The 288,358-nt window shown below is 42.6% G+C and overlaps 3 protein-coding genes across 6 annotated transcripts; 2 read left to right on the top strand and 1 right to left on the bottom strand.

Moving 5' to 3' along the window:
* Positions 1 to 54,273: 54,273 nt before the first annotated feature.
* Positions 54,274 to 111,329, top strand: GALNT4 (polypeptide N-acetylgalactosaminyltransferase 4). The gene is made up of 11 exons (XM_075271172.1): positions 54,274 to 54,444; positions 65,459 to 65,889; positions 76,384 to 76,553; positions 78,079 to 78,268; positions 80,176 to 80,361; positions 89,790 to 89,907; positions 102,582 to 102,758; positions 103,342 to 103,473; positions 105,387 to 105,497; positions 107,458 to 107,610; positions 109,287 to 111,329. Exons 2-11 carry the CDS (start codon positions 65,510 to 65,512, stop codon positions 109,416 to 109,418), a joined length of 1,749 nt encoding a protein of 582 aa, XP_075127273.1. The 5' UTR covers positions 54,274 to 54,444; positions 65,459 to 65,509; the 3' UTR covers positions 109,419 to 111,329.
* Positions 62,863 to 267,938, bottom strand: ICE1 (interactor of little elongation complex ELL subunit 1). Of its 4 annotated transcripts, XM_075271072.1 has the most exons (21): positions 267,740 to 267,938; positions 243,698 to 243,835; positions 237,901 to 237,959; positions 236,076 to 236,110; positions 231,671 to 231,689; positions 228,141 to 228,252; positions 225,904 to 225,980; positions 224,313 to 224,350; positions 223,277 to 223,359; positions 223,153 to 223,192; positions 222,985 to 223,047; positions 222,634 to 222,717; positions 220,315 to 220,356; positions 217,151 to 217,512; positions 212,263 to 216,009; positions 207,817 to 207,985; positions 203,635 to 203,795; positions 202,928 to 203,118; positions 201,210 to 201,316; positions 199,570 to 199,668; positions 190,370 to 192,200 (listed from the first exon to the last, which is right to left on the bottom strand). In XM_075271072.1, the coding sequence occupies exons 2-21, from the start codon at positions 243,782 to 243,784 to the stop codon at positions 192,022 to 192,024; spliced, it is 5,754 nt and encodes a 1,917-aa protein (XP_075127173.1). In that variant the 5' UTR covers positions 243,785 to 243,835; positions 267,740 to 267,938; the 3' UTR covers positions 190,370 to 192,021. The 4 variants fall into 4 exon arrangements, 2 of the variants coding, with proteins under 2 accessions (XP_075127173.1, XP_075127172.1); XR_012715467.1 differs by lacking the exons at positions 231,671 to 231,689; positions 236,076 to 236,110; positions 237,901 to 237,959; positions 267,740 to 267,938 and adding an exon at positions 62,863 to 62,911 and having other exon boundaries at positions 191,337 to 192,200; positions 243,698 to 243,824; XM_075271071.1 differs by lacking the exons at positions 231,671 to 231,689; positions 236,076 to 236,110; positions 237,901 to 237,959; positions 267,740 to 267,938 and having other exon boundaries at positions 243,698 to 243,824.
* On the top strand, positions 124,921 to 174,305 carry GALNT12 (polypeptide N-acetylgalactosaminyltransferase 12). Its single transcript, XM_075272209.1, has 10 exons — positions 124,921 to 125,419; positions 151,494 to 151,663; positions 154,918 to 155,107; positions 157,427 to 157,612; positions 158,161 to 158,278; positions 158,759 to 158,935; positions 164,814 to 164,945; positions 166,942 to 167,055; positions 169,807 to 169,962; positions 173,699 to 174,305. The coding sequence occupies exons 1-10, from the start codon at positions 125,004 to 125,006 to the stop codon at positions 173,834 to 173,836; spliced, it is 1,797 nt and encodes a 598-aa protein (XP_075128310.1). The 5' UTR covers positions 124,921 to 125,003; the 3' UTR covers positions 173,837 to 174,305.
* Positions 267,939 to 288,358: the final 20,420 nt, after the last annotated feature.

Raw genomic sequence — 288,358 nt, 5'->3', positions numbered from 1 at the left:
CAGAGACTGTTGCTAGGGGCAACCGTGTGTTGAATTTAAAGGGGTATTCCCATCTACATAATTATTTTTTAATTCGTAGATGATTAAAAGTTAAACATTTTTGCAAATGTAAGTAATTAAAAATTCTGCAGAGTTTTAAAGATTTTCTCTAACTTTCTTAGTGGTGACAGTCTGTTATCTTCATTGGTTGCCATGGATACGACCACGAACGCAGAAACTTTCTAAGGTCAGAAAATCAGCCATGATTTCCTTATTGTGGCCGGGATATCTTCTGATACATGTAGTGTCCCTGCCTGATAACCCGGATACAATAAGAGAATCATAGCTGGGTTCCTGACAAGTCCCAGACCATAGAAAGTGTCTGCATTAGTGGTCGTATCCAAGGCAACCGATCAAGACAACAGACTGTCACCACTAAGATAGTTAGAGAAAATCTTTAAAACTCTGCAGAATTTTTAATTACTTATATTTGCAAAAATGTTTAACTTTTAATTATCTACAAATATAGATATGATTATGTACATGGGAATACCCCTTTAAAGTTTCCAAGCTGTGAATGTCCTTGGGTAAAGGCAGCTACCGCAGTAAAGCCAGACACTGAGACCATGGAGGAGTTGGTAAAACAGTGGGTGCTGGCCAATGCGCAACAGCAGCATACGATGTAGGCGGCCGAGAGACGACAGCAGGAGACAAATCGCTTGCTAGTGGAGCAATTGGCAGCTCTCACAAAAATAGTGACTGCACAGCAAGTGGTGTCTGCAACTACTGCAAGTCCTGTGAGTGATGTCCGAAAAAAAATACAGACTACACTACAGAAAATGACTGCTGAGGATGATGTGGAGGCGTATCTGTCTTTGAATGGGTTGCAGACAGAGAGAAATTGCCTGTGGAAGAGTGGGCTGAAATACTGGCTCCATACCTGACAGGTGAGCCACACAAGGTATATTATGATCTCTCTCTGCAGGACTCCAAAGATTATAGCAAACTAAAAGTTGAAATATTAGCTCCCTTGGGGGTCATTGTAGCAGTCCAGGCCCAGCGAGTACATCACTGGACTTTTTGCCAAGAAAAGCCCCCACGCTCACAAGTGTATGAGCTCTTCCACCTGATTCATAAATGGTTACAACCAGAGACTCTTACACGTGAGCAGATGGTGGAAAGGGTGGCGATGGATCGCTATATATGTGCTCTTCCTGTGCCAGTGCAGCTCTGGGTTGTCCAGGGAAACCCACAAGGTGCAGACAGTCTGGTGGACCTGGTGAAGAGATATTTCACTTCTTTGTCTTGTGACCAACTAAAGAGAAATCTCCTCTGGCTAACCCCAAAGTTCATGCTGAACCACTAAAAGGGGGTATAAACCAGGGGGAGAGCGGGGACAGATGCCTCTGGACAAGAAAATGGAGGAGCTGGAAAACACTTCTAAAATGCAGCCACACCAAATAGTCTGCTGGAGGTGTCATACACCAGGGCACATAGCAGCACATTGCTCTATGAAGACAGAGCATATGGACTGTAGTGTGGCTCACCGCGGTTCCCTGTTTGCACACCCTGTCTGCAGTGCCATGCTATTTCATCCTGGCAGACCACAGATGTTCAAACATTCACAAAAAAAGTATGTCCAGCAACCATTGAATAAAATATAACTTTTACTTTATCAAAAAATAAAAAGGAAACATCTTACATGCTCCAGGAACAAGACAGAGGAAAAAATATCAGCTTACGCGTTTCGGAACATGCTGCGTCCCTTAGTCATAGCACAAGGGACGCAACAACATGTCCCGAAACGCGGGATGTAACATTTATCTTTTGTATTTTTAGACCACAGATGTGCCAGGTGTCTGTCAATGGCAACATTGTGACTGCGCTTCTGGACTCAGGAAGTCTGGTAACTCTTGTTAGAGAAGAACTTCCCCATGTATTGTGTGTCCCTGGAAAAGGGACAGGAGTAAAGTGTGTACATGGGGACATTAAAGACTATCCTGTGGCACAAGTGAATATAGAGACTGTGTGTAGTAATGGTGGTAATGTCTCCCACAGTGGGACTTGTAAAAAACCTATTGTATGAAGTCATTATAGGACAGGACTTTCCTCTATTTTGGGAACTCTGGGAGACAGTGACATCTTCCTTTGTTATTATAGAGGACCTTTCACTATATCTGGGCACATGCAGTGTTATATACTGCCGGGAAGCTGACAGTGCGCTGAGTTCAGCGCACTGTCGGCTTTCCGGATCCGTGCCCGGTGTAAAGAGCCTACGGTGCCGGTACCGTAGTGCTCTATGGTCAGAAGGGCGTTTCTGACCATTAGCCAGGAACGTCCTTCTGCCTCGCGGCACCAATCGCGCTGTGCTGTGGAGCGGGGAGGAACGCCCCCTCCCTCTGCTCACACAGCTCGTCCATAGACGAGTATTATCAGGGAGGGGAGGGGGCGTTCCTCCTCGCTCCAAAGCACAGCGCGATTGGCGCCGCGAGGCAGAAGGACGTTCCTGGCTAATGGTCAGAAATGCCCTTCTGACCATAGAGCACTACGGTACCGGCACCGTAAGCTCTTTACACCGGGAACGGATCGGGAAAGCCGACAGTGCGCTGAACTCAGCGCACTGTCAGCTTCCCGGCAGTATATAACACTGCATGTGCCCAAAAGTGGTGAAAGGTCCTCTTTAAGCCTACCAAGGATGAAAGTGTGTCTCCAGGGACGGAACCTGGGGAAGACATTTGCACTCGAAATTGTTGGAGGAAAACACCCATGTACCTGATAATTTTCCTCTAGCAGTTATGGTAGGAGCAGCATCGCACCTCTAATGAGGCGAGGTGGGGCAATAGCCTTGCCAGACCTTGAGGTGTCAAGGGTTAACTTTGGGACTGCACAGTTACAAGATCCCACCTTAAAAACGGCAGGTGAAAATGTGACTGTTCTAGATGGTGTTCCTCAGGACCCAGGGGCCAATCAGCGGTATCCTTTCTTTGAGGTACATAACAATCTGTTGTATCGGGTTACTAAAGCTAATAATGAGATTGTGGAACATTTACTGGTTCGCAAGCCATACAGGAAAATGGCGTTAGACCTGGCTTATTCTCATATGTTAGGGGGACACCTAGCTTTAAATGAGACCAGGGAATAGGTCTTTCAAAGGTTCTATTGGCCAGGATGTTAAAAAGACATTGTAAATTACTGTCGGTCTTGTCCCACTTGCCAACTGAATGCTCATGTGTCTCATTTCAGGAGCCCTTTAGTGCCTTTACCCATCATTGAAGTCCCATTTGAGCGGATTGCCATGGATATAGTCAAACCATTGGTAAAGTCTGCCAGAGGCCACCAGTACATCTTAGTAGTGCTAGACTATGCTACCAGATATCCACAGGCCATCCCTTTGAGAAACCCCACAGCTAAGTGCATTGCAAAAGAGTTGTTCAACATAAGCACTAGGGTGTGAATTCCCAAAGAAACCTTAACTGATCAAGGTACACCATTCATGTCTAAAGTCATGAAAGAATTGTGTAAGATATTGAAGATCAGGCAGCTGAGAACGTCTGTATACCATCCACAAACTGATGGCCTTGTAGAAAGGTTCAATAAAACCTTGAAAGCAATGTTAAAAAAAAGGCAGTGGAAAAGGTTGGGGAAGATTGGGATTGTTTGTTGCCATATGTGTTGTTCTCAATTAGGGAAGTACCACAGGCCTCTACAGGTTTCTCCCCATTTTAGCTGCTATATTGTAGACATCCCCGTGGTCTACTGGACGTGCCTAAAGAAACATGGGAGTCTGAAGCCACCCCATATAAAAGTGTAATTGACCATATTGTGCAAATGCAGGAGAGAATCTCCAAGGTAATGCCCATAGTGAGGGAACATTTGCAAAGGGCACAAGAAGCTCAAAGAAATGTGTATAATCGTTCTGCACAAATTAGAGAATTCAGTCCGGGTGATCGGGTTTTGATACTAGTGCCCACTGTGGAGAGCAAATTTTTGGCTAAGTGGCAGGGACCCTTTGAGATCTTGGAAAAAGTTGGAAGTAAATTATAAATTGCAGCAACCAGGCAAAAGAAAGCCGGTGCAACTTTATCATGTAAATTTGATTAAGCCCTAGAGAGAAAGAGAGTAACTGGCCTCACTAGTCTGCCCTGCTGTGGCTACTGAGCCAGAATGCCATAAGGTGACGGTGGCTGATACCTTATCTTGTTCACAAAAACAGGAGACCAAAGAGGTTTTGCAAAGTAAGAAAGAGATGTTTTCTAGCCTGCCAGGTTGTACTAATGTGATTGAACATGATATTGTTACAGAGCCAAAGGTAAAAGTGAAGCTGAAACCTAAGGGGGAGTTCACACGGAGTAACGTGCCGCGTGATGTGGCACATATACGCCGTGTGAGACTTTGCGGGCCGTATACGCTCCCATTGATTTCAATGGGAGCCGGGATCATATACGCGGCGCTATTTTGCGGCCGTGATTTTGCAGCCGCCAAGTTTATACGTTTCGAATCAGCCAGAGTATCCTCCGTGTGAAGGGGCCCTAAAAGAGTTGAGGCTGCTCAAGGAAGGGCGTGTGGTCGTCTCTTGTGTGAGAAACCTGTGTACACACTGCCCTGTGTGTCTGGAGGAGAAAGGTAAAAAATCACCTTGTGCATTGGTGAGAAACCCCTGGAGATTTACTTTCTTGTATCCTGAAATAAGGACTGCTTATGTTATTTGACTTATCTTTGTGCTGAAGAAAGCTATATTGAGTTATCCTTATGCTGAAGAAAGCCATTTTGTTTTATGTACTGCTGGACTGTCTGAACTGCTTCCAATAAAACTACAAGTCTGAGCTGACATCCTTGCCTCCGTCTAATTGACCTAGCAACTTACCTTCTCTGAAGGTCCTGCATTTATACCCCATTACAATACCCAAGGCGTTCTTCACCTAGCTTCAGAAAACACTTACCAAGTTTATCTGGGCTCAAAGCTCCCACGTATAGTAAAGCACTCTTATCACACTCAAGCAAAGAGGAGGCTTGGCTGTCCCAGATTGCCTTAGCTACTCCCTATCCGCGATTATGGTCCGTGTCCTTAACTGGCATCACATCACCCATTCTAAACTCTGGGTTGTCCTGCAGGGGTCGCTGAGCACGCTCCCTCTCTCTGCCCTATCTTGTCTTCACAAACACCACTGGTTGGATAGCGCTATTTAATCCCTACCATATGTTGCTGGACATGTGCTTAGGACCTGTCGTCTCTACAGCACCGTCGGATGCCTGTTCAAGAATGATGGCCCTATGACTCCCATCTCGGGCAATCCAGACTTCCCTGCTGCACAACATTCCGCGTTTCTCTCCTACATCCTGGGCTCGCCACCACTCTGCTTCCATCAGGTACTCTCAACATCCTCTCCCGTTCCTTTATCTGACCTGCTCCCTCCAGCTGCTGTCACCACCGCTTCCCATTGGCAATATACTCAACTGGCCTACTTCTATACCTCTATTAGGCACACACATGACCTATATAGGGATCTGTTGCCATTCGAACATCTCTGATTCTCCTCTGTGTCTCCGTCACATGCCATCTCCTTGGTCTATGCTACGTTATTGGAGCAACCCGCCGATCAACTGCCAGCCTACACTGAGGGTTGGGAGCGGGAGTTGGGGGTTTTGTTCCCACCAGACGTGTGGTCATCTGCTTTCCGGGCATGCCACAGGTTCTCTATCTCCTGTAAGGCACAGGAAACACTTTAACCCCTTAGAGACACAGCCCAAAAGTGACTTAAGGACCAGGCCTCTTTTTTCAAATCTGACATGTGTCACTTTAAATGGCGATAACTTTGAGACGCTTTAACTTACACAAGTGATTCTGAGATTGTTTTTTCGTAACACATTGTACTTCATGTCAGTAGTAAATTTTCGTTGATATGTTTTGTCTTTAATTATGAAAAAATAGGAAATTTGGTGAAAATTTTGAAAAAAATGCAGTTTTCAAACTTTGAAATTGCAAGCCTTTCAAATAGAAAGTCATACTACCCGAATTTTTTCATAAATATAATTAACAATGTCTCTGATTTATGTAGCAATCAAATTTTAAGCACTCTTTCATTTTTTTCAGATATTATAAGGCTTACAAGTCAAGCAGTAATTTTCCAAATTTTCAAGAAAATTTCCAAAACACATTTTTCAAGGGACCAGTTCAGTTCTGAAGGGAACTTGAAAGGCCTCTCTAATAAAACCCCCCAAAAGTCACCCCATTCTAAAAACTGCACTCCTGAAAGAATCTAAAACAGCAGTTAGAAAGTTTCTTAACCCTTTCAGCATTTCACAACAATTAAAACAAAATGGAGGTCAAATTTACATTTTTCAATTTCTGTCACTAATATATTCATTTAGCCCTAGAATTTACACATTTACTAAGGTTTAAAGGAGAAACTGCACCCCACATTTTGTTACACAATTTCTCCCGAACACGACAATACCCCATATGTGCTGGTACCCTAATGTACGGGCACACGGTCGCTCTCAGAGCGGATGGAGCACTAATTGGATTTTGTAGGCCAGATTTTGCTAGAATATTTTTCAGGCGCCATGCCCCGATTGCAAAGCCCCCAAGGTGCCAAAACAGTGGAAAACCCCAAAATGTCACCCCATTTTGGAAACTAGACCCCTCAAGGAATTTATCAAGGGGTATAGTGAGCACTTGGACCCTACAGGTGTTTCACAGATTTTTTTACCATTGAGATGTGAAAATGAAAAATTACTTTTTTTTATAATAAAATGTCACTGTAGCCCCAAATTTTTCATCTTCACAAAGGGTTAAAGGAGAAACTGCACCCCACATTTTGTTACACAATTTCTCCTGAACACGACAATACCCGTATGTGCTGGTACCCTAATGTACGGGCACACGGTCGCTCTCAGAACGGATGGAGCGCTAATTGGATTTTGTAGGCCAGATTTTACTAGAATACTTTTCAGGCACCATGTCCCTTTTGCAGAGCCCCCAGTGTGCCAAAACAGTGGAAACCCCCAAAATGTCACCCCATTTTGGAAACTATACCCCTCAAGGAATTTACCAAGGGGTTTAGTGAGCCCTTTGACCCTACAGGAGTGTAACAGAATTGGCCCAACGAAAGGAAAAGTGACATTTTTTGCTATAAAATGTAGCTTTAACCCCAAATTATGCATTTCCACAAGGGGTTAAAAAAGAAAATGCACCCCACAAATTGTCAAGCACTTTGCCCCAACTACAGAAATGCCCCACATGTGGATGTAAAGTGATGTATGGGCACACTGTAAAGTCCAGAGCTGAAGGATCGCTATTGGGATTTTGGAGGGCAAATTTAGCTGAAATCTGTTTCAGGCACCATGTTGCATTTGGAGAGCCCCTGAAGTGCTAGAACAGTGGAAACCCCCCCCCCCCCAAAACGACCCCATTTTGAAAACTAGACCCCTCAAGGAATTTATCAAGGGGTTTAGTGAGCACTTGGACCCTACAGGTGTTTCACAGATTTTTTTACCATTGAGATGTGAAAATGAAAAATTACTTTTTTTCCAATAAATCGTCCATTTAGCGCCATATTTTTAATTTTTGCAAGTAGTTAGAGAATTAAGAGCCCCCCACAGTTTGTTACACAATTTCCCCTGAACACGGCAATACCCCATATGGGATCATAATCTGCTGTATGGGTACATGTTGGGGCTCAGAATGGAAAGAGCGCTATTTGGATTTTGGAGGGCATATATTGCTGGAATAGTTTTGAGGTGCCATGTCGCATTTGCTGAGCCCCTAAAGTATCAATACAATAGAAACCCCTCAAAAGTGACCCCATTTTAGAAACTACACCCGTCAAGGAATGTATCAAGTGGTATTATGATTTTGAGACTAAAAATGCTTCCCAAAAATTGAAATTTTTAAAGAAATATGCCATTTTGGTATCCAATGCATTGCACCCACTTTGTGTTGTCAGAGACCTGCACTCCTAAAACTATTAAGTGGGCCTTCCCGAGGGGCAAAAAAATTATATATGTGGGTATAAACTGCTGCTTGGGCGCACAGCAGGGCTCAGAAGGGAAGGAGCACTGCGCTTTTTAGCTTTTGGGGTACAGATTTAGAGGGACTTCCTGGGCGCCATGTTGTTTTTGCAGAGCCCTGGAGGTGCCAGTAAACTGGAATTCCCCAAGAAGTGACCCCATTTTGTAGGGGAAATTTTAGAGTCTCTGCAAAAGTGCCATGGCATCCAAAAACCAAACCGTCTAAGTCTGTGCTCCAAAAACCAAATAACCTTCTTCCCTTCTGTGTCTGGCTGGGCCCTAATATCAGTTTATACCCACATATGACATTACGTACGTTATCCGGGGTACACCAGTGTCATATATGTGCCCTAATATCAGTTTATACTCACATATGACATTACCCCGGTTACACCAGTGTCATACATGTGGCATACACTGCAGTTTGGGCGCACAGCAGGGGGCAGAAGGGAAGGAGCGCGATGCGGCTTTTGGAACACAGATTCAGATGTTTGGTATCTAGACGCCATGTCATGTTTGTAGAGCCTGTAAGGTACCAGAAAAGTGGATTCCCCAAAGGAGTGACCGCAGTTTGAAAACTGCACCCCTAAAAGAATTTATCAGGGGGTGTAGTGTAGTATTAGTATCCCGGACGTGACTGCACAGCGGATGGCGAAGAGGGAATGTATAAGCTGTGCGGAGGACATTGCAGACACTAAATTCCCTACTGTACCCCCAGTAGCTCCTATGATTGGGGAAGTCACACTGGGGTCACTTTGGGGGTCACTTCTGGTATATTTTCCCTCATAAGCTGTAAATCTGGGGTGTCCCCTGATATTCGCTCGCACAGCTTATACATTCCCTGCCTGCCGCACCCAGTTGTGTTCTAATGATTTGGCGATTTGGCGTGATTTTGTCTTCACATTGGTAGAGGCTATATTTTCTTTATTTTTCTGCTGACGTGGCCATATAAGGGCTTGTTGTTTGCGGGATGCGATGTATTTTGTAATGACACCATCTTGGGGTGCCTAAAACTTACTGATTACATTTTATTAACTCTTTTTTTGCTGGATTTAAAAGAGAAAAAATCAATTCTGGTATTGAGTTTTACCTTTTACATTTTTCGCCATGCAGCGTACAGTATAAGTAACATGTGACCTTTATTCTGCGGGTTGGTACGGTTACGGCGATACCTCATTTATGTTATTTTTTTATGCGATACTAAGTCTGCAGAACAAAAACACATTTGGGGACATAAATCAGTGATTTTTGCATCCCCATCTTCTGAGAGGCGTAACATTTTTATTTTTCGCTTGACAGTGTTGGTTGAGGGCTTATTTTTTGCGGGACAACCTGTGCATTTTATTGGTACTATTTTGGGGTGCATATGACTTTTTGATCACCTTTTATAGCACATTTTGTAAGGTGAGATGGCGAAAAATCACTACTTCCGGCGGGTTTTTTCCGTTATTTTTTACCGCCGTTCACTGTGTACATTAAATATTGTTTCAGTTTTGTTGTACAGGTTGTTACGGACGCGACAATACCAAATATGTATTGTTTTTATTAATTTTTTGTGTTTTTTTTACATAATTCATTTTTTATAGAAAAAAGGGATTTTTGGGACTTTATAACTTTATTAATTGTTTTCAAATACTTTATTTTTTTTTTAAAGTGGATGGTCTCCATCTTGATAAGGATATGTATTTTGTGGTATGTGATGTGGAATCCTTATATACATCAATACGACACAAAGATGGAATTGAAGCAGTACAGGCGTTTTTTCAGATGTCTGGTGTAGATAATGCCCTAGGTAGGTTCATTTTGACATTACTCGAATTTGCACTCACCCACAATTTTTTTCTTTTTGATGGGTCTGTCTTCCTACAGCTCCAGGGGACAGCGATGGGGGCCGCCTGTGCCCCCTCCTATGCCAACCTGTTCCTGGGGCTGTGGGAGAGACAGACCTTTTTAACTGATCCCATCTTTTTAGTTGACCATGTTCAATATTGGTGGCGCTACATTGACGATGTTCTGTTTATCTGGCAGGGTACCATCTCAGATTTAGAGCTCTTCATGGAGTGCCTCAACCAAAATAATCGAAACATCAAACTTACATGGTCTTACAGTAATACTTCAGTTAAATTTTTGGATATATTATTGACAGTGGATGCAGAGGGTTATATTCAAACAGAATTGTATCGAAAACCCACTTCTACGAACTCTCTTTTACATTATAAGTCTGCACATCCTAGGCACCTGATTCACAACATCCCTACAGGACAGTTTCTCAGAGCCAGAAGGGTTTGTTCCACGGAGGTAAGTTTTGAAAAAACAGCACTGGATCTTAAATCCAGATTTTCACAAAGGGGTTACAGTAATCAATCTGTTCAACAGGGTTATCTGCGGGCGCGCCTTTCCAATCGTACCGACTTAATTAGAAAGAAAAAGAATAAAAAGACGACTGTCCAGGATAAGGTACGGTACATAACAACATACAGTACACAATGGACACGACAACGTGCCATCCTTAGAAAATACTGGGACATTTTGACATGTGACCCTATACTTGCAAAATCGCTTGGTTCCTCCCCGTCTATCACATATAGAAGAGCTCAAAACCTCAGGGACTCCCTAGTACACAGTCACTTTGCTGAGGAAAGAAAGGAGAAATTCCTGTTTGGACAAGGCCCTAAGCCTGGATGTCGACCGTGTGGTCACTGTGTAGCTTGCCAAAATGTAGAGACTACCTCTATTTTTTGGGATTCAAGCAAAAAACGCACATTCGAGATCAGGAAACACCTCAACTGTCAATCTATAGGTGTGGTGTATTTTGCAACATGCTCATGTGGACTTATTTACATAGGTCTTACAACTAGAGAATTCCGAAGGAGAGTTCGTGAGCATGTTCTCGGGATTCAAAACGCAAAGGATACAGCAGACGCAAATCTGCTTACAACAATTCCAAAACATTTTTTCTTCCATCACAATGCAGACCCCACATCTTTCCGCATCTGGGCGATAGATCAAGTCAATATGGGTCCTAGAGCGGGAGATTGGAGGAAACGCCTTGGCCAACTAGAAAGTAAGTGGATCTATAGATTAAAGACAGTTCAACCGCTTGGTCTCAATGAGAGTATAAGTTTTGCCCCTTTTCTTTGAACCACATGTTCCGCTCTAATAATGTGTGACTTATGGTGTGTCTCTTCACTGATTGGATACTGAAAAAAAAAAAAAAAAAAAATTAATTTTTTTTTTTTTTTTTATAAGTTATTCCTTTTTAGATGAATTTTTTTTCTCTCATTCATTTTTTATTTTTTGTTTTTTGTTTATTTGTATTTATGTTGGTCTGATGTCTCTAATTTTGTTCCAACTACTGGTTATAAGTATCATTATTCATTATGCTTTATAATTATTTATGCTCTGTATTTTTGTAAGGTAAACTGCTACCGTGTTATTCGAACTTCGGTGAATACAGACATCATTATTACATGGCTGCTTCAAAAAATTCCTTGGAAGACCACCTACCTATATGAATTGGATCTATCCTCTATTGTTTTGACAAAAAAATTTTCAAAAAGTTTTTTTATTTTCTATCACTTTTTTCACTTTACCGCACTGCGCACTTGGCACATTATTTTCTCACTTTTACTTGCTCCACATATCATGTTTTTGACTAATTATATATCATGCCTCTATATATATTTATATTTTTCTAGAATTTTTTTTTTTTTTTTTTTTTTTTTTTACACTATGTATTGCATGAAATTATTGACACTTTATATTTTGCATCAATATGTTCACTTTTAGACATATATAAGGTTTTTACTCTATGTATTTATCACTTACATTGTGTGTATTGTTATTTGAGATAGAACTATGTGCAGACATAATGGTTTTGAGTACTTGCGGTTTTTTCAGTAAAATATGGTGTTGGTGTTTTTCAAAGGATCTTTTATATGCAATGATAGAAGCCTGCTTTTATCTTTCTATTTTTATTTATATGGCATTTGATGCACTCTTATGTAGGTGTGGCATGCATGTTCTCGGGATTCAAAACGCAAAGGATACAGCAGACGCAAATCTGCTTACAACAATTCCAAAACATTTTTTCTTCCATCACAATGCGGACCCCACATCTTTCCGCATCTGGGCGATAGATCAAGTCAATATGGGTCCTAGAGCGGGAGACTGGAGGAAATGCCTTGGCCAACTAGAAAGTAAACGGCTACCGTGTTATTCGAACTTCGGTGAATACAGATATCATTACATGGCTGCTTCAAAAAATTCCTTGGAAGACCACCTACCTATATGAATTGGATCTATCCTCTATTGTTTTGACAAGACTTTTTTTTTTTTTTTTTAAGTTTTTTCATTTTTTATCACTTTTTTCACTCTATCGCACTGCACACGTGGCACATTATTTCCTCACTTTTACTTGCTTCACATATTATGTTGTTGACTAATTATATATATATCATGCCTCTTTATATATATATTTATATTTTTCTAGAAAAATTATATATATATATATTTTTTTTTTTATAAATTTATACTATGTATTGCATGAAATTATTGACACTTTATATTTTGTATTAACATGTTCACTTTTAGACATATATAAGGTTTTTACTCTATGTATTTATCACTTACATTGTGTGTATTGTTATTTGAGATAGAACTATGTGCAGACACAATGGTTTTGAGTACTTGCGGTTTTTTCAGTAAAATATGGTGTTGGTGTTTTTCAAAGGATCTTTTATATGCAATGATAGAAGCCTGCTTTTATCTTTCTATTTTCATTTATATGGCATTTGATGCACTCTTATATAGATGTGGCTAGTTATATCTTGAAGCTTAAACCGCATACAACACTTATCCTTATATGGATATAACAATATATACGTGGGTATATCTTTATCAGCAAGTCCATTGCTTTGAGTCATTACCTTTTTGGACCATCTAGGCTTCCGTAGTAATCCTTTTGGTGCATAGTGATTATGGCTGCTGTGTTTGTTTCTTACTTGATACACACCTGCGGTAAGTCTTCTCTTATTGCCGGACTTCTATATAAGATTGCATTTGATACCTAGTAGTTGTCCCCTGACGAAACCTGTCAAGCACAGGTGAAACGCGCGGCGGGTCCCTTTACTGTTGGTATGTATGGAGGCTAATCTTGGATCCTCCTATGTGGGCAGTCTCCTAGCTATCTGTGGGTTATTACACTGATTATTTGTTGTTTTCATTTACAACACTTTATTATTGGACACTTTCAGTCTTAGCTATGGTTGAGCCCTTTGTACCATGATATTAGTGTTGCCATCCAGTGTACATTCCATGGCTGACAAGTTGGTATTTGTAGCATTGTGTACCCCTATATGATTTTGTTTTATGTTTGTTTATATATTTTGTATGTATATATGTTGCTACACCTTTTTAGGAGCACTTAATAAAAGTTAATTTTTATTCATATATTTTGTGTGGCTGGTTCACTTTGTTGCTATAGCGTACAGTATAAGTAACATGTGACCTTTATTCTGCGGGTTGGTACGGTTACGGCGATACCTCATTTATGTTATTTTTTTATGCGATACTAAGTCTGCAGAACAAAAACACATTTGGGGACATAAATCAGTGATTTTTGCATCGCCATCTTCTGAGAGGCGTAACATTTTTATTTTTCGCTTGACAGTGTTGGTTGAGGGCTTATTTTTTGCGGGACAACCTGTGCATTTTATTGGTACTATTTTGGGGTGCATATGACTTTTTGATCACCTTTTATAGCACATTTTGTAAGGTGAGATGGCGAAAAATCACTACTTCCGGCGGGTTTTTTCCGTTATTTTTTACCGCCGTTCACTGTGTACATTAAATATTGTTTCAGTTTTGTTGTACAGGTTGTTACGGACGCGACAATACCAAATATGTATTGTTTTTATTAATTTTTTGTTTTTTTTACATAATTCATTTTTTATAGAAAAAAGGGATTTTTGGGACTTTGTAACTTTATTAATTGTTTTCAAATACTTTTTTTTTTTTTTTTTTTACTTGTTCTTGTGTCCCTATGGGACACTTAGATCAGTGAAGATTGCATCACTGATTCTCTACTCTAGACTGAGACACAGGCTGCAGTGACAGCCTGAACGTGTCTCACTCTAGACACAGGAAGTGAGCTGTGCGGACGGCACAGACTCGCTTCCAGAAGACGCCGCGAGCATCACCAGGTAAGTGAGTGCTCAGGGCTGTCTGGGGTCACTAACCAGACCCCAGACTACGTATTACAGATACCGGCACCCCCCGATCTCGGTCCGGGGGGTGCCGGCGGGGGGGGGGGGGGAGAGATCGCGGCACCCTTTGTTTGCGGTGGTCATGTTTGACCATCGCAATCAAAGGGTTAAAACCTCCGATCGGTAAAAGTACCGACCGGAGGTTATGGAAAAGGGTGATAGCTGTCAGTAACAGCCATCACCCAGTTCCGATTCCGCCCGCTCAGCTAGTGAGCGGGCGGAATCACCATGACGTAATATTACTTCATGGTGCGCGAAGTACCTCGCGTCCATGACGTAATAGTACGTCAAAGGTCGCTAAGGGGTTAAAATCCTCTACCTTCTGTCCTCCACAGGATTTACCCCTCTACTTCTGATCATTGTTGGAGATTCACTACTGATCAGGGTTCAATGGTGCACGTCTATTGGGAATGTTCTCTCGTGCGCCCATTTTGAACGGAGGTGAGATTAGATTACTAATTTGCCTATTGAGAATTCGGCAACAGAGGAATGGATTTTTTTTAGGGGCAAAAAGTTATTTTCAGGTGAGTTTCAACTATGTAATCGTACTTGCTTTTTTATACATAACCCTGGTTGAAGACTCTTTGTCATCCCTTCCAGTCATTTTTCAATTTTCAAGTTTTTCTTACTCCCTGCCTCCCCAAAGGTGCAATTGGAGAACTGTGATTGTGTAATTTTCTTATGGGCTTCATTTTTACGGTATTCATTATGCAGCCAAAGTGACAAGTCACCTTAATTATATGGGTCGATATGGTAAGATTCCAGGGATTACAAATGTAACTTTTTTTTTTTTACTACCCTTAGTAAAAATCCAGAACTTTGCAAAAAAATTAAAAATTTTACAGTTGCCATATTCTGACATAATCTTTTGAGGTTTACATGCAGGGTGTCTGTTTGGGGGCCAGAAGTACTTATTATTTATGGGAATGTCTGAAGTTTTGATCACTTTTTATTAACATATATATATATATATATGTGTGTATGTATGTGTATGTATATATATATATATATATATATATATATCTCTTTTCAAATTCACTTTATTAACATTCAAGAAAAGGCAGGACAAAGCTTCCCGAAATAAAAAGTACAAACCAAGGCAAACAGGTAAAGAACAAAACAAAAAATGGAGGGGGAAGGGAAGTGTGAAAAAAGGAATTAGGAACTAGAAAAGCACAAGAGGGTATTTGAAAAGAAAGATGTCCACAAGGTGGCGACAACGCACCACGGACACTTATCCTAAGGACCAGTGAGAGGCACACCACCAGAGAAGAGACCCAAATATGATGAGCTACTTCAGGCAGGTCAACCAGCACGACAGTAGGCATCGGAATACAGAAAGGCTATTCAGGGGCCCAAGGTGCAAATGAAATGCTCCTGTTAAACCTTGGTATGAGGAATGAAGTCTTACATATGATAAAGATGGACAACCTCCACAAACCACTTATCCAAATCAAAAAATGCTTTATTGGCACGTCCAAATAGGTATTTGGCATTGCCAAAGCTAGTAAAGTGGGCGGAGGGGGGGGGGGGGGGGAGTTGGGTGGGGTGGGTGGTGGGTATGGGGGGGTGGTTTGGGTTATAACAGTCCATGGAGTCTCATCTTCCTCTTCGTTGGTGACCGCTATATGGGGGGGTGGGGTGGGGCGGGTGTATTGGGATAAATATAACAGTCCGTGGAGTCTCATCTTCCTCTTGTTTGGTGACAGCTTGCCACGTATTGGGCAGCGATCTCCACAGTGGCCTCTTCTTCTCCCAGTAGGATGTAGAGTTTCCTCTTCTCATCTGCAGATATGAAGTCTGGGATGTGGGCAGAGAGTCTTTGGTAGTAGACGGCCCTCATAGCTGAGTATTTGGTGCAGTGTAGCAGGAAGTGGGTCTCGTCTTCTAGGGCCCCCAGGTCACAGTGCTGGCACAGTCTGTTCTCCCGTGGCTTGTACGTCTGCCTGTATCGCCCCGTCTCTATCTCTAGGTTGTGGGCGCTCAGTCTGTACCGGCTCAGGGTCTGTCTGTGTTTGGGGTGGCGTATTCTCTCCAGGTAGGTGGCCATGGTGTAGTCCCTTTGTAGGGATTGGTACACGGTGAGTTTCTTGGAGTTATTTATTTCGTTTCTCCATTCTTCAATGTACCGCTCTCTGTTTGCCTCTGTGGTCGCCTTTATTTCGGCCTTGGTTATCATCTGTTGGTGTTTTTGGTTTGGTGGTTGGCTGTTGTTTGGTTGGTGAATGTCTGGTTTGCTCGGGTGGCTTAGCCAGGCTTGGTGGTGCTAGGAGTCGGGCTTGCTCACCTGGATGTGTGCCTGGAAAGCTAGCGCCCTCTTCTGTATGGTGAGCCATAGGGGGAGTCTGCCTAGCTCTGCCCTGCAGGCTATGTTGGTGATGTTGCGATGGACATGGAGCAGGTATTTGCAGAACTCCAGGTGGAAGTTCTCTGTTGGGCTGGAATCTCACCTTGACTGGTCTGGGTAGGTGGCTGGGCCCCAAACCTCGCTGCCATAGAGAAGGATCGGGGAGATGACAGCGTCAAATATCTTCATCCAGACCCTCACCGGTGGTTTGAGGTGGTACAGTTGTCTTCTGATGGCGTAGAAGGTTCTGCAGGCTTTTGCTTTCAGGGTTTCTATTGCTGTTTTGAAGCTTCCTGATTGGCTGAGCTCCAGCCCCAGGTAGGTGTAGCTGTTGGTTTTCTCCAGTGTGGAGCCGTTCAGTGTGAATTGTGGGGTGGTGGAGGCTTTATTGTGGCCCTTCTTCTGAAATACCATGACTTTGGTCTTCTTCTGGTTGATGGGTAGGGCCCATGTGGTGCTGAATTTTTCCAGCACTGACAGGCTTTCTTGGAGGTCTTTCTCAGTGGGGGCCAGGAGTAGGAGGTCGTCGGCGTATAGCAGGAACTTCACCTCTCGATTGTTCAGGGTGAGACCTGGGGTTGGTGAGGCCTCCAGGGCTGCAGCCAGTTCATTGATATAGATGTTGAAGAGCGTTGGGCTCAGGCTACAGCCTTGTCTGACCCCTCGGGCCTGTTGGAAGTATGCTGTCCTTTTCCCATTCACCTTCACACTGCACTGTTTTCCGGTGTAGGAGCTCTTGATGACGTCGTACATTCTTCCCAGCTTGCTTGACCACGGATTTGCTCCTTGGGTATCTGCATTTATTCCCTGGATTACCCTCCTGCTCATCTACTACTCCGTTCCTTCCTGCCTTCTTGGACTTCACTCTAAGGTTAGTGTCTGGGTCTGTAATATTTCTGATTTCAAGGTATTGAGTTTAGGGTCTGTGTGGGGCAAGACTGTTCAAATGGATGGGGAGGATAGAAGAGAATAATTTTATATCTAACTTTAAAGTGAAATATGTCTGTAGTTAGTGGGGGTAGTAGTATCTTCTCCCAGTTATGACCGTTATGAATGCGCTAATCATGTCCTGGGGAAATTTACTGCCCTGCAGAATGTGATAGAACATCTGGAGGATGTTGATTTGAGAGGATACTTTTAAATTTCATACAGTACAGTAAGGAGAAGCTGTCTGATCCAGGAGCTTTCTTGTTCTTAAGTGCATCAATAGCAGAGTCTAGTTCCTCCTTAGTTATGTGTTCATTGAGGGCAGTAGCCTAGAAGGGTGACACAGTATGGAGGTGAAGGGCAGGGTCTCAACTCTGGAGGCAATACGGTATTGGTCTTTCTGAAATGCATGAATTTCAGCGTGATGTGTTTGTTACTTCAGCAATGAAGGACTTAAATTTCTGTTTCGCCAGTAGTTGAACAATCAATTGAGACGATTGTGGCCGAGCTTATGGATAGTGTAGGAGGGAGTCTCTAGAATCAGGGTCAGTGGTCGGTGCACCAGGCTTCTCTATTTTGATAACTATTTTGAGACAGTGTGGAGATTGCACCTATGTCCCTCTCAACTATCCAGGTATGGGTAATGGGGGTGGTGGAGCTGCTACAGCTACAGTGTCTGGTAGGAGGATGAGGCCACAGCCATTTTTGCTGTGCTGGTGCAGCATCTCCTGTTTCCTAGACCGTGCAGCAGGTTAAGGAGGTGGTGGCAATCTGTGTGGTTAGAGACCTCCGGTTGCTAGCAGAGACAGTGGCAGTGAAATGTTGTGACCGGATGGAGAAGAGTACGGAACTGAGGATAAGGCTATCCAAGATGGTGCCGCCACCACATTAAAGCTTCCAAGGAAGTAGCTGGTGGAGTGATATAGTCCTTTATCAAGCTCTGAGCAACTTGGTCGGCAGGTACAGGCAGGGGTCCCAGGAGAGGTTACTACGTCCTACTCCATGGAGATTCAGGCCACACCCACTCTAACTCCACTTTTTAAAGCCACTTAGCAGCCTCTTAGTGAAGCAAGTTTTTGTTTCTATTGTTTTGTCCTTTGTTTCTATTTAAAGCACCTAGACTAAGGAGGAGTTTACCAAATGAGCCTCAGCACCCCCGTCAGTGTGGTCAACAAACCTACTCTTCATACTTCTACTCTGAAACTGCCCCAGTAAGATTAATTGTTAAATAGGTTGTCCCATTACAGACACTTATCTCTTCTTTTATTAGGGTCCAGGAGATACTAATGATACAGCACTCAGATGCAGAAGAAAAATAAGTGATCAAAAATGGACTCCCTTCATACAAAACTTCATACAAAAAAAATTCTGGCACTCATGTAGATATTCAAGTTTATTAGCAATCCGGATCAAGATGTGATGTTTCAGTCTACTGAAATAATATATTGAAAAGACAATGTTTCAAATAAACAAAACAGTAAACATATACAAAGACAAAACATTGTCCCAAGGCCCGGTTCACATCTGCGTTCGGTATTCCGTTTGGGGAGTCTGTTTGGGGACCCTTCCTCCCGAACAGAAACCTATATGCATTAAAAGTGGTGAGCAAAGTAACCACACGCACCCCATAGACTATAATGGAGACCGTGTAGTTTCTGTACAAAACATGTGGAGAGAAAAGTAGTGCTTGCAGTACTTTACTCTATGCATGATTCGTGCAGACACCATGCGGAAACCACACGGACCCCATCATACCATTATAGTCTATGGGGACCGTGTGGTTTCTTAGCTAACTGCTTTTTAATGCGTATAGGATTCCGTTCGGGGGGGTCCCCAACCGGACTTCCTGAATGGAATCCCAAATCCAGGTGTGAACCGGGGGTAAGAATGGAACTAATAAGATCAAGCTAGCAAGTATATAGCTACATACATGATATATAGTACCAAGTGGGAAAAAAAAACCACAATCATAAGGGCTCAACTTTCTTTCTTTTTTTTTTTTAATTCAGAATTTTTATTAAAGATTTTGCAAGGGGAAAATAGAACAGACAGTAACAAGTAACAGGGTTAACAAGCGTCTCGAATACATCAGGCTACATAGTAAAACACGAAAAATAACCATCCTAAAGCAAGTCCAATAAACAATAAGGGGCAATGCAAGGGGGAGGAGGGAAGTAAAGGGGGGCTAGGAGAAGGGAGAGAGGAGAATGGAAGGAGTAAAAGAAAAGAAAAAAGAGGGAAGAGGAAAAAGAAAAAAAAAAAAGGGGGGAGGGAAGAGACAAACACAGTAGTGTGTGTGTGTGTGTGGGGGGTGCGAGTGGGTAAGAGACAGGATAGGTCGCCCACCTCCGCCAGGCCGCTCAGGTCCAAATGGCGGACCATCGGTTGCAGGCGACTCTAATAGAGGTCAGTAGTGCAGGAAAGTTGCAGCGAAAGAGGTCTTTTGGGTCTGGAATGAGGTATACCCCCAAATACTTATAGTTGCAAGCCAAATTTATGTATGAGATAGTCAAGATGATTGGTTGTCTATAAAATGATGGTAATCTCATGTTCAAAACTGTAGTGGATGGTGAGATATGAAGCAAGAAAGTCAAAAGTTCAAAACATTGTTACCCTTTACTATAAAGATTGAGTCTTCAGTAGTTGATACCTTTTTAATGGCTAATAAAAATTATGACAGTTTACAAGGTTTCGAGACTACTAGGTCTCTTCATCAGGTATGGTACCCTTTACTAATCAGTGTATTACATAGGTATGTGTTTACAGGAGTGAGACTATAATCCTGCAATCATAAGACCAGATATCCTGCCAAACCAGGTTTATAACTTTACAACTAGTCGCCCTTAACAAAGTCAGAAATAAGAAAGGGGGGTTGTGACCAGACAATGACCTCAGCCTTCTGTTCCAGACAGATGGAACTGTTCATTTTCCAGTTTTCAGGATGGAGAAAGGAGGAACCTTGGTATGAGGGCCCCTCATATTGGGGCTCTAGGGTTTTCCTTACATGTCTTCCACTATCCAGTCCCTGGATTTGATATGATGTGTATCTAAGTTTTTCAGGATCAGAAAGTGAAGAAAGCACGTTATTATTACGTTATGATTGCTGTTAAAGCTCTTTGGAGACCCAGCACATAATTGTGAGCTCCAAATTTTGGAGATACATTTGTTGTAAGTATAATTTGGTGATCAGAGTTCTTAAGAATAGAATATGACGAGCTAAGTTTCCCTTTCCTCTCAAGCTATTTCTGCTATGGGTAAGCATTCTACCCAGTTAGTTCCAGTTTCAGTCATTTCTGGATTTTCAAAATTCCATTTAATTTCCACTTTTCTACTGCTGTAGGGGTAATAAGGAGTGTGGAAGGTTTGTGAAACACCTAGGGCACTCATGATATGTGACATCACTTCCCCAGTGAAATGGATGCTCCTGTCTGATTCAGTCACTTCAGGTACACCATATCTACATACAAATTTGTTCAGAATTTCTTTGGCTGTGGTCTTCGCAGTGGCTTTTGCCCATGTGCCATCCAGAGAATAAGTTAATGCAGGCCAATGCATATTGATAGTTGGACACCTTGGGCAGCTGCAAGTATCTGGATTTAAAATATGACACTGGTGGATGTAGGGCAACCTCATACTTAGCTCAAAGGTAATAAGTTGTCTTTGCTTGATTCATAATTTCATCAACTACACATGGGACTTGAAGATGTACTGTATGTAGTAGGACTATGTTCAGTTTCATCTACTAGGGTGGCTACTGTTTTTATGCAGGTGGGGGAACCCTGTGCAACACCCCTTCAGACCTCACTCTATAGGAAGGGCGTATGTATCTTTAAATTCGCTATGGCGCAGTGCCTCCACCTGAATCTTTCTCGGAGCTCTGTAGGGAGGCAGGAGGGCTTGTCTTCTTCTGCCAGGGGTTGACTTGGGAAACCCCTACCTAATCTCAGTACACACTCACAGAAATAGGGGTAAAACAACCGGGAAATATTTATTGGAATAGAAGTAAATAGGAGTGTGCTCAGGAGAACAAATTAGAAAAGTAGAAAGGTAAGATAGCATATAACATAACACATAAACAATCCAGCGGTTGCTCCTTTGTAACCATGAGCTATAAATGTATGCCAGGCCTGGCAGTTATAATAGTATAAATGGATCCCCTAATACTCTAAACTCTGGGGAACACAAGGTTAATGTACAATGACCCACACATAGTACATAGTTCTCTCACACACTCCACATAGCTAGATGCATGTACCAAATCTCCCCTAATAAAGCTGCAGCAACATAAATAACTCAGTCCATCAGTTGGGGCCCTGCGGGTGTTGGTGCGCTTGCTGGAACCGTTGGTGCACTTAGGATTACTGTCCTCAGAAATAGTTCCCACACCAACTCTATAACACAGTTCGGCAGTGGCTACTCACAACTCCCAGACACATAGGTGCATACACTTCCAGAATTCTGCTTGGCTCTGCAGCAATCAAGTCCTGGTGGAGTGGGGCAGGGACCGTCCGTGTGATGAGACAAGGGGTCTCTCCAGAGCCAAGTTGTAGAGCTGTCTAGCTGCAGTGTGACCTCCTCTCCTTGTCTTAGCTGCTGTGCCGGCAGGACTGTCCCTGGAGCTCTGCCCTATGTCTGCAGGTGCTGGACTCTCTGCTCTCCCAAACATGCGGTCCCCACATCTTCTTCCTGTTTTCCCTTTACCCACAATCCCCTTCTCCCCCAATCCTCTGCAGCTCCTCCCCTAGATGGCAGGGGCACAGAGAAGAAGGTGGGGCTGGGATAGGTAATCCAGGGTGTCTGTACAATGTTGTCTACTGCTGTTACTTTACCGCTAGCAGGGGTTACACCTGTTTTACAATATCCAAATGAATGGAAGTAACCTAGTGGTCTGTTTCTGTCAGTACCCCCGTGGCATGAAACCTTTTGAGTGATCAGGGATACCAAGTGCAGGTGCAGTGATGAGAGCCAATTAGAATGTGCGAAAGCTTGTAAGAGCCTCTTCGTCAGTTGAAAGGGGTCTGTCTGCAAAGCAACATCCAGGGGCTAAAAGATTTGGGAACAATTATTAATCCACAACCTACAATACCACACAAGGATGATGAAGGTGCACGGAACCTGTGGTGTATGTGGAGGTTGGGCTGATTGTTTGGTCCGTAATTTTTTAGGGGTCAGGTGCTTTTGGCTAGCAGAGAGGCAGTGGCCTAGGAAGATCACCATTTCAAGGCACCTTTGCAGCTTCTTCCAGGAAACCTTACAGCCATTCTCAGTCTGGAAAATGAATAGGCTGAGACTGCTTTCTTGAAATTGTACATGAGGTAGGGCATATAGAAGTAAGCCATCAATATACTGGATAAGAACAACTTCAATTGAGGCAGGTTGCCTGTAATGTAGAACTGTTTTTAGTGTCATAGAAAATAGGTCAGGAGTGTTTGCTTCTCCCTGAGAAAGCACAGTCCAAGCATATTGGTTTCCTTGGAAGGTGAATGCAAAATATTGCCAGCATTCTGATTTAAATGGAACTGACCAGAAGGGATTTGCCAGGTCAATGACGATGTAATAGGTAGTAGAAGCTGGAATTAGAATCCAATGGGGTATTGATGACTTTAGCAGCATTTCTGGTTCATAGGTCATGCGCAAGTCTAAACTGAGGCATCTGACCTGGTGGTTTCCTCTTCTTGATGGAATAAAGTGTGGTGCTGTATGGGTTCTTCATTGGAATTATGAGTTTTTGCTTAAGAAGCTGTGTGACAAAGCTTGTTCCTGAGACATATTTAGGGGATACTGTGTGACATTACGTGGCGTGATCACACCAGGTTTCAAAATGACAGTAACTGGCTGCATGGGTAGTCTTCCTATATCTAGGGAGGAAGGGATGAAGTGGCCCACAGACTAGAAGGTATTTGTTCTAACGCTACAGAGCATCCAGTACATTGGTTTCCAGCTGTTCTCAATTGATAGCGTGTGGTTGTGCTAAGAACATAATGGGACATGCAATTTCTTCAGGAACAGGGGCTTTTATTACTGCTGATCCTGAAGAAAAATTGATACAGGCCTGCAGGGTGGAAAGTTCCTCAGTCCCTAATAGATTACATGGGGTGGTCTCTAATACTAGAGTGAGGGTTTCTTTATGTCCAGACATATAGGTCTGTTTGAGAAGCTCCGTATATGACATTTATGTAAAATATCATATATACAAGAGAACAGAAATCTGGACCCTCCCTCAACAGTGTAATGCCACGTGGTTGCCCCACAAACAGTATAATGCCATGTTAGTGCTTCCCACATAGTATGTTGAAACGTTAGTGCCTACCAGTCAGTATAATGCTACATTAGTACCACCACACACAGTATAAAGCTTTCTAATGCCATTGTGTTAGTGACATTAACCCCTCAACTCCATTTGATCAACAGGATAAATTAAATATTTTCCTAATGTTTCTTGCCTAAACTGGGGGTGCATTTTATCATTCAGAAAATATGGCAAATATTGGACACTTTAAGCCCGGAGCTTCACCTAATGGTGGACCCCTGGTCAATGAATTGTTACAAGGTCATAGAAGCAAGTAGTTTAGTACCCCTGCCCGAGAGGATTTCATTGACTTGGTCAATCTTAATGTTTCTAATCTGTATACAGATATGCAGAGAGGGTTTTTATATAGTCCAACCAACCTTACTAATGTGGATCAGCAAGCTTTGAACCTATTAATACTGGACAATGACATCAAGCCTGCCAATATGGTGGAGCAATTGTAGTTTGAGAGAATAAAAACTATATTGCTGAAATAAGTACACAGCTGTTAAATGGTGGGACTTATAAGAAATTAACACTAACCCCACACATATGCTTGTGTAAGTAAAATTAAATCATAGTTCCACTCCTATTTATCTATGAGTGTTAATGACCTGAAAACTTATGAGTATTTGGTACAACTGATTCCAATTATACCAGTTTTCTATGTTGTGCCTAAAATTTAAAAACGACTGAAAAATTCACAAGGTAGGCCAATTGTGTCTACCACGGATTCCACACTTTCTGTTGCCCATATTACTGAAGAAAATCCTAACCCCACTCATCAAACATATGAAATCCTTTTTTGCTCGATATGGGGGACTTTCTTCAGCTCATTAAGGGGTTGCCTTCTCTAATAGGAGAATGTTGGCTTGTGGAGTTAGACGTCAGTAGTCTATACACGTCAATCATACATGACAAGAGAATGCAAGCTATACACTCTTTACTTACAAAAGCACACAAACTTAATTTGATGATAACATTTTACATGGACGATGAAAGCCAAGTATTGTCCTTATCCATTATTGCTGCTCCATGTGTCGGTGGTGTGCACCATTCCCCACACTGACATATCTGAGGAAATATTCGAATTCTTCATTACATGGTGAAATAAATCAGGGACACCTTTCCTTCCTAGAGAAATAATGGCATCTAGATATCCTCAATCAAGGTTGTGCACAAGTGGAATGCAATGGAATCCATTAAGTCGTACAGCAGCAACTGCATCGCCAGCAGCTTGGCCAGGTGACAGTTAAATTGCTGAACCGCTGGATGACTGGGTACATATTGCTGTTTCCTGGACATACATCACCTTATGTATAACTGACATTAGCTAGATATTAGTAGATGTGGTATGTCTACAAGGTAGATCATGGGGAGATTAGAATAGTCTTGCCAAGTCTATATATTCAAATAACACTTTGATGCTTTTCATGTGTGTATGTAGAGATGTTGTTCCGTCATTTGTTTCTGCACAACCACGGTTTAATTTCTGCTTTCAGATTTGCACATTGCCCTGGACTTATTGTTTGGCAATGTAGAAAAAAGTCTCACATGGGAGATGACCGCATGTACTTGCTGCTGCCAACACCAGCAGCATCAGAAACATGTCTGCTACTACCAGACAAGCTGTTTTGAAGTTGAGCCTGTTTAATGGCTGGAAACATTACTATTACCACTGCCACCACCCTCTTCATCTGATGTAATCCTTACCCGGTTGCCAGTTCCTATCTGCAAAATAATAATCATCGGCAATGTTATCATCTTCCCCACTTTTTTCAGAGACACCGTGACCATGGGATTTGTGCATTCTCAGAAGTTTCCCCCAGCTCCATTACCAGAACAACTACTAGCAGTAGTACAACTCCCTCTTCAAAGCCCAGCTTGTAATGCTGACTGTTCTCATTACAGCAAAATTACATTTCTATTTATCCTTCAAGCCAAAACCTAAATTTCCCAGGTTCTGATTCACTTCACCCAACAGCATTAGTCTCTGTCCTGCTTATATCCATATTAACTGTTGTTTACAGTACATAAGTCCATATCCAGCATCTTTCATAACATCATGATCACCATTCTACATGTATTTTTTTGTGTTTTATTCAATTGTTGATTTTATTTATTTTTTATTTGTTTGTGAAGAATTATTTCATGCTATAGCTGCTATTATGTATGATATTGTTTTGCATTTATCTTTAGAATCTAGGCTATGCTTCCTGTTATCCTAGACCAGGGGGCGGCAACCCCTGGCACGGGTGCCATTCTTGGCATATTTCTCTGGCATGGCAGCCTGAGCCCCTTGACGGGGCAGCACTTGGACAACGTTTCCCAGTGGTTTCATTCGGACTAAACACATCTGAAACTAGACTAAAAACAGCTGAACCCAAAATTTTTGAAAAATTTGATGGGGCCACTCTAGGATACTATACCATGTGATGGGGCCAATATGGGATATTATACTATGTGAAGGAGTCACTATGGTACATTATTCTGTGTAGTGGGGCAACTATGGGACATTATACTGTGTCGATGGGCCACTATGGGACATTATGCTGTGGGACACATTATACCCTGTGGAAGGGCCACTAAGGGGCATTATAATGTGTGGAGAGGCCACTATCGGACATTATACTGTGTGGTGGGGCCACTATTGGACATTATTCTGTATGGAAGGACCACTATGGGACATTATACTGTGTGGAGGGGCCAATGTGGAGCATTATACTGTGTAGCGAGGCCATTATGGTACATTATAAAATGTGGAAGGGCCACTGGGAAACATTATACTGTGTGGAGGGACCACTATGGGACATTATTCTGTGTGATGGGGTGTCTTTGCACAAAAACACAGGCAGTTTTCCAATATTTTTATGCAAAAACACACCATGTGAACACAGTTTTACATTGATGTGAAAGTACCAGTGGCCTAGGACTGGATACAGCTCTAACTGTATCCAGATACATCTCTAACTGTATCCAGATACATAGTGTGTTGCCACCCTAAATGTGCTGCCACATGGAGCTCTTGGATGCATACATTTACCACTAATTGAGTGTGTCCTAGGAAATAGCAGCAAACTATTATATGTCCCACAGCGGCCCCTGCAGCCTATATTAGCAGTAACAGCATGTTACTGCTAGCACAGGCTTCAGGCCTGTATGGTAGTGCTAGCACAGGCTTTGGGCCTATATGGTAATGTCCAAGGCGTTTGGATTAACACTGGATCCAGGCGAGGTGAGTAACACTGTTTATTATGTTCCCTCACCTCCCCTGGGGCTCCGATTATTATACTCAAGGGTCTGAAAAGAACCCTGAGTATAATAATAGCGGTAATTGGGGTTTGCGGCCTGGGCCCGGGCCTGCTTACGGCCACCATAGAGGTAGATAAATATGCTGCTACCTGCTAGGGATACTCCAGCAGGTAGCGGCCTATTAAGTATGTTACTTACCTAGCTTGCTGATGCTCCTGCTGCCGCCGCCTTTTCCCTTCACCCGGCAATAAGACGTCTACGTCTCAGCCCAGGTAGCGTGATGACGCCGTCTCCACTGAGACGCAGAGATCTAAACCAGCTCAGTAAGGGGCTGCTTGGTTTATTTTCAGAGTGGCCCTCTCCTGTGCTAGTTTGGAAAAAAAAAAAGTAAAAAAAAATCAAGTTGCCGCGGCTGCCGCACTGTCCATAGTGCCTCAACTCGCCTCATTAGAGGTGCAGGCCTGGTCCATAAGCATCTCGTGGCAGCACTTCTGTGTTATGGTTTGTGGTGTTTAAATTTAGTATAGGAGCTGTGAGCCATACAATAATTTCATGGCACTTCCAGTACCTCATCTTTGACTTTTTTATTTTATTTTTTTTAAATTGGCAGGCCATACAAAAAAACGTTGCTTTACCCTTGTCCTAGACCATGCGGCTTTTTTTTTTTTTTTTTTAATAGCCCTATAAAATGTACACGCAGGTGGTTATTTTCAATGGCTTACTGTTTCTGAAGAATGTATTTGGGTATTCACCACAAAATGCATTTCAAATGTCTCTAGCAAATGCGCATATATATATATATATATATATATATATATATATATATATATTTAGGAAAGAGGACAATATTTTCTATTTGCCATCATCTGCCGTGCAAAGTAAGGAGCAAAAACCTGACCAAAACACTGCGTACGACTCTAGCCTTTTAGTACAAGTTCTGCAGAAATACTAATCCAGCATGGGAAATGGTAAGGGGATTTTAGCCAGCAGTACTATATATGCATCTCTGTGTTATAACAAATATACTTTCAAATTTACAGTTTCAGTATATAGGGGTAAAATGGTGTTGAACAAGGATTCAAGGTTTTAAAGGAGAAAAACATCAAGTTAATTCCTGCTGACTGGTACAAATTACATTTCCAAGAACTGGCTGATGATACACAGAACTGATCTACAAAAACGATTGTATTAGATGGTGCTACTTTCCATCCTAGATTATTTGCATCATTGTATCTGATCATCCTATACAAGACAAAAAGTTACTTTAAATGATTAATGAATTGAGGATTCTCAATTTTCCTATTTCATTTATCAGAGACGGAAAGTGTTAATATATATCTTATTAAAATTCTATTCCCACTTAACTATATCAATTTTAATTACAGAGCGCCAAAGGATTGGGTGTACTTTCAGGAGACTTTAATTGCATTGCTTTTCATTAGTAAAGTGATCTGTGGTCAATGCAATGCATGGTTTTCCGATTTCTCAGTCTTGGTCAAACCTCAATGATGAGTGAAGGTTCTGCATCTGTGAATTCGAGAGATCATCTTGCAATATTAGTTTCTACGTACAAGGGGATGTTCTGCTTATATATCCTACTGACCAGATGCCACCTCTATTCTCCCCTCATTCTTGTGGTATGTCTACACCTATTTGAGTGCACTTATTTATTGGTTATGCATCAATTTATGAGTACAGATTGATGATCACTTGCTTCATCACTTTGAAAGACGCCTGAACTCTAAACCCATATAATATTATGGCCCCGGCTGCTGAATATTCTGGTGACCATGTGATAGCTGAAGACTGTAACTGCAAGGATCTTCTGCGAAAACTGGACTCAGTGATAAAATCTTCTCTAGAAGCAGCTACTCGCAAAGCTGAAGATGTGTTCAGAAATGAAATCAATGAACTTTTACATGACTTGCTAGTGCCCGAGGTGACAACGACACAAGACTGGCCTCCTGTTTTTAGTGTAAAGCAGGATCCACCAGAGAGTAGAGCTACCACTGCTGCTCCTGATGACGATAGGATACATTTTGCTCTCATAAGAGCCATTGTGTTGGTTGCCGTTATTGCCATTGTGCTGATAACTACCTGTAAACTTGTCTTGCAGTTCATCACAAGAACCTACAGAATCCCCCAATGATATGGAATGTTAATATTTATGTGAAGGAGTTACAATATTGTTTTTGAGGTTTTGTGATGCTTTACTAAAATACATCTGATACATTTTCATGGGCAAATCCACATTTTTTCACCTCAGGAATTATGGTGGCAACTATAATACGGCACCAGCACCACATTAGTGTAAGAAGAAAACATTAATGAAGAGAATGCATTTCACAGGACATTATACTATACTGTACCTCTGGAACCACATATGTGAGTGAAACCCCCCAAAATATATTCATCCTTGTAAATAAAAGATCGAGGACATAGAAGTGAGTAATATCTTTCTCCATTACTATACTATACATATTTTAATCAAAAAATCTTTTTTTACTTTTGGTAAACCATATAGTTAGCACTGTAATAATATTAGTTATGTAATATATTATATATTTTGATTTGGTAGATAATGTGGTTGAATTATCCATGTAGTGCATCATGTCGCACATATTGTACAAACCTCTGAATGTGTAACAGGGATTTTTCAGGCTAAAAATATTGAAGCCCTATTCTAAGGATGAAGTTGTAAAAATCCAGCATTCAACATCTTCATAAAACTTAACTTTTAATTAATTGAAGGCATAAAACTTGACAGTATGAGCAACATCAATATGCTAACTGACACGTTTCGGAATGTTCGTGATCCCTTAAACGTACGATTGTTTGCACAGTGCTCCTTGGGATGTTTAAAGCTTGGGAAATCTTTTTGTATCCAAATCTGGCTTTAAACTTCTCCACAACAGTATCTCGGACCTGCCTGGTGTGTTCCTTGGTCTTCATGATGCTTTCTGCGCTTTAAATGGAACCCTAAGACTATCACAGAGCAGGTGCATTTATACAGAGACTTGATTACATACAAGTGGATTCTGTTTATCATCATCATCATCAGTCATTTAGGACAACATTGGATCATTGAGAGATCCTCACTGAACTGAACGGAGTGAGTTTACTGCACTAAAAGTAAAGGGGCCAAATAATTTTGCACGCCCCACTTTTCAGTTTTTCATTTGTTAAAAAAAGTTTAAAATATCCAATAAATTTTGTTCCACTTCACAATTGTGTCCCACTTGTTGATTCTTCCCCAAAATTTTAAATTTTATATCTTTATGTTTGAAGCCTGAAATGTGGCAAAAGGTTGAAAAATTCAAGGGGGACGAATACTTTCGCATGGCACTGTAATAGATGCTGAGAACAGAATGTCAGGTGTTAAACCCGACCAATTTGATACTAGTCACCTATCCTTAAAACACAAATATAGATAGGTAATTATCCTATTTATAAATATACAGTAATTATTTTTTATATTAATTTAATTTATACTATATTAATTTATATTCCATTTTACCACCCTTGTGGCGACTCGTTGATCACTTAAAGGGGCTCTATCATTGGGAAAAGTCATTTTTTAGCTATGCACATACTTGCATAGCCTTTAGAAAGGCTATTTCACACAAACATTTTATATGTAAATTGCCTCAGTAGTTTTTAAATAAGTCCATTTTTATTCATATGCTAATTAGCCTTCTCTGTGCACTCCGGAAGTGTCTCTGTGCACTGCCTGCTCTATGTTTATGAGTGCAGAGAGGCTGCTGTGCTGATGACTCATCTCTCATAGCACACACAGACACAGACACTTCTGAATTGCATGGAGAAGGCTAATTGGCATATGAATAAAGACAGACTTATTCAAAAACTACTGAGGCAATTTACATAAAAAAATGTATGTGTGGAATAGCCTTTCTAAAGGCTATCCAAGTATGTGCTTATCTAAAAATGACTTTTCCCAATGATAGAGCCCCTTTAATATTGAGTTTCACTCAGTTTATATTAATGTGTTTGGCTGAGACAAATAGCCAATAAGTAATATGCTTGCAGTATATACACCCAGTCTTCTGCTGATGAGTGTGTTCCCCACAGAAGCACCCACATCTACAAAAGAAAGTTCCAAACAGACTCTAGTGTCCTTATCAGGGTCTAATTGATATTGGTCTCAATCATATGATCACTATGGCACTCATGACAAGTAAAAGTTTGTTTAAGGGTTTATTCTGTATATATTAACATGTGATACAATTCCCTGCCTGCCTGATGTAAATGAAAGTGTTGATGGTACAATCCCCAAGGTTTTACATGCTTTGTTGAAGGTGCTCCTTACTTCGGTATAGTGAAACCTTAAAACTTACAACTTCATGAGATAGTACTCATCTAAATCTAAACTAGAAGCTTTTTTGTATTGCTGGCATCCACTGCTCTGGAAAATTAGGGGATTAGTATTTTGATGTAAGCATTATTGCGTGAACAGCCCCATAGCATTATCCCCACTTCACCAAATTTTATAGTTGGCCCATTACAATCAGGCGGGTAATATTCTCCTTGCATTCAACAACCCTAGACTTGTTCCTTAGACTGCTCGAGAGTCCAAGTTGGCAGTCTTTAAACCATATCATCTGATGCTTGAAATTGTGTTCTGTAATGTAAGGATGCAGGTGCTTGCTCATAGAAACACATGGCATGAAGTTCTTAATAGATGGTTTTTGTACTGATGTAAATTCTTGAAGAAATGTGGTACTCTGCAGTTGTTGAGTCAGCAGAGTGTTGGTGACTTTTATGTACATATAGACTAATGCAAATGCACCTATATTCTAGAGTAATTTATGCAAAAGAAAATGGCATCTGCACTTTGCATCTTATTTTGTAAATGTTTTACACACTATCAGCTTCTGCATCTTATCCAACAAGTCAGTGTGGCTTATTTGGAAAGGGGACATGGCTTGTCAGAGAGTGTGCAGTGTTTAACCACTTGATGACATGTGCTGTAATAGTGCGGTGCTGCCACCAAGGTCATATCTAACGTATTATTATGCCATGAATATGGTGTCCACTCAAGCACTGTGCAGGTACCATAAAAAGAGGGTGTAGCAGACAGCTGAAACTATACTGTAGAATCCCAGTTGGTAATAACTCTGATCACAAGTGTTAACTCCTTTCATCAGCATCTAAGGGTTTCTATAAACAGTAGAGGTAACTGATTGGCTAACTTTGGGGGACTGTGCCATTCCTATGGCAGCCTGTGGCAGGATTGATGAGACAGGCTGACTTGGAATGAAAAAAAAAGGAAAAAAATGTTAAAGAAAATGTTCAAAAACATTAAATAAATAATACTGTATAAGCGACCATTTTTCTTGTCGCCAGCGGGCATGCGCAGTCGGCTTTGCCCTAGGCCCGAGGCCTAGAAGTTTGAAGTCAGCGCCGGAAGAAGACACGAAGAGAAGCGTTACAGAAGATGGAAGCGTCGCTGGAGAGTTCTCTCGCAGCATTGGGGATACCCCCAGTGCTGTTTGAGCGCTGCGGCCTGCCCCCAGTGCTGTGAGAGAACTCTTTTGCATACCGATGAAAACCGGGATTTATACCGAACGGCGGCCCTGAGAAGACATCTAAAGGTAGGAGAACAATAGCCTTTCTTAAGGCTATTCCGACATGGTACCCAGAAAAAATAGCATTTTAATGATAGAATCCCTTTAAGGTAGGCAGTTTAGTATGTGTAGTGGCCATATCCTTCAGCTGCAACTCAGCTTCCATTCAGAATAGGCCATTAATACCTGGTCAAACCCTTTAATAGTGATACAGTGGGAAAATTCACTGTAGGGTTTAAATGCTACAGACTAGTCATTGTTTGTGGAATATCTCATTTGCGGATAGATCATGTGACACTCTATGATCAGGGCTAAGGCACATGACTGTATTCAGGATCTGTGTCACACAGAACCCAACTAATGGCCTCATTAATAGAAAACCATGGGCTGTTACTTTGCCTTATTTTCTGCATTTGTGTCAATAGCATTGCTGTGTACTGTATATTAGGCCTATAGGTACAACGGTGCATGCTGCAACATTTTTCCAGTAGATGGCACCAAAAACCATTAGCTGAATCTAACATATCAAGAAAACTTTAAATATTTGTTTGGGTACAAGTTAGTACAGTTTTGTGTTTGAAGATCAATGTGAGTATGTGTGTCTTTCATATAGGCATCGAAATATCATCCCTAGAGTAAAGAAGATCACCTACAAATTTAGTGAACTGTGCTTATTGTGAAGTTGGTAAATATTGTATGCAGTGGCCTTTTTGTTGTAACTTTTAGGCTATGTTCACACAACTTATAAAGGGAACATGAAAGGGACCTTTTTATGTTAAAGGGGCTCTATCAGCAAAATCAAGGCTATTCGGGCACCGAAAATGTTATATTAAACTACCCCCCCCCCCCCCATTTTAAAATAATACCCTAAAAAAGAATGTGATCAACTTACCCCTCGTGCACGGTGGATGGGCATTCAGGGTCCACCATCTTTTTCATCCACGCCTCCTCTTCCTGCGATATCCTCGGGTCCCGTCTTCCTCCGGCACTCGCGAACTGACATTGCTAAAAAAAAAATGGCCTGGGCGCATGCGCAGTAGCATGCTGCTTCTACTACGGCTACTGCGCATGCGCCCAGGCCATTATTTTTTAGCAATGTCAGTTTGCGAGCGCCGGATCTTACCCAGGACACAGATCGGGAAAGTCGACAGCACGCTGAATTCAGCACACTGTCGGCTTTCCAGCAGTATATAGAACTGCCTGTGCCCAAATCAGTGAAAGGTCCTCTTTAACAGAATTCTGAACAACTTGAAAGAAGAGGCCATCTCAGGGTCTTACAGTTAGCCTAATTTCCACCAGTCATTTTCTGCACATATTCTAATTATTATATAGTCGGTGTCAGGTAATATAATTATTTTGAAATACATCTCTATCATTGGAAATCTCCAAAGATATTGCTCAGGATATAAACATGACAAGACTTTTGCACCTATTGACAGTGCTGGAGGACAGCTGAGAAAGATAAGGTCAGAAGTCAAGACAATATAAATGGAACAGTAGATAGACATTTCTAAAGAAGGGCTAAATATGTAACCGATAAGTATAACTGCGATATATAGTTACATTGTCAATTATATTAGTGTAACCGTAAATTAATATCAATCAACTAATATATTGAATAAACAAAGTTCCATAGCAAGGTTCTCACAAATAGTTTTCACGTAACAGTTTATGTTTTACAACATGAGACAAAAGTGCTAAAAGAAGTTGGAACAGTCCACCCAAGTTTTGTCATGGTGGTAGTCACATCCTGTGAGCCATGTCACTTTTTTGAAGAACACAGTTCTAGGCAAGGATTCCAAGATTTTAAGAGCGCTGTAAACCTCATTGCATGCATTAATCTATCATTCAGTGTTACTCATCTAGTTGGGATGTGTACAACATTTTAATGTTTTCCATGCTCACAAATCTTCTAGCCTATTTCCAGTACCCACCCTTGTACAGGTGTCCTATTTTTCATGTAGAAATATATAGGGCTTTAACACAGGGCAGTAACTACATCTAGACACATACTTAAGGGAAACTAATATGGCATTATTCAGTGAAGGGTGTGTCTATAACTTGGCTGCAAATGACCTACTGACGTGTATGCTAACTCTATTCAGCTTGTGTCAATAAGTCAGCAAAGAATGTTCCGCCAATACATATTTAATAACACGTATACAAGTTTTACTGGCTACACGTGTCAAATGGAAAGCATAGTCCTTTCTCATTTCTATAGCTTCATAATAGTTAATACAATACTCTAAAATGTATGTATTAAACATGAAATATCCACTGATCTTGCGCATTTGGTGTATCACAGCTAAATATTCTTGTCTTTTTTTTTTTTCTCTGTAAAGGAAAAGATCTCTGTGAACAAACTGTAAGCTATCAGGAGTCTACTGTGAATGGATGTGATAAGATCTCTTTCTTATTGAAGATGAAAGGTGATGTGGCATTACACTTGAAAGCAGTACACGATTGTAGAAGGAATCTAAGGCCCCGTTCACACGGGGAGCGGAAGGGCGGATTTTGGCACCGAGTGGCATTCTCGGGCCAAAATATGCCTGCCACGACTTTGGAGGCTTCCAACAGTCGCGGCTTCCCAATCCAGAGTAGGCTCAAATGAATGGGCCTAGTCCGGAGGGTGCTGCTGCGAGGCGGATGTTGCGGCTCAACGAGCCGCAGAATCCGCCTGAAGAAAGGGCAGCTCAGTCTCATAGACCACCATTGTGAGGGGGCAGACTATGACGTGGATTCTGCACCATAATCCGCCCCCTCTGTGCCCGTGTGTACTAGCCATAAGATAATTACATGTTAAAAGTTTACTTAGTTCTATCTTTCAGATATTAGCTTGGTGAGGGTCCTACTCCCAGCAATGCTTTAGATCAGCTGTTTGAAGAAGGCACTCTAGAAAGCACTGCATCAATGAATCTGACCTGCAATGCTAGACATTGCCACTACTAAGATTGGGGTTCTACGTTGAGGTTTTTTGTTTTAGTTTTTGAAGCCAAAATCAGAAGTGGATTGAATAAAAGAGGAGTAGTATCAGCTATCTCATACAGTTTCTCCCTCTAATGACCCAAACCTGAACATGGAACCAAAGCCTCAAAGTATGGAGCATTCCCTGGTAATCAATAAAGGGCACAAGGCACTTCCCGCTGCCTCTTCAAACCGATCATGTCTAGAGCCAAACCTCTATCAGTTACAAAGACCCTGATAAACCCTTAAAACACAACCAAAAGTGACTCTTGATGAGATGAGTGAAACCTCTGAGATTACTTCCCAAAATTGCATTAGAAAAAGGGTGGTCTTCTCAAAAAAGATGGCTATTATGGAAACCTAAAAATCTGTCTCAGAAAATGTGATATGTGTAAGAGTGTGGTCTTCTCAAGGAGGTTTCACTGTAGTTTATATATTAGCACAGACCTGGGCAAAGCACGGCCCCCGGGCCATATCCGGCCCTCTGACTGATTCAGACCGGCCCGCACAGCTTGTCTAGGGAGGCGTGTCTAGGGGGTGTGTCTTAGTGCCGGCAGGACAGTGCAGGAAGATGGAGACATGTGGTGTGTGTCATAAGGTACTGGGGAATGTGAGATGCAGGGGGGAGAGTGTGTATCTGTCTGTCTGTGTCTGTATGTGTGTGTCTATATGTGTCTGTCTGTATGGGTGTGTGTGTCTGTATGTGTGTCTGTCTATGTCTGTATGTGTGTCTCTGTGTCTGTCTGTGTTTGTATCTGTATGTGTGTGTCTGTATGTGTCTGTCTATATGTGTCTGTCTGTCTGTCTATCTGTATGTGTGTGTCTCAGTAACCTAGGGGCAGAGATGGAAGGGGAATGTTATACTAGGGCAGAGATGGCAGATGGAGGGGGGACATGAAATTGGGCAAATGAAGGGGGGATATGAAACTGAGGGAGACATGGAGGGGGGGACATGAAACTGGTGGTAGATGAAGAGGGCACTTAAACTGGGGGGACATTAAAACGGGGACAACTGGAGGGGGCATTAAACCATGGAAGTAGGTGAAGGGGGACCTGTCTGCCTCTAGTTGCCCCCAGTTTAATGTCACCCTCCAGCTACCCCAATGGTTTAATGTCTGCTTCCAGCTTCCCGATTTTAATGTCCCCCTCTAGTTGCCCCCAGTTTCATGTCCCGCTCCAGCTGTCAATTTATTGTCCCCCTCCAACTACCCCCACTGTTTAATGTCCCCCTCCAGCTGTCCCAGCCTCATGTCCCCTCTAGTTTCCACCAGTTTAAACTGGGGCACCAGGAGAGGGACTTAATACTGTGGGGCAGTTGGAAGGAAACATGATAATGTGGGGGCATATAATGTACAGGTGACTGTAGGAGGATTATAGTTTGTGGGGGCACATGGAAAGATGATTGCGAATGGGCGGAGTCAACATAGAAGTGGGTGGAGTTTCAATTTCTTATGCGGCCCCATGGGAAAATTAATTGCCCACCCCTGTATTAGCAGAAAATACTGTGAATAATTATCTTTACATTTCATGTTGCTCCACTCAAATAAACAATTTTACTAGATTAGTACAGTATACATAAATGTATCAGAATGCTTTTATTAGTAAGAACATATTAGAAGTTATGAAGACATAATAAGCAACAATATTCACCTTTGGAAATACCTCAGTAATGTAATATTCTTTTGAGGAGAGAGAATCAACTTTCTCAGTACTTCTTACAGTGGCTTGCAAAAGTATTCATACCCTTGAACTTTTTCACATTTTGTCACCTTATGACCACAAAATTAAATGTATTGTAAACATGGGACCTTCTGATTAGGCTTGTCACTACATAAGTCAGGAATACATATCCAGAGGTACCAGTGCAAATGTCCAGTTTAATTGGGTACAGTTAATACATGGCAACTTCTTCCTTAAAGCAAAGAATACAAAAGGTAATATAAATTGTCCTTAATTTCAGGGGCATAGAAACAGTTCAAAGGAACTTCTCACCAGTGCAGTTGGTATGGTTTCAGTGTGTCCTTCACACAGTGCAGTGTCCTTAGCAGCTGAGCAGGCTCTGTTCCAGGAGATAGCCGTACCACATGGTTCTCTGCCAGCTTTATCTTTATTAATGGCTGTAAACACCTTGGGCACCAAGTTCAGGTTAGTAACACCAGGACCTGCAGTAAGTCCCAAATCCCAGACCCAAACTCCAGCCACTACCTCACTGATACTAGCCACCTCAGTGGCAGATACATGCCATCCACAATCTTACCCTCTGTCTGCTTACGATATTTTATTAATGATGTCAAGTGATAGACCAACACAAAGTAGCAGATAATTGTGAAGTGGAATGAAAATGATACATGGTTTTCAAAATTTTAATAAAATAAAATCTAAAAAGTATTCAGTCCCCCTATATCAATACTTTGTAGAGCCGCCTTACAGCTACCTCGCCCTATGACCTGAAGTAGTGACCTTTTCCCCTCACACCTTCTCCAATCTCTGTCGCCTACTGTCATGACTTACCTTGCTAAAATATTGAATCTCTCTCTCTTTTCTGGAATTTTTCCATCCTCTTTCAAACATGCTGTTATAACCCTGCTATTGAAAAAATCCTCCCTTGACCCATCCTGTGTTGCTGACTATCATCCTGTCTCTAACGTCCACTTCATCTCCAAAATCTTGTAAGGCCTGGTCTCTACTCGTTTAATGCACTACCTCTCTGCTAACTCTCTTCTTGATCCTTTACAAATGTAAAGCAGAGTTAGGTAATAAAAACATATCCCAGGCTTTGAGCATCCCAAGGAGCACTGTTCAATCGATCATCCGAAAATGGAAAGAGTATTCTACAGCTGTAAACCTACCAAGACATGGCCGTTCACCTACACTAACAGATCGAGCATGGAGAGCAGTGGTCAAAGAAGCAGCCAAGAGGCCCATGGTCACGCTGGAGGAGCTGCAGAAATCCACAGCTCAGGTAGGAGAATCTGTCAAAAGGACAACTATAAGGGCCCCTTCACACGACTGATACGCTGGCTGCTTTAGAACGTGTAAACGTTCCGTAGCAGCAGCGTCTAAAGCAGATCGCATTGTTTTCTATGGGAGCCGGCAGACGCGCGCTCGCCATAGAAATGAATGGGTTGCTTTTTCCATTCATTTCTATGGGGAGCGCACGTATGCCGGCTCCCATAGAAAACAATGGGAACTGCTTTAGACGCCGCTGCTACAGAACGTTTACACGTTCTAAAGCAGCCAGCATATCAGCCGTGTGAAGGGGCCCTAACTTATGCACTACATAAATCTAGCCCTTATGGAAAAGTGTCAAGAAGAAAACCGTTGTTGAAAGAAAGACATAAGAAATGTTGTTTGCAGTTTGCCCCAAGCCACATAGGCAACACAGGAAACATGTGGAAGAAGGTGCTCTGATCAGATGAGACCAAAGTTGAACTTTTTGGCCTAAATGCAAAGCACTATGTGTGGCGGAAATGGCATGCTGCTCATCAACCTGAACACACCATCTCTAATGTGAAACATAGTGGTAGCAACATCATGTGGGAATGTTTTTCTTTAACAGGGATAGGGAAACTGGTCAGAGTTGATGGGATGGATGGAGCTAAATACAGGACAATCCTTGAAGAAAACCTGTTGGAGGCTGCAAAAGACTTGAGACTGGGAAGGAGATTCACCTTCCAGCAAGACAATGGCCCTAAACATACAGCCAGAGCTACAGTGGAATGGTTTAGGTCAAATAATATTCATGTGTTAGAATGGCCCAGTCACAGTCCAGACCTAAATCCCATTAAGCATCTGTGGCAAGACATGAAAATTGTGGTCCACAGACACTCTCCAAAAAATGTGGCTGAGATTCAGTTATTTTGCAAAGAAGAATGGGCAATAATCTCAGCCCTGGTTCACATCTGTGTTCGGTATTCTGTTCGAGGAGTCCGCTTGGGGACACCCCCGAACGAAATACCAAACGCATTCACAAGCGGTGAGCATATGAAAGCACACAGACCCAATAGACTATAATTGGGTCTGTGTGTTTTTTGCGCAGTTTCTCAATAAACGAATAGTAAATGAAGTCCCTATATGGCTATGTGAACAGTAAAATAAAATAAAAAAGTTATGGAGAATGACCATAGAGTGAAGAAGTTAACTATCTCTTGGATCTGATCAAGCTGGTGTACTTAGCATCAACAATCATGTCATAGTGGCCTCTCAAAACAGTATAATATCTCATAACAGCCCCTCCACACAGTATTATGTACTATAGTGTCCCCTCCACACAGTATTTTGTCCCATAGTGGCCCCTCCACACAGTATAATGTCTCACAGTGGCCCCTTCACACAATATCATATGTCCCATCGTGGCCCCAACGGTGTTCATTGAAAATATTGAAAAAATTTGGGTTTAGCAGAACACAAAAGTTTTGGGATTCACCACCGACAAACTATTATTACATTCTGGGGTCTTTTCAGACCCCACAGTATAATGACCGGAGGCCTAGGGGAGTTGACAAACATAAAAAATAGTAGAACTTAGTTCTTATGGGCTCGACTTTTCAGTTATCTTCAATGACATTGCAGTCGTAGGTTACACCAGCATCATTAGGCGTCGTGCTGGAGTGGTGAATAACGGTGGTTTTTATGTTCGCTCACTTCCCCTGGGTCTTCGATCATAATTCTCTGGGGTTTGAAGAGAGTATAATAATAGCAGTATTTGTCAGGTGCTACTTGCCGATCCCAGCTCCAGCATACAGCCGCCTCCCCTAATCCTTCTTCCTTTCAGAAGGTCCCAGCGACATGATATGTGATGCATGGGGCTCCCTGAAGGGCAAAAGGGGAAGCAGAGGTGGCAGTGAGCAGGAAGGAGGATTGGCAAGTAAATACTGCCCATTACCTGCTAGAGTTATGGCCTATTTAAAAAAAGAAAAAAGCAGCAGGTTGCGGACCCTGTGGCATCCGCTACGGCTGCTACAGTAGTACTGTGTCTATTAATTCTGAACCTAAAAGCAGCATTTGCATGTACTGGTATGTTAGAGAACCTCCATTCTTGTTATAGCCATTGAACCCAGAGGTAGCCCACATAGATCAGCTGTTTCAGCAGGTACCAAGTAATGCAGAGACCTGAGCTGGAAGCACAGCTCTGTTCTCTGGGTACTAGCTATAGCGGCTCAGCTCCAACTTATTTGAAAGCTCATCTGCATTAGCACAGTCCAGCCACTACAAAGAGAATGGAGTTGTTGTGCCATTGTGGGCTGACTGGTGACGGTGCAAGCCCTTATAAATATGATAGTGTTCATACTGTATATTCTAAGAGTAAGTAATCAAAATCTGTTAAGCTGGATAATGATAATCACCACCTGTACTAGAATATATGTACAATTACAGATGGTGGGACTATGTGGGCACTCACTATTATATTTATTGATATAAACCAAGCTCACACTTGTATGGTCCTGACAGATCTTCAAGGATGGTTTCAGTCAAATCCTGAACCAAAGCCATATCCTGTTAAAGGCTTGAATAGTGCACTAAAAGTGATTAAAGGGCTTACAGAATTAAGGTCCTGGGCTCTGTATGTAAATACTCTCCATTTTTATGCAAGAAAAATATTTTCTAATTTATAGTTAGGTTATTTGATGTATCATAAGTCACTGCAAACCTAATGCATCCATTTGCTATCCATATTGCTCTAGGACGCCCACCTACTCTGAGAATGATGGGGCTGCATTACTAGTAGGACTTTTCTCTCTGCATTGTTTGGGCAGAAACCCGTTGGACCCCATTATAGTCTTAGGTCTCTGTTTTTGGGTTTTCACTCCAAGTGAACCTGAAGAACGAAAACACAAGCACAGATGTAAACCTAGCCTTAGTGTGCCTGTAAGCTGCAGTCATATCTTCATATGATTTAACCTGTCTCATGCCTGTCACGTGTCTGCAATATAAATGAACTGAACAATATTGAGAGTCTTCAGTAGTTGATACCTTTTTTAATGGCTAACTAAAATGATGACAGATTGCAAGCTTTTGGGATTTCTTAGGTCCCTTCCCCAGGCATAGTTTAAACACAATTTCTGAAGGAAGCATATTTATGCAAAAAGAGACACAGACACACAGAATTAGAATGTTTGGTGGGAGAGTAGATGGTAATTGGTACACACAAGTAAACAAATCATCAGTTCATAAGGCCCTTATCAGTTCAAAGAGTGGCCTTTATGGTTGCATTGATTAGTGATTTGAGGGCTTGTTCCTGTAGAAGGCCATAAACCCATGTGACAGATTCAAACCCCTCCAGAGTGTGTCAAACAAAGTCATAAGCCTATATTCATATAATTTCCTCTCTTTTTTGGATTTGAAGCTTCCCCTTAAAACCAAAATTTTCATGTCATTGATGATATTATGATCTTGATTGCAAAACTGTTTTAGCATGGGGAGGTCCATTCTCTGCTCTGTAATTGTGTGGCGGTGTGAATTCATCCGCATTCTAACTACTGAAGACTCTCAATTTTTTATATTTCATATCCACTGGCTAACACGGTACAAAGATATTTTTCTATATAAAATGAACACGGCAACAGCCACATAAAACCAAATACATTTTTCTGTTGATAAGAGTACAGTGTTAAGTTACAGATAACATTAATAAAACAGAAGTTGCACTAAAGCAGTAAAAATGTTATTTGCCCCACCACCAACTTTAGATCCATCTGTTGGGGATATATTTAAAGGGACACGTCTCCAATGACCACAATCCTAGTAATATGCCATGGCTTTATGACACAGGAATAATCCTATATACCTCTTCTGTTCATGAATTTCTGGAGACTAAAAAAAAGGTTCATTGAACCCAGGGCTTATTTGTAAGGTTCTAAAGTCTATAAGGTCACAGAACAAATGTATTATATAGTTCAATGGCCAGTCGTACATGTCTGTGAGAGGATGTTCTTAGGAAGTGAAGATTCTAATAATACGTTATGGGTCTATTACAGTAAAAGATTGGCAATAAGCAATACTCGTAAGGGTGCTTCTATGCAATGCACCATGTGGAGACTTTTATATAGGGCTGAGATTATATGGTGCATTTCTACTCAAGAACTGCATTCAGCTTTTAATATCTGCCTCAAAATCAGCACCAAATTCCTCTGTGAATATAACCTTAAAGAGGTATTCCCATGTACAAAATTATTTTTAAATAAGTAGAAAATTAAAAGTTAAACATTTTTGCAAATATTAGTATTAGATTTTCTCTAAATATCTTGTGGTCACAGTCTCGTTGTCTTGATCGGTTGCCAGTGGATACGACCATGAATGCAGGAACTTTCTAAAGTTAGAAAATCAGCAATGATTTCTTTATTGTTACTGAAATACACTCACCGGCCACTTTATTAGGTACCTGTCCAACTGCTCGTTAACACTTAATTTCTAATCAGCCAATCACATGGCGGCAACTCAGTGCATTTCGGCATGTAGACATGGTCAAGACAATCTCCTGCAGTTCAAACCGAGCATCAGTATGGGGAAGAAAGGTGATTTGAGTGCCTTTGAACGTGGCATGGTTGTTGGTGCCAGAAGGGCTGGTCTGAGTATTTCAGAAACTGCTGATCTACTGGGATTTTCACGCACAACCATCTCTAGGGTTTACAGAGAATGGTCCGAAAAAGAAAAAACATCCAGTGAGCGGCAGTTCTGTGGGCGGAAATGCGTTGTTGATGCCAGAGGTCAGAGGAGAATGGCCAGACTGGTTTGAGCTGATAGAAAGGCAACAGTGACTCAAATAGCCACCCGTTACAACCAAGGTAGCCAGAAGAGCATCTCTGAACGCACAGTACGTCGAACTTTGAGGCAGATGGGCTACAGCAGCAGAAGACCACACCGGGTGCCACTCCTTTCAGCTAAGAACAGGAAACTGAGGCTACAATTTGCACAAGCTCATCGAAATTGGACAATTGAAGATTGGAAAAACGTTGCCTGGTCTGATGAGTCTCGATTTCTGCTGCGACATTCGGATGGTAGGGTCAGAATTTGGCGTCAACAACATGAAAGCATGGATCCATCCTGCCTTGTATCAACGGTTCAGGCTGGTGGTGGTGGTGTCATGGTGTGGGGAATATTTTCTTGGCACTCTTTGGGCCCCTTGGTACCAATTGAGCATCGTTGCAACGCCAAAGCCTACCTGAGTATTGTTGCTGACCATGTCCATCCCTTTATGACCACAATGTACCCAACATCTGATGGCTACTTTCAGCAGGATAATGCGCCATGTCATAAAGCTGGAATCATCTCAGACTGGTTTCTTGAACATGACAATGAGTTCACTGTACTCCAATGGCCTCCACAGTCACCAGATCTCAATCCAATAGAGCATCTTTGGGATGTGGTGGAACGGGAGATTCGCATCATGGATGTGCAGCCGACAAATCTGCGGCAACTGTGTGATGCCATCATGTCAATATGGACCAAAATCTCTGAGGAATGCTTCCAGCACCTTGTTGAATCTATGCCACGAAGAATTGAGGCAGTTCTGAAGGAAAAAGGGGGTCCAACCCGTTACTAGCATGGTGTACCTAATAAAGTGGCCGGTGAGTGTATCTTCTGATACATGTAGTGTCACTGCCTGATAACCCAACTACAATAAGAAAATCATAGCTGGGTTTCTGATGAGTCCCAGACCATAGAAAGTTTCTGCATTAGTGGTCGTATCCATGGCAACCGATCAAGATAACAGACTGTCACCACTAAGAAAGTTAGAGAAAATCTTTAAAAGTTTGCAGAATTTTTAATTACTTATATTTGCAAAAATGTTGAACTTTTAATTATCTACAAACTAGCATCTGCCCGCGACTTCGTCTGCGGGTCAGTGTTAGCGCTGAGCCGCGTACATGTAGGCAATTGTTGGAGGTTATGGTACGCTGTGCCTCGGCCACCTCCCCTACCGCGGTACCCCCTTTTCCCCCACTACCTTCCCCTCCCGTGGCAACCCCATCCCCTCTCATCCTCAACACTGAAGTCCGACTCACCCCCCTTCCCACTCGGCCTCCGTTTCTGCGGTGAACCCCGTGCCTACCTCTGGGCCCCCCTTCTGCGGAACCCCCTACCCTTGCGGCGGCCTGCACCCCAACCCCCCCTCCCATGGCCCCCCTTCCACCCTCACTCCCCAGGCCTCTTTCCCCCGGCGCCCTCCTCACTCCCCCCCCCGGTGCCCGCTCTCGCGTATTCCACTTCCCCCTCCCCTACGGCATCTCCTCCCACGCTTCCCCCTGCCTCCCATCCCGGACCCCCTGTCACCCTGTTTCCTCAGCCCCCCACTACCTCTCCTTCCTCAGCACCCCACTTTCGCGGAACCCCCCGGCCCAAGCTTGGCTGAACACGGCAGTGTCCCGGCGTACTCACCGAAAAGCCATAGCTGATACACTGGGCACGAGGCTGGAAACTCCGGCTGTATGTGCGGACCTCTCCCGAGCGAGTGAGCGCCACCATCTTCATTAGTTTACAGCCCAAGCCGATAGCTCCGCCCACACTGCAGCGCGAGCCAATCCGCTGACTTCTCAAGGGCCTGGGATGACGTCATCTCAGGTCCTTAAGCGGATACCGGAGTGAACATCGGTGTAATTTACCGTGAAGTCCGGTGGGGTAGGGCTCTACAAAGTAGCCTATGTTTCATTCCAGGACCCAAGGTAAGTATATGCAAAATTTCACGCAAATCCGTTCGGACGTTTAGACGTGATTAGGGAACAAACATCAACAACAGCGAGTGCTGAAATCCACTGACAATGGTTATATCAGTGAGGCTAAGAATCAAGGAGCTGCAACCTTCTATTGGTTAATACCAATCATGTGATGTGCTGCAGAGGAAGGTTCTTGATGTGGAAGCTAGTGGTGCTATGATAGTTTCTACAGTAGAATGGAGTGAGTAAAATAAGATGCTGTCTGGTATGCTGTGGATCCAGAATGTAGCGCTGCCTCCTGTGATTGTATCACCCACAGTGTCCCCATTAAACCACGTGGGTTAGAGTTGTATTTAGGAGACTAGAAACAGCAAAAACGACAATTTTGGCGACAAGTTCCACATTAAGAGTGCCAGAAACAGCATAAATGGAACAAAAAAATCATAAAACGTAACTTTTAATTACAATATGCTAAAAAAAGGCACCTATATATGTATACACATACCTCCCAACCGTCCCGATTTCTGCGGGACATTCACGATTCCGGTGACGTGTCCCGCGGTCCCGGTTGGAGGGAGGTATGTCCCGATTTCATGAAACTGGGGGCAAAGATGGAGGGGGGACATGAAACTGGGGGCAGATGAAGGGTGTATATGAAACTGGGGGAGAGATAGAGGGGGAACATATAATTTACGGGTGACTGTAGGAGGATTATACTGTGTGCGGGCACATGAAAAATTAATGAGAATGGGCGGAGTCAACACAAAAGTTGGGAGATATGTATACATATGTATGACATATTTATACAGGTGCCTTTTTATCATATGATTGTAATTAAAAGTTAAATTTTATGATTTTTGTTACATTTATTCTGTTTCTGTTGCATTTAAGACAGGAATATCTGGACCATACTGCACCCCAAAATGGTGAGGTGTATGGTGTGTTAGCTACAACGGGCTGGCAGGCCACCACATAGCCCAACTATCACTGCAGGAGCTGATGCTGCTCCATTCTAGACTACTATACTTGCTTCTGTGAATATGTTGAGAACAGTAGGTCCTAAAGAGCCAAAACCAGATCTAAAACCTTGTCGCGCCTATTTTGCCAAAGTTGGTGCAGATTGGCCTCATTATTTGGCTGTGCATAAATTAGGCCTCATTCACATGTGTGTTCTGGTATCCATTTGGGGAGTCTGCTTGGGGACCCCCCGAACAGAAACCAATACGCATTAAAAAGCAATGGCTGATTTGTGTTTCTCTAATATTTTTAGCTAAAATCAAAACCTACCTACTACACTACATCGATTATTTTGTTCTTATTCCTGCCTTGCTGGATTGTATAAAATAAATAATTTATTATGGGTTATGTACAGTGTTGGCCAAATGTATTGGCACCCCTGCAATTCTGTCAGATAATACTCATTTTCTTCCAGAAAATGATTGCAATCACAAATTCTTTGGTATTATTAACTTAATTTAATTTATCTTCAATGGAAAACCACAAAAAGAATTGTCAAAAAGCCAAATTGGATATAATTCCACACCAAACATAAAAAGGGGGTGGACAAAAGTATTGGCACTGTTTGAAAATCATGTCATGCTTCTCTAATTTGTGTAATTAACAGCACCTGTTACTTACCTGAGACACCTAACAGGTGGTGGCAATAACTAAATCACACTTGCAGCCAGTTGAAATGGATTAAAGGGGCTCTATCAGCAAAATCATGCTGATAGAGCCCCACATATGCATGAATAGCCTTTAAAAAGGCTATTCAGGCACCGTAAATGTTAAATGAAACTACCCCCCAGTTTTAAAATAATAACCTAAAAAAGAAAGTGCTCTACTTACCGAACGTGCACGCTGGGCGGGCATTCAGGGTGTGTCTTCTTCTTCCTCCACACCTCTTCTTCCTCCGATGTCCTCCGGTCCCGTCCTCCTCCGGCACTCGCGAACGGACTTTGATAAAAAAAAATGACCCGAGCGCATGCGCAGTAGCCGTAGTAGAATCCGCATGCTACTGCGCATGCGCCCAGGTCATTTTTTTTTTATCAAAGTCCGTTCGCGAGCGCCGGAGGAGGACGGGACCGGAGGACATCGGAGGAAGAAGAGGCGGGGATGAAGATGAAGACACACCCTGAATGCCCGCCCAACGTGCACGTTCGGTAAGTAGAGCACATTCTTTTTTAGGTTATTATTTTAAAACTGGGGGGTAGTTTAATTTAACATTTGGTGGATAAAAAACCTTAATAGTCTTTTTAAAGGCTATTCACGCATATGTGGGGCTCTAGCAGCATGATTTTGCTGATAGAGCCCCTTTAAAGTTGACTCAACCTCTGTCCTGTGTCCTTGTGTGTACCACATTGAGCATGGAGAAAAGAAAGAAGACCAAAGAACTGTCTGAGGACTTGAGAAGCAAAACTGTGAGGAAGCATGAGCCATCTCAAGGCTACAAGTCATCTCCAAAGACCTGAATGTTCCTGTGTCTACCGTGCGCAGTGTCATCAAGAAGTTTAAAGCTCATGGCACTGTGGCTAACCTCCCTAGATGTGGTCGAAAAAGAAAAATTGACGCAAGATTGTGCGGATGGTGGATAAAGAACCTTGACTAACATCCAAACAAGTTCAAGCTGCTCTGCAGTCCGAGGGTACAACAGTGTCAACCCGTACTATCCGTCGGTGTCTCAATGAAAAGGGACTGTATGGTAGGATGCCAAGGAAGACCCCACTTCTTACCCAGAGACATAAAAAACCTAGGCTGGAGTTTGCTAAAACTTACCTGAGAAAGCCAAAAACGTTTTGGAAGAATGTTCTCTGGTCAGATGAGACAAAAGTAGAGCTTTTTGGGAAAAGGCATCAACATAGAGTTTACAGGGAAAAAAAAGAGGCCTTCAAAGAAAAGAACACGGTCCCTACAGTCAAACGTGGCGGAGGTTCCCTGATGTTTTGGGCTTGCTTTACTGCCTCTGGCACTGGACTGCTTGACCGTGTGCATGGCATTATGAAGTCATTATGAAGTCTGAAGACTACCAACAAATTTTGCAGCGTAATGTAGGGCCCAGTGTGAGAAAGCTGGGTCTCCCTCAGAGGTCATGGGTCTTCCAGTAGGACAATGACCCAAAACACACTTCAAAAAGCACTAGAAAATGGTTTGAGAGAAAGCACTGGAGACTTCTAAAGTGGCCAACACTGTATATATATGCCAAAAAAGTGAAAATTGGCTCGGCCTTTAAGGTGTAATAAGGTTGTCCTCGGCTCTGAGACATTCCCATAACTCTGAATATGTAAAACGCTACTTGGCTTTGCTACATCGTACAGATGTACTATCACAATGGACGTTATCAGGACCCTGTTATTTATGCTCCAGGAAGGGTCGAGCCCCAGTACTTCTTGAACTGCCTGTATTGTACTAGAGCAACACTTTCCAAGTGAAGACCCACAAACCGCAAAGGGGATAAGAAAAAACATAATTTATCTGTGTAACACATGCTGCAAAAATCCTAGCCTATGCATGAAAGATTGTTTCAGATTAATTTTATTTGTCCTGGTATATCATTTCCTTAAACCATGCACTCCGCACAGTTACCTTTTAACCGCTTTAATTTCCATAAAATAAATTAATGAAATAGCTGTGAGGTCCAAATACTCATTATACCCATTGATAAATTTCTTAAGGGGTCTAGTTTCCATCCTGAGGTCATTAGTTGTTTTTTTTCCTCACTATTCTTATACTTCACAAGCACTGCAAATACAGCGTGGCGCCCGAAAACTATTTCTGCAAAACCTGCCCTAAAAATAGTATTCTATCCCTTCTGTCTTGCTCTGTGCCAAGACAGTAGTTTAATATCCACATGTGGGACATTTCCAGAGTTGGGACAAACTACTTAGCAAATTGCAAGCATTTTCTACTTTAACCCCTTTGGAAATGAAAAAAATGGGGTTAAAGCAACATTTATTTGGAAAATATATCATATTACAAATGTACTACCTAATTCTGTGAATTACCTGTGGGGTCAAAATGCTCACTAAATGACTTGATGAATTTCTTGAGGGGTCTAATTTCCAAAATGGAATCATATGTTGGGAGTTTCCAATATTCCAAGACTCAGAGGCTCTTCAAATGAGACATGGTTCCTGAATATTATTACAGTACTAATCCACCTTCCAAAAAGTGTTCTGTGCTATGTGTGACCACACAGCAGTTTGCATGCACATGTGGAACATGTCCATAGTTCTTAACAAATTGTGAGTGCATAGCCTCCTTTAAATCCTTATGAAAATAACGAATATGGGGCTAAAGCAACATCTTATAAGGAAAAAAAGGAATTTTTCATTTTCACATCCTAATGGTAAAAATTTCTGTGAAACAGCTTTGGGGTGTCTTTTTTTTTGGGTGGGAGGGGTCCACTGTTCTGATTCCTCAGTGAGTCTGCAAATGCAACATGGCACCTGAAAATTATTGCCGTAAAATATCTTAAGATATTGTTGGATGCATTTTCTCCTTTAACCACTTGAGAATGTGTAAATTGTAGGGTTATATGAATTATATTCTCATTTACCAGAGATACATTAAAGACCCTGATGTTTGCCCTGATTCACTTTCGACTTGACTACTGTAACTCCTTACTAATCGGTCTTTCATTACTAGACTCTCCCTTCTACAATCTATTCTGAATGCAGCAGCCAGGCTCATCTATCAGTCTAAACACTATAGAGATGCCTCCACTTCATGCCAGTCATTATATTGGCTGCCTATTCATTACAGAATACAATATAAACTTATCACCTTCATTCACAAGGCTCTCCATAATGCTGTTCTTCCCTACATTTCCTCCCTCATCTCTATCACCCAACCTGTGCTCCCTGTTCACTGACCTAAGACTAACATTCTCTATTATCAGAAACTCCCACTCACATATCCAAGACTTATCCCGAGTTGCACCACTTCTTTAGAATGCTCTACCCCGGACAATCAGATTAACTCCCAATTTCTACAGCTTCAAGCGCAAACTAAAGAAATGTCTTTTCAGAGAGGGCTATCAAAATTCCTAAGGAACCCTCCTCTGTTCATGCTCCCACAGGATATGATGCCGGGTGACGGTGTGTAATGTAAGTAACCTCTATCACAAAAATGTCTGGACCACTGTGTAAGCAATGGCACCTTCGATGCCGCCCCTGCTATCCCTTGTGTCACCCCCTGTACCTCTTAGATTGTAAGCTCTTGCGAGCAGGGCCCTCAATAAAATTGTGTGACTTGACTATTTCTCTGTATTTATCTTTTTTGTCTGTACTTGAACCCTACATTTTGTAAAATGCTGCGGAAAATGTTGGTGCTATAAAATGTGGGGAAGGTAGCTCGGTAGAAGCAGTGGTGTCGACCCAAACAGTCAAAAAACAGGGGTACAAAATACGCAGCAAACAGGTTTATTTAGAAAAGCAGAAAAATTAAATAAACCTTGACTTCAGGCACAAAATGAGCAAAACAAAATACAGCCTTAACTTCAGGCAAAACCAAAATAAAATCCTGCTCATCTGAGCTACTAACTAAACAGAAATGTTAACCTAACTATACTATGTGTGGCTTACTACCAGCCACACGAACAAAACAAGAACAACTTTGTCTCACTGGACTCAGGGTTACAGGACAGACCCACACACCTCCTTTCACTCCCTGGATCTGCAATAGAATGCAGAATCTGCAGCCTTTTTCTGGCCCAGTAACGAGCCAAGGACTCACACCTGGAGCTGAGGCCTACTAAAGACCCACACATAAATCCAAGTTCAGGGGGCACCATGCCTCCAACATTACTGACAGTGAACACCATCCTGACTTTGCTGAAGGTATTCAGTGTGGTGTATGGGGCCTCCTAGAGGCAGAAGAGGAAGTGGAGGCTGCTGTGAGCAGGAGCGGGGATCAGTAAGCAGGATTTTAGAGTAATTGTAAGGTGAGGTTTGCCTGGTGGTTTCATTTGGACCAAATGATAAAACTTTCTTTTTTATAGTGAGCATCCACACATTTTATAATGAGCTAGGCCAAGAGGAGGTGAGGAAACATAGTGTTACTCACCTCTCCTGGGCATAAGAGGGGGTCTTCGGCCCTCTTAAATGACATAAGAGAATGCTGTAACCTGTGATTGAGCCTCAACGGTCATGTGGGTCACACAGGCATCATGATGCATAAGGACACTGGTGTCAGTAATGTATTATAATAATTTGTGGGTGGTATAATTATTTCTGGTTCAAACACAAAAATTTTAACTCGTGAATATTGTAGGGGCCACTGTGGGACACTAATACTGTGTGGACGGCCACTATTCTGTGTGTAGTGGTCACTGTGGGATATTATACTGTGTGCACTATGGTACACAATTCTTAAAGTGGTCAAACTTTGGAGGGGCCTGGGACGTGGCAGCCTACAAGTCTATAGCTTTTACTATATGGGGGCCAGTAAAGGAGGCAGCAAACTGTGGAGGGTAATGAGAAGACAGTATACAGCGTGGGGTGTAATCGGAAGCTTTAGATTATGTAGGCCAGAAAAGGAGACATTAGGCCAGGTTCACATGGTGTGTTTTGGACTGGATTTGGAAGTGGAGGCCACCTCAAAATCCGGTCAAAAAAACGGCTAGCTGCGACTGCAATGGCTAGGCGCATTGCATCGGCATTCTGCTCCAGATTAGGCCCAAATGAATGGGCCTAGTCGGGAGGGAGTGTTTGCGCCGTGGACTCTGAGGCGGATGGCGCCTCAAGAAAGGACGTCGCTTCTTTTTTCCGTGAGCGGGAACAAACTGCTCACGGAACAAGGAACCCATTGAATTCAATGGAAGGCGGTTTTTTGAGCTGGATTTTGACGCGGATTCCACATCAAAAACCTGACCAAAAAACCCAGAATGAACCCGACCTTATATCGTGTGGGGGGCCTGTGAAGGGAGCGTTGTACTTGAGATAGGGCAAGTAAAGAGAGTGTTATACTGTGTGCAGGGGCGTAACTACCGCCGTAGCAGCAGAGGCAGTTGCCACAGGGCCAGGGACATTAGGGGGCCTGGTGACAGCCGCTACCACTGCGTTTTTTTTTTTTTTTAAATAGGCCGTTATCAGCTGGAGTTACTCCAGCCGATAACGGGCCCTATTTACTTACCGATCCTGGCTGGGCCAGGATCGGTAAGTGAAACCTCGGGCCCCACAAAGACTATTATTATACTCGGAGGTCTTTTCAGACCCCCGAGTATAATGATCGGAGGCCCGGGAGAGGTAAGAAACATAAAAAACACTGTTACTTACCTCTCCATGATCCGGGCAGGCCTCAGGTATAGTTGTCTGACGTCTCTGACGTCACATGAACCCGGCCTGTGTCCCGGATCATGTGACGTCCGACATCATTGAAGAAGGGCGACAGCGGAGGCCGACAGCGTCGGAGCCGGGGGACAGGTAAGCAACAGTGGTTTTTTTATTCCCCCGGGTCTCTGATTACCGTATATACTCGAGTATAAGCCTAATTTTTCAGCCCAGTTTTTGTGCTGAAAAAGCCCCCCTCGGCTTATACTCGAGTCAGCAAAAAAAATAATAATTTTTTTTTTTTTTTAGATGGGAGGGTCTATGACCAGCCACAATATTAATGTATAGAATCTCCCATAAAATAGTGCAAAAGAAAAAAAAAAAAGATTTTAAAAACATAAAAGTTCTAAAACACTCCTTTTCCTAGAATACATACAAAAGTAGAAAATGACTGTGAAACACATACACATTAGGTATCCCTGTGTCTGAAAGTGCTCGGTCTACTGAATATAGGGGATCTGCAATGCTCCTGTTCCGTCAGGAAGGGGTTAATAGAAGCACTGAAGATATCCTATATTCAGCCAGACTGAATTCCAAGTGGGGGGGGAGAAAAAACCCAGTCCTCAAGCTCAGGGAAGGGGCAGACAGACAACCAAAACACCCCGTCACCTTTCCCAGCATCTACTGCACCCAAAAACTCTGACCATTTTAATTTTTGAAATTTTCCAGTAGCTGCTGCATTTCCCCCCCTAGGCTTATACTCGAGTCAATAAGTTTTCCCAGTTTTTTGTGGTAAAATTAGGGGGGTCGGCTTATATTCGGGTCGGCTTATACTCGAGTATATACGGTATTATACTCTGGGGTCTGAACAGACGCCAGAGTATAATAATTGTTTATGGGTGTCCACAGTGGAGCATAGTACTGTGTACTGGAGACACTATGGGGTACAATACTGCGTACAGGGGCCACTAAGGGACATAATACTATGTGCAGGGCCACTAAGCGACATAATACTATATGCAGGGCCACTAAGGGACATAATACTGTGTGCAGGGGCCACTATGGGGGATAATACTGTGTGCAGGGGCCACTGAGTGACATAATACTGTGTGCAGGGGCCACTATGGGACATAATACTATGTGCAGGTGCCGCTAAGGGACATAATACTATGTGCAGGTGCCGCTAAGGGACATAATACTGTGTGCAAGGCCACTAAGGGACATAATAGAGTGCGGAGGAGGGGGCCGGTCGAGGTCTGCGGCATCGGTCGGGGGGGGGGGGGGGATGTCAAAAGTTCGCCATGGGGCCCCACCATTCCAAGTTACGCCACTGACTGTGTGAGTCTGGTAAAAGGGGTGTTATACCAGATTGAGGCCAATAAAATGGTGGACCTGCTTAGATAACCCCACAAACTATATCGTTCATCAGGAACCATTAGATTTCAGACTTCTTGAGGATGCTCTTACACTGTCTTCCTCGCTGCACACGACAGTAGAGAAGCAGTGTGGTTCTTCCTGAGGTAACTAGATGTGAGAAGCGCAGGCTTTGTCGTGCTATTGACATCACCCCCCCCCCCACCCCCCCCCCGCTGTGTGGAGATGCGCGCTCACCACAAGAACTACCGCCCTGTCCTCATTCTGGAAGGGTCAGAGTGGCCGAGCCTCCCAGTCAGGCACATGATCTGGAGGGAGAAGGAAGGAGGAGGCGGGAGGGTCGGCTCTCAGTGCAGGAGAGGAGGGGCGCCATATTCACGTCAGGAGGGCTCCGAGAAAGTGAAAGGAAGCTGTACACAGCCTCAGCAGCAGTTCACTTCCCTTGTACTCACCGAAGCAATACACCGGTACCGGGCACCCGTACAGCTCCTCATACGGCGGGGATGTGAACCTGTTGGGCAGCTTACACTGTGAGTAGTCGTGTAGTGACTGGGCGGGCACACACTGACAGCTATGGGGCGCCCTGTCACTCCTTGTGTGGTGTTATATACTTGTATTACCTGTGCTTATCTACAGCAGACCTTCTACACAGAGCAAGGTTCATGGTGACGGCAGATGTCTTGTATGTGTATACAGTGTATGTGTGTGCCTGCAGGGTAAAGCTTATGTCCAGCCTGCAGCTGCTTCTTCTGTGTAGGGAATCTCACGATTGCATACATATATATATGGTAGGTATATCCAGCCGGATTTGGACTATCTGTGTTGCCTTTACTTCTAGTTTTGCTTTGCAAAGTACTAACCAAATTCTGAGGGTGTGACAGTGACATTCCCTGTATGGCTGGTGTTAGGCAGGGTGCAATGACTGGATACATTGGATTGTGACAGGTTGTCAGGTCAGGGATTCCACTAAACCAGTTATGATAAAATGTAGAATACTTCTCTGGTGAGTTGTAATGGTCTCTTACCTGGGTGATGTGAAGTATGAGGAAAGTTTCCTCCTAGAAATGTATGAAAGTCGTGTACTAATGTCTCTTTACCTGAGGGAAACTTTCTGGCAAATGATTATTTTAAAAAAATGTCAGCGAATGATCATTCACAATGTCTGTCAGAATCACATCTGTCCTGTTAGAAAATCTCAGCCATGGTTTGGTCAAAAATACAAGAGCTTGTCATGCCATTCTTCTGCCACTTAGTGCAAATTCAGTATTTTTTTTTTTAATTAGCCCCCTGTTTCTGGTGGGATCGTTTCTACAAACAGGCTCACAGATACACATGTATTAAACAGTACATAATGGCCCAATTGCATATTCTGAGTTTCTTATTTATCGTCATAGCAAATTGTTGCAGTATTGCAAAGGTGCAGTAGGCACTGCAATATAATTTCAGCATATGCATAAACCAACCCTAATGCCTCCTGCACATGAGTAAGTATAGTCTGGAAAATCTGAGTACTTCAGCCTCCGTACCAAATTCAGTCTAGGATATGTGGTCTAGATTTTCCACGCTGTATTTGCCTATGTGAGACCAAACAGTATGTCTGTTCAGGACTAAAACACAGCAGTCTTTTTGCAGCAAAAAATATGCAGTAAAGCTCCAAATGCTGCAGTTTTTGTTGCAGACTAACTTTATTCTATGCTCTGTAAAGACTGATACTTGCTGTGAAAATTTGTACAGTAGCTCACTTTCCGCACTGATTTTATGTGGCTTTTATCCACAGCATGCAAATAAGATATCTAGTACATAGTGAAATGCTGCAGTTTTTCTTCACTGAAATTCCACAGTATTTCAGACCCATGTGTACATACCCTTAGGGTTAGTTCACACGTTGGGGGCCCGCGCGGGTTTTGACAGAGAGAGACGCAGCGAGCTGCGTCTCTCTCTGGTCAAAACCCGCCTGCCGCGACCATGATGGACCGCGGCTTCCGCCTGAAGAAAGGACATGTCGCTTCTTTTCTCCGCTAGCAGCAGCCCGCCGCTAGCAGAAAAAAGAAGACCGGTGGTCTGCATAGACCACCATTGTAAAGGGGCGGATTTTGAAGCGAAATCCGCCCCTTTGTTCACATGTGAACGAGCCCTTAATATGCTATAAAAGACATCCAGTAAGGGCTATGGGTCACACAGTTTCTCAAAATGATGCTGTAACTTTATTTATTAGAGATGAGCGAACACTAAAATGTTCGAGGTTCGAAATTCGATTCGAACAGCCGCTCACTGTTCGAGTGTTCGAATGGGTTTCGAACCCCATTATAGTCTATGGGGAACATAAACTCGTTAAGGGGGAAACCCAAATTCGTGTCTGGAGGGTCACCAAGTCCACTATGACACCCCAGGAAATGATACCAACACCCTGGAATGACACTGGGACAGCAGGGGAAGCATGTCTGGGGGCATAAAAGTCACTTTATTTCATGGAAATCCCTGTCAGTTTGCGATTTTCGCAAGCTAACTTTTCCCCATAGAAATGCATTGGCCAGTGCTGATTGGCCAGAGTACGGAACTCGACCAATCAGCGCTGGCTCTGCTGGAGGAGGCGGAGTCTAAGATCGCTCCACACCAGTCTCCATTCAGGTCCGACCTTAGACTCCGCCTCCTCCGGCAGAGCCAGCGCTGATTGGCCGAAGGCTGGCCAATGCATTCCTATGCGAATGCAGACTTAGCAGTGCTGAGTCAGTTTTGCTCAACTACACATCTGATGCACACTCGGCACTGCTACATCAGATGTAGCAATCTGATGTAGCAGAGCCGAGGGTGCACTAGAACCCCTGTGCAAACTCAGTTCACGCTAATAGAATGCATTGGCCAGCGCTGATTGGCCAATGCATTCTATTAGCCCGATGAAGTAGAGCTGAATGTGTGTGCTAAGCACACACATTCAGCACTGCTTCATCAAGCCAATACAATGCATTAGCCAGTGCTGATTGGCCAGAGTACGGAATTCGGCCAATCAGCGCTGGCTCTGCTGGAGGAGGCGGAGTCTAAGGTCGGACCTGAATGGAGACTGGTGTGGAGCGATCTTAGACTCCGCCTCCTCCAGCAGAGCCAGCGCTGATTGGCCGAATTCCGTACTCTGGCCAATCAGCGCTGGCCAATGCATTCTATTAGCCCGATGAAGTAGAGCTGAATGTGTGTGCTAAGCACACACATTCAGCACTGCTTCATCACGCCAATACAATGCATTAGCCAGTGCTAATTGGCCAGAGTACGGAATTCGGCCAATCAGCGCTGGCTCTGCTGGAGGAGGCGGAGTCTAAGATCGCTCCACACCAGTCTCCATTCAGGTCCGACCTTAGACTCCGCCTCCTCCGGCAGAGCCAGCGCTGATTGGCCGAAGGCTGGCCAATGCATTCCTATGCGAATGCAGACTTAGCAGTGCTGAGTCAGTTTTGCTCAACTACACATCTGATGCACACTCGGCACTGCTACATCAGATGTAGCAATCTGATGTAGCAGAGCCGAGGGTGCACTAGAACCCCTGTGCAAACTCAGTTCACGCTAATAGAATGCATTGGCCAGCGCTGATTGGCCAATGCATTCTATTAGCCCGATGAAGTAGAGCTGAATGTGTGTGCTAAGCACACACATTCAGCACTGCTTCATCAAGCCAATACAATGCATTAGCCAGTGCTGATTGGCCAGAGTACGGAATTCGGCCAATCAGCGCTGGCTCTGCTGGAGGAGGCGGAGTCTAAGGTCGGACCTGAATGGAGACTGGTGTGGAGCGATCTTAGACTCCGCCTCCTCCAGCAGAGCCAGCGCTGATTGGCCGAATTCCGTACTCTGGCCAATCAGCGCTGGCCAATGCATTCTATTAGCCCGATGAAGTAGAGCTGAATGTGTGTGCTTAGCACACACATTCAGCTCTACTTCATCGGGCTAATAGAATGCATTGGCCAATCAGCGCTGGCCAATGCATTCTATTAGCTTGATGAAGCAGAGTGTGCACAAGGGTTCAAGCGCACCCTCGGCTCTGATGTAGCAGAGCCGAGGGTGCACAAGGGTTCAAGTGCACCCTCGGCTCTCCTACATCAGAGCCGAGGGTGCGCTTGAACCCTTGTGCAGCCTCAGCTCTGCTACATCAGAGCCGAGGGTGCGCTTGAACCCTTGTGCACACTCTGCTTCATCAAGCTAATAGAATGCATTGGCCAGCACTGATTGGCCAGAGTACGGAATTCGGCCAATCAGCGCTGGCCAATGCATCCCTATGGGAAAAAGTTTATCTCACAAAAATCACAATTACACACCCGATAGAGCCCCAAAAAGTTATTTTTAATAACATTCCCCCCTAAATAAAGGTTATCCCTAGCTATCCCTGCCTGTACAGCTATCCCTGTCTCATAGTCACAAAGTTCACATTCTCATATGACCCGGATTTGAAATCCACTATTCGTCTAAAATGGAGGTCACCTGATTTCGGCAGCCAATGACTTTTTCCAATTTTTTTCAATGCCCCCAGTGTCGTAGTTCCTGTCCCACCTCCCCTGCGCTGTTATTGGTGCAAAAAAGGCGCCAGGGAAGGTGGGAGGGGAATCGAATTTTGGCGCACTTTACCACGTGGTGTTCGATTCGATTCGAACATGGCGAACACCCTGATATCCGATCGAACATGTGTTCGATAGAACACTGTTCGCTCATCTCTATTATTTATCTTTCCATAAATGTAGCCAAATTAGGGCTTTTGCAGGATAACTAGTGTTTTAAAAAAAACATCAGTTTAAAGTATATATTACTTTTTGATTAAGGCTAAGGCCCCCACGTAGGGAGATGCAGTGGGAAAAAAACCACGGTGGAAATTTATCAAGGCAACATATTTTCACAGAAAGTCCACAGAGTTTTCCTCTTTGATCTTAATGGCCCTATTAAACCTATATGGAGAATGCCAGTCTTTCCATAGGTATAGTTGACGAGCTGTGATTTTTCAAAAACACAGATTTTTAATTTTTTTTTTTTTTTTTACAACATGGTACTCCCGCCTAATCGATTTTCTAGAACTAAAACTTGTACAAAACCCTCTTGTAACTCTATTCACTATACAGTACCAGTCTTGAAAGCAGTCCAAAAGAGCTGATCAGTGTTGGCTCCCACATGATCATATATTGGATGGTCCTGAAAAGATAAGATTTTAAACAAAGTTAAACTTTTATTTGTTTTGTTTTTTTTGAGTGAAGCCGTAACCCCTAACTGGCAATACCACCATTGACTTGCGTGTGTGCGATGCAGTTTTTACTGCAAAGCGGGCATGGGATTTGCAAGAATCCCATCCACTTTGCAGTTACTGTAAAACACCATGATTTCCACCACTGGGAAATTGTGGCGTTTATGTCCCATGGGGCCTCTGCCTTATAAAGTAATTTTTAAAGTATTTTAAAAAAACAAACAAAAAATATCTGTTTTTGCATTGCTAAGACCCAAAAAGTTTTTTAATTTTTCAATTGATTGGGCTGTGTACGGGCAAATATCTTTGCAGAATAAGCTCTCGTTATCATCTGTACTCTTTAGCAGTGTATATATCTTATTGAATTCACTCCATTATTGGTAGACAATATTCAACAAAAATATAAATTTGTGTGTGTGTTAAATTTTTTTTATAGTGTCTACTATGTAGATTAAATAACATATTAACCTTTTAATATGGGTTGTTTCAGACGTGGTAACACCAATTATGTGCTGGTTTGATTGTTATTTTTCGTATCAATTAAAGCTATGTGTTAGGGACATAGAGATGTATCACTATCTAACTTCTTTTTTTTTTTTTTTTCACTTTGTCCCACTAGGGAAATTATTATATCGCACTGAGCATATAGTTAATGCTTGCTCATCGCTGTATTAAGATGGCATTGTAATGCCACGGGCTCATAAATTGTGCTTGCATCGTTACTTTTGGCTCTCTGCTGTATTATAGAGCCAAGGACTGGGACCAACCGCTGGAATCGGAAAATACTTTGACTCCAGCAGATCTAACTGCTGGATGGCGTGATCAATAGCGATCATGGCATCCAGGGTGTCCAGGGGCAAAATCGCTGTCACCTCTCGGACCCCCTGCGATAAGATTGCAGTTTCCATGGGATAGCCATGGCAGCCAAGAGGCCAGGCAATGCATAGTTCCCATATGAACTAATGTGCGATGTTCTGCAATACTATGTAAAAAAGGAAAAAAAAACCCATAGTTTACAAAATACACTAAGGGTAAGTTCACACGCTGCGGGATAAACCGGGGCATTTTACGATACCTGCAAAGTGGATGGGATCCATGTGAATCTCATGCCCACATTGCATTTCAAACCGCAGCGCCGACAAACTGCGATTTCCAAATCTGCGCCAGTGCTGTTTTAGACTCCACGTTTATACATCCATTTAGCAGATCCGTTTTTTGGATGCAAAAGGATGGCCATTGACATACATTTACCAAAAAAAAAAAAAAATACTGGGTGCTTGCCTATAAGGTTTTAAGGAATGGATACCAATTTAAATAGTAGAAGCAAAGAATCAGCACTCCAAAATTCATCCATAGGCAATGTTTCTGTCACCAAAATGTCACCCATGGATTAAAGAATTGCATTTTGAAATACTCTGACATATGACCCCATTTTGAATACTATACACCTGGAGGAATTTAAATTACAGTGAGTTTTTTAATGTAATTTTTATTGAATTCTATAAAGTTATAAAGAGTAATAAACAAAAGAGAGGAAAAAAACAAGAACAAGCAGGGCAAAATAGATAAAACTGTTAACAGAGAACCAGATAGGAAATCAGTGTTCATTGGCAAATTTCAGACGGGCCTGCACATGTGCCTTCTTGAGCAGGGGGACCTTGCGGACACTGCAGGATTTTAGTCCATTACGGCGTAATGTGTTACCAATGGTTTTCTTGGTGACTGTGGTCCTAGTTCCCTTGAGATCATTAATAAGTTCCCCTGTGTGGTTTTAGGCTGAGCTCTCACCTTCCTCATGATCAAGGATATCTCATGAGGTGAGATTTTGCATAGAGTCCCAGGTCGATATCGATTGACAGTCATTTTGTATTTCCTCCATTTTCTTACTATTGCACCAACCGTTGTCTCCTTCTCACCCAGCGTCTTGCTTATGGTTTTGCTTAAGCCCATTCCAACCTTGTACAGGTCTATGATCTTGTCCCTGACATCCTTAGAAAGCTCTTTGGTCTTGTCTATGTTGTAGAGATTAGAGTCTGACAGATTGAGTCTGTGGACAGGAGTCTTTTATACAGGTGTCAATATAAAATAGTTTAGGAGCATCTAACTCAGGGGTAGGGAACGTACGTCTCTCCAGCTGTTGCAAAACTACAACTCCTAGCATGCATACTTGCTCTGCTGTTCTTGGAACTCCCATGGAAGTGAATGGAGCATGTAGGGAGTTGTAGTTTCCAAGCAGCTGGAGAGCCGAAGGTTGGTAGGGGATTAAATACTGATTTCCCCATGCAAAATGCAAATAAATTTATACAATGTGATTTTTTTTTTTTCCAGATTTTATTTTTGATATTCGCTCTCACTGTGAAAATTAACCTTTAAAATTATAGACTGTTCATGTCTTTGTCAGTGGGCAAAGTTACAAAATCAGCAAGGGATCAAATAATTATTTCTAAATCTAAATATAAATAAATAGTTCAGGCAGAGGTTTCAGTAATGCATTATACAGGTGTCATAGATGTCTGTAAAGGCGTTTTTAGGGTGCATTCACACGGAGTAACGGCGCTGATTCTGGCACAATAACTCGCGTAAAAAATCAGCGCTGAAAAAAAGACTCCCATTGACTTCAATGAGTTCCATTTTACGCGCGTAAAATGGAATCCATTGAAGTCAATGGGAGTCTTTTTGTTAGCGCTGATTTTTTACGCAAGTTATTGTGCCAGAATCAGTGCCGCATTAATTACTCCGTGTGATTGCTCCCTTACACATTAAAATAGTCTCATTAATATTAGAATGGGACTGAGCAGCATTTGAACATCTAAACTCTGTTGAGTCTGCCTCTCATCACTTAATCTCCTGCTCCACACAATGTGCTCACAAGAGGTGAGTCTTAAAAGAAAGGAACCATATTGTGCAAAAAGGTATATTACAGCGCTGGGGCAGTGTAAACATGGACTATTGGATGCTGCGTTTAATGGCGGCAGTTGACTACTGCGTCTGTTAACCTGTTCCTCGCCAATAGCAGAGAACAGGTTAACAGATGTTGTAATCAATTAGTCATTTAAAGAGACCTTTCATCAGATCGGGCACATGCAGTTTTATATACTGCTGGAAAGCTGACAGTGCGCTGAATTCAGCGCACTGTCAGCTTTCCCGATCTGTGCCCGGTGTAAAGCGCTATCGGTCCTGGGACCGTAGCGCTTTAGTGTCAGAAGGGCATTTCTGACAGTTAGGCAGGAACGTCCTTCTGCCCCGCGGCGCCTATCGCGCTGTAGAGTGTGAGTGGGGAGGAGCTTGTCCATAGACGAGCATTATCAGGAGGGGAGGGGGCGTTCCTCCACGCTCCACAGTACGGAGCGATAGGCCGCTGCTGGGCAGAAGGACGTTCCTGGCTAAGTGTCAGAAACGCCCTTCTGACTGTAAAGCCCTACGGTACCGGGACCGATAGCGCTTTACACTGGGCACAGATCGGGAAAGCCGATAGTCCGCTGAATTCAGCTTTCCAGCAGTATATAAAACTGCATGTGCCTGATCTGATGAAAGGCTCTCTTCAACATCTGTGTGGCAGGATCATTAGTATCTGAACAGGGAGCAGAACTGCTGCACGCTGGCTTTAAGCTAAGGCCCCACACTGCTGAAAAGCAGTTTTATTAAATTATAGATTTTGTTGTGGTTTCTTGAGCCAAAGCAAAGAATTGCTACAAAATGAATGGGAAATATATAGGAAGCTCTTATACTTCTTCTACCTTCTGCTCAATCCAGTTCTGGCTTTGGCTCAAAAACTGCAGCAAAATCTGCAACAAAAAAGCAGCCTTTCTGCAATAAGGGGCCTCAGCCTTAAAGCTTAACAAATACTATGGCAGAATCCAAAAACAAAATAGACAAAACATAAACATAGGACAGAAGAACACAGTATAATGATCTCCACAGTGCCCCACACACAGTATAATGTGCTCCACAGTGGCCACCCCACACAGTGTAATGTGCTCCACAGTGGCCACCCCACACAGTGTAATGTGCTCCACAGTGGCCCCCACCACGCAGTGTAATGTGCTCCACAGTGGCCCCCCCACCACGCAGTGTAATGTGCTCCACAGTGGCCCCCCCACCACACAGTGTAATGTGCTCCACAGTGGCCCCCTCACCACACAGTGTAATGTGCTCCACAGTGGCCCCCTCACCACACAGTGTAATGTGCTCCACAGTGGCCCCCCCACCACACAGTGTAATGTGCTCCACAGTGGCCCCCCCACCACACAGTGTAATGTGCTCCACAGTGGCCCCCCCACCACACAGTGTAATGTGCTCCACAGTGGCCCCCCCACCACACAGTGTAATGTGCTCCACAGTGGCCCCCCCACCACACAGTGTAATGTGCTCCACAGTGGCCCCCCCACCACACAGTGTAATGTGCTCCACAGTGGTCCCCCCCACCACACAGTGTAATGTGCTCCACAGTGGTCCCCCCCACCACACAGTGTAATGTGCTCCACAGTGGTCCCCCCCCACCACACAGTGTAATGTGCTCCACAGTGGTCCCCCCCACCACACAGTGTAATGTGCTCCACAGTGGTCCCCCCCACCACACAGTGTAATGTGCTTCACAGTGGTCCCCCCCACCACACAGTGTAATGTGCTTCACAGTGTCCCCCACAGTATAATGTGCTCCACAGTGGCCCCCTATAGCAGCTTCAGGTGAACCCCAGGAAATTTGACAGATATTCGTAAGATGTGAACCTCCACTTTATCGCACCCCCTGTCACTGTTATCATAACGGACCTGCTCTTGGCTTTGACTCAAGAAACTGCAGCAAATTCGACAAAAAACAAAAAAAGCAGCTTTTCCGCACCGTAAGCCATAGCTTGGCTCAAGAAACTGCAACAAAATCTTCAACAAGAAAAGCTATGTTTCCCACGACATGGGGTTTTAGCCTTAGCCTTAAATGGGGTTTGCACAATAATGAGACAGTAAATGTCTGCAATCAGGGGGCTTCTGGATGTCTGGCCCTTCCTTGGGCCTGAGGACTGTTTTTTCCCACCCACTTGCAATTCTTGCACTTGGGGGTTAATAGGAGTACTACAGACTGTAATGCTCCAATTAACCCCCAAGTGCAAGAATTACAAGGTGGGTGGGAAAAAAAACAGTCCTCAAGCCCAAGGAATGGCCAGACAGACATCAAAAAGCCCCCCTCCCCCAGCACTCCAACCCCCCCATCATCATAAATCTAGTATTTATCCCCTATCCGTAGGATAGGGGTTAAATACTTGAAAAATCACAATTTCTTCTGCAGAAGCTTACCTGCTTCTGCTCGTCAGCCTGCGCAGCGGTCTTGTGAGACCGCGTAGGACGCAGGCACACATCGGGTGCGGGCCTGATTACGTGGTCACGTCACCCGGCGTGTGGGGAGGAGGGGGCAGGGAGGAGGGAGCGGAGCAGGCAGGGAAACCTGCTCTCTGCGAAGGGTGAGGGGCGGCCGCTGGAGCAGCGCTGCGTCCAGCAGGGCCACCCCAATCCACCGCTCACTTTCCAAGTGCTGATCGTGAGTTTTGTACATCTGCGGCCCGCACAAAAGTCTCAAACTTTGTCTCTAAAGTTTAGAGACAAAGTTTGAGACTTTTGTGCGGGCCGCAGACATGCCTGTAAAGGGCCGCATGTTTGACATGCCTTCTGTATAGGATAGATACCCTTATAACCATGTTACTATGTATGACGTTTGCTGATGTGGTCCTCTCTTCAGATCCTTTATTTGCATATCCTGTTACACTAAAACTCTGCTGCTTGTCCGTGATCTGTTCACAGATTAAATATTAACTTTAGGATTTTATTATGTTTCTTCATCTATACCAGGTATGGAATTTGTTTTTATCCAATCAAAAGTTACATACAGGTACAACATTTGCAGAATGTAACAGATATTGTGTATACCTTACAGACCAATCACAACTCTTTCAGTGAAAATTGTATGTGTTATTATTATTATTTATTAATATTATCATCATTCGATAAAACTATGTTCTGTTTGCAAGCACGACAGAAACCAAGTTACTATGAGATGTGGTAAGACTCTGTTTCAATTTCTGCTTCTGATTTCCCTTGTTTTGTTCCTCCAGGGTACACGTGAACACAACCTTATTGTCCTATGAAGAGTCAACCATTACAGAATTCAATACCTCCACCTAAAGTAATTTTTTAAAACTATTTTTATAGAAATTCATATAGTAGTATGTTTCACTATTGTTAGAGTTGTGCCTGTAACAGAATGTCAGTAATAATCAACTTAGCGAAAACCATGTGATATTTTTCATAAATTTCCCAGTGATATAAAGTCTTTCTTCTTTCAGACTTGCAGCATTAGTTGAACTGGTGCTTGGCCAGATTGGAAATCTCATGCGATGAGGATCCGTTTGAGGAAAAGTTCACTTTTTGTGAAGACCTTTGTGTTGGTCGGACTCTTCATGGTTACCTATATGGTGGTGGAACTTTCTGTTTCTTCTTTTTCTTCTTTGGAGAACGAGAATCATGTAACAAAAAAGAGGAGCGAAAGAGGTTTGCCTGCAACAGAGGAAAAAATGGAGGACTTAAGCCGTCCGCTATACATTAAACCACCTCCAAATCCAAATGCACTTGGGGAGTGGGGAAAAGCAGCACATCTGCAGGTCAATTCTGCTGAAAAGAAGATGCAAGAAGAAAGCATTGAAAAATATGCTATTAATATTTATTTGAGTGACCAGATATCTTTGCATCGGCACATCCAGGATAACAGGATGTATGAGTAAGTGATGAAGATACTGTATAGGATTGATACCCTTATAACCATGTTACTAGGCCTGCAGTTCTCATCAGTGACCACCGTAGTAATACTAGTTCTGCTATGCTGAGTTGAATGTCCTTTCATTTAGTTAGGCCTATCAGTTCATCATCGTATGATTGTGATCTAGGAGATGTTAGAGATCTTAGGAAGGTGCTAAAGCTGGCTAAATACATTATGGATTTCTGATTTTTTTTTCTTCAGTCTATGTATCAGTGTGAATGAATTTCTGAAGCAGTGACTCTGGCTGCATTTGTAACACCTTCACGCTGTGTTGAACAGAATACTGCCTCTCCTAGCAGATATAGCTCACTGGTTACCTTTGTGTTCTGTTCCTGTATCTTTATTAGTTTGCTCTTGTTTTCTTCCTCCAGCCTTTCCCTTTGTGTCTGTATCTATATAAGTTTGTCTTTAGTCCCACTCTGGCTGAGCAATCTTTTGTGATCCAAGAATGCATTCTGTTTTATTCTGGTGTCTGTCTGTCCTGTCTGTCAATCCTGAGTTCTTGGTATGCATTGTGCTCAGTTGTTTTTATGCCAGAGTCTGTTTTTTTTTTATTTTTTATAAAAAACATTAAGAATTTTATTTGAAATTTTTGTTACAATACAAAAACTAAACAAGCAAGGAATCAACAACAAAGGGTATACAATGCGAAGGGAAGGTCTGGGGGATGGCGGGGAGGATATCGAAAACAACCTAGAAGCCTGTGGGTATGCTTCTGGAACTTACGTGGGAGGATAGAGAGGAGCAAAGGGGCAGAGTCATCTTCTAAATCAATGCTAGTGATGGTCTAAATAATACGACAGACACCCGGTCTGCCTTCTTTTCTTATGCTTTCTGCAAAGCAGGACTTCTGCAGGGCTTTTTTTCTGAAAAATACTTGGTTAGGTTCGCAATAGAGCCAGGCTCTCTGTCATTCGGGGAGAGCTGGAACACTGAAACAGCAATTCTACACAGAACCCTGGCAGCCTCAGTTTTTTTTTTTCCTGTTGATTTTTGGCAATCTCTTGCGACTTATTCTTCAGCTGAGATTCCGACGCAGATGTGAACCCAGCCTTACCTGTCTGCCTTTGGGCATTTTGCAATTCATCTGTGCGTCACTGCTACCTTCAATTCACATCCAATGATATCAACTGAGAAGAGAGGTTGTGTTGTTCCACCATCTTCTGCTATTAAGCCCCACCTCTCCCTCCCGTCCAGTAGCAGAGAATCTGTCCAGAATGGGTTCTGCATACTCTTTCTAGGAAGTTGCTGTTATGTTTTGGGAATAATACTCAGCATCATTTATTGCCATAACTTGAAGCCGGATCCCCACGTAGCATAAACCCCTGGCAAATAAGAAATGCCATCCACACATTGCACAAAAATACTCATAGTGAAAAAGCTGTGATTTACAAAACTCTTGCAGTTTTGGCAACCACAGCATGTCAAGTATACGTATGAAAACACTTGCGGTTTCCCTATAGGTATAATGGAAGCAGAAAATTCGCAGAGGAAATCAGTTTTTCCCATAGTGCTTTTTTGCTGCAGCTTGCTACATGGCGTTTTAGCCTAAAGGAGTTTTCACATTCCCTCTCTATGCAATTTGCCTGCTGTCTATACTTCTCACTTCATGTATTCTTTTCCAAGATTGGGGGGCGGCTTTGACTGTTTGATGGACAGGACACTATGAAGCAGGTCACTGGATATAGACGTTACTTTTACCATGGAAGATTTTTTTTTATTATGATTACTAGAAATCTATACTTCTGCAGATCAAATAATTTGCACAGTAAATGTGTATTACATTACACAGGATTGGAGAGAAAAAAAAAATGTTGCAAAGGAGAGAATGGATTTGCAGTAAAGAGATTGTTGTTACATAGAGAGTTAACACTGTCTGAGCCTTTATAAGCTGAATTGATTGCCTGGACAGAAGAATAGTAGATAACAGCTCCAGGGAGCAGTGAGTGAGTCTTGTCATCTCACTTATTAACCCCTTTCCGACATCCGCCGTAATAGTACGGCGCTGCCGGGAACCTGTGTGCGCACCATGCGCTGCGGGTGTCAGCTGTAATACACGGCTGACTATGCCCTGTAACACCCGTGGTCGGAACCGGGTCCGATCGTGGGTGTTAACACCTGCGATGCCGGCAGTCAACATGACCGCCGGCATCTCCGGGGATCGTGATATAATGATTGGCACCCGCCGCGCCGGTTTCGGGGGTGCCGGTGTTCGTAGGGTGCAGCAGGGGGTCTGATCAGTGACCCCCGGGTCTTTCCCATGCCATCCCCTTCACTTACCTGGCTGATCCTGCCAGGATTGGAAGCTGTCATCCTGTGCGTCTACACAGGATGACAGCTTCCTGTGTTCTGCAATACACATGTAACACGTGTATTGCAGATACATCTAGTGAAGCAGTGATCAGCAGATCAATGGGGACAGAAAAAAAAAGTGATAAAGTTTAAATAAGTTTAAAATAAATTATAAATAAATAAAGCCCCAAAAATCCCTTTTTCCCCATATAAAATGTTTTATTATGTAAATTAAAGAAAAATAGAAAAAAAAAAATTACATATTTGGTATCACCGCGTCTGTAATTACCTGAACAATAAACATTATTTAACCCGAGCGGTGAACGTCATAAAAAAAACGTAGAAAAACACAAAAAATAATGATTATTCACCACCTTTCCCTTACAAAACGTTCAATAAAAAGTAATCAAATGGTCAAATGAAAACCAAAATGGTACCAATAAAAAAGCAGAGGTCATCCCGCAAAAAATAAGCCCTCAACCAGCTCTGTTTACCGAAAAATAAAAATGTTATGCCTTTCAGAAGATGGCGATGCCAAAATAATTTATTTTTTTCCCCTAAATTGAATTTTGTTCTGCAGAAATAGCAGTGCATTAAAAAATAATATAAATGAGGTATCGCCGTAACCGTACCAACCCGCAGAATAAAGGTAACATGTTACTTATGCTGTACGCTGCACGGGAAAACAAATAAATGCTAAAAAGCAATGCCAGAATTGATGTTTCCTTTTACATCCCACCCAGAAAGAGTTAATAAAATGTAGTCAATAAGTTACAGGCCCCAAAATGGTGGCATTGAAAAGCACATCTAATACCACAAACACCAAGCCCTCATATGGCCACATTGCCAGAAAATAAAAATAAAAATCTAGTTTGTACAATGTGAAGACAAAAAACCCAAAAGTCGCCAAATCATTAGAACGTAAGTGGCTGCGACTAGAAGGAAATGTATAAGCTGTGCGAGCGTTTTCAGAGGACACCCCATATTTAGAGCTTATGAGAGATAATACACCAGCGCTGATCCCCCAGAATGCCCCTCTTCCCCGTCCGTGTCATAGGAGCTGGTGGGAAAATAGAATGGGATTTGGTGTACCCAATTTACTCCGCACAGCTTACACATTCACTTCGGGGTTACTAATGCTCACTACATCACTTGATAAATTCTTTGAGGGGTGTGGTTTTCAAAATGTGGTCACTTTTTAGAGGTTTCCACTGTTTTGACACCTCAAGGGCTTTGTAAATGCGACATGGTTCCTGAAACTGATCACGGCCAGATCTGCCGTCTAAAAGCTCTTTGGAGCGCCTTCCCTTCTGCGTCTCGCTGTGCGTCCATATATTAGTTTACACCCACAAGTGGGGTACTGTGGTAGTCGGGAGAACTTGCCTAACAAATTGTGGGATGCGTTTTCTCCTTTAACCCCTTGTGAATGTGCAAATTCTAGGGCTAAATGAAAATATTAGTAAAATAAAATCAAATTTGAAAATTTCACCTCCATTTTGTATTAATTCCTGTTAAGCACTTATAGGGTTAAAATACTAGGTATATGTTGCTTTGGCTTATTTAAGGGGGGCAGTTTTGAAAATGGGGTGATTTATGGGGGGCTTTAATACAGGGGTCTTTCAGAACCCCTTCATAACTGGATTAATCCCTTAAAAAATGGGTTTTGGAAATTACTTAAAAATTTTGAATATTGTTGTTTCACTTGTAAACCTTCTAATGTCCGTAAAAAATAAAAGGGTGACTAAAGTTTGATGCCGACATAAAGCAGAGATCTGGGACATGAGATTTATGATATAATTTTGGCGGTCTGACTATCTGTATGCAATGCACATCATTTCAAACTTTATAAAATGCATATTTTTCAAAATTTCCACCAAATTTCCTATTTTTTCATAACTAAACACAAAACATATCTACCAAAATTTACTACTAACATGAAGTACAATGTGTTACGAAAAAACAGTCTAAAAATCACTTTGGTAAGTTAAAGCGTTCCAAAGTTATTGCCACATAAAGTGACACATGTCAGTTTTGAAAAATCGAGCTTGGTCAGGAAGTCAAAAAGTGCCATTGGCGGGAAGAGGTTAACAGATACAAGCCAAGGAGACTTGACAACTATTTGTAAATTATGGGAGATATAATTTAGTATAGCAGGCAAACGAAGCCCCATTGCTAAAGCAATGTATTTAGGAAAACTCTTGAATTTACATAAGCTAGCACTTTTTATAGGATCCTTGAGATGGGAATACTCCTTTTAAGCCCAACAACTACACTAAAACCATATCCTCATTTCTGCATGCGGGCCCTCAGTGATTCAAACTGCTCAATTGTATCAGAGATCCTGGGCCCAGCCTCAGATTGCGCATTTGATTTTGTTCAGCCTTTAAACATCAGCTGTGTGAACATGACCTGAGAGGTCACATGAGGAAAAATATGTCTGGAAAGAAAGAGTGTGTTTATTTTTTATCTATAAATGCCTATTAGTAAAATTTCCCGTCTTTGGAATGAAGGACCAAATAACCGTGTATACCTAATCTTATCAGGCATTTTAGAAATCTGACTACTTTATGAATTATTTCTACTCTACTTACTATTTTCTCCATCCACCATCCAAGTACTAATTAGTGACTGGATTCAAAGATTTAATGATCCATAGACCATAATAGGTCAATTTAATTGTGGAATATAACCCATCTACCTAGTGCATGAGAGTTGGGTAAGCTCTGAGTTAACTGGAATTAATGGAAACATTTCATTCTAGCTCATGAGACCATGCAGCATAAGGCTGTGTTTTCACATTTACTAACTCTGTATTAGGACTAAGCCATCTCAGACAATAACCTAATTAGTCTTTATTTGATTAGACAATGAAGCCCGCCCTTATTTGACTTCTGTGTGGTTTTCATCTGATGCCTTACCCATATGCACTGTTTATATGACTTCTAGGGAATTCATTTACTCTGCAGCAGAGCCTTCTCTCAGTGCTATAGGCCTCAACTACCGCCAACCCACCGTATAACGGACACCATTCCTTCCACTGTTGCTTTACTCTGAAGACAGTCTGTTGCACTTTCAGGTACACAGTTGTGTAAGCAGGCATGTGCAATATACTCAGTGTTGCACTTTTGAGGACTATACGTTCTTTATAGTCCTTGGCAGTGTGTTCTATAATCTGCCACCCCAATTCTCAGTTTTTGTTTTTGTCTCCACACAATCCAAACCACATACCGTATGTACTTGAGTATAAGCCGACCCGAATATAAGCCGAGACCCCTAATTTTACCACAGAAAACTTGGAAAACTTATTGACTCGAGTATAAGCTGAGGGGGAAATGCAGCAGCTACTGGAAAATTTCAAAAATTAAAATGGGTGGAGTTTTTGGGTGCAGTAGGTGCTGAGAAAGGGGAGGGGGTGTTTTGGTTGTCTGTCTGCCCCTTCCCTGAGCTTGAGGACTGGGTTTTTTCCCCCCACTTGGAATTCAGCGTATCTGCAGTGCTCCTATTAACCCCTTCTCGACGGAATAGGAGCACTGCAGATACCCTATATTCAGCCTGGCTGTAGCCAGGCTGAATTCCAAGTTGGGGGGGGGGGGGAAACAGTCTTAGGGAAGGGGCAGTTAGACAACTTTTTTTTTTTTTCCCGCTACGGCGTTTACCGTACAGGAAAAATATTTTATAGGTATGTAGAGTGGGCGTTTTCGGACACAGGGATACCTAACGTGTATGTGTTTCACAGTATTAACAGTATTAGTTTTATATGTGTTCTAGGGAAAGGGGGGTGATTTGAATTTTTAATATTTTTTTTTTTTTTTTTTTTACTTTTAATTTTATTTTTTTGAATTTATTAGACCCCCTAGGGGTCTTGAACCCCAGGGGGTCTGATCACTAATACAATGCATTACAATCGTCATTTCTTTTGCAGGCTGCATAGAGCAGCCTGCAAGAGAGAAGCACTGCCGGTCGGGGAGCCTTTACAGGCGCTCTGAGGGGAATCCCCGGCAGGAGCGCTGATGGGCAGACCTGGAGGAGAACCTCAGCCGGCCGGACCTGAAGAGGAACTGCGGCCGGCCGCTGGCAGAAACGCTGAGGGGAATCCCCGGCTGCTAGGAATTCCCCTGAGCGCTTCTGCCATCGGCCGGCCGCTGTTCCCCATCAGGTCCGGCGGCCTAGGTCTTCCTTCAGGTCCGTCCTCAGTGCTCCTGCCGGCGGCAGGGGATCTCCCTCAGCACTTCAGGTCCTCACTTGAGAGAGCGGTCGCACCCGCTCCCTCCTCTCTCCAGAGGCTTCAAGTTCCACCTGCAGAGGGCTCCTCCGCTGTAACTCTTACAGCGGAGATGCCTGAGTTCAAGAGCTCCGGCATTACCGCTGTGAGCAGAGCGGAGCAGAGCGTCACCATTATAGCTAAAGACCCAGCATCCGGACCCAGCATACAGATACCGGAGCGGGTGCCGGGCCTACCAGGAGCGTGGCAATGCTGTTAATTTCAAACTGCAGAAGTACTTGCGGTACTTCTGCTAGCAGGCCCGGAACGCAGACACACGCGGGGTGCGGGCCTGAGGTTACGTGGCCACGTCACCCGGCGTGTGATGGAGCGGGAGGCAGGGTCTGCGTTCTGGGCCTGCTAGCAGAAGTACCGTAAGTACTTCTGCAGTTTGAAATAAATAGCATCGCCACGCTCCTGCGGCCCGGCACCCGCTCCGGTCTCTGTATGCCGGGTCCGGATGCCAGGTCTGTAACTATAATTTGCTGTAATGACTCAAGTATAGGCCGAGGAGGACTTTCAGCACAAAAACTGTACTGAAAAACTCCGCTTATACTCGAGTATATACGGTAACTTTTGTATAACTATGAGGGCTTAATGTTTAGAGGACAAATTGTACTTCATAGTGGTACAATTTACCCCTATGTACACCAGGGTGTACATGTACGTCCTAGGGCACGTGACAAAATAAGGTGTGCGCGCTGAAGCGGAGTGGACGCACTAGCCGCTAGGTCTGCGCTCTTTTACACAGCAGGGACCCGGCAACATTGCCCATGATCAGAGATGACGCTGATTATGGGTATTTAACCACTCTTATACCATGGCCTTATTTAAACACAGCCTCTAAGTGGTTAATTTCACTTTTTATATCATGTTCGATAATGGGGCGGCTCCCACAATCATGCAATGATTATGCATAACCATGGCAGAAAGCAGCCTTCTGAAGGGTCCTTGGCCTGTCATAGTAACTACTGAAGTCTGAAGGCAGCAAGCTTCAATAGTTACATAGGGAATTTGCCATAGACTGCAGTCCGAATCAGAACTCCAATTATTATACTTCAGTGTGTGCAAAACCGAAAGCAAAATAAGTATGAGACCCAAAGACCCAGGGAGGTGATCATACCTAAACCACAGTGTTACCACTCATGGGCTTCGGCGTGAGTCCTTGTTCTCTTTGGCATTTCTGCCTGACTTCAAGGACTGCGAGGCCTGTGCTTGGGTCATGTGATGTAGATAGATGTTGCAATGCTATTATGTTTGGTTATGCCTTGATAATGCCCCTTTTTCCCATATTCCTGCAGTATTTTGCATAATTACCTGAGTGCTCAGTGGATAAGTATTCTGAATAGCAGTGCCCCAATACTGTATGTACTAAATAGGATGGTATACCATGGCAGATTTGTATTTCAAGGACCTGGGAAATTTGGGTAGCGTACCAGTTAATGCTGTATTATGGACTGGTGAATAATAAATTGTCATAAAATAAACTTCTTGATCCAGAGTTTTAGATTTGCCTTTCAGATGTCTGGGAAAGCTGGGTAACATAGCATGTGGAGCTGTAATAAGGAATACTGAGTACTAAATATTTACCTGAAAATATAACCATACCATAGCATTCCAGGATTCCCCATTCCGGACTCTGGGTAACATAGCATGTCGTGAAGTAATAGGGAGAGCTGAATTCTAAATGTATCAAAATAAATCACATACACACACACTTGCTCCCAAATCATACCAAGGCTTGCTTGATTTGCATTTAAGGCTTCAGGGTAAGCTGAGTATAAATATACCAAAGGTAATTGTCCTCCTTTTTCAGTAATTGTTCCTTAACATGACAGTTGTATTGGGTAACATTCCAGTCTATGCTGTAATACAAATTTCTGCTGAAGTACAATCTATGTATCTATAAACCTCTTTCTATCACAGATAGCTAGTTTTCAGGAATCTGGGAAAGCTGGGTGCTGTACAGAAATTAAATGAAAACCCCATATGTGTAACCCTTCCTCTAGATGTTATAACTCATGCTCCGAATAACAGTCCATTACATCATGATACTGCATTGGCGCTAAGACCCCCTTCCCTCTTCAGCTTTCTGTGGTGTCATACTAGTGCTTGCAGCCAGTCTTCAGTCGGTAACGGCACTGCACAGAGGCAGGAAGCACCGTCTGCCCACTCTGTGTCTGCAAGATGAACTGTATCATATAGTTATTTTGTTTTTACCCTTTGTTTTCAAGGTTTATTGTCCCTTTAATACTATATTTCCCCTTTAACGTCTGTGACACATGTGCCCTAGGTTTGGATCTAAGCCTCAAAGCCATTTTATTAGTGAAAGGGTTTGGAGTATTCACATAGCAGACCATACACTTTTGGACCATATTATTCTTTTATGTAACAGTGGTATAGTATGTGATGCCTCAGGGAACACGAGGTCTTTTGCAAATGGCTACGTTTTTAACTTCTACCCTTCTCTGCTCTCTGCCAGTTTCTCATACGTTCCATCTATGCTTCATAGAAAAACTTTGCCCTAAAGCATTGTGCCGAAGGTGGCATCTTTCCAATACTAAGTGCATGTACTTAATGGAATGTCTTGTTTATCCCTTATTGTGCCTTTTGTTTGACTTTCTTGTGCTTGCTTTAGTTTTTCTATTCCAATTACTAGATGGTTTGTATTTCATTATTCTGGGAGCATGCTTCTATACACAGTGCTAGTTTTCTGCCAGTTCAAATCTGTCAGTATTATTGCTTGCTTTTAGTGCTCTTCTTTTAGAGAAGTAAAGGAAAGCCGAGTTAGGCAGGTTTTATTACTGGTAGTTGTTGGCTCCATGTGCTTATCTAAATAACTGTCCATGTACTTTGCATGTTCCTCCATTGGCTATAGCTGCTTAATCTGTTCTATAGATGAGATAAATTGTACAAATAGTTACAGTATTTGGAGCTTTCACATATTGGCAGTCTGTACACTTCTGTTCCGTATTCATTGTGTACCAATGATACATTGCTCTGTCTTTGGGGATCAGGGGAACTTTTGCAAATCTTTAAAGGGAGTCTATCATTGGCGAGATCATTTTTTTTTTTTTTTTTTTTTTTTTTTTTTTTAAATAAGCATGTTTTTATAGCAGAATTCCCCAACAAAATGGTACCTTTGAACAGAATGTAAAAATTAGGTGTGAATCTAGCCGTATTCTCTTAGGGGGCGTTCACACTACCGTCGGTGTCCGACAGGTAGTGTCCGCTCCTAGTGTCCACTCAAAATCTGGCACGGACATTAGGAGCGGACACTAGCTGTGTCCATGACACCTGTCATTTATTTAAATGGACATCGGGTGCGTTCTTTTGCACTCCGTGCCCTTCCTTCCCTGTCCGCAAGTGAAGATGTCCGACTTCTCAAGCGGACAGAAAAACCCGACATGTAGGGTTCTTCTGTCCGCTTGAGAAGTCGGACATCTTTACATGCGGACAGGGAAGGAAGGGCACGGAGTGCAAAAGAACGCACCCGATGTCCATTTAAATAAATGACAAGTGTCACGGACACAACTATTGTCCGCTCCTAATGTCCGTGCCAGATTTTGAGCGGACACTAGGAGCGAACACTACCTTTCGGACACCGACGGTAGTGTGAACGCCCCCTTACTTCCCAGTCAGCCAGGTATACATGTTTCTTTTGACCAAGAGCATTTGGCAGTCTTCATCCCACAAGAACAAAGGATTAGGCATGTTGAAATATAACATATCCTATATACTTTCGTACTCATTATATGACTAGCAATCCCACTAAAATGTGTGCATTCAGACATCTTTTCAACACCATGAATGTATGAAATGTATTTTATCCATTTCCATAAAAACTGTGTATACTGTATTAATGTTTTACCTTTTAAGTAACATTTATATAATTTTTACAGATGCAAGTCCAAAACTTACAACTACAGGAAGCTTCCAACCACATCTGTTGTAATTGCGTTTTACAATGAGGCAATATCAACTCTACTGCGCACAATACACAGTGTCTTAGAAATGTCTCCAGCAGTACTTTTAAGAGAAATCATATTAGTTGATGACTTCAGTGACAAAGGTACATAAGGAATTGTAAGGTGTATGTTATACAGTAAATGTGGTTTACGATGTGCAATAATTACAATTTAATGACTCTTGTTAAATCATTTAATTGCCGGTTTTCTAAATGAAGAAATGAGTCATTTTCATATTGATATTATAAAGATATATAAACATAATGATGGGGCTACAAGCATATGAAATATTTATTGCATGTCATGTTTGTGAGAGATTCCTATAAATTGTGAACTCTCTCTTTAGGGTTGTAGTATAATAAGAGAGTAAAGCCTAACTATTTATACCTTTTTAACTGCCCCCACACATCCCACTATTTCCTGCATGTTGTTATAGTGAAGTTTTTCTTTGTTTTTGTTTTAACGCCACAAATCTGCCTGTAGAGATCTATCTATCTATCTATTCCAGAGATCTCACCAAGACCGCGCGCGTGTGTGTGTGTGTGTGTGTGTGTGTGTGTGTGCGTGCGTGCGTGCGTGCGTGCGCGCGTGCGTGCGTGCGCGCGCGCGCGCAGGGTGGGCCATAAATATGGACACACTCATATAAAATGGGAGTGGTTGCTGATATCACCTTACCGTTTGTGGCATATTAGTACATGGGAGGGGGGGAAACATTTGAGGCCGGGTGATGCCCATGGCGGCTTTCTGCAAAGCTGCCATTTTGGATTCAAGTTTACTTTGTACATGGCATCAAATGTTTCCCCCCTCCCATGTACTCCATGTACTAATATGCCACAAACGGTAAGGTGATATCAGCAACCACTTCCGTTTTATCTGGGTATATCCATACTTATGGCCCACACTGTGTGTGTATGTATATATATATGTATGTATAATATATATATATGTGTGTGTGTGTGTGTGTGTGTGTATATCTATATTTATATTTATATACACTGAGTTATCACTTACTGAAGTGGAGAGCAACATGTGCAGCTGCAGGGATGAAACTATCCCCACCATCAATCCAAGATCATACTTACAATTTAACTACTTAGATGCAGAAAAACATAAAAGTAGACAGTTTTTTGTTTTTAAATAAAAACATATCTATCACTACATCCATAACAGCCACCAAAAATATTTACTGTACATTTATTGTACATGATAAACTCTATAAACCTTAAAATGCAGGTGCCGTAGTTGACAATTTCTGTTTATCTCCCCTCTCAAAAACAAAAACTAGTAAAAACTGATCAAAATGTCTTTGATTGTTGAAAGGTTAAAATGCACCAGTTATGTACCAGTAATATTTATATGAGCCATAAATTGAAAATCTGTAATAACAAAAAAGTGACATTTTTGGAAGGTCAGTCTTAAGATAAGATTACATAAGAACAGTTTTATGTAAAAAAAATATAAGGTGCAGATTTTGAATGGGGGTGAAGGTATAAAGCTTCTTCAGGATTTTAGAATTGCACAAACTAATTATTGAGACTTTTAGATGGTTTACAAAACTAATCCATAAAAATGTTATTGGAAATGAATTTCGCAATTTGTTTTTTTTTTCTTCCCCCTTCGTTTTTATAGTTTTCTTAAAATCCCAGCTTGAAAACTACATCAGCTCACTGGAGAGGGTGCGTTTAATTAGGACAACAAAACGTGAAGGACTTGTACGAGCACGGTTAATTGGTGCAACCTACGCAACTGGTGATGTGCTGACATTCTTGGACTGCCATTGTGAATGCGTCAGTGGCTGGCTGGAACCACTGCTTGAGAGGTATTTTTTTAAGATCTAACAGGCCATATTCCTAGTGTAACATCTGTCCTCTCCCAACCTTTTGGGATTTATGATATTGTGAGTTCAGGTCAGTAGAACTGTATCCAGGGGTTAAATCTGTAATATAGACTCTAGTCCATGCGCATACGATATGCCTGTTTGAATGAGACATTATACTGACATGATGAAGTATAATCAAAAATATGCTGTTTCACAGTATACCGGATATACTTGCGTATAAGCCGAAGCCCCAAATTTTACCACAAAAACCTGGGAAAACTTATTGACTTGAGTATAAGTCTAGGGGGGGGAATCCATCATTGCAGATAAAAAGTCTGGTCATGTGCATTACAGCTTAGTAACTCCATGTGCCTCATAGTAATAGCAGTTAACCACATCATGTCCCTCACATTAACCCCCTGTGTGCCTCACATAAGAGTTACTGATATGTGGGACATATGGAGGTAATAATTAGGTATCTTCATAAGTAAGGACCTTTATTAGTACCCCCATGTGTCTCACATATTAGTAACCCTTATGTGGGGCACACAGGGGTAAATATGAGGGACATGATGGGGTTAACAGCTATTAATGTGAGGCACATGGAGTTACTGAAACTAAATTAATAATCCCAAATGCCTGACATTACTAGGAATAGTAACCTCAGCAGGTAGCTGTGTGTTTTATTTTCACTTTACTGTAGCTTCCTCTCCTCCATATGACAGACATCTTCTATAAGACTCAATGAATCTTGCAGATAATGGCCACTGACTTAGCTGCAGATATTACATTCTAGTGGCTACAGGACCTTTGATGACATCACAGTCACGTAACCTACATGACAAGCGAATCACGGAGCAGTAGCACTAAAGGACCTCCCCCTTCGTTTAATTTATTCAGGTGCTTGCCAGTCCAACCCTGAGTTGGATCCTGACTCGAATATAAGCCAAGGGGGGCTTTTTCAGCATAAAAACTGTGCTGAAAAAGTCGGCTTATTCTCGAGTATATACAGTAACTTAGTGTGGAAATACACTATTACATATAACAGAATAAAGATTGCACTCTTTTGTGTTTTATATATACTTGTAGTTATAAAAGAAGGTGCCATCCTTTACTGTATATTGTTTTATTAAAAAGGATGGATTTCTACCTTATTTTTGGTATGCAACTGATTTTAAGCTACTTTCACATGGTGTTAAACTGGTGCATTAGGTGCAATGTAAAAATATCCTTACATGGAAAACGCAAAAAGTAGAAGTAGGTGGCACTGCTCATTCTCAAACTGGGGGTTCAATGTTGCTTATAGTTTATATGACGACCAACCATAATATGAATTTTCACTATTGTCCTTGCCGCTTCTGTGGCGTGCTCAACATCCCATAGTGTGCGTAAATATAACAAACAAAGAGAAAAAAAAAAGGGTACTCACCACTCGGCAGTTTTCTTCTTAAAAAACACAGTCTTTTATTAAAGTGCATTTAAAAACATCTCCTGGTAGGGAGCGATAGCATCTTGGGCAAAGAGGAAACATCCGTTTCGCGCTCTCCAAAGTGCTTTCTCAAGGCTTGAGAAAGCGCTTTGGAGAGCACGAAATGGCTGTTGCCTCTTTGCCCATGATGCTATTGCTCCCTACCAGGAGATGTTTTTAAATGCACTTTAATAAAAGACTGTGTTTTTTAAGAAGAAAACTGCCGAGTGGTGAGTGCCCTCCTCTTTTTGCTCTTTGTTATAACCTTACATGGGTTTGTTTTTTAGTTTTATAGCAGGGAAACTATTTTGACTTTCTGCATTTCTGGCTTCTTTAATTTATAGAATATGGGCTGTAATTACTGTTTATGATTAGGAAATTGAATCTATAGTTAATAGGTGAATGACTGCTAACTACTAGTCATGATGTTTCCTTACAGGATTGGAGAAAATGAAACTGCAGTAGTTTGTCCTGTAATTGACACCATTGACTGGAATACCTTTGAGTTTTACATGCAGACAGGAGAACCTATGATCGGTGGCTTTGACTGGCGGTTGACTTTTCAGTGGCACGCTGTACCAGAACAGGAGCGTCAAAGAAGAAAATCTAGAATAGATCCAATAAGGTATAATATAAGGAGAGCATGGTCTTTTGTGTATTTAGTTATTTGAAAGTATCTAGCTTGTTTATAACATTTGTTTCACAGCAAATTCTGAATATCTTAACACTGCATAACATAGAGCACCATTTTAAAACACTTTCTTATTATGTTGGGCTGGCAGGGCTGCTTAGTGTGAACAGGCATGCAAGTACCACTTTTTAATTGTGTACAAATTTTAATTTGGTATGAGTTAAGGAAGTCCACCACCACCAAAATCTCTTCTACACCACATCTCTTCTATACCTGTTAGAGGTGTAATGAATGTCACGATCGTGAACAACCTCCAGGCATACACACACACACACACACACACACACACACACACACACACACGTGACCCTGGAGGTGACGGTAAAAGTGGTACTGTGCTTTCATATTCTTTCCCACACTCCCCTATCACACTGGGCTACAAAGGAGTGAAGCACCCCCAACATCCACACAAATAGCTGCTGCCACTTGAGGTAGCTAAGACACAAAAATTCAGAAACCATTCACACTTTTGCCTCTAGCACCACACATTGAACCTCTTACACAGTGGCATGCAAAAGGTAGCAAAAGCCAAGTAGCGTTTTACGTATTCAGAGTTATGGGAATGTCTCAGAGCCCAGGACAACCTTATTACACCATAAGGGCCACTTTCACTTTTTTGGCATATATAAAAAAATACTTTTTTTGTCTAGAGCCACATGTTGGCTTATTGTTTGCAGGACAAATTGTACTTGGTAACGGTATCAATATCCTGTACAATATACTGCATGTCTGACTTTGTGTCTGGTTAAAAAGAAAAAAAAACTTTTCGCTGCAGAGAGGCAGAAGACATTTACAGGTGGTCACTTTGCAAATCCATTCAAGCGAATAGGTTTGAAAACTGGCCGCCAGGCTTCAGTCTCCTGTCCAGTATCTCTCAGGAGAAGACAGAAATCCGAAAGCGGAGACTGGGCGCAGGTGTGAACCCGCCCTTAGGGTTATACATAACTCATTACAATGAACAACTACAATATTACAAGCTATACATTACTCCTAACAGTGAACATACCATTTATGTGTCAAAGTGCAGTGCAGATTATCTGTTCCATGTGCTAGAGTGTTACCACACCTGCTGGAGCACTTGTTTTCTCCTGTGGTCACCACACTTCAAAACCTGAATTTGTTATGAGGCAGCATTTAATGGTAACCGCAGAGTACTCCTGCAATGGCATAAAAGTGATTTTTTTTAATGTAGACTTCATTTAAGGCCCATATTTCAGCCGAACTCCTAGATCTCAGTGGAACCAAGCAACCATGTAATGGCTTTACATTGATTGGGTCCATCATTGGGTCATTTTGAAGATAGAAAATAGTTGCGCTACCATTGGTAATATAAAGTAAGTTCATTGACTGGAGTAGTGTTTATTTGCAGGGGCCACTTCCAATGCATTTAGGATGAAAAGAAGCACATTTACAATTAGTCTTTATTACATCTATCCCCCTTCCATGCTATTCTGCTAGTTAACAAATAGTAGGCAGGTGAAGTAGAGCATGACGGCCGGTTTAGATTTCAGTTTTCGTTTTAGTATGCTACACATGACACATGCGTCTGTAAAGGAGCCATAGGATGTTAAGAAAAAAATAAGAAGGATGATAAGAAAAAAAAAATTGTGGACATTTAATTTTTGGAATATGTTCTCAGACAGTATTTGTATGTGTAGCGTCCTTTAAGTAACCACATGCTTGTGTAGTAACAACAACATAGCACAATTTGGGGGATTACATAGCCCAGGTGAACATTCTCCCTATAGTATTTAACCCTTTCTAGTACGTACCGTTACCTCTGGAATACTCACAATAGAAAACAAGGAAAAAATAAGGTAAACAAGACACTCAACATCTCCAAATTAAAAAAAATATATATACACATGTTTTATTAGAATAAAATTTACATATACAATAAGATAAAAATATTGACAGATAGCAGCACAGGAATGTTCCCTCAAGAGGTCATTACAAAAAATGGGTAATCACATCTCCTGGTAGTAAAGTATATAGTATAAAATAATTATACATGGGATATGTGACTCAATGTAAATAAGATGATATACAGTATATATACCGTATTTTCCGGCGTATAAGACAACTTTTTAACCCCTGAAAATTTTCTCCAAAGTCGGGGCGCCGGGTCTAGTCAGAGCGCATCCCTCTGGCCCTTGTATCCTATTACTGGAGGCGTCCTGAAAGCCTTGGGGATGGCAAAAGGAGAGCAGCGCTGTCCCGAGAAAAACACACCTCCTTCAATTGTTTGGCCCGCCCCTCCTTCATCCTGTGTCGCTTCACTGCGAGATCTGAGAGGCAGTGAAGGAGGGGCGGGCCAGACGGGTGAAGGAGGCGTGGTTTCAAGCTTGCCGAGAAACCCACGCCTACTTCACCCATCTGGCCCGCCCCTTTTTCTCTTCTTGCATAGCTTCACTGCAGGAGTGAGATCTGAAATTAGATTTGATCCTATTTATTTCTATTGTATTTCTTCTGACATCCATCACTTTAGTTTAGACCCTGAATGCCTCCTAACATCAGAATGAAAAATACCGCATGTTGTGGGTGTCTCTTTCCATCCATGGATGCCAAACCTGTGCACAAAGTGCATGAAACAATTTTAATTAAAACAACAGCGCATGAGAAGTCCAGTTTTACAGTGGTATTAGCATGTACAGCTGACGGCACCAAACTGAGACCAATGATTATTTTCTTATACGGCAAGTATATCCCAAAGTCTATATTTTAACTGGAAAAGTCGGGGGTCGTCTTATACGCCGGAAAATACGGTATATATGTGTTTGTGTGTGTATATAATATAATATATATATATATATATATATATATATATATATATATATATATATACACACACACACACGTTATTAACTCACGACAAATGCGCAAAAAAACAGCACTAGAAGATGAATATAAGTGCCTTCTGACGTAATTCACAGATGGAATACACCAAATATTGTAATTATAGCAACATATTTAATGTGGATTCTTATATAAACACATAGACAAAGTGTCCTCCCACATTGTGTGGAGTATGTGGATATAGTTGTATATTCCATGGTTTATAGTGTGCATAAGGGAAACTTAATGGCAGGTAGCAAAGACATTGCATATGCTGACATACAGTATACTGATAAATAGGTCACAATTGTTTACCCATGTAGGGAGTAATAAGTATACACCCAGGAGCGCCCATGGTGGTCTACATATTACATGCAGTGTCAGTATATGCAATGTCTTTGCTACCTGCCATTATGTTTCCCTTATGCACACTATAAACCATGGAATATACAACTATATCCACATACTCCACACAATGTGGTAGGACACTTTGTCTATTTGTTTATATAAGAATCCACATTGAATATGTTGCTATAATTACAATACTTGGTGTATTCCATCTGTGAATTACGTCAGAAGGCACTTATATTCATCTTCTAGTGCTGTTTTTTTGCGCATTTGTTGTGAGTTAATAACGTGTGTGTGTGTGTGTGTGTGTGTGTATGTGTATATATATATATATATATATATATATATATATATATATATATATATTATATCATCTTATTTACATTGAGTCACACATCCCATGTATAATTATATACTATATACTTTACTACCAAGAGATGTGATTACTCATTTTTTGTGCTGACTATCTGTCAATCTTTTTATCTTATTGTATATGTAATTTTGTATGTAAATATTACTATAATAATATATTTTTTTAATTTGGAGATGTTGAGTGTCTTTGTTTTCTATGCTTATGTAGTACCAGAGAAGTGTGTAGACAGGTTGTCATGATGCCATTTTTAAAAGGTCCATGTCATCGTATTCTGGTCATATAATAGTGTAGGGGGGATGCAGTTGGAGACTTTTAGTGTGAACGTAGGGTCCCAACTCGCAATGCATTATAAGAAGTGAACGTCACACTTGAGTTGTGCTGTGAAATTTTCTTTGTTTTATTCATATATACAGGTAGAGTAGAGTAAAACGTTTTTCGGTATGAAGATACCGTCATCAGACTCTTGATAAAAGTTGTAAACAATGCAAGAAGGCATGCATCAAAAATTGTGGTGAGTATCAGCTTGAACTCTGCCTTGCTCCACGCAGGGTCCGCTTGGAATGAACAAATATGTAGCAGTAGGATGCTGTGTATCGGCAGGGGCGAGAACGCCAAAGAGAAAAAGCGTGTGCCCTTTCTCTTTGACGTTCTCACCCCTGCCGATACACAGCGTCCTACTGCTACAAATTTGTTCATTCCAAGCGGACCCTGCGTGGAGCAAGGCAGAGTTCAAGCTGATACTCACCACAATTTTTGATGCATGCCTTCTCGCATTGTTTACAACTTTTATCAAGAGTCTGATGACGGTATCTTCATACCGAAAAACGTTTTACTCTACTCTACCTGTATATATGAATAAAACAAAGAAAATTTCACAGCACAACTCAAGTGTGACGTTCACTTCTGCTCATATAATAATTACCCACATGCATTTTTTTGATTTCGAGCTCATTGCTTCCATTTCTGTTCAGGAAAATGGAAACTAGCTGCAGATCAAGGCTGTCATGTTTAGTTAGATTTGTTTGTTAACTTTTCATGCAGATCTGTTAGCATGTCTGTACTTGAAAATGCGTCACACAAAAACACCCAGCAGGTGCAAGTGTGGGTGTCATTTGGCCATCTAAAGTCCTTCTGTTTTGTCTATTGTGGAAGCGAACAGTTTATATAGTACGCAAGTGGATGTGACAGTCCCTAAAATGGATAACTATAAAATCATGTATTTGTAAATCGTAAAATACAGTTGTAAAAAAAGATGGCTAACCACACTGATTACATGAAAGGCACACTCCAGCAACTCGTTATATTGTCTGAAAGAATGTCACCTCAGTAGTGCTAGTTGTCCACTTAGCGTCTTTCTTTTCTCCTGATTTCACCATTTGTAAGTAATAAGTCACATAATCACAATCTGACCTCTATTTTCTTGCATGGGTTGCTGTGAGAACAGCAGGTCTCTCTGCTGCCTGCAGATACTATTGAGAGCTACTGTTTGACCTCAGAGTCACCAGTGTCCTGCCTCCCTGTTCTTCTGCCTTACTTCTGTCAAATTGCCTCCTTTTACCTCACACATAATCATCTCCATCTATAGTCCCCTCTCTCACTTATTGCCCATCGTTCCTGTGACTCTCACAGTTTGGTCACCATGCGATGACCTTTTCCTCCCAGTATAAGGTCCTGAAATGTCAGCTTTAGTATTAGCTTTGCAGTGTTTTACAGAAACATGACATAGACTTAGGTACAGCTAGTAGACACAGCATTGGCAATTCTATTTAATTGAAGGGGTATTCCCATAACTCTTGTTCTGCAGCCTGAAGGCTCTGTACTCTCTTCACTTCCTGGATTTCTCTCATATTGGTGGGTGGGGTTTCACTTGCTCTGCTATCTGCTATGATCCACAGTATGACTGTGATGTGGAAACTGATGTAGCATAGCTGGATTTGAGTCAGCTTGCATTACATACAGAGGTAATGGACTCCCTATCTCAGCCCTTATCAGCCAAATTCAATTAAACCGTCTGATAAGTGGAAAAGCTGAAGATTATTATTATTTATTTATGTATTAAGCTTACTTGTATAGCGCCATCATATTCCGCAGCGCTTTACAGACATTGACAGACGATAGACAGCACAGTAATCCCGGAGCTCTCACCTCCCCCTCCCCTATATGAGGAGCTCCATTGCTTGTCAGCCCCTCCCTCCCCCCTTGAGAGCAGGCAGCTACTTCACATGACAAATGAGCAAATAAAGCCAAGGGCCAGTGTCAACAATGAAGTGAATAAATTAAGATAGCGGCCAAACAAAGCAGTTTTGATAAAGCAATGTATTTAGGAAAAGACTTATATCCACATAAACTAGCAGTATAGATAGGATCCTTGTTATGGGACAACCCCATTAAGTACCTTGCATAGTAGTTTTTTTAAAAAATTTTAAATCAACTATTACTAGTAAAACATCTTCACGTTCTGTTATTCTGTATATACGAAATTGACTCTAACTACAATTTAATTGTTCCATCTTTTCCTTGAATTGAGCGTCAGTTTTTCTTGATATTATTTGGAATGTTTCTTTTCATAATGTTCATGTGTTTTATGTTAGTGAGAGATTTCTACAAATCAGATTCATGCAAAATGGCCTACAGAAATGGTGTTTTATCCTATTTCTGATGCCTTCTGTCTAAAATGCTAAAGAGAAGCTGCCTACAAAGGTCTATTGTAGTGAACAGAGGGAGGAATGTTGTGAGCCAAACAATCGTGATCCATACAACACGATACGTCTCACTTGTAATTCTACTCTGCTTCAGATTACTGCAGTTTTGCATTTCCCTGCTGCACAAGTCATGGACATTTTGACAACAACCTTCGATTTGTCATGCCAAAATATGGTTTTTGCATAATGTCCTGACAAATTTAAAGGAAATCTGTCAACAAATTTTATCCCCACAAACTCTTAACTCACTAGGTAAAAAAAAAATTGCTTATTCCAAAAATTACACTTTTTTACATTTCTATTTTATTAGCCTCTTCCCACAATAGTTCACAAAACTGTCCATGTGGGTTATACTAAAAGAGCGCAATCCCCACCAATTCTCCCTCTCTCCTTGTTAAATATCCATATTTTAGTCTAGTAGGGCATCACCACACACCTGGTGTGCTCAACTACATCTTCTAAGTATAGAAAGAATAGAGACATAAATTGAGAAAGAAAGGGTTCTGCATAACTTGTCATTTATCCAACAGACTTCGTCTGCGTGTTGTTGGTGTCGATGATCCACCTATATTCAGCAAATTGCTGCTCTCGTTGGTTTGCCTGCTTCGGCGTTTCGGCAGCTCTCAAGCTGTCTTGCTGCTGAACTTGTTCCTCACGACGTGCCTTTGATTGTTCCGCCATCTCAGCAGCTCGCTGGGACGCCATATAATGTGTGTATTGTTGACGTCGATGATCCCCCTAAGCTCCGCTTCAGGAGAACTCTGACTTCTGGCTGCCTTCATAGCTCTCGTTGTTTTAGAATTTTACGACAAATTAGATTTTCTTTTTCCCAGCATGTTTAAAATTGGCAAACTGCCAATTTGGATTAAGGGTCCATTCACACGGAGTAATGTGCTGCGTGACCTGGCACATATACGGTGTGTGAGATTTTGAGCGCTTTAAAAGCTCCCATTGATTTCAATGGGAGCCTGGATCATATACACCGCGTTATCTTGCGGCCGTGATTTTGCGGAGTATACGTGCCAGGTCACACGGCACGTTACTCCATGTGAATGGACCCTAAAGGTGTGTTCCCATCCAGTGTGTCAAAACTGCCTGGAGCAGATCAGATAATATGCAAATGCATGTACACAATGGTGAATGAAGCACCCCATGTTGTGTTTTCACAAAAAAAAGCTGGGTTTTACAGGAACTGCAAATTAATGGGACTCTGGCTAAGCCCATCCACACATTGCAGAAAAAAATCTGCAGCCAAAAAGTTGCATTTTCAAAATCGCCCACATTTTTGAAAATATACCCCCGAAAAGGCTTGCTTTTTCCGTATAGCTATAATAAAGGTAGAAAGACTGCAGAAGAAAACTCTGCAAAAACGCAATGAAAACACTGCAGGGGAAAAATGTGATGCATTTCTGCCACGTTTCTTTTTTTTTTTGCTGTTTCGCTACATAGGGCCATGGCCTGAAAATTATTTTACCGTAAATTGTAGTAGCGGGTGAAACTTCTGCTTATCCAGTGTCCACAAGCTGCCTTTCCAGTTTGACTTGCTAACATGCCAAGCTAACATTAGCAGTAACCAAAGATAAGCTGTTCATTGACAGATTTGCTTCTGACTTGTATCTAAGCGTAACAGAGCTCTCCTTTGCTTTGTATTATGCACATGGTGAGTGATACTTGTGGTAGTCACTTTAATTATATTGTCAGCACAGAATATTTATCTCCCTACTTAACTGTAATTATGTTTCCAATAATAGACTGGTAGGTTTTAAATTGTAACAAATTTTTGCTGGATCATTATATAATTTAACGGTCTCAAATATAAGGATCTCTTCTGTCAATTTAATTAAAAATGTACTAAACCTTAGCCCTGTCTGTAGTTGTAGGTAATCTCTAGTAACCTTTGAAAAGCCTTTCCAGACTGGGTAGACACACTTACCAAAAAATTAAAATCTGGGTTGTTTTTTTTTTGTTTGTTTGTTTTTAAATATGGAGAATTTTCAAATTATTATTTTTTTAATAAAATGAAGTTCAGTAAATTAGCATCAGGAGGAATCAAATCTATTTTCAGCCTCCTTGTCCTACTGCCCAGCTAATGGCACCCTGAAGAAACTTGATCATAGTTTGTGGTGGGAGGAGAAAGCCTGCATGGCATATATCACTGGCTAAACGGTTTGTGGGCTGCTATTCTAATGGAGAATAGATACACAGCAGGACTCAACTGGTACCATGTGGTAATGCTGCATCTTCTAGTAAAATATTTTAATCTCTCAAAGCCAAAGTAATTTTTTTTGTTTTTATGTTTTCTTTTCTTGAGAGGAGAATGATGACTTAAAATGCAATTTATTTATTCTTTTCCTTCAGTGGCAGTCACTGTATGGGATAAATCGATTTTAGATTTTTCTAGTCTACATTTTATGCCCCCATACTGTACCCCTTTATTCCCCCAAATAATGTTTCCTTATGCTCCCACACAATACACAGCCCCGTTATTCCCCCATATAATGGTCTCTTATGCCCCTATATAATAGTGTCCCTTTACAGTACAGTGCCCTCTTATTCCTTATCCTTGATGGAAGAACACATTGCTTAACCCTAGTGGGCCCCCCAGCACCTTTCTGGGTTTCCCGTGTGCTTGGCTGGCCCTATTGGCATCTTCCTTTCTATTATGAGGGATAGATTGAATTAGATGATTCTGTTAAATAACAGAATCATCGGAAACCCTCAGGACAAATTAATTGAAATATATTAACTGCTCTGTCCTAGCTGAGTGTAGGGTGACATGTTGAATATTACTGTACATTATTTCACTTTTGCTGATAAATGTTATAGCCTGACAATATAGCTTACGTATGTGTGTGTGTGTGTGTGTGTGTGTGTGTGTGTGTGTGTATATATATGTATATATATATATATATATATATATATATATATATATATATATATATATATATATGTTTTTGAAAACATTTTTTACTTTAAAATGGAACCTTTTCTCCATAGCAACGATGCAGACGCCAATGATTTCTATATTGAGTTGAAATATGTCACTCTGGAAATTCTATCTGTCTGGTTTTTATTTTAAAACCTTTTTTGTTTTATGTTTTTAGATCTCCAACTATGGCTGGTGGATTATTTGCTGTAAGCAAAAAATATTTTGAATACCTTGGAACTTATGACATGGGCATGGAAGTCTGGGGTGGCGAAAACTTGGAGCTTTCATTCAGAGTAAGTATCTGTGTAAGGGCTCGTGCACATCTGCGCCCGGTCTCCGTCCTGCAGGTTTCTGTTTCCTGCACAAAACAGAGGCAAGAGACAGAAACCTGCCGGCATGTTTCAAGCCCATTCATTTGAATGGGTTTGAAAGATGTCCGGCGGTGAGCGTTTTATGCTCTCCACCGTGAAACAGTTTTTTTTAAAATTGGACACAGAGTTGGACATGCAGTACTCTGTGTGACAGAAACCACACAACGGACTGCAGAATGCTAGTGTGAATAGAGATGAGCGAACACTAAAATGTTCGAGGTTCGAAATTCGATTCGAACAGCCGCTCAATGTTCGTGTGTTCGAACGGGTTTCGAACCCCATTATAGTCTATGGGGAACAGATACTCGTTAAGGGGGAAACCCAAATCCGTGTCTGGAGGGTCACCAAGTCCACTATGACACCACAGGAAATGATGCCAACACCTCTGGAATGACACTGGGACAGCAGGGGAAGCATGTCTGGGGGCATCTAACACACCAAAGACCCTCTATTACCCCAACATCACAGCCTAACAACTACACACTTTACACACTCAATACCACCTCTCTGACAGTAGGAAAACACCTTGAAACATGTGTATTTGGCACTTGCAGTGAGGAGAGCTTGTCACCAGCAGTGAATTTGGCCCTTGTAGTAAGTTGAGGTTGGCACCAACATTTGTTTTGAAAATCAGGGTGGATTGAGCCTCTAACCAGCAGAGTTTGGGCAAATTCATGGTGGAGGGAGCCTCTAAAAACCCCAGTTTGGACCAATTCTTGGTGGAGGGAGCCTCTAAAAACCCCAGTTTGGACCAATTCATGGTGGAGGGAGCCTCTAAAAAACCCAGTTTGGACCAATTCATGGTGGAGGGAGCCTCTAAAAACCCCAGTTTGGACCAATTCATGGTGGAGGGAGCCTCTAAACAGCCCAGTTTGGGCAAATTCATGGTGGAGGGAGCCTCTAAAAACCCCCAGTTTGGACCAATTCATGGTGGAGGGAGCCTCTAAAAACCCCAGTTTGGACCAATTCATGGTGGAGGGAGCCTCTAAACAGCTCAGTTTGGGCAAATTCATGGTGGAGGGAGCCTCTAAAAACCCCAGTTTGGACCAATTCATGGTGGAGGGAGCCTCTAAAAACCCCAGTTTGGACCAATTCATGGTGGAGGGAGCCTCTAAAAACCCCAGTTTGGACCAATTCATGGTGGAGGGAGCCTCTAAACAGCCCAGTTTGGGCAAATTCATGGTGGAGGGAGCCTCTAAAAAACCCCAGTTTGGACCAATTCATGGTGGAGGGAGCCTCTAAAAACCCCAGTTTGGACCAATTCATGGTGGAGGGAGCCTCTAAACAGCCCAGTTTGGGCAAATTCATGGTGGAGGGAGCCTCTAAACAGCCCAGTTTGGGCAAATTCATGGTGGAGGGAGCCTCTAAAACCCCCAGTTTGGACCAATTCATGGTGGAGGGAGCCTCTAAACAGCCCAGTTTGGGCAAATTCATGGTGGAGGGAGCCTCTAAACAGCCCAGTTTGGGCAAATTCATGGTGGAGGGAGCCTCTAAACAGCCCAGTTTGGGCAAATTCATGGTGGAGGGAGCCTCTAAAAACCCCAGTTTGGACCAATTCATGGTGGAGGGAGCCTCTAAAAACCCCAGTTTGGACCAATTCATGGTGGAGGGAGCCTCTAAAAACCCCAGTTTGGACCAATTCATGATGGAGGGAGCCTCTAAACAGCCCAGTTTGGACCAATTCATGGTGGAGGGAGCCTCTAAACAGGCCAGTTTGGGCAAATTCATGGTGGAGGGAGCCTCTAAACAGGCCAGTTTGGACCAATTCATGGTGGAGGGAGCCTCTAAACAGCTCAGTTTGGGCAAATTCATGGTGGAGGGAGCCTCTAAAAACCCCAGTTTGGACCAATTCATGGTGGAGGGAGCCTCTAAAACCCCCAGTTTGGACCAATTCATGGTGGAGGGAGCCTCTAAACAGCCCAGTTTGGGCAAATTCATGGTGGAGGGAGCCTCTAAAACCCCCCAGTTTGGACCAATTCATGGTGGAGGGAGCCTCTAAAAACCCCAGTTTGGACCAATTCATGGTGGAGGGAGCCTCTAAACAGCCCAGTTTGGGCAAATTCATGGTGGAGGGAGCCTCTAAAAACCCCCAGTTTGGACCAATTCATGGTGGAGGGAGCCTCTAAAAACCCCAGTTTGGACCAATTCATGGTGGAGGGAGCCTCTAAACAGCCCAGTTTGGGCAAATTCATGGTGGAGGGAGCCTCTAAACAGCCCAGTTTGGGCAAATTCATGGTGGAGGGAGCCTCTAAACAGCCCAGTTTGGGCAAATTCATGGTGGAGGGAGCCTCTAAACAGCCCAGTTTGGGCAAATTCATGGTGGAGGGAGCCTCTAAAAACCCCCAGTTTGGACCAATTCATGGTGGAGGGAGCCTCTAAAAACCCCAGTTTGGACCAATTCATGGTGGAGGGAGCCTCTAAACAGCCCAGTTTGGGCAAATTCATGGTGGAGGGAGCCTCTAAAAACCCCAGTTTGGGCAAATTCATGGTGGAGGGAGCCTCTAAACAGGCCAGTTTGGGCAAATTCATGGTGGAGGGAGCCTCTAACCAGCCCAGTTTGGACCAATTCATGGTGGAGGGAGCCTCTAAAAACCCCAGTTTGGACCAATTCATGGTGGAGGGAGCCGCTAAACAGCCCAGTTTGGACCAATTCATGGTGGAGGGAGCCTCTAACCAGCAGAGTTGGTGGAAATCAGGGTGGAGGGAGCCTCTAACCAGCAGAGTTGTGGGAAAGCAGGGTGGAGGGAGCCTCTAACCAGCAGAGTTGGGGGAAATCAGGGTGGAGGGAGCCTAGTATTAGCAGAATTGTGCAACGCTTATGGTGGATGAGTATGAGGATGCGGAGGAATTGGAGAGGTTGAGTACAGACATGGAGTTTCATGTTGGGGTGCTTTACACAGGTGGGCCCAAAAATGAAGGCTCTATCCAGTGGTGGTTCATTTTTATCAAAGTGAGCCGGTCGGCACTCTCAGCTGACAGACGGGTGCGCTTGTCAGTGATGATGCCACCGGCTGCACTGAACACCCTCTCAGATAGGACGCTGGCGGCAGGACAGGACAGCACCTCCAAGGCATATAGGGCAAGTTCAAGCCACAGGTCCAACTTCGACACCCAATACGTGTAGGGCGCAGAGGGGTCGGAGAGGACAGGGCTGTGGTCGGAAAGGTATTCCCGCAACATGCGCCTATACTTCTCACGCCTGGTGACACTAGGACCCTCCGTGGCGGCACTTTGGCGAGGGGGTGCCATCAAGGTGTCCCAGACCTTAGACAGTGTGCCCCTCGTTTGTGTGGACCGGTGAGAACTTGGTTGCCTACTGGAGGAACTGCCCTCCCTGCCGCCAACGTCACATGCTGGAAACATCTCCATCATATTCTGCACCAATTGCCTGTGGCAAGCATTGATGCGATTGGCCCTCCCCTCTACCGGAATAAAAGACGAGATGTTGTTTTTATACCGGGGGTCAAGGATAGCAAAGATCCAGTACTGGTTGTCCTCCATGATTTTGACAATACGCTTGTCGGTTGTAAAGCACCCCAACATGAACTCAGCCATGTCTGCCACAGTGTTAGTTGGCATGACTCCTCTGGCCCCACCGGAAAGTTCAATCTCCATTTCCTCCTCATCCTCCATGTCTACCCATCCGCGCTGCAACAATGGGACGATTCGAAGTTGCCCGGAAGCCTCCTGTATCACCATCACATCATCGGACAACTCTTCTTCCTCCTCCTCCTCCTCCTCCTCCTCCTCCTCCTCCATTAAACGCGATGAAGCGGACAGATGTGTGGACCTACTCTCCAGCTGTGACGGATCGGATGCTATCCCTGACTCCTCTGTGTGATCTGAGTTATCCCTGATGTCAATCAGGGATTCTCTCAGAACACACAAGAGCGGGATTGTAAGACTCACCATCGCATCCTCAGAGCTCACCCTCCTTGTGGACTCCTCAAACACCCGTAGGATGTCACAAAGGTCTCTCATCCATGGCCACTCATGGATGAGAAACTGAGGCAGCTGACTTTGTGGCACCCTAGGGTTTTGTAGCTGGTATTCCATCAAAGGTCTCTGCTGCTCAACCACTCTATTCAACATCTGAAACGTTGAGTTCCAGCGTGTGGGGACGTCGCACAAAAGCCGGTGTTGTGGCACATGCAGGCGTTGCTGGAGAGATTTTAAGCTAGCAGCGGCTACTGTCGACTTGCGAAAGTGGGCGCACATGCGCCGCACTTTCACCAGTAGCTCTGGAACATTGGGGTAGCTCTTTAGGAAACGTTGCACCACTAGGTTGAAGACGTGGGCCAGGCATGGAACATGTTGGAGTCCGGCAAGCTCCAGAGCTGCTACCAGGTTCCGGCCGTTATCACAAACGACCATGCCTGGGCCCAGGTGCAGCGGCTCAAACCATATTGCCGTCTCATCGAGGAGGGCATCCCTCACCTCGGAGGCAGTGTGCTGTCTGTCCCCCAAGCTGATCAGCTTCAGCACAGCCTGCTGACGTCTACCAACGCCAGTGCTGCAACGTTTCCAACTCGTAGCTGGGGTCAATCTAACAGCGGAGGAGGTGGCGGAGGAGGAGGCGGTGGCGGAGGAGGAGGCGGTAGAGGAGGAGGAGGAGGAGGAGGGGGGTGTTCTTCTCGTGTCCCTGCCAGGAATGTTAGGCGGGGAGACGAGGTACACCGGGCCAGTTTGGGAAGCAGTCCCAGCCTCAACTACATTCACCCAGTGTGCCGTCAGTGAAATGTAGCGTCCCTGTCCGCATGCACTTGTCCACGCGTCGGTGGTCAAGTGGACCTTTGTGCAAAGCGCGGAACTAAGGGCCCGCCTGATGTTGAGTGACACGTGCTGGTGCAAGGCGGGGACGGCACACCGGGAGAAGTAGTGACGGCTAGGGACGGCATAGCGAGGTGCCGCAGTTGCCATCAGGTCCAGGAAGGCGGGAGTTTCAACAAGCCGGAACGCCAACATCTCCTGGGCCAGCAGTTTAGCGATGTTGGCGTTCAAGGCTTGCGCGTGTGGGTGGTTAGCAGTGTATTTCTGCCGCCGCTCCAATGTCTGAGAGATGGTGGGTTGTTGTAAAGAAGCGCCTGATGGTGCCTTTGATGGTGCAGGAGAAGGAGATAAGACAGGAACAGGGGAGGATGAGGGAGAAGTCAACAAAGTGGCAGAGGCAGATGAAGTGGTGTCCTGGCTCGTCCTCTGGAGTGCATCGCCAGCACAGTCAGCAGTGGCAGTGGCAGAGGCAGTGGCAGTGGCGTGAACGGCAGGCGGCCTTTGTCCTGCCGTTGCTGCCTGCCACTGATTCCAGTGCTTGGATTCCAAATGACGGCGCATTGAAGTGGTGGACAGGTTGCTCTTCTCAGAGCCCCTAATCAATTTCGAGAGGCAAATTGTGCAGACAACACTATATCTGTCCTCGGCGCATTCCTTGAAAAAACTCCACACCTTCGAGAAACGTGCCCTCGAGGTGGGAGTTTTTCGGGGCTGGGAACGAACTGGAACATCTTGGGAGATTCCGGGTGTGGCCTGGCTTCGCCTAAGCTGCTGACCTCTGCCTCTGCCTCTAGCTACCCTTTTTGGTGCTGCACTTGCCTCAACATCCACACTACTTTCCCCGCTTGACATCCCCCCTGTCCAGGTCGGGTCAGTGTCCTCATCATCCACCACTTCCTCTTCCAACTCCTGTCTCATCTCCTCCTCCCGCACAATGCGCCGGTCAACTGGATGCCCTGACGGCAACTGCGTCACATCATCGTCGATGAGGGTGGGTTGCTGGTCATCCACCACCAAATCGAACGGAGATGGAGGAGACTCTAGTGTTTGAGCATCTGGACACAGATGCTCCTCTGTTAGGTTCGTGGAATCGTGACGTGGAGAGGCAGGTTGAGGGACAATGAAAGGAGCGGAGAACAGCTCTGGGGAGCAGGGACAGTTGGGGTTATTGTTCTGTGAAGCTTGGGAATTTTGGGAGGAAGGAGGACAAGACTGTTGGGTAATAGGAGGAGAGGAGGCAGAGTCTGACTGGCTGCTGGACAATGTGCTGTAAGCGTTCTCTGACAGCCATTGCAAGACCTGTTCCTGGTTCTCGGGCCTACTAAGGTTTGTACCCTGCAGTTTAGTTAATGTGGCAAGCAACCCTGGCACTGTGGAGTGGCGCAATGCTTGCTGCCCCACAGGAGTAGGCACGGGACGCCCTGTGGCTTCACTGCTACCTTGCTCCCCAGAACCATTCCCCCGACCTCGCCCACGGCCTCGTCCACGTCCCTTTCCGGGAGCCTTGCGCATTTTGAATTCCCAGTTAGAAATTGGCACTATATACCAGTAGCAAAAATTGTGGGTGCACGTAACCCCAATATATTCTTTGAATTCCCAGTCAGACAATGGCACTATATACCAGTAGCAAGAAATGAGGGTATTTATAACCCCAATATATTCTTTGAATTCCCAGTCAGACAATGGCACTGTATACCAGTAGTAAAAATTGTGGGTGCACGTAACCCCAATATATTCTTTGAATTACCAGTCAGAAACTGGCACTATATGGCAGTAGCAAGAAATGAGGGTATTTGTAACCCCAATATATTCTTTGAATTCCCAGTCAGAAACTGGCACTGTATACCAGTAGTAAAAATTGTGGGTGCACGTAACCCCAATATATTCTTTGAATTCCCAGTCAGACAATGGCACTATATACCAGTAGCAAGAAATGAGGGTATTTATAACCCCAATATATTCTTTGAATTCCCAGTCAGACAATGGCACTGTATACCAGTAGTAAAAATTGTGGGTGCACGTAACCCCAATATATTCTTTGAATTACCAGTCAGAAACTGGCACTATATGGCAGTAGCAAGAAATGAGGGTATTTGTAACCCCAATATATTCTTTGAATTCCCAGTCAGAAACTGGCACTGTATACCAGTAGTAAAAATTGTGGGTGCACGTAACCCCAATATATTCTTTGAATTACCAGTCAGAAACTGGCACTATATGGCAGTAGCAAGAAATGAGGGTATTTGTAACCCCAATATATTCTTTGAATTCCCAGTCAGAAACTGGCACTGTATACCAGTAGTAAAAATTGTGGGTGCACGTAACCCCAATATATTCTTTGAATTACCAGTCAGAAACTGGCACTATATGGCAGTAGCAAGAAATGAGGGTATTTGTAACCCCAATATATTCTTTGAATTCCCAGTCAGAAACTGGCACTGTATACCAGTAGTAAAAATTGTGGGTGCACGTAACCCCAATATATTCTTTGAATTACCAGTCAGAAACTGGCACTATATGGCAGTAGCAAGAAATGAGGGTATTTGTAACCCCAATATATTCTTTGAATTCCCAGTCAGACAATGGCACTGTATACCAGTAGTAAAAATTGTGGGTGCACGTAACCCCAATATATTCTTTGAATTCCCAGTCAGACAATGGCACTATATACCAGTAGTAAAAATTGTGGGTGCACGTAACCCCAATATATTCTTTGAATTCCCAGTCAGACAATGGCACTGTATACCAGTAGTAAAAATTGTGGGTGCACGTAACCCCAATATATTCTTTGAATTCCCAGTCAGACAATGGCACTGTATACCAGTAGTAAAAATTGTGGGTGCACGTAACCCCAATATATTCTTTGAATTCCCAGTCAGACAATGGCACTATATACCAGTAGCAAGAAATGAGGGTATTTATAACCCCAATATATTCTTTGAATTCCCAGTCAGACAATGGCACTGTATACCAGTAGTAAAAATTGTGGGTGCACGTAACCCCAATATATTCTTTGAATTCCCAGTCAGAAACTGGCACTATATGGCAGTAGCAAGAAATGAGGGTATTTATGACCCCAATATATTCTTTGAATTCCCAGTCAGACAATGGCACTGTATACCAGTAGTAAAAATTGTGGGTGCACGTAACCCCAATATATTCTTTGAATTACCAGTCAGAAACTGGCACTATATGGCAGTAGCAAGAAATGAGGGTATTTGTAACCCCAATATATTCTTTGAATTCCCAGTCAGACAATGGCACTGTATACCAGTAGTAAAAATTGTGGGTGCACGTAACCCCAATATATTCTTTGAATTCCCAGTCAGACAATGGCACTGTATACCAGTAGTAAAAATTGTGGGTGCACGTAACCCCAATATATTCTTTGAATTCCCAGTCAGAAACTGGCACTATATGGCAGTAGCAAGAAATGAGGGTATTTGTATTCCCAATATACTCTTTGAATTCCCAGTCAGACAATGGCACTGTATACCAGTAGTAAAAATTGTGGGTGCACGTAACCCCAATATATTCTTTGAATTCCCAGTCAGACACTGGCACTATATACCAGTAGCAAGAAATGAGGGTATTTATAACCCCAATATATTCTTTGAATTCCCAGTCAGACAATGGCACTGTATACCAGTAGTAAAAATTGTGGGTGCACGTAACCCCAATATATTCTTTGAATTACCAGTCAGAAACTGGCACTATATGGCAGTAGCAAGAAATGAGGGTATTTGTAACCCCAATATATTCTTTGAATTCCCAGTCAGACAATGGCACTGTATACCAGTAGTAAAAATTGTGGGTGCACGTAACCCCAATATATTCTTTGAATTCCCAGTCAGAAACTGGCACTATATGGCAGTAGCAAGAAATGAGGGTATTTATAACCCCAATATATTCTTTGAATTCCCAGTCAGACAATGGCACTGTATACCAGTAGTAAAAATTGTGGGTGCACGTAACCCCAATATATTCTTTGAATTACCAGTCAGAAACTGGCACTATATGGCAGTAGCAAGAAATGAGGGTATTTGTAACCCCAATATATTCTTTGAATTCCCAGTCAGAAACTGGCACTGTATACCAGTAGTAAAAATTGTGGGTGCACGTAACCCCAATATATTCTTTGAATTCCCAGTCAGACAATGGCACTATATACCAGTAGCAAGAAATGAGGGTATTTATAACCCCAATATATTCTTTGAATTCCCAGTCAGACAATGGCACTGTATACCAGTAGTAAAAATTGTGGGTGCACGTAACCCCAATATATTCTTTGAATTCCCAGTCAGAAACTGGCACTATATGGCAGTAGCAAGAAATGAGGGTATTTGTAACCCCAATATATTCTTTGAATTCCCAGTCAGAAACTGGCACTATATACCAGTAGCAAAAATTGTGGGTGTATATAGCCCCAATTCTATTGCTAGGGGACTTGCAGCGTATTTCTGAGGTGAAGGTGGGGGGGCACACCGTTGGAACGGTGATTTGGGGTGTATATATGGGGTATACGGGAATATACTGTCAGTGTGTTCCATTCAGGATCCTGGGAAAGCTGGGTTGCGGCGATTGAGCCCGTCAGTGCCACGTTACACTGACAAGCTTCTCCCTGGAATTGAAGTTATATGTAAGCCCAATATATTCTTTGAATTCCCAGTGAGACAATGGCACTATATGGCAGTAGCAAAAATAGTGGGTGTATATAGCCCCAATTCTATTGCTAGGGGACTTGCAGGGTATTTCTGGGGTGAAGGTGGGGGGGCACACCGTTGGAACGGGTATCGGGGGTATATATCGGGTATACGGGAATACACTGTCAGTGTATTCCATTCAGGATCCTGGGAAAGCTGGGTTGCGGCGATTGAGCCCGTCAGTGCCACGTTACACTGACAAGCTTCTCCCTGGAATTTAGCTCTTACAAGAGCTGTTGGTTGTCTTCTCCTTCCTATCCTAGCCTGTCCCTGCCTACCCAGAATCTAAGCCCTAGCTAGCTGGACGGAAACCTCCGTCCCCGGTGAATTGCAAGCTCAGAATGACGCGAACCTGGGCGGCGCTGTTCTTTTAAATTAGAGGTCACATGTTTTCGGCAGCCAATGGGTTTTGCCTACTTTTCTCAACGTCACTGGTGTCGTAGTTCCTGTCCCACCTACCCTGCGCTGTTATTGGAGCAAAAAAGGCGCCAGGGAAGGTGGGAGGGGAATCGAGTAATGGCGCACTTTACCACGCGGTGTTCGATTCGATTCGAACATGCCGAACAGCCTAATATCCGATCGAACATGAGTTCGATAGAACACTGTTCGCTCATCTCTAAGTGTGAACCTAGCGATACTTTTATTAGGTTTGTGCAAAGTTCCATGTTTTATTCTTGCCTTTTTTTTTTTTTTCATTCATCGTCAATGTTTTTTAGCCAGCTCAGACATGAAATACCAGTAAAAGAGTACAGCATTTGTGAAAAGTAGTGTCCGCTCATATTTTGCTTTGTGATTCCGCAGAGGTATCTTGAAAGATGAGAGCGAGATATATACTAGTTTTAAATTTTGTAGAGATGACCCAGCAAAACCAAAAGTTTTAGGTGTTTTAAGTGGTTTATGCAAAATGTCTTGCATCATGATTATAAAAATAAGTACAAAGGACATTGTGTGAGGGTGGCAAGTGCCTGCATTGTCACTCATATTCTTGGAAATAGTGCTCACTCAAGTGCCATAGTTCCATCAAGGAGCTGCCCTGGCAGGAGCTGAAAGCAAAAGTTCTATTTATTTATTATTGATGGCCAGTTGTAGAGAGAGACTGTGAGTTGTGTGGAACTAGAAAAACCCCTTATTCTCCAAGTGGTTAAGTAGGGGCCCTTTTATTTAAAAAAAAAAAAAAAAAACTGCCTCTCTGATGTTTTTTGACACTGCTCTGGTGTCTTACATACACAAGAAATGCTTGGAGATACAAATACAGCCAATAATGGAATGAAGTGGGCCACTGCAGCAACAGCCATTTGGCTGAAAGGGCATCTCCAGTTATTTTCTGTATGTTAAGAGAGACCAGGAAGTGGAGAGCAGCTGGGACCTGGGATGGAAACAACGGAGTATCATATTTCTTCTTTTTTTTTTTTTATTCTAGGACCTAATATTTAGCTGTTTTAAAGTGTAACTTCCATTTTTTTTTTTTTTTTTTACTGCTTTTGTGCCTTGTAGTGTATGGTGACCATTTTTGTAATGTACTTTATTATCCTTAAATAATTAAATAATGGCCTCTGTGGTCTAAGCCATTTAACCCCTTCATGAAATCTAGCTTGCTAGTACAACAGATGTCAAGTATTTAAATATTGCAGCCACTCAGGAGCTGAGTGGCCACTATAGATGCCAGGTCCCAGCACTAATGCCTCCGGGCAATAAGGCCCCCAGCACTTTGTTCAAAGCTGCCCGAGGCACGCATTCTTCCGGGGCCTGGGGGCCAGTGTGATGTTGCCATGACAACTGAAAGCCTTTTTGAAGGCTCCCAGTCTTGTCTGGCATATACTTCTATTACAGGCCGCGCTTTGCAGCGTGTAATAGAAGTGTTGGTATTTTGCAATGCATTAACGATCAGACCCTCCCTGAAGTTCAATACCCCTAGGGACTCTAATAAATGAACCTTAAATTAAAAAAAAAAAAAGTTTGAATAGCCCATTACTGTGAAACACAAATACATTAACTATCCCTATGTTCGGAAACATCCGGTCTACAAACTTATAAAAATATTTTTCCCGTACGGTGAACGCTGAAGCTGGAAGTGCAAAATTGCAGGGGTTTTTTTAATGTTTTTGGGTTTTTTTTTCAGTTTATTAAAGTTTTAATAAAAAGCAATCAAAGCCATAGACATTTCCTAATATGACATAACTAAAAAGTATATCTGGCCCCGCACAAACAAAAGGATTCCCTATTCATCGCTGTAAATATAAATTTATTCATCCCATGGAAATATAAAAAATTTACGGATGTCAGAATATGTTGACTTTAAGAAATAAAACATTTTTGCAAAGTGATTTTTGTTGAGGTTAAAATGTGAAGAAAACAATATAAATTTGGTATCCTCAGAATTGTACTGAAATATAGAATACAGGTGACTTGCCATTTTGGCTGCATAGTGAACGCTATAAAAATGAAGCACATAAGAAATTCGCACAAATGTACTTTTTCTTCAATTCTACCCCATTCTGAATTTTTTTTTTCCAGCTTTCCAGTACATGGTACAGAATAATAAATGGTAACATTATAAAGAACAATTTGTTCCACAAATATTAACTCATATGGCTTTGTGAATGGAAAAATAAAATAGTTATGGGCTTGGAAGGCGGGGAGTCAAAATCAAAAATAAAAAAGCCATCGGTGGAAAGGCGTTAAAAAGTGATGAAGGAAACAGATCTCCTTAATAAAATATATTTATTATCATTATTTATTTTTTGAGCACCATTAATTCCATGATGCTGTACATTTGAGGGTTTACATACAAAATGCACATAAACAAGTACAATATTACCATAGTGACCACCACGTACAGTGGGATGGCCTGCAAAGAAATCTATGAGGGAGAGGGGACAGAAGCAGCGGGTGGTGGTAGATGTTGATCATATGGTGATGTGGTGGCAGCAGGGTTATGCAAGGTTGTAGACTTTTCTGAAAAAATTAGTCTTTGGGGCTGCCTTGAAACTTGTGGTTTTGGGGAGCACCATTATTATAAGAACCTGTGTGTGGTATAGTGACTCAGATCGACCAGACAGGTTCCCTTTCACTTTTCAAATGAAATTGCATAATATTATTTTCATATCTTTAACCTCTTTACAGGTTTGGCAGTGTGGTGGAACTCTTGAAATACAACCTTGTTCTCATGTTGGGCATGTTTTTCCCAAGAAGGCCCCTTATGCTAGACCCAATTTTCTACAGAATACTGCTCGTGCTGCTGAAGTGTGGATGGATGGTTACAAGGAACATTTCTATAACAGAAACCCACCTGCTAGAAAGGTATTCATGAATTATTGTATAGTGCTGAAATTAAAGTGAGTGCATTACTTTGTACCTACCCTATTCACATATAGAAAATAATTATCTAGAAAAGATGGAGGTGTTTATTCCAAAGTAATATATAAACTTGTTCTACATCGTAATGTAAAGGTAAGCTAACAAGTTGTTATAGGTTCCTCCTGCCATATGTTACCTAACCTAGAGATTAGACTTTTTACAATTGTGAAAACAGAGACGATTTATTCACAGGACAGCTATAGTCAAAATAAATATACAGAACCATAAATAATTGTTGGGTTTTAATTTTATTGACTGTAAATTTGTTTAGAAATTAGTAGATAAAACATAATAAAATCAGATTAATCTGAAGAAATGTGCAGATAAACATTTTGGATTATTTAACACTAAGTGCCAGCAAGCTCAGTCACTTCATAACATTTTTATTTTTTTTATTTTTCTTATGCTCATTCATTAAATCTGATCCTAATATTGATAGAGACAGACTGAAAAAAAATGAAAATGAAATGAAAAAAAAACATGAAAAAAAATAGTACACTTACTATATTGTAATATTTTGTAATAGGAAAAATATGGAGATATTTCTGATCGAAAGATACTCAGGGAGAGACTACAGTGCAAGAATTTTGATTGGTATTTGAGAAATGTTTTTCCAGATCTACATGTACCAGAAGATCGTCCTGGCTGGCATGGGGCGGCAAGTATATTCTTTTGATACTCTGATGCTCTGTTCTATGACATTTATAACATTTCATAACATATACTAAGTGTTTTTAAAAAACAAACAAAAACATTTTCACAGAAAAAATGTATATATAAAATACTGTTGTGAGGGGATGTAGCCAGTTATGCAGAATGTATATTCTGTACAGGTACACATATAATAAATCTTTGCACTAAGTGGATGAGAATGAAAATGGCACTAGACCTTAGACCATCCTATAATCCTACAATGGTCTGATAAAAAGCTAAACCTGTATGATCTGGTTCTCAATTGCCTTATATTAGGGCAAAGAATTCCTTCCTGACTCCAAATCCCCAGATGACTTATCTCCAGTCATCAACTACTGTATATACTCGAGTATAAGCCAACCCAAATATAAAACACATACACCCGAATATAAAAATACAAAACTGGGAAAACTTATTGACTCGAGTATAAGCTGAGGGAGGGGGAAATGCAGCAGCTACTGAAAAATTTAAAAAATTTAAATGGTCAGAATTTTTGGGTGCAGTAGTTGCTGGGCGATGGGGAGGGGGTGTTTTGGTTGTCTGTCTGCCCCTTCCCTGAGCTTGAGGACTGGGGTTTTTTTTCCCCCCTACTTGGGAATTCAGCTTAGCTGAATATAAGGTATCTGCAGTGCTCCTATTAACCCCTTCCCGACGGAACAGTAGCACTGCAGATCCCCTATATTCAGTAGACCGGGCACTTTCAGACACAGGGATACCTAATGTGTATGTGTTTCACAGTCATTTTCTACTTTTATATGTATTTTTTTTTTTTTTACTATTTTATGGGAGATTCTATACATTATTATTATTATTGCGGCTGGTCATAGAGCCCCCATTTCAAAGAATCAAGTAACGCCTCAATCCTGTGACAGAGGGTTTAATAGTCTCACTGCTCTTACCATAAAGAATTCCAGTCTATGATGATGGTAATCCACTGCATCTCCTTTAGATGCAGTTGACGCCCTCTTATCAAGATTACAGACTTGGGTTGTATATAGCAAGTCTTCCTCCTAAAACGCGCATTCTCAGCTTAGTACTTGAGAGCATAGATCACACTTGGTTGAGTGTGTAAGCATACTCATTAGGGAGTGGGGTAGGTTGATGTCACCACAATTAGCATATGTAATATTTAACATACCCATTGCATTTAAAGGGATATTTTGGGAACAACAAGTTAACTTGCTGATCCCAGCTGATGGGGCCCCAACATGGGAACTGGGATGTTAAGCACCAACATTTGAATGCCGGTGGTGGTGGGGAATCACTTATCCCCGCTCCATGTATTTCAGTGGAACCGTCAAAGTACAAAGCTCGGCAATCTCTGCCATCCCATTGAAGGGAACTAAGCTGGGCTTAGGTGTGTTTCCAGCCTCTGCTTTCATTCAAACTGAAGTACAAAACACTCCAGTTCTCATAATCATTGGGGGTTCCTGTCGCTGGACCCTTTCAGTGATGTTCCTACAATACGGTACTAAAGTACTCAAAATACAAGAAATATTCCATGTGTGGCCCAGCCACAAAAAGACAAAAATATGGGGCATATTTTTGAAATAAAAAAAATGTGTAAAAATGTTTCAAGATTGATTGATTAAAACTGACATCAGTAACCCCTGAAATCTAATGCAGCTGCTTGCTGGAGTATATTTCAGTTGTGGTGCATCTAATGCTAGTGGAGCACAGATTAACATCAAAGTAAATATGGCCCCTGTTTTTTGTTGTTGTTGCTTTTTATTCCTATGTACATTTATACATTGCATCTCCTATTTACAGGCAACTTTTGCAAAGGCAATTAAAGTAAAATTTAGAGCGCACTTAATTTTACACTACAGTAAAATGTAATGCTTCCATATTTAATTTCATGATATCTCATTTCCTCAGGTTCGCAGCAAGGGTATATCATCTGAGTGTTTAGATTATAATGCACCAGATCATAACCCCACTGGAGCTCACCTCTCACTGTTTGGATGCCACGGACAAGGTGGCAATCAGGTATATTTCCATTATGTATAGTTGCAAAGTTTGTGCACCTGCTGGATATATGGATTAGATAAATCTTTTTGCATATCTTAACATAAGCATATTGAGAATTGCGAGACCCCCTTGTACTGTATTTTACAACCCTTTTGGTTTTGTGTCCTTTTGTCAAAGTATTGTAAAGGAATATGACTTTTATAAACATCAAATTTCTAATTACCTCATTCCTTTTTTTTTTTAACAGTTTATTTTGTGTAGAATGGGGCATATGTATTAATACAATTGTTCCAGTTTTAAAATGTACTACATTGAATTGGCGTACAGCCTAACCGCATCACTTTATCTGAGAGTTACAAAATCATGACGTTGAAGTTAGAAATTTACATATCCACTTGCAGATTTTTAGATTTTCAAATAGTTTTTTTTTTGTAATTACTGAGGGCAGTGAGGAAGGGGGAAAAAAAAAAAGCATACTCTCCTGTCCCCGTTGCTCCGGTGTGTTCCCGCGCCCGCAACTTCCATGTCATCTGCTCCAGCAGCATCTTCCTGCCCTCAGCAGTGACCACTAAAATCCATCAACAACTTCAGCATAACACTTTATTCTGAAGTTGTTGATGGATTTTAGTGGTCACTGCTGAGGGCAGTCAGCGAATGGTCTGAATCTCACTACCTGTGACATCACAGGTCCTCTTCCTGAGGCTGCTGATTGGCCTCAGTGGTCACTTGACCGCTGAGGCCAATTAGCAGCTTCAGCACAACGTCTGAGGAGACCTGAGAGAGCAGACTAACTGAGAGGCGCAGGGTGACACCAGAGCAACCAGGACAGGTATATTTTTTTAAAATTATTTTTAATTTTTTTTCACTACCCCCAGCAGATTTAAACCTTAAACTGGGCCCAGTCCTTCTTCATAAAATCTACCCTGCTGTTTTTGATGTCTGTTGGTGCTGTGGTGGGTTCCTTCTACCATATTTGGTGGGAGTGCGGAGAGATCCAAACTTTCTGGGCCTCCGTATTTTCCCTATATGTGAGGGTCAGTGGTCATCTTCTGGCCCCCCTCTCAGTTGGCTCTCCCTTCCCTCATCCCGGGTAGGCTCTCTAGGGTAAAGGGTGATCTCCTGCACCACTTCCTTATGGCCGACAGTATGGTTATTCCCCAGCATTGGCGTAGCTCCACGACTCCTTCTCTGCGGGAATGGCTTCAGGAGTTCCTCCTTATCAGGAGGATAGACGGCTTGGTCGCCGAAGACTCTCCTGACTTGTCCAAGTTTGATGCTCTCTGGCAGCCGTGAGTTGTGTTTCAGGAGTCTGCAGAGTTTGCCTCCCTTTTCTCATGACTTTTCGTGACTCTGGCTATTTTCTCTAGTACCCTCTGGCCTCGTCCCTCCTCTTTCCCCTTGTAGCCTTTGTGTCCTTTGTTGTCCTTCTTGTGTCTAGTCTTCCTCTGTCTGGTTGTCCTTTTTGTTTTTTTTCGGTCTGGTCTGCAGGAAAACTCTGCAAACTTTCTGTTTAAAGCGCTGTGGGAAGAACCGCAATGCGTTGCCACCACAGTTTTTCCCACAGCGTTTTTTGGCTGCGAGTCGTCCAGTGGAGCCTTAGCCTAAATGACAATTGCAAGTGGAGCCCCCTTTCATTGGTAGTCTGCCAGGATTCAACCCAAAGTTTTTTTTTTTTTAAAGTGACGGAATCTTTCTTCTGTCATGTTTTTTACTTTTCTGACAGAAGAAAAAGTTGTGCATGCAGGACTTTTTCTTCTGTTGCTAAAGTAAACATGGGAACGAACACAGACTGAGGAGGCTGTCTGTCCACTACCTTGCTACAGGTAATGTCCATTGACTTTAACAATTGTAGTGTGAACATCCCCTAATCAAGCAGTTTTTCAAAACTGTTTATCCCTGTATGAGAAAAATCCTTTTATTACAATATGTTTCAACTTTCCTATATATAACTTTGTTTACATGTGTGATTTTGTTTCAGTTTTTTGAATACACAGCGAAACGTGAGATTCGTTTTAATTCAGTCACTGAACTGTGTGCTGAAGTCCCAGAACACCAAACATATATTGGGATGAGACATTGCCCTAAAGATGGTAGTCCTGTTCCTCAAAATATTATTTGGGAGTTTCGACTTGTAAGTACTTTAAAATAAAAACATTTTTATAATAATAATTGTTTATATTATTAGGTAGAAGTCACTTCTAATGAGAATAGTGAGCTGTCCTTTTTTAGTAGTCTGACCTTTTAAGGATCCGATCATTACTGCTAATTTAGAGCTTTCCTAAATACTTTGCTTTAGCAATGCTGCTTCATTTGTCTGCTATTTTAGATTATTCCTGCCATTGTTTACACCTTTCCTTGGTCCCCAACCTGTCCTATGATAACAATTGTCACTGCTCTCTGGAGGGGTTAAGTTCTCTCATTGTCCTGACTGCAGAGCAGTTCAGCTAATTGCAGTTTGCTGATAAAGTTTTGGACAGTGTTGCCTCTCTAAATGAAAATAAATTAAAATGACACTAGGTTCACACTAGCGTTGTGATCTCCATCATTCAGGTCTGCTGAGGCACCACTACAACAGAAGTTACACATGGACACCAGCCAGCGGACCCCATTGACTAGTCCTCTGTGGATGACTTTTCTCTCCAACAATTTTTGGAGGTTTCTGTAGTGGAGTCTCAAACAGAGTCTCCGGCGCAGATGTCAATCCTGCCTGAGTTTACGGCAAGTCTGTTGTCTCTGAGCATGGGAAAGACAATGCCTATATCTACTGAGGTAGTTCATAGTGTCCAAACAGTCAAAGTGACCTCCAACAGGCAAACTGCAGAGAGAGAGGGAGAATGGAAAATCCCTTTAATTCTCTTTATTTTTATCTGCATATTAAACAAAAACTCAAAATTATACACGGCTGTAATCTTAAAAACCCATCAAATTTTCCATGTCATTTTTAATGCAGAATGAACACCGTTCATTCCAGCAAACTAAGTATCACAGCAGCACGTGACCTTGGATGTAGGAGTTGTTTTTTTTTTTGTTTTTTTAATCTGATTTCATTGCATTGGATAGTGGAGAGGAAGTGCAGGCAGATCAATCAAATGAAATGTAATTTGGTCTACAGATTCACTGCATGTAAATAATAGTGATAACAAGGAGCAACAAGTAAAATAAAGACAAGCAAAGGGTGTACAAGGTTATAGTGGGTATTTAAAGAGGACTTTTCATGTCCTCAAAAATGTAAGGTTTTAGATACTGCTAGAAAGCCAATTCAGTGCACTGTCGGCTTTCCCAGTATGTGTGCCCCGGGGGTGTAGATATCGACGACAATATTTTCAGCACCAATATCTCCCCACTGTTAGAAAGGCGTTCCTCATAGCTCAGCATCATCACTGGGCTGTGAGCAACGCCCCTTCTGACAGTACAAGGGTATGTTAGCATACAGTCAGTGTGGGAGGGATTACGCTGAGCTATGAGGAACGCCCTTTTTACAGTGGAAAGATATCAGTGCCGAAATGAACGGCACTGATATCTCCACCATTGGGGCACACATTGGGAAAGCTGATAGTGCGCTTATTTCAGTGCACTGTCTGCTTTCTAGCAATATATAAAACTGTACAGTCATGGGGACATGAAAGGTCTTTTTTTAACACTGCTGTGGATGTATATGCAGATATTTTTTGGAAGCTGGATAACACCTTTAATGATTAGATAAGAGTTAACTGAAGAGTATAAATGTAGCTAGACTGTAAAAGGTGTCACACAGCATATTTGTATGTGAATAATGAAAATATACACTACTCTTGTATTTCTGTACAGGATGGAACAATATATCATCCTAATTCAGACAAATGTCTTAGCTCATATCGTACATCAGAAGGTCGGGCAGATGTGCAAATGCAGCCTTGTGATGCCACAGATAAGAATCAGCTCTGGAAGTTTGAAAGGTAGAAAAAAAATGGCGTAATCCTCAAGTGTGCACAAGGTGCTGAATAGAACTTTCTTCAGTTTATACCGGAAGCTCCAAGCCAGAAGGAAGGTTAACTTAACTTGACTGAACTGTTTGCCTGACTGCATCTCAGCAGGAAGCCTTGCCAGCATTTAACAATACTCTCCATATTCTAAAGTGCCTTTTTACACAATGGTACATAACATTTGTTCATGACTGTTGACTTGTTTATTTATTTGGAATTGATTTGTAGGTAATCATACAAAGTATGTTGGTGTATTAGAAGTTGGAGACAGACTTCTTAAGGCAATGGCCCCAAGTGGCGGAAACGCCAAGAAAAAAAATGAGGCGTTTTACAGTCACAGCAAGGTGGATGGGCTTCTAACAAATCGCATCCACATTTTGTAAAAAAATAAGTGTTGCGGACACACTGCGAACTTTAAAACCGTCACGGTTATGGAAATTGCAGCATGTCAGTTATACCTACGGAAACGCTGGTGATTTCCCTATAGGTGTAATTGAAGTAGAGTTAGACTTTCCTTTGCGGACTTTCTGTGAAAAGCGCTGTGGGAAAAACCGCCATGATTTTTCCAGCAGTGCTTTTTTGCTGTGGCTTGCTACATGGGGCCTTAGCCTAACACTGTTTTCTTGAGTGCCACATGATATCATACAAAACTGTGTTAGGCTATTTAATTGTGCAAATGCCAGCAGCAATGATTTGTTATTTCATTTTCCTATAGAAGAACTATTGGTTTATTGTAAGCGTGTACATTGCTTATGTGGTAGAAAAAAACAACTGTGGAGTCTGTTAAAGACACCTTCGAATCTTTTCACTCCTTTAAGTATTTTTATGGACAGAACTAGGGTCAAATTGACCACCCAGTGAAATTACCAGTGGGCTCAGGTGCCAACACCGTAATGAAAGTCCTTTTGAAGATCAGAGAACAAAGTCTGTTTTGGATCATTTGCTACTGGAATTTTACTCATTTCCCAAAAATGGTGTATTAGCATATTTCCTCTGTTTACAATAGAAATTATTTTATACACTTTTTCAGTTTAGCTAGAGGGTAGAGCTGTAATTTAAATCATATCACGTACAAAAAGAATGAAGAAAAAAAGCCACATTTATCTGATATCAGATGAAACCACGGTTCCCTACAGGATACAGACAAGCCCAAATGATATGGGCGTTGCACGGATGCAGAATGCTGTTAAAACAACTATTCACACACCTGCAGTAAATTGCATACAAATGAAGATTGTATAACGGTCCATTCACCTGATAATATGAGGCGCACAGTCCTGGCTAACAGCCTATTAGCAACGTCCATACTTTTCGACCAGAAAGGCAGTCCAGCACCTATATACAAACACCAACCCCCACACACGAGTACCAGCACGTAAAACAACATAGCAGGGCATGATGTATTGGTTGTCCAGGGAATTTAAATTCATTTACCTGATTCGGCAAATGATGTTGATGAAGATGTAGCGGTCGCTTACTTGTGCTCTGGGGCCTGACTAATAGTAAATAAGGTCAGAACCCCTGGATCCATCATCCTCATCCGCTGGATCGGATAAGTAAATTGAAACTCTCTAAACATTCCATTTTAATGTTTTGGTCAAAATATACAATCTTGCAACTTGTGTCCAAGGGTCCCCAAAGCTTGCAAGTTCTTACACTAAAATCCAAGGCAAATCACAGCAAAAGAAAGGTAAGATCCCTAGAGAAATTTCTTCTGGACAACTGTTGCCCCTCTAAAGATAATTACAACTTCTAGCAGAAAGCCAAGAATGTAATAATGTCAGTGCAATGTTGATGGCGTATTTAAATCATGTGGCTTCATTGATATATTGGGGCAAAAAAGTATTTAGTCAGTCACCAATAGTGCAAGTTCCACCACTTAAAAACATGAGAGGCGTCTGTAATTTACATCATAGGTAGACCTCAACTATGAGAGACAAAATGAGAAAACAAATCCAGAAAATCACATTGTCTGATTTTGTAAGAATTTATTTGCAAATTATGGTGGAAAATAAGTATTTGGTCAGTAACAAAATTTCTTCTCAATACTTTGTTATATATCCTTTGTTGGCAATGACAGAGGTCAAACATTTTCTGTAAGTCTTCACAAGGTTGGCACACACTGTTGGTGGTATGTTGGCCCATTCCTCCATGCAGATCTCCTCTAGAGCAGTGATGTTTTGGGGCTGTTGCTTGGCAACACGGACTTTCAACTCCCTCCAAAGGTTTTCTATAGGGTTGAGATCTGGAGACTGGCTAGGCCACTCCAGGACCTTGAAATGCTTCTTACAAAGCCACTCCTTCGTTGCCCTGGCGGTGTGCTTTGGATCATTGTCATGTTGAAAGACCTAGCCACGTTTCATCTTCAATGCCCTTGCTGATGGAAGGAGGTTTGCAATCAAAATCTCACGATACATGGCCCCATTCATTCTTTCATGTACCCGGATCAGTCGTCCTGGCCCCTTTGCAGAGAAACAGCCCCAAAGCATGATGTTTCCACCCCCATGCTTTACAGTAGGTATGGTGTTTGATAGATACAACTCAGTATTCTTTTTTCTCAAAACACGAAAAGTTGTGTTTCTACCAAACAGTTCCAGTTTGGTTTCATCAGACCATAGGACATTCTCCCAATACTTTTCTGGATCATCCAAATGCTCTCTAGTAAACTTCAGAGGGGCCCAGACATGTACTGGCTTAAGCAGTGGGACACATCTGGCATTGCAGGATCTGAGTCCCTGGCGGCGTAGTGTGTTACTGATGGTAGGCTTTGTTACATTGGTCCCAGCTCTCTGCAGTTCATTCACTAGGTCCCCCCGCGTGATTCTGGGATTTTTGCTCACCGTTCTTGTGATCATTTTGACCCCACGGGGTGAGATTTTGCGTGGAGCCCCAGATCGAGGGAGATTATCAGTGGTCTTGTATGTCTTCCATTTTCTAATTATCGCTCCCACAGTTGATTTCTTCAATCCAAGCTGCATGCCTATTGCAGATTCAGTCTTCCCAGCCTGGTGCAGGGCTACAATTTTGTTTCTGGTGTCCTTTGACAGCTCTTTGGTCTTCACCATAGTGGAGTTTGGAGTCTGACTGTTTGAGGGTGTGCACAGGTGTCTTTTTATAGTGATAACAAGTTTAAACAGGTGCCATTACTACAGGTAATGAGTGGAGGAAAGAGGAGACTCTTAAAGAAGAAGTTACAGGTCTGTGAGAGCCAGAAATCTTGATTGTTTGTAGGTGACCAAATACTTATTTTCCACCATAATTTGAAAAAAAATTCTTACAAAATTAGACAATGTGATTTTCTGGATTTGTTTTCTCATTTTGTCTCTCATAGTTGAGGTCTACCTATGATGTAAATTACAAACGCCTCTCATCTTTTTAAGTGGTGGAACTTGCACTATTGGTGCCTGACTAAATACTTTTTTGCCCCACTGTGTGTGTGTGTGTGTGTGTGTGTGTGTGTGTGTGTATATATATATATATATATATATATATATATATATATTATAGATAAATATTTTCAGCCATAGACATCATTTTATTAACACACTGGATTAGATTTAGACTTGTATATTTGCTGGTAAATCAGCTATAAAAGACTGAAATTTAAAATTCCATGACTTTTTTTTTTTTTTTTTTACATTTTTAACAATGCTCAACCATGTATAAATTTTATTTATATTTAGCCCAAAGACTTCAACACAGAACATGTGTTTCGCACACTTATGCAACATGGATTTCACTTCCCTTATTTAAAGGGAACAGTTTAGCAGTGCTGTTTTACAATGTTGCCATAATTTCCATAGAGAAGAATGGGGGCTACAGAGAGTGTAGCGCAGCTGAAGTGTACTGTGTCCATATCCTGACAATTACAGAAACAGTGTAGCTTGATGTACTACACTGTTTCCATAGCTTCCATTCTCCTCTGTGGAAGTTACAGGAACAAAGAAGAACTACACATTGAGAAAATGCGGAGTTTTTGGCTGTTGTGGGAACACGAGAGAGAAGGAATCTCATAGAAGGATAAAGGAGATCCTTTCATTCCTAAAAGAGGATCTCAAGCAAAACCACTTTGAAAACAGCATATGAATCTTTTGAGTACTCAAAATTGTCATATGTGTGCAACTATATCATCAATGTTTTGAGTTTCCAAATTTGCCCTAAGTTTGTACAACTCTAGTTTTCCTCTTTACATATTCATAGACAAAAAATACCCTGGAAAGAATAACAATGCCTATAGTTCCTTCTACCCTCATGTTTACATAATGTCTATATAAAAGCACCATCTTTCTATGCAACCAGGTATGTGTGAATGCAGGTATATATTATGCACAGGTTTCTGGAAAATCTGTTGCTAAATGATTTTGTTTTTAATTATCTTTTAGTGTAAATGGTGTTAGAGCTCTAAGTACTTCAGTTTTTACTTGCATTGCATTGATCCTTACTGAAATAAATGTCTTCCACTCAGCTAAAGGATAGATCAAAGGTAAAAGTATGAGTTGATGAAATGTTTACCAGAGGTTTAAAGAAACCCAATGTATTTTTTGTATTTTTAAGCTGCATTCAATTTGTGGACAGTACTGCATATTAAAAGCTAGCTATTATGAGCTCTATGAATTGTAAAATATAGAAATAATTGGGTTTTAAACTACTGATTTATAAATGATATAGTTGTATCAATGAAGTTAACACTTACATGCCAAGATTAACTTAAATTTCCTATAAAACATGAAAAATATTTGCTGTGAAATTAAAAAAAAATGAAAGAACACTGCGACTTGTTGAATCTTTTATTTTTATTTTTTACATATATAATACCATATTCACATTTCTCCCTGTTCTTCATCTTAAATCTCATGCACAAATCCATAGATTTTTATTTTGCAAAATTAATAACACATAAAATATTTATAATATAGGTGTCACCATAATTGTACTGACCCATAGAATAAAGGTGGTATTTGTGACACCCACTCCCATAATTAAAACGGTAGCTACTGGGAAAATAATAGGTAATTTGGTATTCCGAATGTGCATTCACATCTGTGAAAATACTGCTCACTACCTCGATAAATTCTTTGAGGGCTGCAGTTTTCAAAATGGGGTCACTCCCTAGGGGATTACACTTTACGCCATGAGGGGCTTCAGTCTAAACATCACGGTTTGGCCGTGGCATTTTACAATCCCTGCAAAGTGGTTGGAATTTACTAGAAAATGTTCCTTTTCCCAATTATACCAATGGAAACATTGGTGGTTTCCGTATAGGCATAACTGAAGCAGAAAGTCCATAGAGGAAAACAATGCAGACTTTCTGTGAAAAGTCATGTGGGAAAAAACACAATGTTTGTTTCTGCAGCGCTTTTTCGCTGCCGCTCTCTATGTGAGACCTTGGCTTGACTGGTACTTAAGAGGTTCTGCAAATATAACATGATGTCCAAATACCAAACTGCGCTCCAAAAGTCACACATCTTGACGTATGTGCCCTGCTGTGTTCCCAAACTGCATCCATTTGCTTGAAGAAATTCCTGAATGAATTCATCCAGGGTTACAGTTAACGTTTTTAATGCCCAAGTGTTGCATTAATTTATTTTCCAGACATGAATGTGCAGCTGAAGATGAAAGGAGAAAAAGGCAAATTTTACAGGAATAAGTAATTTCTGTGTGCTGTATAAAGTGCCCAGTTTATATCAAAAACTTGTGTTCCAAAACTGCATGCAGCTGATTCTTACTGAGTGTTTAAGGGCTAGTTCACACGGCAAAACCCTTTTCCACCATTTGATTTCTCTGCACGGCTAGCCGCAATGGGAAACCTATGCAGTGCATATGAATACAGTATGGGACAGTTATCTTGCAGGGAGACAGGGACTCCTAACATCATAGATAACTATGATACTTGGGAGTCTGGGTATCCAGCCAGGTTTCAGACCAGGAAACATGGCTGAACTATAGACTAGATTTTTCCAGTTCGCATTTTGCTATGTGTAGGAGACTTTTGCCCATTTAAGAGAATATTGAGGGAAGGATAATTCCACTGCCTTACATGGCCTGTACGCACAGATGCTGTATACTGTGGCATCATAGGATTAGGAACAACAATTTATCACTTTAACCATAAATAAAACTGTAGTTATGCAAACTATCGTAAAATTAACTTTTACATGAACAGCTGCTAAAGGATCAATAGTAAAGGAAATCAGATATTCTACACATTACAGCTAGACAACAAAAAGTCCTCACCAGTGTATTTTTCTCCAAATAAATTTTTCAACAACAAATGTAAAAAGGTTCTCAAATTCATGCCTGTAATGAAGACCACAAAATTCCTTCCACCATATATAAAAGTCTCACTCCAGTAATATTTATTATGCCTTAACAATGTGCTCACTCACTGGGTGCATTGTTCACTTTATTCAGAATTGGAATGGGTGGACATTGTGCACTTGTGTGTCCATCACATGAGCATGGACTGATTTCTATCCACTGGAAATAAGCAGCATGAATGACGGCAAGCAGCGATCTAACTGTGAGTGTTTGATATAGAAAATATATTGCAAAATTGTAGAACTTTTCATTATACAAACATTAACATTGATCTACTGAAAGTCAAACCCTTTTACATGTTTCCAGTTAGGTTCAATGATAATTAGATCGGATCTATATAGGGCCCATGTCATAACTTCCAGGACTCCATGTTATTCTTAATGACATTGGCTGTATGTTTGGGGTTGTTGTCCTGGACATAATAAATTCTAAGCCAATCAGAGGCCTCCCTGATATTATTGTATAATGATTGACTGTATTTTTCGCCATGGAGAACACCGATAATCATGATCAAATTCCCAAGTACATTTGCTAAATTGCAGCCCCAAACAACTCCACCCCAAGTCACTGTTGCCTGAAGACACTACATTACAATAAAAGTACAATATTGTAACACTCTCCAGCCCTTCTGCAAACAAACTGCATTCTTTTTCAAGTATTTCTGACTCAGCAGCCTGATATTTTACTGCCTGCCAGTTCCTATGTTGTTTTGCATAGTTGGGTCACTTGGCCTTGCTCCCACTTCAGAGGTATGTTTTTTTTTTTTTTTTTGTTTTTTTTAGCTGCAAGTCTTTCATGAAGACCACTTCTGGACAGACTTCTGCAATAGATGGGTACTTGAGTCCCACTGGTTTGAGTGGAGTTGATGACACTGCTGAATATCTTCAGTGTTAAACGTGATGTAAGCCTGATGTATCTTTTATCTGCTACTTGAGTTTACTTGATTGACTACTACATCCACAAGATTACTTGTCTGTTGGTGCTTCTTCAAATGTGGATGCAACACAAGGCAGTTTGTACCATCAGGGAGGCCTCTGAATTGCTCCAAATTTTGTTTGGCAAAAGACGACCCCTTCAAATATACAACTTATGTCATTGAAAACTACAGTACCTTGCAAAAGTATTTGGCCCCCTTGAATGTTTCAACCTTTTGCCACCTTTCAGGCTTCAAACATCAAAATATAAAATTTTAATTTTTAGGGAAGAATAAACAAGTGGGACACAATTGTGAAGTGGAACTAAATTTATTGGATATGTGTAGTATTATTTGGCCCCTTTACTTTCAGTGCAGCAAACTCACTCCAGAAGATCAGTGCGGATCTCTGAATGATCCAATGTCCTAATAACAGATGATGATAAATAGAATCCTCCTGTGTGTAATCAAGTCTCTGTATAAATGCACCTGCTCTGTGATAGGCTCAGAGTTCTGTTAAAAGCGCAGAGAACATCATGAAGACCAAGGAACACACCAGGCAGGTCCGAGATACTGTTGTGGAGAAGTTTAAAACTGGATTTGGATACAAAAAGATTTCCCAAGCTTTAAACTTCCTAAGGAGCACTGTGCAAGCAATCATATTGAAATGGAACAAGTATCAGACCACTGCAAATCTACCAAGACCCAGCCATCCCTCTAAACCTTCATCTCAAAAAAGAAGACTGTTCAGAGATGCAGCCAAGAGGCCCATGATCACTCTGAATGAACTGCAGAGATCTACAGCTAAGGTGGGAGAGTCTGTCCATAGGACAACAATCAGTCGTACACTGTACAAATCTGACCTTTATGGAAGAGTGGCAAGAAGAAAGCCATTTCTCAAAGATATCCATAAAAAAAAATTGAAATCCAAAATCAAACTTTTTGGCCACAACGCAAAACTATATGTTTGGCCTAAAAGCAACACAGCTCATCACACCGAACACACCATCCCCACTGTCAAACATGGTGGTGGCAGCATCATGGTTTGGGACTGCTTTTCTTTAGCAGGTACAGGGAAGATGGATGGAGCCAAATACAGGTCCATTCTGGAAAAAAACCTGTTGTAGTCTGCAAAAGTCCTGAGACTGGGACAGAGATTTATCTTCCAATAAGACAATGATCCAAAACATAAAGCAAAATCTACAATGGAATGGTTCACAAATAATCGTATCCAGGTGTTAGAATGGCCAAGTCAAAGTCCAGACCTGAATCCGATCAAGAATCTGTGGAAAGAACTGAAAACTGCTGTTCACAAACACTCTCCATCCAACCTCACTGAGCTCCAGCTGGTTTGCAAGGAAGAATGGGCAAGAAGTTCAGTCTCTTAATGTGCACAACTGATAGAGACATACCCCAAGCGATTTGCAGCTGTAATCGCAGAAAAAGGTGGCGCTACAAAGTATTAATGTTAGGGGGCTGAATAATTTTGCACGCTCAATTTTTCAGTTTTTTTTTTGTTAATGTTTAAAATATCCAGATGTTTTTGCGTGATTGTGGAACATATAAAGATACACCGACGTAAGTCATCAGCACCCACAGTGAACAGAAGAGAGGATGCCTGGCGGCTCTTCAGGTAAATATATTTGTGTGTGTACTGTCTGGGAAGGGGGCTACTGTGGACCATTTCATGTTGTGTGGGGAGGGGGCTACTGTGGACCATTTCATGTTGTGTGGGAGGAGGCTACTGTGGACCATTTCATGCTGTGTGGGGAGGGGGCTACTGTGGACCATTTCATGCTGTGTGGGGAGGGGGCTACTGTGGACCATTTCATGCTGTGTGGGGAGGGGGCTACTGTGGACCATTTCATGCTGTGTGGGGAGGGGATTACTGTGAACCATTTCATGCTGTGTGAGGAGGGGGCTACTGTGGACCATTTCATGCTGTGTGGGGAGGGGGCTACTGTGGACCATTTCATGCTGTGTGGGGAGGGGGCTACTGTGGACCATTTCATGCTGTGTGGGGAGGGGGCTACTGTGGACCATTTCATGCTGTGTGGGGAGGGGGCTACTGTGGACCATTTCATGCTGTGTGGGGAGGGGCCTACTGTGGACCATTTCATGCTGTGTGGGGAGGGGGCTACTGTGGACCATTTCATGCTGTGTGGGGAGGGGGCTACTGTGGACCATTTCATGCTGTGTGGGGAGGGGGCTACTGTGGACCATTTCATGCTGTGTGGGGAGGGGACTATTGTGGACCATTTCATGCTGTGTGGGGAGGGGGCTACTGTGGACCATTTCATGCTGTGTGGGGAGGGGGCTACTGTGGAGTATACAGGTATAATCCTGTGTGGGGGCCATTGCGGGCCAGATGGTACTGTGTGTGGGGGCCACTGCAGGGTAGATTGTATTGTGTGTGGGGGGCCACTACGAGGCAGATTGTACTGTGTGGGGTCCCCTCACAATTTATATCACACAGTATCTGTTTTTTATAGCACTATAAAACAGATCCTGTGTGATGTAATTAGTGAACATTCATTGTTCAAAAGTACCAAATGCAGAGACCTTTACCTTTCAGTACAAACTCTATAAAGCCCCAGTCACACTACTGTAATTTGTGGGTCCATAATTGTCCGCAATGGTGGATCCACAGAGTTTTAAGGTTAAATTGCCATGTTGGTACTCCGCGATAATTTATTGGTTTTTGGGTTGCAGTTTGGGCACTCAGTCTCAAAAAAGTTCGCCATCACTGATGTATAGTGTAACCAGAGGTGTAGTTAGCGGGGGATGGGGACGGGGCAGAGGGGGCGACTGCCACAGACTAACTGACTCTGTGGGTCCCACCCCGGGGCTGCCATTAATGCTGTACTTTTATCTAGATCGGTGTCTGTAAACACTGATCTAGTTAAAACCCATTCTTGTCTTGTAAACCCCAAGCCACTTCAGGCCTGCGGTTTACAAAACACTGAGAACAGACAACACACGTCCGCTCTCAGCATAGGCCGGCGCAGCGCTGCACCTCCCGATCCTCTCTGTGCTTGCTCTCTGCCTGCTAACGCCGCTCCGCCACTCCCCCTTCGCTCCGCCAAGCCCCCCTCCACTCCGTCCGCCTCGGGCGGCGAAAAAGGCAGGTTCACCCCCTGTGCCGGCGCGATGAGATCATTGCGCCTTCTGCGTCGAGACGCAGACATAATATGCATGGACCCAGCGCATAGAGTGCAGGGCCTAGAAGAGGAGGCAACGGCGGCTCCATTCACCAAGGGAACACAGATAGGTGAGTATAACTTTTTTTTTTTTTTAGCGCAGTTATACATAATTTAATAGTATAAGGGGTTGTTAGGAGGGGGAAAGAAATTTAAGGGAGGATGCATTATGGGGCACTATGACGATGGGGGGGGGGGTCATATATATAAGGGCTAGTGGGAGGCATAATATAAGGGGACAATTCATTTAATAAAGGTGCATTTGGCCTTTATTAAGGCCCCAAATAGCGGATGCAGCAAAAAAAAAAAAAAAAACGCTGCAGGAAAAACTACAGCGGTTAGTACAGCGTTTTTTCCTGCAGCGCTTTTCACAGAAAGTCTGTAGAGGTTTCCTCTGCAGACTTTCTCATTCCGTTATACCTATAGGGAAACTGCCAGTGTTTCTGTAGATATAATTGACATGCTGCGATTTCCAAAACTGCAATGGTTTTGGAAATTGCAGCATGTCCACTGTGCATATTTTTCCGCAACGTTTGGATGGGATTCACTAGGATTACTTCCACTTTGCAGGAACTGCATTTTGTCTGCAGCATTTACAGCGTGGCAACATCACAGCATTTACGCCAAGTGAGGCGCAGCCTTAGGGTGAATTCACACTGAGTAAACGCTAGCTTATTCTGAACGTAAAACACTTCTTTCACTCCGTGCAGTCCCATTGAAGTCAATGGGGAGTGCCGGCGTATACGGCAAGCTCTGCTCATGCCGGAGCGTACACGCCGGCACTCCCCATTCACTTCAATGGGACTGCACGGAGTGAAAGAAGCAGCCCATTCATTTCTATGGGGAGCGCTCGTATCCCCGCTCCCATAGAAATGAATGGAGCTGCTTTAGACGCCGCTTATTCTGAACGTGTTTTACGTTCAGAATAAGCTAGCGTTTACTCAGTGTGAATGCACCCTTAAGGAGTTTTCCAGCTCATTTTTATTGATGATCTATCCTAAGAATAAATCATCAATAAGAGATAAGTGACCCACTGATCAGTTGTATGACGGGGCCATGGTGCCTTTTTTATATCTCACGCTGTCTGTTTATAGTGACCCTGTGATGTTACTCCAGCCTTGTCACATAGACATGTTTAGGACCAGGCTCTAGTTACATTACATGGCCATTAGTAGATGTATGATACTATATAAACAGAGAAGGGGTCACGGCGCTTACACAGGTACCACTGTTCATTCAAACAGCTGAACCTGGGGGTCCCGAGTATTGGAAGCCCATTAATTTTTGTTTACTTTTTAATAAGGAATTGTCTGGGGCAATATTAATAATAGGCACTATTAAAGGGGTAAATTATTAAAGATGCACTTGGGGCTATTATTCATTATTGGAGGTTATATTATATATTTTATAATTGGGGCAGCAACAGGATGGGTGTGCAGGTGAGGACAATGTGGGTTGGGTGCCTGGAAAAGTAAAAATGTAAAAGTAAAGATGTCTGGGCTGCAAACTTTACAGAGACTGGAAAAAGTGTTTATGGTGATCCAGATGGAAGAGAAATGGAATGGAAATGTGAACGATTAGACGAGATGTGACCTGTAAGTCAATAAATGTAAGGGTCAGTTCACACGTGAAAACCGCCTAGCTTATTTGTGCGAGGTAAAAAACCTCGGGGAGTTTTTTTGACGCTGTTTTTTGCATTCCACGCGGTTTTTGACGCGGTTTTCGCTAGCGGTTTTCGCTAGGGTTTTTTTTTCCTATATGTGCTATAGAAACTGCAGGCGAAAACCGCGCGTTTTTTTGCAAAAAACCGCGCGGTTTTGTGTGCAAAAAACCGCGTGTTTTTTTACCGCGCGGTTTTCGCCTCCCATTCACTTCTATGCAATTCTTCAGGCGTTTTCCGCCTGAAGAAAGGTCATGTTGCTTCTTCAGGCGGAAAACGCTAGGAGGAAAAAAAAAGCTAGTGGTCTACATAGACCACCATGTTAAAGGAGAGGTTTTTGAAGCGAATTCCGCTGTCAAAAACCTCCCCTTTGCCCACGTGTGAACTAGCCCTAAGTGCACTGTATTCACCTAAATCATCTGCAGAGCCCTGTGTGGAGCCGATATATACCACGGGCACCGTATAGTGATAATATCATTATACCTCAGTTGGGGGCCCACTTTTATCATATTCTCCCACCTGTGCTTAACCCGTAGCTATGCCTTTGACTGGACATTCCCTTTAAGTTATAAATGCTCAGGTATGTCACGTAGGGTTGGGCATTTAAATATAAAGGAATGAAAATTGAAAATCTATTCAACTAAGCAAAGAGAATTTGCTCAAGTGGATTATTTCAATTATCTTGCATCCATGCCATTCTGTCTCACACTGCCTTTGGATCAACGATATGTTCCTAACTTTACACTATCCAATCTGGATTGCTGAAATGTGAATAAACTAAACCAAAATTCAGTGGCATGGTGTGGCATATAAAAAAGGGAGGTAAAATGTTTCAATAATCGTGATTAGAGATAAGCGAACACTATTCGAAACAGCCATTTCGAACAACACGCTCCCATAGAAATGAATGGAAGCGGCCGGCACGCAGACTTTGTTGGCAGCCGTCCACTTAACCCCCCCACGTGTTGGCTACGTCTATTCATTTCTATGAGAGCGTGCTATTCGAAACGGCTGTTTCGAATAGTGCTTGCTCATCTCTAATCGTGATTTTAATCTAGGTTGTAATCCCCCAGCCCTACTGTCAGGTATTTCATAAACCACTTTACAAACGCAAATTGTCAAAAAAGAAACTCCAAAAATAAGTTGCAATTATGTAATAACTGAATAAGAGCAGGTTCACATCTGCGCCCGGTCTCCACTTTGTGGGTTTCTGTCTTCTGCCGACAGGAGACGGAAACCTGGCAGTCAGAGCCCCCCGTGAGCGTCTTCTGGTCTCCACGTCAATTTTTTTTTTTTTTAACTGGACACAAAGTCCTGCATGTCTGACTTTGTGTCTAGTTAAAAAAAAAAACTGTTTTGCCGCAGAGAGGCAAAAGACGCTCACAGGCAGACACTTTGTAAATTCTTCAAATGAATGGCTTTGAAAATTGACTGCCGGTTTCTGTCTCCTGTCCATTTTCTCGGGCAGAAGACGGAAACCTGAAAGTGGAGACCGGGCGCAGGTGTGAACCCGCCCTAAAACATTACTCATTCATTACATGTGTGCATGAGGAATTTAAATAGTTACCCTAAATATAGTTTGCAATACACACAGTGGGTGGAATTTATTAAAACAAGCATCTCTATTTTGTCAGATTAATAAATCTGGGGTACCACGGGAGGTGTTGTGCATCAGAAATTAAGGTAAAGACCCTAGGTGATAAGCCGCAGCAAGAAAGCGTGATGCAAACGCGTCATGGTTTTTCCTTCAGGGCCTTTCACAGAAAGTCTGCAGAGGTTTCTTCTGAGGACCTGAGTTTACTGAAAGTCCATTGTCAATCCTGATAGGATGTATAAAGTCTATTTTCTCCAAAACTGTTCAATGTAATATACATTTACTGTGAGTATTATTTGAGCTGCATTTTTATAGATTTCTTGCAATCATAAATAATCATAAATAATCTCTTTGTAAAGGCAATGTCTATATCTACTGAGGGACTTCATAGTGTTCTGTCCATCAAATAGTCAAAGCCCACCCACCAACTTGTTGAAGAATACAGGAAGTGGGAAGAAGAGAGAGCAGGCCAACTGCTGAGAAAGAGAAATAGGAAACACCTTTAAGAACTACAAATCTAGGATGCATGGGAATAGGAATTCAGTCTATGGGTTTTAATGAATGTTAAAAGAGCTTCAATTCGCAAATTATATAGATATCTTTTAGATGAAGAATCAAAAATTTTGTATTTTAGATACTTTTTGGATTTCACATATTCCAAATATTTTTTTCTATTTTCCGTTGTTGTCTTCCAGTAGAAGTCCCCACGGCACGTTTCCACTGAGGATGATCAGTGGCCTAAGTGAAGATCACAGGACATCACTACCTGTTCCGTCCCATGCCCCTTTCTGGATGGCCTCTGCGATCATGTGACCACTAGTGGCATGTCACAGCTGGCAAGGAATTCTACTGCAAGACCACAGCTGAGCAGCAGGACCAGTCTGGGTGGATACTGGAGCCCTGGAGAGGACAGGTAAGTGGTTTTGTTTTGTTTTTTGTTTTTTACATTTTTTTCACCTCCCCCAGCCTTACTAAAAAAAATAAAAAATAAAATGTAAGCCTGGACAACCTCTATAAGGCAAACCTAAGAGCCTAAAAATGTGCAATACAATTCAATAGGATCGGTCGAGCACCATATCAATATGTAGGACAAATCAGGACAGCGTTATGCAAAGCCATGATGCAAAAGTATACACGTCGAGCAAGTTCCAGTGTCAGTCACTCCCAGCCCCTATTACAAGTAATGAATTGCATTGTTCAAGCGTCTTCAAGGCTGAAGAGTTGAGAGCAGAAAGTGTCGGGGCAGGACGGGGCGTGGTCTGAGGAGTAAGGTGACAGAAGGAACAGGAAGACGTGGAGAGGTGCTGCCTCAGGGAAGGAGGGAGGGAAGTCCTCATCGTACCCGGCTCTAGGATACGGGATCACCGGGAGGAGAGTGACGGTCCCTGGCCGGACTGCTGACTACAAGAGTCCTCTATGAGCTGTGTCTGCACTGCACGTACATCCTAACTTCATGTGACTTGTCTGAGAAGTGGGAGAAGTTCTTCACAGGACTGCTGAGGAAACTTTGAGCTTCTTCCGAGTAGGCACTGACCTGACCCCTTGATGGTGCTTTAGTGTTTGCCTGGCATTGACAGATACTCGTGGCTGGTTTCCATAGCTCCTAAACATTGTTCTGGGAGACCTGTTTCTTACAGGGTATATAAGATCTGCTCTTCTTGGGCTGCTTTTTTGTATTTTCTGTAGACGTCTCCCAATATACAGGGATCTGGAAATATTCTTTGTATTCCCTATAAGTTCTGCTAGTACTGGCCTTGTCAGTATTCTGACCTATAGCAATTCCTTATGGTAGGAGAGGAGGCTGTTACTGACAGACATATTCTGACCTATTCACTGACATTGCTGCTAGCTCTGTGACTGTGACAGGGATTTACATCATGAATAAGAGAAGACGTGGACTTGTGACCGCTTGGCAACCACTAAGGAGAAAGAAGGGTCTCTGTCTGCTGACTGCTGTTGCCTGTATATTGTTCTTTGGTTTCCTGTTGTTCAGTAAAGATGCAGAAGACAGTAATATCCAAAATTCTGAGGGGCTGAAAGTTGTGGAGCGTCATGACCATAAACAACCTGTCAATAACATGAAATTAGATTATGAGCAACTGAAGAGACCAGTGTATGAAAAACCCCCACTGGACCTCCATGCCTTGGGAGAATTTGGGCGTCCAGTCAGGCTCAATCTCCAAGGGGAAGAAAAGAAGCTAGAAGAAGAAAGTATCAACAAACATCAGATTAACATCTACCTCAGCGATAAGATCTCACTACATCGCCGTCTGGAGGAGAGATGGAACCCAATGTAAGTCCAAATTAACCTCCAAAATGTTAGTGGTGACCTCCAGTCAGCATACCTCACAAGCACCAAAAAAAGGGACTATAAATAGAGATGAGCGAGTACTGTTCGGATCAGCCGATCCAAACAGCACGCACACATTGAAATGAATGGACGTAGCTGGCACGCGGGGGGTTAAGCGGCCGGCGTCAAAGCGGAAGTACCAGGTGCTTCCATTCATTTCAATGCGTGCGTGCTGTTCGGATCGGCTGATCCGAACAGTACTCGCTCATCTCTAACTATAACCAGCAACGCCTCTAATTCCTCCTCGCTCTTTGTGCCCCTGCTCAGTATAATGCCCCTTTAGTAGCCTTTACAGGGTATATTGCCTCTATACAGTATAATGTCCCTCTTATGGTCCAACACAGTATAGCGTCCTTCAGTGGCCCTCACACAATATAATGCTCCCTTCTTGTGGACCTCACAGAGTATAATGCTTCTTCCGCTATAATTCTTGTTATTGTGGTGCCCACACACTATAATGACCCCCTATTGTGGCTCCCACTCTATAATGCTGCCTTCTTGTGACCACTGCAAAAACATGCACAAAAGAGACAATGTAGTGATATCATTACATCGCAAATGGGTGTAGCAGATGTGATATAATGACGTCACTAAATCGCATCTGCCTGCTTCCAAAATGCTATCCGATGAGACAAGGCTGAATGGTGAAGCAAGGAATGACAGCACCTTTTGTGGCTGGAACATGCTTCCACTGCCTAGGCCTAGGACAGCACACAAATTCTGGGACTGTCCCTTTGAATTTGGGTTGGTTTTGAGGTACAAATGTAGTTGAGTTAACCTAAATTTCTGCAGCGAGTTAAATTGCTGTAGCATGGTGTCAGTTCATAGTCAACGATAAAACATTTTTCAGTGACTTTTCATTGGCTTCTTTTCAGGGTTGTGGAGCTTTAGTCAGGACAAATTTTTGGTGGAGGTGGAGTTGGAAAAAAGTTACTGACTACGGCTTGCAAATAAATTGATTAATTATTTTTAATTATAGTATATAATGAATGTTACTGTGTAATTAATTAGATGTTTAGTTTGCTGTATATTTACATTAAAAAGTTAGTGACTGAATTCCTTGGAAGGTAAAGATTGAGAGTCTTCAGTAGTTGATACCTTTTTAATGGCTAACAAAAAATGATGACAGATTGCAAGCTTTCGGGACAGCTAAGGTCCCTTCATCAGGTTGGTAGTTTTAATGAACTAGAGGCTTTCAAAGAACGGCTTTGGTTTCTTTGCATACGTTCTGCTTCCATTATACATATATGGAAACTGCCGGCGTTTCCATAGGAATACTTAACACTTGGGAAGCAGTTTGAATTCTGCAGTGATGTCCAGTGCAATCCCTGTTATAGCAAAAGTAGTGAGAATCTATGTATTACATGTCTCGTTTCTCCACTGGTAGAAGACTCCAGGAGACTTGCAGGGGATGGTCTCTGGGTGCCGCCATGGGGCTAGCCAGGTAGTTGCCGCAGGTCAGCTGCAGCGGAGTGTGGTACCAGTCATATTAAATTTCTTATTGCTGCTATCTCCATGAACATCTGCAACACATTGGCTGTGCAATAGGTGCCAAGCGAGCTGTGTCATTATTTTATCCATGATTTATTTTGCCCAATCCTCTTTTCCTGTGATAAAGCCCATAGTGCTTATACTGATAAAGCTAATATTGTAGACCTATCAAAATACCAGAAGATAAGTAACCCCTTGTTTACATCTGCATTGGTATTCCGTTCGGGGGAGAATACTAAATGCATTTGCAAGCAGTGTGCGTTGAAAACACACGGATCCCCACAGACTATAATGGGTCCATGTGCTTGCCGCCAGATCTCCGCAGGGAACATGTGGACAGGAAAGTACTTCACAATCTATTTTTCTGTTCGCGTGACTCATGCGGAGATCTCGCAGCAAGCACACGAACCCCATTATAGTCTATGGGGTCCATGTGCTTTTACTGCACACTGCTTGCAAATGCGTTCAGTAGTCCGTTCAGGGGGTCCCCATGCGGACTCCCTGAACGGATTGCCAAACGCAGATGTGAACGAGGGGTTGGCTAAGGCCCCACAGGACACCCCGAAGCAAAAAAGCGCTGCGGGAAAAACTGTGGTGACAACGCATCGTGGTTCTTCCCGCAAACAGAAAGTTTGCAGAGTTTTCCTCTGCATACTTTGTTACAATTGTTACAATTATACCTATGGGGAAACCGCTGGCATTTTCGTAGATATAATTGACATGCTGCAATTTCCAAAACAGCGGCTTTGGAAATCACAGCATGGTGGGTTTTTACTACGAAGTGGGCATGGGATTCGTTTTTTTACATCAATAACTATGCAGGGGAGGTGGGACGGGAACTAGGACAACGTAGGCATTAAAAAAAAAAACGTATACAGTAGAGATGAGAAAGTAGTGAAATATTTTAAAATTTGATTCGAGTAGACCTCAATAGTCGATTATTCGATTGAATACCTACTCGATCGAATACTACTCGCTCATCTCTAATTTTTAAGATATTTTAAGTTTATCTCAGAAATTTACTTTGACTTTAAAATGTTTTCACCATAAGTAAACTTGTAAATATAAAAAAACCTATTGAAATATTTTTCTGTTGGCAATGAACACTAGAATGAAGTGACTTCGTGTAAAGTAAATATTTCCAAAGACACGTACCTTTCAGGCTCCTTCCTTGAACAAGTAATCTCATTTAAGATCCTGTTCAAAGAGGAACTTTCATGTCCTTGGGCACTTACGTTTTTATACACTGCTATAAAGTCGACCGTGCGCTGAATTCAGGGAACTGTTGGCTTTCCTGTTACGTGCCCTGGGGCAAGAGATATCAGTGTAGTTACCGATAGCTCTTGACTGTCAGAAGGGCATTCCTGACAGTCTACTATTAGGAGGGGCGTTCCTCACAGCCTAAGCTACTGTGCATAGCTCTGTACTGTCAGAGGGGGCGTTCCTTACCGCCCAGCCATGATGCTAATTTGTGAGGAACGCCACCCTCCCCCTCCTGACAGAGTATTGTCTGCGCCGGCTGCAGGTGTGTCTGGACCTGAGTATGTGTGAAAGAATAATGGACGAGATAAAGAGTAGATTTATATATGTGACACAGCAGCCAGCATCCGTACTCCATTGTCAACTGATTCTACTTATGGTAGAGTACTGTCAGGAGGGGGGGTGGCGTTCCTCACAGCTCAGAGTCATGGCTGAGCAGTAAGTAACGCCCCCTCTGACAGTACAGCGCTAAGGACAGTACTGTTAGGAAGGGCATTCCTCACAGCCCAGCTAGACATTCAGGAACACCCTTCTGACAGTGAAGAGTTATCGGTAACTGCACCGATAGCTCTTGCCCCGGGGCACATAATGGGAAAGCCAAAAGTGTGCTGAATTCAGCGCCCTGTCGACTTTCTAGCAGTATATAAAAACGTAAGTGCCTGAAGACATGAAGGTTCCTCTTTAAGCCGTCATGATTATCCAAAAAGATTGGTTTAGGCCAGAGCCCCACATAGTGTAAATGCTCCAGCAAAAGCGGTGACATCTTACAAATCCTGCAAAATGATTCTAACGAATCCCATCCACACATTGCAGAAAAATACCCACAGCAGAAATGCGCGCGATTACCAAAACCATTGCCTTTTTGTGAATTGAAGCACGTCAATTATACCTATGGAACCTCTGTCGGTTTCCTCATAGGTATTATTGAAACAGTAATTTCACAGAGGAAAACTCTGCAGACTTTCTGTGAAAAGCACTGTGGGAAAAAACAGAATGCATTTCCGCTACAGTTTTTATGTGTGGCACCTTCACTGTGGCCTGCTTTGTGGGGAGTTAGTCTACATATGCTTTATTCAATACTGTATTGTTTTAATTGATATAAAGAACAAAAGTTAAGCAAGTAATCAAAGCAGTCTGATAAGGTATTAGATCTGCGAGGGTTTGACACCTAGGACAGTGTGGCTATTGGTATTATTTACAAACTGCGAACCGTACTGCTCACTCAGTGTTGTCCCATAATGACGACCTATCATGTCACCCGTATCAAAAAAATTTTCATGGCCAGACAAACCCTTTAAGACTACATTTATTTCTACATTTAAAGCCTCCATCTTCATAAGTTACACTATATTTTTTCCAGAAGAGTAAAAAGACTTTTGTTATCATTTTTGAGGAGTATTTTTAACCACGGAGGAGAACAAGGTTTGCAGTATTGGAAATAAATGATATGTAGGCATAATAATGCTAAGAGGTCACTATTTAAGCATGGAAAACAACGGTCTTCTATGTAAATAAATTGCAGTTTAGGGTTTTGTTGTTAAAGGCATTCAATGTGCACGATCACAGCAATACCAAATTGCAAAAAATAATTTTAGTGCCCATATTCTGTAACTTTATATGTTATGTTATGTTTTAGATTTTGTTTCGTTGCATGGCGTTGTGTAAGGCTTAGTTCACACGCAATTCCGCGTTTGCATATTCCTTCGCGGCTGCCGCTCCAGATTAGGCCCAAATGAATGTGCCTAGGCAGAGCGTGCTGCCGCGAGGCGGACGCCGTGGCTTAATCAACCACGGATTCCGCCTGAGGAAAGGGCAGCTGGCTTCTTTTTTACGCTAGCGGTCTACATAGACCACCATTGTGAGGGGTGGATTCCGCGTCAAAATCCGCCCCCTCTTGCCCTGTGTGAACGGGGCCTAAGCCTTCTTTTTTGTGGCAGAAGGCTTTTTTAAATTTATAGCAATAAGGCTATTTATCTTTTTTTATGGCTACAGTGTTGGCTCTGTTGTCTAAATATTTTTATAGTCTGGTCATTTTCAGATACAGGGATGGCTAATTTGTTTGTATATGTAATCTTTGGAAAGGGTGAGTGATTTGAACTTTTTAATTTTTGTTTAGGTCCTTCAGGAGGCTTGAACCTGCGATCACTTGATTGATTGTCTCGTAGACTGCAATACAACTCTATAACCGTTGAGACTTGCTATAGGCAAACCTCAGTTGTTATTTTTCTATGCTAGGCCTGGAAGTCTTCTGCAGGCTCCCAGCTGCCATAGACACTGAACAGCTCCTACAATCTCACCACTCAGGAGCCATGCAGAATCTAAATGTGAGGGGATAGGTGAGGGCTGGGACCAGGGAAAAGGTGGCACAGAGAGTGAGATCAGGGGCTTCAGATGCAGTAAATGTCTGCAATTGGAGAAGGTCCAGTGGTTATGATGCTCACTCTGCTGTTTTACACAGTGAAGACCCAGCATTTTATTTTAAGTGCAGACATCTGCCGTAATATTATGGTGAATGACTGCAAGGGGTTACGACAGGACAGAGCTTAGGTGTTGAAATCTAGGAAAAATATCATGTGTATTCAAAGGGTAAAAATTCTCTTACAGGTTTTTACTGCAACTTCTGTACACTGTAAATTACAACAAAAATGCTAGACAAAATAGTAAGGCGTGCTACACTATTGTCAGTTTTGTCACAGACACCGTAAGGTAAACCTGATGGACTCCATTATAGTCTATAAGTTGGGTCAATAATTTGATGGATCTGGCAGTAATGTTTTAGCCAATGCTCTACTTCATATGAAAGGGGAGAACAATGTAAATAATGACATGTGAACACAGCCTAAACCCGTTGTGGTGTATGCAATCTTATTTCGATCTTTAGCATAAACCTGTTAGAACGGCAATTGCCAATATGTCACCTAGGACTTGTCATACATCTTGTATAAGGAAAAATATATCTTTGTACCGTATTAGCCAGTGGATATGAAATATAAAGATTGAGTCTTCAGTAGTTGATACCTTTTTAATGGGTAACAAAAATGATGACAAATTGCAAACTTTTGAGACTACTCAGGTCTCTTCATCAGGTATGGTATGGGTATGCATGCCTTCAGAAATTGTGTCATACCATGCCTGATGAAGAGACTTAGTAGTCTCAAAAGCTTGCAATCTGTCATCATTTGTGTCAGCCATTAAAAAGGTATCAACTACTGAAGACTCAATCTTTATATTTAATTGCCATACATCTGTCATCTTCTGAGTACTGTTTCCATATCAGATCCACAAATAGACTATAATTAACAATTGGAAATCTATGTGGTGGTTTTTGGCAAAACAAGTTATACCACATAACTGAACCTCCATTATGTTAACATGAACATTATCTCAGGTAGGCAATGTGACAAATGTAGAAACCTATTCTCACAGAGACTTGATTTGGTTACTTTGCTTACGTGTTTGTAGGATAAATTCAGAAGAATTGAGTGCGTAACCCAAGGTTGTTTCCTGAATAGTAAGTTGCACCTGTTGTATCACATAAGTTAGTCATGGACACACCCTGCCCTTGTTTCTCTTAGGTGACGTACTTCTCTACATGCCAATCCTTTAATTGTTCTTGAGTGGAAGGACTTTCAACAATCTGCTTTGCTGAAGTAAACCTCCTTTACTGTGGGCTGAGAGACAGGATTTCACTGATAATCTGTGTGCAGAGGAATCCTGTGCATTTAGTTACAAGGTATTAGAAAGCTAATACACATAATGAAGATTGTTCATTAATAATGTTACAAATCTAGATTTACTTGTCCCGTTGACAACTCCTTTTTGAACTGTGGCCACTAGAGAGACCTGACCGCCCTCGGTCCCACTTTTTTTTTTTTTTTTTGCCAGGAGAAGCCACATTGAGCCAAATATTTTCCCTGCAGCAGATTGTGCATGGGAAATGTTGTATCACATTAAGGTCTTTTAGATGAATTTCTGTCTATAGGATACAAAAGCCACTGAAGTCCCCAAACTAGCAACTGCTCATACAAAAAGGTTAAGGTATAAGGGCACCTTCACACAGAGTTTACACTCCACTCATTCAGACACGTATACACAAGCGCTTCAAAACACATCCCATTCACTTCAATGGGAGCGCGTGTAAAGCCGGCTTTACGCACGCTCCCATTGAAGTGAATGGGATGTGTTTTGAAGCGCTTGTGTATACGTGTCTAAATGAGTGGAGCGTAAACTCCGTGTGAAGGGGCCCTTATTATTCTGCGTTCTGACTTAGAGGGAACATCTGAACTAAGCTTCCCCTCTAAAATGTCTAAATACTGTGGTAGGTCCTATGTACACGTGTTGCCTTGGCGGTGTATTCTCAGTCAGAAAATTTGTTCAAGAAAATTCTTTGACTAAAAACCAGTTCCCTTCATCTGAACAATGTTGTTTTGGCCCCAAGAATATAGAAGCTCCTTCAAGCTTTAGCTGTCATTGACACATTTTTTTCATATTTTCTTTCCCTGCTTTCCAAAATTCATAACTTTTATATATGTCTTCCAACTTGGCTAAATGAAGGCTTATTTTTGAGGACTTATTCTTGGCGTGTCAAGTTGTACTTTCATTTGGCATATTTCATATGTTTTGATTAACTTTTATTAATGTTTTATGGGGATCCATGTGAAAGAACCCACAATTCTATCATCATTTTTTGCATTTTCTTTTTATGTTGTTAACTCTGCATTAAAAATGACATGACAAGTTCGTCGGGCGAGTTGTTCCGATTACAGCGATACCATACTTATATTGGTTTTTATCATGTTTTACGTCACTTTTTGAAAATGAATTATTTACCTGGGGCCATTGTATTCTGGCACCTATAACTTTTTGACTGTTTTGTTGACAGAGATATGTCAGGGCTCTTTATTTGCCGGGCAAGTTATTGGTACCATTGTTTAGTATGCGCTGACTTTTTGATAACTTTTTATTGCTATTTTTTTGGGGAAAAAGCAAGGTGAACAAAATGTTATTTTGCACATTGCGTTATATAATTTTTATGGCATTCACCATGCTGTAACGCCATTTTTGGATATTTGTTAACTTTTTTTTGTTGCTTACATTAGGCTAGGCTCATATCTATACACAGGTCTCCTTCGTTCAGGTCCACCGGGGGATGTGAATGACAGAGAACCGGACTGCTAAAACAGTGATTACGCATGGACACAATGTGGCCATCAGGCTTACATCGTTTTTATACTGAAACCAGTGGATTGAAGTCCTATATGCAGGACTTTTCTCTCTGATGATTTTTGGTGGGTTCTGCAGTCTCCAGTCGATATCTGTACCTAGCGTAATGTTTGGAAATGTAAAGGTGGGTTTTAAACTTTTTATGTTTTACTTATTTATTTTTTATTCTTTAACTTTTTTTTAACTTTTTTTTTTTCTTTTCATTGTGCCACAAGGGAACTTGAACCTGGGATCTCTGCAATGTATTGCAAAACATAGTATTGCAGCACTTTGTTTCCCTTTGTGTAACTGGGAATAGCAGTCAGAAGGCCAAGGGGTGGTTAGGGGGCGATCTTGCCCCCTGGTTCCCCTGGATGCCATGATCGCTATTGATCCAGTATCTTCCAACAGCTATTCCTGTGCCTCGGCTGTGTTAATTTGTGTGTTAAATGTGCCCAGGGCATTACAGTGCTGTACTATTACCACCCTGAGTGTTAACTATACACTCAGCACAACATAATAGTACGCCGCAGAGCGGGAAGGGGTTAAAATACTGTACAGTATTACTATTGTTGTTGAATGATTATTTGGTAAGAAATACTGTGGAAGTGAGGGAAGTATGCTTTTAGGACTTTAATTTGTTTTAACTAAATCATAAATGTAGAAATAAGTTTAGTTAATCTGAAATGAAGGGACATTTCTCAAAGAGAATGTTTCACCAGAACATTACCTATTATGTTAAACATATTTTTTTTAAATAATTTTGATGATATGATTTTTTTTGTATCTATTTTTATCACTATCTATATTTTAAGAAAAGGAGTCAAATCCTGCAATTTTCACTCTGGTCATTAAGCCTAATAATAGCAATATTTACACTAATAATAATAATAACAACTAATAATAACACTTGATCTTTTTGCACTGATACCTGGTCTTTCAAAATGTAGTCCTTCACTGCTGGGTACAGCTGACAATGGAGCTAGAGCCTATGTGGTAGGTGGTTCTGCCCACCCAGGAAGTCCGTCAGGTTGCACAATGGATTCACAAAAAGGGAAACTTTGGGCCTGAGAAGACCATTGCCTGGCTACAGAGGTGCTATAACCATCCAGATTTATGTCACGTTCCTCTGCTGATCTGTGTTGGCTGCCAAAATTGTAATGTGGCAAAAGGTTGTGAACAAAGGACCCAGTGGAACCTTTCCATACAACAAAACCTCTGCAGCTTGTCTCAGTGATTACAAGTATGTCTTGACCATTTTACTTCGTTTGTAGTGGAGATCTTCCCTGCAAGGGGATGTCTAGATTGCAGGCAGTGGTCCAGGCCCATTGGAAACATTTCCCACTTTTATGGATGCCTTGCTCAGCTTCATTTATATTGGGAGAGCCTGTTTCAAGGGGCTGATGATCAAGGATCAAGGTGGTTTTTGCATTTACATTCTCATCTCTTGCACCTTAAGTTCCACCCAATACAAAGCATTAAGCATAACTACTTTTCTGTGTTTCAGTTAGTTCCTACATGTTAGACATTTAAGATTCTAAAAAGTACGTGCATATTTGATTAGTTTATGATGAGGGTTTCTAATTTTACAAGTGAAACAAATTCATCCAGCATGTTTTAGGTGTGAACTGTAAGCTGCAATTTATATTTTTTGATAAAAACTAGAGATGAGCGAACACTAAAATGTTCGAGGTTCGAAATTCGATTCGAACAGCCGCTCAATGTTCGTGTGTTCGAACGGGTTTCGAACCCCATTATAGTCTATGGGGAACAGATACTCGTTAAGGGGGAAACCCAAATCCGTGTCTGGAGGGTCACCAAGTCCACTATGACACCCCAGGAAATGATGCCAACACCTCTGGAATGACACTGGGACAGCAGGGGAAGCATGTCTGGGGGCATCTAACACACCAAAGACCCTCTATTACCCCAACATCACAGCCTAACAACTACACACTTTACACACTCAATACCACCTCTCTGACAGTAGGAAAACACCTTGAAACATGTGTATTTGGCACTTGCAGTGAGGAGAGCTTGTCACCAGCAGTGAATTTGGCCCTTGTAGTAAGTTGAGGTTGGCACCAACATTTGTTTTGAAAATCAGGGTGGATTGAGCCTCTAACCAGCAGAGTTTGGGCAAATTCATGGTGGAGGGAGCCTCTAAAAACCCCAGTTTGGACCAATTCATGGTGGAGGGAGCCTCTAACCAGCCCAGTTTGGGCAAATTCATGGTGGAGGGAGCCTCTAAAAAACCCAGTTTGGACCAATTCATGGTGGAGGGAGCCTCTAACCAGCCCAGTTTGGGCAAATTCATGGTGGAGGGAGCCTCTAACCAGCCCAGTTTGGACCAATTAATGGTGGAGGGAGCCTCTAACCAGCCCAGTTTGGACCAATTAATGGTGGAGGGAGCCTCTAACCACCCCAGTTTGGACCAATTCATGGTGGAGGGAGCCTCTAAACAGCCCAGTTTGGGCAAATTCATGGTGGAGGGAGCCTCTAAAAAACCCAGTTTGGACCAATTCATGGTGGAGGGAGCCTCTAACCAGCCCAGTTTGGACCAATTAATGGTGGAGGGAGCCTCTAAACAGCCAAGTTTGGACCAATTCATGGTGGAGGGAGCCTCTAAACAGCCCAGTTTGGGCAAATTCATGGTGGAGGGAGCCTCTAAACAGCCCAGTTTGGGCAAATTCATGGTGGAGGGAGCCTCTAACCAGCCCAGTTTGGGCAAATTCATGGTGGAGGGAGCCTCTAAACAGCCCAGTTTGGGCAAATTCATGGTGGAGGGAGCCTCTAACCAGCCCAGTTTGGACCAATTAATGGTGGAGGGAGCCTCTAACCAGCCCAGTTTGGACCAATTAATGGTGGAGGGAGCCTCTAACCAGCCCAGTTTGGACCAATTAATGGTGGAGGGAGCCTCTAACCACCCCAGTTTGGACCAATTCATGGTGGAGGGAGCCTCTAACCAGCCCAGTTTGGACCAATTCATGGTGGAGGGAGCCTCTAAAAAACCCAGTTTGGACCAATTCATGGTGGAGGGAGCCTCTAAACAGCCCAGTTTGGGCAAATTCATGGTGGAGGGAGCCTCTAAAAAACCCAGTTTGGACCAATTCATGGTGGAGGGAGCCTCTAACCAGCCCAGTTTGGACCAATTAATGGTGGAGGGAGCCTCTAAACAGCCAAGTTTGGACCAATTCATGGTGGAGGGAGCCTCTAAAAACCCCAGTTTGGACCAATTCATGGTGGAGGGAGCCTCTAACCAGCCCAGTTTGGACCAATTAATGGTGGAGGGAGCCTCTAACCAGCCCAGTTTGGACCAATTAATGGTGGAGGGAGCCTCTAACCACCCCAGTTTGGACCAATTCATGGTGGAGGGAGCCTCTAAACAGCCAAGTTTGGACCAATTCATGGTGGAGGGAGCCTCTAAAAACCCCAGTTTGGACCAATTCATGGTGGAGGGAGCCTCTAACCAGCCCAGTTTGGACCAATTAATGGTGGAGGGAGCCTCTAAACAGCCAAGTTTTGGGAAATTCATGGTGGAGGGAGCCTCTAACCAGCCCAGTTTGGACCAATTCATGGTGGAGGGAGCCTCTAAACAGCCCAGTTTGGGCAAATTCATGGTGGAGGGAGCCTCTAAAAACCCCAGTTTGGACCAATTCATGGTGGAGGGAGCCTCTAACCAGCCCAGTTTGGGCAAATTCATGGTGGAGGGAGCCTCTAAAAAACCCAGTTTGGACCAATTCATGGTGGAGGGAGCCTCTAACCAGCCCAGTTTGGGCAAATTCATGGTGGAGGGAGCCTCTAACCAGCCCAGTTTGGACCAATTAATGGTGGAGGGAGCCTCTAACCAGCCCAGTTTGGACCAATTAATGGTGGAGGGAGCCTCTAACCACCCCAGTTTGGACCAATTCATGGTGGAGGGAGCCTCTAAACAGCCCAGTTTGGGCAAATTCATGGTGGAGGGAGCCTCTAAAAAACCCAGTTTGGACCAATTCATGGTGGAGGGAGCCTCTAACCAGCCCAGTTTGGACCAATTAATGGTGGAGGGAGCCTCTAAACAGCCAAGTTTGGACCAATTCATGGTGGAGGGAGCCTCTAAACAGCCCAGTTTGGGCAAATTCATGGTGGAGGGAGCCTCTAAACAGCCCAGTTTGGGCAAATTCATGGTGGAGGGAGCCTCTAACCAGCCCAGTTTGGGCAAATTCATGGTGGAGGGAGCCTCTAAACAGCCCAGTTTGGGCAAATTCATGGTGGAGGGAGCCTCTAACCAGCCCAGTTTGGACCAATTAATGGTGGAGGGAGCCTCTAACCAGCCCAGTTTGGACCAATTAATGGTGGAGGGAGCCTCTAACCAGCCCAGTTTGGACCAATTAATGGTGGAGGGAGCCTCTAACCACCCCAGTTTGGACCAATTCATGGTGGAGGGAGCCTCTAACCAGCCCAGTTTGGACCAATTCATGGTGGAGGGAGCCTCTAAAAAACCCAGTTTGGACCAATTCATGGTGGAGGGAGCCTCTAAACAGCCCAGTTTGGGCAAATTCATGGTGGAGGGAGCCTCTAAAAAACCCAGTTTGGACCAATTCATGGTGGAGGGAGCCTCTAACCAGCCCAGTTTGGACCAATTAATGGTGGAGGGAGCCTCTAAACAGCCAAGTTTGGACCAATTCATGGTGGAGGGAGCCTCTAAAAACCCCAGTTTGGACCAATTCATGGTGGAGGGAGCCTCTAACCAGCCCAGTTTGGACCAATTAATGGTGGAGGGAGCCTCTAACCAGCCCAGTTTGGACCAATTAATGGTGGAGGGAGCCTCTAACCACCCCAGTTTGGACCAATTCATGGTGGAGGGAGCCTCTAAACAGCCAAGTTTGGACCAATTCATGGTGAAGGGAGCCTCTAAAAACCCGTTTGGACCAATTCATGGTGGAGGGAGCCTCTAACCAGCCCAGTTTGGGCAAATTCATGGTGGAGGGAGCCTCTAAACAGCCCAGTTTGGGCAAATTCATGGTGGAGGGAGCCTCTAACCAGCCCAGTTTGGACCAATTAATGGTGGAGGGAGCCTCTAACCAGCCCAGTTTGGACCAATTAATGGTGGAGGGAGCCTCTAACCACCCCAGTTTGGACCAATTCATGGTGGAGGGAGCCTCTAAACAGCCAAGTTTGGACCAATTCATGGTGGAGGGAGCCTCTAAAAACCCCAGTTTGGACCAATTCATGGTGGAGGGAGCCTCTAACCAGCCCAGTTTGGACCAATTAATGGTGGAGGGAGCCTCTAAACAGCCAAGTTTTGGGAAATTCATGGTGGAGGGAGCCTCTAACCAGCCCAGTTTGGACCAATTCATGGTGGAGGGAGCCTCTAAACAGCCCAGTTTGGGCAAATTCATGGTGGAGGGAGCCTCTAAAAAACCCAGTTTGGATCAATTCATGGTGGAGGGAGCCTCTAACCACCCCAGTTTGGACCAATTCATGGTGGAGGGAGCCTCTAACCAGCCCAGTTTGGACCAATTCATGGTGGAGGGAGCCTCTAAAAAACCCAGTTTGGACCAATTCATGGTGGAGGGAGCCTCTAAACAGCCCAGTTTGGGCAAATTCATGGTGGAGGGAGCCTCTAACCAGCCCAGTTTGGACCAATTAATGGTGGAGGGAGCCTCTAACCAGCCCAGTTTGGACCAATTAATGGTGGAGGGAGCCTCTAACCACCCCAGTTTGGACCAATTCATGGTGGAGGGAGCCTCTAACCAGCCCAGTTTGGACCAATTCATGGTGGAGGGAGCCTCTAAAAAACCCAGTTTGGACCAATTCATGGTGGAGGGAGCCTCTAAACAGCCCAGTTTGGGCAAATTCATGGTGGAGGGAGCCTCTAAACAGCCCAGTTTGGGCAAATTCATGGTGGAGGGAGCCTCTAACCAGCCCAGTTTGGACCAATTAATGGTGGAGGGAGCCTCTAACCAGCCCAGTTTGGACCAATTCATGGTGGAGGGAGCCTCTAAACAGCCCAGTTTGGGCAAATTCATGGTGGAAGGAGCCTCTAACCAGCAGAGTTGTGGGAAAGCAGGGTGGAGGGAGCCTCTAACCAGCAGAGTTGGTGGAAATCAGGGTGGAGGGAGCCTCTAACCAGCAGAGTTGGGGGAAATCATGTTGGAGGGAGCCTAGTATTAGCAGAATTGTGCAACGCTTATGGTGGATGAGTATGAGGATGCGGAGGAATTGGAGAGGTTGAGTACAGACATGGAGTTTCATGTTGGGGTGCTTTACACAGGTGGGCACAAAAATGAAGGCTCTATCCAGTGGTGGTTCATTTTTATCAAAGTGAGCCGGTCGGCACTCTCAGCTGACAGACGGGTGCGCTTGTCAGTGATGATGCCACCGGCTGCACTGAACACCCTCTCAGATAGGACGCTGGCGGCAGGACAGGACAGCACCTCCAAGGCATATAGGGCAAGTTCAAGCCACAGGTCCAACTTCGACACCCAATACGTGTAGGGCGCAGAGGGGTCGGAGAGGACAGGGCTGTGGTCGGAAAGGTATTCCCGCAACATGCGCCTATACTTCTCACGCCTGGTGACACTAGGACCCTCCGTGGCGGCACTTTGGCGAGGGGGTGCCATCAAGGTGTCCCAGACCTTAGACAGTGTGCCCCTCGTTTGTGTGGACCGGTGAGAACTTGGTTGCCTACTGGAGGAACTGCCCTCCCTGCCGCCAACGTCACATGCTGGAAACATCTCCATCATATTCTGCACCAATTGCCTGTGGCAAGCATTGATGCGATTGGCCCTCCCCTCTACCGGAATAAAAGACGAGATGTTGTTTTTATACCGGGGGTCAAGGATAGCAAAGATCCAGTACTGGTTGTCCTCCATGATTTTGACAATACGCTTGTCGGTTGTAAAGCACCCCAACATGAACTCAGCCATGTCTGCCACAGTGTTAGTTGGCATGACTCCTCTGGCCCCACCGGAAAGTTCAATCTCCATTTCCTCCTCATCCTCCATGTCTACCCATCCGCGCTGCAACAATGGGACGATTCGAAGTTGCCCGGAAGCCTCCTGTATCACCATCACATCATCGGACAACTCTTCTTCCTCCTCCTCCTCCTCCTCCTCCTCCATTAAACGCAGTGAAGCGGACAGATGTGTGGACCTACTCTCCAGCTGTGACGGATCGGATGCTATCCCTAACTCCTCTGTGTGATCTGAGTTATCCCTGATGTCAATCAGGGATTCTCTCAGAACACACAAGAGCGGGATTGTAAGGCTCACCATCGCATCCTCAGAGCTCACCCTCCTTGTGGACTCCTCAAAGACCCGTAGGATGTCACAAAGGTCTCTCATCCATGGCCACTCATGGATGTGAAACTGAGGCAGCTGACTTTGTGGCACCCTAGGGTTTTGTAGCTGGTATTCCATCAAAGGTCTCTGCTGCTCAACCACTCTATTCAACATCTGAAACGTTGAGTTCCAGCGTGTGGGGACGTCGCACAAAAGCCGGTGTTGTGGCACATGCAGGCGTTGCTGGAGAGATTTTAAGCTAGCAGCGGCTACTGTCGACTTGCGAAAGTGGGCGCACATGCGCCGCACTTTCACCAGTAGCTCTGGAACATTGGGGTAGCTCTTTAGGAAACGTTGCACCACTAGGTTGAAGACGTGGGCCAGGCATGGAACATGTTGGAGTCCGGCAAGCTCCAGAGCTGCTACCAGGTTCCGGCCGTTATCACAAACGACCATGCCTGGGCCCAGGTGCAGCGGCTCAAACCATATTGCCGTCTCATCGAGGAGGGCATCCCTCACCTCGGAGGCAGTGTGCTGTCTGTCCCCCAAGCTGATCAGCTTCAGCACAGCCTGCTGACGTCTACCAACGCCAGTGCTGCAACGTTTCCAACTCGTAGCTGGGGTCAATCTAACAGCGGAGGAGGAGGCGGTGGCGGAGGAGGAGGCGGTGGCGGAGGAGGAGGCGGTAGAGGAGGAGGAGGAGGGGGGTGTTCTTCTCGTGTCCCTGCCAGGAATGTTAGGCGGGGAGACGAGGTACACCGGGCCAGTTTGGGAAGCAGTCCCAGCCTCAACTACATTCACCCAGTGTGCCGTCAGTGAAATGTAGCGTCCCTGTCCGCATGCACTTGTCCACGCGTCGGTGGTCAAGTGGACCTTTGTGCAAAGCGCGGAACTAAGGGCCCGCCTGATGTTGAGTGACACGTGCTGGTGCAAGGCGGGGACAGCACACCGGGAGAAGTAGTGACGGCTAGGGACGGCATAGCGAGGTGCCGCAGTTGCCATCAGGTCCAGGAAGGCGGGAGTTTCAACAAGCCGGAACGCCAACATCTCCTGGGCCAGCAGTTTAGCGATGTTGGCGTTCAAGGCTTGCGCGTGTGGGTGGTTAGCAGTGTATTTCTGCCGCCGCTCCAATGTCTGAGAGATGGTGGGTTGTTGTAAAGAAACGCCTGATGGTGCCTTTGATGGTGCAGGAGAAGGAGATAAGACAGGACCAGGGGAGGATGAGGTAGAAGTCAACAAAGTGGCGGAGGCAGATGAAGTGGTGTCCTGGCTCGTCCTCTGGAGTGCATCGCCAGCAGAGGCAGAGGCAGTGGCAGAGGCAGTGGCAGTGGCGTGAACGGCAGGCGGCCTTTGTCCTGCCGTTGCTGCCTGCCACTGATTCCAGTGCTTGGATTCCAAATGACGGCGCATTGAAGTGGTGGACAGGTTGCTCTTCTCAGAGCCCCTAATCAATTTCGAGAGGCAAATTGTGCAGACAACACTATATCTGTCCTCGGCGCATTCCTTGAAAAAACTCCACACCTTCGAGAAACGTGCCCTCGAGGTGGGAGTTTTTCGGGGCTGGGTACGAACTGGAACATCTTGGGAGATTCCGGGTGTGGCCTGGCTTCGCCTAAGCTGCTGACCTCTGCCTCTGCCTCTAGCTACCCTTTTTGGTGCTGCACCTGCCTCAACATCCACACTACTTTCCCCGCTTGACATCCCCCCTGTCCAGGTCGGGTCAGTGTCCTCATCATCCACCACTTCCTCTTCCAACTCCTGTCTCATCTCCTCCTCCCGCACAATGCGCCGGTCAACTGGATGCCCTGACGGCAACTGCGTCACATCATCGTCGATGAGGGTGGGTTGCTGGTCATCCACCACCAAATCGAACGGAGATGGAGGAGACTCTAGTGTTTGAGCATCTGGACACAGATGCTCCTCTGTTAGGTTCGTGGAATCGTGACGTGGAGAGGCAGGTTGAGGGACAATGAAAGGAGCGGAGAACAGCTCTGGGGAGCAGGGACAGTTTGGGTTATTGTTCTGTAAAGCTTCGGAATTTTGGGAGGAAGGAAGACAAGACTGTTGGGTAATAGGAGGAGAGGAGGCAGAGTCTGACTGGCTGCTGGACAATGTGCTGTAAGCGTTCTCTGACAGCCATTGCAAGACCTGTTCCTGGTTCTCGGGCCTACTAAGGTTTGTACCCTGCAGTTTAGTTAATGTGGCAAGCAACCCTGGCACTGTGGAGTGGCGCAATGCTTGCTGCCCCACAGGAGTAGGCACGGGACGCCCTGTGGCTTCACTGCTACCTTGCTCCCCAGAACCATTCCCCCGACCTCGCCCACGGCCTCGTCCACGTCCCTTTCCGGGAGCCTTGCGCATTTTGAATTCCTAGTTAGAAATTGGCACTGTATACCAGTAGTAAAAATTGTGGGTGCACGTAACCCCAATATATTCTTTGAATTCCCAGTCAGACACTGGCACTATATGGCAGTAGCAAGAAATGAGGGTATTTGTATTCCCAATATACTCTTTGAATTCCCAGTCAGACAATGGCACTGTATACCAGTAGTAAAAATTGTGGGTGCACGTAACCCCAATATATTCTTTGAATTACCAGTCAGAAACTGGCACTATATGGCAGTAGCAAGAAATGAGGGTATTTATAACCCCAATATATTCTTTGAATTCCCAGTCAGACAATGGCACTGTATACCAGTAGTAAAAATTGTGGGTGCACGTAACCCCAATATATTCTTTGAATTCCCAGTCAGAAACTGGCACTATATGGCAGTAGCAAGAAATGAGGGTATTTGTATTCCCAATATACTCTTTGAATTCCCAGTCAGACAATGGCACTGTATACCAGTAGTAAAAATTGTGGGTGCACGTAACCCCAATATATTCTTTGAATTACCAGTCAGAAACTGGCACTATATGGCAGTAGCAAGAAATGAGGGTATTTATAACCCCAATATATTCTTTGAATTCCCAGTCAGACAATGGCACTGTATACCAGTAGTAAAAATTGTGGGTGCACGTAACCCCAATATATTCTTTGAATTACCAGTCAGAAACTGGCACTATATGGCAGTAGCAAGAAATGAGGGTATTTATAACCCCAATATATTCTTTGAATTCCCAGTCAGACAATGGCACTGTATACCAGTAGTAAAAATTGTGGGTGCACGTAACCCCAATATATTCTTTGAATTACCAGTCAGAAACTGGCACTATATGGCAGTAGCAAGAAATGAGGGTATTTATAACCCCAATATATTCTTTGAATTCCCAGTCAGACAATGGCACTGTATACCAGTAGTAAAAATTGTGGGTGCACGTAACCCCAATATATTCTTTGAATTACCAGTCAGAAACTGGCACTATATGGCAGTAGCAAGAAATGAGGGTATTTATAACCCCAATATATTCTTTGAATTCCCAGTCAGACAATGGCACTGTATACCAGTAGTAAAAATTGTGGGTGCACGTAACCCCAATATATTCTTTGAATTACCAGTCAGAAACTGGCACTATATGGCAGTAGCAAGAAATGAGGGTATTTATAACCCCAATATATTCTTTGAATTCCCAGTCAGACAATGGCACTGTATACCAGTAGTAAAAATTGTGGGTGCACGTAACCCCAATATATTCTTTGAATTACCAGTCAGAAACTGGCACTATATGGCAGTAGCAAGAAATGAGGGTATTTGTATTCCCAATATACTCTTTGAATTCCCAGTCAGACAATGGCACTGTATACCAGTAGTAAAAATTGTGGGTGCACGTAACCCCAATATATTCTTTGAATTACCAGTCAGAAACTGGCACTATATGGCAGTAGCAAGAAATGAGGGTATTTATAACCCCAATATATTCTTTGAATTGCCAGTCAGACAATGGCACTGTATACCAGTAGTAAAAATTGTGGGTGCACGTAACCCCAATATATTCTTTGAATTCCCAGTCAGAAACTGGCACTATATGGCAGTAGCAAGAAATGAGGGTATTTGTATTCCCAATATACTCTTTGAATTCCCAGTCAGACAATGGCACTGTATACCAGTAGTAAAAATTGTGGGTGCACGTAACCCCAATATATTCTTTGAATTACCAGTCAGAAACTGGCACTATATGGCAGTAGCAAGAAATGAGGGTATTTATAACCCCAATATATTCTTTGAATTCCCAGTCAGACAATGGCACTGTATACCAGTAGTAAAAATTGTGGGTGCACGTAACCCCAATATATTCTTTGAATTCCCAGTCAGAAACTGGCACTATATGGCAGTAGCAAGAAATGAGGGTATTTGTATTCCCAATATACTCTTTGAATTCCCAGTCAAACAATGGCACTGTATACCAGTAGTAAAAATTGTGGGTGCACGTAACCCCAATATATTCTTTGAATTACCAGTCAGAAACTGGCACTATATGGCAGTAGCAAGAAATGAGGGTATTTATAACCCCAATATATTCTTTGAATTCCCAGTCAGACAATGGCACTGTATACCAGTAGTAAAAATTGTGGGTGCACGTAACCCCAATATATTCTTTGAATTACCAGTCAGAAACTGGCACTATATGGCAGTAGCAAGAAATGAGGGTATTTGTATTTCCAATATACTCTTTGAATTCCCAGTCAGACAATGGCACTGTATACCAGTAGTAAAAATTGTGGGTGCACGTAACCCCAATATATTCTTTGAATTACCAGTCAGAAACTGGCACTATATGGCAGTAGCAAGAAATGAGGGTATTTATAACCCCAATATATTCTTTGAATTCCCAGTCAGACAATGGCACTGTATACCAGTAGTAAAAATTGTGGGTGCACGTAACCCCAATATATTCTTTGAATTACCAGTCAGACACTGGCACTATATGGCAGTAGCAAGAAATGAGGGTATTTGTATTCCCAATATATTCTTTGAATTCCCAGTCAGACAATGGCACTGTATACCAGTAGTAAAAATTGTGGGTGCACGTAACCCCAATATATTCTTTGAATTCCCAGTCAGACACTGGCACTATATGGCAGTAGCAAGAAATGAGGGTATTTGTATTCCCAATATATTCTTTGAATTCCCAGTCAGACAATGGCACTGTATACCAGTAGTAAAAATTGTGGGTGCACGTAACCCCAATATATTCTTTGAATTCCCAGTCAGACACTGGCACTATATGGCAGTAGCAAGAAATGAGGGTATTTGTATTCCCAATATATTCTTTGAATTCCCAGTCAGACAATGGCACTGTATACCAGTAGTAAAAATTGTGGGTGCACGTAACCCCAATATATTCTTTGAATTACCAGTCAGAAACTGGCACTATATGGCAGTAGCAAGAAATGAGGGTATTTGTATTCCCAATATATTCTTTGAATTCCCAGTCAGACAATGGCACTGTATACCAGTAGTAAAAATTGTGGGTGTATATAGCCCCAATTCTATTGCTAGGGGACTTGCAGGGTATTTCTGGGGTGAAGGTGGGGGGGCACACCGTTGGAACGGGTATCGGGGTATATATCGGGTATACGGGAATACACTGACAGTGTATTCCATTCAGGATCCTGGGAAAGCTGGGTTGCGGCGATTGAGCCCGTCAGTGCCACGTTACACTGACAAGCTTCTCCCTGGAATTTAGCTCTTACAAGAGCTGTTGGTTGTCTTCTCCTTCCTATCCTAGCCTGTCCCTGCCTACCCAGAATCTAAGCCCTAGCTAGCTGGACGGAAACCTCCGTCCTCGGTGAATTGCAAGCTCAGAATGACGCGAACCTGGGCGGCGCTGTTCTTTTAAATTAGAGGTCACATGTTTTCGGCAGCCAATGGGTTTTGCCTACTTTTTTCAACGTCACCGGTGTCGTAGTTCCTGTCCCACCTACCCTGCGCTGTTATTGGAGCAAAAAAGGCGCCAGGGAAGGTGGGAGGGGAATCGAGTAATGGCGCACTTTACCACGCGGTGTTCGATTCGATTCGAACATGCCGAACAGCCTAATATCCGATCGAACATGAGTTCGATAGAACACTGTTCGCTCATCTCTAATAAAAACGTATTTTTCCAGATTTTCTCCGTGGAAAAATTATTTTACAGGTGTACCCAGAATTGGAATGGGTACTTGCAGCTGTCCATTTGTCACATCGTAGACAAGGCACACATCATAGACAATCACACACAGACAAAACAGACAAAATTACACTCGAAAATAGCAACTCTATAGATAACACCAATGTATCTACTACTCCCCTCCCACCACACAGTATGTCTAGAAAACTCGCCCATAGACCTCAACTTTCTAATACCAGATGTCTAGTGTAAAATAAATAAGAAATATGCCTCATTTAGTCGGCTCCATTCGGTTGCCAACCATGGCCATGAGACTGCTGTAAAGCATCTCACTAAACCAGGTGGGATTGAAAAAAGTGAAGTACCATCAGTGCTTTCCAAGTCCGCATCATTTAAGAGTCATACCTGGTTTTGGCATCAAACATATGTGCTAAACTCTTTGTGGCTTTGAATTAGTGTTAAACCACAAGGGATAAATAGTATTTGCGGCCGGTGCCACCTTGGATGTCATATTTTATCCACATTTGACACCATGTCAAATTTGTCTGCATAACATTAAGTGCTGTATATTTTGCCTTCTACAAATGAATGTAGCACAAAAAATATAGGGCAATACTGGGTAGTACTATTAAATAAACCACATTTGGCCAGCAGGCCAAACTACCACACACACGACAGGATAATTATAAAAATATATAAATTTTATTTAGACAAGTACATAAAAAGTAATAATAGATTGGAGGTAAAGAATGCATCAGCTATGGATGCAATGACATACAACTAGGCTTTCATAATGAAATATGCTTTGCATTTATAGTCAATACAATATTCAGTGAAAAGAGTTCCTCACCACATAAGAATGGACATCATTAGCTACATACAAATGGATGAAGATCCAAATCATTAGCACTTCTTACTAGAGGGCCAATACATTTATATTTGATATTGTAGACAAAAGAAAACATATGAACAACATTGAGCTTTTACCTGTAAGTATGTCATGCATAAGAACGCGAGTGGGGCGCGTTCTTATGCATGACATACTTACAGGTAAAAGCTCAATGTTGTTCATATGTTTTCTTTTGTCTACAATATCAAATATAAATGTATTGGCCCTCTAGTAAGAAGTGCTAATGATTTGGATCTTCATCCATTTGTATGTAGCTAATGATGTCCATTCTTATGTGGTGAGGAACTCTTTTCACTGAATATTGTATTGACTATAAATGCAAAGCATATTTCATTATGAAAGCCTAGTTGTATGTCATTGCATCCATAGCTGATGCATTCTTTACCTCCAATCTATTATTACTTTTTATGTACTTGTCTAAATAAAATTTATATATTTTTATAATTATCCTGTCGTGTGTGTGGTAGTTTGGCCTGCTGGCCAAATGTGGTTTATTCTACAAATGAATGTAAATTTACTCTTCCAACACTGGGTTGTAGTTGAATGACAACAATGAACCTCAAGCTGCTGATGCTGGTAGAGCAATGTATAGGATAACATAGGTGTGATTGAGTTTCCTACCCATTCTACTAAATAGCGTGAAGGTTCGAATGAAAGCTTCTATGTTACTTGATAAAGGTGAAGTAGAGTATGATACATCCTGCCAGAACATACAGCGATTGTGTACAGGAAACAGTTTCTGAGGTTTTTTTTTCATTATTATATTCTGAGGTTGTGACTCTACAGTTTAATGGCAAATAATAATTAAAATTAGCAATAGATAGCTTAAGGGTTTCATTACTAACTGTTTTGTTAAAGCATAACTAAACCTTTTTACAACTTTTGATTTTATAAAATTTAGAGAAAATGAGAGTGGAGGAAGGTCCGTTCAGACAGTTCTATATCTGGCATTATAAAACGTGCAAACTTGCAGAGATATCAGTGGTTGAAAACACTATTGGGATTGGGATATTTATATGAAGCTGCATAATATATATGCTATAAATATTCCAATCCTGACTGTATTTTCAACCAGTGTTATCTCTGGAAATAATATAGACATGTTATTGTCTATATATAATAAGGATGTAGTGTATAATATAACACTGCATTCTTAGAGAAACTCTGCTTTTGTATGACACCAAAAGCAAGTATATTCGATTTCTAATGTCTGAGATATAAGTATTTGAAGTGACCCTCCCCTACCTCATTTTCTCTATATTTTACCCAGCCCCCTACTCCAAGTCCATACATAGTAAGGCTGAGTTCACGCATTCTCAAAAAAAGTATGTCCAGCAACCATTGAATAAAATATAACTTTTACTTTATCAAAAAATAAAAAGGAATCATCTTACATGCTCCAGGAACAAGACAGAAGAAAAAATATCCGCTTACGCGTTTCGGGACATGTTGTTGCGTCCCTTAGTCATAGCAACATAGTCATTTGCTATGACTAAGGGACGCAACAACATGTCCCGAAACGCGTAAGCGGATATTTTTTCCTCTGTCTTGTTCCTGGAGCATGTAAGATGTTTCCTTTTTATTTTTTGATAAAGTAAAAAGTTATATTTTATTCAGTGGTTGCTGGACATGCTTTTTTTGAGAATTTTTGAACATTGTTGACCCTTTGCAGTCAGGGTTTTGTTCGATGCAACCATATCGGATTTACAATTGAGTCTGATGTAGCATTCATCTTTTGTATTTCTGAGTTCACACAGGGTATTTTGGTCAGGATTTTGAGGTCGGATCCGCCTCAAAATCCTGACTAAAAAGACAGGTGGAGTCACTTTGCGAATCCACCTGAAGACACTTCTTCCTCCCGACTAGGCCCATTCATTTGTGCCGGAGCGGAATGCGCGACTGGATGCTGGTACACTGCATCGACTTCCAGTCGCAGCTACCCGTATTTTGGACCAGAACCTGAGATGGCCTAAGGGTCAGTGCACATGGAGTTTGGGCACGGATTTTGATGCTGGATCTTTCAAAATCCTCGCCAAATAACTCAGTGTGCAGTGACCCTAACATTCAGTGAGTCAGAAACAGCTCTCAATACAAAAGTCAGGGAAAGAAAAGAGAGATTCACCAAAAGGAGACAAAATTTGTTAATAAAGTATATTACACAATTTATTAATGACAAAAAATACTGCCGGTAAATCAAAAGTTGTCTGAAAGTTTAGTTACACTTTAAAGAGGACCTTTCACTGCTTACAACAAATTCAGCTCTTTGTATCTTTTAATAATTTAACTCCACTGATTCTGACACACTTGGAATTTTTCTGCGCTGGAATCAGTGGAGTGGTGACTATCAACAGATTCTAAGAACTAGAATTGGTGGAGGTGGTGAAAGGTCCTCTTTAGCACCTTCCCGACATCCACCATAATCATATAGTGGGTGCCGGGTCTTTAAAGATGGCAGCCACTCTGCTGCAACGATCTACCGGTCTAATGCACAGCCCAGACCCAGAGCTTATGCAGTTAGAGTATTAGTTAGCTTGCTCTGATTGCGGGCATTGCAAGCCAGTGCCCCTCAAAGTTAAAATATTTTCTCCGGCGTCAGTCCCCACCAGCCCCATACTTTTAGGGTATGGGGCTGGTGGGGATTAGCAGAAAAAGGAACCCATTGAATTCACTGGGAGGTTTTTTTTTCAGTGCTTAAATTCTACACCCAATTCCTCACCATTTTTCTCCGTGTGAATGGACCCTTAATGTTGAAGGCTGGCTTTCATATGGCTAGATCGTGGGAGCTGACCTAGGACCCATTGTGGACCCCCTCAACCCACCGGGGAGACCCATAATATTGAGAGTAAACTCCATGACAAGGAATTAATTGCACTATATAGACATACATTTACAAAAATATGTAAACATTGCCTTCATATATGAAACATTCTACTAGCCTGGTAAGCACATTATTACCCATGGAGTGGAAACCTCAGTATTACTGGGCCACCCTGGATGTGACACCTTAGGGTGCCTTCACATGGTGTAGCGTGCTCCTTTAGACATGTATACACGTGTCCGAGCACGGCACTTCAAAACAGAGCCCATTGATTTCAATGGGTGCCGATATACGCGCGCTACCCATTGAAATCAATCGGAGGCTTTTTTACCTATTGATTTCAATGGGTAGCGCGCGTATATCTGCACCCATTGAAATCAATGGGCTCTGTTTTGAAGCGCCACGCTCGGACACGTGTATAAAGGAGCGGCGAGCTACGCCGTGTGAAGGCACCCTTATACAGTAACATCGTACATTGTAAGGGGCTTGGAAGCTGTTGGTTACTATTTGGGCAAAGTTATTTCCATGCTCCAGCACCAGAAGGTATTTATTTTAAAGGCCATTGAATTCATTTTAACACATAATATATTTACGTTTCAGAAAAAAATTTTTTTTTACAGGTTAAAGGTATGACTATGGGGACTAGATTTGTCCCCAGTTTTGCCAATTTATTTATGGGGAGGCTTGAGGAGCTATTTATTTGGGGTTCTCATGCTTGGTAAAATAGCATCATGTGTTGATGGTATATTCTCAATAAAAGTTGCATCTTTTCCGAAGTCGAACAAGCGCGGTGCTTTGTTTGTGGTCGCCACCACATGTTGATGGCATAGCCATTGGTCGTTTTGGTTCCTATTTTAGAGCAAAGTCAGAGTGATCATTCCTTAAAACCTCAAATGCAAAAATCGAAAAATGCCATTGGTGGCAAGGACTTAAGCAGAACGTACTGTTGCCTACAGTATTGTGTACCTTAGTGATATGTAAACTTTTTTCCATTATTTAATGACATCACATCTTTGTTCACAGGTGTAAAACTGTGAAATATGACTACTATAAGTTACCCAGAACATCTGTTGTCATTGCCTTTTACAACGAGGCTTGGTCAACACTTCTACGGACGGTGCACAGTGTCCTGGAAACTTGCCCAGACATCCTCCTTGAGGAAATTATTCTTGTTGATGACTACAGCGACAAAGGTAAGTAATACATATTACCTTATATAAGATATTTCATCAGCCATAACAGGAAATATTAATAAAATAATGAAACATGCAAGTAGACTCTGAACCTGTGCCATGAAAGGAGAGCTGTTTATGGGGTATAGGTATATAGAGAGATAATCATGGATAGGGATATGAATAACCTATATAAACAGTGTTGTAGAGGAACAATTACCAGCTTGGTACATTAGAAAACTCCCACGAAATATCACAAACACCTTTTTTAAAGCAGGTAGGCATAGAAGCTACACATTCGTGATCCAGTCAGCGGACATATGAACAATGGTCTGCACACTCTTCACAGACTCTTTTGCTTCTGATTTTTGCCATCTCCACGTTAGTGGATTATTGATATACTATAAATCTTATGTCTGATATGTATGGATCTCGTGAGTTCATATGATGCGGCCACAGTTGGTCTGCTATGTGGACATGTTGTTTGTGTGGTATTCATATAATTTTTGGTTAATGCAATTTTGTGGGTAAAACTACTGTCTACCTGCAAAATCAATGTGAATACTGCACTATCAACATGTCAACATAGTTTTCAGCCACAATTTGTGAACACATTGCACATACCACACCCTAAAATAAAAGCAAACCCAAATCCTAAATAAATAAATAAATAAAATACAAAACCTAGACCCCTACCACAGGTACAGGCCTCACATCCCAAAATAAATAAAAAACTCCAATTAAAAGACCCTACCCAGAGAATGCGTATATGCTGAGAATTACACTCATGGAAATGGGAAGTGGTACTGTGCAGTGTCCGGCTAAACAAATAACAGATACTGATAATTATGACAAGAAATGATACTGTGACCTGTCCATATATACAGAACAATAACAGATACTGAGAATTACACCCATGACGAGACATGGTACTATGCACTGTGCATATCATGTATGCAGAATAAGAGAATTACAGCCAACATACAGGACAGGAGAAGGGCTTCTGTGCACTGTAGATTTGTACATTACAAATGAAGAGGGACTGTGCAGTATCTATGTATCCAGGACAAGATATGTAACAAGTTGTGCAGTGCAATGTCCCTATAATATAAAAAAATGTTAAAATTTACTTTGCATTGTCCATATATATAGAATAGGGAAAGTGGTACATTGTTTATGTATACAGAACAAGGGAAGTGATACTATGTAGCCTCCATATACAAAGAACACAGCAAGAAGCACCTTCTTATGCTGATGACGCCCTGGTTATATACCGGTTTCTGTTACATCACGCCTACTACAAAACACCGGTAAATACGTGTTTGCATTTTCTAACGTTATGTCTTTCTGAATCAATTGTTTTTTCACCATCTCCTAACATGTCTAAATCTGACATTCCTAATTCAGTCTGAGTTACTCCCATGTCTCAGCCAACGTACCCACAGTCTTGGGGCTTTGTTTGACTCAGACCTTTCTTTTACGCCGTATTCATCTTCACTCTCCTTTCAACTGCACTTAAAAAACATGTCTAAAATTTTCCCTGACACTTTATAACATGAAACATCAAAAACCATTATTGTTGCTCTGATTCAGTCTTGTCTTATTTACTGTATCTCCATGGTGAATGGGCTTCCTTTCACTTCTTTCCCCTTTAAAATCTATCCTGAATGCATCAACCAGACTCCTATTTTAGTTCCGTGCCTTCAGCTTTTGTCACCAAATACACTAGTTGCCCTTCCACCACAGTGATTGTAGGACACCTTTTAAATTCACTTTGTCTGTACTTACCCAGAAACCATCTGATCACTGGCTTATACTACCTTGTTTTATAAAACATGACTGGACTATTTTACCAAGCAAGCACTTTACCTTTCCTTACAAATTGTAAGCTCCCGTGAGCATGGCCCTCACTACTATTGTTTGACTTGTTTGATCATATATTTGTTATGGATCTGTAATGTTTGTTGTGTGTACAGGAACTGTTTAAGTGTATGTTCACACAAATCTGCTTCAGGAATTAGGAAACTTTTTTGATGTTTTTTTTTTTTCATGATGTGGTTTTGGTCACATTTTTTGATGCATTTTTTCATTGTGGTTTATGCCGTTGGTTTTTTTGGTCAACCACACTGCATTGAACTGGAAACTTCACTTTAGCCTAAGGCCCCACGTTGCGGAAACGCAGCTTTTTTTATTGCTGCAGTTTTTTTTTTTTTAAGTGAAAGGCAGGATTCGCTACAAAAAGAATGGGAGATATACAGGAAATTCTTATACTTCTCCCTTCTGTTCAATCCACTTCAGGCTTTGGCTCTAAAAAACGCAACAAAATCTGCAACAAAAAATCTGCGCTTCCGCAACATGGGGCTTCAGCCTTAAAATACGCTTGCAGTTTTTGATACGGATTTTGCAAAAAATGCATAAAAACTGGGACAAAAACAATGTATTTCGCATCAAAATCAACCTGTAAAAAGCTCTGTGTGAACATACCCTAATGTGTAAAATGTTGTGGAAGTTGAGCATAAGTTTACACACTTGAGTTCAGTTTAATTAAAACTGAGATTTATCCCTTCCAGTTTCCATGTCAAAAAGCTTTAGCTCTTTACTTTGCACATGATGCAGGCAATTTTTTCAGCGTTTTCAGTGTTTACAAACAGACCATTTTATTCATAATTCACTATATCTAAATTCCATATACCAAATTGACTGTTCCTTTAAATATCTTGGTCATTTCTAGAAAATGTCATGAGCTTAAATGCCTCTAACAAAAATTACATCACTTGAGTTAGTTGGAAATGTACTGTGTCGGTATTTAAGGCCTACGTTCCAGATCCACTAGCCACTATGGTAACACTATGGGAAAATCAAAACGAAACAGCAAAGACATCAGAAAAAGAATTGTGGACCTTCACAAGTCTGGTAAATTCCTGGCAGCAATTTCCAAATGCCTGAAGGTCCGACATTAATGTGTTCAAAAGATAATATGCCAGTTTAACCCATTAACTGCCAATTATTAGTTTTTTTCAATAATATGGGAATCGCACCGTGAAAATTACCTCATGTGCGCAAGGCAATACATGCACATGATCAGTTTAGGTTTCCTATCACGGGCAACATCCTGCTGGAGTACATGAATGTTCTGTTTGTATTCCTCAATGACAGATGGCATTCATAGATGGGTTAAAGTACCCGATCCCCAGTTGGGGTTTATGGCAGTTAATGGGTTAACCCGTTTTGTTTTTGTTTTTTTATTAATAGTAATATATTAAATGTGCTTTTAGATCATTTAAAGGAGCCTTTGGAAAGGCATATTTCAGGGTTAAAGAAGGTTCGACTAATCCGTGCGCACAAGCGAGAAGGTCTGGTACGAGCGCGTCTCCTTGGTGCCTCCATTGCAACAGGAGAAGTTCTGACTTTTCTTGATTGTCATTGTGAGTGTCATGAAGGCTGGTTGGAACCATTATTGGAGAGGTAGGCTAACATCTGGAATATTATGAATCATGCAAATATTAGTTTCATGAATTACATGTACATATTCCCTTTCTTATTTCGATCCAGTCTTAATCTTGTATATAGATAAATAATTTGCAGATTTTATTCCCCCTTTTGGTGTGCACCCCTGTTATATTATGACATATCCCTAGGATATATTGTTAATTTGAGATCCGGCCCTGCATCGATCAGTTGTTTGTTTTCCCACAGTATACACAGGAAGAGGAGGATAACTCCATAGTGCAAATTTCGGTTACTCACAGGACTCCCTTATGATGTAAATGATTTGCCAATGAATGTGTTAAAGCCTTGTAATATTTGACTGCACTCTCAAAAGCCTGCAGATAGTAGAACACAATTTTATTGGTCTAGATCATCAGCCATCAGGCTTATAAGTAAATGTGCATCATAGATTATTAGGCATCTGTAATATATTTAAAGACAACGTTTCATGCCCTTATCGATTTGTTGGTATGTATTTTATGCCTTTATAAAGCCGACAGTGCGCTGAATTCGGCATGCTCCAGCTTTCCCGGTATGCACCCCTTTGGTGGTGATATTGGTGTCGTTAAAGGGGCTCTATCAGCAAAATAATGCTGGTAGAGCCCCACATATGTGTGAATAGCCTTTAAAATGGCTATTCAGGCACCGCTAAAGTTATATTAAACTACCCCCCAGTTTTAAAATAATACCCTAAAAAAGAATGTGATCAACTTACCCATCATGCACGGTGGGTGGGCATTCAGGGTCCGCCGTCTTCTTCATCCACGCCTCCTCTTCCTGCGATGTCCTCGGGTCCCGGTCTTCCTCTGGCGCTCGCGAACTGACATTGCTAAAAAAAAAAAAAAAATGGCGTGGGCGCATGCGCAGTAGCCGTAGTAGAAGCAGCATGCTACTGCGCATGCGCCCAAGCCATCTTTTTTTTTTAGCAATGTCAGTTCGCGAGCGCCGGAGGAGGACGGGACCCAAGGACATCGCAGGAAGAGGAAGCGTGGATGAAGAAGACGGCGGACCTTGAATGCCCACCCACCGTTCATGATGGGTAAGTTGATCACATTTTTTTTTTAGGGTATTATTTTAAAACTGGGGGGTAGTTTAATATAACTTTAGCGGTGCCTGAATAGCCTTTTTAAAGGCTATTCACGCATATGTGGCGCTTTCTAAAGGCAGGAGAAGAATAGCCTTTTTTAAGGCTATTCCTAAGTGCTAGTCTTAAAAAATGGGATTCTAATAATAGAATCCCTTTAATGAATTGAAATTGTTTTATTGTTTAGTGGTCATGATTTTTTTTGGATTTGGTTTCTATCCCATAGTCCACAATTGTTTTTGATTGGTGCAGTATTAGCCCTTGTTCATTTTTAAGATATACTTCTAGAAAGCCAACAGTGGTGCTGTTAATTTCAGTACATATATCTCACCACTGTCAGAAGGGTAGGCCTTACAACTTAGCATCATCGCACCATTTGCAGTAAGGAACGCTCCTCTTCGACAGTATTCTTCCATAGACTTGTGCTGTCGAGGTGGACATTCCTTATCATACAGCGAAGATGCTAAGCTGTAAGACCTGCCTTTCTGGCAATGGGGAGATGTTGGTGCCGAAACTAACAGCACCAATATTTCCACCACTGGGGCCCATACTGGGAAAGCCAACAATGCAGCTTTCTAGCAGTATACAACAAATTGTGCCTGGCCCCCATCTATAACAATGACTGTGGCAGATATCAGCTGGGGAAGGCCACATATTGACCAAAACTTCCAGGCGTTATTAGTTTTATTTAATTCCACATATTGGCCTGATGCTGATGATCTGTACCAATATTTACATATAACCCTGATGTCCTGTACCAAGAAAGGCATGTTCTGATAACATGACTGATAAATTTATGAGAGTGCTGTAAACTACTAAATGGCTCAATACACTGTGTAAACAGTCGGCCATTGCAGGGCCATGTGTGAGACTCCCACGGATCTCAAATTAATGACCTTTCCTGAGGTTAGGATACGTGTTGTCCAGTTTAGCAATAAAATGTTATTGCTTGTATAATGAGCAGTTATAAAATATACTGATATACGTAAACAAAAGAAGCGTCCATGGTCAGGTGATGGACACAGGGTGCACAGCTCATTAGAGTCACAGCACAGTAATCCCATCTCTGTCTTGTATTGTACTTGTTTTATATGTTGTATGCAAGCCCTCAAATATACAGTACCATAGAATTAATGGTGCTCTAAAATTAAATAATAGTAACAATATTAATTTTGGGACAGCCTTTCTAATTTTTTTTTTTTTTTGTTCAGGATCCGAGAAAAAGAAAGTGCAGTGGTTTGCCCTGTAATTGATGTGATTGATTGGAATACCTTTGAGTACCTGGGCAATGCTGGAGAGCCTCAAATTGGAGGATTTGATTGGAGACTTGTCTTTACTTGGCATGTAGTCCCAGAAAAAGAACAAAAACGTAGACGTTCAAGTATTGATGTCATCAGGTATGTACATTAAAGACTAGAATGGTAACAAATCTTTCATATCTAATGTTAGGTTCACACTAGTATTTGGGATTATGGTTTTTCGTATCCGCTTGGGGACCTGAAAAACGGAAACCCTATTTGCTTAAAAAGTGATTATCTGCGGATCCCCTAGACTATATTGGGGTCTGCCCGGTTTCCACCCGAAAAGTCCTTTTTGCAGGGCCTTTCTCTCTGCATATTTTAAGCGGAACTGGGGACTGAGTCCCCGAACGGTCACCATTCGCTAGTGTGACCTCAGCCTAACACAGCTTCCACAATGCTGCATCTATCTCTTTCTATTAAATCATAGTAAATCATTTTAGTGATGCTTTCTAGTTTTTCTTAACAGTAATTCTTTCTTTTACAGATGTTTTCCCATTTTCTCACATAGATAAATAGCTACTGTATTAAAATACCAAGCAGAGGATTTTACTCTGTAAATCTGTAGACTCTTGCATCTCTGTCTCTTCATTGTCTGTTTATGAAGCATTTGCATGTAATTTACCATACTGACTTTTATTTCTTAGTTCGCCAACAATGGCTGGTGGGCTTTTCAGTGTGAGTAAGAAGTATTTTGAATACTTGGGATCTTATGATACTGGAATGGAAGTTTGGGGAGGAGAAAACCTGGAATTCTCATTTAGAGTAAGGAATTGTACTTTTTATTTCTTGAACATGGTATCCAATCTGCAGACAGCATGTCGTAGAGCAGAAGGAGCCAAGTATATATAATTTTGTAGTCAGTTTTTTCAATGTTTTCTTGATCTGAGTTGTCCTATTAGTAATTGATAGCCTTCCTGTATTAATGTTTGGACTTTATCCAACTTTATCTCTAATGTTACTTTATAATATAATAAGGTAATTTCCAATCACATGAATAGACGTGAATAAATGACAAGTTACACTAGAACTTTTTTTAGATTGATAAATATATTTATATATTTTATTTTTAGTACACAAGGGTATGATGCTGTAAACCAGTGCTTCATCACTCTTATTCTCAGGATGGCTTATCCTACTGATCTGGCATTATGTTATAAGATAGGACTACCTCTTGAATCTGGGTAGAATATAATATTTAGATTAAAAAAACTATTTTGTTTCAATGTGGTTTTGTTTTTATAGATCTGGCAGTGTGGTGGTACACTTGAAGTTCACCCATGTTCCCACGTAGGACACGTCTTTCCAAAGCAAGCCCCATACTCTCGTAGTAAAGCACTGGCTAACAGTGTTAGGGCAGCAGAAGTTTGGATGGATGAATATAAAGAGCTTTACTACCACAGAAACCCACATGCCCGTTTGGTAAGATGTCTGCTAGGATGGTGTTAATGATTATAAATTTCTTGTTATACTTTTTATTTATTTTACTGAAACCATAAGTCAACCTTGTCTGAGATTTGCTGCATTAGATTTAGAACAGTAGGGCATCTGCATTTGACAAAAAAATCTACCATTAACAGTATACTGAATACTAACAACGCAGGCTGAGAAAGTCATACTGTGTTTTAGATCTTGCACTCCAACTGTCACATTTGGAAAATGATCCAGCAAACAGGGGGTTACCTGTTGATAGACTATTAATAACCTTATAATAATAATAACCTCTTAATGTTACTTTGCACAGTCTTATTTTATTACTTTGTTATTGTCTGAATCAATTTAAAAGGTAAGCTTTCTGTAGTTAGTGTGTGTGTGTATATATATATATATATATATATACACATACTGCTCAAAAATATACAGGGAACACTCAAATAACACATCCTAGTTCTGAATGAATGAAATATTCTCATTGAATACTTTGTTTTGTACCAGAGGTTGAATGTGAAGACAACAAAAATCACACAAAAATCATCAATGGAAATCAAATGTATTAACAAATGGAGTTCTGGATTTGGAGTCCCCCCCAAATTAAAGTGAAAAAACACACTACAGCCATTAGGTACCGAGATGACATCTTCAGACCCCTTGTGAGACCATATGTTGGTGCGGATGGCTCCTAATGCAGGACAATGCCAGACCTCATGTGGCTGGAGACTGTCAGCAGTTCCTGCAAGATGAAGGCATTGAAGCTATGGACTTACTCGCCCGTTCTCCAGACCTGAATCCAATTGAGCACATCTGGGACATCATGTCTTGCTCTATCCACCAACGTCACGTTTCACCACAGACTGTCCAGGAGTTGGCAGATTCTTTAGTCCAGGTCTGGGAGGAGATCCCTCCGATAAGGTTGCGGATGGTTATTAGGAGTATGCCCAGGCATTGTAGGGAGGCCACACACACTACCGAGCCTCATTTTGACGTTTTAAGGACATTACATCAAAGTTGGATCAGCCTGTAGTGTGTTTTCTCACTTTAATTTTGGGGGTGACTCCAAATCCAGGCCTCCATTGGTTAATAGATTTGATTTCCATTGATGATTTTTGTGTGATTTTGTTGTCATCACATTCAACTTTGTACAGAACAAAGTATTCAATGAGAATATTTCATTCATTCAGATCTAGGATGTGTTATTTTGAATGTTCCCTTTATTTTTTTGAGCAGTGAGTGTCTATCTATTTATATAGTGGGGGAAGGTAGCTTGGTAGCAGCAAAGGTGAGGACCCACACAGTCAGACAGGGACAAAAATATGCAGCAAACAGGTTTATTTAGAAAAAAAACCAGGAGAAATAAATAAACCTTCACTTCAGGGACAAAATGATCAAAATAAAATACAGACTTCATTTCAGGCAAAACCAAAACAAAATCCTGCTTATCTGAGCGACTAACTAAACAGAAATGATAACCTAACTATACTTGTGACTTACTACCAGCCACACGAACAAAACAAGAATGATATTGTCTCACTGGTCTCAGGGTTACAGGACAGACCCAGCCACCTCCTCTCACTCCCTGGATCTGTACTAGAATGCAGGAACTACAGCCCTTTTCTGGCCCAGTAATGAGCCAAGGACTCACACCTGGAGCTGAGGCTTATTCAAGACCCGCACTTGACCACTTATAAGTTGAAAACCTGGGGGAGATATAGCGAGATTCCAGAACTCTGCCCTGTCACCTTCTCATAATATATTTACATATATATATATATAGATAGATAGATAGATAGATAGATAGATAGATAGATAGATAGATTACTGCCCTGGTCAGATATGTAATAAATAAATAATGAAGGGCAAGGATGTTCTAATGCAGTGAAAGAGGTAAAGATGGAGCAAAATTAAAAGTCGTAAGTTTTATATGTTAAAAACCACATTTTGTGCAAAAATATTTTGGCTAGTTTTCTGTCACGGTGTGACTCTAGGTCTCAGCATGTTCATGTTGCTGTGCTATAGGGTAATTCAACACTTACTACCAGATTTCCACTTGTAATTAATTTACTGTCTTTTTCGTTTTACAGATTTGGGAGGAAAATGGGGGTGCATCTTATAGTCTAAATGTAGTAGGGTGGGTCACAGGAGGCAGGAACAGGGTCGCCCGGAGTGATACAAGACCGCAGCCAGCTGGAGATGGCTGGCTGCAGGACCTGTCTATCTGCTGTAATAGTATGGCAGAAGCTGGGCCTTTAAATATGGCAGTTGCTCTGAAACAGAGCTGCCACCATAGTTACATGGTCTCATCTGTATTACATTGCTCTTTGTTATGTACATGAGTTTGAGGCTGTGCAAAATGTAGAGAAAATGATGGTGGGGGAGGGTCAGATCAAACTTTTATAATTTGGACAATGTAAAATGCATAAACTTGCTTTTGGTGTCTTATGAAAAAGGAGATTCTCTTCTTTCATATGACAGGTGCATTGCTATCTACATTTTCAGATATAGTCTTGGTGGTGGTGGGGAGGGGGCGGAGTCTTGGTGGTTCCACCCCTTCCACCTTCCTCCCGGGCTATTTAAACCCCTCTCACCCATAGAGCCATGCTTGTCCACATCTGTGTACAAGCTTTTTTGCCTATTGTGCTGCTTGTTAGCAAATCTTGAATTAACCCTTGTGGTGCATTTAAGCATAGGTGGCTCGGGTGTGTGTGTTTTGGGTGGGTGGGGGGGGACTGATGGCCACCCAGTACAACGCCAAAGTAGAGAAGTTTTGATCCCTCTACCGGGAAGACAATCCTTTGGCGGTGGATGCCCTGTCAATACCTTGGAGATTCAAACTGGCATACGTTTTTCCTCCGATTCCCATGATTCCAAAGGTATTGGTGAAACTCAGGCAGGACCAGACTTCGGCTATAGTGATCATTCCGTTCTGGCCGAAAAGGGCATGGTTTACCCACCTCATTCTGATGAGTTAAGGGACCTACTGGAGGCTTCCACAAGTCCAAAACCTGGTAACTCTAAACAGACAGCTCTGCCAGGACCTGGACAGATTCAACCTCACTGCCTAGAGGTTGACCGCGCCGTATGCGGAGATAGAGAACTGTCCCAGGGCATTCTAAGAATGTTGGCCCATTCAAGAGCGGAATCAACTAACCGGAGCTATCAAAGGATCTCCCGGATATTTCAAAGTTGGTGTGCAGATAGGCAGCTCAACAACTCTGCCATCGAGTCTGTCTTGGAATTTCTACAAAGCGGCCTGGAAAAGGGGTTAACACCAGCCACCTTGAAGGTTCAGGTCTCAGTTCTTTCCGCTCTCCTGGGGACCCGGTTATCACAAGATCCTCTAATCAAGCAATTCCTCAGAAGGGCCGCTAGGCTTCGGTCCCTAAGTGGGACCTGGCTGCGGTTCTACAGGGACTTTGCTCTCCCCCCTTTTGAACCCTTGTCTGAAGTGGATTGGAAATACCTATCTTACAAGGTTACCTTCCTGTTGGCAATAACCTCCGCCAAGAGGGGTTGGAGAATTACAGGCCTTAGCGGCGTCCGAGCCTTTCATCACCTTCTTCTCCGACAGGGTACAACTGAGGTTCGTCCAGGGATTCTTACAAAAGGTGCCTACCTTTCGTAATATCAACCAGGTACTTTCCTTATTGGCCTTTTTTCCCTCGCCCACGTTAGAGTGGGAGGAAAGGATGCATAAGCTGTACTTGGTCAGAGCATTACGCATTTACCTAGATTGTACAGCTGCTTTCCGAAGGTCGGAGAATCTGCTGATCAATGTCTATGGCCACAACAGAGGTGTCAAAGCATCAAAAGTGACCCTGTCAAGATGGATCAGAGAAGCCATTATCTGCTCCCTTCACGCCCAGGACCTTCCTGTGCTAGAATTTTTCTGTGCCCACACTACCAGAGCGGTGTCAACTTCCTGGGCAGAGAGATGCTCTCTCTCCTTGGAGCAGATATGTGCCGCTGCCTCCTGGAGTTCGCAGCTGACCTTTGCTAGACATTATAGGTTGGACTGGTGCTCTGCAGACTCGGTAGCCTTCGGGCATTCTGTCTTGCCATCAGCCTGCCAAGACCACCCACCCCAGTAGGGGTTATACTTGCTAAATCCCCATCTTGTGCTGCTGTTGGGCGTAAGGGGAATGGAAGATTATGAAGATAATCTGTTTTCCCTTAGCCCAAACAGCAGCACAAGGCTCCCTCCCATTTATTGTTGTATTACTGTGTATTTTTATACTCTTGGACTAACACAGGGGGGAGGAGGTCTCTCGGCCTCTTATAGGGGAAAGTTCTGTTAGTTAATTAAAAGTTCCACCTGTCCTAACAGCATACAGGGGCAGGAATACCCCATCTTGTGCTGCTGTTTGGGCTAACGGAAAACAGATTATCTTCATAATCTTTCATTTATATGCAGCTGTATAATATTTAATGATATAAAAATCCCAAATCTGACTGTTTTCAACCAGTGATGTCTCTGTAAATAATAAAGAGATAACACTGCATCCTCTTCTTTCATATGACCCCCCAAAACAAGTTTGTTTTATAATGTCCAAGATATAATTGCTTGATGTGACCCTTCCCCTATCCTCATTTTCTCTATTTTACACAGTCCCAACCTCCCATACACAGTAACATTCAGTGAGAAACTGAAACTGCATTCAATATAGAAACAAGGGAAAGAGGGAAAAAAATGCAGTATTTCACAGAAAGGAGATAAAACATTATATTAGTAAATTATGTATCCCTTCATCTGAAAATGCCTGAGTTACAAAAACTTTATAAATTTGGTATTGCCATAATTATACCAACCCATAGAACACAGTTAGGGTGCATTCACACTGAGTAAACGCTAGCTTATTCTGAACGTAAAACACGTTCAGAATAAGCGGCGTCTAAAGCAGCTCCATTCATTTCTATGGGAGCGGGGATACGAGCGCTCCCCATAGAAATGAATAGGCTGCTTCTTTCACTCCGTGCAGTCCCATTGAAGTGAATGGGGAGTGCCGGCGTGTACGCTCCGGCATGAGCAGAGCTTGCCGTATACGCCGGCACTCCCCATTCACTTCAATGGGACTGCACGGAGTGAAAGAAGCAGCCCATTCATTTCTATGGGGAGCGCTCGTATCCCCGCTCCCATAGAAATGAATGGAGCTGCTTTAGACGCCGCTTATTCTGAACGTGTTTTACGTTCAGAATAAGCTAGCGTTTACTCAGTGTGAATTCACCCTTAACATGTTATTTTGGCTGAAGAGCGAACATTGTAAAAACAAAGCCCTTAAAATGCATAAACTCAGTTTTTCTACAATTCCACCCCATTATGAATTTTCTTTCAGTTTCTCAGTATAATGTGCAGAATATTAAGTGATACCATTACAAAGTACAATTTGTTCCACAAAAAGTAAGCCCTCTGTAAACCAAAAAATAAAAAAGTTCTGGCTTTTGGAAGGCAGGGAATTAACTGAAGTAAAAAAAAGTACTATATCCTTCAACTTTTACTGTGACCTCTAAGCCTAATAGACAATTTACATCACAGACTGGATTACAATTGAAGATGACACCTCCACAAATATCTCTATTGACATGATTACATCCACTGTTGACAATAGCTGATGTCACAGTTTATCTACCCCCCCCCCTACCCCCGCAGAAATTAAAAACAGATTAATATCAATATCTGATTTTAATAAATAAATGTAAAAACTGACGACATATTCCTTTTAAACATCAGTTGCCATAGTCTGGCAACTGTCTATCTGGCATTTGGCTACTAACTGAAAAAAATTGAACAGGTTGTAAACATATCTGACTTTGATGTTAAATGCTTTTCTCTATTTTTTATCTCATATTTTCAACATGTGTTTTTCAGGAACCTTATGGAGATGTAACTGAAAGATTGCAGCTAAGGCAGAAGCTGCAGTGTAAATCTTTCAAGTGGTTTTTAGAGAACGTTTACCCAGAACTCCATGTCCCAGAAGATAATCCAGGGAGTTATGGAATGGTATGATTGTAAAGATATTTAAAATTACCCCCCCAGTGCAATTAATAAAGTCAAGACCTGTATGATGAAAAACCGATTAGTTGTTAAAGACTTGCTGTCATATTGAGGCATATTTACTAAGGAAGAACACACCATTATTCTGGTTAAGGGTGGCAGCACATGAGGGTCGGACTGGAGTATCCAAGCTGTACCAAGATAGGTTATTACCTTTAGTTGCCCTATTAGGAGCAATGCTGCTCACCCACCATACGATGTGCACCACTACACTTCTTAAACCCACTGCTACATCCTATATGGCAAGTGAACAGCATGGCTCCTAGAATTGTCATCATTACCTGTAGCCTTACTGTCCTGGAAAAGCTGATCTACAGAGGTGCTGGCTGTCAGACTCCCGCAGGTGTAATATAGATGGCCTATCCTAAGGACAGACCATCAATATTAGAAACCTGGATAAATCCTTTAAAGATGTTGTCCAGGAATTGGAGCAACCAATGTGGTGTGCAGGAGGATTAAAATGAAAAAAAGCATACTCGCCTGTCCTCGGCACCCCGTTGTCTGCCGCCAATGTCCATTCAGTCTCATGCTGGCGCGTTCTTGCTGGGGGTCCTGCACCTCATGTGACCGCTAAGACGAACTGGGTACAGGATTTCCAGGTGGAGGACAACAGGGTGCTGACGACAGTTGAGTATGGTGTGTTTATTATATATATTTTTTTTTTAACACCTCCTTGGCGGCAACAGGGGTCACTCCAATTTATGGACAACTTCTTTAAAGGGGTTGTCTGGATCAAATTTGTTTGTGGCCACTTCACGGGTCCCTAAATACAGTGGCCTCTTCATATGGGGAGCAGTGATGGGGCCATTATATTGTGTGGGGGCAGATATGGGAGCCAACATCCTGTGAGGGGGGACATTAAAATGTGTGGGACATAGTAAAGGGGTTGTTCAGGGTTAATTATTTTTATAGCCTATGCTAAGGATAGGCCATAAATACCTGACTGTTAGGGGGGTTGACACGTGGACCCCATCAGCTGTACAGAGCCACTTTCGGGGCATGTTCTGTATACAACAGAGGGCCACAAGCAGAAAGCTCCATCTGCTGTATAATAGCCTGGCGCCTTCACTGCAGCTCAGATTTCACTAACTTCAATAAGTGCTGAGATGCAGTGACGGTGCCGGCTAATATACAGTGGACAGAGCTTTCTGCTTTACACCCCATATTGTGTACAGAACGGAAGTGGCTTCGTACAGCTGATCGGTCTGGGTATCAGCCCCATACAGATCAGGTATTTATGGTCTGTAATGAGGATAAACCATAAAAACTATGCTTGGACAACCCCTTTAATACACCCCACTAATGTACCACACTTTAAAGAGGTTGTCCAGCATAATTTTTTTTTTTCTAATTAATCTGGGTTCTGGTATCTTCCCAGCACAGCACAGTCCTGCAGCTCTGCTGGCTGCTTTTGCCAGAAGTAATATCAATTTGTAGCATAGTGGTCAGCATAACATGCCACAACACCTTGCCTCATAATAATGCACACAAATTATTTAATGACATGGCTGCCACAAAGTGTATCCACCAGCTACAGCATACACTTTGACACGTTTCACCTTGTCAGCTTAGTAAGGAGGTCCTACACAATGGGCAGTGGTAGAAATATATGTTAGTGTGGGCTAAGTAAAAACACTTGCCATTGTGCAGTACCTTCTGACAAAGCCTATGAGGTGAAATGCGTTTCGAGGTGTATGCTGTAGCTGGTGGATACACTTTGTGGCAGCCATGTCATTAGGTAATTTGGCTCATTTTAAGCCTTCCCTGCTAAGTTATGCCTCCTGGTAGAGTGTGATGGAAGAAGTATATTAAACACGTAAATATTGTGCAAGTCCTGTTCCTGGTTTTTTGTTTTTTTGTACACATTGCACCAAAATTATTTTTTAAATTGTATGTAAAACAGTGAAACATGTTACAATATTTCTTAATTTGTCATCTACAGCTTAAAAATAAGGGGATGGCTAACTACTGCTTTGACTACAATCCTCCAAGTGAGAATGATGTCACTGGGCAAAAGGTTATTCTCTACCCCTGCCATGGAATGGGACAAAATCAGGTAGAAGAAAGAATACAAATTAATGTAATAAATTTATCATGAAATGCAGGGCGGGCTTGGTATTTCAGGGGACCTAAGAAGAATTATGGTCTGCGGTCCCACTAACCAAAATTTTTAGGCTACACCCTTCTTTACTGGAACTACCCCATTTGCAGGTCAACAAAATCTGGATCCAATAGTGTAGCATGTTAGGTTTTCATGTCCAGTAAGATACTTCTTACTTCAATACACAGGACTAATTTGCACTGTATAACATTCCCTTTTCACTGGCCATGATACACTATAAACACTGCCTTTGCTGGCCTCCATACAGTAAAAAGTCCACTTTTACTGGTCTTTACACTGTATAACACCCCCTCTATTGGTTCCTACACAGTATAACACCCTCTTTATTGGCTCCCTAACTGTATATAGCCTTCTTAACTGACTCCTACAATGTATATTGCAGCCTATATTGGCCCCCACACTGTATACTGCCCACTTCTATGGGACTCACACAGTATACTACGCCGTTAATTGTCCACACCACTGTATATTGCTCCTTCAATATTTCTGTATGCCAGAAAACTGGCGCAGAAATTGTGCCTTTGGCACATGGGACCCAACTTGTACCAAAGAGGCATCAGAGGCAGATTATATATATATATATATATATATATATATATATATATATATATATATATATAGGCATGCATAACGCACCACTCACATATTAGTCACATACATCACACATATCCCTCAAACCATTCACATATTGGATGCGCACAGCACACGTCATTCTACCGTACATCTACCTGCATGCTGCACATTTCACTCAGATATTAAATGCAAACACACATCACTAATATTACATGCACACAGTATACTTCACTCACATAGTATTCATTTATTACATGAATACTGTGCACGCCACTGAAATACTACATGCATGCAACAAACAATACTCACATAAATCATGCATATAGCACACGTCATTCATATTACATGCATACAACATATGTCGCTTGTAAATTACATGCATACAGCACACATTTATATTACGTGCATATAGAGATGTGTGACCCTCTCAAGATTTGTTCTGCATTCTGAAACTCGGGTCCTCATTCGTTTTGAGTCGAATGACACCTTAAATTGGCTTAAAAGAGAAGAGGGGCCACGTGGCGAACTTTTGACATGCCCCTCCCGCTGACCAAAGACCCTGACCAACCCCCCTCCCCCACAAACACATTCCTGCGTGCACTATTATGCCCCATAGTGGCCCCTGCACATAGAATTATGCTCCATACTGGCCCCTGCACACAGTATTATGCCCCATTGTGGACACCCATGAACAATTATTATACTCTGGGATCTTTTCAGATCCCAGAGTATAATAATCAGAGACCCAGGAGGGATACAAACACTTACCTATCTCTGCGCTCCCCGCTGATGGTGGCCATCTACAATGATGTCCGGGATGTCATGTGACCCTGGGGGCCTATGTTGCAACGCATAAGGACGCAGGCCCCGGTCATGGGACGTCACACAAGAAGGCCCAAAGCCTGCCCAAAACCCGGAGAGGTAAGTAACAGTGTTTTTTTTATGTTTCCTTACCTCTCCTGGGCCTCCGATCATTATAAGAAAAGACCCCAGAGTATAATAACCGTGTTTGTGGGGCCCACGGCATCACTTACCGATCCCGACCCCCTGCAACTCCAGCTGGTAACAGCCTATTAAAAAAAATAAAAAAACTCAGCGGTAGCTGTCGCCAGGCCCCCTAATGTACCAGGCCCTGTGGCAGGCACTACCCTGATAGTTACAAAGTTGCAGACCACTGTTTAAGGCTTCTAGAAACTTATCTTTCTCATTTCTAGCTCTCTAAGGCAACCATAGTGAAGTTATGTCAATGCGACTTGATTAAACACTCTGGGGTCTCTTCAGATAATAATAGGTGGAGGCCCAAGGGAGATGTAACAAAAAATAAATTCATACTCTCCTTTTGTTGCCTCTGTGCATTGTCACCAGTGACTCCTGGTGATGTCTGGTACTCCTCTGTGTGGATACCTGGGCACACCACGCGTTATGATATATGGTGTGCTTAGGTCATCTCTGGGTGGCTATTTTAGTGTGCCTGAGACACATCTTCATTTGTTTAGTTTTGTAAAAGAAAACAAAATAAAAAAGCAATTTGGGTCAAACCTGGCTCGGTTCGAACTGATTTGCCCATCTCTGTATGCAGAGAGCTCACTGCTTACAGCATACATCACTCATATTCTATGCATAGAGCACGTCACCCACATATTATATGCATATAGCACACACATCAAAGTGCGTATTTTAATCACTTATATCTCAGACACTTCTGAGCACATCACTTAAACACTTCACATGCATCCCTTGCTCATACTTCCCGGCACTAGGCTTAGCCACTCTTGTAGTGAGTGAAAAATAGATTACGTTAATGTCCTCCTCTGTTGTCCCTGATTGTGAACTACTTCTATCCATCTTGGTGGGGCCCCCTCCTCCATCTAGGCCCCAATGCTGCTAAACTGGCTGCACATGGGATGTGTCCGCCCCTGCTCTTTTGTTGCTAAGTAAAAATTTGTAATATATATACCGTGGTGTGCTGAACTGTGGGGCAGGTTCATGAAACTGTCTAAAAGAAAATGTCTTTGATACCCAAAATAACCAATTTCCCAAAAGCAATTTTCAAACAGATGTTGATATATTAAAGTATAAATACAGATGATTACATTAATTTTGTATTTTCAGTTCTTTGAATATACATCTTATAATGAGATTCGGTACAACACTCGACAACCTGAAGGCTGTGTCGCTATAGACCAAGGCTCTGACCAGTTAACAATGTACTTATGTCGGGAAAATGGGCAAAACGTGCCTGAAAACCAGAAGTTTATTTTCAGAGAGGTATGACTAACCGTTGTTAAATCTAACATTAGGTGCAGGTAGAGCAATGTATACAGTACATATGCTCTTTTGCACACAATTTCATTTTCTGTCAGAACTGTCAGATTGCAATTTCAGGCCTCATGCACACAGCTGTGTGCATAGTCAGTGTGTTAGCCATGTTTTTTATGGCCAGTGCAATGAATTCATTTCTTTGGCCCAAACAACCGTGTATTTTCACTGTTCGGTATATGGGGCTGTGAGCAAAACTCAGGACAGGTTCTATTCCTGTCCGTTTTGTGCACCATGCTCACTGGAGGCAATGAATAGGGCCATGGTAGCACGGGAGGCACACAGATGACATCCATGGCATTCAATCACAGGCTGGCAACACACACACACATATATGTGTACATGTCGCCTTTTCTGAGTTGTGGGTTTCCCAATAACACAACAGCCCTGAAAGTCCTTGTCTCTTTTACTACCTATGGCTACTTCCTGCCGCACACAGGACTTTTACATCTTTGCAACTTGGGTAAAGATATGAAGGCATTTAAAGGACATTTTGTGTGTGTGTATGTATGTATATATATATATATATATATATATATATATATATATAATGTGTACACACACAGAGACAGACACGTGGACAAAAATGTTGGTAATCCTTGTTTATTGAAAGAAAAACCCACAATGGTCCTAGAAATAACTTGAATCTGACAAAATAATAACTAAAAATTCAATGAAAATGAACAAATGAAAGTCAGACATTGCTTTTCAACCATGTTTCAACAGAGTTTTAAAAAAAATAAAACTCATGAAACAGGCCTGGACAGAAATGATGGTTACCCTGAAAATAATGTGACCAGAGGGCCATGTTACATCAAGGTGTGTCCACTAATTAGCATGACGGGTGTCTACAATCTTGTAGTCAGTCAGTGGGCTGTATATAGGCCTACAGTTACTCACTGTGCTGTTTAGGTGACACAGTGTGTACCACACTCAACATGGACAAGAGGAAGCGAAGGAAAGATGTCTCAGGAGCTTAGAAAGAAAATTATAGACAAGCATGTTAAAGGTAAAGGTTATAAGACCATCTCCAAGCAGCTTGATGTTCCTGTGATTACAGTTGCACATATTATTCAGAAATTTAATATCCATAGGATTGTAGCCAACCTCCCTGGACTTGGCCGCAGGAGGAAAATTGATAAAAAATGAGAGACAGTTAATACAAATGGTAACAAAAGATCCCAGAAAGACTTCTAAAAGGATTAAAGGTGAACTTCAAGCTCAAGGAACATCAGTATCAGATTGCACCATATGTCGTTGTTTGAGCCAAAGTGGACTTCATGGGAGATGACCAAGGAGGACACCATTGTTGAAAACAATCATAAAAAAGCCAGACTGGAATTTGCCAAACTACATGTTGACAAGCCACAAAGCTTCTGGGAGAATGTCCTATGGACAGATGAGAATTTTTTTTTTTAACTTTTTGGCAAGGCACATAATTTCTCTATTCACAGACAGAAAAATGAAGCATATTTAGGGGCCACATGGTGGCTCAGTGGTTAGCACTGCAGATGCTGGAGTCGTTGGTTCAAATCCTGCCAAGGGCAAAACAAAAAAACATCTGCAAGGAGTTTGTATGTTCTCTCTGTGTTTGCATGGATTTCTATCCCATACTCCAAAGACATACTGACAGGGAAAAATGTACATGGTGAGCCCTATGTGTGTGACTCACAATCTACATAAAAAAAATGAAGCATATTTTCAAAAGAATACTGTCCTTACCGTGAAACATGGAGGAGGAACTGTTATGTTCTGGGGCTGCTTTGCTGCATCTGGCACAGGGTGTCTTGAATCTGTGCAGGGTACAGTGAAATCTCAATCTCAAGTCTATCAAGGGATTCTAGAGAGAAATGTGCTGCCCAGTGTCAGAAAGCTTGGTCTCAGTTGCAGGTCATGGGTCTTGCTCAGGGCAATGACCCAAAACACACAGATAAAAACACCCAAGAATGGCTAAGAGGAAAACATTGGACTATTCTGAAGTGGCTTTCTATGAGCCATGACCTAAATCCTATTGAGCATTTTTGGAAGGAGCTGAAACATGCCGTCTGGAAAAGGCACCCTTCAAACCCGAGAAAACTGAAGCAGTTTGCTCATGAGGAGGGGGCCAAAATACCTGTTGAGAGGTGCAGAAGTGTCATTGATAGTTACAGGAATTGGATTGCAGTGATTGCCTCAAAAGGTTGTGTAACAAAATATTAAGTTAAAGGAACCATCATTTCTGTCCAGGCCTGTTTTATGTTTATAAACATTCTGTTGAAGTGAAAAGCAATGTCTGACTTTCATTTGTTCATTTTCATAGAATTTTTATTTATTATTACATTTGTCAGATTCAAGTTATTTCTGTGACCATTGTGAGTTTTTCTTTCTTTAAACGAGGGATACCTACAAATTTGTCAGTGTGTGTGTGTGTGTATATTTGTGCCTTGTATGGGAATTTAATAGGAGCAGACATACATTTATGACTATAAGCTTTTGAAGTAATCTAGATAAGATAATCCTTTAATAGTCCCACCATGGGGAAATTTCAGTGTGTTACAGAGATAATATATACATTTTTTATGTATATGCAGAACAATCTGTAAATGCATCAGGGGCAGGGTCTGATTTACCAGATTTCCCTAAAGACAGAAGCTTAAAATGTCAATCACAGCGACATTTTGCCCAATTCCAGAGAAAAGCCTCTGCATTTGCAACTATCTATAGGAAAATCCAATAAATCTGGCTTGCCCCGTTCCACTTGCAGGCTGATTTGTATATCAATAAAAAGATGATTATCTACATTGCGTTATTGATTTATAGCCACAAAAATATGTTTATACTCCTATGAAAGCCCCCTACATGGTAAAATTATTGGTATGGGAGGCATTTTGGCGCTGACAGACTGTCTTTAAAGGATATCTGCATTTTTATGAACAGCTGATCTGCAGGGTCTTGCTTGGCAGTCTGTTTTATGACTGTATAAGCCTTCATAGATAGTGTGCTGTCATTGTTTCTGCTGATAATATTCAATTTACATTTGTATCTGAGGCAATACGTACAATAAGGAGCAGTCTGCGCAGTTTCCTATCCATTATAGACAATTCTGAATTGTTTACATGTGATTATGCCAGGAGTAACTGTACAATAGCAAATAGCTAAGAAAAGTGAGCATAATATAGGAGATCTAGGAACACTGAACTGGAAATATTGGGCAAATACAAGCTGCATGATGCAGTTAAAAAGATCTCTGACATAGTAAAAGAGCAATCTATGAGCAGAGTCAGGAAAGCTGCTTGCTGTCAGCGAATAATACCCCTTCAGTAATCACTCAAGCAACAAGAAGTAGATACATAGAAGACATTTCTTACAGTATAAGCAGTTTACAGTGTTGTATGGATTCTATAAGGTGAATCTCCCCTCCCCTTTCCATTCACTGTGTGATGAGAGAACAGACCCTCTCCCTGCACTCACATTACAAAAGCAAGATGTCTTCACAGTATCCATGGATAGGATTTCCCTAATAACAGTAAACTGCAAATTAGCAAGAAGGGAGGCACCTAGTGGCATAAACTTTAGTGAGGTTTTTCTTGTAGTAAGCTGCAGCATTTTTAAGTAAAGTGCATTACATTTTGGAACAGAATTACATGCTCTATTAAATCAATCTAAGTTGTCTATTGTTAACTATTGTCTTTTTTTTTACTTACAGGATGGTACTCTGCTGCACCAGCAAACACAAAAGTGTGTTCAAGCTGAGAGAACTACTAGCACGGGGAGCCCTGCACCTGTGTTAAGACCATGCTCAAACTCTGACCTGCAGAAATGGTTTTTCCAGGAGAGGAGCTGATCCAATCCATTGCTGATAGGTGCAGCTACTACTGTCCCTTCCTGGGAACATTTTTAGCCTGTCAGTATTCATCAGCTGATGTTATTGGCAAATACATGTCACAAATCTATGACATAAGGAGCTAGAATCTTTATGGTGTTCCTATTCCTCTATCTTTTAATGTGCCTTATAGGATTATGGGTGGTGAAATGGCTAAAATGTATAAAAATCGGTGTAGGAAAAAGCAAGTGAATTATCTTCATTTGTATGGGCAGAAAGGGAAATGAAACTTGATATATGTGATAATTTGTTTTAAATCCTGTTAAATTTATTTCTTTTGGTTGCTGGTCAAGCCACTTTTTATGTATTTCCGTCCTTGTATGTATCTCATTTAGTTGACTAACTGCGTAAGGTTGAGTAATGTGACATGTTATACATGGCACAAAATAGACTGATTGGTATCTACTTTTACCTTAGATGAATTTTTTTTTTTTTTTACAATTACCGTAATCATTACTACTTGTGATTTGCTAATAAGACAAGTAGTTCATATTGTACTCTGTGCTTTGCTGGTATGTTTCCTTGTTGTATAAATATCGGTGCAGTTAGTTTTGGCACCAATATCACTGCACTGTCAGAGGGGGCCAACCTTACAGCTCAGCTCAGGCTAGCCCTTCTGACAGTGCAGCGATATGGATGCCAAAACCCATGGCAGCCATACTGCTGCACCCGGTAGAACATATTGGCAAAGTTGACAGTGTGCACTGTAAGCTTTCTTTCTCTCTGTATAACACCACCAGGACATGAAAGGTCCTCTTTAAAACACATATGAAGGTTTCTAGAAAAGTATTTATTGAGTAAAATTTGTGTTTTTTAATTAAAAATATTATGTTTTGTCAGTTTGTCCCAAAATTCCATGTTATGCTGTTATTTATCTGTAGCTACGTTAACATATATTTATGTTCATTTCTAAAGTGTCACTTAACTAGAATAATATGCGTAAAGGAGAGACGTGTAATAGGTAAAGCTCTTTGTAATAGTAATCCAGTAGGAAAAAAATCTTATTCTGAAGCACAGCAGATTTATAAGAGTACTTTCACATGTATATTTACATATCTGGCAACACACCAGAAACTGAAATCAATTCTTGCTAAGAACTTGTCATTTATTTCAGCAGTTACTTGTGTAAATTATAGTAAATAAAGAGGGCTGTGAGGGGCCACGAGTCTCCCACTAAATTCCACTCACTTATTCAAAAAATGACAAGTAATTTGGAAAAGGGGACCAAAAGTTGCAAGTTTTTGCAGAAGCAAAGCTCACACTGCATTTGTGGTGTACAGCCCTTAGTTATCCCCCCTAACTCCGGAGGCACATGGGCTATGGGCGCTATCTTCACTTTAATACAAGACCGAGATCATGTCGGTAGCCTGCCTAGATTTTGAGATATCACTGGTTAAAGTAGAGTTGAATATACTTGCAACTTTCACTTCCTCCAGTGTGCAGGAGACCAGGTTCAATTGACAATGCAAGGAGTGAAAATTATGTCATTATTCTCCTGTCACTTCAGGGAAGGGGATATTACATATAATATTCAATTACATTTTCAAGAAGGATTTTTGCAATTTTAATGTGACTGTTAAGGGGTTAATTCCCCCATAGTTTCTTCTAGCATCCTGCTACTGCTGCTGGTTGGTAGAAAAAAAGTCTAATTGAGTAGGGAAATGCGAGTAGGCATTCTGTCATGGTGGAATACAGTAGTTTGTGAAGCAATAAATGCATAGTTAAGACACTAAGAGAAGATTTACTACAGGTAGTGTACGTACTATACTAATACAGTGGGGGTACACCTATACTAAATTAATTTCCCTGCTAGCACTGATGCTGTGATAAGGATTGCTGTTAGCTGACACTGTGGGGAGCAGGTCACTGCATATGGATTTGTACATTTAAGTTCAATAGTATCTATATAAATCCATATGCTGTTACCACACTAGTGATGTCTCCATGAAGTCAGGATTATATTAATAGCCAAGTAAAAAGAAATGGCCTTTTTTAATTGAGGTTTTACTGGTTTTGAGCTACAACACAGTTATAACATACACTTATCCTCTTCTGCCAAATCTGTGAGCTACTTTAATATTTTTTTTATTTGAATATGGTGCATTTGTTTGGACTGCTGGTTGACCATTTAAAAACACAAAACATAGACATGATGGACGTTTTATATTTTCTATTATACCCTGATAGTTGATTATTTCTCAACACTTATGATTATGCTAAGTTCTTGTAAAAATGTTTCTATTTATATGTTGGTAAAGCTATGTTTTTTTTTTCCGGTGTAAACAATAGAAAATATTTTTGATAAACACTTTAAAATTTTTTATTGATTATTTTATCAGAAGATCCAATTACAATAAACCCTTAATTAAATCTGTCTGTTTAAATCTTGGTGTATATTCTCTACAAATGGGTAAAAAAATATGCAAATCTATTCTCCAGGATGTAATTAGGAGAACAGTGCACTCTGTATGCCGCCCTCTAGAGGGCAGCCTCCTTAACATCATGCATGACTCAGGTAATAAGCCTACTATCATGATGCGGATTTAATTGTCAAATTAGTATTTTTATTCCAAAAGGAATAGATTCCCAGCTATGGACAGCGCTCTTTCGGTCTTTTGGACCTCCTCAGCATAGCGCAGGGATACTGATTTGGCAGAGTGAGAGACTATAGACCAGGGGATAATCATACACATTAGGGAGAGTGTGCGCTTACATAGGCAGTACGGAGACTTACAAGTCATTCCTGCTCTGCTAGGGGTTCTGGGTAAAAAATATGCAAATCTATTCTCCAGGATGTAATTAGGAGAACAATGGTAAATGTCCGGGTCACAGCGCCAATAAATTTCCTGGTTGTGTTCAGAGGGTATTACATAAGAATACCCCACTAGTAAGGCTTAAGAGGGAATTACGTTATACCTGTATGTCACAATCAGAGATCAAAAGTATAGTGGGGTCTCTGATTGGCATGGGAGGGGTTAACAAGGACTGAAAGCCTCTGCTACCCTCCTCCTGGGGTCACATACAAGTTATGCACAGAAATGAGAGAGCTTTCTCTTCTCTGTGCTGTCTGCAGGGCTGCTCCTCTTCCTACTACAGTTCGTAAGATGCCCTATATCTCAGGAATGGATGCAGCTAGCTTGATGGTTTTAGATTAATTTTAAAGATGAGAATCTAATCTTTAAAATAATATCAAGGTCTTCATAATAGCTGTTATAGTTAGGGAGTGATTCACAGTTGAAATCGCTGTCAGGAATTGAGATCTAAAATTGGATCTCAATGCCAAATAGCATTTTTAACAGTGAATCGCTCCATAACTATAAGTGCCATCATGAAGACCGTGGTATCATTTTAAAGAGAAGATTCTCATCTTTAAAATGAATCTTAAACCATGAAGATTGCTGCATCCATTCCTGAGATATCGGCATTAGTAGGAAGGACGTATTAGCTACGTCCTCCGCTACAGAAGTGCCACCCTGGTAGACCTGACATACTCGGCAAGAAAAAGGTTAAATCAATGACCACCCCCTTATGTTCAGAATTCCCCCTCCCTTATAGTTATAATTTCCCCCTTCAAACAACCCCTTGTACTATTAAAATGCTCACCACTACGCTAAAAAAAAAAAAAAAAAAAAAACTTCTACTCCCCTACCTGCGATCCTGATGAACGGAATCGCTTTCTCTTTTATGTCCAAGCACAGGACGTCTGTGTATCAGCACAGGTGATCTAGTTAAAAAGAAGACATATTAATGGCGGTGCCTGGGTGAGCCCAGGGCAGTCGTCATTGGTGTAACTAAAGTCTTGTGGGCCGGGGTGCAAACTTTTATCCGAAACCCCTATCCCCTTCCTAGAGCAAATTCGTGATAGTGGTGGTTACGGACACTGAAGCAATATCTCAGATACTTGAAAGGGATAACTCTTTAATACCCACAACTGCAGTTATCAAGAATATGGTGAGTAAGCAGCACAGCACCCGGCCTGTAAACAATACTGGGAAAGTATAACGTGCTCTACAGTGGCCTCCAAACAGTATTACATGCTCTATAGTAGCCCCGAAACAGTATTGCGTGCTCCATAGTTGCGCCCAAACAGTATTATGTGCTCCACAGTAACCTCCATACAGTGTTACGTGTGCCAAAGTGGCCCCCAAACAGTATTACATGCTCCATAGTAGCCCAGAAACAATATTAGGTGCTCCATAGTGACCTACAGTGTTACGTGTGCCACAGTGGCCTCCAAACAGTATTACGTGTGCCACAGTGGCCCCAAAATGGTATTATGTGCTCACCAGTGACCCTCACACAGTATTACATGCTCCACAGTGCCCATCCCCCCAGAGCCTGAACCCCCCCATTCCCCCCCTCTTGTTCACATAGCCTGTAACACCATTGCCCCCTTTTGCTCACAAACAGCGTGCTCCCTCATGTTTCCCCCTCTTACTCACACGTTTTCTCTCCTCATCTTCCACCAGACTGTTCCCTGAAGATTCATCTTCCTGTGTAACATCGCACTGTACAATCTCGAGTAGCTCCGTCCACACATGACATCATCACAGGTCCTTAAGCTCACTATCATCTACCGCAGGACAGAGTCTTTCTCCCACAGCAACACCCACAGTCAGCAACCGGCAGGCCAGTGACCCCTTCAGGAGGTTGGGGCCTCGGCACTTGCCTGGGTTTGCTGGGTGCGGACGCCAACCCTGTCTCAAACTAGTGTCACCGAACCATAACTCCTCCATTATTGACCTAAAACTTCCCTCAGATGCAGGTGGCAGTGTGTTATTGTTAAATATATTACAATATTTAAGGCATACATAGGGTTAATACTCTGCTGACTACACTCTTCTATATTTTGGTACACAGGTGAGGTTAGGGTACACCATTTTAGAGTTGTCCTTATAAAGCAACAAGATGGAGGGCTACACCCTCTCTCATGAATATAAATGAGTGACAGACATGTCTGGGTCGTGGTGGGGGGTGATGTTGGTCATCCATGGGGGATCTATGGCAGGTCTTCCTGATATCTCAGGGGAAAACTTCCAAAATAACAGATATATCAATGTCTCATTAGCTTACATCATCAGAGAAGCTCAGATAGGTTTCTTCATCTGGATATCTTGTAGCGTTCCAGCTTGATCATCTGGTTGATGGACTCTGGGTTGTTCACGACATCTTGTCCAGTATAACAGAGCGAGATAGCAGGCAGACCTGCCATAGATCCCCCATGGATCACCACCACCCTCAGACATGTGTGTCTGTCACTGATTTATGTTCATGAGAAGCGAATCGGTGAAAATACTGAGGTTTGGCACTTGATTTTTTTCCTGCTATGGCATTCACCCCACAAATTTTTTATTTTATAGGTTTCGTACACAGAGTAAAATAATAGTAGTTACGCAGGTTCCCAGGCCCGTTGCCTCACCAGTCGAGGGACGAACAACAGTACAATCTTTGGGAATGGTAGGGGAGGGAGAAGTGACTCTGATGCAGCAGAGAAAAACCATCATATCCAAGGGAACAATTAAACGAACAGTCAAAACAAAAGAATAAGCAAAAGGGTACAAAACCCAACTAGGAAAAGAGGGGAGAAGAAGAAGGTATAGTCCCCCTTCCTAAAGTGCAGGGAGGCAGCAGGGTAGCTGTAGTACAAGGTGGATTCAAAGGGAATAGGAAGTAGACAGATCTAAGAAAACAAGAATAAGGGAGGAGAGGGAGTACTGTTAATGGAATCATGAAGAAAGGGGAGTAAAGGCGGATTGGAAATCAGCGGAGTAATAGAAAGTGTCTCCAAGGATCCATGTTGCTCGGTGAATTCTATCATCACTGTTTATTCAGCAAGCAGGCTTTCCATTCTATGGATACGAAGGAGTTCCTGCAACCTGGATGCCAGTGAGGGAGGGGAGGACGATTTCCAGAGTCTAGGAATAACCTAGCATAAAGCAGCAACTAGCATAAAGCCAAGCAGCCTACGGGTGTGCCTCTTAAATTTCCTGGGAAAAATGGAGAGGAGGAGAGGGGCAATGTTGTCCTCCAGAGCAATACCAGTCACCAAATGAATCATACGTCAGTTGAGTTGAGTGTATTGCCAATGGGATGTGGTGGTGACAGCAGTTGGAGGGAGCAAGTCAGAGGAAGGAGAAAGGATGTCAAAAGTGCGTGATGGAAGTGGAGTGGTGGCGAGCTCAGGGTGTAGGAGAGAAATGCGAAACATTTGGCAGCAGGGAAGTCTGGATTGCCTGAGATGGGAGTCATAAGGCCATCATTCTTGAACAGACGTTGGACGGTGCTGTAGAGACGACAGGTCCTAAGCACACGTCGAGCAACATATGGTAGGGATTGAGTAGAGCTATTCGACCAGTGGTGTTTGTGAAACCAAGGAGGGCAGAGAGAGGGAGTGGGCTCAGCGACCCCTCCAGGGCAATCCAGAGTTTAGAATGGGCAGCGTGATGCCAGTCAAGGACACAGACCATAATCGCGGACAGGTAATAGCTAAGGCAATCTGCTTTGGTCTGATAAGAGTGTGTTTCGCTATTCGCGAGAGCTTTGAGGCCCAGATAAACTTGATTATGGGGATAACGTCTATCCTTAGGGAGAGACCACCTTTTCAGGTGTGTGGAGACTTATACAGCCATAGTTGCTCCACTACAAGGGAACATGGGAGGAATATGCAAATCTGTCTCCCAAGATGTAAACAGGGAGACAGTGCCTCTCTTATGCTGCCCTCTATGGGAAGCACCCTGAACATCACGCCCGACTTTCCCAGAAGTCTTTACTGCATAATGCGGGGTTATAACCAAATCAATTTCTCAGCTAGGGCAGCATAACAGAGGCACTGTCTCCCTGTTTACATCTTTGGACACAGATTTGCATATTCTTCCCAGATAAACTTGGAAAGTGTTTTCTGAAGCGAGGTAAAGAAGACCTTGGGTATTGTAATGGTGATAGTTTGAAATAAGTACAAGAGCCTGGAGAGAGTGTTCATTTTTAACAAATTAATGTGACTAAGCCAGGAAAATCCTCTGGTATCCTCCCCCATGACTAAGGTCTGTCTGGATAGTAAACCAGCAGGAAGGAGTAGCTGCGGTTTATATAGTGCCAATGCCCTTGGAGTTTAAGAAGTCTGAGGGATAGGTAGCGTTTGTGAGGCCAACTAGTCTGACACAGTTTGGTGCTTTTGATGGTTACTTTTTTTTTTTTTCCTTTTTGTTTACATTAGTAACCTTCCTAGGATGAGTAATGGTAATTTACATTACTTGACTGACTTTATGCAAACTAACAAATGTTTAACAGCTCAAAGTTTGCTGATAAGTAATGACTCCTAAAAATCTGTTCATATGATATTGGGGGAGGGGCGCTGCTTCTCCTGAAGACAAAGACTCAAATAAGTCGGGATCAGGGAGGCGATACTCATAGTGCGGAGACTGTGACATTGAAAGAAACTTTGGGGGAAGTTAAATGTAATACATTATTGGAGATACTCAGGAATGAACAGAGTAAGATTTGTGAGTGGCAGATCTCAGAAGGTGGATAACGTCTTTGGAAACTGAAATGGAGCAGGTTATAAATTTTGAGAATGAAAATAGTGAATTAAGGAACAAGATTATAGATGTGGATGACAGATCTCAAAGAAGTAACCTTTGAAGGAGAAGATGTTGTGCAATTCATTAACAATTGCCTCCTGGTAAACAGTATCTGTCTACCTTATTTACAGTGGAAGAAACTCATCGGATTCTGGGAAAAAGACCCTCGCTTGGAGGTGCTCCTACCCCTATTATTATTAAAATGTTGTTCTTAAAAGACAAATAGTTTCCGTATTATACGAAGTGATTTACCAAAAACATCTTTTGGGGGACCCAAAAGTTTCCAGAATGAGTCTGCTGCGCGTGCAGTTTTCGTAGTACGCGATTCTGCAGCTAGTTATTTCTTCAACCACGCCTTCTCAGTCAGTGTGCCAAGCGGCGTTGATGCAGAAGGTTTCGTCTATCCGCAGTGAATTTTCTTGCAAGAGCTGTTTTGTCCAACTGTCGTTTTATTCATGGAGGTTTATGAGCAGCGCGCGGCTGTGAAGTTTTGCTTTCTGCTTGGGAAAAAAAAAGCATCGGAAACCGTTCAAATGTTGAAAACCACTTACAAGGATGACGCTTTGTGTCAAGCTCAAGTTTACTCGTGGTTCACCCGCTTAAAGAATGGTGAAATGTCAATTGATGATCAACCACGTTCTGGATGTCCATCAACTTCCCGAGCGGACGAAAGTGTCCAAAAACGAGCTCGTGCATGAAGATCGATGACGAACCATTGAGGAACTCGAAGAGTTGTCTGGAGTGAGTTGGAGCTCGATTCAGCACATTTTATCGGAGGATTTGGGCATGTCACGGGTCGCTGCAAAGTTTGTGCTGTGGCTCTTGACTGATCAACAGAAAGAGCGTTGCATTGAAACATGCCGTGCCATGAAAGAACATGCCAAAACTGACCCAGAATTTTTTTCTAAAATTATTACGGGAGATAAGTCTTGGTGCTATGCTTACGACCCGGAAACCAAACAACAATCAAGCCACCGGAAGACGCCATCCTCGCGCTACGCCAAAAAGGCTTATCAAGTGAAGTCCAATGTGAAGACAATGGTCATTTGTTTTTTTGATGCAAAAGGGATTGTGCACTCTGAATTCATTCCAACAGGTCAGACCGTCAACCAGGTTTTCTACTTGGGGGTTCTCAAGAGGTTGCGCAACAGTGTGCGGCGAAAAAGGCCCGAAATGTGGCAGTCTGGTGATTGGTTTTTCCACCACGACTTGGTGACCACTTTCATGGCAATAAACGGCATGGGTGTCTTGCCACACCCACCCTATTCACCCGATATGGCTCCCAGTTACTTTTTTATTCCTACAAATGAAGAGGAACCTCAAGGGGAAGCGTTTTGCCGACGTGGAGGTGAAGAGGAAACGAGGAAACCGACGGAGGCACTTGCACATATCAAAGTAGAGGAGTTTTAAAAAAATGTTTTGAACAATGGCAGACGAGATTTGACAAGTGTATTGCCGCTAAAGGAGAGTACTTTTAAGGAGATTGAAAGAATTTTGTACAAAAAAAATAAATACACGCTGACCTCCCTGGTGTGGGTCCAAGAGCCCCTTCACACGGCGTAAGCGCTCGACTCATTCCGAGCCATACATGCGAGCGCTTCTAAACACTTCCCATTCACTTCAATGGGAGCGCGCGTAGAGACTGCTTTCCGAGTATTCCCATTGAAGTGAATGGGAAGTGTTTAGAAGCGCTCGCATGTACGGCTCGCAATGAGCCGAGCGCTTACGCCGTGTGAAGGGGCCCTTACTCTTTACCAAACACCTTTTAGCTGCCTGGCTGGAACATACCTGTCCTCCCACACCACACCCTTCACTTTCTCACAGCTGATTTTAAAGTCCTGGTTTTGCACAGAAACCCCCGTTATATCAGGATTTGAACGCAATTTAGAGGCTTGATGCAGAGTGCAAAAAATAAGGAGAGAAAAAGGGCAACTCTAGCATTGTTAATAGGGAATGATTAGTAGGAGGTGTATGGAAGTTTAAAGGGATTCTACCATTAAAAAAACTTTTTTTTCTAGGTAACACGTCGGAATAGCCTTTAGAAAAGCTATTCGTCTCCTACCTTTGGAAGCGATCGCCGCCCCGCCGTTCGTTCAAAATACTGGTTTGTACCGATATGCTAATTAGTTCTCTCGCAGCGATGGGGGCGTCCCCCAGCGCAGGAGATGTGATGGGAGCGTCCCTATTGCTGCTCGAAAACCGACTCCAGCGCCGCTTCTGTCTTCTTCTGCATCCTCCCTTCCTTCTTCGGCTGGACGTCGGATGCCTGCGCAGTAGGGCTCTGTTCGGCGAACAGAGCCTTACTAATGTCTTTGACCAAGACATTAATCTGTTTGGCTAAGAGGGTGTGTTTGTTGCCTTTTTCATAGTAACATTGCCTAGTATATAGTAGAATTTTATTCATTCTACAGCAGAGGATCTCTCGAATTGCCAGAGAATGGTTTTGGTAGAACCTGGTGAAAGTGTGAACAGAGGCAGAGGTAGCAACCTTGGGCTGTAGCAGCCTAATGCTGAATAGCCCATGAGTCTTTTACAGCTTGAGGAGGAGCAGGTAGCCGATTCTTGAGCAGAGAGGGGTCTCTGATAGCAGAAGGAAAACTAATCAGGAGATGGAGACCGTGGAAGAGGAAGACAAAAAGTACAACTTTGTCATTGTGAAGAACAAGAAAGAAGCTTCCAGGACAGGGCAGCCAGTTTGGAGACCCTGCCTGTGCATGAAAGAGATGGCCACTGGGAACGAAACCTTTCAGGACAGAAGGAAGAGAAACAATACACGCAAGGGCTCAAAAAGGGAGCTGGAAGCACCTGAAGAACAATATTAAGGTCCTGCAATTCCATGGAGTGTGCCACTTCCCGCAGCAAGATCTGATGCTGGAGGGCAAGGGCTTCTGAAAAAGTATGAAATAGAAAACCTCCCCCTTAAGAGAAGACCAAGACCTTGATCCAGACTGGACTGGAGAATAGCCAGGATTCAGGGAAGAGAGTAGAGCAGATGGAAGTAATTAGTCTTACAGCACTATATGTAGGCCACATGTAATGACAGATCTTCGCAGACTGAAGTTTTCAGGCCTTGAGCATCGTCTGGACAACAGGCTCAGGAAAACCGCATTGTCTCAGGGCCTCGGCTTCAGCAAAGACAGAATGGCAACTTAGCAGAGAAAGAGGCCAAGGAACATCCTCCAGCAGGAAACAGATCTGCTTACCAGTGGCCCCAATGGGGCCAATATGGAGCTACCAGGATGGCTAGAACCCCTCAGTTTTGAGTTTCTTGAGATCCCAAGGAAGAATAGGAAGAGGAGGGAACAGGTACAGAAAGCCGATGTCCGATCAGGAAATCACAAGGGCGTTGGTGGCTATGTTCTGAGGGCCATCAGAACCAGGCCACATAGTGGGTGAACTTGTTGTTCAGGCGGGATGAAAAGAGGTCTACGAAGGGACTGCCCGACCAGGAGCACGACTGGAGAAAAATCTTCTGGAGAAGCGACCATGCGACCTGGATGAGATTTCCTTAGATTATTCTGCCGCCCAATTGTCCATGACCTGAATGAAGGCTGCCAAAGAAAAGAGTGAGAGGCTTCTTGCATGGCCGCATGGCTCCTGGTGCCCCCTTGAAGGATTAAGTAAATGACTGTGGTGGAGTTGTCTGGACTATGACTGGACGCCCTTGGAGGAGAGAGGTCTAATGAGACAGGGACAAGAAGATGGCCCTCAGTTCTAGTAGATTGATCTGCAGGGAGGTTTTGCCTTTATACCACAGGTCCTGATCAGTCAAGGCACTGAAGACTGCTCCCCAGCCGGAAGATTGGCGTTGGAGGTGGATCACCTGACAACAGATGGGAAGAAGGATGTTCCCTGAAAGATTCCTGGTGAAACAAAGAAGCTCTCTGCAAACCTACGGTAGTAGGCGAAATAGGCGGTCAAGGCTGGACAAAGATTGTCCCAGCGGGCCAGAATTGCCAATTGCAGAGGGAAGAATTGGAAATGAGCAAAAGGAAAGTCAGAGACCATCATGTCCAGGATCCGCATGCAATGTCCAGGATCCGCATGCAGAACTGGGCAGAACTGAAGAGAGCATGGAGAGCTCCTCTGAAGGAGGAGCACAATGGATTGCAGAGCCAGGATCTTGGAGTCAGTGAGTAGAAACTTGCCCCGGAGTGTATCAAGGATCATGCCCATGAATTCCCTGCACTGAAAAGGCACAAGAAAGGACTTTTCCCTCGCTGATAAGCCAGCTGAATTGGCAAAGAAGGTCCAAGAATGTCCATCCTGGAGGGAGCTTTCAGCAGGAAGTATCGCAGAAGTTGATGGATGACAGGAAGTTGCTGGTCTCCAGGTAGCTCCATGCGAAACCTGTGGATATGGACAAACCTGTTGAGCCCTTTCATGTCCAGGATGGAACGAAGAAATCCATCTTTTATGGGAACAGTGAACAGATTGGAATAAAAACTCAGGAAATGCTCTGAAGCCAGAAAAGGGACAATAACACCCTGTCGCTGAAGAGTGGAGACAGCTTGAAGAAAGGCGGCCGTTTGAGCAGAGGGGAGAAGGCAAGGTAGATGGGAAAAAAACTTCTATTTGGAATGGAAAAATTGATGAAGTAGCTGATTGACACCACCACTCGGACCGAGGAGTCATCGAAGTTGGTTATCAAGATCTCCCAAAAGGAAAGCAGTCGTTCTCTGATCTGAGGAACCCAATGGGGGAGGGAGGAGGGGGAACAGGAAGGCCAAGGCCTGGAGGTAGACCTGGGCTAAAAAACAGCATATTGGAGCACATGTCTCATGAAGAGTGTCCTCTCAACCTTCTTTGCTCAGTTTGTAGAGAGCAGCTGGAGGAGGGTGGCTGGAGTTTCTTCCTCCTGTGGCCTCAGACATGGGCTTGTCTACATCTTACCAAAAAGCTGGTCCTGTTCATCCCAAGAAAAGGGAAAGACCACAACCACCTTTTTAGAGGCGGATTCAGCATTCCATCCACATATCAAAACAGTACGATGGATTGCCACTTCATTGGCGGCCATCTTGGCAGAATGGCGAGCTACTTCAAGGGAAGCATCGCACAGTTACTTGGAAGCGCTCAAGATTTGAGAAACAAGTAGCTGGTTGTCCTTAAGTGGGGCTTCATGGGAGTAACCCTTCTGGAGCCATTTGGTCAGCAATGTCTTCATTTACAAAGAAGTCACAAAGGAAGGCTGCAGGGAGGAGCCAGCTTCTCATCGCGGGAGGACATGGTGGTAGGGCCCAAGAAAAAGGTGGGGTAATCTACGGGGACTAGAGTGGATTCCGCGGGAGATAGAAGCCAGGGGTCCTCAGGAAGCCTTCGATGGCCCTCGCACATGGTAGTGGATCACTGGCACTTCAGCCACCGATGCAGGAGTGAGGACTGGGTGACCAGCACAGGAGGGTGTGAATAGTGTGGTGTGTAAATTGAAGACCCTTCTGCACCTATAAAAAAAAACAAAAAAAAAAAAACACAACTACGTAAAACAGGACTGCCTCCTATGGACACTAGGTTAAAACTGAATAGCACAGTGTCTGACAAGAGCATATATCCCAAAGCAGACATCTTTTGATATTACTAGTCAGCTTCCTAGCGGCCAGGTCTATACCAATGGTGCTGTGACCTCCAAAGAAATGAGAAATAATTTTCACTATGTAGTTTAAAAAGTTTTTTTTTTTTTTTTTTTTTTAAATGAAAGAATCCCTTTAAACCACGAACTTCTGGAATAACTTCCTTTGGACAAATAAGACCAAAATGCAAACAATGTAAAGTGCAATGTTAGGACACCAGGTCTGTTCATAACTATTGTTTACTGTACCTAGTAGTGGCGCAATGATCAGCCATTAATAAAACTTTCAGACAATTTGAAATTTCAATTTTTATTATAAAGCATCTCAGATGCCTACTACATCAAAAGAGCAAATAGGTGAAAACAGGTTTTTATATTACAGTCTATTTACAGGAATTAAAATTCCGAAAGAGGTATAACAACAAATGCGAATCACATAATAGACCTATAATATGAATATTCACCCAAGAGTGTTCCCACACATCTCAGTGAATACGTGTTAAACTGTACAAGAGGAATAATATCAGAATGGTATAGTGAACCAATGGAAGCCAAAGAGTATTTTGTTTGTAAAACAAACGTTTATAATATTAGATACAAATTTGTTACATAAACATGTTCATTTTAAGGGATTAGGCTGGTAAAAATAAAAGCTTACATGCATATTAGTCCCGGGTCACATCAGCGTTTAGTTTTCCATTTGGTGAGTCCGCTTGGGGACCCCCTCAAAATGAAACCTATATGCATTAAAAAGCGGTTACCTGGGAAAACAAGCGGACCCCATAGACTATAATGGGGTCATGTTTCATGTGGAAACCAAGTGGAACCACACGGATCCCATTATAGTCTATGGGGTCCATGTGTTTTCCCAGGTAACCGCTTTTTAATGCGAATAGGTTTCTGTTCGGGGGGGGGGGGGGGCGTGTCCCCAAGTGGACTTCCCGAATGGATTCACCAACACAGATGTGAATCGGGCATTACCTGCACTGTATAAACTGTAGGCTTACTGTACACAACAAAAATACAAGTCAGTATGTCACCCACAAATACGGATCTGAAAAAAACACTTGTATGATCCGTCAAACTTGTCCATGCCACAAATGCAGGCAAAAAGAAATGAGTGGGTCAATACTTTTGTTTGCAATTGCAGAAAAAACAAACAAACAAACAAAAAAAAAAACTATTGTCGTGTGCAGGAGGTCTTATTACTAATATACAAGCAGGTCCCCCAGAGCCCTGATGATTACATTTGCAGAGCACAGCAGAGTTGTGGAAGACTGACTGCTGCAGCTTTCTGGGATATCAGTAACTGCACTCTAACAACTCTCTACTATATGAACATTCAGCAGGAGTATTCATGTGATGGAGAGACAGAGCATCAGCAGAGAAGGCAGAGGAATGAGGCTTCTGCCCTAACAAAGCTAACCATTGGATCTCCATCAGACCTACATATATGTTAACAATAAATCTTACCCAGTGCAGGAAATGCTTTATTTTTCTTTCTCTGCTAACCACTTTACGCAAGAACATCCTGTGATACATGAACAGGTTACCCTTCCCTTGACAGTACCAGCACCATTTGAAATTCATTATGTTAATGGGGTTTTCGTGGACCAAATATTGATAACACATTCTTAGACTGGGCAGAGGTCCCACAGAAGTACCCCTAAAGAACAGCAAATCAATTCAACTTGTTTCACAAGCCACGTGATAGCATGTCATCGGTCACATTGCATGTTTAAAGTCCAATCCCACTCTAGAGATTGGGGATGAACTGCAATGCAATGTATGGATGCTGTTTTTGGAAGAGATAAATTTAGAGCTGCGGGATGTCTAATTCCCATTTCTCTGATGTTTTAATCCAGGAAACCCAATGAGAAGCTGCAAAGTAGGTTTACTTATTGAATAAAAATTAGAAAATAAAACCTAATTGAGTAAAAAAAACATTGTATGTATTATATAATCGTGCACCCAATAGTGAAGGATAATCGGATCTGCCAAATGTTCAAAAAAAATTCTACCCTATTAAATCTTATTTGAGCTACATTCCTTAATGGACACAATAAAATTAAGAACAAATACCCATTATTTCTATCATTAGAACTAATGATAAGTAATAATTGTATATGCTTATTGCTGCTGTACATTCAATTCAGCTTTAACAAAACTCGAATTAAAAAAAAACAATAAAAAAAAAAAATTACACATAAGTGACTCTGGTTAGACCAAAAAAACAAACAAACCCCCCCCCCCCCAAAAAAAAAATAAAAAATGTGTAGTATGTTACTCCAACGCAAATGTTACGCTCATCATTTAGCATTCCTACAGATAGGGCAAGTGTCCTATTACGGAGGGGTCCCGGTATGAACATGAGTCGCACACGCTACATATCTATATAAATTTAAAAAAAAAAACACTTGAGAAAAACAGTACAGGATTCATTCATCACATAGAGATTTAATAATCAGTGCGCTCACACGTCACTCATCCCATTCAAATACAGGACCCTCCGTGGTCATTATCGCTAATGTTGAGACAGTTGCTTTAACCCAAGTATTTTGAGAACTGTATTCAATTTACTGGAACATTATAGAGGTTCACAGAATTAATAAGCAAAAACACCAAGTGGAGAATGTATACCTCCAGTAAGCAAATATTTTTTCCATTTTATATTTCAACTACTATGTCGAATCAATAACTGTCACATATACAAATGTAACTTGTATTCTGCATGACAATACAATGGTATGAGAGTTAATAGTTCAAGAGCGAAAATATCTAGTTCATGTCAATGGGTCAAGTGCCCATTCGCCTCAGCTCCACTTCCCATGGTGGAACGCCAATACAGAGCTTGGGCATTCTGGCAAGTTATACCACTGCCGATTAGGCCCAGATGAAGGAGACTAACAAGCTCGGTATCTTGCGCCGTGGACCAAGTCCCACTTTGATTTCTGCCTACCACTGAAGACAATAGAAAGAACAATTAGGGCAGAATCTACCTTAAGATTTGCACCAGATTCCACCTTGTAAAGACACCCTTTGGCTTCTTTTGGAACAGATTTAACTAAGTTCATAGAAATTCAAACGTAGTACAGCAAGAAAGAGAAACAGTGTCCTTTTAGACACACTTGGATGCCACATATGTTCTAAATCCATGTACAAGTCAGTCTTACAAAACTCAGCAATGAAGAAAAATGAGGTGTAAAACAAAAGTTTTACCTAAGCATGCAGGGTAACATGAATGAAGTTGAGATAAAACAACATAAGATGAAAAAATAACTGAAAACAGACTACATGTAGAAGTTACAGAAATAACAGAATCCAAGTAATGTTGAAAACAATAAATACCGGGGGAAAAATTGAACGTAGAGTTTTGCTTTTTAAGGTTTATGGGATAGATACTAATACCTTCACAAAACTTCCTCTATGCATTTTTTCATAGTATAGAACCTCATAAAAGAGGATCATTAAGGAAAAGATCATAAGTATAACCATGCTAAAAGATTCAGTAGTGCCTGTCATTTATCCTTTTATTTCTATGTTCTTTCTACGTTCAGGAGTAATTGAGTTCAGAAGGCAGTCCTAACAGTGATTGTCCATACATACAAAGCTGGTAATCACTGTTAGGTCTGCCCACTGGACTCTATTACTCCTGAGCAGAGAAAAACAGATAAAGGACAGGCTATACTGAATCTTTTCCCACAAAACTATACATCAATCTGCTCAGCTCCTCCTCTATGACCTGCTGCCTGTAGATTATACAGAATTTTTAAGGTGACAGGGTTCCTTTAAATAGTGGGTCCTCATCCAAAAAGCCTCGAGAATAGGAGGCCATGTTGGTGGAAAAATAAAAACAAATAGTTTTTAACATTAGGCTCTCTAAGCTTTACTGGAAGAAAGAATAACCTCTTAACGGCTGCACCACACTTGTTCAGAATTAGGAAGCAGTGTTTATTTGATCTGCGGTAACCTAACAAGAATGAAAAGAAAGTGAAGAATTTGTCAGTACTCAGACAGTCCAAAATGTAGAGTTCTAGGCCAAATGCAGAAAGTGAAATCTCAGCAAATATCATCATGACTCTGGATACTGCACTATGCAAAACGGTGTACATGATTGTTCAGGCTTTATTGTGAAGGGATCTGATGTTTAAGGCTGAAGCCCCAAGTTGCGGAAACGCTGCTTTTTTTTGTTGCAGATTTTGCTGCGGTTTTTTGAGCCAAAGCCAAGAATGGCTACAAAAGGAATAGGAAATATATATATGAAAGTTCTCATACTTCTCCCTTCTGCTCAATCCTCTCCTCACTTTGGTTTAAAAACCTGCAACAAAAAAAAAAGCTGCGTTTCCGCAACGTGGGACCTCAGCCTAAAGCATCACATTGAATCCACACCAGATTATAGGAAGTGTAGGTTCTGTACAACGATACAGCCTTAACATCTACTTACTGCAGAGTTCATAACCAGCATAACTTATAATGTGTTTCTGCTCAGACTAAGCATACACCATCTGAAATCACCCATCTTACACATAGACAAGTGGTGTAGTCACCAGCAAGTGGAAAATGTTCTTCTAGCATTACGTTAAAGTTTCACTTTCTAGTCCTTGTCTAGCATTTTTTTTTAGTAAATCTAATGAGGACAAGAAAGACGGAGGGATTTATTAAAATGTTAAAATCCAAAACAAAATTTGCTTACATGTAAAAGGACTGTATACCATTGTTGGTCACGCGTGTTGGACTCTATTCCTCTTCGCATTCCACAGATAAAACTTTAGCGACAGTTATTCTACAAACCTTTACAAGCAACTTATAATTTACACATTTACAATCTTGCCGCAAGTTCTGTGCTTCATAGGGTAACAAAAAAAATGTACAAGTAAAAAATGGCTTTTAATCCTTAAATATCAAAGTGCAAACAAAAGAAACAGAAAAAGGCACTTCTTGCCTATAGTGCAGAGGAATCTTAACAGTGGGATCCCTCAACACCTAGGAGAGGTGAGAATTACTCATTTATCCTGAACACACAATGCCGCAATCTCTTGCATACAATGTATTACAGCTGGCGGTATCTTGTTCTTTGCAGTCGCTTTCCATGCATCGAGTGTTTGGTGAACAAGAGCTGGGTCGCAAGGAGCGGTGTCACAAAGCATATATACAGAAGCTAACTGGACACCCCACGGTACATCTGTGGAATGAAATAAAGAGTTTTTAGTAAATAATAGGCTTACATACAGAAAGTGGAACTTCAGATACTAATTGAGAATATGACATTATTTTTGCATATCTTTAGTTAACGCAGATCGACACTGAGAACTTTAGATTTTCTGCCAGCATTTGAGTCAATAAGTTTTGCAATATACTTTATTAAAATTTTTTAGTTCCTTTGGTAAAATCGGACACTTCTATATGCTTTTCCTTGTTATGCTCTTCACTGTAGTATGAAGGGCAGGTGTTTTTGTAATGGAAAAAAAATAAAAAGCGAGGCTGGGAGATGGGCGTCACTACAAACATATCTCAGGTAATGTAAAAGATAGAACAGTGCTTCTGGTGTCAGGAATCGTGAGAGCGTCAACTTTCATACACTGTCTACCAATAAGTATTTGGACACCCATGCAAATGAAGGTATCTGCGTGATGTACGTCACGCCTTTCGCCGTTATATAGGAAACAGCATCGGCATTAGTCGCATGCAAGATGCCACAAAGTGCAGAGTCATTCAATTTTGGATGACTCAAGGAGTAATTGTGGGGTACCACAGAAATGGTCAATCCTTAAAGGACATAGCAAGCAAACTGAATTAACCAAAATCGACAGTGGCCTTTGTGATTACGAAGTGGAAGGTGAACAGTGATTGTCGGAATGTGCCCCAAGTCGGTAGACCCCCGAAACTGGGAGACAGAGACCAGCGAATGCTGGCCAGTGAAACTGCACCCAACCGATAGCGCACATACGCCAGGAGTTTCACCAGGCATCCGGGAGTATTGTGTCGATCAATACCATCCGTAAGGAAGCATCTGCTGGGTTCTACTAACTATTGAATATGAATAAATGACTTTCTATTTTACCACAGGTGTCCAAATACTTATTGGTAGATAGTGTATATTACACCAAAATAGCACTTCTCAAATTTTCAGAGGAATCACCAGTTGAAAATATATTTATGATTGATATTTGTCAACTAATGATAACTCAAAATACTGTACCACATGAACACTAGAGAAATGTAGCATTTCAAAACTAATGTTTCCAGAAAATCAAGTATTGTTTGAAACTTTTAAAAGGCCCGGCAAAAGTGACAATTTAAATCAGCCCGGTGTACTATATAAAAAAAAAAAAAAAAAAATCAGTCACCTGTCCACGATGTCCTTCTGGCATGTTTCTTCTGCTGAACGGGTCTCTTCTAGAGTTCCACTGAGCCAATCAGCAAGTGGATTTCGATATCACGTCTAATCCGGAGGCCTGCTGTGACCGCTGAGGCCAATCAGCGGAACTTCAGAAGAGTCCCATTCAACAGAAGGACCGGACTGCGCTGGGAGGAAAACAGAGCATTGGGAACAGGAGAGTAGGATTTTTTTTTTCTTTTTTTAAATTTTATTCACTGCCCCTGGCTGATTTAAACGTTTATTTTGCCTGGACAACCCCTTTTAAGTTTATAGCAGTAACATGTCAATACAAAGTATAGATACATTTTTTACTTGCAATTAAATACTCCACAACTACAGTGATGCCTAAAAGTTTCAGGCAAGTGTGGAAAAAAAATGCTGCAATGTAGTCTTTTAAAAATAAAACTACTTTAAAATTTTTGGCAGTATGTGTGTCATTAATACATTTGTACTATATCTTAAAACAACAAACTTTGGCTCCTTTCTGTGAAATTCTGAATTTTTTCACTCTTCCCTTGCTCCTCTATTGAGAGCTGTCCCCTGCTTCTCTTTGTGTACCGGGTACTGGGCTGTGAAAATGAGGGTGGGTCACTTCAAATGGCTATATCTCAGGCATTATAAAATGTAGAAATATGCTTTTGTTGTCATGTGAAAATTGAGATTTTCTTCTCTTATGACACCAAGAATGCAGTTCTACTTGTAGGAGTTCCAGAGATATCACTGCTTAAAAACACAGTAGGGCTTGAAATACGTATTTGCAGCTTGGTCTATATATATCCCAAGCCCAACTAGGTTTTCAACCAGTGATATCTCTGGTATTCATATAGGTAGAACCACATGCAGAACTTCACGTCTTAGAAAGATGAGATACTCACTCTTCATAATGCCCAAGATATAGCTTTTTAATGCGACCCCACCCTCTTTTTGTCCTCACCTTACACTGCCTGCATTCTTTACATAATGAGAAAACGGGAAGCGGGGACAGGAGCCAAAATTTGTTGGTTAATGAAGTACGTCACAAAATTTATTAATGCCAAATACTGTGAGAAAATGAAAAAAAAAAGTTGTCTGAAAGTTACGTTACGTTTTAATAGTTTATTTTAGTCAAAAGTGGATGCCCCCCAAAAACAAAGATAAAAAATAACCTTTATTAAATATATTAAAATAAAACCACTTTGTTAAAAGGACAGCTGTTAGCCTCCAAACAAGCCCAATATGAACGATCTATCCACCTGATATTGTTGAACAGGCCCTAATAAAGTGGTATATAAACCTATACAGAGTCAATTGTGTGTGGTTTTTACAAAAATAACAAAGTAACCCATATAGATTCCTACTGTGTTAGGGGAATAAAGGTAAGTATCCAATTTGGTATGACTGGCATTCCTCCCTTTAGACTACACAGGATACAACTGTTACTTTGTTTGAATTTGACTAAGTCTGCAGTCAGTAACCAACTATTACACACCCCACTAGCTGCCAAACACAAATAGCACTCCCCATACAAGTCCTGCTGGGCATATATGCTTCACTGTCTAATGGCAGATCTAGTGCTAAGATTAGGGGCTGGTGGAAAAGAAATTAGAAAAAGAGGGCTCTAATGCTATAAATATAACATCAATGATAGCGTGCAGGAATAATAGAGTGAGTCTGATAATGATCAACTTATGGCAGTAACCACGTCTCAACGCGTTTCATTACCCTAATGTAACTCATCAGGAGACTGTTTAGTTTGTTTACCCTGCCTGTATTACATATAAAGTTTTTGCTACACCCTGTTTGCGGTGTGCGGTCAAAACCGCATTTCCCGGGACCCAGAAGGTAGGTCCCAGTACTTGGTTGGAGGCCGACGCCGCGCTCGGCACACTCCGTTCCTATATAGACTCGGAGTGTAAGAAAACCCCACCCCCCTCTTCACACAGCCCAATCAGCTCGCGTCAGAATCATTGACGTAACCCCGCATCATAGGAGAGGGCGTGTGCAGGGCGGGGATAGTCAATGTGCTACTCAAAGACCCATAGTGTGATCCCCGAGAAAAGAAAAAAGGTAAGTATGTATTGATCTCAACAGATGTTTGGTGACTATAGATCAGTGGTGTATTAGGCAGAAGATAGGCTAAATCCCAGGGCTATACGCTCATCACAACACAGCATAACTTCGTGACATACCACATGATGCCGCGCAGCAACGGACAGTATCGCGGTTCACCATTCTTTTACCGCAACCGCGGCTGTCTCATCTGAACAGGATAGACCACCTTAAAGGTAGGTGATCCTCATACTAGTGTCCCGTTCTTCCCAGCATAGCCTAACTCCATGGCTTGTCTCGATAAAACAAAGTAATACTGCAGCTACAAACGCATTGTCTGAACAAGGTCAGCCCTTAAAGAGTTGAATTGTCTCAAAAGTGGTTCCCAAGCCGCCAATGAACTATAGCGACCTGCCATACACCATATACTGATTTCCCCAACCCAATTTTTTATGGTTATCGTTCTTGCTCCCTCTATATTAACCCACTACAGGAGTATATAGTATGATAACATATTGTTACAGTGACATGCTAGTAAGCATCATATCCACTCCTAAAACTGTATGTGGAACGGGTGAGCCAACTACAGCCATGAACCTGATCTATACAAAATACCATAAAACATTTTTATTTTAAACAAACGGTAAATATGAGATTCCATCGTTTAAGCCTCTGGGCTTAACTGATGCAAATTTGAAAATCCAAAAAGCCTCACGGCGTAATATCTGTGCATCCCAATCACCTCCCCGCACTGACTTGGGTACCCTTTCAATGATTTGAAATTTAAGGGCAAAGGGGTCGCCCCCATGGCAATCCCAGACATGTTTGGCCACAGGTGTATCAGCACGTCTCACTACATCGCCAACGTGATCCAAAACTCTACGTCTCAACTGCCTCCGAGTTTTGCCCACATAATTTTGTGGGCAGGGGCAGGTGATCACATAAACCACCCCTTCGGTTTTGCAGTTGGCGAAATCTCTAATATAAAAGGACTTTCCAGTGGCGCAAGCCCGGACCTCAGTGTCGCGTTGTATATAAGCACAGGCCCGGCAGGATCCGCACTTAAAGGTTCCAACCATTTGGGATCTATTCAACCATGTTCCCTCATTTAGTGGGGGTGACAAATGGCTATGCGTTATCATATCAGCCAAATTTTTCCCTCTACGGAAGGTAATGGAGGGATTTTCAGGGATGACAGAGCGTAGATCTGGGTCCTGTTTGAGTATACTCCAATGTGTTCGCATGATGTTAGTAACCTCCCTGGCGCAGTCATCAAACGGCCCAATCATACGAATCAATTTTTCCCCATCTCTCCTATTCCTGGGGACTAACAAGGATTCTCTCAGGGTTCTTCTAGCTGATTCCCTTGCTGCCCTCAATAGTGCTCTGGGGTAGCCACGAGATGCAAAACGTTCCGTAAGAGCCCTGCTCTCAGTATCATAATCCTCAAGATTGGAACAGTTCCTCCGCAAACGAAGGAACTGTCCCTTGGGGATACCCCGTTTTAGGGACAGCGGATGGTGGCTGCCCCATTCCAGGAGAGAGTTAGTTGCCGTTGGCTTTCTGAATAAGGTCGACGTAAAACTCCCATCACCTTCCAGGCGTAACTGTATGTCCAAAAACGGTAAGGTGACAGAATGAAAGTAGGACGTAAACTTCAGGTTGAGTTCATTCACATTCAGGGCCACCACAAATTGGTCAAACTCAGCTGACGTGCCAGACCATACCAGGAGTATGTCATCAATGTACCTGAGCCACAGCACTATGTGCCGGGCCCAGGTATCTGCATGTTGTCCGAACACGACGACCTCTTCCCAGTATCCTAAATAGATGTTGGCATAAGTAGGTGCGGCGGGGCACCCCATCGCGGTGCCCCGCCGCTGGTGGTATACTTTGCCGTTAAACAGGAATACATTGTGTGTTAACACAAACTGGAGAAGCTCCATGACCAAAGTGTTGTGTTCAGTAAATTGTCCACCCCGGGTCCCCAAGAAGCGCCCCACAGCCCCACACCCCAAATCGTGGGGTATGGAGCTGTAGAGCGCCTCCACGTCCAGTGATGCCAGGGCCGCCCCAGATGGTGCCTGGATGCCCTCCAGATGCCGGAGGACATCCATCGTGTCCCTGACATATGAAGGGAGGGCCAGAACAAAGGGTCGCAACACACGATCTAAATAGTTGCTAACACCTTCGGTGACCCCCCCTATGCCAGAGACAATGGGGCGGCCCTTGAGGGGGGGATACCCCTTGTGGATCTTAGGTAGGGCATAGAACGTGGGGACCCGGGGACTATCTGGACACATGTATTTGTATTCCTGATGTGAAATCAAACCCTGGGTTTTACCCCGATCAAGGATCTGGACAAGAGATTCCGTAAACTGAGATGTAGGGTCACTGGGGAGGACATCATAGCTGGTTCGATCCCCTAGTATATGGTCTGGAGGCTAACAGCTGTCCTTTTAACAAAGTGGGTTTATTTTAATATATTTAATAAAGGTTATTTTTTATCTTTGTTTTTGGGGGGCATCCACTTTTGGAGTTTAAATTGATTTTGGTTGCTCTAGATCCTTTGAGTTATTTATTTTAGTCAATTGACAAAATAAAGTGAATGTACAAAGCAGAAATCTAAGGGAATATTTGCTGCCAGGGCTCTGCTCTGGATAACCACCCCTAATTGCAGGCAAAGTGGAAAATAATGGGGCTGTAGCTTGGCGACAAGAATCTAGAGCAGCGATTAAAACCCCGTCAGTAGGAGAAACCCCCTAAATCCCTTTCTGCATAAAAATAACACTGATTTTCATGAAAATTGAGATGCAATAAAGAATAAGAAAGGTACTGTCATTAGTCTGGTACTGATTTGCCTACTGACAGACTCCCTTTAATGTAATTTTTTCACATGAACTGCCCACATACCCATATACAAACACTTTCATGCTTGTGTGACCCAACCTCTAAAACAAAGCTGTAGAAGGCATTACATTTTAATAGGATAATCGTTGAGGTACATATAATTTAGCATTTAACAAAAACAGGTGAGGGCGGGTTCACACCAGCGCATGGTCTCCATTCACTTGGGCCTGCAAAATGACCGCCCGTGAGGTTATTGTGCCTCTCCGCGGTCGAAATAGTTTTTTTTTTTTTTTTACTGGCCACAAAGCTCTGCATGTCCGACTTTGTGCCCAGTTAAAAACAAAACAAAAATGGTTTTGCAGCAGAGAGGCAGAAGACGTTCACAGGCGGTCACTTTGCAAACCCAAGTGAATGGGTTTGAAAACTGACCGCGGGGTTTCCGTCTCCTGTCCAATTTCTCGGGAAGAAGACAGAAACCAGTTGGATTGCCTAAAGCGGAAACTGGGCACAGGTGTGAACCCGCCCTCGGGGGTGCAAAATCTACATATTTTAATAGAGATGCCAAGACCAGAAACCTACCAGAAATATTTGGACAGTGACACAATCTTTACTATTTGGGCCTTGTTTGCCACCAAATTGGATTTGAAATGAGCTTAGATACAACTGAAGTGTATACTTTCAGATTTAATACAAGGGATTGAACAAAAATATCCTGTAATATTCCTGTTTAGGAATAGAAACATTTTTCTACAAAGCCTCTTCATTTCATGGGCTCAAAAGTAATTAATGTTACCGTAAATAAAATGTTCACTTTTAATACTTAATACAGAATCCTTTGCAGGCAATGACTGCCTGAATTCTGGTACCCATAGGCTTCACCAAACACTGGGTTTCCTCCTTTGTGATGCTTTGCCAGGCCTTTAATGCAGAAGTCTTTAATTATCGGTTGTTTGTGGTACTTTCTGTCTTAAAGGGGTTGTCCCATGAAAAGCATCCTAACTATACTACTAGTTTATGTGGATTTAAGACATTTCCTAAATACATTGCTTTATCAAAACTGCTTTGTTTGGCCGTTAATTTATTAACTTAATTGTTTACACTGCAGTTACCAAATTGGGGAAGCATACTGGAGACTAATTTATAGTCTTACAATGAAATCATTGAATTCATTTGCAGCAAGGTATATGACACCAGTAATTTAATGCCTATTGAATGGAACTTTAGAAGGGTAGGATAAAAAACTGCAGGTTCCAAAGAAACACAGAATGTTGGACACAAAAAAAAAATGGATTACCTTCTTCATTTGCATGGCTGATGAATGTAATGATGACAGAAATAATGTTCTTCACAGCAGTAATAAAGCCTTCTTTTAAACCCATCTGACACAGGTGTCCTATGAAAAAAATTAAAATAAAGGGTTAACACTTCAGTTAAAAAGATGCCCCCACAATATCAAGGTGCAGTAAGAAAAGTTGCAGGCTAGTGGGGGTTAAACAACTGAGACACCTAATGGCTAGGAAAATAGGGGTTCTTTACACCTCGGTATGGTTAAGCGGTGGTCAGGCAGCCCATGCCGCCACTCCAGTCATTCTAAGGGGTCTGTTGGAGATAGCCAAAGTACAGGCTAGCTGTGTCTGGTGGTTCTATTAAAACAAACTGAGCACTGACTCACTATGTCCGAACACTGTTGCATTAAGATTGAGGTGTTTCCCTGTTTTCATGGATACTGGGGGCCCCTATGGTTGGACTACTACTTTCCTCCATCTTGTGAATGGTGAATAAGTGGATATTGTAGGTGAAATGCTTTACCCATTTAATGCACAAACCTAAATGACTGTCCAGGAAGTCAAGGAAAGTTCAGATCTACATTCCTGTAACATATAATAAAATGTCCACTGTTGCCCAAGAAATGCAAGACACTTTGGTGGATACACTACCAATCTTGGGGTCCTATATTTTGGTCAAAAGGCAAGTGATGTATCTGCTGCTCTCAGGGATGAGGGAGGAGGGGCTAAGTGCACGGGAGCGAGTAGTTTACACTTTGGGGGGGGGGGGGGGGTTAGGGGCTGCCAATACAGACCCGGCATCCGCTGTAATAGAGAGGCAGATGCCGGGGAGTGTAGAATTCTGGAGGGGAGGGGGTGGGGGAGCGGAATAGCAGCATCGCTCCTGCCGCTGCTGGCTTCATGCAGGGCAGGAGCGTAGCGATGTTGCAGGCACCTGTGCCGGCGTCTACACTCCCCGGCATCCGCCTCTATTACAGCGGATGCCGGGTCTAAATTGCATTGTGAAGGCTGTGCGTCCGATGCCTAGCTGCATCAGGAGCGCACACGCAGGGCCAGTGGCATAGAAGCGGCGTCTTCTCGCCGCTGGCTTTGCATATGTAACCCCGCCCACCAATGACGCAACAAAGCTGGAAGAAAGAAGAATTTACAGCATCGAAGACTGGTGAGTATGCGACGTGGGAATACCCCTTTAATACATAATCCTACTACTATAAATGTGAACGTTTGTGTGTTTGGATGTTTGTTCCTCAAACACGCAAAAACGGCTTAACGGATTTGACTGAAATTTGTCACATAGATAGATTGTAACCTCAATTAAGACATAGGATACTTTTTATCCAGGTACATGACATGGCTTCATGGCCACTACAAACGAATTTAGCGTCATACTAGACTCAAGGACCCTTGATGACGTCTAATAAAAGTTATACTTAATTTTATTTATTTTTGTGAATATATGAGTTGGTACCCATTCTGTGAAAATAGGGGAAAAAACAGCTTGATACAGGCGGCTTTAACCTACCAATGCTACTAATGTTTGTAGCTAGGTTATGGTGGCAGACTTACTTTAAACACATTGCATGTCCTTCTCTAATGTACAGCAGAATGAGCAATATTTAAAACCTTTTAAATATGTGCAAACACTCACCGATGAGACGAAGAACAGTAGCAACAATTATGTCTGGGATAAATTGAAGAGTCAGATTGCCCTTCTTACGCTTCACCCACTTATCCAATATTGGCCATAGCTCTTTACTAAGAGAAAAACAGTACAGATAAAACATATTACAGCGTATAACAATATTCACAGAGAAGGAACAATTCGTTACTTTTATTAACTTGACTAAACATTACAGTGTAGAAGACAATATATATATACTTCAAAGAACTCTTTCACAGGGAGTACAGGTAATTGTTTATTCAAGACAGGGTAATAAGCGTTAAATTATGACTTTTTGGCCTAAAGACCGCCTCACTCCAACACAGCTACTGGAGCAAAGGGAAAACTACTGTATATACTCGAGTATAAGCCAAATTTTTCAGCACAGTTTTTGTGCTGAAAAAGCTCCCCTCGGCTTATACTCGAGTCAAGCAAAAAAAATAAAGATTATATATATATATATATATATATATATATATATATATATATATATATTATTTTTTTTTTTTGGAGGGGGGTCTATGACCAGCCACAATAGTAATGTATAGAATCTCCCATAAAATAGTGAAAAAAAAGCTTTCAAAAAACAGAATAAAAAAAAAAAAAAAAAAAAGTAAATAAAAGTTCTAAATCACTCCTTTCCCTAGAATACATATAGAGGTAGAAAATGACTGTGAAACACAAACACATTAGGTATCCCTGTGTCTGAAAGTGCCCGGTCTACTGAATATAGGGTATCTGCAGTGCTCCTGTTCCGTCTGAAAGTGGTTAATAGGAGCACTGAAGATATCCTATATTCAGCCAGGCTGAATTCCAAGTGGCGGAAAAAAAACCCCCTCAGTCCTCAAGCTCAGGGAAGGGGCAGACAGACAACCAAAACACCCCCTCCCCTTTCCCAGCATCTACTGCACCCAAAAACTCCGACCATTTTAATTTATAAAATTTTCCAGTAGCTGCTGCATTCCCCCCTAGGCTTATACTCGAGTCAATAAGTTTTCCCATTTTTTTGTGGTAAATTTAGCGGCCTCAGCTTATATTCGAGTATATATGGGTACTTAAAAATGGCGCTACTAAATGAGTCTATTGCCAACTGGGCAAATCTGGTATCTGCACCTACCAATAAGACATTTACTGAAAACAGGTTGAGGAGCTTATTAAATTGTATTCTATCTGATAGCAGCCAAGGTATTACCTGTCTCTCATTTATTAGGGTATTTAAACTATAGAGTAGTTTTATTCAAGATGTCAGACTGCCTTTGGAAATGTTACAAGGAGTAAAGCAAGGACAACACAGCTCAACATACAAATGCCCTACAGGAAGTCAGCTGATTCCTAAAAACTAGAGATGAGCGAGTAGTATTCGATCGAATACCTCCCCGCCATAGGTATTCGTGTAAGCAGCCGAACACCAAGGGGTTAAATGCATGGAATATTCGTTGCGCTTAACCCCTTGGTGTTCGGCCGTTTACACAAATACCTATGGCAGGGAGGTATTTGATCGAATACTAAAAACCCCAAACCATATATTGATCTGTGTATACAGGCAACACCAATAAGGCTATTCAAAGGACCGAACAGTCTCATATGGTAGATGATCCCCTAGTCTTCAAGATTTAAGAATATATTACTTGTTTTTATTTCACGATGTAAACCCACTTTGAAACTGTGGAGGGGTTAATCTCTTAAACATGAATTTGCTATAGTACCTTATTACATTTTCATTGGTCCAAACCCATTTATGGTGGCTACACAAGAGATCAACAGCAAACACATATTCCCAGACACTGTCAGTCAAATCCAATCCATACTTCTCACTCTGATTAAACTTGACATCTGGATACAGTTGTATTGCCATAAGAACACTGTTTAGTAAGACACTTATGTTCATTGGTGGACTCTGCAAAAAATAGAAGAAAAGACTAAAGTTATTCATCATCCTCTTTGACCTCTTACGTTTGACATGGCGAACAAAATGGAATATGATTTGATTATGACAATCAAATTATTATCTCACATAATGTATTAACTTCATTGCGCTGTCAGCCATAACTTTTGCATGCTTAAATCTGTACCGCTATTATTTGCAGGATGAATGTATGTTTTAAGGCATTTCTGGCTATGCAAATGCTAGTGTTTGATTTAAATAAATTATTTATAATGACAAAATTGGGATAAGGAGAAGACGGAAGAATATAAAATAATCTATTCTTTGCCTGTAACACACACACCAGAGTTCAGCTTTCCCTTCTTAACCCACTGTTGTGAAAACAAAGCTGTATGGAGATTTGTTGCTTCAGCCAAGAAAGACTTTTTTTCATCGATCTGCCAAAACTAGTTATTTTTTTTTCAACACTGTCTTTTACATAGCCTTTTTTCTATAACAGGTTTTGTATAGCATCTGTCCACAACTTACCTTCTCCCAATTCAGATAAGCAGCAAGACAAGAACCAACGTCATCTTTTGCAAGGATTTTAAGAACTGCCTGTATTGCTTTACTGACAACTCCATGCAGGGACAGAATATCATTCCATGAACTGACAATAAACAGGAGCAATTTATCAGGATCTTGAAAACCTAAAGGCAGAGGAAGTACACAATGAACAGAAGGCAATGGTTTAAGGTACTTTAAACTTTTATTTGGCCATTAGTCAGCTTAGAAGATTGTTCAGGAGAGGACGGCAAGAGGCTGAAAACCACAAGTCTGCCAGGTCAGCCAGATGTTGCAACAAATATAAAGCAGAAGATGCCAAATTTGTTTTTTAAGTCAAAACCAGGTGTGGGTTGTAAAAATATAGAAGACTCACTACTGCATCACAAAAACCAACACCAGCTGTAGGAAACGTTTAAGGAACACAGAATAGTGAAACCATGCCTCATTAGGAAACACTATAGTGTGCATTATATCTGCATGACTTGTACAGGTGACGCGCTCACGTTTCACCATAACAAGTCGTGCAACTAATATCTAAGAATATCCTGGATTGCATAGAACACCACATTCCAAATTATAATGCAAATGATAATTTTCTCAGATTTTCCTAAATGGTTGATGCAAATGACAGTCAGTACATTGTTCAAATTTTCCAACTGTATAAATCACGCTTATTGGACAAACCTTCCAATGATCGTTTTTAGTCACAAATTAAAAATCAAAATGCAATGTTCAAAATTATTATGCACAACAGTTTCTAAACACTTTTTATATGTTGTAAAGAACTAATGATTGGTCATTTATTGAATTTGCAGTATTAACCCCTTCCTGCCGACGGTATTTTTTGATTTTCGTTTTTCATTTTTGCTACCCCCCCCCCCCCCCGTTCCAAACCCCATATCTTTTTTTTATTTCTCTGCTCTCAGAGCCATATGAGGTCTTAATATTTGAGGGACAAATTGTTCTTCATGATGCTACCCTTAATTATTCTGTACAATGTACTGAAAAGCTGGAAAAAAAATTCAGAATGGGGTGGATTTGAAGAAAAGGTGCATTTGTGCGATTTTCTTACGGGATTCTTTTTTATGGCGTTCACTGTGCAGCCAAAATGACTTGTCATCTGTATTCTATGTTTCAATATGATTCTGGAGATTCCAAATTTATATGGTTTTATTTACATTTTAACCCCTTAACAAAAATCCAAAACTGTGCCATTTTTTTTTCTTTCTAAAAGCCACCATATTCTGGAGATCTGATCGCCATATTCAGGGGGTCTGATCGCTAATGCATTGCAATACATTGCAAAAAATTGGCATTTCTTTTGCAGGCTGCATAGAGCAGCCTGCAAAAGAAAATCACTACAGACAGGATGAATTGGGTTGAATTTCAATGAATTGGATTGCACTTCTACCTTATACAAAAAAAAAAAAATATATATCAGCAAAAATCTTCAAACAAACAAAAGCAGCTTTGCCGCAACATGGGACCTCAAGCGTTAAATCCCAGATATTGCTATCAATATCCTTCGCTAGGTTCACATGTGCATTTGGGTTTCAAATCCACTTAAAGTGATTACCTGCAGAAACCATAGACTATAACGGGCTCCACCAGGTTTCTGCCTGAAAAATGCTCTATGTTTTTAAAGCGGAACGGGGAATGGAATTCCCAAGCGGGGATGAGGTGCAGGTGTGAACCTAAATAAATAAAGAACAATAAGTGCTCGTATTTTATTAAAGGTACGTAACCTATTGTGATTAAAAGACTAAGTAAATTAAAAAATACGCTATTGCAGAGCCTGCTACTAACAATTGTCAATGGGTTAACAGCTTGGTGGCCAATGCTAATGGATTTAGGAGTTCATATAATGTGTCCATTCATTTTATCTTTTCCAAATTTCCTCCTTCAAACCCACATTGTTTGTCTTTAACACCTTGCTCCCCTGCTGGGATTAGTGAGATAAACTTGGGCGCAAACACTCAGTATCTGTTCACACCCATCTAATCCCTCTGTTTGTGCGATCATCTAAAAAGTGTCCTGCTATATTCAAGGCAGGACTTAACTTATGCACCTAATCTGGTGGCTAGGATCATGCCAAGTGATCTGGGGATCAATAAACCTTTTGAATATACCCAGACGAGGATATAAGGTAACCACACTCCGTCTGATTCATGGGTTAGTATATTCCCTCACTAACAGTTGCACAGCAGGAACTTGAGTCAATTATCACCAGTCCCTTGTAACCAGTCTCCTCTCGGTATCTGCCTGCTTATTCAAAGAAACCTGCCATCCTTCAAGTATAAAGGGCAAGAGGGGATATGACAGGGAAAGTTATTTTATACTTGAAGGATGGCAGGTTTCTTTGAATAAGAGGAGACTGGTTACAACGGACTGGTGATAATCGACTCGAGTTCCTGCAGTGCAACTGTTAGTGAGGGAATATACTAACCCATGAATCAGATGGAGCGTGGTTACCTTATATCCTCGTCTGGGCACATTCAAAAGGGTTATTGATCCCCAGATCACTTGGCATGATCCTAGCCACCAGATTAGGTGCATAAGTTAAGTCCTGCCTTGAATATAGCAGGACACTTTTTAGATGATCGCACAAACAGAGGGATTAGATGGGTGTGAACAGATACTGAGTGTTTGCGCCCAAGTTTATCTCACTAATCCCAGCAGGGGAGCAAGGTGTTAAAGACAAACAATGTGGGTTTGAAGGAGGAAATGTGGAAAAGATAAAATGAATGGACACATTATATGAACTCCTAAACCCATTAGCATTGGCCACCAAGCTGTTAACCCATTAACAATTGTTAGTAGCAGGCGCTGCAATAGCGTATTTTTTAATTTACTTAGTCTTTTAATCACAATAGGTTACGTACCTTTAATAAAATATGAGCACTTATTGTTCTTTATTTATTTATTTTGGCACTGATTAGTTGAAAGGACTTTAGGAGGTGATACCATCACACATCCTCCTGTTTGTTTGGCAGGTGTGAACCTAGCCTTATGCGTTTACTTTCAACTGTTTTTGGCCCTTAGTGCACCTTATGTAAGAGTGTATAATTCTAAGTACCGTATTTTTCGGACTATAAGACGCACTTTTTTCCCCAAAAATTTGGGGGGAAAAGAAGGGTCCGTCTTATAGTCTGAATGTGCCTGGCCTGGCACCTGCCGTAATAGAGAGGCGAATGCCGGCAAGTGATAGACACCGGGGCCTGAGACATCGCTGCGCTCCTCTGCCCTGCATGAAGCCAGCAGCGGCGATGCTATTCCGCTCCTCCGTCCCCCCGCCGCTGGCTTCATGCAGGGCAGAGGAGCACAGCGATGTCTCAGGCCCCGGCACCTGTGATGGCGTCTATCCCTCACCGGCATCCGCCTCTCTAGTACAGCGGATGCCGGGTCTGCAGTCTGTATCAGCGGCCTCTTCTCCCCCGGGGCCGGTCCCCACCGGCCCCGTACCTGTAAAGTTGCAGGCCGACTCCTGCGCGGCAATATCGCAGGAGCCGACCTGTTCGGGTGACAATGATGAGGCTCCCAGGCCTGTCACTGCTGTATTAGTATTGCGGCTGGTCTCTATGACCAGCCGTAATACTAATAGACAGAATGTCCCATAGATGGCAATACAGTTGTATTGCCATCTATGGGACTTGCAATCAAGTGACCGCAGGTTCAAGCCCCCGGGGGGGAATAAAATAGTAAAAAAAAAAAAAAAAAAAAAAAAAAGCTTTAAAAATATATAATAAAAATATGAAATAAATAAAAGTTCTAAATCACCTCCTGTCCCTAGAATATATATATAAAAGTAGAAAATCATATGTCATAAACCACCGGGTTTTTTTTCAAGGCGATCTAAGCAATAGATATTCCCCAAAATGGTATAACTAAAAAGTACTTCTGGCCCCGCAAAAAAAAACACTCTATGCGTCCCCATACAGCTGCAGGGTCACCTGTCAATGTGGCCTTGCAGCTGTTGCAAAACTACAACTCCCATATATTAAATATTTTACCATTTATTGCTTCAAAATTTTTTTTCCCTATTTTCCTCCTCTAAAACCTAGGTGCGTCTTATAGTCCAGTGCGTCTTATAAAGTCCGAAAAATACGGTATATATGTGGTAAGCAATATACTGCACCATGCTTTATAAAGATAAAGACAACCCACCTTCTTTAAGTATGCTATAGCAAAGAACACGTGCTCTTTCAACATCTCCAAGCTGACGACACAAACCCACATATACTCGGCACAGAGCTTGAAGATAGGTGCTATGCAGTGAACTCTTTCCAGCTTTAAGTTTTTTCAAAAGCTCATGTAAAAATCGGTTAGTTAAATTCTAAACAAAGAAATTTTTTTTTAAAAAAAAAGGGGGAAAAAAAGAAAAGATAATTATAAAAAAAAAAACCAAAACAACATAATATATTGGATACATTTCTCAAAGTCTTCAAGCATTCATTTAAGCTCTGCAGCTTCGGCTCTAACTAATAGCCTATATTAAAGATAAGCCATCAAGGTTTAGTTCTTGATAATATTTCATTACAAATCAAATATAGAGGGCACAGTTAAAAGGATTGTCCAGGATTAAAAACATGGCTACTTTCTTCCCAAAACAGCACAGCACCTGTCAACAGGGTGTGTGTTACTGCTGCCCAAAACCATTCACTTCAGTGGAGCTAAAGTGCAAAAACCAAACAGGTGGACAGATGCAGCTCTGCATTTGAAAGAAAGCGGCTAGGTTTTTCTATTCCTGGACAACCCCTTTAAGATGTCCTTATACAAAGTAACAATGCCTGCAGCCGCTAACCATCTAATGTGGATATCAGGAAGAAGGATTATATTGTGGAATATACATACAATATAAAAGCCAGTAGGGCTGTGTGATTACAACCCAAATCAATGTCATGTCCGTTTGATCTCTGTACCTAGGTTATGAATAAACAATTATTTTAGTACACTCCACTTTATACATGTATCCTCCTTCCCTATTTATACACCAAGCCATACCACTGAATCTCATTTCAAATTACTTACAGATCACCAACCCTGACTGGATAGTGCACAGTTACTGACATATCCTTTAGCCAATGGCAGGGTGAGACAGGATTAGGGTTGGTTCACACTAGTGCTTGTATTCCGTCCTCATGGAGTCCACATGGAGACCCCCCCGGACGGAATGCAATCGCAAGTGATGTGCTTGCAAAGCACATGGAGCCCATAGACTATAATGGGCTCCGTGTGCTTGCCGCCCACTGCACGCACAAATGAATTGTGTGGGCAGTGCGCGGCAAGCACACGGAGCCCATTACAGTCTATGGGTTCCGTGTGCTTAACTGCACAGCGCTTGCATTAGCGTTGGTATTCCATTCGGGGTGGGGGGTGGGGGGGTGTCTTCATGCGGACTCCTTGCGGACGGAATACAAGCGCTAGTGTGAACCAACCCTTACAGGGATGTGAAATAACTGAAATAGTCCATGTGAGCAATTTCACGTTAATTGAGTTGACTTTCAGTTTCAGTTATTTTGTGATTAATTGCCCAGCCCTAACAGGTAATCCCAATTACTGTATGACATGCTTGATGCGCTGTTAAATTTTAATATGATTGATTATTTTACTGTTATAGGTGGCAAGCTGATATTAAAAAGGTGTCCAGAAGGTGTCTCCCCATTCAAAACATGCATATTCAGCTGACGCTGGGTTCACACCAGCGTCTGGTCTCCGTTCTGAGTCCTGTCATGCTGAGTTCGGCCGTGAGCGCTGGTGAGCATTTTATGCTCTCCGCAGCAAAACCGTTTTTTATAAACAAGACACAGAGTACTGCATGTCCGACTAGATCCGGTTAAAAAAAAAACGGTTTCGCTGCGGAGAGTATAAAATGCTCACGGCCAGACTCTTTCAAACCCATTCAAATGTTTTGTGCAGGAAACGGAAACCTGCATAACGGAGTCCTGGGCGCAGATGCGAACAAGCCCTGAGCTGTATAAGTGTACAAAAAAATGTAAATAGAAATGGTCGTCAGTCCAATGAGGGGTTGACGTGTAAAGTGTACTACCTACTTAGATGTATAGTAATAACACATAAGAGGCCAATACTGCATAGCAAGTGTGGAGAAACTCGCATAAGAATAAATAGAAAAAACTTCCACACTCTGATAGTTTAAAACTATTCAAGTTTATTAGTATCTAAATATAAAAAAAACATACAGATACAAACAACATGATCCAATACCAATACAAATATTGTGGGGAATCAAAGAGATAATAGTACCAGTAAACACCAAGGTGGTATGAGTAGTACAGGGTAACACAATAAGAAATAGGTAATGAATAGAGTATCTGCAAAAAGCAATATATATGTCCATAAGATCATAGTATATATTATGTGGCTACAAAAAAAAAACCCCAAATATAGTCACCAAGTGAGAGGTCTATCAGGCCATGACGAAGACAAATGTACAACCCATTTTTACTACATCACACTGTTACCAAACAGACCTAGCACGCCACCAAAGAACACACCCAATGAGCTTCGTCCCTCTCACTTTCTGTAGCCATATAATATATACTATGGTCTTATGGGTATATACATTGCTTTTTGCAGATACTTTATTCATTATCTACTAGGGCTTGTTCACATGGGGCCAGTGGGGCGGAATTTGAATGTGGAACCCACCTCCATACAATAGTGGTCTATGTAGACCGCTAGCGTTCGTTTTTCCGCTAGCATTTTTTATGTCACTAGCGGAAAAAAGAAGCGACATGACTTTTCTTGAGGCGGATTCCGGCTGAGGAAATCAATACACGTGAATGGGAGGCGGAAACCGCACCGTGGTTTTTTAAGGTCCATTCACTGTGCGGGAGGGAAAAACCACAGGTGTTTTTTACCAAAAACCACTCCAAAAAAAACCCAAAACACCTCAGTGTCCAAAAACTGCTTCCTAATTCCGGAAGTTTTTTTTCCCGGACCAAACTCCGCCACACTATACTCGCGTGTGAACTAAGCCTTATTGTGTTACCCTGTACAACACATACCACCTTGGAGTTTACTGGTACTATTATCTCTTTGATTCCCCACAATATTTGTATTGGATGATGTTATTTGTATCTGTATGTTTTTTATATTTAGATACTAATAAACCTGAATAGTTTTATACTATTAGAGCGTGGAAGTTTTTTCTATTTATTCTTAGATGTATTGTAAGAAAATACACAAATAAAAGAACACCTATTATGCCCTCTCTGAGTATGTTCACACGGCAGAAAATGGATTCCGTGTGTGAACATACTGTGCAGCTAACCACGATGGAATGCTGATGCACTGCACCGACATCCCGTCGTGGCATTCCACTCCGGACTAGGCCCGAACGAATGGATCTAATCAGGAGGGAGCCTCGCGCCAGAACTAAGTCAGTCGCGGAATCCGCGGGAAGAAGGGGCATATCGCTTCTTTTTTCCGCTACTATCTAGCAGAAGAAAGACGTGAGCGGCTCCAACTGAAGTCAATGGAAGCAGTTTTTGGCAGCAGATGTTGAGACGGATTCCGCGTCAAAATCCGCTCCCAAAAAACTGCACGTGAACTAGTTCTAACACAGGACATACTATAGATTACAAGGCAACTTTGTTTTGACTACCAGTATCGCTATATGGTTGCGAGCTGACGTTACGGCTCAGAGTCAGAGTCATTGTTGGGTAGTGGGGAAGGCTTCACAGTACTATGCAAGTGTTCTTTCATGGTGTGCCAAAATTCAATTCACCGACTGCTTTGTAATGAATGTCTATAAAAAAAGCCATGCTTAAAGGGGTATTCCCATGTACAGAATTATTTTTAAATTTGTAGTTAATTAAAAGTTAAACATTTTTGTAAATATAAGTAATTAAAAATTCTGCAAAGTTTTAAAGATTTTCTCTAACTTTCTTAGTGGTGACAGTCTGTTATCTGATCAGTTGCCAGTGGATACGACCACTAATGCAGAAACTTTCTATGGTCTGGGACTTGTCAGGAATCCAGTTATGATTTTCTTATTGTACCTGGTTATCAGGCAGGGACACTACATGTATCAGAAGATATCCCGGCCACAATAAAGGAATCATTGCTGATTTTTTATAAAGTTTCTGCATTAGTGGTCATATCCATGGCAACCCATCAAGATAGACTGTCACCACTAAGAAAGTTAGAGAAAATCTTTAAAACTTTGCAGAATTTTCAATTACTTATATTTGCAAAAATGTTAAACTTTTAATTATCTACAAATATAGATATTATGTACATGGTAATACCCCTTTAAGTGAACATGAAAAGGTCCTCTATAAATGAATTCTAACACTAAAAACTAAAACTGTGACTAAGAAAACCTAAAATTCCTTAATGAGTAGTTCTACAAAAAGGAAATTAAGTCTGTTTTTTATCTAGAGAAATAGCACCACTCGAACAAGGCTGAGCTGCAAAATGAAACAATCCAAGGACAAGAAGGGTGCCGCTCTTGGTAGAATAAATAGATCATTCAGATAACCTCAGACAACTTAAATAATTCAGCAACTTTTAGAAACTATATTCAGATTCATCAGTATTTACACAAAAGAAAAAAAGAAAAAACATGATATAAATGGAAAGACTTACTCTTTTAGAGCTGCTGAATTCATAAATCACTTCTTTCTCCTCATTTCTCATTACTGGAACTTTGGGAATTGTCCCGACATACACATGGCTTCTAATCACAGGGAGAAGATCAAAACACAACTCTTCTACTTTTTTGAACGCATTGGTTATAAAGTCTTCCTCAACACTACCGTCGTGCACAATATCCGGAAGAGACTCGCAGTAGCTATTTTCACTAGATTCATCTTCTTTCTGTGCATCTTGGTTGTTTGCAGGTTTCATGTAACAGTCTTTGCCACTTTCAGCAACAGCTGGCTCACTATCAAGTCTTAGTCTTTTGGCACTTTTAGGCATTTGGAAAGAATCTATTGCTCTTTTATTTACAGAAGTGGAGTCCTCAGATGAGAGTTGAGTTTCACAAGCATTAGGGTTCTCTTTATTGCTCGTTTTTGAGTTGCTCCCAGTTTTTATGAATACTGTTGAAGTGGATGTAATTGACTTAAACCCAGTAATCTGGCTAACAGGCACATTTTGTCCATCGCCAGACATACCTCTGTTCAACTGAACATTACCCTTTAAGATATTTAAAGTCCTGGCCCTTGCAGACAATTCTGGGTACATTGTATCCAGAATTTTCACAGAATTTTCTTGAACATTGCAAGCAGGCCCTCCATTTGCAGAAAGAGGCAATCTTCCTGGGACAGGAACTGCATGTTTTGGAGTGGCAGAACAAAACTGCAAAGGAGAAGACAGTATTCTTCGGTTTGCTTTTTCTGAAGGAGATGGAGTATTAAATAAAGGAGATGAACGTTTACGACCACTGCTTAACGGTGATATCAGTGGTGGAAAAGGTGTTGCTGGTAAAGGAGAGATCGCCTCTTCAAGGGGAGAGGGTAATGATGAATGACTTGAAGACATTAATGGTGAGAGAGTGTGGACCCTTCTTGGAGGAGTTGACAACAATGGACCTAGTAGGGGTGGCAAAGGTGGACCCATTTCAGACCTTACTTTATTAATAGTTTCTGGCGAATGACCAGTACTGGTAGAGGTATCAGCATTCGCTAAAATAGTTTCCCCTTGTTGAAGTCTATGTGGAAAATTTTCAACTTTAACAGTTTGATTGCTGGAAGGTTTACATTTGTTGGAGGTCTCTATTTTTTGGGTTTTTTCATTACTTACACAGCTTTTACGGATCGAGTTTTCAAAATCTACACTTACATTTTCAGAACGTGCCTTCTGTTTCCTGGTTAAGCACACCACCCCGGAATCGTCTAAATCATCTGCTCTACTAAAATTCCAAATGAGATTTTTACCAGGACGAATTCTTTGACCTGCCATTTCAGCAGAAGTCCTAAAGTTCTTTTCATCCTCATTATCAGAGTGACTGTGATCAGCAACATCTTTCTGTCTTTCACGTTCCTGCAAACTGATATCCTTATATTTTCCATCCGAGGATCTTTCTGCAGACTCTCCTCTACTAGTCACACGATTCGTTGAATCCTTATGTACAGAGAACACTAAAGGTTTATGCTCTATTGATGGGTTACTCTCCATTTTACTACCATTTACAAGTTTTATTTGTGTATCAAGTCCTTTGCTCATACCATGGGTTAGTGTAGAAGGCTTATTCTGTTCTTCTAGCTCATTCAGAGTTAATGCACTTTCATTCTCACCCTTGGTTGCATCAGAAGCTGCTTTGAATGACTCATTTCTAACAATTGGATTGTTTAAGGCTGTGCGTGCAATATCCACCTTACGAACTGGAAACTCATATTCACTATCACTACTATCTAGAGATGCATTACATGCCTCAGTTGCATCATTTTCTAACTTGTTAACGGATGCACTTGATTCTGAAGGTGTATGAAGGTGCTGCAACTCTTCTACTGGAAGAACAGGCACAGGAGCTAGACTGGCCTTTGAGAGTGGGCAATGAACTTTGTTTTTAACTTCAGAAATTCTGGAATTTACATCCATGCCGGATTCTATACTCTGAGTTACTTCTTGACATTGGGTTGTAATTCTGTTACCCTCATTTTTACTGTCACAATCTACTGCCACATCAACAGGACTGGAATAGACCACAGAAGAGAGTTTAGTATCCAGAAGATTGTGTTTTTCTGGATCATGACTAGGGCTGTCAGAGCTTGCCTCAATACATGTAGTGTCTTCATGTGACGTATGCAGCTCTTTTTCAAGTTTTGGATCTTTTGGTAAGGCTACAGATTCACATACGATAACTTGAGATTGACAGGAATCACCACTCTTTTCATACACATCATCATCATGAAGTAGAGATGTACTGGCCATTTGGTCCATCTCAAGGCCATGGCAATTTTTTTGCTCATGTTCATGTCCCAGTGTATTTTCTTTCTGTGATGAACATTTTTCCAGACCATCTTCATTCTTATCTATGCTTTCACATTGTGACTCCGTGGAGTTAACAGCAATGGAATCATTTTTGTTCAGAGATGTGGCCATGTTATTTGGTTTCTCCGTTTCTGCACCTACCTTATGAGGTGCCCCATGTGTTTTGTCTAGGTCTCCAGGCTTATCTTTTGTTGAATTCGCTCTTATATCTTCATGATCTATTTCTTGTTGTGTACAATCTGAAATTGCTGACAGAGGATTACTGTTACAAACTGAAGTTGATGTTTGACTTAATGGCTCACCTGGTCGGTTTTTTTCTAGTGACTTCAGAGTAGATTGTAGGTCATTTTTTTCATTATGTATAATACAAGGTGGCATGGTCTCTTCGGTGCATTTATTTACTACACTTAAAGTAGGCATGGTGTCTAATGGCTTTTCTAGGTTTTCTTCACTACTATTAGACAATTCTACATCTATAGAATTATGAAGACATTTTTCAGAGTCTTTAGAAAGTGCATAATCGTCCGTCATATTTTGACCGATACATAAATCTGTTGAACAGTCTGAATTTTCATGTTCTAGACAATTTTGAGATTGCATATGTAATACAGTTTCTTGGTCACAGTCTACGGTAGTAACATTCAACCTGGGCACTGATATGGACATATCTTGATCTGTGTGTAAATCGTTATTAACAAATGTATCTTCAGTAGCTGGACTTCTGGATGCTTCATGGCTGGTAGAAGATTCAGGATTACTACAGGTTAGGGTATCAAGCTTCATTTTACATACAGTGTCATGTGGCTGTGTCGGAGTTACTGATGGACTAAAACTAGTAGTCAATGTATCTGCTGTAGAATTATGAACTCCATTATTTAATTGCATATTCTCTTCTTCTGTGAGACATGCAGTATCATGAATCTCATTTTCTGCATTCAGAGTCAGATCTACATTTTCAAATTCAGCAAAGGGTCTTTTACAAAATGCAGAATTTTGAAGTTTGGGTTCAGGGTTCTTCAATGTGTCAGTAAGGTGTTCTTTAGAGCATGCCGCATTGTTTGTAAGATGATCAGATCTGTCCTCACATGCTTCATGGATGGTATCCTTTGTCACTGCTTGTGCCTCTTGTAAAGGCAACATTTCAGTAGTCTGTGCAAGACTGTGCCTGTTTGTTTCCACTTCCATAGTTATATCTGGACCATCATTAGAACACAACGTGGAGTTTACTGCAAAATTATCTGTTGTTACCAGTATGAGCTCGACATCATTCAAACTACTGGTTTTATCACTCCCATTCTCAAGTAGGTTCTTTTTCCTTTCTTGGGAAACACTGTTGGACTGATCCATTTCATTAGTGCTCTCAACATCACTTGAGTCTGAGAATTCTCCAAATACATTCTGTAATTTGAAAAATAAAAATATCAGGTTTGTGGACCATATCCTAGAAATAAAATATCAATCTGTTAAATTCACCAGGTATTTATATACTTAAAAAAAAAAAAATTAAATAGGGGTTGCTTACTAATTACAGATATCTGCCAGACCGGTAAAAGGTGAAAAACAACAACAAAAAAAACGCATAAAAAATATTAACCTGTCCCTGGGGTTCTGGCATCCCCCTGATGCTGTTCCGGGTGAAGTACTCAACACATATGACCGCTGATGCGGTTACTTAATAAGGTTATCCAGTTTTTATGATTGATAGCCCTAATCATAGAATAGACCATCAGCATCTACTGCAGAGGTCCAACATTCCAGACCCCTCACAGATCACTGGCAGAACAGGACAGCTCTATACAAACTGTATACATTTTCAAACACATGCACATTTTAAGTTCAGCACAAATTCGATTCGGCTGCTTCTCCAGATTTCCCAAAAAAGATTGGATTCTATCTGTACTGATTCGTGCTGAATAAGGTTGAAAAAAAAGATATTTCCTGGTTGCAGAGAGCCTATATAGTGGTGTAAAACACTGTGCCTGGCAGTAGCACAAATCTGCTGTGGTAATCAAACAATACAGTGAATCAGTATGACACACACGAGTCTACAGAACCTGTTCTAGTAAATGCTTATACACAGAGGAGTAAATGTAGTAAAGCCAACAAAAGGATTCCACAAAAGTTAAAATTCGGAAAACTCTTCTGCAGGGAGATATTGAATGCTTTTCTATCTAAGATGGTAGATCACATGTGTTTTTCCAGCTGGACACATTATTTTTTCCCTATCAACAGCACAGGGGTTAACTGCCAGATCAGTGGGGCTCCAACCACTTAGGCCAACACTGATCACCTATCCTTTCATTTAAATTAAGAGCACCAGATACAGTACAGCACATCCATTCAAATGAATGGAGAAGCAAGTGCTGCCTTAACATCATTCCATTAGGAACGGGGGAATGAAAACCCCCATTCAATTGATCAGTGGTGCAATTCGTTAGACTCCATCACTCTGGATCTGATGGATAGGAAATAACTAGCATAGAGGGGAAAAACCCCTTTAATTCTTCCTTTTATTATGACCCCCCCCCCTCAAACCTACCTTCATTGTTATTGGTGAACACTGTAGAGGTGATAAAAGATTTGGCAGAGGTTTAGCCCAATCCTGTACCTCAAAGATTTCATCAATATCACTTTCAGAATCAGAATTTTCTGTGCAAAAGTTCCTCTGATCCTTGGAGATCAAGACGTTAGGGGTTGCATCCTCACTGAAAGCATGGACTTCACGGAATTCAACCACAGCTGATATAGTGCGAGGTGATTTTTTTGGCTCAGAAGAGTTCAAAGTTTCTTGCTCTATATCTGGTTCATCAAGATTGTTAGAAGTCTCACTAAATCTAAGACTACTGTGGTTCGCAGACAGTTTGCCCTCGGGAGAACTATTAACTTTTCTTCCTCTTCTTTCTGCAAAGAAAAAAAAAAATTAAAATTTCATTCAAAGGGAATTTTCCTGTTTCATGTAAGGGGATGTGTGGTATTATTTTCATACCCATTTTTCAGGGACTGTCACTGAATGCTATAAAAACCGAAAAACTGCTGCAGGAGAAGAATAAAGAGAACCTCTCAACTCCCCCCTTAAATTCTCAGTAATCAATGGTAATTTTGATAAAATAATTCTGGAACATTAGAACTGTGCATTATGAATTATAAGTAAGGACACCATATACCAGTGTGATACATGTCCTCAGTATGAAAAAATGTTTTCACATTTATTATACATCCCTTGATATTTTAATTTATCCAGATGCACTCCACACATCTTATCTCCCCTGTTGCATGCTGCCTCTTTTCCTTCTCTTTTCCCCATGTGTCCAGGTATCACATAATAGCTATATGTGGGGAATTGTCATTTCCAGGAGAACCCACATTTATGAGGTTTATGTCTCCGGTGGCAAATGCTGGGCACAATATATCAGGCACTGAAATGGCATATATGATTCAAAAATTGCAATTCTCATTCTGCACCACCTACTATGCAGTACCATTTGGAATAGCCTGAGGGGTCAATATGCTCACTATACCTCTAGATGAATACCTAAAGGGGTTACATTTTAAAATTGGGTCACTTCTTGGGGGTCTCAACTGCCCTGGTACCTCAGGGGCCTTACGTACCTGCCTTTTTCTGCCACCAAATCCATGGTTCTTTCCTATTCTGAGCCCTGCCGTGTGGTCAGTTATTACACAACTGCCACATGTAGGGTATTGCCATATCCAGGAGAATCTATGTTATATTTTATGGGGTCAATGTCTTTGGTGGCATGTGCTGGGCATAATATATCGGGCACTGAGGTGCCATACGATTCAAAAATTGCAATTCTCATTCTGCACCATCTGCTGTGACGTACCATTTAGAAAAGCTTATAGTGCCACTATATCCGTAGACAAATATAAGTGGTCTAGATCCAAAATGGGGTCACTTTTGGGGGTTTCCCACTGTTGTGCTACCTCTAGGGCTCTGCAAATGTAAAATGGCACCTATAAATAATTTGTATAAAATCAGAGCTCTAAAAGAGAAATAACACTCCTTCGTTTCTGTGCCCAAACTGTGGTTTTTAACCACAAATGGGGCATCGCTGTACTCAGGAGAAATTGTGTAACAAGGTGGGCTACTGTATTTCCTGGTAAAAGGGGGAAAAAATAAGAAAAAGTACATATAACTGTAGAAATTATTTTTTTTATTTGATGGCCAAATTCAAAGAAGTTCAGTGAAAAGCCTGGGGGCTCAAAAAGGTCATGTCACCCCTAGATGAAATCCTTAAGGGGTCTAGTATCCAAACTGGGGTCACTTGTGGGTTTTTTCCACTGTTGTGGTACCTTTAGGGCTCTGCAAATGCAACATGGTGTCTAAAAACCATCCTAATGAAATTGCTGCCCGAAATCCCTAAAGGTGCTCTTTGATTTCTGAGGACTGGGTTTGAGTCACGTTGCACAGAAAGGCCACATATGGGATATTTCTATAAACTGCAGAATCAGAGTAATAAATATTATGGTATATTTGGCTATTAACCCTGTCTTTATTACATGAAAATCTTGTTTGAAATGGAAAATGTGCATATAAAAAGTGACATTTGGAAATTTCACCTCCATATTGCATTAATTCCTGTGGAACACCTAAAGGGGTAACAAAGTCCCTATATACTGTTTAGAATAGTTTGAAGACTACATTTTCTAAATTGGGATCATGTATGGGAGTTTTCTATTATATAGGCCCCTCAAAGTCACTTCAAAACTAAATAGGTCCCTAGAAAACAAAATATTGAAATTTTCTTGAAACTCTGACAATTTGATACTAAATTTATAAGCCATCTATCTTCCTTGAAAAGTAAAAGGATATTGAAGAAACAATGCCAATATAAAGTAGACATATGGGAAATGTTAATTATGAAGAATTGTGTATGATAGGACTGTGTTTTTACCAGAACAAGAACTTTCAAAATTAATAATTTGATGAAATTTTTCAGGACAACAAACGCAAAGCATAATGACCAAAAGTTACCACCAACATAAAGTACAATGTGTCATGAAAAAACAATCTTGGAATCACCTGGATAGATAAATGCCATCCTCACATAAAGTAAAAGGTGTCATATTTGAAAAATAGGGTTTGAGCCTTAAGACCCAAACTACCCTGCACCATTAAGGGGTTAATGACCCAGCTCCTAAGTCTATTGTAGCAAATCTTATACATAATATACAACCAGGAATAGCAGGAATGGAACAACGCAGACAATTCATAATGGTTTGAAACAAACTTAGAGCTGTCTCCCTTTAATTAAAAAGGAAATTTATCACACCCCCTTCACAGGGATTATTGCATTAAATTGCAACATTTTACTATTATATGCTGCCCACATCACTGTTATTTAAACACAACCCCCCCACACACACACACACAACTAATGTCTCTTTTCAGAAGCTAGTGTAAATTTTAATTAAACTGTACACCAAGTCCAAGCTATATAGGGAAAATAACCAATTGCGCCAACCACTTTAAATGGGAGTTAACAGTTTGAAAGAGATTACAAACATATCTAAACTACAGAATATGCTTTTATTTAAATACACCATCATATAATCCATTTTTAATATATACACTGTTGCTGAAAATATAACGCTAAATGATCCCTTTATTTGTAGCAGTGTCATGAAAACAGAAACAGGGGGAACATGGAACATTTACAAACACACAGATATACACACACTTACTTTTTCTGACTTCTGTTTCAGGTATTGACAGTTGAGGTTTGTCTACATTTCCAAAGAAAAGAGAAAAAAGTGAAAAAGGTATAAAGCCTTCTTTTATGTCGGAGATATATTCTTTTGGTGACGTTCGGAAATGGCAGGGGGTATGAACAGAAAAATTATCCTCTATAACTTGTTTTGTCTTTTTCTTTTAAATCAAAAAGGTTTGTTTCACACTGAATTACCTGATCAGTTAATTTTTCAGTTTATGATCCTAAGCATATTATATATTGATTTTTATTTAATATAAACTAGTTCATGCATTATGATATATTACATAGTACATCACGAGGATGTGTCATCAGCAGGGGAAGTTAACGGTGACATCATCCTGTAGTAGATGCAAGTGGTGAAAAACTAAATTTCATGGTCATTTAACACCTTACTTTAAAAATGATGGTGGCATCTATGGGGTCCGGTCACCCCTCCCATTGCCACTCCTACGATGCAATTGCCATGTCACTTTCCTAGCTATATCTATTGCAAAGGCTGTACACATAACACTGGCCAATTCTACAAAACACTGCAGAATTTGAAATTTATTAAAAGTTGTGTCTTACTAGGTTTCCACAAAGGTAAGACATCCCCTGAATAGAAGACCTAGTACAATTTTTACAAGCTTAGTAATTGTAGGCCTCCCCTGAAAATAAGACCTATTGGCAGTCAATGACCCTGCTACTCTGGGATGAGCTGGGAGAGGCCCGCTGTCACCACCCCTGTCCCTACTGTATAGGTATCTGCTGCCGCCATTGCACTGTATCCATTGTCCCTGCTGCTCTGAGTTGAGCTGGGAGAGAAACGCTGCCGCCACTGCTGTCCCTACTCTATCGGTACTGACAACAGTAGCAGCAGTGGGCCTTTCCCAGGCTCATTCTAGAGCAGCAGGTACAATGGAGTCAGCAAAGAGGCGACACCGATTTTTTTGTTCAACAAAAAAAGTGCATTCTTGCATTGCATGTGCATTAAAAAAAAAAAAAACAAAAAAAAAAAACACACATCCCCTGAAAATAACACCTAGCGCGTCTTTAGGAGCAAAAATTAATATAAGACACTGGTCTTATTTTCAGGGAAAACTATTATTCAGTAGTTATAACCAAAAAGTTCATTTTAATATAGAAATGGTAAATTTAGGGTAAAATTTTAACATTACATGGAATAGGTTGCTAAACATACCTTCCATCTATCTGAGTAAAATTTATACCGTGGTGTCTAAAGAGTAAAGGCGCCTCCATTTTTAATTGAACGCCACCCTCTACAACGGCAATGCCCAGTCACCGCAATTTTGAATGAGATTACTGCATCCCAGAGTATGATCTTCGGTCAGCAATCCATTGCTATGAGAATCAGAAGCTAAGGTAAGGTTCACACTACCGTTGAATTCCGTTATGAAGGTGTCCGTAAAAAAAAACAAAAAAAAAAAAAACCAAAAAAAAACCGACACCTATCATTACGGTCACAAAGGGCTCTGGAACTCTCTGCCCCAGGAAGTGGTGATGGTGGATTCACTGAACAAGTTCAAAGAGGGCCTGGATGCCTTTCTTGAAGAGAAAAATATAACAGGTTATGGACTCTAGATTTTAAGGACACGTTGATCCTGGGTTTTTATACTGACTGCCAGATTTGGAGTCGGGAAGGAATTTTTTTCCCCTGAAATGGGGCAATTGGCATAAGCCTCATGAGGTTTTTTTGCCTTCCGCTGGACCAACACTGTAGAGGATTGTAGGGTTATAGGCTGGACTTGATAGACTGATGTCTTTATCCAACTTCATCTACTATGTAACTATGTAAATGGACACTAACTGACAGCTATCAGTTTCTGTCCGTTATAAGTCCGTTGGCCATACACTTCATTGTTAAAAAAAAAAAAAAATAACAGACACTTGCTGTCCGTTTTTTTTCTAACGGGCAGAAAAATCCTGCATATAGGATTTTTTTTTTGTCTGCTGGAAAAAAAAAAAAACGGACTTGGGTGTAAATGGACACTAACAGACACAAGATAAAATGTCATTGAAATGAATGGAAGTTTCTGACTGTTCAGCTAGCGTCCGTTGCTAAAATCTTGTAGCAGACAGTAGGTACGGACACTGCTGACGGTCACCAACAGTAGCGACTCCCTTACCTTTAAAAAGTCCTTTAAAAGTCTTAAAAATATAACAGCTCAAATGAGTCATTCCCCCCTCCCCCATAGATCACAAATAAACAATTATTAGGTATCCCTGTATCCAAATAATATAATTAACTGACCATGTAATATAATTTATCCAAACCGATATCATTCCTTACCAAGCATGATTAGATTGCAGTTACCATTTTCTGTTGAAGACTCTATGCATCCCCAGATTTCTTCCAATAAATACTTAATTTTCTCTGAAAAAAAAGAAAATATTTTTTTTAAAAAAATTAAGATAGTAAAATATTTTCTAGAAATCTCCAATTTTTTTTTTAGAATGTTTTTCCCTATGTGTACATTGACTGGTTTGGACTATTTAGTAATTCCTGTATCACTGAAACCTTGCGGATGCTGGTTTATCTGAATATACTGTAAAACTTTAAAAATAACTGCTGAGGTGCTGCATTATCCATTATGTTCCAAACTGCTAGAAGTGTAACTGTTACTTTTGAGCAAATACTTACGTTTGTCTAGTTTCACAATAGGCTCCGCTCTTGTAACTTGAGTCTGTGCATTTTTCTTCACCACTAAAAGAAGAGGAAAGCAAGAATTACCAAGAAATAAAAAAAAAATAAAAGAAAGAAAACGTGAAAAGGTGGGAATGGAGAGAGGATCGTCTACACAGGCACTACCTTTTTTGTTCTTTTCATTCTGGAAACCATCAAGTTTTTTCTGCGAACAGAAAATAGTATTTAGCCAAGTTATGTATATACCATATTTCAGAGTCAGTCAGGTAAAAAGGTTGTAATCATGTACCTGTAATTTCTTTAATTCCTTTCCAATAACTTTCTTTTCCATTTTCAGCTGTTTATAGTCTTTATCTTGTTTTGCAGCAGACTCTAAAGTAAAATATGGAGAATAATATCAATGATGTGGTTTTCCATGTAGTGTTCAGATTATTACAGTTTCGTGCAGAAGTGGGCCACACGGTGGCTCAGTGATCAGCGCTGCAAGGCTACAGTGCTAGAGTTCTAGTGTTCAAATCCCGCCAAGGGCAAAAAAACCATCTGCAAGGAGTTTGTATGTTCTGCCTGTGTTTGCATGGATTTCCATCCCATATTCCAAAGACATACTGATAGGGAAAAATGTACATTGTGAGCTCTATGTGGGGCTCACAATCTACATAAAAAAAAAAAAAAAGTTTTGTGCAGAAGTGATGTTCATTGAAACACAAGTTTGAAGAGGAGAGAAGTTTATATACCACAAGGCTGCCAATAACAGTCAAAAAGTGAGCACTGATTTGTAATAACTCACAGAGTTTAATACTATTGGAATAAGATCAGTAGTTTGTGGATTTATCTATAAAGCACTTAATAGATCTAATGAGCTCAAATTGGTTGCTCTCTAATTTTTTGGGGGCATTTCTCATCAGATAAATACCATGTAAATTTGTGAACGCAAAACATTGTAATACCATTTACAGATCCCATAGTATTGCCAGGGGTGAACCATGGATTTCTGCCGCCTGAGGCGGATGTCAGAAAGCCTCCCCCCCCCCCCCCGCCCCGGAGGAGGGGGCGATGCCGCACGGAGGGGGCGGGACCGAGCGGAGAAAGCGTCTTTAGCAGGCAGAGAGCAGGCAGGGAGAGGCCCTGCTCCAGCGGCCGCCCCAATCCACCACTCAGTGACGGTGACCCTAAGCCAATCCAGGACAGCTTGTCCTGAACTGGCTTAGGTCAGCAAAAATGCCGCCCTCCCCAGGGCCCTGGCATAGCGCCGCCTGAAGCAGTCGCTTCAGGTCGCCTCATGGGAGGTACGGCGCTGAGTATTGCCCTAATATAAGTAACTTTACCTTCCATTTTCTTTAATTTTGCTTCCAATTTCTTCTTTCTATAGGAAATATACAATCAATTAATAAAGTTCAAGGAAACAGGTAATTCTGAGCTTAAAGAAGACGTTTCATGTCCTCATGCACATGCATTTTATATGCCGCTATACAGCAGTCAGTGCACTAGACTGTCAGGAACGCCCTTCTGACAGTGGGCAGAGATTGGTGCCATTTCAACATGAGTATCTGTAGCACCGGGGGACACATACAGGGAAAGTCGCACGTCAGATCACTGTCTGCTTTCTAGCGGTATATAAAACCATAAGTGCATGAGAAGTCCTATTTAACGGCAACTTCTCACCATTAAAAATGAGGTGAATTATGTGAGTATCACGGTATAGAGCAGGAGATGAGAAAACGGATAGATTTTTTTAAAAAAAATATTTCCTATAACTTTATTCACTTAAAAAGAGGACCTTTCATCACCTCACTAATTATGGTACTTTGATATTTTTTTTTCAAAAAAGGTACCGTTCCAGTGAATTTGGTGCAATTGGAATTTTTTCTCTCTAGCACCCACTGTTCCCCCAGCAATCAGTGCTAATAGTGTTGGAGTCTGACATGATAATTAGGGTCTGTCCTGGCAGGTGAATAGTCTCAGGCAGAAGCAGGCAATGGGATATAATTCTTAGCGCTCTGACACTATCCAGGATGACTGAACTGGAGTCAGCGCTTAGAATCAAACTCATACCACCCAAATTAACTGCACTGATTGCTGGGGAATAGCAGGGCTAGAAGAAAAAAAATTCCAACTGTGCCAGAATCAGTAGAATGGTACTTATTGAAGAATACAAAGAACTGGAGTTAGACTAAGTAATAAAAAAGCCCTCTTTAAATCTCTCTGCTCAATTTGTGGGTGTTCCTACTCAGTTCTGCCTGCATTTTCAGTGTGACAGGTTTGCTTGAAAGAAATTTGCTTTATGTGGGTTGTACATATTAAAGCATATGGCAATGGAATCTTGAGACCATCAGCTAATTAACCTTAAAAGATTGTTTTCTCTGAAATGAGGACACCCCATTAAAAGATCTTTATGAAAAGTAATTCCTGCAATAATAAAATGCTTTTCTTGTTGTATTCATTGGGGGATACAGTAGCATTGGTATAGGCCGGGCCACTAGAAGGTTTATACTTGAAAAAGACAAAAAGTCTTAACAAGCCCAATGGGAGATCAACAAAAGCCCAAACCAAACTCGGACAGGGAAAAACCTGAGAGGGAGTGCTCCTGAAAGGATGACTGTTATTCAGCTTGACCCAGTGAAATAGACATGACTGTAGATCAAACGCTAACACATCAGCTAGGGAAGTGGAATAACCAAAAAGACAAAAAAAACCCCAAAAAATAAAAACAAGTACAGAGACGCTCAAGACCTCTGTAGGCATGGCCTTGTGCTTAAACCATCAGTAGAAGGATGCGGAAGTGGAAAGAGTAAAATCTGAGGTCATGAAAAATAGGGCCAAGACTGACCCCGATTACATTGCTCTTGCATCTGTTCATCACTGTTCTTGCTCATCAAAGTTACTTTGTTCACACACTAAACACTGAAAAATACATACATAATATCATTCTTTTCACATTCTTCCTTTACTTTGCTGTACTCCAATTCAGTTTGCTGATAGATCTTGAGAGTAGACTGCAAAACAAAATGGTAGGTGAAGAATTTTATTATGGTGCACATTTAAGAAGCCCACTTGTTGTTTAGAGTACCCCTTGGTAAAAGATCATTGAGTGTTTGATTAAGTCGTAGATGCATGTCTAAGGCATTTCGGTCAGTTGGCAGACAGAGGGGGAACATTAGACGAACCAGAAAAACAAGATGGTAGTTTCAAAAAAATTGGCTCTCTCTAGGTCATTCTGCCCTAGCTGTTAGACACACATGGCGAATAAGATCTGGAAGGCCTAGACAGTGGTTCTCAACCTTACTAATGCCAGGACCCATTAATACAGTTCCTCATGATGAAGTGATCCCCAAACATAAAATTATTTTCATTTCTATTTCATAACTGTTGCTGCTGTTATGAATCGTAAGGTAAAGTATAATTATAAATTGTAATTATAATTCATGAAGTGTTGTTTTACCTCCAATACTGCTGCTTTCACCACAGTAGCAGCCTTGAACAGAGTAGATGCTTTAACCTATTTATGCCGGAGGTTATATATTTTTGAGTTCCAATAATGGAACTCGAGGCATAAACGGGTTAACCCTTTGGAGATGCAGACATTTTTCATTATGTTGTTTTTTTACTCCTTACATCCCGAAAGGCATAACTTTCTCATTTTCCTGTTTACATAGTCATATGAAGGCTTCATTTTTGTGTGACAAGTTGTACTTCAAAATGGTATCATTTATTATTTTATACAATGTATCAGGAAAAATAATTCAGAATAAGGCGGAATCATGAAAAACACACAGTAGTGCCATTTTCTTATTTTTTTTAATTTTTTTAACGGCTTCCAGTCTACGGTAAAAATGTTATGTTAGCTGTATTCTTCAGGTCAGTACAATCATGGTGATAAATTTATATATTTTTTTTTCATGTTTTAATAACTTTACAAAAATTCAAAATTTTGAAGAATTAAAATGAAAAAATATATATATACCAGATATGGTGAAAGGTCCTCTTTAACTGTGCGTTTTGTTTTTTTTTTGTGTTTTTTTTAACTGTATCCAGTGACTTCCATAGAGAAAATGTGATTCTATGGATCTGTTTGACATATGCACCAGTTTTCACAGCACTTGAAAAACTGGCCTCTGACATTCAGTGTAAAAAGCGCCATTCCACCTACAGTAGTTCTGGATTACCATATATACTCAAGTATAAGCCGACTTTTTCAGTACAGTTTTTATGCTGAGAAAGCCTCCCTCGGCTTATACTCAAGTCAGGGTCCATGGAGCACAGAGAACTGAAAGACCTACATAAATTAAACGAAGGGGGAAGTCCTTTAGTGCTACTGCTCTGTGATTGACTTGTCATGTAAGGTCACATGACATCAAAGGCCCTGTAGAAACTAAAATGTAACATCTGCAGATAAGTCAGTGGCCAGGATTCATTGTTCCTTATAGAAGATGTCTGTCATATAGAGTAGGGGAAACTACAGTAAAGTGAAAGTAAAACACACAGGCACCTGCTGGGGTTACTATTCCTAGTAATGCCAGGCATTTGGGGTTATTAATTTAGTTTCAGTAACTCAATGTGCCTCACATTAATAACAGTCAACCCCATCACGTCCCACATATTAACCCGTGTGCCACATATAAGGGTTACTAATATGTGAGAAACATGGGGGTACTAATAAATTACCTTAATTATTTAAGATACCTAATTATTACCTCCATATATCCCACATATCAATAACTCTTATGTGAGGCACACAGTGGGTTAATGTGAGGGACATGATGTGGTTAACTGCTATTACTATGAGGCACCTGGAGTTACTAAGCTGTAATGCACATGACCGGACATTTTATTTGCTATGGAGGATTACTTGAGTCAATAAGTTTTCCCAGTTTTCTGTGGTAAAATTAGGGGCCTTGGCTTATACTCGAGTATATACGGTATATAGTTATCACAAACCACCACATCTGCATCATCATAATTCTCACTTAACATCAAGCCACTACTACAATTACATTATATAGAACTGGACAAGTAGCTGCTCGGAGATAGATTAAGTGAAGGAGTAATATCATTTGGGAACATGTTGATAAAAGCTGAATACATTTTTCCAATCTTTACAAAGGACAGTTTAAAAATTTCATTGTTTAAGGCAATAAAGTATAAATATAACATACAGTCTTTTCATCCAGTTCAGCTTTTAGGGCTTTAAGTTGTTCTTCATGTTGTTCCTGAGGAGATATTTTCTGCAACATTTGCTCCAGTTGGCATCTTAGGGTTTCATTCTCCCTGAAATATTGGAGACTTATAATTATTTACGTTTGTGGAATTTATACATTGAAAATAGAATTCTGACAGAAAGCAAAGGCACAAGTAATGTAATAAGAGGATCTATGGCTAAAATGCAGCAAGCCTCAGCACTATAGTAAAAACCAGGAATAGGTTTTGAAATGAATCCATTTTTGCAACATTGATGGCCAGCCCTTAAAAGGGGTTGTCCTGGTCAAAATTTTTATAATTTAAATAGGCCAGGGGGAGATGTGAAAAAGGAGAAGAATTTTATTTTTAATATAAATATATATATATATATATATATATATATATATATATATATATATATATATATATATATATACACACACACACACACACACACCCTGCAGAGGTATAACAGCCATGACTTCTAGGACAGTGCAGCTACAAGTAATGTTAACCATTCCAGGAGTCATGCTATTTACTTGCCATACAGAGTATAGTTGTGGGTTTAAGTAGTGCACATCAAATTTTTGACAAAGGCTAAAAGTTGATGGTTCTCTACTTTAGAACACTTGCAACAGTTGACATGAACAATGAAGAAGAGCTGTTCATATTCTGAGACATCATTGCACAAACTTTGGGAAGTAAAAGAGGCGGCACACTATCCCTGAGAACAGAAAGGGGGCACTTAATCACAGAAACACTGTGAGCCTTCCATAGTATAGCAGTGACATCAATTACTGCCACCACTTTTTACATTCTCTTGAGTGGGAGCTAGCTGCCAGTTGGGGCCGCTTTCTGCACAAGCCTAAAATTACCTACAGTGATATTATGTATGGCCTCAAAAAAAAAGGCTGCATATACAATTTGTTTGTTATTGGAAATAGCCAAAAGAATGTCTGATCTTAACCACTTCCGGACCGCCCATAGACTATATACGTCCGGGAAGTGGTTGCCTAGTTCTGACAGGACGTACCTGTACGTAGGCATCAGATAACTGAACAGGGCCTGTTTAGCAACACAGTATATGGAGAAGTGAGCTCCGTACATGGTGTAGTAGCCAGGTACAGTTACCGTATTTTTCGGACTATAAGACGCACCTAGGTTTTAGAGGAGGAAAATAGGGAAAAAAAATTTGGAAGCAAAAACTGGTAAAATATTTAATATATGGGAGTTGTAGTTTTGCAACAGCTGCAAGGCCACATTGACAGGTGACCCTGCAGCTGTACGGGGACGCATAGAGTGTTTTTTTTTGCGGGGCCAGAAGTACTTTTTAAGTTACCGTATATACTCAAGTATAAGCCGAATTTTTCAGCCCAGTTTTTGTGCTGAAAAAGCCCCCCTCGGCTTATACTCGAGTCAGCAAAAAAAAAAAAAAAAAATTTATTTTTTTTTTTTTTTTTTTTTTTTTTTTTTTTTAGGAGAGGGGTCTATGACCAGCCACAATATCAATGTATAGAATCTCCCATAAAACAGTGCAAAAAAAAAAAGATTTGAAAAAAAAATAAGAGTTCTAAATCACTCTCACTTTCCTTAGAATACATACAAAAGTAGAAAATGACTGTGAAACACAAACACATTAGGTATCCCTGTGTCTGAAAGTGCCCAGTCTACTGAATATAAGGTATCTGCAGTGCTCCTGTTCCGTCAGGAAGGGGTTAATAGGAGCATTGCAGATCCCCTATATTCAGTCAGACTGAATTCCAAGTAGGGGAAATAAAAACAGTCCTCAAGCTCAGGGAAGGGGCAGACAGACAACCAAAACACCCCCTCCCCTTTCACAGCATCTACTGCACCCCAAAACTCCGACCATTTTAATTTTTGAAATTTTTCAGCAGCTGCTGCATTTCCCCCCCTAGGCTTATACTCGAGTCAATAAGTTTTCCCAGTTTTCTGTGGTAAAATTAGGGGGGTCGGCTTATATTCGGGTCGGCTTATACTCGAGTATATACGGTATACCATTTTGGGGAATATCTATTTCTTAGATCACCTTTTATTGAAAAAAAAAACCGGTAGTTTATGATATATGATTTTCTACTTTTATATATATATATTCTAGCGACAGGAGGTGATTTAGAACTTTTATTTATTTCATATTATTATATATTTTTAAAGCTTTTTTTTTTATTTTTTTAACTATTTTATTAACTATTTTATTAACTACTATTAATTATTTATTAACTATTTTATTCCCCCCCCCCCCCCCAACTGTATTGCCGTCTATGGGACATTCTGTGTATTAGTATTGCGGCTGGTCATAGACCCAGCCGCAATACTAATATATAGTAGTGACATGCCCGGGAGCCTCATTAGGCTCCCGGCTGTCACCCAAACAGGTCGGCTCCTGCGATATCGTCGCGCAGGAGCCGGCCTGCAACTTTACAGGTACGGGGCCGGTGGGGACTGGTGGGGACCGGCCCCGGGGGAGAAGGGGCCGCCGATACTGACTATTGACCCGGATCCGCTGTACTAGAGAGGCGGATGCCGGGGAGGGATAGACGCCGGGGCCTGAGACATCGCTGCGCTCCTCTGCCCTGCATGAAGCCAGCGGCGGGGGGACGGAGGAGCGGAATAGCATCACCCCTGCCGCTGCTGGCATCATGCAGGGCAGAGGAGCGCAGCGATGTCTCAGGCCCCGGCACCTGTAATGGCGTCTATCACTTGCCGGCTTCCGCCTCTCTATTACAGCGGATGCCAGGCGCCACATTCAGACTATAAGACGCACCCTTCTTTTCCCCCCAAATTTTGGGGAAAAAAAGTGCGTCTTATAGTCTGAAAAATACGGTACTGCAGTGAGCTGCAGTACCACCACCAAGTCACTAAACAGCATACAAAGACACCGGAAGAGGGTCCAAGCCATTGGCTCCTCCATCAATAAGGTATTTATAAAAATAAATACATTTTCCCCTTTAAAATAAAATGTGACAAATAAAACAGAATGCAAGTCACCACAGAAAAGTGTTGTGCAGCATTGAATGCAGGTAGTTTTCAGCCAGCACAGTGTGGATGCAGCCATAACACATGCTAGAACTCAGCATAACACAATACTGCAACGCAATCAGACAATTATGGCTGAAATGTGATTCAAAGGTAAACATACTTTTAAAGGAAATTTAGGATGTGGAAGTTAGAATGTAGTTTATGAACATGAACAGTTTATTCAGTGAAAATAAAACACAATGGGACAGATGTACTAATACTGTTTACAGTTAAACAGCACGAACAGAGAAGACAGCTTTAAAATGCACAAAATGTATCACAGGCTAAATAGAAAATAGGGCTATCAATCTTGGAAACTAGATAACACCTTTAAGCAACCATTAAATGGTACAAGGTACATTTTCTAGTTTTTGGTTCAAACTGTTCCACAAGTCTGGAATATTTTCATTAGTAAATCTGCCCCATAACATACACTTAGATTATATTTGATAAATAAAAAAAATTGAGTTACCTTTCAGCAAACTGAAGATGTAATTTCTAGTTAAAGAAATGACTAAAACATACTTTGCACATTACTATATCAACAAAGTATTTAAAATTATTTAATTTTGTACCTACAAAAACAGACCACTCTGAGCAGCACGCTGTAGGTAGTTAAATGGATTATCTAAAGAAGACAACTCCTGTCCATATGCCCTATTATGGAACAGAGATGCCATATGGGGGGAGGGGGTCGCCCTCTCACAAGTCCCCTCTAAGTAACATGAGAACTACTCCCATTTATGGACAGCCGAAGCAAAGGAAATAGATATAGATATATACATGTACCTTTTGCTATTAAAGAGGACCTTTCATGGGTTTGGGCACAGGCAGTTCTAGATACTGCTGGAAAGCTGACAGTGCGCTGAATTCAGTACACTGTCAGCTTTCCCGATCTGTGCCCCGGGTAAAGAGCCATCGGTACCAGTACCGTAGCTCTTCACAGTCAGAAGGGCGTTCCTGACAGTCCGTCAGGAATGTCCTTCACAGCAGTGCCTATAGCGCTGTACTGTGAGAGCGGGGAGGAACGCCCCCTCCCCTCCTGATAGTGCTTATCTATGGACGAGCACTGTAAGCAGATGGAGGGGGCGTTCTTCCCCGCCTACACAGCACAGCGCTATAAGCGCTGCTGTGAAGGAGGATATTCCTGACTGACTGTGAAGAGCTACATTACCGGTACCGATAGCTCTTTACCCGGGGCACAGATCGGGAAAGCCGACAGTGCACTGAATTCAGCGCACTGTCGGCTTTCCAGCAGTATATAGAACTGCCTGTGCCCAAACCCATGAAAGGTCCTCTTTAAAATAGGCTCTTTGTAAGAGACTTCAGAAGAGCCAATCACGTCACCACTGTGGCCAGTGATAGTCTGTAGCAGTTATTTCATGTGGACAGGACATTGTTAAAGCCAGGTGATAAGAGACTGGCAGTATTCTGGGAAGCACTGGCACAGGAGCAGCAAAGAACTAGGACAATACAATTTTCCTCTATGTTAGCAGTGCCATTTGAGAAAATGTGACTGGACACCCACTGCTATAACCAGTGTGCAATAGCAAGAAATGTGCTATATGGCACAATGTAATTTACATCACATAGGACATTTGATTAAACTCACAGCAGAGCAAGATTGTTACATAGTGTGCAACAGCTTTCATGAAGATATAAGATTTATAGAGGTCGCATGACCGCCAACTCCTTGCATCATTTAATAGGTACTACTCCACTCATTCCAGCACAGTTGCCATAATTGTGGCAAGAGAAACAGCAAAGCTTATTCGGGAATGGAGGGGCTACAGAAAAAGTTGGATTTTTGTACTCGCCGTAACCTCACTTTTTCATTGTGAGGCATATTTTGCTGGCATGGCAGCCAGCCCGCAACCTTCATACATTAAATTGAGAGAGAGAGAGCGTCCTTTCAGTGCTCTGGTAGAGCTTCTGTGTAGGACACGCCCCCTTCTCTCACTGCCCACCAATCAGAGGTGAGCCTCTCACTGCACAGGCTAAGGGCTCCCTGGACCTGCTGTTACACGTGAGGAGCTCCTGCCGTCTGCAGCCCTGAGGAGGAGGAGAGGAAGCAAAGTGAAAGTAAAAACACCAGGTACGTGTGTGTTACTAACTATTCTTATTAATGTCAGGCATTTGGGGTTATTACTTTAGTTTTAGTAACTCCATGTGCCTCACATTAATAGCAGTTAACCCCATCATGTCCCTCACATTGACCCCTGTGTGGCTCACATAAGGGTTACTGAAGTGTGAGACATATGGAGGTACTAATAAGGGACCTATATAATGAAGATATTCACTTATTACCTCCATATGTCTCACATATCAGTGTCCCTTATGTAAAGCACACAGGGGGTTAATGTGAGGGACATGATGGGGTTAACTGCTATTAATATGAGGCACATTGAGTTGTAACCTGCAATGCACATGACCAGACTCTTTATCTACAACTGTGGATAAAAGTACAGACCTATATATTTCAATTGACCCATATATACAGCCATTCTTTTTGTGGCTGTGTATCTGGGCCAAATTGAAGAACTGAAAACTATGGAGCAGGTCCTATATGTGTCCTATACATACCCTATATCTGTCCTATACGTACCCTATATCTGTCTGCATTTCCAGCCCTGTCAATTCATTTTTAACATATAGGTCAGTGAAAACCACATGCGTGCCACTTGTATGCAGGAGGCGTAAGGCTGAGGCCCCACGTTGCAGAAACGCAGCGTTTTTGTTGCAGATTTTCATGCGGTTTATTTCAACCAAAGCTAAAAATGGCTACAGAAGGAATGGGAAATATATAGGGAGCTTCTTATGCGTCTCTCTTCTGATCAATCCACTCCTGGCTTAGGCTCAGAAAAACACAGCAAAATATGTAGCAAAAAAAGCTGTGTTCCCTGTGCCTCAGCAGGCTAAAGCCCCACGTTGCAGAAACAGCTTTTTTTTTGTTGCAGATTTTGCTGGGTTTTTTTTAGCCGAAGCCAGGAGTGGATTGAGCAGGAGGGAGACATATAAGAAGCTTCCTATATATTTCCCGTTCCTTTTCTAGCCATTCTTGGCTTTGACGGAAAAAAAAACGCAGCTAAATCTGCAATAAAAAAAAGCTGCATTTTTGTAATGTGGGGCCTCAGCGATTCTATTGGGTGGTGACACTGTAACTAGATGCAATTATAGCCAAATCCAGTTCCTGGGCACCAGTGCGGTCACTTTGTTGAAAGTGTGACACCGATTAATTCCTGGCTGGGGTTTTGCTGTTACTGCACCACCAGGAACTAAAAGTGACTGAAATTAATCTGCGTTTCACTTAGGGAGCGTTCACACTACCGTCTGTGTCCAACAGCTAGTGTCCGCTGCTAATGTCTGTTCAAAATCTTGTGCGGACAGTAGCAGCGGGCACTAGCTGTCGGACACCGACGGTAGTGTGAACGCTCCCTTACAGAATACTGAAGTTACTAACAGCCGAGGACTGGATGGAGCATACAGGTACATTGTGTGTCAGCTCTTTACAGGTATGACCTTACTCTGCTCCCAGTCACATACATTACCACTAATTGTGGGTTACACATGTACTTACATTGCTTCTAATGGAAAAGAACATGTGTATCCAGGCAAATAGTGGTAAGCGCATGTGGCTTGGATCACAGTATGACAGCACCCCTGTGCGATATGACTTTGGTGTCGTCGGCTTTACAATTATTGCCCGGCACTCCGAGGACCTCATCTTTCATTTTTTAATTTAAATCGGCACGCTGAACAAAAAAGGTTGCCTACCCCTGTACTGGGGGATACAGAACCATGGGTATAGGCCTTAGCAATAGGAAGCTGACATTAGGAGTATCAAAAAAAGTGTCAGCAGTCTAGAGATGAGCGAGTACTATTCGAAACTCCCGTTTCAAATAGCACGCACCCATAGGAATGAATGGACACAGCCGGCAAAGTCTGCGTGCCGACCGCTTCCATTCATTGTTATGGGTGCATGCTTTCCGAAACGGCCGTTTCGAATACTACGCGCTCATCTCTAGTCAGCACCTGAGCTATGCCCTCTCCTCAGACACTATTCTAGCCAGTTTGTTCCTCAGCAGTAGGAGAGAGAACTAACACACCCAGGACCCCTCAAAAAAGAGCGTTATAACAGCCTGAGACAGGAAAAAGAAAGGGTGGAATCTGTGTCCCCCCAATGAATACAACGAGCCATGAAAGCAATCTAACACATGGCAGCTGGCATTACCTTACGACCCAAACTGGCATCAGCAAATGCCACAGAATAGATCTAATAGAACATGCAGATTTTGGAAGCAGAACTCTATGTCTGACTACCCAGGAGGCTCCAACAGACCTAATAAAAGTGAGAGGTCACCTGAAGGTGTCCTATCCTTAAGTTTTATAAGCCTCCCTTATGGCAGACTGGATCCACCAAAGAAGGAGGAAGTGTGGCCCTTGCGAGGACCCTCAGAGAACGAACGAGTCTGAATGGCGAAAGGAGTCTACGAGAGCTACTAGAATAAAACTGGCTAACAGTGTCTGAGGAGAGGGTATAACTCAGGGCCGGAGCTGCCATTTTTTTTGATATTCAAAGTGTCAGCCTCCTAGTGGCCAGATATATACCCATGGTGCAGCGTTTCCCAACGAGATTCCAACTGCACCAGGATCAGTGGAGTAGCACCTATCACGATGGAAAGAGCTGGAGTTTGTGGAGGGTACGCTTTAAGAATATTGACTTTAAATCTCTAATAGGACATCTGTAACTCCCAAACCTTCTGAAGCAGACACAAGCTGTGCACCATGTATATGTATTTCACTTTTGTACTACAAACGTTTCAAATTTTCAACATTCAACCATTTAAGATATACACATTTATTATATAAAAGGATATCATCACATTTCTGCTGGTACTCTGCAAGTAGCTGGCTGGAAAAGAGATTAAAAAAAAATATTACATGTGAAGGTTGACATACAACAATTTAATCTCATTTTGACAGAATAGTGTAACAGACAAATTCCCTCAAATGTTTAGTAGCTACTATAGTTTGACAATATGATTTTGCTTGCTAAGCAATATCACTTTCAGCAAACGAATCACTGCTCTCTATAGGTATCCTATGGCAATCATTTGTGAAGCAGTGTAGCAAATTAAGACAAGTAATTTTAGCTGCAAAGTCTACAACTATCTATTGCTTGCCTAATTTTATTTCTTGTTAGGCAAAATGGGTTGAAGTGAGATGCAGAGACTCAGTTCAATCACTACATAGAGAATGGAGCTGTTTGCTTCCAGTTCCATTATCTGTGTATATTCTGCTATTTGCAGTTGCTCGAACAAATGACCAATGGGGGGTGCAGGGTGTTGGACCCCTGACATCTGATATTGATGACTTTGGGCTCCGTTCACACAGAGTTGTTTGGCTCAGGAATTTGGTCAGGAAACTGACTCCAATTCCTCCTCCAAAAAACGCCTCACCATATAGTCCTATGGTGAGGCGTTTTTAGGAAGAAGAATTTGAGTCAATTTCCTGACCAAGTTCCTGAGCCAAACAACTCTGTGTGAACACAGCCTTATTCTAGGAGAAATCATCAATATATTTAGCCTGTAAAAAGTCTTTAAGTTTAAGACTATAACCAAGTCGTCCATTTCTTTCTTTATTTTTTTTACGGCTGTCTTGCATCCAAGGGGCAACCTTTTTCATAGGCCACCCATACATGTAGGGATCTGTGAAAATGAACAAACCTAGAACATGACCTGTATTTTGATAGTATGTTATAATGGATTGTCAATAATGGTCAAGTGAATAGCCCCCATTCACAGACATCGAAGTTAATGATGCCGTGTGGCATTAGAAAAAATGACACTGCACAGCTGTTATTCCATATTGCGTGAATATAGCTTAAAGGCTCCCCACATGAGGAAAAGTTGCTTTTTTGCTTCAGATTTAGCTACGGCTTTTTGAGCCAAGCGTTAGGAGCGACTACAAAAGGAATGGGAAATATAAAGGAAATGATTATACTTCTCTCTTCTGCTAGATCCACTCCTGACTGACTCAAAAAACAGCAGCAAAATCTACAACAAAAACAAGCAGTTTTTCTGCTTTGTGGGACTATAGCCTAAAGGGGTTTTCTGGAATATATTTAAGACTTCTCCTTAGGACAGGTCATTAATATGTGTGGTGGGAGTCAGACACCCAGGACCCCCCAGTAATCAGCGGTTTGAAGAGGCCATGGCGTGCCTCTTCCCTGAGTGGATGACACTGCATTCCCCTATTCACACAGCACAGCAAAATTCAACTGAACAGACACTATGTAATGTATAGCCCTATGCTTGGTATCCAGTGAAGTGGCTGTATCAGGATAGGTTCACAACTTCATTTGATCAGCATTCAGGGATTCAGTCTCCTTTTCAGCTTGAAAACCAGCAGACAACATTATAGTCTGTGCAGTCCGCGGATAACCACTTTTTAAGTGTATTGGGTCTTTCAGGTTCTCAAGCGGACCCGAAGAACGGAAACCCCAAAGCAGGTGTGAACCTAGCGTCACTCACCTTTGGGGATCCCAGGTGCTGGACCTTCACAAACCACATATTGATGACCTATTCCAACTCCTGGAAAATCCCTTTAGGAAATGTATGCATTTTAAAACATTTGCTGCAATTCACCCAAGTCATTTAAATTATAAATTAAATTAAAAATTATAGAGGTTATTATACTTACTCTGAGTCTATTATTTTTTGCTTCAGTGCAATCAAAGCCGCAACATATTCATTCAAACTCTGGAATTAAAGTTAAAATAGATGACAATAAAATAGATTTTTTTTTTTTTTTTTTAGTACAGTCGTCATTTGGATCATATGTAATCGCAGCCTTGCCACTACCATCTCCTATTACAGGATGTCACTTTATGCTACCAAATTAAAACATATACACTACCGTTCAAAAGTTTAGGGTCACTTTTAGAAATTGACATATTCTTGAAAGAAAATTTTTTTTTTTTCAGTGAAGATAACATTAAATGAATCAGAAATATGGTAAATGACTATTCTAGCTGCAAACGTCTGGTTTTAATGCAATATCTACATAGGTGTATAGAGGCCTATTTCGAGCAACCATCAATCCAATGTTCTAGATTTTTGGTCAGGATTTTGAAGCCGTATCCGCCTCAAAATCCTGACCAAAAAGACTCAGGAGTTTTTTCCGGGAGCCGGAAGCGAGATGCTCATTCTTCAGGACGAGTCACCTCGCGATTCGGCCTGAAAACACACCCTCCTTCGGACTAGGCCCATTCATTAGGCCTAATCCGGAGCGGAGTGCGCTGCTGGATGCTGGTGCACTGCACCGGCTTTCAGTCGCTGCTACCCGGTTTTTGGATGGGAACCTGAGGCGGCCTCAGCCTCTGGTTCCGATCCAAAAAACCCCATTTGAACTTACCCTGAGAAGGCTAATTTATGATTAGAAAACACTTGTGTTAGTATGTTAGCACAGCTGAAAACAGTTTTGCTGCTTAGACAAGCTATAAAACTGAGTCCTCATCCAAAAGCGCCGACTGCGCAAGTCAGTCGGCCATTTTCCTGTGGTGAAACGGGAGAGGCCACAGGAAAATGGCCAACTGACACTCGCATTCGGCACTTTTGGATGAAGACGAGATGGGAGCGTGAGAAAAGAGGCAGTCTGGAGAACAAGATGGAGGCGTCGTTGGAGAATTTTCAGAAAGTACAGGGGATGCCCCAGTGGTGTCTGAAAACTCATTTACATATGAAAGAAAGAAGAAATTTGTCAGTTACGGCGGCGCGGATCAGAATAATAAAAGTAAGAGAAGAATAGCCTTTCTTAAGGCTATTCCTAAGTGTATTTAGTTAAAAAAAGGGAATTCTAATGATAGAATCCGTTTAAAAATCTATACTGTTGCTACTGGTCAGAGGTAAGGGAGTTGACTATTGAGCGCTTTCTCCAAGGTGTCTCGCTTCCACCTATTTGCTTAACCCTTAAGTACTATTGTGGTTTCTATCCTAATGATAGGTCTATGGGAGTGGCGTATGATAGACACCATGATAGTACTTAAGGGTTAATTTACCTCCTCGAAACCTTAGCTGTAAGACCTCGAAACTGTTCTTGTATCTCTGTACTGCTGAAAAGTCACTTATAGCCCTTCATTGGAAAAATGTGCATCCCCTACTGGCTCTGCCTTTGTTGCTTGTGTCAAAGATATTCACAGCCCGGAATTCTTCACTGCCACGCTTAAAGAGGACCTTTCACCATATCTGGGCACATGCAGTGTTATATACTGCCGGAAAGCTGACAGTGTGCTGATTTCAGCGCACTGTCGGCTTTCCCGATCTGTGCCCGGTGTGAAGAGCTTACGGTCCGGTACCGTAGTGCTCTATGGTCAGAAGGGCGTTTCTGACCATTAGCCAGGAATGTCCTTCTGCCTCGCGGCGCCAATCGCGCTGTGCTTTGGAGCGGGGAGGAACGCCCCCTCCCTCCCTGATAATGCTCGTCTATGGACGAGCTGTGTGAGCAGAGGGAGGGGGGCGTTCCTCCCCGCTCCACAGCACAGCGTGATAGGCGCCGCGAGGCAGAAGGACGTCTCTGGCTAATGGTCAGAAACGCCCTTATGACCATAGAAGAGCTACGGTACCGGACCGTAAGCTCTTCACACCGGGCACAGATCGGGAAAGCCGACAGTGCGCTGAAATCAGCACACTGTCAGCTTTCCGGCAGTATATAACACTGCATGTGCCCAGATATGGTGAAAGGTCCTCTTTAACACAATGGTAGTCTTCCAATCAATTTGGAATGGGTAGGATACGTACTGCACTCTCCATGATCTGTGACCCCCCTCCCCAATCTAACTTTTTCAAGATTGCACAGCATACGGTATACAAAAACATAACTAAAAGGGGTTGGCCACTTTATAACTAACAGTGTGTAATGTGTAGCCCAAAGATAAATAATAAACTTACTCATAGACATTTATTTTCAATTCTACACCTGTCCCTTTATTTTTGAGGCCACGCCCTCCGCTTACTTGGCTCTGCCGTCTCTCTGACACTCCTCCTCTGACCACTGAGCTTGTGACATGGAGGGGCATGTGACCCAGCTTGACCATGTCACGTGTCTGTGCCTGCTCTGCTCTTCTGCCTGGTCTTTCACTACTCAGCAAGGACCTGTCTGACGTCACAGTCACATGACTCTAGTCTTGTTACTGGGTAGGCGTGTCTGTGATTGCAAGAAGGTCCTTCATCAATGTAGAAAAGTTGTATCCCATTGCAGTGGAGGAACATGCAGAGATGTGAGGTGCCTGGTGTAATGTGGGGATGTGAAAGATGTGGGCTGCACTGTGTAGTGTGGGTGAGATGTAGGGTGCATGGTGTGGAAGGGAGGACAAATCTTGGGGAACAGATCTGGGCTGCATTGTGTAGTGGAACTGAGAGATGTAGGTGCATGGTGTACTGTGGGGGGAGGGGGGCAGATCTCAGGTGCATGGTGTACTATGGGGTAAGAGTTGTAGGGTGCATGTTGTAGTGTGGAGGTGGAGAGATGTAGGGTGCATTGTATAATGTGGGGGAGATGTGGGGTGCATTGTATAATGGGGAGAGATATGGGGTGCACAGTGTACTGTGGGGGGACAGATTTGGGGTGCATTGTGTAGTGGGGGTGAGAGATGTAAGGTTCATGGAGTACTGTGGGGGGGGGGGGGATCTTGGGTGCATGGTGTACTATAGAAGTTGTCGGGTGCATGTTGTAGTGTGGAGGTGGAGAGATGTGGGGTGCATTGTATAATGTGGGGTGTAGTGTGTACTGTGTGGGGAGAGATGTGGGGTGCATAGTGTACTGTTGGGGGCGGCAGATTTGGGATGCATTATGTAGTGGGGGTGAGATGTAGGGTGCATGGAGTACTGTGGGGGGGGGGATTTTGGGTGCATGGGAGTTGTCGGGTGCGTGTTGTAGTGTGGAGGTGGAGAGATGTGGGGTGCATTGTATAATGTGGGGTGAGAGATGTGGGGTGCATAGTAGAGAGGCACATGGAGAGCTGGGACGTGGTTGTTTGTGCTCCTTGCACTGAAGGTACATTCAGGAAGGGGGGGGTTTGGCGATGCACAAGAGGCTCATGAAGAATGGAGGAATCTTTCATATCTGTGTTAGGGCTAGTTCACACGGGGACATGGAGGCGGATTTTGATAATTTCATTTACAATGATAGTCTATGTAGAGGGCTTGCTTTTTTTTCTTTCGCTAGTGTTTTTTTACGCTAGACGACAAAAAAAGCGACATGACTTTTCTTTAGGCGTTTTCTGCCTGAAGAAAGCAACAGAAGTGAATGGGAAGCGCAAAACGCGCGTTTTTTTACTGAGCCGCTTTTTGCATAAAAATGCATCGCTTTTTTTTTTTTTTTTTTTTTTTTTTTACAAAAAACTGTGCAGTAAAAACGTGACGCGTTTTTTGCAGCCAGTTCTCTTTTAAGGGATGGGAAAACCGTCTGGCCTTGTTGGAAGCGGTTTTTACAAAAAAAAAAAAACGCTCCACAAAAAGCGGGCCAAGGTCCCTAATTAGGAAGCGTTTTTTCCAGTGCCAAAATATGCCACACGTAATTTACGTGTGAACTAAGCCTTAGGTTTTCATGAGAGGCACAAAGAAACTCTGGAATATACTGCAGTTTTTGCCGTGTTTTTACCACCACGTTGGGCTTCGGCCATAAAAGACACATCGGGAGCTGTGTGAGACTTGTTTGGAGTGTTCTGCGCTGTGGAGTGCTTATTAACACTATGGGGGTGCACTAGAAAGATATAGAATGCTTGTCTGGTGGTGCACAGGAAATATATGGCTATTGGTGAAATAACTGCTAGTAGTGCGGGGGTAGACTTACAGGGGCTATCTGCGACAAGTTATCCCCTCCCCTGTGGGTATCTTGCAAGGGGGGTCATAAGAATATGAGCGTTTCACTGGAATTTGGACTGGTGATTACCTAACTGTATATATATATATATATATATACACACATATACATATAGTGTGTGTGTATATATATACACACACACACACATGTCACTGGTGAGGACCTGGTCCTTCTGGAGTGGGGGATATAGCCATTTCACTGTGAGCTGGCTAAATACTACTTCAGTTCAGATCCTGACCACTAGGGGGGGGGAAAGGTCCTGACCAGTAATGAGAAATAGATCACACTGAGGCGGCTAATACTATAAGTGATAAGGAGCAGGTCCTCACTGAGTATAGTATTTAGTCACAACCCTATTGTAATCGATGGTGTCCGGTGGCATTTTATTGATTAGGCTATTTGAATTTAGCGCTAAAGAAGGTGTTTTCGGGCTCCTTTCATATTGGATGAATCATAGCGGCCCTCAGCGGCTATTAGTTGTGCAGGACTCCTAGGATTCAGCCCAGTGTTGTGACAGTGACAGCCATTGTGAGCGCATTCTGCTAGCCGGAGGTGCTGAGGTGAATGAAGCTGTGTGATCACATCCTATGCGTGGGCAGTGCTGTGATGCGCCTCAGCCTGGAATGTAGGCCAGGAGTTTTACTTTCAGTTTATTGATGTCCCGCCCACACAGGCCGGCTGAGCTCACACTGAAAAATCTAATTTTAATGGGGAACGGGTAAGATAAATTTAATTTTTACAGCACATTTGTCCTATAACCATCTTTCTGAGTTGCCTGGGGCACTGTAGTTTTTTCAGCTTAAGGGTGGCCAACCCCTTTAATATTTCATATATACAACCAACTTCATGCAATTTTGTAGCAAAGAGAGACTACAAGTAAAAAATTGCACAAAAATTCGAATTTGCCACTGAAGTGCATGCTTAAGCAATCCCTCTCTACAAACAAAATGTACGTTACTTTCCAAAAGACTTGATGTGAGGAGTTCTTGAATCATGAATTCACAAATGCAATGCTCACATATCTAAGACCACTGTTGAATTTCTGAAGAACAGGGTGAAAGTGGTTCAGTGTCAAATATGTCTTCATATCAGACCTCAAACACGCGCCTATAGGAAATTCTAAAGAGATAGGGGAGTGGGATGCTGTGCGTTCTCTAATACACATAAAACTAAATCGGGGTGTTTGATCTCAGGCCTTTAGCCCCTATACATTACATAATTAACATATATATAGCATTTCATCATAGGGGAGGATTACAGGTTTAATGCCAGCTCCGAATTTCCCAACTCAACATTTTCATAAATGGTTGACTTAAAATCTCCTCTCTAGCAACTTAGGCCTCGTTCATGTCTGTGTCGGTAATCCGTTCGGGGGAGTCCGCATGGCCCCCCTCCCACGCCCAGAATAGACTACCGAATGCATTGGCAAGCGGTGTGCAGTGAAAGCACACTGACCCCATAGACTGCAGTTAAGACTGGAAGGAAGTGGCTATGGCTGATACTGGGTTCTTTTGTTATTCTCCAGTCCCTAGCCCTGGAGAAAAGTCTCAATTCTCAAAAAATACAAAATAAAAAAAGATTTAACAAACCAACATTGGACTAAATTTTATTATACTACCTGTTGCAAGGAAGTACAGTTTTGACAGGATCCTGCTGCCTCTGAAGCAATGCCAGCCGTCTTTGAGTGGGTCTCCCCAGGCATCATGATGAGGCTCACTGACCAGCCCCCGGTCAGTGAAGGACACAGGAACTATATCTGAAAAACAACCATTAGAATTGTAAATCATCCAGTATTTGTTCCTCACCAGTGCCCAGTGCTCTGGTGCTTCCCAGAATGGTCCAGTCCTGCCAGTTCATTGTCTTCTTTCGGTGGATGACCATGTGACTGCTGAGGTCAATCAGCAGCTTCAGCAAAAGGGATCCAGGATCCACAGCCGGTGAGGAATTCCATTGCAAGACATCGAGCAGCAAGACCGGATTTCGCTGGGAGGACACCGAAAGCATTGAGGACAGGCGAGTAGATTTTTTTTTTTTTCCACCTCCCTAAATAAATTTAGCTTAAGCCTGGCCAACCTCTAAGGGGGCATTCACACGGAGTAAAGTGGTACTGATTCTGCCACGATAACTCGCAGCAGAATCAGCGCTGATAAAAAGACTCCCATTGACTTCAATGGGTTCCATTTAACGTGCGGAACACATTGAAATCAATGGGAGACTTTTTAACCCATTGATTTCAATGTGTTCTGCGCGTTAAACGGAACCCATTGAAGTCAATGGGGGACTTATCAGCGCTGACTCTTCCGTGAGTTAACATGGCAGAATCAGCACCACTTTACTCTGTGTTAATGCCCCCTCGGTCAGAGCTTCTAGCGTGACAAATGTTCCATCAGTGAAGGGGATCCAAATCTCTAGATCAATGACTAGTAAGGGTCAGTTCACAAGGAGTTTTTTGCAGGCGGATTTTGACGCGGAATCCACCTCAAAATCCGCCTAAAAAATTGCCTCATTTATTTCAATGGGAGTCACTAGCAGTTTTTTCCACTAGCAATTTTTTTTCAACTAGTGGAAAGAAAACAAAAAAAAAAAACAACATTACCTATCTTCAGGCGGATTCCACGGCTGAGTCAGACGCAGTGTTCACGGCTCGAGACTTCCTCCTGATTAGATCCATTCATCCGGGCCTAATCAGGAGCAGGATGCTGTGACAGAATGCCAACGCACTGCACAGGCCTCATCTTTCAAAACCGACATGTGTCACTTTATATAGTAACTTTAAAGGGATTCTACCATTGAAATGAATTTTTTGATTTTTAATTTTTTGGCGATCACACGTCGGAATAGCCTTTAGAAAGGCTATTCGTCTCTTACCTTTAGACGTGGTCTCCGCTGCGCCGTTCCTTAGAAATACCAATTTTTACGGGTAAGCAAATTAGTTCTCTTGCAGCGATGGGGGCGTCCCCACTGCTGCTTGAGAACACGCTCCAGCGACGCCTCTAGCTTCAGCTGGATCCTCCCCCTCTTCCATCGTCTACCTTCTGCGTCACCTCCGACGCCTGCGCAGTTGGCTCTGCCAGTGACACACCAGCAGAGCCGAGTGCGCTGAAAGAAGGGGAGGATCCAGCCGAAGACAGAGGTGTCGCTGGAGCGTATTCTCGAGCAGCAGTGGGGATGCATTTTCAGCGCTGGGGCCCGCCCCCATCGCTGCGAGAGAACTAATTTGCATACCGGTAAAAAACAGTATTTCTAAGGAACAGGACAGCGGAGACCACGTCTAAAGGTAAGAGATGAATAACCTTTCTAAAGGCTATTCCGACGTGTGATCGCCAAAAAAATTTATTTCAATGGTAGAATCCCTTTAAGACGCATTAACTTACACAAGTGGTTTAGAGACTGGTTTTTTTCGTGACACATTGTACTTCATATTGGTAGTAAACATTGATCAATATTTTTGTATTTATTAATAAATAGGAAATTTGATGAAATTTGGTGAAAACCCTCCCAAATAATAATCTAAAAAAACAAATACAACACAATTTTCAAAATGTGAAATACACTACTTTTCAAACACATAGCCACATCACACAAATGCATTAATCAATATTATCTACCATTAGAGATGAGCGAACAGTGTTCTATCGAACTCATGTTCGATCGGATATTAGGCTGTTCGGCATGTTCGAATCGAATCGAACACCGCGTGGTAAAGTGCGCCATTACTCGATTCCCCTCCCACCTTCCCTGGCGCCTTTTTTGCTCCAATAACAGCGCAGGGTAGGTGGGACAGGAACTACGACACCGGTGACGTTGAAAAAAGTAGGCAAAACCCATTGGCTGCCGAAAACATGTGACCTCTAATTTAAAAGAACAGCGACGCCCAGCTTCGCGTCATTCTGAGCTTGCAATTCACCGAGGACGGAGGTTTCCGTCCAGCTAGCTAGGGCTTAGATTCTGGGTAGGCAGGGACAGGCTAGGATAGGAAGGAGAAGACAACCAACAGCTCTTATAAGAGCTAAATTCCAGGGAGAAGCTTGTCAGTGTAACGTGGCACTGACGGGCTCAATCGCCGCAACCCAGCTTTCCCAGGATCCTGAATGGAATACACTGTCAGTGTATTCCCGTATACCCGATATATACCCCGATACCCGTTCCAACGGTGTGCCCCCCCACCTTCACCCCAGAAATACCCTGCAAGTCCCCTAGCAATAGAATTGGGGCTATATACACCCACAATTTTTACTACTGGTATACAGTGCCATTGTCTGACTGGGAATTCAAAGAATATATTGGGAATACAAATACCCTCATTTCTTGCTACTGCCATATAGTGCCAGTGTCTGACTGGGAATTCAAAGAATATATTGGGGTTACGTGCACCCACAATTTTTACTACTGGTATACAGTGCCATTGTCTGACTGGGAATTCAAAGAATATATTGGGAATACAAATACCCTCATTTCTTGCTACTGCCATATAGTGCCAGTGTCTGACTGGGAATTCAAAGAATATATTGGGGTTACGTGCACCCACAATTTTTACTACTGGTATACAGTGCCATTGTCTGACTGGGAATTCAAAGAATATATTGGGGTTATAAATACCCTCATTTCTTGCTACTGCCATATAGTGCCAGTTTCTGACTGGTAATTCAAAGAATATATTGGGGTTACGTGCACCCACAATTTTTACTACTGGTATACAGTGCCATTGTCTGACTGGGAATTCAAAGAATATATTGGGGTTATAAATACCCTCATTTCTTGCTACTGCCATATAGTGCCAGTTTCTGACTGGGAATTCAAAGAATATATTGGGGTTACGTGCACCCACAATTTTTACTACTGGTATACAGTGCCATTGTCTGACTGGGAATTCAAAGAGTATATTGGGAATACAAATACCCTCATTTCTTGCTACTGCCATATAGTGCAAGTTTCTGACTGGTAATTCAAAGAATATATTGGGGTTACGTGCACCCACAATTTTTACTACTGGTATACAGTGCCATTGTCTGACTGGGAATTCAAAGAATATATTGGGGTTACGTGCACCCACAATTTTTACTACTGGTATACAGTGCCATTGTCTGACTGGGAATTCAAAGAATATATTGGGGTTATAAATACCCTCATTTCTTGCTACTGCCATATAGTGCCATTGTCTGACTGGGAATTCAAAGAATATATTGGGGTTACGTGCACCCACAATTTTTACTACTGGTATACAGTGCCATTGTCTGACTGGGAATTCAAAGAGTATATTGGGAATACAAATACCCTCATTTCTTGCTACTGCCATATAGTGCCAGTGTCTGACTGGTAATTCAAAGAATATATTGGGGTTACGTGCACCCACAATTTTTACTACTGGTATACAGTGCCATTGTCTGACTGGGAATTCAAAGAGTATATTGGGAATACAAATACCCTCATTTCTTGCTACTGCCATATAGTGCCAGTTTCTGACTGGGAATTCAAAGAATATATTGGGGTTACGTGCACCCACAATTTTTACTACTGGTATACAGTGCCATTGTCTGACTGGGAATTCAAAGAGTATATTGGGAATACAAATACCCTCATTTCTTGCTACTGCCATATAGTGCCAGTGTCTGACTGGTAATTCAAAGAATATATTGGGGTTACGTGCACCCACAATTTTTACTACTGGTATACAGTGCCATTGTCTGACTGGGAATTCAAAGAGTATATTGGGAATACAAATACCCTCATTTCTTGCTACTGCCATATAGTGCCAGTTTCTGACTGGGAATTCAAAGAATATATTGGGGTTACGTGCACCCACAATTTTTACTACTGGTATACAGTGCCATTGTCTGACTGGGAATTCAAAGAATATATTGGGGTTACGTGCACCCACAATTTTTACTACTGGTATACAGTGCCATTGTCTGACTGGGAATTCAAAGAATATATTGGGGTTATAAATACCCTCATTTCTTGCTACTGCCATATAGTGCCATTGTCTGACTGGGAATTCAAAGAATATATTGGGGTTACGTGCACCCACAATTTTAACTACTGGTATACAGTGCCATTGTCTGACTGGGAATTCAAAGAGTATATTGGGAATACAAATACCCTCATTTCTTGCTACTGCCATATAGTGCCAGTTTCTGACTGGTAATTCAAAGAATATATTGGGGTTACGTGCACCCACAATTTTTACTACTGGTATACAGTGCCATTGTCTGACTGGGAATTCAAAGAATATATTGGGGTTACGTGCACCCACAATTTTTACTACTGGTATACAGTGCCATTGTCTGACTGGGAATTCAAAGAATATATTGGGGTTATAAATACCCTCATTTCTTGCTACTGCCATATAGTGCCATTGTCTGACTGGGAATTCAAAGAATATATTGGGGTTACGTGCACCCACAATTTTTACTACTGGTATACAGTGCCATTGTCTGACTGGGAATTCAAAGAGTATATTGGGAATACAAATACCCTCATTTCTTGCTACTGCCATATAGTGCCAGTGTCTGACTGGTAATTCAAAGAATATATTGGGGTTACGTGCACCCACAATTTTTACTACTGGTATACAGTGCCATTGTCTGACTGGGAATTCAAAGAATATATTGGGGTTATAAATACCCTCATTTCTTGCTACTGCCATATAGTGCCATTGTCTGACTGGGAATTCAAAGAATATATTGGGGTTACGTGCACCCACAATTTTTACTACTGGTATACAGTGCCATTGTCTGACTGGGAATTCAAAGAGTATATTGGGAATACAAATACCCTCATTTCTTGCTACTGCCATATAGTGCCAGTGTCTGACTGGTAATTCAAAGAATATATTGGGGTTACGTGCACCCACAATTTTTACTACTGGTATACAGTGCCATTGTCTGACTGGGAATTCAAAGAGTATATTGGGAATACAAATACCCTCATTTCTTGCTACTGCCATATAGTGCCAGTGTCTGACTGGTAATTCAAAGAATATATTGGGGTTACGTGCACCCACAATTTTTACTACTGGTATACAGTGCCATTGTCTGACTGGGAATTCAAAGAGTATATTGGGAATACAAATACCCTCATTTCTTGCTACTGCCATATAGTGCCAGTGTCTGACTGGTAATTCAAAGAATATATTGGGGTTACGTGCACCCACAATTTTTACTACTGGTATACAGTGCCATTGTCTGACTGGGAATTCAAAGAATATATTGGGGTTATAAATACCCTCATTTCTTGCTACTGCCATATAGTGCCAGTTTCTGACTGGTAATTCAAAGAATATATTGGGGTTACGTGCACCCACAATTTTTACTACTGGTATACAGTGCCATTGTCTGACTGGGAATTCAAAGAATATATTGGGGTTATAAATACCCTCATTTCTTGCTACTGCCATATAGTGCCAGTTTCTGACTGGTAATTCAAAGAATATATTGGGGTTACGTGCACCCACAATTTTTACTACTGGTATACAGTGCCATTGTCTGACTGGGAATTCAAAGAGTATATTGGGAATACAAATACCCTCATTTCTTGCTACTGCCATATAGTGCCAGTTTCTGACTGGTAATTCAAAGAATATATTGGGGTTACGTGCACCCACAATTTTTACTACTGGTATACAGTGCCATTGTCTGACTGGGAATTCAAAGAATATATTGGGGTTACGTGCACCCACAATTTTTACTACTGGTATACAGTGCCATTGTCTGACTGGGAATTCAAAGAATATATTGGGGTTATAAATACCCTCATTTCTTGCTACTGCCATATAGTGCCATTGTCTGACTGGGAATTCAAAGAATATATTGGGGTTACGTGCACCCACAATTTTTACTACTGGTATACAGTGCCATTGTCTGACTGGGAATTCAAAGAGTATATTGGGAATACAAATACCCTCATTTCTTGCTACTGCCATATAGTGCCAGTGTCTGACTGGTAATTCAAAGAATATATTGGGGTTACGTGCACCCACAATTTTTACTACTGGTATACAGTGCCATTGTCTGACTGGGAATTCAAAGAGTATATTGGGAATACAAATACCCTCATTTCTTGCTACTGCCATATAGTGCCAGTTTCTGACTGGGAATTCAAAGAATATATTGGGGTTACGTGCACCCACAATTTTTACTACTGGTATACAGTGCCATTGTCTGACTGGGAATTCAAAGAGTATATTGGGAATACAAATACCCTCATTTCTTGCTACTGCCATATAGTGCCAGTGTCTGACTGGTAATTCAAAGAATATATTGGGGTTACGTGCACCCACAATTTTTACTACTGGTATACAGTGCCATTGTCTGACTGGGAATTCAAAGAGTATATTGGGAATACAAATACCCTCATTTCTTGCTACTGCCATATAGTGCCAGTTTCTGACTGGTAATTCAAAGAATATATTGGGGTTACGTGCACCCACAATTTTTACTACTGGTATACAGTGCCATTGTCTGACTGGGAATTCAAAGAATATATTGGGGTTACGTGCACCCACAATTTTTACTACTGGTATACAGTGCCATTGTCTGACTGGGAATTCAAAGAATATATTGGGGTTATAAATACCCTCATTTCTTGCTACTGCCATATAGTGCCATTGTCTGACTGGGAATTCAAAGAATATATTGGGGTTACGTGCACCCACAATTTTTACTACTGGTATACAGTGCCATTGTCTGACTGGGAATTCAAAGAGTATATTGGGAATACAAATACCCTCATTTCTTGCTACTGCCATATAGTGCCAGTTTCTGACTGGTAATTCAAAGAATATATTGGGGTTACGTGCACCCACAATTTTTACTACTGGTATACAGTGCCATTGTCTGACTGGGAATTCAAAGAATATATTGGGGTTACGTGCACCCACAATTTTTACTACTGGTATACAGTGCCATTGTCTGACTGGGAATTCAAAGAATATATTGGGGTTATAAATACCCTCATTTCCCTGTCGTCCCTACCAGCGGCACAATGTGGGGTATTTCGTGCCCCTGTGTGCTGGTAGGACAGGCGGAATTTTAATTAGCCATGTATTAATTTCACATGGCTTGTTCCCTTTAAGAGGGCACAGATACCTCCCCCCTGTGCGTTTTTTTCTGTCCTGTGTAAAGGATCGGACAGGTGGGGAGGACTCTGTGTCCTCCTAAAGAGAAAGAGTAAGAAGAAGTTTCAGGTACTTACCTGCTCAGACCTGTTCAGGTGTCTTCAATCATGCACTCTGCCCCTTTGGACTTCTGTCGGTCCTGCAAAGAGAATAGGTAAGATTAAAGTTACCTATTTTGCCCACCTCCCTCACGCAATCCTACCTCCTGTTCCCCGGCATCCAGTCCTGCTGGGCTTCGGAGCCGCGCGCAGCCAGCCGGCGTGTTCGCGCGGCTCCATGAGGGGAACTTCCGGTTTTCGCGGAACCTTTCCTCTGCGTAGGAGGGTTCCGGCCGGTCGTTTAGAAGTGTAACACCGGCAACTTCCGGTTTTTCGGCATTCGCCGCTCCGGGACCACGCGAACAGCAGCGTTGGACACTGGAGGTCCTCAGGAGATTAAGGTACGTGCCAATGTAGTTGGCTCAAGGGGGGAGCGTGACTTGAAGGGCTAGGAGTGTTATGAAGGGCAAAGGAACGGAGCTTTTGACTAAGGCCACGCCCCTTCCGGATATGGGGCTGTAAAAAGGGGGCAGGTTGCATCCCTCATTGCCTGCTAGTCTAATCCCTAGCTGGTTTCTGCGCTGTGGCTTGTGGTTACCGCTTCAAACTGCATTTATTCTACTGCAAACTCTGCTGAAGGTTGGTAAGTGGTCTGCAGAAGCTGGGTGAGTCTCCTCATATGGTTCCTTGAATGTACTCCTCTGATGTTTCATATTCCATGCTTAGGTATCGCTGAAAGCTAGCTTCTATTTGTCATGTCTTCCTCTTCTACCCCTCCCGGGGATCAAGTAAGACGGAAGAAGTCTTCTAAAAGGAGACACCTGGCTTGCATTGATTGTGACGTTCCACTACCTGATGGTAGGTGCGTTTTTTTCGTCTGCTAATTCTCCCAATGGTGGGAGTATCCTGAATGTCATTGTTTTGCCTTTAGGCTATGACTGGTCACGCTGCCAGCAATGCAGGGGACCTCTGCGGGAGGAACCCGTTACCAGTGATATGGTAGCATGGGTCAAGGAGTACATGGTGAGTACGGTTGCCGCAAAGAGGGGAAGGGTCCCCTCCGGCTTCTAAGTATCCTTGTGTTTTTTGCAGGATGATTCTTTAAAGGATATCCGTACTTCACTGGCTCAGCTCACCAAGAAGCAGCGCGTGGAAAGGCGTTCTGCTTCACTGCCCTCCCTGGAGCGCCTCCAGGTGGAGGAGGTGTCCATATCATCGGACGATCAGTCCTCCTGTACCAGCAGACCAATTTTCCATCGGGAAAAGACTAATAAACTGCTGAAGGCCATCCGGTCGTGGGACCAGGTTGGCGAGGGGGAAGCCTCTGCGTCCACCTCTGGGAAGCGGAGGGTTTTCCAAGTGGACGCCTCCATGGCCAGCCTAATGGAACAAGAATGGAAGCAGCCGGAGAAGGCTTACGTCACCACCAGAGCTTTCAAAGCAGTGTATCCGATTGATCCCTCCCAGCTGGATCGCTGGGGTCCACCACCCAAGGTGGATTTAGCCATCTCTAAGCTTTCCCGTCGCACTGTCGTGCCCATCGATGACGGGTCAAATCTTCAGGATTTGCTTGATAGAAGAGTGGATTCAACGCTCAAGAAGGCGTATTCGTCTGCTTCAGCCCAGGTGACGGTGGGCATCGCCTCAACGGAAGTAGCTGATAAGCTTCAAGCCCGGCTGGACCGCCTGGAACGGGATATCGACTCCGGGGTTAACAGGGACGACATCCTGGCATCCATGGGGGAGATCCGTCTCGCTACGGATTTCCTGAGAGAATCGGCAAGACAGCAGGTGAAGCTGGCTTCCAAGGCCATGGCCCTCAATACCGCCGCCAGGAGGCCCTTGTGGCTCAAACCTTGGCGGGCTGATGTCGCCTCCAAGTTTTCTTTGTGTTCCCTCCCCTTTCAACCTGGGAAGGTTTTCGGCCAAGGGCTGGACGATCTGATGGAGGGATTGGCTGATGGTAGAGGGAGATCACTACCACAAGCAACCAGAGGAGGAAGGCCTCCCCCTTCTAGGGGTCGAGGCTCCACGTCTCAATACAGGCCTCAACAAGGAAGCCAGAGACGCCCCAGATACCGTCCGAAAGGGGCGGGTCGCGGGATCCCCAAGGAGGACCCTAAGAAGAAGGGGTTTTGAGGAGACGCCGCTCTCTGTGACCAGCTCTCCCGTAGGAGGGCGCCTTTCGAATTTCCTTGTGGCATGGCATCTTCGCATTCTGGACCCATGGGTCTTTCAAGTTGTTCAGCGAGGATACGCAATAGAGTTCTCCCATCCTCCGGTGGATCGTTTCATCACTACGCGGGTCTTACCAGCCCTACAACAAGACTGCCTGGAGGCTTCCGTCGCAGAATATCTCTTAAAGGGGGCCCTGGAAAGGGTCCCTCCTCCCGAAGTGGGTCAAGGAGTTTATTCACCCGTGTTCTTGGTTCCAAAGTCCACAGGAGGGTGGCGGATGATTATAGATCTTCGGTTCCTCAACCTCTTCATAAAGAAAAAACCTTTCAGGATGGAGTTCATAGACTCAGTAACCAGTTTCCTATTGCGCAACGAGGTCATGGTCACCCTGGACCTGAAGGATGCCTACTTACATATCCCCATCTTCCCGCCACACAGGAAATATCTACGTATAGCCGTTCTTATGGCTGGTCACAGAGAGCACCTACAGTTCACTGCTCTGCCATTCGGCATATCGTCAGGCTGATATACATTTTCCCTCCAGTTTCCATCATACCCAAGGTATTGATGAAAATCAGACAGGACCAAGTCTCGGGAATTGCCATAATCCCGTTCTGGCCGAAAAGGACTTGGTTTGCCCAGCTCATGTGGATGAGTCAAGGCAGGTATTGGAGGCTTCCCCCCCTCCCAGATCTGGTGACACAAGGAGAGCTGAGACACCACGATCTGAGGAGATTCAATCTGACAGCCTGGAGGTTGACCAGTCCCTATTAAGGAATAGAGGACTGTCTCAAGGCGTCCTAAGGACTTTAGCCAGCGCCAGAGCCACCTCGACCAATAAGAATTACCGTAGGATCGGTAATATTTTCCAGGCCTGGTGCACGGAACACGAAGTGGACTCCTCCGATCCCCCTGTGAGGGCGATCCTGGATTTCCTTCAGGACGGCCTAGACAGAGGGCTTGCAGCTTCTACCCTGAAGGTACATGTAGCCGCTTTGTCCGCCTATCTGGGGAGGCGGTTGTCTCAGGATCCTTTAGTGAGCACCTTTATCAAAGGGGCAACTAGGCTGAGACCAGCAGTTTCTGCTCCTGTCCACCAATGGGACCTCAGCAAGGTCCTAACGGCACTTTGTGTTGCTCCATTCGAACCTCTGGAGGAGGTGGATCTAAAGTGGCTGACCTATAAGGTATCTTTTCTCCTCGCTATCACCTCGGCAAAAAGAGTAGGGGAGCTTCAAGCACTCTCATCGGAAGCTCCTTACATTGCCTTCTTTGAAGACCGTGTTCAGTTGAGATTTCTGCCAGGATTCAGGCCGAAAGTTTCTTCTAGGGCGAATGTGAGTCAGCTCATTTGCTTGCCAACCTTTTTTCCCGTGCCCACTTCCCCTGAGGAGGAGAAGTGGCATACCCTAGATTTAGTCCGGAACCTGCAGATTTACCTTCAGCGCACACGCGCTTTCAGGAGATCTGAGAACTTGTTAATAAATTATGTAGGGGGCCATAAAGGCCGCAAGGCTTCTAAGACCACCATCTCTCGCTGGGTGAAGGAAGCAATCAAGTTGGCGTTTGTGAGTCAGAACTTACCTCCGCCGACCGTCCTAAGGGCCCATTCGACGCGGGCAGTATCGACCTCTTGGGCAGAGGTCAAGGCTCTCACCTTGGACCAGATTTGTGCAGCAGCATCCTGGTCTTCAGAATTGACCTTTGTGAAGCACTACCGACTTGATCGGTATGGCTCAGAAGCTACTGCCTTCGGGCGTACTGTATTACATTCTGCTTGTGTTTAATCTCCCACCCTTATGGGGATTACTTGCTATTTCCCCACATTGTGCCGCTGGTAGGGACGACAGGGAACAAGGGATTATGTAGATAATCTTGTTTCCCTTAGTCCTAACAGCGGCACAAGGATTCCCCCCCTATTGTTGTTTATTTTGGAATGTATGTATTATTACTTGTTATTTACGCACAGGGGGGAGGTATCTGTGCCCTCTTAAAGGGAACAAGCCATGTGAAATTAATACATGGCTAATTAAAATTCCGCCTGTCCTACCAGCACACAGGGGCACGAAATACCCCACATTGTGCCGCTGTTAGGACTAAGGGAAACAAGATTATCTACATAATCCCTTGTTCTTGCTACTGCCATATAGTGCCACTGTCTGACTGGAAATTCAAAGAATATATTGGGGTTACGTGCACCCACAATTTTTACTACTGGTATACAGTGCCATTGTCTGACTGGGAATTCAAAGAGTATATTGGGAATACAAATACCCTCATTTCTTGCTACTGCCATATAGTGCCAGTGTCTGACTGGTAATTCAAAGAATATATTGGGGTTACGTGCACCCACAATTTTTACTACTGGTATACAGTGCCATTGTCTGACTGGGAATTCAAAGAGTATATTGGGAATACAAATACCCTCATTTCTTGCTACTGCCATATAGTGCCAGTGTCTGACTGGTAATTCAAAGAATATATTGGGGTTACGTGCACCCACAATTTTTACTACTGGTATACAGTGCCATTGTCTGACTGGGAATTCAAAGAATATATTGGGGTTATAAATACCCTCATTTCTTGCTACTGCCATATAGTGCCAGTTTCTGACTGGTAATTCAAAGAATATATTGTGGTTACGTGCACCCACAATTTTTACTACTGGTATACAGTGCCATTGTCTGACTGGAATTCAAAGAATATATTGGGAATACAAATACCCTCATTTCTTGCTACTGCCATATAGTGCCAGTGTCTGACTGGGAATTCAAAGAATATATTGGGGTTACGTGCACCCACAATTTTTACTACTGGTATACAGTGCCATTGTCTGACTGGGAATTCAAAGAATATATTGGGGTTATAAATACCCTCATTTCTTGCTACTGCCATATAGTGCCAGTTTCTGACTGGTAATTCAAAGAATATATTGGGGTTACGTGCACCCACAATTTTTACTACTGGTATACAGTGCCAATTTCTAACTAGGAATTCAAAATGCGCAAGGCTCCCGGAAAAGGACGTGGACGAGGCCGTGGGCGAGGTCGGGGGAATGGTTCTGGGGAGCAAGGTAGCAGTGAAGCCACAGGGCGTCCCGTGCCTACTCCTGTGGGGCAGCAAGCATTGCGCCACTCCACAGTGCCAGGGTTGCTTGCCACATTAACTAAACTGCAGGGTACAAACCTTAGTAGGCCCGAGAACCAGGAACAGGTCTTGCAATGGCTGTCAGAAAACGCTTACAGCACATTGTCCAGCAGCCAGTCAGACTCTGCCTCCTCTCCTCCTATTACCCAACAGTCTTGTCTTCCTTCCTCCCAAAATTCCGAAGCTTTACAGAACAATAACCCAAACTGTCCCTGCTCCCCAGAGCTGTTCTCCGCTCCTTTCATTGTCCCTCAACCTGCCTCTCCACGTCACGATTCCACGAACCTAACAGAGGAGCATCTGTGTCCAGATGCTCAAACACTAGAGTCTCCTCCATCTCCGTTCGATTTGGTGGTGGATGACCAGCAACCCACCCTCATCGACGATGATGTGACGCAGTTGCCGTCAGGGCATCCAGTTGACCGGCGCATTGTGCGGGAGGAGGAGATGAGACAGGAGTTGGAAGAGGAAGTGGTGGATGATGAGGACACTGACCCGACCTGGACAGGGGGGATGTCAAGCGGGGAAAGTAGTGTGGATGTTGAGGCAGGTGCAGCACCAAAAAGGGTAGCTAGAGGCAGAGGCAGAGGTCAGCAGCTTAGGCGAAGCCAGGCCACACCCGGAATCTCCCAAGATGTTCCAGTTCGTACCCAGCCCCGAAAAACTCCCACCTCGAGGGCACGTTTCTCGAAGGTGTGGAGTTTTTTCAAGGAATGCGCCGAGGACAGATATAGTGTTGTCTGCACAATTTGCCTCTCGAAATTGATTAGGGGCTCTGAGAAGAGCAACCTGTCCACCACTTCAATGCGCCGTCATTTGGAATCCAAGCACTGGAATCAGTGGCAGGCAGCAACGGCAGGACAAAGGCCGCCTGCCGTTCACGCCACTGCCACTGCCTCTGCCACTGCCTCTGCCACTGCTGACTGTGCTGGCGATGCACTCCAGAGGACGAGCCAGGACACCACTTCATCTGCCTCCGCCACTTTGTTGACTTCTACCTCATCCTCCCCTGGTCCTGTCTTATCTCCTTCTCCTGCACCATCAAAGGCACCATCAGGCGTTTCTTTACAACAACCCACCATCTCTCAGACATTGGAGCGGCGGCAGAAATACACTGCTAACCACCCACACGCGCAAGCCTTGAACGCCAACATCGCTAAACTGCTGGCCCAGGAGATGTTGGCGTTCCGGCTTGTTGAAACTCCCGCCTTCCTGGACCTGATGGCAACTGCGGCACCTCGCTATGCCGTCCCTAGCCGTCACTACTTCTCCCGGTGTGCCGTCCCCGCCTTGCACCAGCACGTGTCACTCAACATCAGGCGGGCCCTTAGTTCCGCGCTTTGCACAAAGGTCCACTTGACCACCGACGCGTGGACAAGTGCATGCGGACAGGGACGCTACATTTCACTGACGGCACACTGGGTGAATGTAGTTGAGGCTGGGACTGCTTCCCAAACTGGCCCGGTGTACCTCGTCTCCCCGCCTAACATTCCTGGCAGGGACACGAGAAGAACACCCCCCTCCTCCTCCTCCTCTACCGCCTCCTCCTCCGCCACCGCCTCCTCCTCCGCCACCGCCTCCTCCTCCGCTGTTAGATTGACCCCAGCTACGAGTTGGAAACGTTGCAGCACTGGCGTTGGTAGACGTCAGCAGGCTGTGCTGAAGCTGATCAGCTTGGGGGACAGACAGCACACTGCCTCCGAGGTGAGGGATGCCCTCCTCGATGAGACGGCAATATGGTTTGAGCCGCTGCACCTGGGCCCAGGCATGGTCGTTTGTGATAACGGCCGGAACCTGGTAGCAGCTCTGGAGCTTGCCGGACTCCAACATGTTCCATGCCTGGCCCACGTCTTCAACCTAGTGGTGCAACGTTTCCTAAAGAGCTACCCCAATGTTCCAGAGCTACTGGTGAAAGTGCGGCGCATGTGCGCCCACTTTCGCAAGTCGACAGTAGCCGCTGCTAGCTTAAAATCTCTCCAGCAACGCCTGCATGTGCCACAACACCGGCTTTTGTGCGACGTCCCCACACGCTGGAACTCAACGTTTCAGATGTTGAATAGAGTGGTTGAGCAGCAGAGACCTTTGATGGAATACCAGCTACAAAACCCTAGGGTGCCACAAAGTCAGCTGCCTCAGTTTCACATCCATGAGTGGCCATGGATGAGAGACCTTTGTGACATCCTACGGGTCTTTGAGGAGTCCACAAGGAGGGTGAGCTCTGAGGATGCGATGGTGAGCCTTACAATCCCGCTCTTGTGTGTTCTGAGAGAATCCCTGATTGACATCAGGGATAACTCAGATCACACAGAGGAGTTAGGGATAGCATCCGATCCGTCACAGCTGGAGAGTAGGTCCACACATCTGTCCGCTTCACTGCGTTTAATGGAGGAGGAGGAGGAGGAGGAGGAAGAAGAGTTGTCCGATGATGTGATGGTGATACAGGAGGCTTCCGGGCAACTTCGAATCGTCCCATTGTTGCAGCGCGGATGGGTAGACATGGAGGATGAGGAGGAAATGGAGATTGAACTTTCCGGTGGGGCCAGAGGAGTCATGCCAACTAACACTGTGGCAGACATGGCTGAGTTCATGTTGGGGTGCTTTACAACCGACAAGCGTATTGTCAAAATCATGGAGGACAACCAGTACTGGATCTTTGCTATCCTTGACCCCCGGTATAAAAACAACATCTCGTCTTTTATTCCGGTAGAGGGGAGGGCCAATCGCATCAATGCTTGCCACAGGCAATTGGTGCAGAATATGATGGAGATGTTTCCAGCATGTGACGTTGGCGGCAGGGAGGGCAGTTCCTCCAGTAGGCAACCAAGTTCTCACCGGTCCACACAAACGAGGGGCACACTGTCTAAGGTCTGGGACACCTTGATGGCACCCCCTCGCCAAAGTGCCGCCACGGAGGGTCCTAGTGTCACCAGGCGTGAGAAGTATAGGCGCATGTTGCGGGAATACCTTTCCGACCACAGCCCTGTCCTCTCCGACCCCTCTGCGCCCTACACGTATTGGGTGTCGAAGTTGGACCTGTGGCTTGAACTTGCCCTATATGCCTTGGAGGTGCTGTCCTGTCCTGCCGCCAGCGTCCTATCTGAGAGGGTGTTCAGTGCAGCCGGTGGCATCATCACTGACAAGCGCACCCGTCTGTCAGCTGAGAGTGCCGACCGGCTCACTTTGATAAAAATGAACCACCACTGGGTAGAGCCGTCATTTTTGTGCCCACCTGTGTAAAGCACCCCAACATGAAACTCCATGTCTGTACTCAACCTCTCCAATTCCTCCGCATCCTCATACTCATCCACCATAAGCGTTGCACAATTCTGCTAATACTAGGCTCCCTCCACCCTGATTTCCCCCAACTCTGCTGGTTAGAGGCTCCCTCCACCCTGATTTCCACCAACTCTGCTGGTTAGAGGCTCCCTCCACCATGAATTGGTCCAAACTGGGCTGGTTAGAGGCTCCCTCCACCATTAATTGGTCCAAACTGGGCTGGTTAGAGGCTCCCTCCACCATGAATTGGTCCAAACTGGGCTGGTTAGAGGCTCCCTCCACCATTAATTGGTCCAAACTGGGCTGGTTAGAGGCTCCCTCCACCATTAATTGGTCCAAACTGGGCTGGTTAGAGGCTCCCTCCACCATGAATTGGTCCAAACTGGGTTTTTTAGAGGCTCCCTCCACCATGAATTGGTCCAAACTTGGCTGTTTAGAGGCTCCCTCCACCATGAATTGGTCCAAACTGGGCTGGTTAGAGGCTCCCTCCACCATTAATTGGTCCAAACTGGGCTGGTTAGAGGCTCCCTCCACCATGAATTTGCCCAAACTGGGCTGTTTAGAGGCTCCCTCCACCATGAATTTGCCCAAACTGGGCTGTTTAGAGGCTCCCTCCACCATGAATTGGTCCAAACTGGGTTTTTTAGAGGCTCCCTCCACCATGAATTGGTCCAAACTGGGCTGGTTAGAGGCTCCCTCCACCATTAATTGGTCCAAACTGGGCTGGTTAGAGGCTCCCTCCACCATGAATTGGTCCAAACTGGGCTGGTTAGAGGCTCCCTCCACCATTAATTGGTCCAAACTGGGCTGGTTAGAGGCTCCCTCCACCATGAATTGGTCCAAACTGGGTTTTTTAGAGGCTCCCTCCACCATTAATTGGTCCAAACTGGGCTGGTTAGAGGCTCCCTCCACCATGAATTGGTCCAAACTGGGCTGGTTAGAGGCTCCCTCCACCATGAATTTGCCCAAACTGGGCTGTTTAGAGGCTCCCTCCACCATTAATTGGTCCAAACTGGGCTGGTTAGAGGCTCCCTCCACCATGAATTTGCCCAAACTGGGCTGTTTAGAGGCTCCCTCCACCATGAATTGGTCCAAACTGGGCTGGTTAGAGGCTCCCTCCACCATTAATTGGTCCAAACTGGGCTGGTTAGAGGCTCCCTCCACCATGAATTGGTCCAAACTGGGCTGGTTAGAGGCTCCCTCCACCATGAATTTGCCCAAACTGGGCTGTTTAGAGGCTCCCTCCACCATTAATTGGTCCAAACTGGGCTGGTTAGAGGCTCCCTCCACCATGAATTTGCCCAAACTGGGCTGTTTAGAGGCTCCCTCCACCATGAATTGGTCCAAACTGGGTTTTTTAGAGGCTCCCTCCACCATTAATTGGTCCAAACTGGGCTGGTTAGAGGCTCCCTCCACCATGAATTGGTCCAAACTGGGCTGGTTAGAGGCTCCCTCCACCATGAATTTGCCCAAACTGGGCTGTTTAGAGGCTCCCTCCACCATGAATTTGCCCAAACTGGGCTGTTTAGAGGCTCCCTCCACCATGAATTGGTCCAAACTGGGCTGGTTAGAGGCTCCCTCCACCATTAATTGGTCCAAACTGGGCTGGTTAGAGGCTCCCTCCACCATTAATTGGTCCAAACTGGGCTGGTTAGAGGCTCCCTCCACCATGAATTGGTCCAAACTGGGTTTTTTAGAGGCTCCCTCCACCATGAATTGGTCCAAACTTGGCTGTTTAGAGGCTCCCTCCACCATGAATTGGTCCAAACTGGGCTGGTTAGAGGCTCCCTCCACCATTAATTGGTCCAAACTGGGCTGGTTAGAGGCTCCCTCCACCATGAATTTGCCCAAACTGGGCTGTTTAGAGGCTCCCTCCACCATGAATTTGCCCAAACTGGGCTGTTTAGAGGCTCCCTCCACCATGAATTGGTCCAAACTGGGTTTTTTAGAGGCTCCCTCCACCATGAATTGGTCCAAACTGGGCTGGTTAGAGGCTCCCTCCACCATTAATTGGTCCAAACTGGGGTGGTTAGAGGCTCCCTCCACCATGAATTGGTCCAAACTGGGCTGGTTAGAGGCTCCCTCCACCATTAATTGGTCCAAACTGGGCTGTTTAGAGGCTCCCTCCACCATTAATTGGTCCAAACTGGGCTGTTTAGAGGCTCCCTCCACCATGAATTGGTCCAAACTGGGTTTTTTAGAGGCTTCCTCCACCATGAATTTGCCCAAACTGGGCTGTTTAGAGGCTCCCTCCACCATGAATTGGTCCAAACTGGGGTTTTTAGAGGCTCCCTCCACCATGAATTTGCCCAAACTGGGCTGTTTAGAGGCTCCCTCCACCATGAATTGGTCCAAACTGGGCTGGTTAGAGGCTCCCTCCACCATGAATTGGTCCAAACTGGGCTGGTTAGAGGCTCCCTCCACCATTAATTGGTCCAAACTGGGCTGGTTAGAGGCTCCCTCCACCATGAATTGGTCCAAACTGGGTTTTTTAGAGGCTCCCTCCACCATGAATTTGCCCAAACTGGGCTGTTTAGAGGCTCCCTCCACCATGAATTGGTCCAAACTGGACTGGTTAGAGGCTCCCTCCACCATTAATTGGTCCAAACTGGGCTGGTTAGAGGCTCCCTCCACCATGAATTGGTCCAAACTGGGCTGGTTAGAGGCTCCCTCCACCATGAATTGGTCCAAACTGGGCTGGTTAGAGGCTCCCTCCACCATGAATTTGCCCAAACTGGGCTGGTTAGAGGCTCCCTCCACCATGAATTGGTCCAAACTGGGTTTTTTAGAGGCTCCCTCCACCATTAATTGGTCCAAACTGGGCTGGTTAGAGGCTCCCTCCACCATGAATTGGTCCAAACTGGGCTGGTTAGAGGCTCCCTCCACCATTAATTGGTCCAAACTGGGCTGGTTAGAGGCTCCCTCCACCATGAATTGGTCCAAACTGGGGTTTTTAGAGGCTCCCTCCACCATGAATTTGCCCAAACTGGGGTGTTTAGAGGCTCCCTCCACCATGAATTTGCCCAAACTCTGCTGGTTAGAGGCTCAATCCACCCTGATTTTCAAAACAAATGTTGGTGCCAACCTCAACTTACTACAAGGGCCAAATTCACTGCTGGTGACAAGCTCTCCTCACTGCAAGTGCCAAATACACATGTTTCAAGGTGTTTTCCTACTGTCAGAGAGGTGGTATTGAGTGTGTAAAGTGTGTAGTTGTTAGGCTGTGATGTTGGGGTAATAGAGGGTCTTTGGTGTGTTAGATGCCCCCAGACATGCTTCCCCTGCTGTCCCAGTGTCATTCCAGAGGTGTTGGCATCATTTCCTGGGGTGTCATAGTGGACTTGGTGACCCTCCAGACACGGATTTGGGTTTCCCCCTTAACGAGTATCTGTTCCCCATAGACTATAATGGGGTTCGAAACCCGTTCGAACACACGAACATTGAGCGGCTGTTCGAATCGAATTTCGAACCTCGAACATTTTAGTGTTCGCTCATCTCTATCTACCATATCTCTGATTTATATCAACATCATCTTTTAATCGTCCTTTAATTTATTTTGGATATTAGAAGACTCACAAGCGTAACAGCAATTTTCCAGATGTACAATACAATGTGCCAAACTCCCACCCTCCCCATTTTTTTTTTTTTAAATTACAATCTCCTAATAAATCCCAGTTTAAAAACTGCACCCCCTCATATAAATCAAAATAGGAACTACAGATTTGGAATTTGGCTCAAAAGGATAATACCCCTTAAAGAGGACCTTTCATCAGATCGGGCACATGCAGTTCTATATACTGCTGGAAAGCTGACAGTGCGCTGAATTCAGCGCACTATCGGCTTTCACGATCTGTGCCCGGTGTAAAGCACTATCGGTCCCGGTACCGTAGCGCTTTAGTGTCAGAAGGGCGTTTCTGACAGTTAGCCAGGGACGCCCTTCTGCCCAGCAGCGCCTATCAGGCTGTACTGTGGAGCGGGGAGGAACTCCCCCTCCCTCTGCTCACACAGCTCAGCCATAATCGAGTGTTATCAGGAGCGGGAGGGGGGAGTTCCACCACCTTCAGCACTTTGTATCCTTCAAGTAGCACCACTTCACCATTTCTACCATAGACAGAATTTTCACTCCAGTCCCCATCGTTCGTTTCAGCACCTATTATTCTACTACCGCGCTCTACTGAATTATTGACTTTTAACAGGGAACGATATAAGCAATGAGTGCGTACTGTACAGGAGTGTGGAATCAGTCTGTACCAATTTTGGTTGGTGTGGGAAAGGAGTGGGTAAAAAAAAAAAAAAAAAATCCATCTTCAAATTATGATTAACCAGTTCAGGACCATGAAATTTTTCAGTTTTGAATTTTCGTCTTTTGCTTCCTTCTAAAGCCATATACTTTTTTCATTTTTCCATTCACAATTGTATGATGTCTTATTTTTTACTGGACAAATTGCACTTTCCAATGGCACTATTTACTATTCTGTATAATGCCATGAGAAGCTGGAAAACAAAAATTAAGGAAAAACAATTTTCTTTCTTGAACATAACATATTACCGTGTATACTTGAGCATAAGCCGACCCGAATATAAGCCAAGGCCCCTAATTTTACCACAAAAAACTGACTCGAGTATAAGCCGAGGGGAGGGGGGAATGCAGCAGATACTAGAAAATTTCAAAAATTAAAATGGCCGGAGTTTTTGGGTGCAGTAGTTGCTGGGAAAGGGGAGGGAATGTTTTGGTTGTCTGTCTGCCCCTTCCCTGAGCTTGAGGACTGGTTTTTTTTTTTCCCCCCACTTGGAACTCAGCCTGGCTGAATATAGGGTAAGATTCATTTTACGGCCCTGTTCACACGGGGAGCGGCAGGGCGGACTTTGGCACAAAGAGTGACGCAGGGAGCCGCGTCACTCTTGGGCCAAAATCCACCTGCCACGGCTTCCAACATTCGCAACTTTTCCCTCCAGAGTAGGCTCAAATGAATGGGCCAACTTTGGAGGTTGCTGCTGCGAGGTGGACGCGGGGGCTCAACGAGCCCCAGAATCCGCCTGAAGAAAGGGCAGCTCGCTTCTTTTTTTCCGCTAGTGGAAAAAAGATTGCGAGCGGTCTCCATAGACCACCATTGTGAAGAAATAGTACGAGAAATCATCCAGCAACGAAACGAAAGTTCCTCTAATAAAAAACTTTGCTTTTATTTCATGTCCACAGGATAAAATATAAACACGCAGTCACAGGAAGAGACAAAAAGGCTAACGTCAGATGACGCGTTTCGGATCTTATATCCTTCTTCAAGGTCCATTGTGAAGGTGCGGATTAGGACGTGGCCCTGTGAACGGGCCCTAAAGAGGAACTTTCATCACTTGGGGAACATGTGGTTTTATATACAGCTATCACGATCTGTGTCCCGGGTGAAGAGCTATCGGTGCCAATACCGTAGCTCTTCACCGTCAGAAGGGCATTGCTGACAGTTAGTCAGGAACGCCCTTCCTCAAAGCAGCGCCTATAGCGCTGTACTGTGAGAGAGGTAAGGAGCGCCCTTTCCTCACAGTATTCGTCGATAGAAGAGTACTGGGGGAAGCGTTCCTCCCCACTCTCACAGTACAGCGCTGCTGTACCAGCACTGATAGCTCTTCATCCGGGGCACAGATTGTGAAATTTAGCACACAGTCAGCTTTCTAGCGGTATATAAAACCGCATGTGCTCCAAGTGATGAAAGGTCCTCTTTAAAGATGAGAATCTCATCTATAAAATGACACCAAGGTCTACATGATAGAACTTATAGTTAGGGAGCGATTCATTGTTAAAAATGCTGTCAGGAATTGAGATCTGCAGTTGTCTCAATGCCAAATAGCGTTTTCAACAGTGAATCGCTCCATAACTATAAGTTCTATCATGAAGACCTTGGTATCATTTTAAAGATGAGATTCTCATCTGTAAAATGAATCTTAAATCATTTTAAATCAGCTCCATCCATCCCAAAGATAGTGGCATTAGTAGGGAGGACGTATTAGCTACGTTCTCTGCAACAGAAGTGCCACCCTGGGAGGACGTACAGCTACGTCCTCGGCAAGAAAAAGGTTAAATAAGCCAGGGGCATTGAAAAAAAATAAGCCGGCAAGACAACAGAGCATCAGGGACAGGCGAGTATGAATTTTTTTCAATCCTCTGCTTAGTTAAAAGGTGGGGCGGTTGACCATCTTCCCATGGACAACCACTTTATGTAGTTAAAGTAATCATTTTACTGTATTATAAAATATTTTATATTTTACAACAGATGCATAAATAGTTAAATGTTTCTTTTCATAGAAAATATATAGCTATCTTAGTTACAGTCATCTTTTTAATGAATTAGAGAATCTTTACTGCTTCTGACAGACCATGGCTGTCAGCCATTTATAAGGCTAAAGGCCCCAAGGGACGTCCCACAGCCAAAAAGTTCTGCAGGAAAAACTGCAACGGCAACGCATCGTGGTTCTTCCCGCAGCACTTTAGACAAAAAGTTAGCTGAGTTTTTCTCTGCGTACTTTCTGTTACAATTATATCTATGGGGAAACCACAGGTGTTTCCATAGATATAATTGACTTGCTGCGATTTCCAAAACCACGCCAGTTTTGGAAATTGCGGTGTGTTGACACCACGGTTTTTACTGCCAAGTGGGCATTGGATTCACTAGAATCCAATCCACTGTGCATTTACTGTAAAACACTGCTATTTTCCCTGCAGCATTTCTGCCATGGGCAAATCAAGGAGTTTCCGTCCCGTGGGGCCCCGGCCTAAAGGTCAAAGCAGAAGTCAGAGTTGGGCTGGTTTGTCCTTCTATCCATATTCCTGGTACTGTACATGCTTCACATCCTGCCTCTCCATTGCCTGAAGTTAGGTTGTCCGTTTTGAAGACCAGACGGACTTCTAAAAGAGCTGCCTTTGCATTGGTGTGCTCAACACAAGACCATGGACTGATTTTGAAAAAAATAGTTTGCTTATAGTATGTCCTGAAATTGGAAAACCCCTTTAAAGCGGTTAATCAGACTAAATCGATGAATTTGCCTTTTCAAAGGACACAATTCTGATCAGAATGATAAAATCAAGGTTACCACTATCCTAGACTCTGACGTATTCCATGTTACACTTCTATTCCCATCATAAGTACAACTGACACTCGGTTCACACCCGTACTGGGTTTCCATTCTTCGGGTCCACTTCGGAACTCGAAAAACAGAAACCCAAATCCCTCCACAAGGTTTCCAAATCTTTTTTCTTTCCACATATTTTAAAGGGCTTGTCCAGGCAAAAATGAGATCAAACAATGAATGGCCTGAAGTACCTGTGACATCACGGATGCTCTTTCTGAGGCCGCTGATTGGCCTTAGCAGTCATGTGACAGCCGAGTCCAATCAGTACCTTCAGGATAATACAGGAAGAGACCCAGGAGAGAAAACAAACCACAACCTGCAGGACGACAATGGAGCAACCGGGACAGGCGAGTTGTTGTTTTTTTTTTTTTTTTTACGGTGCCCCCAACGTATTTAATCTTTAAAATCTTGTCCTGGACAGCCCCTTTAAGCAGACTAGGGGACAGTGTCGCTAAACAGTCACATAACGGTAGTGTGACCATAGCCATACACTGCTGTTAAGTCCATGACACAGACTTCTCTGAGTGGCAAAGACTCCACCAATTACACTGGCTCATAGGATGTAAACACATCTTACACAAGGGATGCCAACACATGACGTCAGTCCACAGACAAGTACACGTGATTACTACACAGTATACAGACTGGGAGTAGCAGCAGCAGCACACACTGCAAACAGAACTACAGTGCAATGAGAACAACGTGCGCGTACAGATACGTGACGTGTCCACCAACCAGCGCAGCCTGACAACACCGGGCAAGCAGAGACCGAAGCACACTCACTTACCAGCCAGCTGTATCTCTTCAGCCGATACAGAACCATGTTGTACCGTGGTGTAGCTGGGTATACGGCATGTCCCGGAAGTAGTGAGTCTCTCAGCAAAACACTTCCCTGCCGCGGTCAGCCCCTCAGAGCTGCCCCCAGCCAATAGATGCTGTTACTGCTGAAGGGTTATGACTACGTCACTTACCTCCCCCGCCTCTCTCCCATAACTACGAGCTGGAGGCTTACACACTACGCACGTGATACCATTTGGCGCGGTTTTCTTGTAGGAGGTGGGAACTGTATACGACATAGTGACGTTCTGTGAAGTGGATATTGTACTTCCTCAGATAGGCCGAGGCGTCCATTGTTATGGAATGCGAATATTCAGTTTTTCTTTTTCAAATCAACCTATATATATATATATATATATATATATATATATATATATATATATATATATTCGTTTGTGTGTATATATATTATATATGTATATAGAGAGAGAGAGAGAGAGAAAAAAAACAAAAAAAAACAAAACAATCCAGTCTGCCAGCAAGTTGTATGGATGGACAAAGCAGTACACCACGTATCGCTCCTCACAGGAACCTTTCTGCATTTTTTGCACTTGAGAAAGGTCCCAGTGTGGACCAATACGTGGTGCACTGCTTTTTCCAATAAAAGGACATTTTCCATCCATACAAGTTGCTGGCAGACTGAATTGTTTTTTCTTATTACAAACCCTTTGGCCTGGAGAGGGGTTTCTGCCGTGCAATTTATGGGATGATCCCCAGATTTTCTGGTGCTGCTACAATTGTTTTTCTTTAAAATATATAGATGTTTATATATGTATAATGTCCACACAAAGTAGTTACTAAGGACATAAACTAGTGAGGCTGCAGCATTTTTTTGAGGTGTATTTTCCCTATGGAAAACCGTAATCAAGATCATATAAAAGAAGCACACCTTGAGCATTCTGGCCAAAAATGGGTTGGTACCCAAAAAAAGAATTGGGGTTCCTTGTATCCGCTTTTGAAATGTAGTATAAGTCATACAAGAGTTCAGTTGATTTGGGAGTCCAAGAGATTGTGTACTCCAGTGACCGCATATAAATTTATGGGGCCTGCCTAACCATTGGAAAATTCAGAATGTGGGTACAAGAAACTCCTGTTATTGTGATCTGTGGATCCCACCAAATGTATCCCCCGACCTGTAGCTACATTATATTTATGGCTAAACCTCTCTATGACTGGGGACATATAGGTCTTAACCATTCAAAGAGCACCTTTCACTCCTCATAGATGTGCGGTATTATATACCTCTATAAAGAGGAAAGAGACGTTTTCTTTCCTTTATATCAGCCACCCTCTAGAGCAGGGGTAGGGAACGTACGGCTCTCTAGCTGTTGCAAAACTACAACTCCCAGCATGCATACTTATTCTGCTGTTCTTGGAACTCCAATGGAAGTGAATGGAGCATGTTGGGAGTTGTAGTTTCACAGCATCTGGAGAGCCGAAGGTTCCCTACCCCTGCTCTAGAGAAACAGTCTGGTGAGTCACAAGCATGGACCAACCCCCCTCTGAAGGATGGGTAGAAACCAGCGCTAACCCAAGTAAATGAAACAAATGACTTTATTGGCAGCACAACGTGTTTCGAACCACTCTGACTCTTTTTCAAGTACAAAAAAATTAACTGTTTCTTCTGACCATGGCTGTCAGCTATTTATGAAGGAGTTGGTGTTTTGGTCCTGGGCCTAGTCCTCACTTCAGCGGGCTGCAGTAGTGGAGTTGCACTAGGGTGTGTCTGTCCGGACATTGTAAGACATCCTATAATGTCCGGACAGACACACTCTAGTGCAACTCCACTACCGCAGCCCGCTGAAGTGAGGACTAGGCCCAGGACCAAAACACCAACTCCAGCCTAACTACGACTACAACTCCTTCATAAATAGCTGACAGCCATCTACCCATCCTTCAGAGGGGGCTGGTCCATGCTTGTGATTCTGTGATGTCTCCAGGACATGTTTTCCAGCTGCTGCCCAGTTGTCCTTTGCTACTGTGGTTGTTGTGTCCCACACAACCTATACAGGTGAGCAGCCACCTTTTGCTTACCTTTGGACTGTCTTTGTTACTCAAAATACTACACATGCTGGGCTGGCTGCTGAGCATATAATACTGTGTGGGAGCCAATGTGGAGAATATAATACTGTGTGGGGGCCACTATGGAGTGTATAGCACTGTGTGAACACAATCTGTTTTATAGCAGCTGGGCACTATTATTACAGGCTGTAATAACATTGTTTGGCGATTATAAAACTAATGCTGTTCAATATGAATAGGGAAGGAATCATGACGCTCACAAAAGCACTACAGTAACTTCAAAGAATTTATCAGCAGGGGACACCAGTTGTTGGACTCCCACTGATCTTTATATCTATTAGACTGTTAGGACCTTGCAGATCAGCTGTTTCCCAAACCACGCAGCTCCCAGTATTGTTTATATGCCGGACGCTGCTCACTCATATTCTTGATACCTGTAGTTGTGGATACTAAAGCCGTATCCCTTTTAAGCAACTGGCATATCGCTACATCACCCGTAACAGTCACTGTCAAAAACTTGCTATAAGGAGGGGGTATGGGGCCCCGGACAAAAGTTTGCACCTGGGCCCACAAGACGTTTTTTTTACACTACTGACTTTGAAAGTTGGGAGGTATGCACATATAACAGTAAATTTCTCATATTGTTGTACATATATATATCTTTTTTTTGCAATTCTATTTAGGTACTGAACATTTACCAAGAAATTTATTGCTACTCACATATATATTTCTTGTAGTGTTAGTTAGTTTCTGCTAGGTTGAGCATATTTACCAAGAAATTTTGATCCTTGTGTACACAAATTTCTTGCGATGCCTGTTACATTTACCAGGAAATGTTAATGCCCTTGTAAACACATATTATATTCAGTGCATCATACCTACATGAAGTTAGGGTACTTATTCATATATTCGTATTCATAGTAAAAATCTATTGGATAAGCAGCATAGTAAAATGTCTGGAAAAAAAGGGGAAAGGGAGAGAAAACACCCATACTACTGTATTGTCATGCTACGCACTACCACTTCAAGTAATAATAAAGTAAGGGGCATTGACAACAGCAACAATACTTTTGGTCACAACACTACAATCACTGCAATATTGTTGTAGTTACTGATATTAAAGGGGCTCTATCAGCAAAATCATGCTGATAGAGCCCCACATATGTATGAATAGCCTTTAAAAAGGCTATTCAGGCACCATAAATGTTATATTAAACTCCCCCCCCCCCCCCCCGTTTTAAACTAAAACCCTAAAACAGAATGTGATAAACTTACCCATCGTGCACGGTGGGCGGGCATTCAGGATCCGCCGTCTTCTTCATCCACGCCTCCTCTTCCTGCGTCGTCCTCGGGTCCCGTCTTCCTCCGGCGCTCGCGAACTGGTATTGCTAAAAAAAAAAAATGGCCTGGGCACATGCGCAGTAGAAGCAGCATGCTACTGCGCATGCACCAGGCCATTTTTTTTTTTGGCCGGCCGGACCCGCTCTGACAGCTTTCCATGCAGAAGACGGAAAGCTCAGAACGGAGACCCGAATGCTAGTGTGAACCTAGCGTCATCTAGGTCATAGCAGGATGGTACATCTGACATTGCTGCAGTCACGCACTGTCACAAGTCATGGTTCTGTTCCTCCTCCTCATCTACTGTTGTAACACGTGCAGGCTTTCTTTGTCACCCATGTAGCATATACAGTGGCTTGCAAAAGTATTCATACCCCTTGAACTTTTTCACATATACTGTATTTTTCGGACTATAAGACGCACTTTTTTTTCCCCCAAATTTGGGGGGAAAAGAAGGGTGCGTCTTATAGGCCGAATGTGGCGCCTGGCACCCGCTCTAATAGAGAGGCGGAAGCCGGCAAGTGATAGACGCCATTACAGGTGCCGGGGCCTGAGACATCGCTGCCCTGCCCTGCATGAAGCCAGCAGCGGGAGGAGTGATGCTATTCCGCTCCTCCGTCCCCCTGCCGCTGGCTTCATGCAGGGCAGGGCAGCGATGTCTCAGGCCCCGGCGTCTATCCCTCCCCGGCATCCGCCCCTCTAGTACAGCGGATGCCGGGTCAGTATCCGTGGCCCCTTCTCCCCCGGGGCCGGTCCCCACCGGCCCCGTACCTGTAAAGTTGCAGGCCGGCTCCTGCGCGGCGATATCGCAGGAGCCGACCTGTCCGGGTGACAGCCGGGAGCCTAATGAGGCTCCCCGGCCTGTCACTGCTATATTAGTATTGCGGCTGGTCTCTATGACCAGCCGTAATACTAATAGACAGAATGTCCCATAGACGGCAATACAGTTGTATTGCCGTCTATGGGATTTGCGATCAAGTGACCGCAGGTTCAAGCCCCGGGAGGGGAATAAAATAGTAAAAAAAAAAAAAAAAAAAAAAAGCTTTAAAAATATATAATAAAAATATGAAATAAATAAAAGTTCTAAATCACCTCCTGTCCCTAGAATATATATATAAAAGTAGAAAATCATATATCATAAACCACCGTTTTTTTTTTCAATAAAAGGTGATCTAAGTAATAGATATTCCCCAAAATGGTATAACTAAAAAGTACTTCTGGCCCCGCAAAAAAAAAAACACTCTATGCATCCCCGTACAGCTGCAGGGTCACCTGTCAATGTGGCCTTGCAGCTGTTGCAAAACTACAACTCCCATATATTAAATATTTTACCAGTTTTTGCTTCAAAATTTTTTTCCCTATTTTCCTCCTCTAAAACCTAGGTGCGTCTTATAGTCCAGTGCGTCTTATAGTCCGAAAAATACGGTAGTCACCTTACAACCACAAACTTAAATGTCTTTTATTGAGATTTTAAAGTGATAGACCGGAAACAGCTGGGATTCTGTTCCTTTTGGAATAGATTTACTGGTTTGACTAAACCTCGCATCATAGCATTAAAGGGATTCTATCATTAAAATTCTTTTTTTTTGTCGATAACACGTAGGAGTAGCCTAAAGAAAGGCTATTCTTCTCCTACCTTTAGATGTCTTCTCTGCGCCGCCATTCGGTAGAAATCTGGGTTTTCTTTGGTATGTAAATGAGATCACCGCACTGGGGGTGGGCCCAGCGCTCAAACAGCAATCATCCGCAATGTCCCCAGTGCTACCAGAGAACTCTCCAATGTCGCCTCCATCTTCTGGAACGGCCTCTTCATGCATTTTCTTCCTGTGATGTGGATCAAACTTCTACACCTGCGTAGTCGGCTCTCGGGCAGATCCGACTGCACATGCGGGCAGCCATTTTTTTGTGGCCGCTTACACAAGCATGCGCAGTACGCTCCTGCAGTTCAACGGAGTACAGAGCATACATTAAATATTGTTTGTTTTATTGTCCAGATTGTTACGGACGCGACAATACCAAATATGCATTGTTTTTATAAATTTTTAGGTTTTTTTTATAATTCATTTTCTATATAAAAAAGGGAATTTTGGGGGCTTTATAACCTTATTAATTTTTTTCGAACACTTTATTTATTTTTCCCTTTTTTATGTGTCCCTTTAGGACACTTGATTCAGCAATTATTTCATTGCTGAATCAATGTTATCGGCTGGGAGACACACAGTGTATGTGTCTCCAGTCTGTAACAGGAAGTCAAGCGATATAGACGCTTGACTTCCTGAGTACCCGGCAGGATCAACCAGGTAACGTGGGGCTCAGGCAGCCTGGGGTCACTGGCCATACCTCAAGCTGCATGTTTTACATATCGGCACCCCCCGATCTCGCTGCAGGGGGTGCCGATCTGACTGGCAACATTGTGGAACCGCTTGAGTTCCGTGATCATGTTTGATCACAGAACTGAAGGGGTTAAAAAAAAAAAAAACATCCCATTGGAGCCCCCTCCGATGGGGGGGGGGGGTTATGGAGTGGCTCTTAGTTTTCAGATACAGCTAAGATCCTCTCCAATTACGTCAAGAGAAGAAGAAAACTACAGCATCGAGCCGACCCTAGTGTAGTAAATTCAGCACAAGTATGAGTAAAGGTAAGCAAATGGAAAGCCACTCACTTTAAGGGGTTGTGTAGGATACAACAACCCCAACATTTAAAAAGATGTTAGAAACCGAGAGGGAAGCAGCTGGAAGAAACGTCACTGGGTGTTAGGATTGGGTCCCGCAGGTTGCTATCACAGCGCACAGCGCCACCTGCGGGTCAGTCTAACCATCCAGCTTCCACCTTACTGAGCATGCTCAGACATATTGGAGCTGCTCACAAGCTAAGTGCCATTTCTCCCCTAGTGAGCATGAGCGGGGAGGTCATCACCACCGCCCCTATCGGGCGGGGACTTCCCTTTAAATAGTGTGAGCCGACGCCGACCGGGTGCTCACACTTCCACTAAAATTTCCTCAAAGTCCACAGAGTGAATGACAGTAGTTTTCAGGGATAGGCTCCAGTACTCAGGCAGGTTTCAGACTAGGCCTCTGTGTGGGGTTTCTCTGCTTCTCCTGGGTGCCGTTAGGTAGGACCTGTAAACCCTGAATTGCTAGATCTACACCAGGGCTAGGAGTGGTAGATGCCGTTCCAGCTTGTAGATCTGCAGCAGGTATGGTCTCTGAGATCGCCTATGTGTACTGTCTGTTTTCATATATGGCTCCCAGCTGTGTGCAGGAGCAAGGGGGAGTGATGTCTCCAAGCTGTGTGCCGGAGCATGCAAACGCTGCTGGGGGCTCCAAGCTGTGTGCGGAGCGTTTGTGTGTGATGTCTCCAAGCTGTGTGCTGGAGCATGCAACCCCCCTGGGGACTCCAAGCTGTGTGCAGGAGAATGTTCTAAAACTTCCGTGGTGGCCCCTAGCTGTCGCAGGGGTAAGTGTGTGTGTTTGCTGGCCTGGGGTGAGTGTTAACCCTTGGCAGCCGTTTGTGTTTCACTTGTACTGGTGCACCTGGCCAGTGAGCTAAACTGGCAGGGTTTTTGTTGCACCTTGTTCACATGGAGTGTCACATAGTACACACTGTTCTCATTGAGTTCAGGCTGCAGTGTCTTGCAGTAGTTCACATTTAGTCCAAGCTGCAGTGTTCTGCAGTAGTTCACATTGAGTTAGGCTGCAGTGTCTTGCAGTAGTTCACATTGTCTTTCAGGCTGCAGTGTTCTGCAGTAGTTCACATTGATTTTCACGCTGCAGAGTCTTCACAGTAGTTCACATTGAGTTCAGACATACAGCCGCCCACCATTGGGCCTGTGGACCTCGCTGTAGTGTTCTACAAAATTATATATATATATATATATATATATATATATATATATATATATATATATATATATTTTAGCTGGTACCCGCGACTTCGTCTGCGGTGATTGTAGAAGTGGGTATATACAGGGGTGGGTAAGGTTTTCGTACTCTGTATAACGGATGGGATATGAAATGTAAGTTTGTATCTTGTTTTTGCTGTAATTCAGAGAATACGTGAGACTTTTGTGTTGAAGTTACTTTGTATTTGAGCTGCTATACGGTGTTGTGAGAAACTTTACATAGTGACTTTGGGACAGAAGTATTTGAAGTTAACCCTTTCCCGCCGATGGCATTTTTTGATTTTCGTTTTTGACTCCCCTCCTTCTAAACCCCATAACTTTTTTATTTCTCCGCTCCCAGAGCCCTATGAGGTCTTAATTTTTGCGGGACAAATTTTTCTTCATGATGCCACCATTAATTATTCTATATAATGTACTGGGAAGCAGGGAAAAAATTCAAAATGGGTTGGATTTCAAGAAAAAAATGTATTTCTGCGACTTTCTTACGGGCTTTGGTTTTACGGCGTTCACTGTGCAACTGAAATGACATGTCCCCTGTATTCTGTGTTTCGTTACGATTCCGGGGATAACAAATTTATATGGTTTTAGTTACATTTTGACCCCTTAAAAACAAATCCAAAACTGTTAAAAAATTTTTTTTTGAAAAGTCGCCATATTCTGACAGCCGTAACTTTTTTATACGTGCATGTACGGGGATGTATATGGCGTCTTTTTTTGCGGGACCGGGTGTACTTTGTAGTTCTACCATTTTCAGGAAATGTTATTGCTTTGATCACTTTTTATTCAAATTTTTATCAGAATCAAAACAGTGAAAAAACAGCAGTTTGGCACTTTTGACCATTTTTCCCGCTACGGCGTTTACCGAACAGGAAAAATATTTGTATAGCTTTGTAGAGCGGGCGATTTCGGACGCGGGGATACCTAACATGTATGTGTTTCACAGTTTTTAACTACTTTTATATGTGTTCTAGGGAAAGGGGGGTGATTTGAATTTTTAATCCTTTTTTTTGTTTTTAATATTTTTTTTACTTTTTTTTAAAACTTTTTTTTTTTTGCATTTATTAGACCGCCTAGGGGTATTGACATGGGTGGGTGGTGTCGCGGATTGTCAGAGCGGTGGGGGTCGGCAAACATGGCTGCTCCGGAGCGTTAAAGAGAGCCTCCTGGAGTATCGTTAAGGTGAGGGGCAAAGTGGTAAAGAATATGTATATGTGATTGTGTGGGGTTAGGGGCGAGGTTGCAGAGGGCAATATGAATTTTGTGGCTTGCTATGGTCCAAAGTGTGTGAGATTGCAGAGATGGTGGTGTGAGTTTGGGGTTTGTGGGGGTCCTGGGAAAAACGTATGTGCGCTATTGTGATGAAAAGTAGCCTATTGCGCAATGGGGTGTAGTGACTATGTTTGTGGAAAATTTCAGCCAAATTGGTCGAGCGGGTTTTGCGTGATTGACTAACAAACATCCGAACACACAAACCCACAAACATCCAAACTCACAAACTTTCACATTTATAATATTAACTAGCTGGTACCCGCGACTTCGTCTGCGGTGATTGTAGCAGTGGGTATATACAGGCGCGGGTAAGGTTTTCGTACTGTGTATATGGTATGGGATATGAAATGTAACTTTGTATCTTGTTTTTGCTGTAATTCTGAGAATACGTGAGACTTTTGTGTTGAAGCTAATTTGTATTTGAGCTGCTATATATACGGTGTTGTGAGAAACTTTACATAGTGACTTTGGGACAGAGGTATTTGAAGTTAACCCTTTCCCGCCTATGGCATTTTTTGATTTTCGTTTTTGACTCCCCTCCTTCTAAACCCCATAACTTTTTTATTTCTCCGCTCCCAGAGCCATATGAGGTCTTAATTTTTCCTGGGACAAATTTTTCTTCATGATGCCACCATTATTTATTCTATATAATGTACTGGGAAGCAGGGAAAAAATTCAGAATGGGGTGGATTTGAAGAAAAAATGCATTTCTGCGACTTTCTTACGGGCTTTGGTTTTACGGCGTTCACTGTGCAACCAAAATGACATGTCCCTTGTATTCTGTGCTTCGTTACGATTCCGGGGATACCAAATTTATATGGTTTTATTTACATTTTGACCCCTTAAAAAAAAATCCAAAACTGTGTTAAAAAATTATTTTTTGAAAAGTCGCCATATTGCGACAGCCGTAACTTTTTTATACTTGCGTGTACGGGGATGTATAGGGCGTCTTTTTTTGCGGGAACGGGTGTACTTTGTAGTTCTACCATTTTTGGGAAATGTTATTGCTTTGATCACTTTTTATTCAAATTTTTAGCAGAATCAAAACAGTGAAAAAATGGCAGTTTGGCACTTTTGACCATTTTTCCCGCTACGGCGTTTACCGAACAGGAAAAATATTTGTATAACTTTGTAGAGCGGGCGATTTAGGACGCGCGGATACCTAACATGTATGTATTTCACAGTTTTTAACTACTTTTATATGTGTTCTAGGGAAAGGGGGGTGATTTGAATTTTTAATCCTTTTTATTTTATTTTTTTATATTTTTTTTACTTTTTTTTAAACTTTTTTTTTTGCATTTATTAGACCGCCTAGGGGTATTGACATGGGTGGGCGGTGTCACGGATTGTCAGAGTGGTGGGGGCAAACATGGCTGCTCCGGAGCGTTAAAGAGCGCCTCCTAGAGAATCGTTAAGGTGAGGGGCAAAGTGGTAAAGTATATGTGATTGTGTGGGGTTAGGGGCGAGGCTGTAGAGGGCAATATGAATTTTGTGGCTTGCTATGGTCCAAAGTGTGTGAGATTGCAGAGATGGTGGTGTGAGTTTGGGTTTTGTGGGGGTCCTGGCACAAACGTATGTGCGCTATTGTGACGAAAAGTAGCCTATTGTTTAATCGAGTGTAATAACTATGTTTGTGGAAAATTTCAGCCAAATCGGTGGAGCAGTTTTTGCGTGATTGACTGCCAAACATCCGAACATCCAAAGGGTCCTGGGAAAAACGTATGTGCGCTATTGTGATGAAAAGTAGCCTATTGCGCAATCGAGTGTAGGGACTATGTTTGTGGAAAATTTCAGCCAAATCGGTGGAGCAGTTTTTGCGTGATTGACTGCCAAACATCCGAACATCCAAAGGGTCCTGGGAAAAACGTATGTGCGCTATTGTGACGAAAAGTAGCCTATTGCGCCATCGAGTGTAGGGACTATGTTTGTGGAAAATTTCAGCCAAATCGGGGTCCAAAGTGTGTGAGATTGCAGAGATAGTGGTGTGAGTTTGGGTTTTGTGGGGGTCCTGGGAAAAACGTATGTGCGCTATTGTGACAAAAAGTAGCCTATTGTTTAATCGGGTGTATTAACTATGTTTGTGGAAAATTTCAGCCAAATCGGTGGAGCGGTTTTTCCGTGATTGAGGAACAAACATCCAAACATGCAAACATCCAAACACACAAACCCACAAACTCACAAACTTTCATATTTATAATATTAATAGGATATATACAGTCACTCCAAAAGTTTTGAGAACGATACAAATATTAATTTTTACAAAGTCTACTGCTTCAGTTGTTCTAATGGCAATTTGCATATACTCCAGAATGTTATAAAGAGTGATCAGCTTAACAGCAATTACTTGCAAAGTCAATATTTGCCTAGAAAATGAACTTTATCCCCCAAAACACATTTCAACATCATTGCAGCCCTGCCTTAAAAGGACCAGCTAACATCATTTCAGTGATTGCTTCATTAACACAGGTGTGGGTGTTGATGAGGACAGGGCTGGAGATTAATCTGTCATGATTAAGTAAGAATGACACCACTGGACACTTTAAAAGGAGGCTGGTGCTTGGCATCATTGTTTCTCTTCTGTTAACCATGGTTATCTCTAAAGAAACACATGCAGTCATCATTGCACTGCACAAAAATGGCCTAACAGGGAAGAGTATCGCAGCTAGAAAGATTGCACCTCAGTCAACAATCTATCGCATCATCAAGAACTTCAAGGAGAGAGGTTCCATTGTTGGCAAAAAGGCTCCAGGGCGCCCAAGAAAGACTAGCAAGCATCAGGACCGTCTCTTAAGTGTTTCAGCTGTGGGATCGGGCTACCGGCAGTGCAGAGCTTGCTCAGGAATGGCAGCAGGCAGGTGTGAGTGCATAACTCAAAAATTAAGGATTAAAGACTTATTATAGACATCTTTCTTTTAACATTGTTTGTTTATTATTGGACCTTATTTATTTTTTTGTGGGGTGGGGTTTATTAGCTCTACCCTTTTAGGCCCGGTAGCTTATTGGTTTGCTATTTTCTCCAAGATTACTTTAGATAGAATTTTGAAACTCCAGGTATTCCTCAAGTTTGTTGTTGGTAATTTCCAGTAGTTTAAATAGTTTTATGTGATAGGCATTTGGGTATAACAATGCTTTTTTTGGAAAACCACATATTTACAGAAACTGGGCCTTTTAGGTTTTTCATATACTCATCAGTTTCTGTGTCACAAATTACTGTGTTAGTGTAATCAGAGTTGCTGGGGAGGGATGTGGATCATGCCTGTGTGTAGAAAGACCTTTGATAATGTCATGGCCATGTGATCTTGGGAGGGAGACTGACAGTCTTTCTGAACACAGTAATGAGCATCAGGAGGACAGAATACACTAGTGATTGCGAACATTATAGAGACCAAGTGCCAAAACTGCTGCCCTAAACCCAGTAAATTATTGCAAAGTGCCACCACTGCAATGTAACCTTAAAGTAACCAGGATCTGTTTTATAGTGACCATGCAATGTTATTACAGCCTGTAATAATATCACGTTTGCTATAATACAGATAATGTGTGATATAAATAATGAAAGGCCCCTACACAGTACAATGTGCTCCACAGTGGCCCCCAGACAGTATAATTCCCTCCGAACTGACCACTAGACAGTATATGCTCCAAAGTGGCCCCCACACAGTAGTATATGCTCCACATTAGGCCTCCCACACAGTAGTTTATGCTATGAACCCAGTATGGCTGCAGTCCCACAATGAGCGTCTTCCTTCTTCTGATTGCAGGCTCTGATAACTTACGTCATCGCACCTGCAGCATGGCAGAGGTGACACTCTGCAGTCAGTGTAAGATTTGGTCCTGCTGACCACGGCCTACACTGACAGCTTTTAGCTGATGTGCATTTGTACAAGCAGGTGAAAGAAGCGATCAGTCACTGACGGGAATCTTGTACCGGATTCCCCAGTTACTGAGCGATCATGGCGACTGCGCATGCCAGTAGAGAGGGCTCAGTATTCCTTTTGGGATACACATGCTATAGGTTCGCCAACACGGGCATACACTGTGTGCTGTTTGCTCAAAGACTTGTGATGATGACTTGATGTTGGGAGGAAGGAGTCAGCTTCTTTCTCACCCTCTTTCTTTCTAGAAGAACCCGGTAAAGTATAAACCTTGTGAGTCACAAAAATCAAGAGTATTGTACATCACCTACAAGATAGTGTAAAATGTGAAAGCTGATAAAGGTTAGAGAAGGAGGGGGAAGGGGCAGACACACAAACAGTCAACAATGGCTGGGGTGGAGAAGGGGCAGACACACAATAGGAAAGAGAGGACAATCCTGATTTTAATCATTGGTTTTTTTTTTGTTTTTTTTTTTAGTTTACTGAAATCTAAGTAAACAATGACACGTTCTTCAACCCAGTGTTTGACCAATTACATAATATTGTAATGAAAGATCAAGGAGCTGTAGGAAGTCCCCAATTCTGGGGACACTAAATATGTTTTCTGTACTTTTTGTTTCTAATGTAAATACCTGTTGTTTTTTTCTGCAAACAATTATAATTACAATTGTGTATTTTTCTTATCTTACTTATCAAATTTCAAGTAAACTTGAAAGAGTAATTAATTTGAGTTCCTCCATGTGATTTGCACACGGGCTTAAAAGGCCCAAGTTATGTATAAGTGTAGATTTCTAACATCATGCATTCTAGGGTTAAAGAGGCATACACTTTTTATTGAGTGGAGAAGGGAGAAGTGGAGGGGTTAACAAATCAATGCCAGCTTATGTTTGGTTCACACATCAGTATGCCATCTGTCCGTCCGTTTGAATTCCGTTTGAGACTAAAAACGGACTGATACACATACTGATTGTATACTGACAATTTTTTATGCTGATAGCAAATGCTGTCCCCTAGAGGACAGATAAGGGGCTTAGAAGTAACAATTGTAAACAGAGTAGAGATAAGGACATATAATTAATGTCCTTATCTCATATAATAAATGTCCTTATCTCATATAATAAATGTCCTTATTAGAGATGAGCGAACAGTGTTCTATCGAACTCATGTTCGATCGGATATTAGGCTGTTCGGCATGTTCGAATCGAATCGAACACCGCGTGGTAAAGTGCGCCATTACTCGATTCCCCTCCCACCTTCCCTGGCGCCTTTTTTGCTCCAATAACAGCGCAGGGTAGGTGGGACAGGAACTACGACACCGGTGACGTTGAAAAAAGTAGGCAAAACCCATTGGCTGCCGAAAACATATGACCTCTAATTTAAAAGAACAGCGCCGCCCAGCTTCGCGTCATTCTGAGCTTGCAATTCACCGAGGACGGAGGTTTCCGTCCAGCTAGCTAGGGCTTAGATTCTGGGTAGGCAGGGACAGGCTAGGATAGGAAGGAGAAGACAACCAACAGCTCTTGTAAGAGCTAAATTCCAGGGAGAAGCTTGTCAGTGTAACGTGGCACTGACGGGCTCAATCGCCGCAACCCAGCTTTCCCAGGATCCTGAATGGAATACACTGTCAGTGTATTCCCGTATACCCGATATATACCCCGATACCCGTTCCAACGGTGTGCCCCCCCACCTTCACCCCAGAAATACCCTGCAAGTCCCCTAGCAATAGAATTGGGGCTATATACACCCACAATTTTTACTACTGGTATACAGTGCCATTGTCTGACTGGGAATTCAAAGAATATATTGGGAATACAAATACCCTCATTTCTTGCTACTGCCATATAGTGCCAGTTTCTGACTGGTAATTCAAAGAATATATTGGGGTTACGTGCACCCACAATTTTTACTACTGGTATACAGTGCCATTGTCTGACTGGGAATTCAAAGAATATATTGGGAATACAAATACCCTCATTTCTTGCTACTGCCATATAGTGCCAGTGTCTGACTGGGAATTCAAAGAATATATTGGGGTTACGTGCACCCACAATTTTTACTACTGGTATACAGTGCCATTGTCTGACTGGGAATTCAAAGAGTATATTGGGAATACAAATACCCTCATTTCTTGCTACTGCCATATAGTGCCAGTTTCTGACTGGTAATTCAAAGAATATATTGGGGTTACGTGCACCCACAATTTTTACTACTGGTATACAGTGCCATTGTCTGACTGGGAATTCAAAGAATATATTGGGAATACAAATACCCTCATTTCTTGCTACTGCCATATAGTGCCAGTGTCTGACTGGGAATTCAAAGAATATATTGGGGTTACGTGCACCCACAATTTTTACTACTGGTATACAGTGCCATTGTCTGACTGGGAATTCAAAGAGTATATTGGGAATACAAATACCCTCATTTCTTGCTACTGCCATATAGTGCCAGTTTCTGACTGGGAATTCAAAGAATATATTGGGGTTACGTGCACCCACAATTTTTACTACTGGTATACAGTGCCATTGTCTGACTGGGAATTCAAAGAATATATTGGGGTTATAAATGCCCTCATTTCTTGCTACTGCCATATAGTGCCAGTTTCTGACTGGTAATTCAAAGAATATATTGGGGTTACGTGCACCCACAATTTTTACTACTGGTATACAGTGCCATTGTCTGACTGGGAATTCAAAGAGTATATTGGGAATACAAATACCCTCATTTCTTGCTACTGCCATATAGTGCCAGTTTCTGACTGGGAATTCAAAGAATATATTGGGGTTACGTGCACCCACAATTTTTACTACTGGTATACAGTGCCATTGTCTGACTGGGAATTCAAAGAATATATTGGGGTTATAAATACCCTCATTTCTTGCTACTGCCATATAGTGCCAGTTTCTGACTGGTAATTCAAAGAATATATTGGGGTTACGTGCACCCACAATTTTTACTACTGGTATACAGTGCCATTGTCTGACTGGGAATTCAAAGAGTATATTGGGAATACAAATACCCTCATTTCTTGCTACTGCCATATAGTGCCAGTTTCTGACTGGTAATTCAAAGAATATATTGGGGTTACGTGCACCCACAATTTTTACTACTGGTATACAGTGCCATTGTCTGACTGGGAATTCAAAGAGTATATTGGGAATACAAATACCCTCATTTCTTGCTACTGCCATATAGTGCCAGTTTCTGACTGGGAATTCAAAGAATATATTGGGGTTACGTGCACCCACAATTTTTACTACTGGTATACAGTGCCATTGTCTGACTGGGAATTCAAAGAATATATTGGGGTTATAAATGCCCTCATTTCTTGCTACTGCCATATAGTGCCAGTTTCTGACTGGTAATTCAAAGAATATATTGGGGTTACGTGCACCCACAATTTTTACTACTGGTATACAGTGCCATTGTCTGACTGGGAATTCAAAGAGTATATTGGGAATACAAATACCCTCATTTCTTGCTACTGCCATATAGTGCCAGTTTCTGACTGGGAATTCAAAGAATATATTGGGGTTACGTGCACCCACAATTTTTACTACTGGTATACAGTGCCATTGTCTGACTGGGAATTCAAAGAATATATTGGGGTTATAAATACCCTCATTTCTTGCTACTGCCATATAGTGCCAGTTTCTGACTGGTAATTCAAAGAATATATTGGGGTTACGTGCACCCACAATTTTTACTACTGGTATACAGTGCCATTGTCTGACTGGGAATTCAAAGAGTATATTGGGAATACAAATACCCTCATTTCTTGCTACTGCCATATAGTGCCAGTTTCTGACTGGTAATTCAAAGAATATATTGGGGTTACGTGCACCCACAATTTTTACTACTGGTATACAGTGCCATTGTCTGACTGGGAATTCAAAGAGTATATTGGGAATACAAATACCCTCATTTCTTGCTACTGCCATATAGTGCCAGTTTCTGACTGGGAATTCAAAGAATATATTGGGGTTACGTGCACCCACAATTTTTACTACTGGTATACAGTGCCATTGTCTGACTGGGAATTCAAAGAATATATTGGGGTTATAAATACCCTCATTTCTTGCTACTGCCATATAGTGCCAGTTTCTGACTGGTAATTCAAAGAATATATTGGGGTTACGTGCACCCACAATTTTTACTACTGGTATACAGTGCCATTGTCTGACTGGGAATTCAAAGAGTATATTGGGAATACAAATACCCTCATTTCTTGCTACTGCCATATAGTGCCAGTTTCTGACTGGGAATTCAAAGAATATATTGGGGTTACGTGCACCCACAATTTTTACTACTGGTATACAGTGCCATTGTCTGACTGGGAATTCAAAGAATATATTGGGGTTATAAATACCCTCATTTCTTGCTACTGCCATATAGTGCCAGTTTCTGACTGGTAATTCAAAGAATATATTGGGGTTACGTGCACCCACAATTTTTACTACTGGTATACAGTGCCATTGTCTGACTGGGAATTCAAAGAGTATATTGGGAATACAAATACCCTCATTTCTTGCTACTGCCATATAGTGCCAGTTTCTGACTGGGAATTCAAAGAATATATTGGGGTTACGTGCACCCACAATTTTTACTACTGGTATACAGTGCCATTGTCTGACTGGGAATTCAAAGAATATATTGGGGTTATAAATACCCTCATTTCTTGCTACTGCCATATAGTGCCAGTTTCTGACTGGTAATTCAAAGAATATATTGGGGTTACGTGCACCCACAATTTTTACTACTGGTATACAGTGCCATTGTCTGACTGGGAATTCAAAGAGTATATTGGGAATACAAATACCCTCATTTCTTGCTACTGCCATATAGTGCCAGTTTCTGACTGGGAATTCAAAGAATATATTGGGGTTACGTGCACCCACAATTTTTACTACTGGTATACAGTGCCATTGTCTGACTGGGAATTCAAAGAATATATTGGGGTTACGTGCACCCACAATTTTTACTACTGGTATACAGTGCCAATTTCTAACTAGGAATTCAAAATGCACAAGGCTCCCGGAAAGGGACGTGGACGAGGCCGTGGGCGAGGTCGGGGAATGGTTCTGGGGAGCAAGGTAGCAGTGAAGCCACAGGGCGTCCCGTGCCTACTCCTGTGGGGCAGCAAGCATTGCGCCACTCCACAGTGCCAGGGTTGCTTGCCACATTAACTAAACTGCAGGGTACAAACCTTAGTAGGCCCGAGAACCAGGAACAGGTCTTGCAATGGCTGTCAGAGAACGCTTACAGCACATTGTCCAGCAGCCAGTCAGACTCTGCCTCCTCTCCTCCTATTACCCAACAGTCTTGTCTTCCTTCCTCCCAAAATTCCGAAGCTTTACAGAACAATAACCCAAACTGTCCCTGCTCCCCAGAGCTGTTTTCCGCTCCTTTCATTGTCCCTCAACCTGCCTCTCCACGTCACGATTCCACGAACCTAACAGAGGAGCATCTGTGTCCAGATGCTCAAACACTAGAGTCTCCTCCATCTCCGTTCGATTTGGTGGTGGATGACCAGCAACCCACCCTCATCGACGATGATGTGACGCAGTTGCCGTCAGGGCATCCAGTTGACCGGCGCATTGTGCGGGAGGAGGAGATGAGACAGGAGTTGGAAGAGGAAGTGGTGGATGATGAGGACACTGACCCGACCTGGACAGGGGGGATGTCAAGCGGGGAAAGTAGTGTGGATGTTGAGGCAGGTGCAGCACCAAAAAGGGTAGCTAGAGGCAGAGGCAGAGGTCAGCAGCTTAGGCGAAGCCAGGCCACACCCGGAATCTCCCAAGATGTTCCAGTTCGTACCCAGCCCCGAAAAACTCCCACCTCGAGGGCACGTTTCTCGAAGGTGTGGAGTTTTTTCAAGGAATGCGCCGAGGACAGATATAGTGTTGTCTGCACAATTTGCCTCTCGAAATTGATTAGGGGCTCTGAGAAGAGCAACCTGTCCACCACTTCAATGCGCCGTCATTTGGAATCCAAGCACTGGAATCAGTGGCAGGCAGCAACGGCAGGACAAAGGCCGCCTGCCGTTCACGCCACTGCCACTGCCTCTGCCTCTGCCACTGCCACTGCTGACTGTGCTGGCGATGCACTCCAGAGGACGAGCCAGGACACCACTTCATCTGCCTCCGCCACTTTGTTGACTTCTACCTCATCCTCCCCTGGTCCTGTCTTATCTCCTTCTCCTGCACCATCAAAGGCACCATCAGGCGTTTCTTTACAACAACCCACCATCTCTCAGACATTGGAGCGGCGGCAGAAATACACTGCTAACCACCCACACGCGCAAGCCTTGAACGCCAACATCGCTAAACTGCTGGCCCAGGAGATGTTGGCGTTCCGGCTTGTTGAAACTCCCGCCTTCCTGGACCTGATGGCAACTGCGGCACCTCGCTATGCCGTCCCTAGCCGTCACTACTTCTCCCGGTGTGCCGTCCCCGCCTTGCACCAGCACGTGTCACTCAACATCAGGCGGGCCCTTAGTTCCGCGCTTTGCACAAAGGTCCACTTGACCACCGACGCGTGGACAAGTGCATGCGGACAGGGACGCTACATTTCACTGACGGCACACTGGGTGAATGTAGTTGAGGCTGGGACTGCTTCCCAAACTGGCCCGGTGTACCTCGTCTCCCCGCCTAACATTCCTGGCAGGGACACGAGAAGAACACCCCCCTCCTCCTCCTCCTCTACCGCCTCCTCCTCCGCCACCGCCTCCTCCTCCGCTGTTAGATTGACCCCAGCTACGAGTTGGAAACGTTGCAGCACTGGCGTTGGTAGACGTCAGCAGGCTGTGCTGAAGCTGATCAGCTTGGGGGACAGACAGCACACTGCCTCCGAGGTGAGGGATGCCCTCCTCGATGAGACAGCAATATGGTTTGAGCCGCTGCACCTGGGCCCAGGCATGGTCGTTTGTGATAACGGCCGGAACCTGGTAGCAGCTCTGGAGCTTGCCGGACTCCAACATGTTCCATGCCTGGCCCACGTCTTCAACCTAGTGGTGCAACGTTTCCTAAAGAGCTACCCCAATGTTCCAGAGCTACTGGTGAAAGTGCGGCGCATGTGCGCCCACTTTCGCAAGTCGACAGTAGCCGCTGCTAGCTTAAAATCTCTCCAGCAACGCCTGCATGTGCCACAACACCGGCTTTTGTGCGACGTCCCCACACGCTGGAACTCAACGTTTCAGATGTTGAATAGAGTGGTTGAGCAGCAGAGACCTTTGATGGAATACCAGCTACAAAACCCTAGGGTGCCACAAAGTCAGCTGCCTCAGTTTCACATCCATGAGTGGCCATGGATGAGAGACCTTTGTGACATCCTACGGGTCTTTGAGGAGTCCACAAGGAGGGTGAGCTCTGAGGATGCGATGGTGAGCCTTACAATCCCGCTCTTGTGTGTTCTGAGAGAATCCCTGATTGACATCAGGGATAACTCAGATCACACAGAGGAGTTAGGGATAGCATCCGATCCGTCACAGCTGGAGAGTAGGTCCACACATCTGTCCGCTTCACTGCGTTTAATGGAGGAGGAGGAGGAGGAGGAAGAAGAGTTGTCCGATGATGTGATGGTGATACAGGAGGCTTCCGGGCAACTTCGAATCGTCCCATTGTTGCAGCGCGGATGGGTAGACATGGAGGATGAGGAGGAAATGGAGATTGAACTTTCCGGTGGGGCCAGAGGAGTCATGCCAACTAACACTGTGGCAGACATGGCTGAGTTCATGTTGGGGTGCTTTACAACCGACAAGCGTATTGTCAAAATCATGGAGGACAACCAGTACTGGATCTTTGCTATCCTTGACCCCCGGTATAAAAACAACATCTCGTCTTTTATTCCGGTAGAGGGGAGGGCCAATCGCATCAATGCTTGCCACAGGCAATTGGTGCAGAATATGATGGAGATGTTTCCAGCATGTGACGTTGGCGGCAGGGAGGGCAGTTCCTCCAGTAGGCAACCAAGTTCTCACCGGTCCACACAAACGAGGGGCACACTGTCTAAGGTCTGGGACACCTTGATGGCACCCCCTCGCCAAAGTGCCGCCACGGAGGGTCCTAGTGTCACCAGGCGTGAGAAGTATAGGCGCATGTTGCGGGAATACCTTTCCGACCACAGCCCTGTCCTCTCCGACCCCTCTGCGCCCTACACGTATTGG

This window comes from Leptodactylus fuscus, chromosome 4, assembly GCF_031893055.1.
Source record: "Leptodactylus fuscus isolate aLepFus1 chromosome 4, aLepFus1.hap2, whole genome shotgun sequence".
Lineage (NCBI taxonomy): Eukaryota > Metazoa > Chordata > Amphibia > Anura > Leptodactylidae > Leptodactylus > Leptodactylus fuscus.
Note: the sequence above shows the minus strand (reverse complement) of the source record. Positions and strands in the feature narration are given on the sequence as shown.

Coding starts and splice junctions, on each gene's coding strand:
- GALNT4 (XM_075271172.1), top strand. CDS start 65,510: ATGAGGATCCGTTTGAGGAAAAGTTCACTTTTTGTGAAGACCTTTGTG. Junction 105,498..107,457: donor ACGGACAAGGTGGCAATCAG/GTATATTTCCAT, acceptor ATTTTGTTTCAG/TTTTTTGAATACACAGCGAA. Junction 107,611..109,286: donor TTATTTGGGAGTTTCGACTT/GTAAGTACTTTA, acceptor ATTTCTGTACAG/GATGGAACAATATATCATCC.
- GALNT12 (XM_075272209.1), top strand. CDS start 125,004: ATGAATAAGAGAAGACGTGGACTTGTGACCGCTTGGCAACCACTAAGG. Junction 158,936..164,813: donor GAAACCCACATGCCCGTTTG/GTAAGATGTCTG, acceptor TGTGTTTTTCAG/GAACCTTATGGAGATGTAAC. Junction 169,963..173,698: donor AGAAGTTTATTTTCAGAGAG/GTATGACTAACC, acceptor TTTTACTTACAG/GATGGTACTCTGCTGCACCA.
- ICE1 (XM_075271072.1), bottom strand. CDS start 243,784: ATGATGCCTGGGGAGACCCACTCAAAGACGGCTGGCATTGCTTCAGAG. Junction 217,513..220,314: donor TGAAACAGAAGTCAGAAAAA/GTAAGTGTGTGT, acceptor TTTTCTTTGCAG/AAAGAAGAGGAAGAAAAGTT. Junction 216,010..217,150: donor GTTCACCAATAACAATGAAG/GTAGGTTTGAGG, acceptor TTCAAATTACAG/AATGTATTTGGAGAATTCTC.